The following is a 262,464-nucleotide window of genomic DNA, read 5'->3' on the forward strand; positions in this document are numbered from 1 at the left end:
GCTTCCTTATTATTAGCAAGGTGCTGTTTGTCTTCGGTCTGTGCTTCCCAGCCCTTGGTAGAGCAGCTCAGAAGGAGCCTTGATGTTGTTGCACATGGTACGTGTAGAGGCACACTGCACCCCTGGATTCCAAGCATCCTATGCCTCACACTCCAGAACTACACCATGTCCACTATGAGCACAGCGTTGTGCACATGCAGAGAAGGGAGAGGATTTGCACCTTAATGCTGCAGAGGAAAGGTGATTAGGAGTATTTAGTTTCGGTTTATGTCAAAAGCTTTATATGCATAGTCTACTGCAGTGGAAAACTAATATTGCCCCGACCTATTCAGTTTCACTTTGCAACTGAACAGAGTGCTTCTTAGGACAGAACATTTGCTGCTGGCAAGATGAATGCCTCCCTAGACAAACTCTTTCCAGCAAGCAACTGATTGGAAAGTGTGGTGAAAACACTTATGGGCGGCAGATGGCCGCACACAAACTCTTTGTGGGAAACACTGGCATGCAGGGGGAGGTGTTCACTGTCTAGCTGTTTCATTTTTTTGGTATTAGAATTTACATATCTTCTGCACTCCAGCTTGAAACTTACTAGCTGTGGATCTGAAATAATAGTGCAGGCTTTGCAATACAGTTCATGTATATTTTAAACCCGGATTGAATCATAGAGGTATAGTGAGTTCTTGTATTATGTTGACGTGGTCTAGAAAGCAAAGAAGAGGGTATCATTTCAAACCTATTGCCTTTGCAGTCTTTTTTTCACAGGAACACAATGAAATGGGCACTTTTAAAAATGTGCAAGGGTGACTAAATAAGCTCATTAGAAACACGAAATTTTGTTTAATTCGGTTTTCAGAAACATCTTTGCTTTTTTTCCCTGTGCCAGAAAAAAAATACAGCATCCAAAATGATAGCAACTTACAGAACAGGCAAAATCACAGCTTCTACACTGGGTAGTGTAGAATGCAGAGAAACCCAGAAATCACTGAAGTAGGCATACTGTTCTTCCACTCTACCTATCTGCTCAGAACAAAACGGACCATAGAGAGGAATCCATACTCATGACCCAAAGCAAAACTGCTAAATCCAATTTTAAGGGAGCACGTTTAACAATACTTCTTTAAAATAATCTTACAAGATAATGTGATACAGTACTGAGCCTTCCATTAATGGGTTAATGATTAAATCCTATATAGGTTCCTAACGACCAAAAGCTGCTAACATTGAACACGTTTGATGCTGCATGTGAAATGTATATCTGGTTTTCATCCAGTTCTTGATGGGCAGATTTATACACCACACAAATTGTATCTTTTAGGGCGGTCATTGGAATAGTCATCCATTAAAAGAGTCTCTCCTGGTCAGGACCCAGGCATGTGTTGTATTGTGAATGAAGTTTGCATTGCTAGTGCCCATATCATACCTGCTCTCTGGATAGATGGCTCAGATACTGCTCACTGAGGCAGGCTCCCAAAGCAGAAACATATGGGCACCCTACACGTGGTCCTTAAGGGATGTGAGAACCTCTGTTGAAATATAGTTGGGCCAACTTCAATGGACAGCTACACTGACGCGATTAAGGGAGCTGAATGTTCAGTTTTTCAATAAATTTAGAGTAGATACACATCCAGGTGCCTGTCATTTCCTCTCCAGGGATTTTTTGTTAGTTCTTAGAATCGCTTTGGACCATGAAAATCTTAACTATGAAAAGATCTTCAAGAAAGAGAAATATATATTGAGACATGTCAATTGTTTTATCAGAATATATTTGTATAGCCTTCTTCATACTGCCAGAATATACAGTTTGATACATACTCCAGCCACTTTGAAACTGGTTCAGGGTGATTGTTGCCAACAAGCACAGTAAGCTGGTAACTTATCTAGCATAGAAAGGTTTAAGAATATGAAGATTTAGTATCCCAAAGAGATGTAAATTTTTAAGTGTCAATTTTGTTCATGCTTGAAGTGAAAAAGATCAGAGTCCTGTACAGCTGAAACAGAATTTTATTACTTTGATTTTATTTGATCTTCAGCATTGCAAACATCTTTTAACTAAAATAAATACCCCATAGACCAGTGTTTCTGAAAGTGTACTGCGGCATAGGCCAGGCCACCGCTTCCGCGGCTCCCCTTGGCTGCAAAGAACGAAACGGAGCCAAAGGGAGCCGCGAGGTTCTGTGGCCAGGGCACCAGTACATAAACAAACCAGGGCAGCCAATTAAAGCATTTCTGAAAGTGTTTCCACGGTACAGTTTCAGAAACACCGCCATAGTCTAGCTTAATATTATCCCACTCAGGCTTTATTCTACCTCAAAAATGACATTTAAATTGGTCCTGGCTAGTAATCTTTCTTTCCTGTATTATTTTATTTCAAAGCATACTGTCTCATTTATAAATTAATTGCACTACAACACCAATGATTAGATTAAATATTGTTATGGGAGAAGTATAATTAATTCAAGAAACTAGAATGAAATTCAAGTGTAAAGGTGCTTTTCAAAGGTTACTGCTCTTGAAACATGACTAATAAAAAAGCAAGCTTATCTATATAGTAAGAAATCACTGAAACGCTATCAGCACTGGCCAAGGTTCTTTCAAGACAAGTCTGTAGTGGGACTAGAAATGCAACACAGGTAGAGAAGGTTAGGAGCAAACATGTCAAGAGTAATAACAACATGGTATATTTAGCTTAGGAAGGATGAAAAAGGGTACCTTTGCATGCCTTAGTTCTTAGGTGACTTTATGTGTACTTCACCCGTATGTTAGTTTTTGTGGACCAGAACCTTCCTGACCCATGCCTAAAAGACAAGAAGAATGGAGAAACTACTCCCTCTCCATTACTGTGGAATTGGCAAATGTTTCCTCAAGGGGACGGGAAGGAAACAAAAGCATGGCATTTTACCCAGATATGCACTAACAGAGCTTGCTGGCCATATAGTGGTATTAGCTGCATCCCACAAAAGAAAAGAGTAGTGGGAGCATTTGGCCTCCTCCTGTAGCAGAAAATCTCCCATTACTATCCGTTAGGATACATCTACACAGCGGTGTTATTTTGGAATAACTGACGTTATTCTGTAATAACACAGTGCATGTTTATACTACAAGTCTTTATATCAAAATAATGTCGAGCTGGAAGACTTCTCACTCAGACTCATAGTAACCCTCATTTCACGAGGAGTAAGGGAAGTCAAAGGAAGAGTGTTCTTCCTTCAACTTCCTGCTGTGTAGACAGCACCAAAAGCCGAATTAAGTTATTTCAACTTTAGCTACACAATTGACATAGCTGAACTCAACTTTAGCTGTGTAGAATACCCTTAGTGAGTGTAGCTCCATGCTAGGGGATATGCCTTCCTGCCACCATCTGGCCCTGTTTGGCTCTGTTCTCTACCACCACGTACGTCATACATCAAATGACTTATAGGTAAGAAAAAACATTTTTGAACACAGCTGATACTAAGGCTTCACTCAAGTATTAATCTGTTATTAACTGTTGTTAGTTTCAGATTCACAAAATTAGTTGTATGATCTCTCCCCAGTAATAAAATGCACTTGCATTGTTGTGGATTCTTTGTATGAACTAAAGGAAGAATAAACTCTTTGCCACTGAACTCACCAATTTGTGCAAATGGAAGTCAGCTGTGGGGAAAAAAAAATTACCTGCTTTAAGTTGTTTCACTCTAAGACCAAGTTTTTTGGAATATATCTTGGATTTAGAATGCGGATGGTCTGTATATCAAAATAGCTATTTTGAAATAAGCGTTATTCCTCGTGGAAAACAGGAGTTATTATTTCGAAGTAACCAGCCCTTACTTTGAAAAAAAAATGGGCTTGGTCGTGTGGGCACGCCGCTTGTTATTTCAAAATAAGGGGAGTTATTTTGAAATAACTCTCTAGTGTAGACCAGGACTGAGGCCTTCAACCAAATAAATGCCTCATTTACTGTTGCTGCCAGTAGTAAACCTTCATTCTTCTTTTACACCAAGTAAGCCTATTGTGGCCTCACTTGTGGCCTATTGTGTTTGTCAGTATCAAGTCTCTCTGAACCAGCGTTAAAAATGTTTTAATTTCTACAGTGCAAGGGACAAAAAATTTTCAGCGTTGTTACAAAAGTTGTGGACTCTCAGCATGATGTATATGCTTAAAATACCTTTGTCCTCATCTGCTCTCGCAGTAAAACTTTGTAAAACTCTAGTTCTGGGTAACCACTTGCTAACAACCATGGGAGTAATAGGTGAGCTACCCTGGTGTAGAAAGATGTCAGAAGATAGAGGCTCACTAGATTGAAATGATGTAAACGTGATGTGTGCAATTTGTCGCATGCTTGTTGGAAAGAAACAGATCAGAGTCCTGTACAGATGAAGCACATAATTTGTAATGAATCACACTTCAATTTTATTTTATCTGTGTCATTGTCAACATATCCTTAACCACAAATGTATTACTACAGTTATAGATGCACCTAAGTGATCTTTTTGTTCATGCATGTAGAAGTACAGTAGACAGTGCATGGAAATCCTTTGTATATTCCAAGAGATTTACAGTTCTTCACAAATCGTCTTCTCTAGCGCTGGGAAATCATGTACAGTCAGGCATTCTATAACATGCATTCTATAATATTACAATGGTACAGCTCAACTGCATTTAAAAAAAACCAAGTGACTGCTTGTGGTCAGCCAAGTAGTTTTTAGGAGAAATACAATCAATGGTCATGTTGTGTATTCAAAATGCATAATAAGAAAATATTGAAGGTAAAGAAATATTCTCTCAGGCTTTCAATCGAACACATGTACCTGCACACATTTGGAAATGAAATTTGAATAAGTTTAAAAGCCACAAAACAAAGAGACAATCTTGCATTCCTTATTTGGGACTATATCCTGACCTATGGGAAGTATTTCTAAATTCCATTGCTTTTACCTAGTGTAGACAGGTTCTCAGCACCTCTGGATTAGATTTTAATCCTTAATGAGGTACAACTCCTAGTGAAGTTCAAAGTAGTTTTGTCTGAATAAGGGATGCAGAATTTGGCCTTAGGCAAATAGTATTAACATTCCATAACATTCAAAAGCTTAGACTAGAAATTAAATTCATAGGACAACAAAAAATCTCAAGGCAGTTGAACACTTTTTAACACACTTTCTCAGCCTTAAACAATAGTGGCTGTTGCGTCCATGGCCATCAGGAAACACAGCTGTGCTTCTTTCTGTTACAATTAATTACTTCCGCTGTATATAAAATTGAAAGTATTGGGTACTCTGGTGCGGAAAAAGGATATCCTGATACACTGCTCCTGTTTCCTTACTAAAGGCTTTTACTGAACTTTTCACCATTAATTCATTTACAGTGAATTATCCCTATGATGAGAAAAGAAAGGCCAAAAAGAATAGCTATCGTCTCAAAAAGCTATTTTCTTTTGCTTTTTTAATTTCTTGTATTTGTTCTATTTGATTTGTCCATAGCCTCAGGTGCTCACTTTTAAGTTCCTTGAACTTACCATAGTTCATAGTGTAAAACTGGCCTAAGAGGCAGTGTTTCTTTGGAACACTGGCACTCATTTGTCATAATATGAACCTCACTGTGTATACTCTTTGCCCCTTTATGTGTTGCATCATTAGACAACAGTATTGTCTAATGAAAATAAACTGATTTTATTAATCTAAGAGATACTATATCTGTTTAAATTCCAAAATCAGGAATAGTGTTATTTTTCTGCCCTTATACTGAGCAGTAGTCATCAGAGTAGCTGAATGGAGCTTAATTGTCTGTTTTAACTAGCCAAGACTTTTGGTTCGGAGTTTTGTGCATCTCTTGAAAGAGCTAATAGTATCAAATTTAAAGGGTAGGAACCTTAATTTGTAGTTTTGCAATAGGTACCTCTGATGGTATTAGTGTTTGCAAGCAAAACCTGAACTCAGGTGCTGGCAGATAAATGAGGGAACTTTTAAAATATTTGGTTTTAGTGCTATATCTTACATATTTTTGTTAGTCTCTAAGCCCTGGCCTACTCTAGGGAGTTATTTCAAAATAACTCCCCTTATTTTGAAATTACAGGCGGCGCATCCACACTATCAAGCCTGTTATTTTGAAATAAGGGTCTGGTTATTTTGAAATAATAGCGCCTGCTTTACACATGGAATAATGCTTATTTTGAAATAGTTACTTCAAAATAAGTTATTTCAAAATAATTTCCTAGTGTAGACATGCCTTAGGGTACCACAGGGCTTCTCGTTTTTTAAAGTTACAGATTAACACATCTCCCCCTGAGACTTTTTACCCTGTCAGTTAGGACAAAACTATTTTTTCTAGTCTGTGAATTGTTTCACAGAGCCAATATTTTAAAAGTATACCTTTTGCTTCTACAATTATGTTGCAGCCACAAATGTAGATAAGATCAGTTTATCATAAACCACAAATCTCTATCTACCTGAATATTCATAAAAACGGGGTGGGGGGGGTATTAAAGTTTTATATGCTCAAGGTTTGCACATGTAATTCTGAGTGCAAAAATGCATGCTCAAATTTTGCACATAAGGAACCCATGGCTTAGTTCTGAATATTTCTCCAGTAATACACATACTTTACAAGTATATGTACATGCACACTTACATTAGAGAATATCCTTTAAGATTTCATTAAATTAATCTTCATCATAAATACTATTATTTTCCAATTAACATGTTCAGACAATAATATTGTTGAAATCCACCAAATAACCTTTTCCCCTTTATATACCCACTCTTTTCTGAACTGTAATTTTTTCAACTGTCTTGGCAGGAACAGATATTGTAATTTGTGTGTTTTCCTCAGTCTTGAATATCCAGCATAAGCTCTTTAATACACAGCAACAACCAAAAACTTTCAAAAAGACAGTCAATTGCATGGACTTCTTATAACAGCCATTTTATTCCACATACCTTCTTCTATGAACCATCCCTCCTGTCTACCTCTAACTTCTTTAAAAAAATCCGTTTAGCTACACTAATTTAATTGCTTGTTTTTCAGTGGCTTCCATAAAAGCATGGCACTTAGAAAATATGGAATCTTTTTTTCATTTACTTTTTCATTAATCGAAAATTTGCATTTTGAAGGTGAGTGAACTTTAAGTACCTATATACTCAATCATAAGCCCTTTCATCCGTAAGCCAACCTCCCAAGTTAAAAAAAATGTAAAAAATCACAATGACCAGTTCATAAGCCGACTCTGTATCAGCAGTTTGCAAATATCTCATCTCAGCTTGTCTGCGTAAACCACTGGAATGTTGGGATGTTTTGATTACCTGAGGTGTCTGCAGGCACATAGCCTCTCAGCTCCAATAGCCTGTTGTTCACTGTTCCCAGACAATGCGACCTACGGAAGGTAGTGCAGACCAAGGGACATGCTAGCTGCTACTTCCTGCCACTCCCATTGATTCGGATCAGTGAACAGAAACCACTGAAAGCTAAGGGCAGGGCTGGGGAACGTTTTTTTGGGTCGGGGGCTACAGACCCACAGAAAAAAATCAGTTGTGGACCACACACAAGTGAGTAGCAAAAAAACCCCCAAACTCTTATTGACTGACTGAGAAGCAGTCACTTCCCTACATTCCTCTCGCACACTAGAGCCTAGGGGCCCAGCCTACTAGATTTTGTGTGCTCCAGCCCCACGGTAGGGCAGCGGGAAGCTGGAGCACCAAAGCAGGCTTCCCAATGCGGGGAGAGGGCACTGATCCTCAGGGCCCGGATCCAGACAATTTGATGGCTGCGTTCAGCCCCTGGGCCTGAGGTTCCTCACCCCTGGCTAAGGGCTCTGCTCCTGAAGGCACTCCAGGTACTTAAAATGTCCCAGCAATTTAGGCTTATGATGGAGTTAGTTAAACTAGAAAATGCTTTTCTTGGTGGGGGAAAATAAGGTAGAATTATTTACTATTTCAGGTAGAATTTATTTATTTAATTTCAAATTAATAATTATTCTTTATTCTGCAAATGAATCAACCTCTTCCTGAAAGTTAAAATCCATGGAAATTTGGAAGAATCTTTTCTCTTATGAAGGCATTTTTTATTTCTAGTTGTCATTACAACCTAAAGTCTGTGGGCCAATCTGAAAGTTATTATTTGGGCAAAATTACTTTAGAGAAGTTTTGTCAGAGGAAGGACTGAGAGCCAGATTCTTTCCTCTGCAACACAGCATAGAGGAAAGCAACATGTGCAAGAGAAGACCCCAAAAGGGCATAGGGGTATAGAGTCTTTCCTACATGCTTCCCTGGTCCCACACACCATGGAGGTACCACCAGTTCAGAGCCTCCAGGGCCATGTGGTTCATATAATGCACAGTTGGGGAGCAGTCAATCTTTATGGTGTGCTTTCCTTGGGTTCAGACAAATGCCAGTTAGGCAACACATCAGGAAACCCCATCAGAGGAAAGTTGTGAAGTATGGACTGACAACAGAGCTCCGGCCTTACTATAGCACTATAAACAGAATACCATCTTGTGCAGGTGTCCTTCCAGCTCGTTGGACCTTTTACGGAATTGAACCCATTCTGGAGAAGGATGAGGAATTCCTCTGTCAACAAAATAGCCAGAAGGTTTTAAGGATTGAACTCTATTTGTGATATTTATTACTACAAAAAGTTGGGGGAAATGTTAGAATTCTTCACAATTTAGTCTGTAATGCAACTAGTTTGACAGTTTATCTAGTGTCTTCTTCAGTCCTTCCTCAGAGAAGTGAGGACATCACCTTTATAGACATTTAATTAAAGACATGCTTTATAGGTTTAAAGCAGGGGATTTCTTCTCTAATCTCAATCTTAGCCAGAGCTCTCTAATCTGGCCAGGATGACAAAGCATTTCATTGTGTATACAAGGGTGGCTGAGAGCACTTTTTTACAGCTCCTTTTTGTTCCTTAGACTCTGGTTGAGTTAAAGATTTGTGATTTACAAAGACAACTCACCAGCCTTGAAACAATAGACCATCTTAGAACAGACATGGCACAATTTCTCTTCCATTCAGAACCTCTTAATGCAAAGGGTAAACGGTCAAGACAGAAATAATTAGACAGCGATTAAGATATTAAGGTAAATTGTTTAACTTCTGCTCATTCTTACTGACTCATTTTCCCAATAACTTTTAATCTCTGTTTAACTAGCTATAATTTTTCCACATATACACTGTAAACAGATATAGCAGTAAAATAAAATGAAAGTGTATGGAGATTCACTTCCAGGCATGCAAGTGCCATTTAAAGTGGTCTGTCCCTTTACTGTTTAATATATGTGTTTTAATGATTACCTAGAACTATGTCTTTTTAAAACTGAATTTTTAGGGAAATGTCTAATAATGTTCAAAAAGCCTTATTTTAATAAGCCACAATATTACCTAAAGATTTATTTCTTATTTGCCAGACTCTTATGGCAGCAGGGTTAAATCAGATGGGTTAGCTCATTTTTGAATATTCTTAAAAACATTTTTGTTAGAAAAGAAAAAGAATAAAAACCTGACCAGTTGGGGCTAAACTTTGCTCTCAATTACACCAGTATAAATCAAATCAGACCTTTGTAACTAAAGACAACATTTGCCTCTTGCATGTCAGGCTATTTTAAGTAATAACTGTTGATACAATAAGGCCTGTAAGGCTACATCTACACTGCACGATTATTTTGGAATAAGCTATTCCAGAAGAAATACTTCAAAATAGCTTATTTTAAAATAGCATGTCTTTACTCCAGGGGAGTCTGTAAATTAGTTTGAGGCAGGCTCCCCTAATGTGGACGTGCTACTTCGATTTACAGCTCCAGGAGGCACGGGGGAGTAATTACTTTGAATGGCCTGTGGGAGGAGCTATTTCGAAATAGCAGCAGTGAAGCATCCACTCTACTGCTATTCCAAAAAAGCCATTTCGGAAGCCGTGTTATTCCTCATGGAATGAGGTTTATTAATGCCGAAATAAGCCGCCCATTATTTCCAAATTATTTTGAAATAATGGGCTAGCTGTGTAGATGCTCGCATGCTATTTCGGAATAACGGATGTTATTCCAAAATAATGCTGCTGTGTAGATGTACCCTAAATGTACGAGTCTTGCCCAGTTACAGCTTCTAGGAACTACATATTTTCAAAGTACAGTTTACTTAACCACATGTTCAGTGTTGCTATACAGCAAAGGAAGCCAGAACCATTGCATTTAATTTTAATTTAAAGACCTGATCTAGAGAATATACATTTGCTTATGTCTCCTAACTAGCATTTCTTGGCTGAAAGCAGTCAACTGCTGAAAAACCACATTAATAAATATATCCAAAACATAAATCTCTAAATGTATTTGCACATCTCTTTTATCGCTAGTATATTGGCACAGATAACCCATGCAAGATATGTTCACTCTCACCTCAAAAACCACACTACAATCTGTTTCTGAACTAACTACTAGACTTCAAAACCCCCTAAAACCTAGGGCACTTATGGTGCAAAGTCAACATTTTAGTACATTACAAAGGCCAGGCTGCTAACATGATCACTGCAGGCATTAAATCACTCAATTGCAAATGTAACCATCTATAAATACTAAACGAATTAATGTCTACCACCAGGAGACAAGTATTGCAAATAAACATTACGCTGCCCAGCAATAGACACTAATACGTGTGTTTAGTGCTGTAAACATTCACATTATTAAATATAAAAAGACATAACATTAAATAAAAACATTTCACTTATGTTACTGACCACTGAAGGACCAAACTTAAATTTTTTTTCTTATTTTGGTTGAATTTTTTTGTGATCTTATGAAGAAAAAACTAACAATTTGTTAAGCTGAAAGAAATTTTCAATAGCTAGTTACAGTGAAAGTTCTTTTGAAGTGTTTTATTTTCTGTGCTGCAATTAAACAGAAAAGGGGAAAAATCATTAAATGTCTTAAGCTTATTTATGGAACTTTCAGTTGCATAGAGATTGAAGACTGTTTTTAATTAAATGGAAGATAGGATTTGCAAAAGAACCTTTTATTAAAAACCCTTATTCTTGTATAGTTTCATCATTTGGCTATTCAGAGGTACAGTGTTTTTCTCTTCTAGGCAAAATTGCACATATGAATTAGAATGAAAAGTTTACCTTAGGAAATCTTTTGACTTAACCCAGGTAATTGTTACAAGACATAAACAATAATACACATCATTCTACCTGAAAATTACCTTTTGTGCAGAATAACAGCAGCACTGTATAATGTAAGGGTCCTAATCTAAGTTATGCAAGTGTATCTTATTTGTCCTACGAGCACGTTCTACATTGCAGAACCATTAAGGTGATTCATAGCATTTTACCCATAAGAGATTCAAAATAGTACACTAGCATGCACCAGCTTCTGGTTAGGGGTTGTGCAAAAATAGCATGTAAATATAGATTTCAAGTGTGGGTAATGTATTGTATACGTCTTAGGCTGGTATCTACCTAAAATTTAAGTTGACCTCACTATATCACTCAGGGCTGTGAAAAATCTTACACCCTCTGTGATATTAGGTCAAGGTTCTTCCATTGATCTAGCTACCACCTCTCAAGGATGGATTTACTACAGCAATGGAAATCCTTTCATTACTGAAGTGTCTATATTACAGCAGTACAACAGTGTAGGTGCAGCTGTGCTGTTGTAGCATCTACATAAACCCCTCCTAGTAGGTAACAAACAAAAGCCACCAGAAAGAGCTGCTGCAATGTTCTCTATCCATGGTGTACCATATATCCAGATACTGATTCTATCAATAAATAATGAAGAGTGATAAACACTATTACTTGTTGAGTGGCACTAGAGTCTTGAAAGGTCTTGACATTTTTGAAAAGCAATGCCGGTGGATAGAAGAACACTGCATCACTGTCCAGAGAACAGAAATCATATGGAAAACGAGTGTTTCCTTGCAATGATTGTAACTTATCCTGCAATGAATGCAAGGAGCCAGATCCTTCACTGGAATAGTCAGTGGTGTTATGCTCATTTCCACTAACTGAAAACTTGGTTAATAAGTGGAAAAAGACATACCTACTATAGAAAAAATACTTGCAACCTAATATGCTAGCAAAACTGTTTACGAATAATTCATCTATACACAAATCTGATTCTTGTGACAACACTAAGATCTGTGAAAACAAGATTCTCTATAGCATAAATATAGGTCACACAACTCAGATCTGCTGAGCACAATTTTAACATAAGCACTACTTTTTCAGAATATATGAGTGCAGTTAGCAAAGACAATATGAAACTTGAGTGTTAAAAACAAAAAGCCTTTTTATTTTGATCCTCCTACCACCTATCAGATATTTTCTTAATTATTTAATCTAAGAAAATACGGCATGTTTCCTAAAATGGCCGTAGAATTTTATGAGCGAAAAAACCCAGCCACTAAATGATCCACTTTTATATTTAGACTGTGTAAAAATCCAAGATACACTGGGATGTAGGTAGGATCAAAATAGGGCCCCATACTACGTAGCTGGAGCCTGAGAAATATTGAGTTAACATTGTCAGTACTGTATGCTGTCAGTCATCATAAAATCATAATGCTCACTCAAAATAAATAGCTGAAAACTTGAAGAGTGATGGAACTTTCTGTCCTTAAGTATTATTATTTTTCGCTGCTAAGTAGCAATAAACTACTGTCTCACATACAAAATTTTAAAATACAAAGCTATCACCAATGCCATAAATAATTGCTGCTTTTCACAACAATATATGCACTCTTATAAATACTTTCAAGAACATGTCAGATGATTTTAAATGGTTAGAACAGGTGATATATTAACCCGGTCTTATGTGTACGAGCTTATGTATCTTCTTACTGCAGCAACCACAACCACAGTTGGGATGTATTTCATTTAAAGAAGATAATCACAATAATAAGAGCATGTGATTGGAATTTGGTGCTGCTCTATGAAGTGTTTTATTAGTCTTCACTTACATTCATATAAGTAAAGATGCCCCTTTCCCAAGATTTGCAATTGAGTGGAGAACACTCCCAGGCTATTTTCCACTCATACCCTTCCTAGCTGTGTTACATGGAGGCTGGGGCTGCAGTACTAAACAAGTGGTAACTAGATGTTTTCCCTTCGAAGGCAAATGGAAAGATGAATCTGCTTTGACAAGAAACATAACATGGTCTCTCATTCCATGTAAGAGCAAATTAGAGTAAGTCCGTTTTCCTTTTCCACTCTGATTGCAAAATGAAATAATGCATGTGCACTGACTGAAGATTTACATGAAAACTTTCTGTCTCAGTCCTGGTTGGAGAGTTTGAGTCACACATTGCCTCCTCAGCATTGTAGTTCTATTTGGATTCAAGACAAACATACATATTGTTTGGGAAAACATATGGCAGCAGTTCTCAGCCAGGGGTGTGAGGCCCTCGGGGAGGGGGAGGGGGGAATGAGCAGGTTTCAGAAGGTCCACCAAGCAGGGCCCAGGGCAGAAAGCCAAAGCCTCACTGCCCCAAGTCCCACCACTCAGGGCTGATGCTGAAGCCTGTGCAGCTTAGATTCGTGGGGCTCCTTATGAAACGGGACCCCAAGCAAATGCCCAGCTTGCTACCCCTAATGCCAGCTTTGACTTTCATATGCAGAAAAACAGTTCTCGTACACGTGAACTGTGGCATTTTTGTAGCATGTTGGGCAGGTGGGAGACTCAGAAAGAAAAAGGTAGCGAACCCTTGGCTTATAGGAAGTGCAAAAGTCAAGAAATTGGTGCTTTGAGGCAGCACAATGACATACATAATAGAATCACATTTCCTTTTTAGTGAAGAAATCCTAACCCACTAATCTTAATTTCAAAATTATTAGCTATGAGTCTATAAATTATTTTACAATTAATATTTTGGCACTTAATATTTTCTTGTAACAAATACCAAGAATGAGTCTTCAATTGCTTTTAAATATTAGTGTATGCTCTCAGCTCTAAGATTGATCTGAGTATTCTGATTACTTATTTTTTGCAAAAAACATTTAAAAAATTTATTTTAATCTCTTTAATTTTCGTTCTAACTTTTGCAGTAATATTGACTCAGTAATATTTGATTAATTTGCTGTTGAGTTTTCATTCAACTTTCTGTATGAACCATGCAAAAGTATGTTCTGGAAATATCCAAGTGATTAAAATGATACTTAAGAAGTGTTCAATAGCTTCCCCCACTGAGACATGTTAGCTAGCAAGTGCCACTGGCTTCCAGATTTTCTTTTACACATTGATGGCATGAGCATGTTTCTTGCACAGTGGCTTATCCTTCTTGGAGTAAAATGGCTGACCTTCTAAATTCACGTGGCACACCTAAAAGAAAAGAGTAAACACAATCAAGGCTGGCCCACAACATTTTGGCACCTGAGGTGGGGAGCTCAAATGATGCCTCCATTCCTCCTCACTTGGGCCAAAACTTTGAAAGGTTTCAATTCTCTGGGTCCTAGTGGAGCCCCCCCACAGTCTGGCACCTGAGGTGGCCGCCTCATTTTGCCTCATGGTAAGGCCAGCCCTGAACACAATCAGGAATCACAAAGAGACATGTAGCTTTTACTAATCACTTGATTACTCCTTTGTCTTTAAGGACTAGATTCTGATATGCTGACTCACAGTGAGTAGCACTATACACTCCATGAAACTCTGATAGATTTCACTAGGACCACTTCAGGAGTTAGATAGTAATCACTGAACGATGGTATCAGAATCTAGTCGTAAGAATGAGTTGTGAGTAGGTGATCTCACTGACTTCTCACCTTTGACCCTATGTATACTCTGAAACAATAAGACCACAGAGCGCTAACTGCAGCAATATGCTACTGAGATGGACAGAAAGCAATGCACATTAATGTTTGGGATGAGCATGTTAGAAATGCAGGGATAGAAAAACCCATGGTAGGATAGGTCTACACGTCAGAGGTCTTTTTGAAAAAACGGACTTTTAAAAAAAAAGTCACTTATGTTCACACTGCAATCGCGTTCTTTTTTAAAAAAGTTGAAAGAACAGAGAGGGTTTTCTGACATTGGTAAACCTCTTTCTATGAGGGGGAAGCCTTTTTCTGAAAGAGCTCTTTTGGAAAAAGGTCTGTGTGGACGGGAAAGAGGGAGTTCTTTCAAAAGAGAGGAAAAAGCACAGGTGCTCTGGTAGCCACTCCGTCCATAGTAATCACAGCTTAACTGCAAGATAGCATTCATTCAGTGTGGACGCTATCTTTCGAAAAAGCAGATCACTTTTTCAATGCGCTTTGGCAGTGTGGACGCTCTCTTTCGGAATAAGTTTTTTTGGAAGATCTCTTCCGGAAAAGCTTCTTCCGAAAGAAGCCTGCAGTCTAGACACAGCCTCAGTCTGCTTAGCTATAGATTCCAGTAACACGATCAGGATAAACTGGTGTGGGACAGTTGTGAAAATTACATTAATAGAACAAAGAATCACCTCCTCAAACACTTTAGGTCCTGCCAACTAAAATGAATGAGTGAGAAATTACTTAAAAGTGCAAATGCACCAGAACTGGAGATATTCAGAGAAGGCATCTTTTATAAGTGATTAAATACGTTTTTATGACAAAACTGATGTTGAACCAAGAGAAAATGATGATTGTATTGTGCAAGCATCAGTTTGTCCACTAATCCAAATGCATGTATCAACTTCAGACATTCCCAGTTTCAGAAAAGGAGTGTATTATATAATTGAAGAAAATATCTCATGGAGAAATCAGCAGCCATTAAGTTAATTTAACATTCAACACAAATAATCAATTCTACACTTCCTAAAGTTCATTAGAGGCATCTAGCCCCAAAGGAATCAGTGAATAACTGGAGGATGTCACTATGAAAGCTTATACCACAATATAATTGTCAGTTTTTAAGGTGCCACCAGACTCCTTGTTGTTTTTGCTGAAACAGCCTAACAGTTTATAATTTGTAGCAGATGAGAGACTTGGAAAATTGCTAATAGGGGGTGTGGGTAACTGGATGAGTACAAATGGGACAATCATGGCAGGTGATAAGCAGGGGCATCATTTAAGATGGGGAGTGGTGCCCAACTTGTGCATGCTATGAGAGGGGATGAGAATGAAAGTATGGGGAGGACTGAGAACAGAGGCTTCAACAGTATTATTGAGCGTGCTCAGTAAAAGCCAAGCATCAAGTGGGGGGACCAACCCCATGTGCCCCCCCTCCCCACACTTCATCTCTATTCCAGAGCTACTAAGGCATTGGAAAACTGTACTCTTTTGGCAGACAACTTAGCAGTTAGCTGACAGAGCACTGTATCTAATTCCTATATAAAAAGGAAGAAAATTAATTAAATATTAGACCCACTCAACTCTAACGCTAACATATTCTGACATCTTGTGGCAAGTCACTTAAGGGACACTGGTTAGCCTTAAAATTTGAATGTATATTCTTAGTTTGTTACTAACTCTGGAGAGAAAGTCCAGTTAAGACTGTTGGGCGCTATCTCAGCTCTGGAAGGGGAGTGGGCTCTAGTGGGTTACAGCAGGGGGAAGATTCATTTCAGCTCTATACAAGAACATCAGAATGGCCAGATTGAGTCAGACCAAAGGTCCTTCTAGCCCAGTATCCAGTCTGCTAACAATGGCCAATGCCAGGAGCTTCAGCAGGAATAAACAGAAGAGGCAATCATCCTGATCCATCCCGTCTCCTATTCCCAGTTTATGGCAAATAGAAGCTAGGGACACCATCCCTGCCCAATCTGGCTAGTAGCCACCGATGGACTTATCCTTGAATTTATTTTGTTCTTACTGGAACCTGGTTATAGTTTGGGCCTTTCCACCATCTCCTGGCAGAGAGTTGCACAGGTTGACTGTGAAGAAATAATTTGTTTTTAAATTTATACATTTAATTTAATTCTTGTGTTATGTCAGTGAAGGAATAAATAGCATTTCATTATTCTATTTTTCCACATCGTTCATGATTTTCTAGACATCTAACATATCCCCTCCACCCTTTAGTCATTTCTTTTCCAAGCTGAAAAGTCTCAGTCTTGTTAATTTCTCCCTCTATGGAAGCTGTTCCTTACTACTAATAATTTCTGTTTCCCCTTCTGTACCTTTTCCAAATCCAATATATCTTTTTTAGTTGTGGTGACCAGATCTGCACACAGTATGTGGGCATACAGTGACTTTATATAGAGGCAATATGGCATTTGGGCTTATTATCTATTCCTTTCCTAATGATTCCCAGTATTCTGTTAGCTTTTTAGTTTTTAGACTGCCACTGCACATTGAACAGATGTTTTCAGGGAACTAGCCACAAGGATTCCAAGATCTCTTTCTTGAGTGGGAATAGGTATTTTGTATCTAGAGTTAGGATTACATTTTTCCATGTGATTACTTTGCACTTATCAACACTGAATTCCATATGCTTTCGTGTGGCCTGATCACCCGGTTTTGTGAGACCCCCTTTGCAACTCTTTGCAGTCAGCTTTGGATTAGTCCCTGTTTACCTCTTTTTCAAGAACATTTATAAGTTTAAACGTCTCAGAGGGGTTAGTCTGTAACTTTAAAAAAACAATGAGTAGTCCTGTAGCACCTTAGGGTATGTCAACACAATGGGACAAGGTTGAATTAAGATACACAACTTCAACTACGTTAATTGCATAGATGAAGTCAAAGTACCTTAACTTGACTTTTAGCACTGTCCACACTGCAAGAAGTTGAAGGGGGAATACTCTCCCTTCGAATTCCCTTACTCCTCGTGGAAGCAGGACCACCATCATTGACCACAGTGCCCCTCTCTGTTTGAATTAGGTGTCTTAACTAGACTGGTTAATTTGAAGCCTGGAAGATCGACAGTGGCAGCATCGATCTTCTCTGTAGTCTAGACATTCCCTTAGAAACTAATAAAACTTTAACAGTGGTGGTCCAAATGGAAATCCAAGTAGCACAACACTCATTCCTACTCTCTCCCCCTATATTTTAAGTGGAGTACCTGGCAATGGTTTCATGTTGATCTAACAAACCTTCAGTTACTTGAATGACCAGTCTTTTGTTGTTTTTAATCACCGTACCTCCCTCTTTTTATAACAAACTCCCTGCCCCAAAGACAAAGCTGCAAGCAGCTCAAACTCTGTGGCATTTAAGACCTGCATCTGGAGTCAGGGCATGGGCTTTAAGCAGACCTCAATTATGAAATCCAGGGGTTCCAACTTGGGGGTGGGCTACTGCCCCCCTTGTCCTCCATAAATGGCACCCTTAGTGATAAGTGATTACTATTATATAGATTTTTACTTGTGTGCGCGCGTGCATATTACCTATACACATGCACAAAAGCAGACTGAATGATGACTAACATCTGTATTAATTACTATTCACTTTTCTGAATTGACTCCTTTCTGTATAAAAATACAAATTGCACAACTGTATAAATATTTGTTCCCCGAGAATACAGTATATTTCACACCATTCAATTTATTGATAACATCATTGCTAGAGATCTATTTTAAATTCTGATTTATGAGCAAATGTAGTTAAGAATAATACCAATCTGCTCAAAAAGCATGAATTTTATCTTAGTGTTTCTTACCATTATCAACCTAAATCAAATTTAGCTATTCTGGTGAAAACTGAGGGAAAAAAAAGAAAACAACCCACACGTGCAATTAAAACCAATCAACTACTGACCACCATCTTACTAAACTGAATTCCCTCAGTGTGATATCATAAATTCTAATAAGATTCTAGAATAATAATATAGGTTTGAATGCAGATACTTACAGCACAAATAAAGCAGGTGTCATGCCAAGTGTGTCCAAGGGCTTCAATGAATTTATCTCCTGCTTCAACAGGAAAATCACAGCCATGGCATTTTGTGCTGAACAAAGCGATGTAATCTAAAAATCGATCAATCAATCAAACAAACAAATAGAATGAACTCTGAACACAAGCATATTACACCAAGAAGAAACAGAGAATGTGCCTAGCAATGATTCTTGGGATTATTTTTACTTCGAATTCTGTTCTACACGCCACTCAAATTCTCCAAGGATGAAATTTTTACCAGTTTTCCCTTCTTCCTTTCTTTTTTAAATGCAAAAAAAATCATAGCAAAACCCCCCTTTAATTGCAGTCTTATGGCTGTGAATATAAACACACAAGTCAGAAAATGCAAAGTTATGTTCCCCTCAGAACTCAGACATTAGCCATAGACTAAATGATTATAAACACACACACACACAATAGAGAAGTCATAACCACAAAATAAATGCATAAAGCATATTATATAAGGGCTGGGTGATGACATGATGAATATTGTGAAGCACCACTTAAATTTTCCTGACTGCTGTGTAGTTATGCTCTCAGGTTAATATTGGAATACTACAATTTTAAACTAAATAGAAAATATTATAACTCTGTATCAAAGGGTTAAAATGTCCTAACTTTGAATATTGACTTCAATCTGGAACTGCTGTATCTCAAAAAAAATACAGCAGAAATAGAAAAGGTGCAAGGAAGTAAAACAATCATTCAGGTTATTGGAGTGTAGTGGAAAGTGCCCATTTCTAAGAGAGTACGTGTTAAGATCCACCATCTAATACATTTTAGATGGATCCCTCCTTAAATCCAGAACCTACAAGGTAGTATTTGACTTATAATGTTTCCATTTGTCACTAACATAGAAAGATAAGGCCAGGAATGCAGGAAGAGAGATAGGGCATGTGAAAGGAAGGATCATTGCACAATGTAGTCTAGGCCTTGATCCTGCCTGATAGCTCATTCACCTGGCTAGCTCCTTTTATTTATCCATATGCCCCCCTGTAACACAGTAAGAGTGAAGAAACAGCTGTGCTTGGAAGCTGATTGCTAGGGATGTAAGTGACTAGTCAACTATCCAATATGCAAAAGCTTATTGGATAGTTGACTAGTTTCTTGACTAGTTGCAGGAGCTGGTGGGAGCTGGCTTAAAAGCTGGTTCCCCCTCAGCACCATCTCCATGGAGGGCAAAGGGTAAGGACAATAGTGGGGACCAGGCGCGAGCTGGGAATCAGCTGTCCTGGCTTGCGTAGGATCCCCCACACTGTGCTTCAGCCTGTTAAATGTATTAAGAGCCTGCCAGTTCTTAATAATTTAAAAGGCAGAGCCACAGCAGGGTTACTCCCAGGGCCAGGAGCTAACCCTACAGTGGCTCCCCCATTTATCAACTAATCGACTAGTCGATGGAAAATCCATCAACTAGTTGATTAAACTAAATTTAACATTCCTACTGATTACCAGTTCCAGAATGGAGGCAGTACCAACAGCCAGAGGATAGAAAAGTTTCCCTTGGTGCTTGTTTATCCAAGGAGAGCTTTCCCTTGACTTCTATTGGCCAGCAGAGTATCGCCAGGCTTGGGGGCACAGAATTCCCTTGAGATTGCACCCAAGTCATGACCCAAGGGAACTGAGGAAGAAGCAATTCATGCAGCAGCCGTCCTGGAGCGGTACTATGGAGCTCCGAGTGGAAGTCCCTTCCAAATCTTGGAACATGTTGCTGCTGAGTGAGGGGGAGCCATGTGGAGTTGAAATAAAAAACACCCTAATGTTAAAAAATAAGAGACAATAATGGCTAAGGAAGAGACGATCATGACTAAGGGGGAAAAGAGACTGAAGTGTGCTGTGAGAGAAGGACACACACTTCTGCCAGCCCACCACAACTTGCACGTTCCTGGAGCATCGGGCACTCTGGCACTTCTGGGAGAGTAAGTCATCTCCTGCCAGTGTGGTGCGGGTAAGTACAGGCATGGCCTCCGTGGATGCTGTGGAGCTCACTCACTCACAAGGGGAAAAATGGGGGCGGGAGGGGAGACGGAGGCAGAGATGCGCAGCACTTATAATTCAAAGTGGTTCCAGCCCCGGCACTGGTCACCAATTCCCCATTCAGCAGACTCCCAGGACTGGCCACATTATCAGCTGTTCACTGGGCACCTAGGGCTGGTCCTGGGTCAGCAAGTGCCTGGGAGGAGGCACATGGGGAAGGAGGATTGGAGAGGAGGGAGTGGTGGGGAGGAAGGGGGCAGGGACAGAGTGGGTGCAGGAAGAGGGGGAGCCTCAGGGAAAGAGGCCAAGGAGGAATGGAGCCTCAGGGTTAGAGCATGCACCAGGAAAATCAAAAGTCAGCACCTATGTGTGCCACAAAGGAGGCACCATTTTGAGAAGCACCCCCCCGCTTGAGCGCACATGAGGACACACTGACTGAAGTGGAGTGGTGCACTGTCCAGCACAGTGCACTTCATCTCACAGTGAGTAAAACTGTGTGCAATTTTGTCTCAGTGCCAGAGGCGGAACCAACACTAAAAAGAAGGACTGTCCAGTTTGTAACCCAACAAACAGCCTGTCTAATCAGAAAGAGGCAGGGGAGGCTGTGGGAAATACAGACTAGGAAACACTTGTGCAGCTTGATGTCAGAAACAAGATACTGATTTACTGCTCTATTGTGCGTTATACCTTTCTCACAGTAGGGCTCTCCATCCTCCATGTGGAAGAGGCTATTCCCAAACGGCTTCCTACAGGCAGCGCAGACAAAGCAAGTTGTATGCCAAGTCTGTCTTAACGCATGCATCACTTCCTGAAAAACAAAAACAGCAAAACACATATACACTAAACCCACTGTCAAGAAAACAAATACAACACTGGGATACCCTGGGCTTCTTGTTTTAAAATCAGCCAATTTTGTCCACATTATAACTGAGACCAAGGGATTTTTAAAATGAGGAAATACAAACCTGAGTAGCAATATTTACTCTGATGGGAATGCCCTGCCTCCTCTCAGAGCACTGCAAACCTCCTAACATGATTTATTGTCAAAACAAAGCCACCGAACAGCTAACAAAACCCAGCTCTGTTCAGCTAGTTGACTGCATCAACACAACCCATGGCTCTCTCCTCACTGGGAGACTCTGCACCAAAGAAAGTTATAATCTCTCTCTCACCTCTCCATTTCTATTTTGTATATGTGCACAAGTGGGGCACTTGACAGAGAAACAGGGGATTTAGCTTTATTATCTTCAGTGGCGCTACACTGATTTACACCAGCTGAGGATCTGGCCAAAAATAGTTACCCAACAGACTGTGTGATCTGTGACGTATTTAATGCTGTTATTCTCAACCACGGGGATATGTACCACTGGTGGTACACGGAGATCTTCTAGTTTTACAACAGGTTACATAAAAAGCACTGACAGTCAGTACAAGCTAAAATTTAATACGTACACTGACTTGTTTATACTGTTCTATATATTATATACTGAAATGTAAGCACAATATTTATATTTCAATTGATTTATTTCATAATTATATGGTAAAAATGAGGAAGTCAGCAATTTTTCAGTACCACCATGCTGTGCCACGTTTGTATTTTTATGTCTGATTTTGTAAGCAAGTAGTTTTAAAGTGAGGTGAAATTAGGGGGTAGAAAGACTCCTTAAAGGGGAACACAGTCTGGAAAGGGTGAGAGCCACTGATTTCATGTATCTTATTTTCTGTTTTGTGGGGCATGCTTTTAAGTAGGTTTTTTATGGTTTCCTCATTTTTTAATCTCTACTGTGTGAGGCAGAAGGGAATGAAAATAGTTGTCAGCATTTCAGTCCATTGCTCCAACTTGCTACTCAGACCCATATAAATGTGATTCACCATTCATCACATTACAGAATCACAAGTGAGATTTATTAACTTCTGTTACTATTTGCAAAATAATTATATCTAACAAAGAGGCGTGGATCCATTATGAACCTCTAAGTGCTAAACAGTAAAAGACAGATTGAGAAATCTCACAAATGTAAACAGATGCAGCTGGCAGATTCGCTATGTTATTGATAGAAATCCACAGAGACTCTAAGAGTACGTTTAGACTACACCTCTCTGTTGACAGAAAGATGTAGATTAGGCACGTCGAAATTGCTAATGAAGAGGGGATTTAAATATCCCACGCTTAATTAGCATAAACATGGCCGCCCCTTTTTTTTTAAACAGAGCTTTTTTGGAAAAAAAGCAGCAGTCTAGATGCAGATCTTTTGAAAAATAAACCCTTTTTCAAAAGAAACTGTATTTCTCAAAAAATGAGGTTTACAGGATCTTTCAAAAAAGGGTTTATTTTTCGAAAGATCCGTGTCTAGACTGCTGCTTTTTTTCGAAAAAGCTCCTTTTTGGAAAAATGCGGTGGCCATGTTTATGCTAATGAAGCACGGGATATTTAACTCCCCCCTTCATTAGCAATTTCTACGTGCCTAATTTACATCTCTCTGTCGACAGAAAGGTGTAGTCTAGACACAGCGTAAGTTAAGTATTTCAGTGGCTTTGCTGTTTTAACACTGCCCCTAATGCTCCAGTATGTAGGGCTTCACTGGAACAGGACTTCATCTTACCTGTCTGATGATGTACTTCCTAGCAGGGAGCAAAGTACTGACTTCCCCAATACAGACCGATGTCAGCAGTGGAGGCAGAGTAGTGAAAACGAAGAGTATATTCTTCATTGGCAGATATGGAAGAATTGTGATGGATACTTGGTCACATAGAATCATAGAACACTAGAACTGGAAGGGACCTCGAGAGATCAACGAGTCCAGTCCCGTGTCCTCACGGCAGGACCAAGCACTATCTAGACCATCCCCAACAAGTGTCTGTCTAACCTGCTCTTAAAACATCTTTGGCATCTCTGTATGTCTCATTTTCCTTCTCATTTGTGTATACAAATCCATTGATAAGATTATCTTCATCTGCTGCTGCTCCAACCACCCAATCAGCTTGTAAAGGAATTTATAAAGTTTCAGTTATTACAGTATCTAAGCATGAAACTTAATGGCTGCGTCTAGACTGGCAAGTTTTTCCGCAAAAGGAAGTGCTTTTGCATATAAACTTGCCAGCTGTCTACACTGGTCGCTTGATTTTGCGCAAAAGCACTGACGTTCTACTGTCCGAAATCAGTGCTTCTTGAGCAAATGCTTTGATGTTCCCGTTCGGGCAAAAGCCCTTTTCCGGAAATGTTTTTGCGCAAGAGGGCCAGTGTAAACAGCTAAAAACTGTTTTGCGCAGAAAAGCCCCGATGGCGAAAATGGCGATCAGGGTTTTCTTGCGCAAAACCGCGTCTAAATTGGCACGGATGCTTTACCGCAAAAAGTGCTTTTGCGGAAAAGCGTCCGTGCCAATCTAGATGCTCTTTTCCGCAAATGCTTTTAATGGAAAAACTTTTCCGTTAAAAGCATTTGTGGAAAATCATGCCAGTCTAGACGTAGCCAGTAGGTGTGTAGAAACAAGCAAAATCCTGCTCTACTGCTCTTAAAAATCTAATTATCGTGATTTCTCTAGAGCAGTCTTGCCCTTCATGCATGAATAGCTGAATGGGCCCGATCAAAGTCCAGACTTTGTAGACTGAGACCTGTATGAAGCACGACTGCATAGCATCACCTCACGTTTTGCCTAACTTTAGCAAGAGGTGCCCAAGGCAATACATTTTCATTTTCAGAGGTCACTAAAGCAAGAGTAGGAAGAAGTGAAAAATAAACTCAATGACGTTTTAAAAGAGTTATTCATATTACAAACTTCCTCTATAGACTGGTAAGTGCAGTACGGTCATGTCCAAACCTCCAGCCAGTATAGTACTTTCCTATAATCAAAAGTATTGAATTTCTAATTTCAATGGAGTGAGGACTTAGCTGTGAGGCTCTGTGGTTCTTCTGACTTACCCCCATGATCTTGGTCTGGCATCTGGCACAAGTTGGTGCAAAGAACTGCTCGTAGCAGCGCTCACAGTACACACTGTTTTGCTCTTCCACAAAGCACACGTCTGCTAAAGAGGTCTTGCAGTAAGCACAGTTGAACTCCTCTGGATGCCAGGAACGACCCATGGCTACCAGGAAAGGCCCCCTGTGAAACATCATTATGATATTAATATTGCAGAAGCATCCAATGGCACTGATTGGGGGCCCAGGGTGCTAAGCACAGAATGAACACCTAACAAATATTCCAGAGGAACAATAGTAAGGAAGAGATTTTTAAAATAAGACCCTACAACCTGCTGACAACCAGTCTCCTTTCAAGGTTTTTCAAAGGAAAATTTCAGGAATTAGTTCTAATCACTTTTGATGGTTTAACATATTAACTGAATTTTCAGAACCGTTGTTGAAGTCCTGCCATGGCTTCCAAACCGCCACAACTGTAAATGGTGTCTGGGAGAACTCTCATGTTGCTGCTACTTCCTATCAGCAGCTGTAAACCGCTTGTGTAAATTCGGGCACTGAAAACGCTTTCTTTGAAACCCCTGACAAATCACCAAAAGTTCAGAAATGTTAAATATAAATCAAGGCAACCAAATGGAAGGCTTTCCTCATTCTAATGCAGGGTGGGCAAGCAGTGGCTATTGGCTGGATCTGGCCTGATAGGCACCCAGATCTGACCCAGGGCCGCCTTGGCAGCACCCTTACTACAGAGCAGCTGCAACCATTTTAAACAGCAGGCTGCTAATTGCTTTGCAGTCTGGGCAGGGAGGGGAAAGCTTCATGCGCTGTCCCCACCCCAAGCAAAATCCCTCAGCTTCCATTGGCCAGTTTCCAGCCAACAGGAGCTGACAAATTTTGCTGAAGGCAGGGGCAGCAAATGACACCTCCTCTTGCCCTCCCTTCCTCTCTCCCTGTGCTGGGGCAGAGCCACATGGAGCAGCCACACAGCACGCAGGCAGGGAGTTTGTCTCAGGTTCCTGCAGAGCTGCTTGCTGGGAGCCACCAAGGTAAGTGCCTCCAAGCCAGATCCTGCCTCTGGCACCCCACCCCTTCTTTCTCCCCAACTGCCTGGCTCAGGCCATGATTCAAACCCTCTGTACCCCCTCTCCCTACCTCCTCCAGGTTACAACTCCCTCTCAGACCCTGCACTCCTTCCTACATCCCTCCCCCTAGGCCAGAGTCCTTTCCTGTACACATACCCCTCCCTGGCCCTGCACCCCTCTCCTGCACCCATAACCCCTCCTGGACCCTGGACCCTATGCTCCAGATCATAATCCCCTCCTTCACCCAAACTCCCTCTCAGACCCCACATTCCCCCCTGTACCCTAGTTCTCTATCCCAAGCTCCCTTTACCCTACCCGCTGTCCTAGACCCTGCGCCCCCTCCACAGAATTGCAGCCCTTGACCACTTACCAAAATCTTGGCATGGCCCCCTCATTAAAAATTATTGCCCACCCCTGTTCTAATGAGTATGATACAGAGTAGAGAACTACCACCTGAAAACATAAAAAGCAGGGGACTTTCCAAAGTTGCTGAAAAGTGTAATACACATATACTTTGCAATAGCTTTGAAAGTCTCATGTTTTCTTGCATATTTGAATTACATCCTTACATTGTATCACATTATCAAAATGGCAATTCTGTTTTCATGTGGCTGCAGTATAAAGAATAAGTATGTTAGGGTATGTCTACACTACCCCGCTAGTTCGAACTAGCGGGGGTAATGTAGTCATCCGCACTTGCAAATGAAGCCCGGGATTTGAATTTCCCAGGCTTCATTTGCATGAAGCCGGCCGGCGCCATTTTTAAATGCCAGCTAGTTTGGACTCCGTGCCGCGCGGCTACACGTGGCTCGGACTAGCTAGTTCGGATTAGAAGCCTAATAGTGATTTACTATTAATTCATTAGATGTAGTGATTGTAATTAGAATACTGTGTGTGTTACTGGAGTATTCCTGTGTGGGAAGAAAGGAGAGTGATAATCAGTAGCCTCACACCACTGAACCAATTCCTTTTCAGTGGATGAAACTGTCATTAAAAAACATGGATTACTTGAAATCAGGGTATGTCTACACTACCCCGCTAGTTCGAACTAGCGGGGTAATGTATGCATACCGCACTTGCTAATGAAGCCCGGGATTTGAATTTCCCGGGCTTCATTAGCATAAGCGGGGAGCCGCCATTTTTAAATCCCCGCTGCTTCGAACCCCGTGTAGCGCGGCTACACGGGGCTCGAACTAGGTAGTTCGGACTAGGGTCCTATTCCGAACTACCGGTACTCCTCGTGAAACGAGGTGTACCGGTAGTTCGGAATAGGCACCCTAGTCCGAACTACCTAGTTCGAGCCCCGTGTAGCCGCGCTACACGGGGTTCGAAGCAGCGGGGATTTAAAAATGGCGGCTCCCCGCTTATGCTAATGAAGCCCGGGAAATTCAAATCCCGGGCTTCATTAGCAAGTGCGGTATGCATACATTACCCCGCTAGTTCGAACTAGCGGGGTAGTGTAGACATACCCTCAGGGAGCAATCGTCATGCCAACAATGAGCACCAGTCCAACAGAATGCCTTGGGAAAGAAGAAAAGCATGCAGCGAATCACTGGTAACCTAGCACGTGCATTATCTTTCTCCAGATACAAAAGCAGCAATTACATTTGTCTCCAAACTGATATCTCATTTCCTCAATCCAATATAGTTTTACAGAGTGTCCTTCCAGTTTTATTTCCTGAGATACCTCAGGGAGCAGAAATTTGTAAGAAAAAGGCAGTACTTGTAGTGGAAAAGGTGCCTCAAACAATGACCTTGTATAACTTTGTAGTGATAAAAAGTGAACCACACAGTAGCAAAGATGAGCTCTGGAAATGTTAAATGAATCAAGCAGACAACAGACATCCCCTCTGGGTTATTTAACTGTCTCTCATGTTCTGAGATTGTATAACAAAAATGCAATAATCAGCTGGTCTGTGATACTTTCTCTTCTGCCCTCATCCCTCTCCTCAGAGTTCCATGACCTTACCTAATTATGCTGTTACAGTGTCCACAGAGAGGAGTTCGGTTGCTGGCTGGGAAACGCTCAGCCCTTTGAATTGTTCCCCGGGCTACAGTAGGAGCCTGGGAAGAAGCTGGTATTGAAGGAGAGGAGTAAGTGGAAGTTGAGGCAGGAGATGGTGCTGGTGCACCCCGCGGCAGGCTATGTTTGGTAACGGAGGTGGTGGTTTTTCCAGGTGCAAATTTCTGGGAAAAGGAGTCATCTGTTACCCAGGGAGGACGGCATGAAGGATCAGCATGACCTGATGTATAAGAATGTGCTGGTGCTGGTGCTGCTGTAACATCCAAAAGAAAATCAAAGAACGCTTGAAGGTCTTTTTGTTTTAGAGTGCAAACAACAACAATTTAGCAAAATGTACTCCATACCATAAACAAACAGAAGACTTGGATAACAAATGGTTGTGTGTTCCATTAGCACAGATCAGAGTGGATTGAGACACAGGCTAGCACCAAAATCCTGGACTTGTATCCAAATAAATCATAGAAACGATAATCTACTGGTTTTCCCTGCCTTTATTGTGCTCACTTATAAGGACATTGTTAATTTTTACTGCAAATGGTTGTGATCACTGCTTTCTGTCCTCTAGTAAATCAGAATACAGTGGCAAGCTAGAGTCACAGGGCCAAATCAAACCAGAACTCCCCATGATTTTAATAGATTCTGCTTAAGTATTGGTGTCATGAACTTGCCTAAGATGTGGATTTTTCCACAGACACCTACTCTTGTCTATCATTTGTATAAGTTTTACACCTTCGTTAATGAAGACATTAGTCTCACCTGTGGAACACAGAAACTAAAAGAGAATAATAAAAATAATGCTGGGAGAACAAATACAGATTGTTTAATTTATAAAAAGAGAAGCCAAATGCAGGTTAAGATGAACAAGTGGAACTTTATTAAACCTTGTGTGCTGCTTTGTCCATGTGGCTTAGTTGCTACTAGCCTAACTCCAACTGATCTCTGTTCACTTAGGGTTTATCTACACAGCACCCTAAACTTGAAATAAGATATTCAAATCTGCACATCTTATTTTGATTGATTGTGTTTTGAAATTGTATTTTTTCTACATAGCGCCAAATTTCAAAAAAACGTGCTACAGGCAGTCCCCGGGTTACGTACAAGATAGGGACTGTAGGTTTGTTCTTAAGTTGAATCTGTATGTAAGTCGGAACTGGCGTCCAGATTCAGCTGCTGCTGAAACTGACCGCCAGTTCTGACTTACATACAGATTCAACTTAAGAACCCCAAGCTTCCCCAAGTCAGCTGCTGCTGAAACTGATCAGTGGCTGATTCCAGGAAGCCTGGGGCAGAGCAACTTTGCCTCGGGCTTCCTGTAGTCAGCGCTGGTCAGTTTCAGCAGCGGCTGACTTGGGGACGCCTGGGGCAGAGCAGCTTGGGTGCTGCTGGGTTGCTCCAGTAGCACCGCTCCTCAGCGCTACTGGACCAACCCAGCAGCACCCCAGCTGCTCTGCCCCAGGCGTCCTGATTCAGCCACTGCTGAAACTGACCAGCAGCGGCTGAATCAGGACCTGGGGCAGAGCAGCTGGGGTGCTGCCGGGTTGGTCCAGTAGTGCCCAGAGCGGCGCTGCAGGACCAATCGGCAGCGCCCCAGCTGCTCTGCCCCAGGGTCCAAAACAAAAGCCTGGTCTGCTGGGGGGGGGGCACACTAGCTGCGCCCCCCCACCCCAGCAGACCAGGGACACGGGGAGCAGAGCCGCAGTGGCAGCGGGGTGCCGCGCCTCTGAGGCTTTGCTCTGGCAAAGTCTCAGAGGCACGGGACCCCGCCGCGGCTGTGGCTTCAGTCCCGGTGCCTGTGGACGGTGCCTGTGGACGGTCCCCAGCAGACCACAGGCACCGGGACTGAAGCCGCAGCAGCGGCGGGTTCCCGTGCTTCTGAGGCTTTGCTCTGGCAAAGCCTCAGAAGCGCGGGAACCCGCCCGGTGCCCCTGGTCTGCTGGAGACGGTCTCCAGCAGACCAGGGGCACCGGAGCAGCTTATGAACGGGGCTCTCTCACCCCGGAGCTCGCAGGTAGCAATCCGCCACCTCGACCTCCGGGGTGAGAAAGCCCCGTTCGTAAGTGCGGATCCGACATAAGTCGGATCCGCGTAATTCGGGGACTGCCTGTATTTCGAAACATCCCTTGACCCTTATGGAATGAGGGTTACAGGGATGCTGGAATAGTGCACCCGTTATTTTGAAAAATATTTCAAAATAATGGGAGCATTTAAAAGAAATAGCCCCGCTGTCTAGACATACCCTTAGTGTTAACTTTAGTAACAGCCCCTCCCGGGAACACAGGCACTCTGGCTCCATTCCCATTGATCATGATACTCCGATATCACAGCCAGCAAGGGAAAATCAACAGCAACAAAAGGAATAATATTTCTGTGATCAAGGTTCTAGACCAAAACTCAGGATCTCAGTTCAGACCTCAGTTCAGTTCTTGATTCTGCTATGGACTTCCTGTGTGACCTTGTTTCAGGCCTGGTCTGTAAAATGGGGGAAATACTTCCTTTCTCCCATCTGTTGTTTTATCTATGTAGAATCTAGTAAGCTCTTCAAGCTATCGACTGACTGTTACTCTCTGTTTGTACAGTGTATAGCACAGTGGGGCACTTATCTTGGGCTGAGTCCTTAATACAAATAATCATCAGAATCTATCATCTGTACTCACTGGAAAGCCTTCCGCCAGCATCTTGTTCTCTTTTTAAAACTACATGCTGAAGGCTCCAAAATCTGGGTATGACTGAAAATTTCATGAAAATCCTTGACTTGTATCCAAATAAATCATAGAAACTATAATTTACTGGTTTTCCCAGCATTTACTACCTTCATTTACAAGGACATTGCAGTGTTAGTTTTTATTGAAAATGGTTGTGATCACTGCCCTCTGCTACATTTCCCAATCACAGTGTAGAAGGTCAAATATATTCATTACTTGGGAAAGGAAAAAAGGAAGCAAGAATGTATTGGTGTATTCTAGAAGGCTACGTCTAGACTGGCCCCTAATTCCGGAAGAGGCATGCAAAGCAGGTAAGTCAGAATAGGGAAATCCGCGGGGGATTTAAATATCCCCCGCGGGATTTAAATAAACATGTCCGCCGCTTTTTCTCCGGCCTGGGGAAAAGCCGGAAAAAAGCATCTAGACTGGCGCGATCCTCCGGAATAAAGCCCTTCTCCGGAGGATCTCTTATTCCTACTTCCAAGTAGGAATAAGAGAGCCTCCAGAAAAGGGCTTTATTCCGGAGGATCGCACCAGTCTAGACGCTTTTTTCCGGCTTTTCCCCAGGCCGGAAAAAAAGCGGCGGACATGTTTATTTAAATCCCCTGCGGATTTCCCTATTCCAAAGTTCTAAATTAGCATGCCTCTTCCGGAGAAGGGGCCAGTGTAGACGTAGCCGAACAGCCTGAAAGGGAAATGACCCAAGAGAATAGAAAAACAAGGATAGCCAGTGCACACCTCCAGAGCTTTAAATACTCTTTCTTTTCAAGACTTTAAAAAATAATATTGAAGTGGATAAAATTAGTAAAAATTTTAATTCGTCAATTATTAATTTATACATTGATACCTTTATCCAAATAGTCCTATTTGGGGCTGAACATTCTTATGCTTATGTAACTGCTATCAGGCAGATTTGAACCTGGGATCTCTAGAACTTAGTCTAGGAGCTTCTACCCTTTGAGCTAAAAACCAGTTGGCTCTCAGACCATCCTATAAAGGTCTCATGTTCTTACCTGTTGCTGTGGTCTAGGTGCCACTGCATGGGACAGTGAACCACACTAGGGCTATGTCTACACTGCAGAGGTTTTGCGCGAAAACAGCTGTTTTTGCAAAAAAACGTGTGGAGCATTCACACTACAAGCACATTTCTGTGCAAGAAAAAGTACAGTAGATCATCAGAAGACAGGGCTTTTTGCACTAGAGTTATTCCTCTTTCTATGAGGAATAAGCCTTTTTGCACAAGAGCTCTTGCGCAAAAAGGCATGTGTGGACGGACAACAGGGGTTTCTTGCGCAAGAAACCCCTATCGGAAAAAGCACAGGTGCTCTGATGGTCAGAGTTTTCTTGGGCAAGAGCGTCCATGACAGTGTGGACACTCTCTTGCGCAAAAGCACATGGCAATGTGGATGCGCTCTTGCACAAGAACTTTTTGCAGAAGATCACTTCCGCAAAAAGTTCTTGCGCAAGAAACCTGCAATGTAGATGTAGCCTAAGTGTGTGAGTTATGCTTAATGTCTGTCCAAAGGTGAATTTTTCTTTTGGGTTGATATGAGCAAATTTCCTCATCAGTTTGAGATCAGCAACTGTGAAACAGATCGCTTCCTGTTTTTTAAGAATTGTAAACACAATATTTGACTGTTGTAGAAAAAAATGGATGAAGTCTGAAACACAAGATAGGATCCTCTTGGAGCAATAGTGCCTTTGCTTGCTTTTATTTTTTTTAAAGAAGCTATGTCCAAACTGCAGAGTTTTTGCACAAAAACTTGTGGAGTATTCACACTAGAAGCACATTCTTGTGCAAGAAGTACAGTTAACTGTAAGAACAAAGGGCTTTTTGCATAAGAGTTATTCCTCTTTCTATGAAGAATAAGCCTTTTTGTGCAAGAGCTCTTGCGCAAGAAGGCAGTGTAGACGGGCAACAGGGGTTTCTTGCGCAAGAAACCCCTATGGCTAAAATGGTCATCAGAGCTTTCTTGCACAAGAGAGTGTCCGTAGCAATATGCAAAAGCACACCTCTTGTGCAAAAGCACATACCAGTATGTATGCCCTCTTGAGCAAGAACTTTCTGTGCAAGAACTCTTGCACAAAGAATTCTTGCGCAAGAAGCCTGTAGTGTAGACGTATCTAAGGTGTTGCCTTACGATAGTTGTTACTGTATGATCATGTTCAGGTAAAAAAGTCTACAGGTGCATACAGAGGGTCTGTTTCCTCCTCTGAATTAAGCAAGTAAAAAGTTCACATTGATGTTAAAGGGACCAGGATTTGTCCCTGAAAAGGGAGACATAGTATGCATCTGTGAATTAGTCAGGTACAAAATTTCCAAAAATGTTTTGTTGATTTAAAATACCCATAACTTTAAACAACAACAGCAACAATTTCCTATTAATACTGCCTGTTTTTTAGATATTATTAAAAACTTCAGTATAAAGGAAAATTAGTAGTTATGTTCACATACATTTGGCTAGGATCATCTTACTCACATGACTTAAATTACGGGTACATTGATAGCAAGTTTGTGTAGGTCAAACTGATTGCAGTTTTTAAAAAATACCATGCCAGAAAGTAGAAAATACTAATGAAAGTGTGTGTGAATTTTGGGAGTTACAGATTAAATTGACAAATGCTTTTGGCATTATACATGAATCTTAAAAAAATAAAAACACTCAAGAACTCTGACCCGATGAGTCTCACCTCTTTTTTTATTCCTTTTACAGATTAACCACTACACAGATTTATACCACTTTTGCTACAACAAATAGCAGAGGAATATGTAGATCAGATGTCAACAAAGTTCCATTAATTTTGCAGATACAGAAGTCATTTTCACAACAACAAAATGCTAAATGAAGAAAATACAACAGAACACTCCAGCTCTGTCAGCCACGAGTATTGCCTGTTTCCAGAACTGCCTGGCTCACCACCTGGCCTCAGCACAGTATCTTGATGAGCTAAGAGGTTACTCACCTGTGCAGTAACTGACATTCTTCAAGATGAGTGTTCCTGTGAGTGCTCCACTCAGATCAAGGGGTGACACAATGCTTTTCATCTGAGATTCTCAGTAGTACCTCATCTCTCCCGGACTGTGCGCACTCTCTGCCTGCCCTACGAACTGCCAGTGGATAAATAGCATGCACGTGGTTTGCGGTCCTCAGTTCCTTCTTTACAATGGACCTATGTCTGATCCAAACTAAAGCTGAGGAAGGCGGTTAGTGGAGCACCCACAGGGACACTCATCTCAAAGAACATCAGTTACTATACAGTAACTTCCTCTTTTCTTTCGAGAGAAGTCCCTGTGGATGCTCCACTCAGCTGACTATAAGCAGTGTTCCTTAGGACAGTAGGGGCTTCGGATCAGGTCAGAAGGTTGCAGACAAAACAGCTCTGCCCAGTCTTTTGTCAGTTGCAGTATCCTGTAGAAGGGTGGAGTGTTGTGTGAATGCACAGGTGTGTACAGTGGGCTATCCATCTAGAAAGGCTCCGCTTACAGATGAAGTTTCCCTGGGATAATGGAGCAGTGGAGACAAAGAGCTTTGGAGTTCTTCGGAATGGTTTAGTTCTGTTTAGATAGAACAAGAGAGCCCTGCTCTGGTGTATGGCGGCAGACTCGAAATCACTGACATGTGGTTTCGGGACTAACATTGGTTAGTGAATGGGTTCATATAGATGGAAGGAGGAATGTACTTTAGGTAGAAATGTAGGGTGTTTGCGAAGCATGACTTTATCTCAGAATAAGGTGGAACATGGGGAGCTCCAAGTTCTTCCACCCTTGTGGTGGAAGTGATTGTGACTAAAAAGGCTGTTTTCATGAAGAGGTATAAGAGAGAGCATATGTCCAAAGGCTCAAAGGGTTTGTGCATTAGTGCATAAAGGACAAGATGTAGGTCCCAGGGATGCACTGGTGAACTGATATCAGGGTATAGGGTTTGGATGTCATTCACAAATCTTTTGGTGATTGGCTGTGAAAACACTGTGGCATTATCCACCTTATGGTGGAATGTGGGGATGGCAGCGAGATGCACCTAGATGAAGTTGTTGGAGAGTCCTTGGATTTAAGTTCCAGTAAATAATCAGGGATTGAATGAAGAGGAGCAGAGGTTGGGGAGGTATGTTTTTGTGTGGACCAAGTTGCATACCTCTCCCATTCTTACAGGTAAGTAGTGTGTGTGGGTAGAGTTCTGCTGTGTAGGAGAACTGTGTGTACTGCTTCTGAGCTCTTCATGAGAGAACTATTGAGTAGCCAGGCTTTGAGGTGGAGACAGTCTAAGTTGGGGTGAAGAATCTGGTTGTTGCACTGAGATAGGAGATTGGGCTGGAATGGGAGAGGGATGGGGGGATTGGTCAATATTCCCATCAGGAAGGAATACCGGCATTGCCTGGGCCACACTAGGGCTTTTAAGAGGACTTGAGAGTTGTCTTTTCTGATCTTCTGAATTACCTTGTTTAGTATGAGTGTGGGTGGGAGGATGTAAAGAAGCATGTCGGTCCACAGGAGCAAAAAGGCATCTCCCTGGAGTGGGATCCCAGGCCTGCTCTGGAACAGAACTCTGGACATTTTTTATTCTGGGCTGTTGCAAATATGTTGAGTTGGGGAAATCCCCAGCGTTGGAAGATGATGTGTAGAATGGTATTGTCCAACTCCCACTCGTGTTGTATGGGGAAGCAACGATTGAGTTTGTCCATAGTGATGTTTTGGGTGCTAGGTAGGTAAGTGGCGGATACGGTGATATTGTGTTTCAGGCACCAATTCCAGAGTTGGATGGCCTCCGTGCACAGGTTGTGGGAACAAGTTCCACCCTGTCTGTTCACGTAGAATATGTATGCTATGTTGTCTGTCATGATCCTTATATTACAGCCTCTGATGACAGGGAGGAAATGTCGGCAGGCATAGCGTACAGCTCTGAGCTCGAGCAGGTTAATGTGTAGGATGGCTTCTGAAGTGGACAACAGTCCCTGCATTGGGTTTGTTCTATTAGTGCTCCATATCTTGTAGGGATGCGTCCATTGTGATGATGATTTTTGGAAGGTCTTGTGATTTTTGGAACCTCTTTGCACATGTATAGTGGGAAAGTCCACCGTGGTAGTGAGCCCTTGACTGTATAGGGCATTGTGAGGGATTTGATGAGTTTTCGCCATTTTGATTGGTATACCAAAGCTAGCCAGCTTTCAAGGCATCTCATGTGCAGGCAGGCATTGGGGATGACAAAGGTGGAAGCTGACATGTACCAATAGCCAGAGAAAGTTGAAAGCCATGACCTTCAGGCTGATGCAAATGGTGTGTATGAGATTTCAGATTGCTCTGACTTTCCTGTGGCAGTGAGTCTCGACTTCTGATGGAGCTGAGAAAGGTGCCTACGAAATGGATTTGTTGGGTAGATGATAATGTTGACTTATCTCTATTTGTAGGCCTACGTTTTTAGAGACCAAAGGGAAGAACAGTGTATTGATAATGGTCGTTCTCAAGTGTAAATCTGAGGAAGTACCCGTGTGCCAGGTGGATAGTAACATGAAAATATGCACCTTGGAGGTCAAGAGCTGAAAACCAATTTCCCTGCACCTTTGCTAGGATTGTGGAGAGAGTGACCATCCTGAATTTTTGTTTTTGTACATGTTTGTTCAGACCTCAGAGGTCTAGAATGGGTCACAATCCCCAATTTTCCTTTTCCATCAAGAAGTAATGGGAATAAAACCTCTTGCCCGTGCAGAGAAGGTACTGGTTTTATGGCTCCGAAGTGAGTAAGGCATTGTGACTCTGAATGGACTAATAGCACATGAGAGGGATCCCTGAAAAAGGATGGGAAGGGGAGTGGATAGTGGAGTGGGGAAGTGAATGGGATGGTATACCCTGATCAAATGATCTCCAGGACCCAACGGTCCAAAGTAATAGCTTCCCAGTTATGGAGGAATGGTTATAAACACAAGGTGAAGGAAGGATTGTTCACTGCGAGCACTGGGGAGGGTAGATTGTTTTCAGTGCTCTTCATAGAATCATAGAACCATAGAGCTGGAAGAGACCTCACGAGGTTATCAAGTCCAGCCCCCTGCCCAAGGTAGGACCAATCCCAACTAAATCAACCCAGCCAGGGCTTTGTCAAGCCAAGACCTAAAAACCTCTAGGGATGGAGATTCCATCACCTCCCTAGGTAATCCATTCCAGTGCTTCATCACCCTCCTAGTGAAATAGTTTTTCCGAAAATCCAACCTAGACTTCCCGCACTGTAACTTGAGACCATTGCTCCTCATTCTGCCATCCGTCACTACTGTGAACAGCCTTTCTCCAGCCTCTTTGGAACCTCCCTTCAGGAAGCTGAAGGCTGCTATCAAATCTCCCCTCACTGTTCTCTTCTGCAGACTAAACAAACCCAAATCCCTCAGTCTCTCCTCAGAGGTCATGTGCTCCAGCCCCCTAATCATTTTGGATGTCCTTCGCTGGACCCTCTCCAATGCATCCACATCCTTTCTATAATGGGGGGCCCAGAACTGGACACAATACTCCAGATGTGGCATCTCCAGAGCCAAATAAAGGGGGATAATCACTCCTCTAGATCTGCTGGCAATGCTCCTCCTAATGCAACCTAATATGCCATTAGCCTTGTTGGCTACAAGGGCACACTGTTGACTTATATCCAGCTTCTCATCCACTATAATCCCCAGTTCCTTTCTTGCTTTTTGGAAGCCGCTGCTTGGGTCACCACAGAAGGTGGAGTTGAGTTGTATTTGGGCTCTGTTGGTAGTGAGTATCATGTTGTTGGCATTATGCTTGCAGTGAATAGTGGGAGTATCACTGTCATTGGTATGGCTGATACCTATGGATACGTCTAAACTACATGGCTCCGTCGACGGAGCCATGTAGATTTGTTGTTTTGGCAAAGGCAAATGAAGCCACGATTTAAATGATCGCGGCTTCATTTACATTTACATGGCTGCCGTGCTGAGCCGACAAACAGCTGATCAGCTGTTTGTCCGCTCAGCACGCTAGTCTGGACGCTCCCCTGCCGACAACAAAGCCCTTTGTCTGCAGCCCCAGTAAACCTCATCCCACGAGGAATAACGGGGCTGCCGACAAAGGGCTTTGATGTCGGCAGGGGAGCATCCAGATTAGCGTGCTGAGCGGACAAACAGCTGATCAGCTGTTTGTCGGCTCAGCGCGGCAGCCATATAAATGTAAATGAAGCCGCGATCATTTAAATCGTGGCTTCATTTGCCTTTGCCTATGTGTCTAATCTACATGCCTCTGACAACAGAGGCATGTAGTCTAGACACAGCCTATATTTGCTGTAGCTGCTTGCATACCCAAGGAGATCAGGGTTGGTCAAGAGTCTTTCATGGTATGGAAGACCTAATTGGTGTTGGCTGTAAAGAGTTTGTGACCATCAAATGGAGGATCTTCTATTGTAGTCTGGATTTCTCTTGAAAAGGAGGAAGAGGAGAGCCAGGATATACAATGCATGATGACCACTGTGTGGTGTAGACCTGGCAGCTGTGTCTGCGACATCCAGTGTGGCTTGGAGTGCTGTGTGGGATATTAGTTTTCCTTCAGAGATCAGTGCCTGAAATAGTTATTTCTTATCTGGAGGCACGTCATCAATAAAAGTTTGTATTTTGCATAGTTTCTCTGGCTGCATTTTGCTGATAGTGCTGTGTAACTGGTGACCCTGAATTGCAAGATGGAGGAGTATAATACGTTAGGCCCAAATGCCTCCATCCTTTCATTATCTCTGGTCGTTATGAATTGTTGTTGCTTGTTCTTCTGATTAGCTGCTTCCACTAATAGTGAGTTAGGAACAGAGAGTGTAAAGTGGAATTCAGTGTCCTTAGAGGAGACAAAGTATTTCCGGTCCATCTGCCTGCTAGTGGGTATGATGGAGCAGGACGGCTGCATTAATAGAGTGCTATTTTAGAGGTGGTAATGGCTTGCAATAGGTCCATGAGCTCTTATTGGCTATTGAAGGTTTTCTCCAAAGTAATATTGAGATCATCTGCCACTCTCTTAAAGAGGTCCTGGAAGTGGGGAGTTCCTCTGTAGATGTGGATGTGATGGGCAATTATTGTCCTCTATTGTCCTGTATGTCCGGTTTAGGTTCAGTATTAAAGTCCACCTCCACTTGAGTGGTTGGTGAACTTGCCTCCATGGAGCAGGACAGTTAGTATGTCCGCTTTACAAAGGGCCACCACGTAAAACTGGGAGAGCCTAGCATATTGAAATGACCAAGGTTTTGTTGTTGCTGTTGTTTTGTAAACAGGAGGAAGACAAATACTAAGTAACTATGTATAAACTAAGAAACTCTGTTGCTGAGATGGGCAGTGCAACTGCTGTATCTGTCTCTGGCCAGGGATGGCACAGAAGCAATTGGGGTATGTCTACACTACAGCGCTAATTCGAACTAACGCGTCTAGAACTAAAAGCTAGTTCGAATTAGCGTTTTGCTAATTCGAACTAGCATGGCCACATTAAGTGAACCCTGAACAGAGCTTAAGGATCATAGAATCATAGAATCATAGAATAATAGGACTGGAAGGGACCTCAAGAGGTCATCGAGTCCAGCCCCCCGCCCTCAAGGCAGGACCACGCTCCGTCTACACAATCCCTGACAGATGTCTATCTAACCTGTTCTTAAATATCTCCAGAGAGGGAGATTCCACCACCTCCCTTGGCAATTTATTCCAATATTTGACCACCCTGACAGTTAGGAGTTTTTTCCTAATGTCCAATCTAAACCTCCCCTGCTGCACTTTAAGCCCATTACTCCTTGTCCTGTCCTCAGAAACCAAGAGGAACAAATTTTCTCCTTCCTCCTTGTGACACCCTTTTAGATATTTGAAAACTGCTATCATGTCCCCCCTTAATCTTCTTTTTTCCAAACTAAAGAAGGGCAGGGCATCAGAGGAGGACTTAGAGCGTGGAGCTGCTGTCTCAGGCTAGCCGAGGGCTGTGCTTAAAGGGACCCGACCCCCACCCCGGACAGACAGTTCTCAGGGGTGCCCCGCTTGAAAACCAGTCCTGGCTTGGAGTGCCCGGAGTGCCCACACTGGGCACATCACAGCACTCGGCCATCAGCCCGGCTGCACTTGCCGCAGGCTGCCATCTGGGGAGAGGGGGCAATTGGGGGGCTGCAGGAGAGCTTCCACCCCCAGAAGCCCGCAGAGCCAGCCCAGTCCTCCCCATCGGGGGCTTGTGCCCCATTCCTCCCTCACCTCCTTCCACTTACCCTTCCCTAGCCCCTTTTCTTGATGTACAAAATAAAGGACAATTGTGTTCAAAAATGGAATCTGACTTTATTGAACAAAACTGGGGGAGACTGGGAAAAGGAGGTGGGAGAGGGGAAGAGAGAGGCTGGGAGAGGGGAGGGCAACTAAAATGATCAGGGGTTGGGAACAGGTCCCATATGAAGAGAGGCTAAAGAGACTGGGACTTCTCAGCTTAGAAAAGAGGAGACGGAGGGGGGGACAGGATAGAGGTCTCTAAAAGCAGGAGTTGGGTGGAGAGGGTGCATACAGAAAAGTTCTTCATTAGTTCCCATAAAGAAGGACTAGAGGACACCAAAGGAAAGGAATGGGTAGCAGGCTTCAAACTAGTAACAGAAAGTTGTTCTTCACAAAGCAAAGAGTCAACCTGTGGAACTCCTTGCTGCAGGAGGCTGTGAAGGCTACAACTAGAACAGAGTTTAAAGGGAAGTGAGATCAAGTCATGGAGGTTGGGTCCATGGAGTGGTATTAGCCAGGGGGTAGGAGTGGTGTCCCTGCCCAAAGTTTGTGGAAGGCTGGAGAGGGATGGCACGAGACAAATGGCTTGGTCACTGTCTCCGGTCCATCCCCTCCAGGGTTCCTAGGGTTGGCCGCTGTCGGCAGACAGGCTACTGGGCTAGATGGACCTTTGGTCTGACCCAGGACGGCCATTGTAAGCTCAGGGCTCAGGGTCGGGGGTCTCAGTGAACCCCCTTGATTTTCATGCACACCTGGTCCTGGGTGGCCAGGCTGGCAGCTCTCCTGCCCAAGCCGGCCACTTTCCTGTGCCTAGTGCGGAGATCGTGGACAAGGTCCACGATGTCCACACTAGCCCAGGCGGGTGCCCGCCTCTTGCGGTCCAGGGCAAGCTCCCAGGAGCCGCCAGCCTGGTCCCGGGAAGAGGGGGAGGGCTGGGGGGCATTGGGTGGCTGGCTCGATCCGTGTCAGGTGCAGGGTCTGCTGGCTGGGTGCTGGCAGGCTTGCACCTGGCACGGGCACCGTAGCCAGCCCGTGCCCCTTTAAGGGGTCCGGGGCCGGGAGGGGGCATAGAGTTTCCCTGGTGTTGGCCAGAGTGGCCACCAGGGAAACCTGGGAAGCCTTAGCCTCCCACTAGTTCGAATTAAGGGTCTACACAGCCCTTAATTCGAACTAGCTAGTTCGAACTAGGCTTAATCCTCGTAAAATGAGGTTCACCTAGTTCGAACTAAGCGCTCCGCTAGTTCGAATTAAATTCGAACTAGCGGAGCGCTAGTGTAGCGCCTATGAAAGTTAGTTCGAACTAACGTCCGTTAGTTCGAACTAACTTTGTAGTGTAGACATACCCTTGGAGATCTTGGACTGTGTGCATGCTATTGATACACTGGCAGTTCATGAGGCACGTAGAACCATATGCATGGTCTGGGAGTGGAGGGGTACTGCTGAGAAAATCCCTTATCAAAGGTGCTAAAACATACCTGGACCTGAGTGGAGCACCCCCAGAGACATCTCTCAAAGGAGAGAGAAGAAAAGCTGAACAGCAAAGGAGTTTGTGGGGTCCACAGCCATCCTTAGAGGAGAGTGAACAGTCATTGGGGAACATACAGCATTTTTGGTTTGGAGGATGCAGGAGGAAGTCAACTTGAGGAATAGAGAAAACAAACAGCTCTATGTGCTCCGTACTCATGGTCCCATGCCCTGCTAGTAATGACCTCTACTGCAAGAGGACATGCTTCAAGACCAACAATCCCAGTATGACAAACTTCCTGCCAATACTTGTCCCTGAAGCTAATTCTCAGGAGCCCTTCTCTTCCTGGAGCTTTCACTGCTGATAAACCTCTTCTATTTCCCCCAACAAGGAAGCATCATTTCTCAGAGAGGGCATGTCCTGTGAGGATGTGAAGTGCTCCTCTTGATCCCCCTGTCGCAGTTAAATACATTGACAGACCAGAGACGGTAGGGGATGAAGTACAGACAGAATGAAAGAAAGACAGCAAATGAGGCTCTGGCAATGGGCAAGGAGACAAAGGGCTGCACTAAAATGCCAGAACTTGCCAGAGCCCTCTCTGTGGCGATGCTTCCAACAATTACTGGCACCATTTTTGTTGGTAAGTTCCCCACTGAAGGTACAATGAAGGTACAATGACTTCAGTATTTTAGCCTACAGAGCTCAGTGCCAGAGTCAGACAGACATGCCATATCGACTTCGTTTTTCATGAAAAGTGTTATAACACAAACTGTCCCTTACTTCTTTGGATAGATACTAGATTTTTCTTTTGTTTCAACAAAATCTTGATATTTCCAAAGAACCGTTCTCTGGGCAAATTCTCCGTCTTTCAACAAGGAAACCCTGCAGCTCTAGTACAGTGCAGAGTGTACCTATAAGAGCAGCAGCTGCGGGGAGCACTTTGTCTGAAAGGGAAAGTATTTCACCTCCCTAGTCATGCTGCATTCTGGCTCCTATTTTACATCCCCTACTATGAAAAGCTTTGGAACGTTTCTAGATTTCTGAAATGCCCCCTCCTCTGACTTGTTTCTGGTTCTTCCTCATGTCAACTCATTCTTCTAATGAATTATTTAGATCTGATCGACTGGCAGCAATTAACTCCCCTATTCTTCATTGGCAGACCAGTTGTGAGCATTGCAGGACATCTCCCAATTCTTTACTGAGCCACAAGGCAGCTATATTTCTTCACTGAAACTCAGCTGGTTTTGGAGAATGTCACAATTGTGCAGGGTGTTGATGCTATGTTCAGAGACACAGACTTGGATGCTTCAATAGCCTCTGTAGTGGGAGTAAAATAGTCATCAACAATGACCCTTTTCCCCTACAAAAATAAAAGACCTTAAACAAACTAGACTCCTTCCATTCTTGCTTTTTTTATTGGCAATATCAGTGCAAGTAGTTTTCTTTAACAATACCAGATCCATGTTTTCCCTCTTCTCTTACATTATTAACTCTCTGGTAATTTAAGGCCTAACACTCCCCGGTAAATTAAGTTACAGCCTGAGATTGATCATGGGCTACATTGATCCTTGAAACAGCAGACTAATAAAATATTGTATTGAACAGGCAACTTGAATACGAATTGGCATTTCATAACTATTGCATGCTTGTTTTTGCAATCTGAATATTTTCTAATTTTTTTCCATGCAATTTAAAAAAAGGAAACTTAAAAACGCAGAAGTTCCACAATGTGCAGATACACTGACTGTCATGTGTTTAATCAACAGGACCAGGACCATAGGAGAGAAAGCTGCTCTTCGAGCTAACAGAATGACTGACAGCTGTAGTAAGCTGTCATCCTGTCAGAGGGCCAGCCTCTGCAGTGCGAAGAGGAAAATATTTTACAAGTAGATTGCACAGCTATTTACTGACTGCAAAGGGGCTCTGCCACTCAGGAATCTATTCCTGGATTCTATGATGGGTTCTGAGGAGACTCTCACCATAAAATTCGTTCTTCCTGTCTACATTCCAAAAGTCTTAGCCCTTCTTCTCTTGGCTCCTGCAGCCTATCCTTGACCTAGTTCTAGTATTTCCAGCCCCTGCATCCACACTCAGCTCCTTGACCCAGTTACACGCTACCTTCTGCCCCCAAGTCCCAAGTCAGCCTCCCATCCTCAGGGCCTTGTCTCAGCTCTCTTCACTTACAGCTGTAACTATGGAATTAGTATGTTTAAATGGAGTCAGGTGCTGTGCTAGTAAGGACTAGGCGGATTTCCCATGAGTGATGGTTTGTGTGTGTTTGTTTTAAATAAGACTGGCTAAAGGTTTTCTAGAAGAGCAGAAATGCCTGGAAGGGTGACAAGAGTCCTAACCTCTCACTCTGGCAGGGCCAAGGTTTCTGTAGATGTGGCATGCTCTGCTTTTGAAGAGAAACAAAAAAATAACCAATCAGCAATAACTCCAAAGTAAGCTCTGTTCCTCAGGAAGATAATGGTTGTGATGACATAGCATGGAGCATTGAGAGTGTATTAAAATATAAGTCTATACCAATAATTAGCTCTTATAGAATGCTTTCATCAGCTGACCTCAAAAAGAGCTTTACAAAGGAGATCAGGCTACAACCATTTTACAGATGGGGAAGCTGAGGCACAGAGCAGTGAAACAACTCATGCAAGGTCACGCAGAATGCAAGTTCAGAGTAGGGAATGGAACAGAGGCCTGCTGAGTCGCACTCCAGTGCTCTATACCAGGGGTTCCCAAACTTTTTGACACGGGGACCAGTAAATCCATTCATGAACTTTTGGAGGACCAGTAATGTTCATTTGCATATTTGCATATTCATTAATCAAATGATGAATATTCAAATAAGTTGTTTCTGGTCCTCCCAAAACCCCCAGTGCCAGCTTTAGCAAAGCTTTTGATATGGTCGCCCACAATATTCTTGCCAGCAAGTTAAGGAATATGGATTGGATAAATGGACTAAAGACAGACAGAAAACTGCTTAGACCAGGGTTTCCCAAACTTTTTACTTTAGTTGGAACCCTTTTTTTTCCAATACTGCTTTTTGCAGCCCAAAAATATAAACACATAAAAAACAAACTGAGAAAATACCAGACATATAACATGTCTGGTATTTTCTCAGTAGGTAAGTTGTATTATTACTAGATGTATCAGTTTGTAGTTTCGAACTGCCTGGCTGGTAAATGTGCTCAGGCTGCATGAGTGTGTCTACCAGCCAGCCAGTTCGCAGCTACTCAAGGGGGAGTGTGTGTGGGGCAACAATAGAATCCCCAGGCTGGACTAACTCATGCGGGGGGGGGGAGGGGGGAACAGGGGCAGCATCCCAAGATCTATATATGGCCAGGTCAGTCCCACTCCCTGCAGGCCGATTCATTCCTCCCTCCTGCTCCCCCCGCTGTGCCACTGGTCAGCCCCACTTCCCTCAACCCCTCCCGGGCAGCCAGGTCCACTTCTCCTCCCAATCTCCCTTGGCCAGCCCCACTGCCTGCATCCAGCCCTCCTTCCAGAGGCCGCTTCTTCTCCCCGCCCCCATCTTCCCCGGCCAGCTCCCTGCCCCCAACCTCGCACCTCCCGGCAGCCCTGCTTCCACCGGCCTCCCAGTCTCCCCAGCCTGCCCTGATTCCCCCATCCAGTGCTGCTTCTGGTGGCCAGCTCTCCCCTCCTCCTCACCCCAGAATCCCCTGGCACCTGCACCTTCCCTTAGCCCTGCACTCTCCTGGTGCCTCCCCCTTCCCTTACTGCCCCTCCCCCTTTGTCCTCTTTCCCTGATACCCACCCTGTCTGCACTCTCTGCCGCATCCCCTCCTGCCCCTCTGTGCCCTCACACATGACTTGCTCCATCCCCACCTCTCTCATGCCCACCCCTTCTTTCAAGCCTTCTCCCAGCATCTTCCCCTCCAGCCCCCAATGCCCTTCCCCTCTCCTCTCCTCTCCCAGCATCACCCTGTCCCCCCTCCCACTGACACCTCCACTCCTGCCCTTTCGCTCATTGTCTGCACTTGGCCCCCTGACATTTGTCTCTCCCTCCTGCACCCTGTCCCTTGGTGCCTTCCCCGCCCAAGCCCCTTCTCCTTCCACTCCTCCCCCTCCGCGCAAGCCCACCGCTGCCGCCTCCTCCTCCTCGCCTCCGCCCAAGCCCGTTCCCTACCTTCTGCCTTCCACATTTCATGGCCAGAAGCCGCCAGAGCCAGCGTGGCCCTGCCACGTGCCTCCAAAGACTTTTAAAATCTCGGGCCATGACGTCACGTCAAGCCTGGGCGTGCTCCCCGCCCACGTGCAACGCCGCACATGGGCAGCAGCAGGCGGTGAGGAGGAGCCGCGCACGGCGGGGACGCTCTGGGGGTGGGGTGGGAGGACACGTGGGAGGGCCCGCGCCAGGCAGAACCGGGGGAGAGACCCAGCTGGCACTTCCGGGTTCAGGGGCGCGGGGCCCGAATTGGCCTGAGGCCGGCCCTGCCGGCAGTCACCAGCCATGCTGAGGCCCGGTATTTTTTTCCCACGGCCCGGTACCGGGCCGCGGCCCATAGTTTGGGAAATGCTGCTTTATACTCTAGGCCACACTGTTTATAATATGATATGGTGGGGGCTCAAGGCACTGAGAGGAATGCAGAGCACCCTACACAGTGCAGAGTAGGGGGAACTGTACCCTAATTGAGGCAGAAAAAAGTTTGGACTATAACACAGGTCTCTATAGAAAATAAAGTTTTGAGAGGATTAAGTGCTGCTCAGCACTCCTCCCTCTGCCCACTGCCTCCCATGTGTATGACAAGTATATTTCTAATACTCAGTGATTATTGAGAATTACAGGTGCTTGACCTGTGTGTACACCATTCTACTGAGACCACGCTAACAGTATCTGTTTCTCTTATAACTGAGTTCAAAAAGGATTCTAAGAGATCACCTCTAAAATGTTCTCCTCAGACATTTCATAATCATGCATCCCACCTTAGCTTTAGGCTTCTTTATTTCATCTTGGAATTGTATCCAGCATTTCAAGATCTCAGAATAATGAGTTTATATTCAGTCTCTTTAAGCCCTGAAACTGTTGCTAATTACTACTATGGTATTAAGACAGTAAAAATTAGACGGCAATATCTAATTGATGAGTTCAAAAGGCTCTGAGCTATGGGTGCCGCCCTGCGTGGATACAAAATTTTGTATCTGCATATGCATCTGTAGCCATGTATGTCCACGTCCACATCCAAAGATGCAGATACCCGTGGATGTAAAGTAGATTTCCACAAAATTGCACGGTTCGAGATATAAAATTTGTATCCACATCTGTATCTGCAAAAATGAGCTGTGGATATCCCTTTCTACCTCTAGGGATATGGATACCCATGGATATAATGTAGATATCTGCAGATTTGCAGGCTTCTACCTATGGGGTTCTGTAATTAAATATAGTGATATCTAGCTCACTCAGTTTTATGGATTAATTTTTTCCCTACAAGTCAATTTTCATGTAAAGCATGACAGAACAATTTATGGCTCAGATGACCTGATATCATCTCAAGTTTTGCAAATATTCAGACAGCACACTCCAATACTTCAGTACATTTTTTTCAGTCAGCTTTATCTCAACAGCACATGCATGTAACTGTGACATAACTGACTGTAGGTCTTATTTTAGAAGCCATTAAAAATACCCGTTAGAGTGGTCTAGCTTGGTGGTGAGCATAATGTTTCCCTTTTTACCCTCTAGGATCTGGGTTCAGCTCTCATCAGGGTCACTTATTTAAAATGAATTGGAAAAGGGAAGGGTATTTCACTCTGGATTTTCTATTCCATCCACTTGCCATTAAAAATAAAGCAACAAACGGAATCATGTCACAATCACTGAAATACATTGGTTGGAGAACTAGTGCAAAATGATTCATGAGCAGTGTCCCCTGTAAGGGAGGCCACCCAGCAGAGATTCAAATGCCACCCAGCTGACTGACAGAATAACCCACAACCTTCCACAGCCAGCAGCATGTGTTCTGCTGATGGTTCACATTTGCCTCGATGCACGTAGCAAACTTTATTCTGCACATAGATGGAAAAAATTAGAGGGAACATTGGTCATGAGTGTCCACACCCTGTTTTGAGTTCTTGCCAGATAACTATAACTTTTCAGTCATTCATCATTTCATCTTAAGGTCAAGGATTCAGTACAAAAATATTTCCCTACATATAAAGAAGTTGGGATTAACTTTTTGACTGTTTTGACTTTTATCAGAGTGTCAACCCTATTTGCTATGAATGATTTCACCAGCTTTAGGATTCCAACTATTCTCATCAGGAAGGAATAGGATACTGATCTTATACATGGTTTCAAACATCTTCCTGGCTCATCTGGAATGTTGCTCACCTAGAATGTTACTTTGTAGTTTTACAAATTCATTTTTGCTTTTTATTTATTTTACTAGCCTTCAGATTTCCAACTCTTGATGCCATTAAAAGAAGTATTAGATGGCACACTCTGTGAATTTTACATTTTGTATGTTCAAACAGACTGACCAATTAAACCATATCACGTTAAAAAAAGCAACTCAATCATTCAACTTGTAAACATCTCGCACCTCTCCACTGCACAAAAGAAAGGATATGCTTTGCTATTGTCTTTGATGTATGGAATCCCACCATATTTCACTAGGAAGGTGGTGAAGCACTGGAATGGGTTCTCTTGGGAGGTGGTGGAATCTCCATCCCTAGAGGTTATTCAGTCCCAGCTTGACAAAGCCCTGGCTGGGATGATTTAGTTGGGGTTGGTCCTGCTTTGGGCAGGGGGTTGGACTCAATGACTCCTGAGGTCTCTTCCAACACTAGTCTTCTATGATTCCATGAACTAGGGAAACTACCCATACGACCATTATCGGGAGAAGTTGAGTCCTTGCCTCTACAGGATTTAGCCTATTCTCATCTTCTGATTCACCTTCCAGGTCCCAGTTAGGCCCAACAAACAATTTTCTAAGAAAAAAGACTAGATTCCAAAATAGTAGAGCACAGCGTCTCTTATTAGGGTCAGATACTTTTACTCCCTTTCCATTGGTTTGTGCACTATGCATTTGTTCTGCGCACTCTGAATTTAGAACACCACTAACAAATGCAGTTACCACTGTGAGGGGGTTTTGGTGTTTTTTGTAGTTTTCTGGTAGAAAACACAATTCATTATTAGTAGTAACCATTGTCCGAGGTACTGTGCAAACATTTGATGAAAGAGAGAGCCTGCTCCAATGAACTTGCTTGACACAATCCTCACATTACACAGAGGGCCAAATTAACTCGTCTAGGGACTGGGGCTAGTAGATTTTGTGATGCCCCACTAGGCTCAGGGGTGGGAACAAAATGAAGGGCTCAGTGTAGGGGAGGGTGCTGCTTGGCAGTGGGTCTGGGCAGGGCAGGAGCAGGCTGGGGGTGAGGATATAGTGTCAGGGAGGGAGAGAGGGTGGAAGAGTGGGCTCAGGTGGGCTGGCAGCATCTGAGGAGGAGGAAGGGTGGAGGAGTGGGCTGGAGGTGTGTAAACTGGGTGGGAAGTGGAGTGCAGGAGAGGGAAGGGGATTGAGGCACTACCTGGCACAGCCCCTACTTGGCAGGGGAAAGAGGGTGAAACAGGGGCTCTGTGCTACCCTGCACTTGCAGGCACTGTCCCTGACACTCCCAGCAAGGGAGAGCGGTGTGGGTAAAGCCTGCAAGCAAGCACAGGGACAAAGAACTTCCTTGAGCTCACGGTGACACAGCTCCAGTGGGGAAAGGGGGGTTCAAGAGGAATAGCAGTGCACAGAACCACCCTCCCCTGACCAGACAGAGCCTGACAGGAATACAGCACGCAGCAGCTTTAGTGGCTGCATCCCCAGGGCCCCTGAACCCGAAGCCTTGGGCGACAGCCCCTAATGCTCTTTTCATAATCCAGCCCTGCTCACACACAGCAAATTACCGTTCCTGCCCTGAACGTTTACAACCTCAGTCCTGCACGCACACGTGAATGACTTTACACATGTGAAAGTAATCCCATGTGATCACAGGAGCTAAAAGGAAAGATCTCCTTTACCTTTTACTGCTCTCAATTACCTCACTGGTTTGTAGAATAAAAGATTGGCCTAGAGATGCTCTTTACAGGCATGCACTGATCTACTCTTGAAAATTAAAGATGAAAGGGAAAGAATTAGGCATTTCCTGCCACCTAGTGGCTTTTATAGAGAACCACAAAGCTCACTTGTCAAAAGGGGTTCTAGCTGGAGAGATTTGTTACTTACCTTTGTAACTAGGTCCCAAGAGGGCAAAGGCTGTTGCATCTGAGGGTAGAGCTGGTTCAGTCACTTAATAGATGTCGGCCAAGACCCCAGATGGAAGGTAGAGATAGCTTAATAGAGGAGATGGCCAAAACCTGCTGCTTTCAGTAAAGGAGGCAGTCTAGGAGCAGCGGGACCGAGGCTGTTGCAGGGGGACATATCCTAGTGAGGCACCCCAGGGAGAACCTGTAGTATTTAGCTAGCTGTGTCGCTCTGGTGGAAGACTTATGACTACCCGTTAGAACCTCCCTGCCTGAGTCCATACTCTGGAGCTAGAGGCAGTTCAGCCCAGTGGCATAGCCTGCCGAACTCCTGGGTCAGCAGGTCTGGAGCCAGGGGAAGTGTTATTTGGCCTGGTCCCACCCTGAATATAGTGAACCAATGTTGCCTCACCATGCCAGCATGATCAAGATGACTGCTGCTTTGTCCTGTTGAATTCTGAGGAGGACCCTGGGAATTAGTGGCACCAGGGGAATGCGTAGAGCAACTGCTCTGTTCACATCAGGCGAAAAGCATCTGAGAGTGAGCCCCTGCCATACTCCTGGAAGGAGCAGAATTGTTTGCACTTCCGGTTTAGACAGGTCATAAACAGGTCCACCTTGGGACGACCCCATTCACAGAAGATGGAGAGAGTGACATCTGCTCGAAGAGACCACTCGTGGGACTGAAAGGGCTGGCTGAGGTGATCCACAAGGTCATTCTGCTCCCCAGTAGGTATGAGGCCAGCAGGTGGATATCATGGGAGGTGCAGAGGTCCCACAGGGCAATGGCCTCCTAACCCCAGGGGAGAAGAACGAGTGCCACCCTGTCCTGTGGTATGAAACATTGCCATGGTAACTGACCATCCTCACCAGCACATGCCTGCCCTTCAACTACAGCGGGAGCATGTGGCAAGTCAGCTGAACCTCCCTGAGTTCTCACACGGGGATACAACCCATCTCCAGAGCGGACCTTAAGCCTTGCATGCCCACATTGCTCAGGTTCACACCTTCCTTGCGTCTGAGGCATCCATCACCAGTGTGACCTCTGGCTGCAGACCCGTGAATGGGCCCCCCCACATACTATCTGGGGTTATGAATCAGATATTAAAAAACCCACAATTTGCGTTTTACTCTTTTTTCCACTAACAGCTAATGAAAATTCTGAAGGTTGGCTCTGAATTCCTCCTGCCTTCAGGGGGACCCTCTGCTTCTATAGTACCCAGGGAATAATATACATAGACAAGATGAAGATTTGAAATGGGTGCATAAAAAGTGGCAGACACACACACAGGCCCGAATTTCAAAGTTCACATTTTAAGTCTGCAGTTGGGGCAATGCTGCACAAACACAGTTAGTTGCAGAACTGCAACATAAGTATGCAGTGCCAATAGAAAATAAAGGCATCCCTCTGCCCATTTGTACACCTAATTTAGGGCCCACCCACACCAGCAATGGCTTCTGAAACTCATTTACATTAATGGGAGTCCTGGGTCCTCAGGGTTCATAGGATTAGGTCCCAGCCTCTCATCAGATTTCTCAGAGATGTTTTTAGGTTTCTTCTCGGTCCTCTCATCCCTATTATGGGAATAGATTCACTCATTCTTTAAGCAAGCGATGGGGGATCTTTTTCTTATTTGAGGAGACAACAGTAACTCTCACTGGCTTCAACAGAAGTTATTCCTATCCTATGGTGAGCGAATATGGACTGACATATGTAATAAAGAACAAAATTAGTAGAAGTTTAAAGCTTTATTGTTAATGATATTGAGACCAAAGATGAAATAGTTTCTCAAATAGTCTAAAATATGTCGGGTATTAGCTGGGTTATATTGTTTCTATACCTCCCCAGGAGAGCCTTTTGCCCCTCTTCCCTCTTAATTGAAGACACCTTCTCTTCTCTCTCAGAACATTAGAATGGATGAGGACACTGGAGGACTCTTGGGATTTATAGGCATATTAGGCAGACTTTTCTTTTTTTTCTTATTTCTGGAAGATGTAAATCTTCCTTGAAGTTCACTTGACAAAAGGACAATAAGTGTGTTAACTGAAATAAGCATGTATTACCGGGATGGATATCAGTAGGATTTTATTGGTAATTATGTTTATATAGTGTTGAATTTGTTCAATTGGGGCTAAACATATTTAGTTATGGTTGGTTTTGGAGTTTTGTGGTTAATTTGTTCTACTTGTAATGCATGAATATTAAACAATTAATATTAAACAATATTAGAATGAAATTTGTAGGGAATGGGGAGGAAATAATTGCAAACAAAAATGCTTTGCAATAAACATAATTCTTTACACATGGAACGAAGTGTGAGAAACTCAATTTATAGTCTTATCAATTTTGCAACTATATTCTCACCATTAATCAGAGTGTCATAGATTAAGACATCTCTCCTTTGTTTCACTTACATATTTAAGTCTACAGGGGGCCTAGCATATTAAACCCTATTATCAATGTTCAAGTGCACTTTAGTTCCCTTAAGTTCCTTATTAGGTGCACAGCTTGCATGATACTGGGAAATTTAGGTCACTGTTTCTTGTTAGCCTTGTCCCTCCTCCTTTCTCCTTCCCTAAGGCCCTTTTCTTTGACAATCCCTTATAAGCAGAATGGAAACCCAACATAATACAGAAATCACAATGTTAGAGTGGGTTTGAAATCAGGCAGAACAAATTCACTACTTCTAATATGACCAACAAAATATGGTCCTTTGTGTGCAAACAGGCCTTGCATTTTCTGCATAAAAAGCTACCGGTACTGGATATTGGTATGGACCCTTTCACCTCTTTGAGATCACCTTACCTGGCTGGTAGACGGAGGGCCTTATGCTAGCAGTAGTGACAACTCTTGGTTTTGGAGCAGGAACTGGACTTTCACTGTAGCCTGCGGAAGGAGCAGTACCTTGGGGGACTGGTGTTGATGTGTAGGACTGGCCCGTACCTCTAAAAAAAAGCACAGCTGTGAGCTACTTTACAGACACCAAGAGCAGCAAATTAAGAAATCAAGAGATTAGTCAGCTTCCATACCACTCCAAGGGATGCTTCCTTAAAGCCACAGAAAGAAGAATGTGAGATTCTTTAGCCTTTGCAGTTACTATGATGAAGACTGCAGTGCAGCTCCTATCACTAGCATTATCATAACTGCTTTAAAAACAAATGTAATGAGGAAAAAAGAGCCTGCTGTCAGTGTATCTTTAGCATTGGCACTTATATGGAATCAGTCCCTTTGGTTGGGAGAACTAACCAAACAGGAATCCTAATCAATCTCTAGTTTTGAGTGTGACCAACTGGAGGAAAATTGTATGTAGCTAGGATTGATTGTTTCAGGGATCTAAAAATGAGATTCATGGTCCATTTGCCTAGTGCCTACAAAGAAGATTATCCTCGTCTCATTGAAATAAGTGGGTATTTTGCTATTGATTTAAATCAGAGCAGAATTAGAAATAAAATTTAGGGATTGACATGAATTATAAGAACTGGTTACCCACCTTTTTTAAGTGGGACCAAGCACTTGCCCTTTACAAGGCAGAGAGAAAAATAGATCTAATTTCTGAAACAAGTCCTTTTCCAGGTGTAGGTTGAAGATAATAATCTATTCATTTATTTTTCTAATTTTCAAATTTGGAGGGTCCCAAAAGCCTCTGATTTGCAATTATGTATTCTCTCTCTTATGCTCCTGGATTGAGAAACTCTTTGAAGAATTCCAAACAGCAGCATTGAAGGACTGTAATGAAGAAAAATCATGCCCACGGGGTTTATCTCAGCTCATAAGTGGTTTCCATCACCTACAGGGTTTATAGTTTGGTTTAATGGCCCTTAGCACCTCCATAACAATTGTTGCAGCACCCCACGTTTGTTACAGTTCAGGTGATGAGCTTCAGGTTGATTATAGTAAACAGCAGAATTATTTGCAGCTTAGATTTATGGGGTCTTCACACTGGCAAACTTTTTACTTTAATTTAGAAGAGCTGAGTGCAATTTGCAAAATCCTACCATTACACTGGGATAAGAGATAAATTTTTATTAGGACAGCCCATGGAATAAATGGGATTAAGGTTCCCAGGCATATGCTTACTCCATCTTCTTGATCATGCTGTTTTTAAGAAACATTAAATGTCAGACGACCTCAAAAATAGATACATTTCACTGAAGAACATTTTTCATGGCATATGTTTTGCCTTATTCTACTTATTCTGTAAAACCAGATTGTCAAAAGAGTGGCTGCAGCTATGTAGGTGCCCAAATTCAGATACTTTCATATAACACCTTATTTGTGTGCATTAGGGATGTAAAAATGTGTTTAAAAATATAACTGTCTAACAACTAAAACTCCTAGAGGTTACAAGGATACATGCTGTGGGCTCTCCAGTATAAAGTTTATTTAAACTTTATAATGCAGAGCCCACAGCAAGCCTTCCCGGGAGCAGGGCTGGCAGTCACTCCTAGTGAGGCTTTGCTATGAGCTCTACAGCCAGTTTCCCAGGAACCAGTCGGTTGCATGGGGTGAAAGGACAGGGAAGGGCCAGCTGGGCCCGCCACTAAGGGTGAGACTTCTGGGTTAACCAACTGGTTCATCTTTTACATCCCTAGTGTACACACACAACCTCTACATGGGAACACTAAAATCTGGCACTTACATGTGGATTAGTGTATGTGCATTTAAGGTATGTCTAGATTGAATCCCTCTGTCTGCAAAGGGATGCAGATTAGGCAGGTCGACATTGCAAATGAGGCAGGGATTTAAATATCTCGTGCCTAATTTGCAGAAAAATGGCCGCCGCGGTTTGCCGACTCAGCACGTTGTCCGCAAAAAGCGGCTGTCTAGAGGGGGATCTGTTGAAAAAGAAAGCCTTTTTCAACCGATCCCTTATGCCTCCTGGCCTTAGATGATAATTTTTATACATTATCTGAAGATCTTTCATTGGTCTAAGGCATTATTCTAAGGCACATTATTCAAAGTGAAAACAGTTACATAAGAAACCAGTGCAATATACTTAGTTTTAAAGAATCTGATCAACACGGCTGCGTCTAGGCTGGCAAGTTTTTCCGCAAAAGCAGCTGCTTTTGCGGAAAAACTTGCCAGCTGTCTACACTGGCCACTTTGAATTTGCGCAAGAACACTGACGATCTAATGTATGATTGTCAGTGTTCTTCCGCAAATACAATGACTCTCCCGTTCGGGAAAAAGCCCTCTTGCGCAAAAGCATTTGCGCAAGAGGGCCAGTGTAGACAACTGAGAACCGTTTTGCGCAAAAAAGCCCCGATGGCGAAAATGGCGATCGGGGCTTTCTTGCACAAAACCGCGTCTAAAAGCATTTGCGGAAAATCGTGCCAGTCTAGACATAGCCCACTTGTTGATAAATGAAAAGTAATGCACATTGGAATAAATAATCCCAACTATACATGCCAAACGATGGGGACTAATTTAGCTACAACTACTCAAGAGAGAGATCTTGGAATCATGATGGATAGTTCTCTGAAAACATCCACTGAATGTGCAGCAGCAGTCAAAAAAGAAAACAGAATATTAGTAATAATTAAAAATGGGATAAAGTGAATAAAGCAGAGAATATCTTATTGCCTCTATATAAATCCATGGTACATCCACATCTTGAATACTGCACATGGATGTGGTTGCCTCTCTCAAAAAAGATATATTGGCATTGAAAAAGGTTCAGAAAAGGGCAACAAAAATTATGAGGGGTTTGGAACGGGTCCCGTATAAAGAGAGATTAAAAAGACTGGGACTCTTCAGCTTGGAAAAGAGTTGACTATGGGGGGATATGATAGAGATTATAAAATTATGACTGTTGTAGAGAAAATGAATAAGGAAAAGTTATTTACTTGTTCCCATAACATAAGAACTAGGGGTCACCAAGTGAAATTAATAGGTAGCAGGTTTAAAACAAACAAAAAGGAAGTTTTTCTTCATACAGTGGTATCACTCCCTCTGGGGCATCTGGCATTGGCCACTTTTGGAAGACAGGACACTGGGCTAGACGGACCTTTTGTCTGATACAGTTTGGCTGTTCTTATATTCTAACACTTGCTGTGTAGGGTAGGAGATTATATAAATTACATATATTATAAAATATAACTGAAATTCTAGTGTACCTGCCACTGCTAAGTATGTTCTAGTCTCAATCATCTGGGTTCATTGGTAAAGACTCCTTTTTTAGGGCTCTATATTTGCATAATACATTAGGAAATCTGAATCGGGTTACTCATGTTTGGACCATCATACAGAAAAATGACTGCTTGTTTGTTACTCATGTATTTCTCGATGTATATAGGGTTTTAAAACATTGCCCTATATCCTTATGTAGGAAGCTGCTATCTGCTAGAAAGAAAATCAATTGGAGTAAATAAAAAAAATGTCTAAAACACCAAGAGCACCACTGAATTCAGTAACCAAGTGTGGAACTGTTTACAAAGATAACCAAAGTGAGAATGCAGATCAGTTTTAGTGATGGAGACTAAAAGACTCCTGTAAAACAGAAATAAAGCACAGAGATACATCATTATAAGTGTTTTAGTGAAGCCAAATCAGCTTTGGGAAGCTCTACCAACTGTAATTTTTGCTGCAGAAATAAAGAGTGGTTAAGTAAGTGACCAAAGATATTCTGATGATTGACAATGGTTTAATGGTAAAGTAAAATGATAAAATGTCTGAAACGCACCGAAAATGCCCGATTTTAGATTAATGGATTTGTAACAGACACGTGAGAGACATTGAATTAAATAAAATGTTTGAAAACAGGAAAAGAAGTAACATTTTAATTACATCACTTTTAGGTTAATAGTTCACTACGAGTTTACTAGTAGCATTAAAGTGGCGCATTAGGTACTATTAATGTGTAGTAGCTGCAAAAGACAATATTTTATACCTCTTTTTTGACTGGTAGCTGATGGAGGTGGAAGAATGCCGGTTGAAGCTAAAATAAGACAAAAGTTTGTGTTTTTATGCAAAAGCAAAAATGTCATTTGAAATTGAGAACCAAATACATCAAATAATTAGGACATCTTATCCTACAATGAGATTCCAAAGGAAGTACACACTATATTCAATAAGCAGTAAGTTGAGGCATACTGAAGTACATGACATGCACTACTTTTCATCTGGTTACAAAAACAATGTTTAACTGTTATTGAGTCAAAACCTGCTCAGGGTAGAAATCACATTACAGCCTTACTAAGCTGAGGACAATTTGATCCTTGTGTAGAATGTCCCATAAATCACTAGCTCACACATTGCTACTAATTGTTTAATTGTGGGATTTTAGTTCTGCAATTAAAGAAACAGTTTGCTTTGACATTCACTAAATACTAATACAAAGAAAAAAGGTACATTTGTTTTGTTTCACTGTCCACATATCTGGATACTTCAAAGTAAATTGCACAAAATCTTAGTAAAGCAAACCATGAATTGAAACTTCACTTAACTCAGGACCTCAAATCCATGTCTCCATCGTAGTCCCTGGTGAGGCAAACAACTGCTCCATAATAAAGGCAAGTGGAGATGTAAATGAAACCACAGCATCAAGCAACTACCTCAAACTTTTCACTGGTTATTTTCAACCCTAATAGGTATGTGCTAAGCAGAATTGTTAGGTAGGCAGAAGGCATTTTTCTGTTGGTTGAACTGGGATCAGCCCAAAGAGATAACACTTAAATCTATGTAAGATTTGATTTTGTGAACGGATGGATTTGAATGGCAACTTACTTGTCCATCTGATTCATGTCAAAACTTAGCTATAAACTGTAATACTAGTGAAATCCTGAACTGGTTTTAATCAGTAGACATTCTGGACTTATTTTCAGGGGGGCACTCTATATCTCTAAAATACTACTGAACTATGCTTTAAGTTGGTGGTTGGCTACCTGTGGCTCCATCTGTGGACTGCGGTCTCTCTAGCTATCCATTACCCCCATGTGCCTCTGGTGCCCTGGGGCATCAAAGCCCTGCACTTCTAAGCCCTCCCCCTCCCCCCCAATACTTTCAAAACGTGCAAATGGCCTGATATGTGCTCCACCCCTGCTCCTCCCCTGCCCTGCCAGAGCTGGAATGCCAGGAACAGCTGATTCACAGCTGTTCAAGCTCTGGAAAGGAGGAGGCTGGGGAGGGGGGGGGGGGGGGGGGGGGGGGGAGAGGAGGGGATTTTTCAGAATACTACACATGGATGTAGCTTCAAAACTCCCTACTACTCCTGGAATTAAATCAATGCTCACGATTTGGAGAAAAATGAAGCCCTAACTCTCCACAAGAGTAATCTGGAAAAGGAAAAATGCACTGACAGTTTTGCTATATACTGTGTTGATTCCTTAACCTGGAATGATTTCTAGAGAGCCTGAGTTATGTACAATAAACGTAAAAATTAACTCAAAGGAGCATTTGTTTGAGCCAATGTCCAGTTTCCACTCCAATTACTTTTGCTGGGGACTTACAATGAGCTATTGCTTCTAAGCTACTAGCTGTAAGCAGCTTCTGTGCATCTATTATTCCATACAGTTGCTTTTCTAATCAGTTTCTGCTTTCTTTGCCTTATTATGAGAAGCTGAATGGACTTGCACATTTAGTAGTCTCTACATTTATCCATGTCCAAGTGATTTTACATCCACAACTCCCACTGGAGCTAAGGGGAATTCAACATGCAAATCCCTTTAGCAACCATGTTAAAAGAGACCCTTATAGTAACAATCTGGAAGGTTTGGTATGCAGATTGACAAAATTTTGATGTAAATTCCCTGGCTCGTAAGTGCAAGCATCAGGACTTACATTTGTTTACATTTTTTTATCTGATCTATAGATAAGTTCTATAGATAGAGAGAAATACTTCCCATGAGTTTACATGTCAGGTAGGACCATGTTCTCGAAAGAAATAGCTTTTGAATACCAATCATCATGCACAACTATGTGAAGTTTTACTTCTTTTTCCTTGAGCAAGTAAGAGATCTTCTTTGGCAATACATTTTATTATCAATCTCAATAATCCCAGATCCCACTCTCAGATAAATACATTCTAGATAAAATCAGATACATTTGAGTGGGAGACAACTGTTCAATAGCACAAGACAGCCCCAGCTCCATTCACAAGTGTAATAAAGCACAGAGTTGGATGCAAATGCAGTAAAAGAATTCTGTTCAGCACTCACCCTTTGAACATAAGGCCTCTTTAAGATGACTCTTTAAAATTAATCCATGCCCCACTAACTTTACACAGTAAAACGAAAATGTATGTACAGCATTAACACATCAATCAGCTCTTTATTTCTCCACATGATCCTTGAGCTCTTACAGCTCTGGCTGCTTTTATTTGTTTATTTGCAAAGGCCTTGGTTGCATATTTGACCTAGAACATTACTCTGGTTCCAGAAGTTAATGGGGCAAATCAGAACTCAGTTGTAGTATCCAGTGAGATGCATTTAACATAAGAACATAAGAATGGCCACACTGGGTCAGACGAAAGGTCCACCTAGCCCAGTGTCCTGTCTGCTGACAATGGCCAATGCCAGATGCCTCAGAGGGAATGAACAGAACAGGGAATCAACAAGAGATCCGTCCCCTGTCACCCATTTCCAGACTCTGACAAACAGAGGCTAGGGACATCATTCCTACCCATCCTGGCTAATTGCCATTGATAGACCCAGCCTCCAGGAATTATCTTTGGTGTATTTCCACCAAAGTCAGTGGAATTATACCAAGAATGAAATTGCTCTAATATGTTTTAGCTTTCTGAATATGGGAGTTAAGAATCAGATGGAGTGCTCAGAGCACATATTTACATTTCCATCTCATAGCTCTTTCAATTCTGCATCATTGCTAAAGCACTGACAAAATATTGAAAGATGTGACATATGCTTGTGTGGTCACTGACATTTTCTATAATGTTCTCCAGCTTTTTATAGATAGAAAGTCCCCAGATTTAGCCTTCAAACCTGTATACTCTTTTCACTACAAACAATGGCCACAAGTGATGTTTGTCTGATTTATGCTAAGATAAAGCACATTGGAAAATTATTATCTTCACTGCGTTACTGACTGACTCAGTCTCTGATCACCATCAAATTGTGCTCAAATAACTTTACTATCCATTCCCTTCTCTACTCTTAATCTTGGTAAATGTAAATGTTCCATAAAAACTAGGGCAGGCTGGCAGAAAGTATCATGGTAGTATTCTTTGTTTCTAGTGATAACTACTTCTAACCTTTCTATGATCTGTCATTAGTTAATAATTGTTGAATGTACAAGAAAAGTAGGTCTGATGAACATTTAAAAAAGGATAAACTTAAAAAACAACAAATGGTCTTGTAGCACTTTATAGACTGACAAAACATGTAGATGGTATCATGAGCTTTTGTGGGCACAACCCACTTCTTCAGATTACTGGAGTTTTGAGTTTAGGATGTGCAGATCCAAAATAAATAGGGGAGAAGGGAGAATGAAAAAAAAGAAGGGGGTGGGAAACAAGAAGCAGAGGATATGAAAATATCAAAGGGAAAAACTACGGTAGTCTGCACATCCTAAATTCAAAACTCCATTCATCTGAAGAAGTGGATGATACCATCTACACGTTTCATTAGTCTATAAAGTGCTACCACACCATTTGTTATTTTTAAGTCTATCCTGTTCAGACTAACTCAGCTACCCCCTGAAGCATTTAAAAATGGGTCAGTTGATCACAATATGATCCACATTTTTTACCAAGAAAAACACAGTTTGGGCTTGCTACCTCACTTAGGGTATGTCTACACTACCCTCCTAGTTCGAACTAGGAGGGTAACGTAGGCATACCGCACTTGCAAATGAAGCTCGGGATTTGAATTTCCCAGGCTTCATTTGCATAAGCGGGGAGCCGCCATTTTTAAAACCCCGCTGGTTCGAACCCCGTGCAGCGCGGCTACACGGGGCACGAACTAGGTAGTTCGAACTAGGAAGCCTAGTTCGAACTACCTAGTTCGTGCCCCGTGTAGCCGCGCTGCACGGGGTTCGAACCAGCGGGGTTTTAAAAATGGCGGCTCCCCGCTTATGCAAATGAAGCCTGGGAAATTCAAATACCGGGCTTCATTTGCAAGTGCGGTATGCCTACATTACCCTCCTAGTTTGAACTAGGAGGGTAGTGTAGACATACCCTTAATTAGATACAAGCATAAGAACATCCATACTGTGTCAGGCCAAAAGTCCATGTACCGCAGTACTTTGTCTTCCCACAGTGGCCAATGCCAGGTGTCCCAGAGGGAATGAGCAGAAGATATAATCATCAAGTGATCCATCCCATGTTGCCCATTCCCTGCTTCTATCAAACAGAGGCAAGGGACACCATTCTTGTCCATCCTAGCTAATAGCCATTGATGTACCTATCTATCCTCCAAGAATTTATTTAGCTCATTTTTTAACCTTATTAAAATCCTGGCCTTCACAACATCCTCTGGCAAGGAGTTCCACAGGTTGAAGTGCTGTGTGAAGAAGTACTTCCTTTTGTTTGTTTTAAACCTGCTACCTGTTAATTTCATTTTGTTCTTGTGTTATGGGAACAAGTAAATAACTTTTCCTTATTTACTTCCTCCACACCAGTCAAGATTTTATAGACCTCTATCATATCCCCCCTTAGTTGACTATTTTCCAAGCTGAAGAGCCCCGGTATTATTAATCTCTCCTCATACGGCAACCGTTCAATATGCTTAATACTTTTTATTGCCTTTTTCTGAATTTTTTCCAGTGCTAAGATATCTTTTTTAAGATGGGGCGACCACATCGGCATACAGTAGTCAAGACGTGGGCAGACCATGGATTTATACAGAGGCAATAAGATATTCTCTGTCTTATTCTCTACCCTTTTTAAATGATTCCCAACTTTCTGTTTGCTTTTCTTGACTGCTTCCGCTGCACATTGAGGGCACATTTACACAGCAGGGCTAAAGCCAAAATAAGTTACACAACCTGAGCTATGTCAATTGTGTAGCTTAAGTCAAAATAGCTTATTTCAGTTTTTGGCGCTATCTATGCAGCAAGAAATCTGAGGAAGAACACTTTTCTTCAGACTTCTCTTACACCTCATAAAACGAGGGTTACAGGAGTAGGAGTAAGAAGTCCTCCAGCTTGACAGTATTTTGACATGATGTCAAAATAACTGCTTAAAGTGTAGATGTGGATGATGTTATTTTGTAATAATGTTATAAGGTAAAACTGCTGTGTAGACGTATGCTGAGTGATATCATCAGTCCAAAACGAATCTAAGATCTCTCTCTTCAGTGATAACAGCTAATTTAGTCCCCATCATTTTGTATGCCTAACTGGGATTATATTCTCAAGAAGCATTACTTTGCATTTATGAACATAAAACTTCATCTGCTATTTTGTTGCACAGTCACCTTGTTTTGTGAGATTCTTTCAAAGGTCTTAACAGTGTGCTCTGGATTTAACTATCTTGAGTAGTTTCATATCATCTGCAAATTTTGCCACTTCACTGTTTACCCCTTTCTCCAGATCATTTATGAATATGTTGAATAGGACTGATCCCACTACGGACCCTTTTGGGAAACCACTAATTACCGCGCTCAAATCTGAAAACTGACCATTTATTCCTACCCTTTGCTTCCTATCTCTTAACTAGTTATCAATCCATGAGAGGACCTTCCCTTTTATATACCACACACCACATAAATGAACTTGAATATTACATACAACTAACTGTCTAAGGTTTGAGAACATTTCCAGTCAAATATTTTAAACTTAATGCTGGAAAGATAAAGGTTTTCTTTTAGCTTGGTTTTAATTCAGACAAGATCAAAACAAACAGGCAGTAAATTTTACACTTAAATGTTTTCTCCCAAGCCAATTTTTTAAGAACTTAAGAACCTCAAACTGAAGCAAACAATGAAGAGTGAAAAAGTCTGACTAAAAAGAAAAAGGAGAGATGTTTGCAAATATACCTAGACTGAGCAGAGACAGCAGACTAAAAAGTGAAAGATGCTAGTGATATGTTCCTGTACCCAGGGAAAGGGCTAGGCTGTGACAGAGAGCTGGGGCCTGCAAGCACACTGCAGAGGACACAGTAAAAGCAGTACAAAACAATTTTACAAGGAGAACTATGCGACATCTCAGAATAGAGCCTTGTATGAGTTCAGGTATAAGACGACCATTCTATAGTTAGCAGCAACACATGTATTTTCTGTGAAATACATCTGGAGACTTACAGTATAGCACAACCAAGCACATTTCTTACAGAACAGAAGAAAAAACACACAAACTATAGAAAAAATATATGAACAGAACTCTGACTAGATAAGAAAGCTGGTAGTTCAAATATCTTTTGTGAACTGCATACATCTTTACCCTGAAAGAACCAAGATATTTGCATCAGAAGTGAAGACAAAAATTTCACTATTCGGCTACTACCAGGGTAAAGAGCACAAGGGTTTTAGGAACATTTTTGTCATCAATGCCAAAAGGTTATTTATATTTTTACCTATAAGGAGTAGGGACTTACTTTTTCAAGAATGTATTATATTCTCAATTTTCTTCATGTAGTAGTGCAAGTAAAGATATACTGAGAGTTAAAATTCTTTAAACAATTATTGCATGTGAAATGCTTCTTAAGCAAGGATGCTATCAAAATAATTATGAAAATGTGGTGTAGTACTTTGCTTGGTCTCTCTTTTCTGGCTGAATGTCTGGCTCTATGGCATCAGAACACAAATACAGAGTAAAAATAGGATTTAAAAAGAAATTTGTGATATTAGCTGCTAAAATCAGGCTTTAGAACAGAAAGAACATTTCCTACCAAATTATGTAATTTTATAGTACTGTAGGTCACATTTTGCACCTCCATTATGTGCAAGTAGTTCATATGATTGAAGGTGAGACTTTTTGTTCTTGGACACTTAAAGTGGACTAAAGTGTATTTCAGATCTTTTAGGAGAAAAACTGTCTGAGAAAAAAGATGTGACTCGAATTCATTCTTGTTCCTTTGACAATGATTATGTAAATGGCAACATCATAAACTTCACCCATTTTCCTCACAGTCTAAGGAGTCTATTCACACTAGATATTAATGTTTAATTCTCAGTAATTTACAACAATTGAGTGCTCAATGAAGTAAGAATAGAATCTGAATGACTATCTTTGTTCCTTTTAAAATCCAATATTAATTATATAGTTAAATCTTTTTAGAAAAAGCACAGTTAAGTAGAAATTAATCACCTTAGCACCTTTATAAAAAGTCAACTACCAAATGAATGGATCTGCTGACATCCTGCACGTGGTACATCCGACATCACATAATTCAGAGGTCTGACATGCTGTAGTAAATAAAAAGATCCTACTATACACTGTGGTATCACTCAATAGGGTTAAAATGCGTTTTGCATTTTCCTCTTTGACCTTCTAAGAGGAGGTGTCACTTTAAGGTATATTAAAAACCATATAGATCTTTCTACTAGCTCGCTTAAATTTATTAACCTGTTTATTTCTTGACAATTTGTGCTCTGCTGTCATGTAATCCGAAGAATTTTCACTTTCCATTTTAATTATTATGCAACTTTGGTACCCTTCTCACGATAGGGGACAAAACAGTTAATATCCGATTTTCTTTTTTTGAAAATGTAAATTATGTTCCTCAAAAGAACATTTGATTAATTCTGTTCTAAGAGCTGAGTTTGAATATTATAATTTCTTGCAAATAAAAATTCAACACTCCAACAAGAAATTCAGCTTCAGAATACATAAAACAAGGTGACATATTTTCTCAATATACTGCATACTTTGTTCATGTTAGGGTTGAGAATTCTCCCAAGCAGATGACATTTGTGGAAATGGCATCCTGTCTGTCTGGTCTCAGAGAGTTGGCAACCCTAGATAAAGTTCTGCTCTGTCCCTCCCTATATGTATACTTATACACACACCAACACACACACACACTTCTAAACACCAAACAGGGAGACGTGCAAAAAGACAATGCAAAAAAGCATTACCTTTGGAAAGAGGAAGAAAAGGAATCTTGTACTACTGAGATGGGAGTGGCTGATGATGCTGTCATCTGATTGCATGTGTTTTGAGCAGCGGCAGCAGGCTGATTGCTTGAAGCAGCTGGCACAGCAGAGGCAGAGCTGGTGGACACTGGCGCATGCTCGACAGGGGTACTAATTAGAGTTAAATTAAATAAAACAAGAAGCATCTTAAAAGGTGTACTTTTACTTAATAGAGGCACAAAATCCACTGTGTTTGGGCCCAAAAGTTCCAAACAGTGGCAAGGTGTATTACTGGAGGAAAAAAGTGTACCTGTGCAAGGTAAAAAGCATGCTTGTTAAGCTTTTTCTGTAGCTGAGTTATGACTAAAAAGGCATTCAATGCTCAGTTCAGTAATGTTCTCATTTGGGTAAAATTCCTCCCATCAAACATAAGATCTTATTGCACAGTCTTGCTCCCCCTGAGGTTAATGGCAAAAAGCTCCCAGCACATGAGAATTAGATAGTTGTGTAGTGAACTGCAAGAACCGTCTGTGCTAGGGCATATTTCATTCATTTATGCATCATGTTAACTTCCAAGTCAGGGTTTAGATTAAGTGGAAAATTAAAAAAACAGACCGATGAAAGGGTACCAGTTATACAATATTGTTAGAGGGCTGAATAAACAGTGAAACAACAGCTGTTATGAACCACACAGCGTGTGCCATGTTTATCTTCCTCCCAAAAGATAGAAGTGATTTTGTCTGTACAAGTGCAAGCTGCTCTCCATATTGGAAGAGAAGGTTTAAAGGACTAGAGACTCAAATATCTACCCTGCGTTTCATCAGAGAAGATGAAGACTTGCTGTATAGAAGGCAGCATCTGATGCTGGTTCTTCAGCTTGCTGTGCCTGCAGATAGGGCAGTACAGAATGGGGAAGGAAATTGGCAGCATGTGACCTCCAGGAGAAGACAGACAACTCAGGTATCCCCAATCCCGATACAAATAACCAACCTCTTTCAGGCTCTTTGCACAGGTACTATGGTGGAGAATGTTTTGGCAGAGACCTCTGAGGGAAGGGATTGGAAGGAGACCCCATTGACCAGAAGGTATGGGATACACAGTTCCAGGGATGGGGGTTCCACCACCTCCACTCCAAGAGAGAAGACAGGTGGTGGTGGTTGGGAACTCCCTCTTAAGAGGGACATAGTCATCCATCTGCTGTCCAGACTGAGAATCGCAAGAAGTGTGCTGCTTACCTGGAGCTAGAATTCAGAATGAGACCAAGTGTCTTCCAAGACTGATCAAGCCTTAGGACCGCTATGCCTTCCTACTTTTCCATGTAGGAACTAAGGATACAGCCAAGAATGACCTTGAGCAAGCCACTGCAGATTATGTAGCGCTGGGAAGAAGGATCAAGGAATTTGAGGTGCAAGTTGTGTTCTCATCCATCTCCTTCATCAGGGGTGGTTAACCTAAGCCCTGAGGTGAGTGGGACATTGGGAAGAAGCAAAAGGAAGAACAGACAACCCGTTTCATACTGAGAAGATAGAGCAATCAGCTAGTTATCTAAGGTGTCTGTATATGAATGCAAGAAACCTGGGAAACAAGCAGGAAGAATTAGAAGTCCTGGCACAGCCAAAGAACTATGATTTGATTGGAATAACGGAGACTTGGTGGGCTGACTCACATAATTGGAGCAGTATCATGGAAGGGAATACACTGATCAGGAAGAACAGGCAGGGGAGAAATGGAGGAGGAGTTGCGCTGTATGTAAAAGAGCAGTATGACAGCTCAGAGCTCCAGTATATAGAGGGAGAAAAGAAGTGGGCTGTGCCCACAAAAGCTCATGATACCATCTACGTGTTTTGTTAGTCTATAAAGTGCTACCAGACCGTTTGTTGAGAATCTTTGGCTTAAGCTTAGAGGCAGGAGCAACAGGGGTGATGTTGTGGTTAGTGTCTGCTATAGACCGCCAGATCAGGTGGATAAGGTAGACGAGTCTTTCTTCAGACAACTAAGAGAGGCTTCTAGATCACAGGCCCTGGTTCTCATGGGGGACTTTAATCACCATGACATCTGCTGGGAGACCAATACAGCAGTACACAGACAATCCAGGAAGATTTTGGAGAATGTTGGGAATAACTTTCTGGTACAAATGCTGAAGGAACCAACCAGGGGCATGTGCAGTTTGACCTGCTGTTCACAAACAGTGAGGGGGGAAGTAGATGTGGGTAGCAACCTGGGCAGAAGTGATCATGAGACGGTAGATTTCTAGATCCTGATCAAAGGAAGAAAGGAGAGTAGCAAAATATATATCCTGGACTTGAGAAAATCAGACTGTGACTCCTTCAGAGAACAGATGGACAGGATTCTCTGGGATGCTAACATGTGGGGAAAAGGAGTCCAGGAGAACTAGTAGTATTCAAAAGAAGCCTTATTGAAGGGACAGGAACAAACCATCCTGATGCGTAGTAAGAAAAGCAAATATGGTAGGCAATCAGCTTGGCTTACCAGTGAAATCCTTGGAGAGCTTAAACACAAAAGGGAAGCTTACAAAAAGTGAAAACTTGGACAGATAACTAGGGATGAGTATAAATATATTGCTCGAGAATGTAGGGGAGTAATCAGGGAGGCTAAAGCACAATTGGAATTGCAGCTAGCAAGAGATATGAAGGGTAACAAGAAAGGTTTCTGCAGGCATGTTAGCAATTAGAGGGTGAACAGGGAAGGTGTGGGGCCCTTACTTGATGAGGGAGGTAACCTAATGACAGATGATTTGGGAAAAGCTGAAGTACTCGATGTTTTTTTGCCTGTCTTCACAGACAAGGTCAGCTCCCAGACAAATGCACTAGGTAATGCAGCATAGGAAGGAGGTGGGCAGCCTTTGGTGGAGAAAGAACAGGTCAAGAACTATTTAGAAAAATTAGACATACACAGATCCACAGGGCTGGATCTAATGCTTCCGAGGGTGCTGAGTGAGTTGGCCGATGTGATTGCAGAGCCATTGGCCATTTTCACTGAAAACTCGTGGCAATCGGGCAAAGTCCCAGATGATTAGAAAAAGGCAAATGTGCCCATCTTTAAAAAAAGGGAAGGATAATCCAGGGACCTATAGACTAGTCAGCCTCACCTTATTACCTGGAAAAATCATGGAGGAGATCCCCAAGGAATACATTTTGAACCAGTTGGAAGAGAGGAAAGTGACTAGGAATAGTCAACATGGATTCACCAAGGGCAAGTCATGCCTCACCAACCTGATTAACTTCTATGATGAAGTGACTAGCTCTGTGGACATGGGGAAGGTGGTGGATATGATATATCTTGACTTTAGCAAAGCTTTTGATACGGTCTCCCACAATATTCTTGTCAAGAAGTTAAGGAAGTATGGATTGGATAATGGACTGTTAGGTGGACAGAAAGCTGGCTAGATTGTCAGGCTCAATGGGTAGTGATCAAGGGCTCACTGTCTGGTTCGTGGTCAGTTTTAAGTGGAGTGCCCCAAGGATTGGCACTGGGGATGGTTTTGTTCAACATCTTGATTAATGACCTGGATGAGGGGATGGATTGTACCCTCAGCGAGTTCACAGATGACACTAAGCTAGGGGGAGAGGTAAATACTTTGGAGGGAAGGGATAGGATCCAGAGTGACCTAGACAAACTGGAGGATTGGGCCAAAAGAAATCTGATAAGGTTCAACAAGGATAAGTGCAGAGTCCTGCACATGGGATGGAAGAATCCCAAGCATTGTTACAGGCTGGGGACCGACTGGCTAAACAACAGTTCTGCAGAAAAAGACTTGGGCATTACAGTGGATGAGAAGCTGGATATGAGTCAGCAGTGTGCCCTTGTAACCACGGAGGCTAATGGCATATTAGGGTGCATTAGGAGGAGCATTTTCAGTAGATCTAGAGCAGTGATTATTTCCCTTTATTTGGCACTGGTGAGGCCACATCTGGAGTGTTGCATCCAATTCTGGAGCCCCCATTACAGAAAGGATGTGGATGGATTGGAGAAAGTCCAATGGAGGGCAATGAAAATGATTAGGGGGTTGTAGCACATGACTTATGAGGAGAGGCTGAGGGTATGTCTACACTTGCAGCCTAATTCGAAATAGGACTGCAAATGTAGGCATTCGAAATTGCAAATCAAGCCCGGGATTTAAATATCCTGGGCTTGATTTGCATCCTCCCGGCCGGGTGCCGTTTTTGAAATTGACAAGCCTGGAATAACTGCCTGCGTCTACATGCGGCAGTGAAACGGGCATTCGAAATAAAGCCCTATTCCGAAATACCTGTTAAATCTCATTGCAGGAGGAATAACGGGTATTTCGAAATAGGGCTTTATTTCAAATGCCCGTTTCACTGCCGCGTGTAGACGTGGGCAGTTATTCTGAGCTTGTCAATTTCAAAAATGGCACCCGGCCAGGAAGATGCAAATCAAGCGCAGGATATTTAAATCGAATGCCTACATTTGCAGTCTTATTTCGAATTAGGCTGCAAGTATAGACATACCCTGAGGGATTTGGCCTTATTTAGCCTACAGAAGAGATTAGTGAGGGAGGATTTTATAGGAGCCTTCAACTACCTGAAGGGAGGGTTCCAAACAGGATGGATAGTGGGTGTTCTCAGTGGTGACAGATGGCAGAACAAGGAGCAATGGTCTAAAGTAGCAGTGTGTGCGTAGGGGAGAAGGGTCGGAGGATCTAAGCAGGGCCGGATTAAGACCTTTAGAGGCTCTATGCACTGAAAAGATTATGGTGCCCCCCCATATGTAATTCAAAATAAAAACAATACTATACCGTAAAATCTCAGTTTTTTGGTGTCCCTGCTTTGCTGGTGCCCTAAGCACGTACTTAGTCTGCCTATTGGGTAATCCAGCCCTGGATCTAAATTGGATATTAGAAAAAACTATTTTCCTAGGAGGGTGGTGAAGCACTGGAATGGGTTACCTAGGGAGGGGGTGGAATCTCCATCCCTAGAAGTTTTTAAGTTCTGGCTTCATAAAGTCCTGATTGGGATGATTTAGTTGGGGTTGGTCCTGGTTTGGGCAGGGGATTGGACTCAATGATCTCCTGAGGTCTCTTCTAACTCTATGATTCTATGAATGCTACTAATAAACCTCAGGGGATAGGCATGTTAGTCCGTAATTTTAAAAACAATAAGTAGTCCTGAGGCACCTTAAAAGAGACTAACCAAAATATACAGAATCATGAACTTTCGTGGGCAAAACCCACTTCATCAGATGAATTGGAGCGGAAATAACAGACACAAAAAAATATGTATAACAGCAGAAGATGTATTTGTCAATTGTAGGACCCATGTTAATGAGGCTAATTAAGTGGGCTGTATGTGTCCCATATATAGCTTTTGATGTGGAAATGCAGATGTTGAAAGCAAGAGAAATTGGCTTTGGAATGTGCCAAACAGTTAATGTCTTTGTTCAAGCCCAGGGAAACACGTCAAATCTGCTGATGATTCCAGTTCTGCAGGATGTCTCTGTAATTGGTTAGTTAAATTCCTTTGTAGAACAGCTCCTTTTAAATCCATGACTGAGTGACCAGGCAGGTTAAGTGAGGAAGTGTTATCCTATTTTACAGATGTAAAACTGAAGCATAGTGTAGATTAACTAAGTTGCACAAAAGTAGAATGGGCAGTTTGTGACTCATCCAGGAATTGAACCTGCCTCACCTGAGTGCCAGGCCATTCCAGCACAAACAGCACATGCTATGTTCAGAAGAAACTCTCCGAATTCCAGGACCTGCACTAACATATCTTAATGATACTGACGTAAACAACACAATAGTGAATTTCCTAGCCAGCTGACAAAAAATGAAATAAACACACCCCAATCATTTGGAACTATCACATTTGAAGAATAAACAAAATAAAAAAAGAAAGAAATGGCAAAAGGAAACAAATTTATATTTACAAAAGCAACCATCCACCTCTTTCTCTTTATATATTGTGTTTACCATTAACTATAGAAGAAATAAACTAGTGAAACTATCCACCACATCTACAATTTGGGTTTTTCAGAAATTTTCCAACCTTCATACACATGTGCAAAACTCAAATCTAATGTCAGCATGCTGTGGATTCATTTGCCTCAGACACTATTCCAATACATTCTGCATTCAATTTAAAGCATATACTGCTGTAGCTGTACAATTCCCTGGCTTCACGGCTGTGAGTGCATTACCACATTTACACACACGCTATATCTAACCATCTCTGCAAGCAGTGTGGTTGCTGCATGTCCTCTTTTTGGACTGGATCTCACATCAAAGTGCAGACACTTAAAATTTTACTTTTATGTCTTAGGCTTAGCACATTTTCATGAACAGAAATCATGCTTCAAACAAAATGGGATTTACTGTGTTTTTTTCTTAAGAGGAAACACAAATCAGCAAAACAGAAAGGCATGGGTGAAATCCTGTTCCCACTAAAGTCGATGGGAATTTGCAACAGGATTCAATGGGATCAGAGTTTCACTCCATGAATATAAGTCAGGGTTATTCAGTTTTTGTGGTGGAACTTTTAAATGTGAGCTGAAGCATAGTCCCAATAATTAATCAAACAAAAGAACACAAAGAGCTTGTGTAGACATTCCTGTGTGGGGACAGGTTTGATGTAGATGGGCATTTTATATAGCAGATATAACAAAACAGTACAGAAGCACATTAGAATACATTATAAAGACGTTTACAAAGCCATATTACATGGTTTTAAAGTTTCTTTACTTAGGTACTTATAATCAAAGTCACAGAGGTCTAAATCCCTCTCCTGCAACTTCAGATCACTAGGATCTATATTAATGATTCTAGAAAATAAGAAAATAGTTACACAAATCACATGTAAATAATTAAGACAGCAACGTGATTTTGCTACCTTTAACTTCTGCACTTTGGACCTAATATTCTACTTACTTTTACCATTAATATACAGAGTAACTTCACAGTCTTTATTGGAATCATGCCAGATTTACAACAGTGTAATGACAGCAGAAACTGGTTGTTCCCTGTTTTATGAACGCTTGCAGTTTTGTTGAAATCAGTTTTTGTATTAACTCCTATAGAAGCATAGCCTGGAAATATTGTCTCTGCTAAAGGCAATGGATGGTATGCCATTGACTTAATCAGAGCCAGGATTACACCTAATGGCTGTGTCTACACTGCACCCATTTTCCGGAAAAGGGATGCAGATTAGACCAGTCGCAATTGCAAATCCGCGGGGGATTTAAGTATCCCCCGCGGCATTTGCATTTACATGGCTGCCGCTTTTTTCCAGCTTGGGGATAAGCCGGAGAAAAGCGCCAGTCTAGACGTGATTCTCCGGAAAATAAACCCTTTTCCGGAGGATCTTTTATTCTTGAAAGTAGGAATAAAAGATCCTCCGGAAAAGGGTTTATTTTCCGGAGAATCACGTCTAGACTGGCGCTTTTCTCCGGCTTATCCCCAAGCCGGAAAAAAGCGGCAGCCATGTAAATGCAAATGCCGCGGGGGATATTTAAATCCCCCGCGGATTTGCAATTGCGATGTGTCTCATTAGCATCCCTTTTCCGGAAAGGGATGCCAATGTAAACACAGCCTTTGTGTCTGCTGGAGGAACATCCCATACATATGAAAGAGCAAGCTGTAAAAATGTGTGGTGATTTAGCAAATCTCTCCTTTTTGGGAGTAGAACAATGCTCCTTAGCATTTATACAATGAACAGTGAAAGCTCTTTATAAACATTAACTCTTGGAACTTTTTAGAAATGAGAAAACAAATCCAAAGGGAATTCTGCCCTCTGTTTACATCTGTTCAGTTGGTTGTACATGTTAACAGGGGGCAGAATTCAGAGTAACCAAAGACCACAATGAGAATCAGTGACAGAGACAGGAGGTCTCCATATTGGAAGAGAGATTCCTAATAGTTCCTCAGATATCCACTGATTGACTATGGATGAAGTCCCAGTTTACAAAATGAAAGCTACCATATATCAAAGCATGAATAATAATTGTATGATTAAGTACTGTACAGTGATTTACTCTTCTTTCCCTGCTGGTTCTTTGCCAGTTCACGTTTAACAACCCACCCCATTCCAACAGTATTTATAGTATTTTATATTTTAAGGGGATAATCAAAGGAAATATACATTTTTAAACAGCTCTTTAATCAACTATACAATGAAATGTTCAGCACACTAAAGTTATGTGGATGAATACACACACACACACATATATTCTGTTACCATTTTGATGGTCACTCATGAGAAGGAACACAGTTAAGCAGAGGTTAAGCAGATTATAACATCATTAAAATACATACACACAAACACTTACAAATAAATACCAATTACACTCCTATACCTGAAAAGAGTCCTAGCCCTATAGGGCTACGTCTACACTCCACAGTTTTTTTGGAATAAGCGATTCCAGAATAGTTATTCCAAAATAGCTTATTTCGAAATAGCACGTCTACACTGCAGGGAAGCCTCAAAATTAGCCTGAGGCAGGCTTCCCTAATGTAGACGTGCTATCTCGATTTAGAGCTGCAGGAAGAATAACTTAGAATGGCCCTGGTGAGAGGTTATTTAGAAATAGCGGCAGTGGAGCCTCTACACACGCCTTATTTAGAAATAGCTATTTTGAAATAGGCATTATTCTTCGTAGAATGAGGTTTACAGAAGTCAGAATAATCCATTTGTTATTTCAAAATTATATAAAAAATAACGGAATGGCCGTGTAGATGCTCGCATAGTTTTTTGGGAATAACAGCCGTAATTCCAAAATAACTTTGCTATGTAGACACATCCTGAGATTCCAGGTCTAAGCATCTTGCACTACACGTTGAAACTCTCTTAAGCAGGACTCTCTGGTCTGGCAGCCTCCCTGGTCCACCAGAGAGCCCTGGTGGAGGGCTGGTGGCTGGGAGCCCTGCAGCGGGGCTAGAGCCCAATAGTAGCAAGGCTGCCACCTGGTGGTGACACTGCAGAGGGTGGAGCCTAGCAGCAAAACTGCCTGGCAAAACTGGGAGGCAATGCGGCTGCTCCACGGGGCTGGGGGCCTGACCACAGGGCTGCCTGGCGGCAGGGCCAGGACCTCAGGAGTAGGGCTGTTGCCTGGCAGCCCAGCAAAGAGCGTGGCAGCCCCACTAATGCTTACAGAGCTGCCTGGTGAGGCTGGGAAGCAGTGGGGCTACTGACCATGTCTGAAACCCAAGCAGGGCAGTCACCCAGCAGTGTAGCTGGACCCCAGCAGGGAGGCTTCCCCATGAGGCTGGGAGTCCAGCCATGGGGCTGTGAGTGCCAGCAGCAGGGCCACCACAATGGGGCTATGAGCCCTGAGTGTGGAGGGGACAGTGGCAAGGGGAAACCTGCTGGGAGGCTGGCAGCAAGGCCGTGGATTGTGTGTGGGGGGGGGGATGGGAGATGGGTGTTTACTGGTGATGTGGGAGGGCCTAGAAATGACCTTCCTTGGTTCAGCAAAAACCCTCATCTGGGATGGATCAGATCCTGAGGGAACCAGACCAAGGAGGTCCAACCTGTAGTAACTAAAGAACAGATTATTAAAGCACGAATTAGTGTCTTTTAAGCAGTGCCCAAAGTTGTTTTTGTTTCAGGTGTTCCAGACAAATCTCTGGTAGGATGAAGGTTTGAAATTGTCGGGAAGAGAAATCAAAATGAGAAGTCAAAGAAATAATCTCTTCTATTGAAGCATATGATGGAAGAGATGGAGACTGCATTGATAGCAGAACACAGCATAGATGTGTTTTGGACTCACATTTGTAGAAAGAAGAGCTCTGCTCAAATGCCACCTGTGTATTCATTCACAAGAATGGGTGGCTGGATCTCTGGAGATGGTTGGTTCCTATGTAGCTATGACCTGCCTAGTAGTAGAGCAAGCTATTTAGAAAGTCACAGCTGAAAGCATGTGAACTAAAAGTTGGTGAAATTTACAGTAGTTAGATATTTGCCTTTTAGGGACTTTTCATATGAAAGAGTTAGAGAATGTTATTACAAAACCATACCAAAGCCACAAGCCAGGTCAGTTATGGAGTTACATGTTGCAGTGTACCTTTGATTACTGGATGAAGTAAGAGGGGCTTTCTGGCCAGTCCTGATGTAACTGGCTTCCCTTTGACTTGCATCCGTTCCATACCTCACGGAACCCTTGGAGGCCACTGGCTTAGCTTTGTCAATGTTGGCATCCATGGTGCGGGACTTAGAAGGATGCCAAACACTTGAGGTCACACACTGTGCCATATGATGAGAACCTGTAGGACTGGGTAACAAAGATTAGAAGGGTGTATGTGCATGAGTTATATTTTTAACCAAATTAACAGTTGCTTAAATGAATATTAGGTCTTTAAGTGGGAAGAGCTCCAGGCAAAAAAGTAGCTAGTGTCTTTAGGTGAGAAGTGTTTTAGTTATTGCACTTAGTTTTCTGAGCTCCTTATGCTTACCATGAAATCTAGCAAACAGGATATCATGTCAGAACACTCATGTCTACCCCTCTGATGTAGGACTTAATATTTCATAGAATTGGGAAAGGACTTCAGGAAAAAAAGAGTGAGAAACTGCTGAACCTCAGTGTTAAAAAAAAAAGCCAGGTTAGCTCTTGGTTTGATGAAAAAAAGATTTCAGTCTGAAAACTGAAGCCTATTTTGAAAGAGATTTACATCAGCAAATCTCCACTGTTCTTCTATTTTATTCCATGAGTCCCTTTTGATACCAGTGCAGAATCATATGTGAAATCATACAGTCTTCAATGCTGTATTAAAGACTGGCCAGGAGTCATTCTGAGAACCAGGACAGAGATCTCTACTGGTTCATTACAGTCTTCTTTATCCTTCAGCAAAAACTGGAGACCACATTATTGACATCATAGTATCAAAATTAGACACCTAGCAGAAATGAAACACTGGAAACAATGGAGGCAAAGACATGTTACAGCACAACCAACCACCAGTGATTCAGTGGATAGAGCCAGCTAGTATCTGAATTGTTCAAAGTAGTCCAGTAAAGAGATCTGTAGTTAAGTTTCAATGAAACAAACGTGTAGTCTTGTGGTGGTCAGTCCTATATAAGCAATAGTGTTAAATACTACCCTTAATTTCCTGATTTTGTTATTTAATGATGATGTGGTTGTTAATTACTTCATATAGCAACTCTCTGCCTCGCTGCTCCATCTTACTTAGTATGACCCAATAAGCCATTGGATTTTTTCCTTACTTTTGGGAATACATGACTGGTCATGATGACAATCCTTGCACTTACTCTGATTTTAATTCTCTGTGATAGCTGTTCTAATATGAATTTTTAAAAAGCATATGTAAATCCTTGTTGCATGTGGAGTAATCAAGATATCGGAGGAAGGCACTGCTTAAATCCTTATTTCTTGGCATAAACTATTAGGAAGAGTTGCTATGCTCTGATAAACAATGGCAATGCTTCATCTTAGAAGCAGCTGCATTTCAGTGGTTAGTGCTGAAATTATATTATCATCATACATGTATATAATATAGATATACACATGGATAGATTATACATTTTGTACGTGCACTGGGATCGTTTGGGAAGAAAAGCACTATAGAAATGCAAGAATTACCATGCATAGGAAGGATTATTATTTTTTAATCCATGATCAATACAACTCAAGAATTAGATTCAGAATTGTTTGTAATATGCTAAGCAGTTCCATTAATTTAGATTTAAAAAAACTATAGACCACCTTGCACCATAACACTGAAATCTGATTAAAAATTGAAATGGTTCTTGAACTTCTGGATTGCTCACCACTGCTCAACCTCTGTTCAAGCTACAATATAGAACTCCAAAAACATTGCCCGAATACTGTTTATTTTTCCGTTTTCTAGAATTAAAGGTAAGGTGTCATATTTTGCATAATTCCAGTACATTCTGTTACTTGGCCAGCAATCTTTCAAAAATCCCAAATAAAATGAACATCTCTAACAAATAATCTAATCTGAAACACAGATTTAATCATCTGTTCTAATCTAATATGATTCCTCTGTTCAATGAGTGCATCTTACATATGTTTAGGTAAAAGTCTGAGAGAAAGAGAATACATAGCAAACATTACCTGTGTTCAGCTGCTGCAGCAACATTTTCCTTGCCACTGTGAAAGGAGGGGATATAATGTGAATAAAGCAAGTGCAAAGAACCAGTGGGGGGGAGAAGGAAGAATAGCAGCAAAAGAAAGCAGGGTGACAACAGATGTTTGGTTATTAAAAGGATTCTGGAGTTATGTTCCAGATGTTTATGAGTTATGACTATTCTAATTATGAGAAATAGCCTAGAATTATTTTTTCCTTTTTAAGAATTAAACTGGAACCCAGATGTGTGATTGTTTTACAAGGTTTCTCTTTGTTAATTGTAGGCAACTCCATTTAATTGTTGAAGTGAAATGGAGGCTCAGCAACAGTCCAAATCAATCACTCTATATGTGTACAGTACACCATTTCACATATAGCTTGGTTTTCAACAGTAGCCCTGTCGAAAAATTAGCCCCTTAGCATGCCAGCAGAACATACTTGTGTGCCATTTCCAGTTTGTGAAGATCTGCTAATCTGTTAGGCCACATCATTTTCCTACTTTGTTTATGGTATTTAAAAACAGTTTCACTGAGTATTTCTGTATGTTCTGTTTATTACCATTGATTATATACTGTTTGTTTCTAATCTGGATACATGTTATTTAATAATACAAGGCTAATTAAGAAGCCATTTGTTTACAAATGCAATTGGTAGGAAGATAAAGTAAAATGCCTCTTATGACCACAGCTCTGTGTCTGTAAAATGACAGAAATCCCTAATAGCAGTTGCTGAATTTTCATTTTCTAAGGGAGAAATGTGATAGTGAAGGAAGTTTCCCCTCTAGGGCTGTGTCCAGACTCAGGGGTTTTTTCGAAAAAAGTAGCCTTTTTTCGAAAAAACTTCACCTGCGTCTAGACTGCAGCCGCGTTCTTTCGAAATTAAATCGAAAGAGCGCGGCTTTTCTTTCGACGGCGGTAAACCTCATTTCACGAGGAAGAACGCCTTTTTTCGAAAGTGCTCTTTCGATAAAAGGCGTTCTTGAATGCCAACAGGGCTTTTTAGAAAGAGAGCATCCAGACTCACTCGCTGCTTTCTTTCGAAAAAGCAACTTGCTTTTTCGAAAGTACTGCTCTAGACATAGCCTCTGAGTTAGCGTGTGCTGGTTGTTGGTGGTTCTTTTTGTTTTGCTAAAGGGAAGGTGGGGAGTACTATAGGGACAGAAGAGCCATTTCCTTCACTCCATAAGGTAGGCTAATATTTGTCAGTGCAATATATATATGTTATATATAAATATACTGAGCTAGATTAGATCTTTAGCAGGTGTAACTAAGTGGAGATCAACTGAAGTCATATGAATTACTCTAATCCAGCTGTGAAGCTGTCTCAATTTTATTTGTGTTTTCTCTCCTTTTCTTCTCACAATGTTTCCTAAGTGAAAGTCAACCACAAAAATTAATGAGTCCAAAGAAAAAACTTTCAAACCCACCACCTAAGAAATGTTGTCATAGTACTCAGAATGGAAGATACTGGCTTAAAACTGAATCCCCAATAAGTGGGAAGCTGGATCAGTTCACCTCTCTAGAGAGATGACAAACTAAAAACTAGCTCTGTAGATGACCAAATTGTAAATTTGTTGGAACATAAACTATCAAGTAGCTAGGCAGAAAAAAAGGGAGAGGGATATGTTAGAGTTTATAGTCTGTGAAAAGAAACAAAGAGATAAATAACATACCAAGATCCCAAGTCATGCAAGAATATTAAAACAAACTCCCAGCCTGAAAAATCTGGAGCATGTTTTATTTTCAGTATAGCAAAATAGGTTATGGAAAAAAAAGGTCCAGACCAAAAGACAAGCAATTGGCATAAAGCTTCTAGAAGCATTAGGCCACTGCAATTATGGTTAATCTCCTTCACCCTCTCCAGCTACAATGGGTGTGGTTGAAATCCTGGCTGAATTGAAGCTAATGGCAAAACTCCCAATGACTTCACTGGGGACAGCATTTGAACGTGACTCTTTCACTGATGTTGCAAGTGTATGGCACAGTTTAATGATGGTGGCATGGGAGTTCTAATGGTTAAAGGAGACGGAGGTGTGGAACAATCCCACAGAACAAAGCAGAGGAAAAGTAACTGATTCAGAGCAGAGAAAAAATGGAAATGACAAACTCAAAAACACACAAACACATTTTCATCAGGGATTATTCGCCTCTCTATAGTGAAAACAACTTCTGTAACTGAATTGGAGGAACTGGAATTTGGATTTGGACATTAGTTCTGGCAGAGGGTTTTGAAGACCAAACAGACCAAACCCTAGCCTTTTCCACTATGGGCTATTGAATTTAATTTCCTTTATAAAACCACTGTACTTATTGTATTTAACGGGTCAAATTCATCCCTTGTACAAGCTCAGTGAAGTCAGTGAAGTTTGTATTGTAATTCACAGGCTGATCACATAAATATGATGATAGGAGTAGAGAGTAGTTTTGGGATATCAGGAAGATTGAAACCTGGGCTTTCTTCAACCCCTGGGCTACGTCTACACTGGCCCCTCTTCCGGAAGGGGCATGTAAATTTCACCAGTCGTCGTAGGGAAATCCGCGGGGGATTTAAATATCCCCCGCGGCATTTAAATAAAAATGTCCGCCGCTTTTTTCCGGCTTTTAAAAAAGCCGGAAAAGAGCGTCTAGACTGGCCCCGATACTCCGGAAAAAGTGCCCTTTTCCGGAGGCTCTTATTCTTACTTCGAAGTAAGAATAAGAGCCTCCGGAAAAGGGCACTTTTTCCGGAGGATCGGGGCCAGTCTAGACGCTCTTTTCCGGCTTTTTTAAAAGCCGGAAAAAAGCGGCGGACATTTTTATTTAAATGCCGCGGGGGATATTTAAATCCCCCGCGGATTTCCCTACAACGACTGGTGAAATTTACATGCCCCTTCCGGAAGAGGGGCCAGTGTAGACGTAGCCCTGTTGTCCTGCTGAACAAGTGAACCAACTTTAGATATTACGGCCTTGTATAATGTCCTCTCTACCAAAATGTGGAACTCACACAGATTTCAGTAGCAGCTGTATTTGTGCCTCACAGAACACATATTTGTCATTCTACTGTTAGTTCTGGCTACACAGTAAGGGTTCATCTACACAGCACGCTTATTTCAAAATAAGCTATTTTGGATTTTTTTTTCAGAAATAGCTTTTTTCGAAATAGCACATCTACACTACAGGGAAGCCTCAAAATTAGTCTGAGGCAGGCTTCCCTAACGTGGACATGCTACCTCGATTTAGAGTCCCCGGAAGGCATTGGGGAGTAATTACTTTGAATGGCTGAGGGTGGAGCTATTTCAAAATAGCAGCAGTAGAGCATCCACACTACTGATATTCCAAAACAGCTATTTTGGAATAGGCATTATTCCTTGTGGAATGAGGTTTACAGATTTCAAAATAAGCTGTCTGATATTTCAAAATTACTTCAAAGTAACGAAATTGCTGTGTAGATGCTCTCATTGTTGTTTCAAAATAACTGTGCTGTGTAGATATATCCTAACTGTAGTGTATACAGGCAGTCCCCGACTTACAAACGGGTTACGTTCTGAACACCTGGTCATAACTCGATTTGGTCGTAAGTCGGAAATACCCTTAAAAGTGCTGCCTACACTGTTCGAAAAACTTGACGTACATGGTTCTCAATTCAACATACATGGTTCTCAACTCGAAAATATTATAATGGGGTTAATGGCAGGTTGGTCAGAAGTACGGGTGGTCGTAAGTCAGTGTGTTCGTAAGTCGGAGAGTGGCTGTAGTTGAAATGAGGATATGTTTGATAATACAGTGTATGAAATGATCATGAAGACAGACTGAGTGACCTGAATTAAAACTTTTAAAATCCACCCACTGAACTATCAAGCTTACACATTTTAATAAATTAGGTAACAAATGTAATACAGATTTGCTAAACACATTTACAAAACTCACCTGTTAGTTTCTGTTGAATGCTGAAAGGCTCTGAACTTGAGTGCTTTCATAAAAAATTTAGAAAATTTGAACAACATACAGTACATTTTAGTGTTGTGTTTTTTACTTAGAAACCAAATGTAAAAGATTATTAAACCAGCACTCAAGAACTCAGAGCTATACATTTTGCACTCTCTCCTAAAAAGGGATTCCTAAACCTTCTCCAGAATTAACTAAAATTCTGTTCCTTGCTGTTCCTCTGAAATCATGCAGATACAGATATGATAGGTTAGAAATAAACTTGAGAATAAAGAAAAAATATGGGTCAGAGCTACTCTGCAGTGCTCATTCCTGCTTTATAATCTTTTTTTTTCTGGGCTCAGTTCTCTAGATCAGAACCCACCTGTGATGCTGTGTTAGAGGGGTCCTCTAATTCTGACTTCCTGAAGTTTGAACTGTATGAGGAGGCTTGGTCCACACTAGCAACTTTATGTTGGTATAACTACATCCCTCAGGGATCTAGCAAATTCAAACCCCTTAGCATAGACCACTTACGTCATTCTATGTGTGATCCCTTCCCCCTGGCCTGTGTCCAGCCTGGAGCCACTGCACTCTTCCTGACTCATTAGTTACTTGCACAGGGTTGGGAGGGGAGGCTCTGTCCTTCTCCCACTTGGCTCTAGCATATCTGGCTGCTCTCTGGCAACTGAGCCCAAGCGGGGAGTGGGACAGAACTGCTGTAGCTGGCCAGTTCAGGTCACTAATCTGTGCAGCACAGCAGCTGCCTGAGAAAGAGCTTGGCTGGGGAGATGGCAGCAGCGATGGGCTGTCCCCTACTCAGGCCCAGCTGCTGGGGACAAGGGCTGAGCGAGTTGTAAACACGCCATGGGGAGCGGGTGCTCTGACTTGTTCAGCTTTTGTCTCTGGCAGCCAGGCTCGGGCAGGAGTTGGCCCCCTGCCACCTGGGCTCTCAAGTAGCTGCCATGCTGCACAGAGCAGCAACCCAGAGAAGTGGCTGGTCCCTCCCCTTCCATTCCTTGCCAGGCCCAGATACTAGGGCTGGGGGCCAAGGAGAGGCTGGCACAGAAGGAGAAGGCCAGAGCCTTCTTAGGAAATCTGGGAGGCACTTGACCCCCAGTCTCCCTCTATATCATCTGTTCCCCTGAGTGTCGCAGACATACCGAGTTAATGCCTGGTGGTGACAGCACTATCACTGTGTCTAGACTACATCCCTCTGTTGACAGAAGGATGTAGTCTAGACACAGCGTGAGTTGGGCACGGGAGGGCGGAGAAGGTCCTACCTACTGCCTCTCAGAGAAGGTGATTACCTGCATTGACAGGTGAAGCCCTCCCATTGACATGGGTAACATCTTCAATGAAGTGCTATGACAGTACCTTGTAAGTGTAAGCAGCCTTGTAAGTGTAGACAAGCCCTTGCCTTTCACGTGTTTCAGTGGGAGTAAGGGTATGTCTCCACTACCACCCTAGTTCGAACTAGGGTGGTAATGTAGGCAACCGGAGTTGCAAATGAAGCCCGGGATTTGAATTTCCCGGGCTTCATTTGCATAAAGCTGGGCGCCGCCATTTTTAAATGTCCGCTAGAGCGGACTCCGTGCCACACGGCTACATGCAGCACGGACTAGGTAGTTCGGACTAGGCTTCCTAGGCTTTCACCAGCCAACCTCGTTTCACAAGGAGTAACAGTAGTTCAGACTAGGAAGCGCACTAGCGGACATTTAAAAATGGCGGCGCCCGGCTTTATGCAAATGAAGCCCGGGAAATTCAAATCCCGGGCTTCATTTGCAACTCTGGTTGCCTACATTACCACCCTAGTTCGAACTAGGGTGGTAGTGGAGACATACCCTAAGAGTGATCTTATTACAGATTTTTAAAAAGATTCAGTGAGAAGGTCTTTTAAAAACAACTTTCAACTTTCCTTTGGAGTGACAATCGGAACTCTGTGAGACTCTAGTGAATTAGGATTTTTTTTTAAAAAAGTCTATGATTTGTAATAATCTAAACGAGTATAAGCAACTTGAGTAAAGACAATTCTTTTTAAAAACATTATGTTATATCTGATAATGTTCCTTTAAATATCTCAGCATCATTTAATTCAATATGGCATGTGATTCAGTAGATATTTCTTCATACTCAGACATTTTAAATTCAGCAGAAGGACTTTCCCTCTCATTGTCATAGGCTTAGAGATTGGGCACCTTATACATAGTAAAGGCTTGATTAAGCAAGGTGGTGAAGGCTTCTTAGGAGACATGCTTTCCCTCTGTATGTACTTTTATGATACAGTCACTGTATAGCTGAGTGCTACATAAACATTACTGACTTTATCCTCACAGCATTCCTGTGCAGCAGGGAGGTATTACTGCTGTATAAGAGAGGAATAATTGAAGTGGAAAGAGATTAAGGACCCAATTTTCAGAAATGCTGAGTACCTGTATCTCCCATAGACTCCAAATGAAGGCTTCTTAGCATCTCTGAAAATTAGGTCCCAAATAATTTGCTTGTGGTCACACAGAAAGTCTGGCAAGGCCAGGAACCGAATCAAGCTGTTCTGAATCCCACTCTAGTATCTAAAATATGCCCCTCCCATCTTTGAAGTTGATAGCGATTCAGGATATTCAACAGTACTTGTGTGACTGGACCCTAAACAAAAAGTATGTGAAAGGGGAAAGAGAGGGCTATTGCTAGCCCTTTATGAGCAACCTCCCAGAGCACAGATTGAGATGCATGAAGATAGAACTGAAAAGTACGCTTCATGAATTACCACCTTCTATATTTCTAGCAATTAAATGTTCTATATTCCCATTGATACATGGGGTATTTACAGACGTTACATACATAAATCTCATGTCAATATATGGAAAAACAGAATATGCTAGATGTTTGCTTAAAATTTGCTCTTTAATAAATGTCCTATGTTTTTTCATTTATAAACTATTTATCCTTTACTGTTTTCTTATTTTATCATAAATATATTTGTCTGAAAGTTAGATTTCCTTGTCAGAAGTAACAATACAAGGAGAATTGCCTGTAAATGTTTAATGGAAGTTAGGAACCACTTTCCCTATGGACAAGTTATTTCATCATTGCCTACCACAAGGTTTCTTACATCTTCCTCTAAAATATCTATTATTGGGCATGGAAAGGGACAGGATAATGGACTAGATTGGACCTATGTTCTGATGTACTGTGGTTGATCCTACATCATAGTGTGGATTGTTCCATGACACCATGAGCACAAAACTGCAAAGAAGTGAGAATGTTTATCCCTTGTATTATTATAATAGTAAATATTCATTAACTTGATGACAAAGATAGCAAAAACATGAAGGAAAAATTGTTAACAGGAGAGGACAAAAGGCTGAAAGTGACATGATTAATATGCTGATTTAGTTTATGACTTTAGTGATCATGAAAGCGGGCAGGGGAGGGAGGAAAGCCAGTGTCTCTCTCTCAGCCACTACAGTTAAGGAAGTGGAGTAACTCACTCTAAGACTGATTGAAGTTTGTCCTGCCAGTAAGTCTGCTTGCAAGTCTACCGTAGGGAAATATTGCTCTCCTAGAAGGCATCCTGGTTAGCGCAGCGAGCCAACACAGAAGAGGAAAAGGTTACTATACATTAGGTGAAGAATATAGCAATCAGTTCTGTATTTGCTCAATAGTCAGTATTGAAATAAATAAAAGCAACTACCTGTCATGTGTTTTTATGATAGAAATGTAGCTGTGTTAGTCTGGGGTAGCTTAAGCAAAATGCAGGACAATGTAGCACTTTAAAGACTAACAAGATGGTTTATTAGATGATGAGCTTTCGTGGGCCAGACCCACTTCCTCAGATCAAATAGTGGAAGAAAATAGTCACAACCTTATATACCAAAGGATAAATTCATTTTTTTTAATTGTATCCTTTGGTATATATGGTTGTGACTATTTTCTTCCACTATTTGATCTGAGGAAGTGGGTCTGGCCCACGAAAGCTCATCATCTAATAAACCATCTTGTTAGTCTTTAAAGTGCTACATTGTCCTGCATTTTGCATGTGTTTTTATGGCATTCATAAATAATGCTGTAGTGTTAGGACACAGCCATGTAACAGGTCTAGAATTATTGCAAGAGATGCAATGGCATTATAAATCATTCCTTTCCAAGATGTATATATTCATATTCTACATGTAAGCATATGTATCCTACCTTACTTTTGAAAGCATCTTCTCAAGTTTATTTAGTAAGCAGTTATGCTTGCAAAATTATGAGTAAGAGGAGAAGTTTGAAATATGTCTAGAATGCATTTCAGAGAAGCCAAGACATTCACTTCAGATAGCTCTCCTCTTTATCCACCCATCTTTTATAGAAGTAGTATTTGGTCCCAATCTGCTTGAGTGGCTACTTCCAGCCTGGATGAGCCACAGAGATCTGCTACCATGGATCCAATTGCAGGATCAGGGCCTTAATTTTACATCTGAGACAGTTGCAGCTACACAAAAGCCTAAATTCAAATCTGGAGACTACTTAATTGAAAGTAATTCCCCACTCACTACTATGACTTCATTGACTCCTGATTTACACCAGTGTAAGAAGGAAAAAAATCATTTCCAGTAAGTATTAGTGATTGATGATAATTCTTTAGAACTGTTTAAAAAAGGGCATGAATAATGTACATTATATCCTCTCTGCTACTAAGTTTAATGCTTTGCCTGAAATCATCTTCAGTTCCCCCATTTACTAAGATAACAACAGAATGGTATGTATTAGAACAGAGGTTTTCAAATTCTTTCATAACACAGATCACATTTAATACAGAGATTGTCCTGTGAACTCTCTTACTTTTCCTCCCGTCCATTTGTGATGGCATGATATTCCTGTAATAACTACAGCAATTACTTACATGGAAAATATTTAGTACATTTTTAGCTGTCTTTAATGCAATTTACCAGCTGGGAGTAATGAAGAGGAGTCAGTACCACATGATCAGCCAGCTCTCCATGCACTACTAGCCAATACTCCATGGACCACAGAGCACAGTTTGAAAACTTCTGGATTAGACATGCCTGGTGGAACACTTATATGCAAGAACTAATTCTTTCTTACCATACAGAGGGTAACACAAGCATACAGAAAATCAACAGAAAAATGCAGAATTGCAACAGTGAGATCTTAGTTAGCTACCAACATCAATGGAAGGATACACTCTTGCTTCCATATATAAAAAGCTTACTCTTGAGATGCAAATGAAAATGAAACTAAACTACAGCCCATGCAAGAAGGGTCAGTGGTAAACAGGAGACTGCAGATGAAAAAGACAGGAGAACACAGTCCACAGATGGTAATGGTGGACCTAGAGCTGTGACAAGATTTCCTTTTCTCCCCCCTCATCCGCTATTTATTTATAAACTGGACCTTTAATAACTCCATTCATCTGAAGAAGTGGGTTGTGCCCATGAAAGCTCATGATCCCATCTACATATTTAGTTAGTCTCTAAGAGTATGTCTACGCTACAGCATTATTTTGAAATAGTTAATTTGAAATAAGTTATTTTGAAATAACGCATCTACACACAAAATGCATTTTGAAATAGCATTTTGCTATTTCGAAATAGCGCATCCACACTGAGTGGATGCTGAATCGCATTTAAGGCTGGCCGGAACCAGGTCTGGCAGGGCATCAGGTCAGGAGTTACTTTGTGTGTCTGCTGCCTGAGGCTATCCTGCGGAGATCATGGACGCCTGTGCTTAAAGGGCCACCCCCAGACAGCCAGTTCTCAGGTTTCCCTGCTTGCTAGCCTACCTCGGTGAGGGACAGCAAAGCATTTTGTCACTCAGGACACCACAACACTCTGCAACATGGAGCCAGAGCTGCTCCTGGGCACTCTGGTGCTTCTTGTGGACGCGTTGCTGTGATCCTGGCTGCACTTTCTGCAGGCTGCCTTCCGGGAGGTCCATCAGGGGGCTGTCTGTATCTAGGAGGCCCTGCGGGAGAGCTTCCACCCTGAGGAGCACTAAGAGCCTCTCTGGTCTACCCTAGTGGGGGCTTGTACCTCATTCCTCACTCACGTCCTTCCACTTACCCCTCCCATGTCAAATAAAATACATGTATTTTCATGAACACAAACTGTCTTTATTTAACAAAACTGGGGGGGGGGGGTGTAATAAAATTCTGGTGAGTCTGGGGAAAGGAGGTGGGAGAGGGGAGAAGAGAGGGTGGGAGAGGGGAGGGGGAAATCTGGGAGGAGGGAGCTGGAAGGGGGAAGCAAGGGGAAGAAGGGAGAGGGGAAGTTCAGGGCTCAGGGATGGGGGCCTCACCAGACCAACTTGATTGTCATGCAAACCTGCTCCTGGGTTTTCATGTGGCCTTTGGTGGCCAGGCTGGCAGCTATCCTGCCATAGATGGCTGCATTCCTTCGTCTAGTGCGGAGATCATGGATGCTGGGGGCATCCCCCCCCAAACCTGAATAAGGTCCATGATCTCCACCCTGGACCAGGAAGGCGCCCACCTTCTCTGGGCCCTGGCAGGCTCCTGGGGAGCGGTGGAAGGCTGGCTGCCAGTGGCTTGCTGGCTCATGTTTTGGGGCCACTGGGTCAGGGTCAGTGACTGCTGACTCTGGGCTGGCAGGCTTGGAGCTGGCACAGACACTGTGGCCAGAGTCAACCCCTTTAAGGGCTCTGGGGAGGGGAGAGGGAAAGGAGTGTTCTTGGTTGAGGCCAGAGTGGTCTCTAGGACACCCTGGCAAGACTGGAGGCCCCCTATTTCAAAATCAGTGTCTTCACAGCACTTATTTAGAAATAGCTATTTTGAATTTGGCGTTATTCCTTGTGGAATGAGATTTACCAAATTCGAAATAAGCACTCCACTATTTCGAATTAATTTCAAAATAGCAGTTTGGCTGTGTAGACGCTAGGAAAGTTATTTCGAAATAACGGTTGCTATTTTGAAATAACTTTGATGTGTAGACATACCCTAAGGTTCTGCAAGACTATTCATTGGTTTTTAAGGTTATTTCAGTAAGGTTAGTCACTGAAATTCTTGTGTGTGTCAGAGGATGAGAGAGAAGTGGCAGGAAATAAAGCTGATGAAGTTCTTATTATTTCCAGATTCTACTTAGGTAGTATGTATAATGGAATTAGCTTCATAGCTGGCTTTGTTTTTGTAAGACCCTCCGTGAAATAAGGTATGGGTCCACTGAAAGATTTCAGTAGTCTACAAAACATCTTTACAGATGAGAAGGTCTGGCAATTGGGCAGGGTACTAACAACAGGAGATTTTGGCAAATGTGATCAAGGTGCTTAACTTGATTTGGGTGTGACAGAAGGCTCTTACCAAAATAAACAGGCCATAGTTTTTCACAACTGGAGTGGGATATGGGTATATTTATTTTTAAGTGTAGGGCTGGAGATAGAACATTGTGCCTGACCATTAAGGGTGCCATATAGTCAATATACTCATTGAGTTAGTACTAGTTGTTAACACACCACATTTTAGCTTGTCATGTTTAGAAGCAAAACTGTGTTGGAGACATCCAGGTAGTTCCAGACACTGACTAGTCACAGTCAATGAAACTTGCAGAAGAAACTATATCAAAGAAGTTACAAAATCAAATAAATCTCTTGCGGGAACCCACGTGTGAGTATGCCATGTCTCATGTCTGCTGTCTTTGAAGGAAGAATTCAAACACAGTTGTAATACAGAAGTATTTGAATTTCCAGCAGTGCTAAAGTGGCTCTTACATACCCATCTCTCCAACTGAACAAATACACTTCCACCTTGTCTCTCACACAATGTCTGAGAAATCACATTTTAAGGAAAAATACCTCTTCATTGATTTTCTATATAGCAAAAGCTTAAAACTCTACCCACACAGGCAGGGTGCGAGAAGGGGCAAGTAAAGAAAGTAGCCCAAGAGCATCTCTCTTGCCATCCATGCATGCAGGAAGCATGACTGGTCAGGCTCTTAAGCCTGGTTTCTCACAAACACACACTTGTCACGCATTAGCATGCGCTGCATGCAGTCAGTATTCCTGCTGCAAGTCTAGTCACTGGAAGAGAGTAAGAAGAGAGAAAGCATTTGAGTAGAGGGCAAGGAAAGGGTATTTATGACACTGGTTAGTTAGGATCAAACGGGCTTAGACCACAGCAGAAAATGAGCATTTCCCTGTGTCATAACCAGACAAACAGATTTACCTGGAAGGCCTTTTGGTTTTGATTTCCTAGTGGCACCTCCTTGGTTGTATCTTCATTAAATGTTTATAAATATTGTGCTTTTGGGGGCAAGACTGCTGGGATGGTATTATTGCCCATGTGCTATATTTTATTCTTATTTGAGTTGGATTCTCTTTACTAAACACCCTTTGGAGCTTGCCTGCTGCACGGTCACCAATATTACTGCACTGAGGAAAACAATCTTATTTGAAAATAAACTCTATGGACAGATAGCTGCTAACCAGAATGTCACTCCCAACAGTTAGACCATCTCACAGAGCCCTGAAAAATGAACTCTAATGTTATATGGTTCCATGGTCTCTCGCCTTAACTCAGCCTGGCTCTCTTAGGACAAAACAAAAGACTATTGAATATGGTATTGTGGTTAAGGAAGATCAGAGACAGCTCTGGCAAAGCACTAGCAAGGTACTATGAACTAAAAAAATCTGTGTAAGTTAATGATAGAGCCCATCCAGGCTATAGCTGGCCTTAATCACAAGCAAAGGCTTCATGATGCCCCCCCACAAATCTACATCTGTTCTCTGCCCATTACTTTCTCTAGCAGTGGGACTGAATATGAAGGCAACTCCTGCTTAACTTCTCCACTTCACAGCAGAAACCTAACTCCCAATTGCAAGGAAAAAAGCAGAATATCTGATACTAACATACTACTGCTTTAGCTTGACTTTTCTGGCTTTTGCTGGTTTGACAAACAATCTAAACATTAATTGAAGTGCAGATTTTTTGTTTCCTTTTAAAATGAATTTGTAAATGAAAAAATACAGTTTCCTTAATATGCCCCATCATTTGGGTTTGTTAAACAGAACTGAAGAAAACATTAGAATATGTGCTATATGAAACAATTTTGCATTAGTAATAGAAGATGGATTATCTTCAGTAACAGGTCTTTATCATCTCTGATTTCAAGAATTTCATTTCAACCTTTGAAGCATTATATTTTTCTACAAAATTTTACATGAGCACTGTACAAACAATGAAAGAACTAAATGCTGGTAAATTTAGAGATTATTTAGTTTATGTTTTCTGCATATTTTCCAGAGAAAAGGATGACAACTATTTCTAGTGCCCCTCCCCTGACTCATTAGCTGGTTGCACGTGTTGCCTCCTCTGAATCTGGCTCTGAAAGTAAGCAGTTCTTCATTAAAGACTAGTTCCCTCTTTAAGTTACTTTTGTGGTATAGTATATGTCTCTTTACTCTGATTATTCAAAAACCTACAGAGACTGAGAATTATGATTAGCTAGAAAGCACTTAAATTCTGGGTATTATTCCTGTCATCATTAGTGGCACCCACAAGTACTAAAAACCCTCCAGTATATTGCAGCATTTTGATGGTAAGAGCGTACAATTTCTATTAAAATTAAAACTCAGGTATTTATTCAAAAGTGATTTACTTGAGTCTTAAATTAGATGCAAAAGATTTTAGCCTAGAAATATTTATAATTTAAAAATGAATACACTAAATTATATACTGATGTTTTAAACTCCATATAAATCTTAAACAGACCTTCACTTAGTTGAACCAGATTCTGCTCTCAATAGCACACTGGGAAAATTCAGAATAACTGTGTTAACTTAGTGGATTTACTCTGGATTTACGCCAGTGTGAATCAGATAAGAATGTAGACATTGGCATGCCCATAAATTAAGATTATTAATTAATATTTATAATACGTCTGAGTTTGTAATTTTATGGCAATTATTTAAAAAAGGATTATGGCAATTTAAAAAGCAGCTACTTCCCACACTCTCTAAACACTCTTCCAAAGGAATTTCAATACAGCTAGATTTTTTAATCACTAATCCATGTTGTGGAAGCCCATGTAAAGCTCTCCAAGTTAGGAAACATTACATAAGTTTCTACGGCAAAGATAACAGGTGGAAATTTTAAGTGAATGAAGCCCTGTTATGAACAATAGGATATTACAGTTAGAGGGCTGGGAACTAGCAAAAAGTACAAGAAGAATTTTAATGTAACTCACTGATTTAGGGTTTGATCCAAAACTACAGCTGCTGGCTAAAAGGCTTGCTCCAAAGCTCACAGATGTCAATGGACAAACTCCAATAGACTTTAGATAACACTCCAATAGAGATAACCTTTTGTTCAAGTGATATAGAGACCTGTGCTTTAGTGATGATGGTCCTTACTTCAGTCCCTGTTGATGATTCATGGTATGAATTGTTACATTAACACCAGGTGTCTCCATAAACTTTAATTTAGACTACTTTCTTTGTATATGACTATAAGAACAATGGGAGCTCTCTTGATATCCTATTAGGAGAAAAAAGACAGTTACCTTTTTTGTAAGTGGGCGTTCGAGATGTGTTGCTCATGTCCCTTCCACATTAGGTATGCATGCTTACCATGTGCACTGGGTTGGAAGTTTTGCCCCAGTAACATTTGTAGGGGAGTGGCTCTGGTGACCCCTGGAGTGGCGCCACCATGGTGTGGTATAAGGGGCACTGTGCCCCCTCCCCCACACCTTCAGTTCCTTCTTATCAGAAACTCTGACAGCAGGGAAGGAGGTCATGGAATGGACATGAGCTGCACATGTCAAAAAATAACAGTTTCAAAAAACCTCTTTCTTCTTCTTCAAGTGATTGCTCATGTCCATTCCACATCAGGTGACCCCAAGCAGTACTCATGAAGGAGGGTAGGAGTTCATGTTCTCATAGATTGCAGTACAGCCCTGTTGAACCCAGTGTCATCTTTAGCCTGCTGTGTGAGGATGCAGAGAGCCATGAACATGTGGACTGAGGACCACGTGGCAGCTCTACAGACCTACATACACTAGGAAGGGTGCTGACAACACCTGGGCTCTGGCCTGCATGATCTATGGTGGGGTCATAGCAGGTCCTGATACATCCAGTTGGCAGCTGCTGAGAGGACACAGGCATACCCATCATTCTGTCAGCTGTAGCAATGAAAAGCGAATATGACTTGCAGGATGGTGTAGCGCATTCCAGGTAAAAGACCAAAGTCCTCCTAACATCCAAGCCATGCAGCCACTTCTCTTCCTCCATCTTGTGTGGCTTGGGACAGAACACAAGTAATACTATGATGAGGTTCATGTGGAAGGAGGATACCACTTCTTCAGTAGGAAGACTAGGTGGGGCCATACATGGATCTTGTCCTTGAAGAAAACAGCACATTGGGATTCTGAAGCTGAAGCTTAGATTTCAGAAACCCATCTCGCTGATGTCATGGTGACCAGAAATGCCATCTTCCAGGACAAATGGGAAAAAGAACAGGCTCCAAGCACCTCGAATGGAGGCCCTGTGAGTTAAGAGAGGACTAAGATCCCACTGAGGGACAGGGGCTCGCACCTGCAGATAGAGACGTTCAAGACTCCACAGGAACCATACTGTCACGACATGCTGAAACACTGTCTGACTGTTCCATGGAAAGCTGAAATGGCCCCAAGATGCACTTTAGTGTAAAGAGTCAGGCCGTGGCATCAGAGTTGTAGCAGGCAGTCGAAAACCAGTTACACTGGATTGTGCTCCAGAGATATACCCTGCTCCACAGAGCAGTGGGGGAACCTCATTCACTTAGCTAGGTGGATCAGCCTCGTAGAAATTTTCCCACTATCTAGCAAGACCTCCCTGGACCTCCTCCAAACAGGCAGATTCAGCCTTACTCAGCCATGGAGTATTCACACCACATGGTGCAGGGAGGGTACGATGGGATGAAGGAGCCAACCCTGGTTCTATGGCAACAGGTCTGGACCAATGGGTAGGAGCCAGGGGGGTAAATCGCCAGGTCCCATAACATCCCAAACCAGAGCTGGCAAGGCCAGGGCAGGGCAATCAGGATAAGCTGGGTCTTGTCCCATTTGATCTGAACAAGGACCCTGCTGATGAGAGGGACTGGTAGAAACACATATTTGAAGGTCTTTTGACCACAACAGGAGGAAGGAATCTGAGGGTCGACGGAGCCATGTAGTCTAGACATACCCTGAGAGGGAGGCCCTGCTGAGGCCCCAGTGGGACCAGAAATGGTGGCATTTCCTGTTCTGCTTGGTGGCAAAGAAATCTATTTGGGGAGTCCCCTGCCTTTGGAAGATAATGGAGGCCATTTCCTGGTGGAGGGACCACTCATGGTCAGAAATCCCTCCTGACCTCATCCGCTAAGGTATTATTGATCCCTGGAAGGTGAGCTGCCTCCAGGTGGATGTCGTGGCTGAAGCAGAAATCCCAAAGGAGGAGCATCTCCTGACACAGTATGGTGGAGCATGCTCCCTCTTGTACATTTTATATAAAATATTGAAGCCATGTTGTTCATGAGGACTCCATTTTGCTCACACATGAGGTAGGAAAACCCTGCTGGCCAGATGCACCTCTTTGAGCTCCTTGATATTTATGTGCAGTCTTGCTTCCTCCAGAGTCCATAACCCCTGAGTCCAGAGATTTGAGTGGAATGACTTGTGGGCTGGAAACATATAGCCATAGGGTTTTTAAGATAGTGTGAGAGTTCTTAAGCCCTTCCCCAGCTTAGCTCTGAGACACAAGCTTGAGGGAGGGGATGGAGGTAGTGAATGAGTTCCCCTCCAGGGCATTCTCTGGCACTCTCCACCACTGCAAGGTGGTAAGTATCTGAGAAGAGATTGTGACCCCTGGTCCAGGTGGTCCCTGGATTGGGACTATGCTGACACCAGTCACTGCTGGGCTATGTCTACACTCGTGGCTTCTTGCGCAAGTAATATGAAAATGAGGCTAAGCGTGGAATATCGCCAAGCCTCATTTGCATACCTAACGAGCCACCATTTTTTTCAGAAGAGGCTCTTGCGCAAGAAGGAGCATCTACACTGCCCCTTCTTGTGCAAGAAAAACCCTCTTGCGCAACACCGTTACACCTATTACTTTTCAGGAAGAACAGTGTTGCGTAAGAGGGGTTTTCTTGCACAAGAAGGGGCAGTGTAGACGCTCCTTCTTGCGCAAGAGCCTCTTCTGAAAAAAATGGTGGCTCATTAGGTATGCAAATGAGGCTTGGCGATAGTCCACGCTTAGCCTCATTTGCATATTACTTGCGCAAGAAGCCCCGAGTGTAGACGTAGCCCTGGAGTGGCCACATACAGAGCTGGGTGTGGTGGAAGACATTATGTGCACACTACCATGCACCCAAAGAAGTGAATGCAAATCCTGGCCATAGTCAGAGGGATACACAGACACCTCTTGTATGAGGCTCACCAGGGCTTGGAATCCATCTAGAGGCACAAACATCTTGGCATGGGTCAATTCGAGTATCACCCCAATGAACTCTATCTTTTGAACTGGTACTAACGCTAATTTTTTGTTGTTTTCCAGGACACCCAGCAATTGGCACATGCCTAGACGAAGCATCAGATCACACCAGACCTGAGTCCTGGATCTGCCTTCAACCAGCCAGTTGTCAAGATTAGGGTAGAGTTGGACAACCCAGTGCCTGAGATAGGCTGCTACAATTGCCATACATTTGGTGAACATCCTAGGGACTAGAGCCAACCTGTTAGGGAGGACTAGAAACTGGTAGTGAAATGAAGGAGTCTCCTGTAACCTGGGAAGATCACTACAAAGAACTAGGTGTCCTCCAGGTTGAGGGCAACAGATCAGTCTCCTGAATCCAGAGAGGGGATGATGGAGGCAAGAGAGACCATACGGAACTTGAGCTTCTGCATATACTTGTTGAAGTCTCTCAAGTCTAGAATATACTGTGGACCTCCCTTGGCCTTTAGGGCTAGAACCTGTTCCAGAACTCAGTCGGAACTTCGTCCACTGTGCCCATCAGCAACAGCTCCTGAACCTCCTGTATGAGAAGAATCTTGTGAGAAGGGTCCCTGAAGAGGGACAATATAGTGGGGCCGCATGCATAGCCTGGATGGGGGCAGGGGCGGAGGTTGAAAGGAATCAGAAAATATAACCACTGGAAACAAATAGCCAGGGCCTAGCATTCCAATGTTATGGTGGTCTAAACTAGGAGGAAGTGGGAAAGGCAGCTGTCAAATGGAGATGGGAAGGGGGGCAAGATCTGTAAGTAAGTCTGGTATGTCTCTTTGGGCGCTTCTTCAATAGGACTTTTTGGCCTCTTGCTTGGGGTAGGTTGTGCTCAACTGAGTCAAGGGTGTAAACTGGCTTGAGCACGGTTTGTAGCTTCTGCTCTTCTTAGCTGGGAACTCCTGGCACTGTTGACTCCCTGAGCTTCCAGAGGGTTGGGAGCAGAACTGCTTGTGGGCCAGGCCTGGAACATATAGGCCTAGGATCTTTAACGTAGCGCTAGAGTCCCTAAACTGGTGTAATTCCATGTCTGCCTGCTTCGCAAACAGGGTACACCCATCAAATTGGAGATCCTGCCGTGACTCTTCAGCCTCCACAGACCTTCTGGAGAGGAGAAGCCAGGATACTCTATGCCATCCTGAGCACCACAGTGTCCGTTGGGTATACCTGTAGAGCCATCCTGACTGCCTTCACCTATTCTTCAAGAATCTAAAAGGGTGTTATAGGGAGAAAGGAGAAAAATTGTTTTCCTTGGCCTCTGATGATCGGACAAGGAGCAATGGGCTTAAATTACAGCAAGGGATGTTTAGGTTGGACATTAGGAAAAATTTCCTGTCAGGCTGGTTAAACAGTGGAATAAATTGCCTAGGGAGGTTGTAGAATCTCTATCACTGACGATATTTAAGAGCAGGTTGGATAAACATCTATGAGGGATCATCTAGACAGTGCTTGGTCCTGCCATCTTGTTGCCCTTGCCTCTCCTTGTGGTTTACAGCTGGGTGAGAATAGAGGTATTTGTGCTCATGACTCATTTGTGCCCCTTTCCTGGCCCAAAGCCTTTTCTCTCAGCCCTCTTGGAAATAGAGGTTGGGAAGGAGGGAGTCTGCCACAGAACACTGATAATCTTTAAGACCCCTTCTTGCAGCAGGGTAACTTGTCCCAGGGCCAAGGTGCTGAGCACACCAAAGAGGGGGTGTCTGCTGGTTCCTCCACCTATAGCCCTATGCTTCGAGGCTACCTGCCTCAGGATCTCCTGGTGCGCCTGAGCATCATCTTGTGGCACTGTGAGAAAGGAATGTGTGATGGCCTCATCTGGTGAAGATGAAGAGGAGACCAGTGCCGAGGTCATTCCCTGACCCTGCATTACCTCTAAGAGGTGCGTTGGGGCTTTTGAGTATGGGGAGTTTCTTCTCCAGCTGCTTGCATTGGCCTAGCGGATTGAGATGCCAAGGGTCCCTAGCGGGTTGAGATGCCCACGAGACAGACTTGGGAATCTGGAGTTGCTGTATAAATTCCCAAGGGTTCCATAGAAACCATGGCACCACCCACTGTCCTTGTAGCCATTCTGGCATTTGCAGTACCGAGGACTGGAGCAGCATCAAAAGGGTCTGCGTTTGTCTCGGTGGCCGGGACCTTTGCTCCATGCCAGCTTCCAAAGGAGGAGACACTGGCCGGCGATCAGGGTTCACAACTGCCTCTCCCTTGGGGCTGCCAGTTTCTCTCTGACTATGAAGAAGCTCTCTCACAGGAAGCTGACGTCGGTTCAGGAAAGCAGGATCTGCACCAGCCACTCAGCGATCTAGCTTCCTGTCATTTCTTTGGTGCTGGGATCTGGTACAGGACCAAGAGCTGGAGTGAAACCAGCAGTCTGATGAGTGTTGAGATGCAAGGAATGTCGAGACTGGGACTGATGAGACAATGACCGTTGCTCCCAGGGAGCAGTCCTGGGAACAGTGCAGAGGCCTCTGTGACACTGACCTCTCTTGATGGTTCCCATGCCGGGAGGAGCATATTTCAGCAGGTCTGCCTCACCTCACCAGCAAGCACTGTTCTGAATCTTGCCTTCATCCCCCATCAGGAGACTGAAAGGGAATCTGCGATGCCTGTCTCCCAGGCTCAGAGACGTGGCAGTGTCATGTGGGGGAGTGCTGGTGTGCCAGCCTCCTCGGGAATGGGCAATGCCGCAGGGGAGATGCCTTGAAGAGGCCCAACGTGGGGTTCCTTCAGACGGTGACATTGGTGCCACTGGCATGGGCTTGGCTTCTGGAGACTTCTGGTGCTTATAGGTTCCAGAGACCATCATCATTGCCCAGAGCTGACGCTACAGGCTGGGCTGAGCTGGGGCCACTCTACTTAAGGAGAAGTTTGACTTCCTGGTGTAGGCAATTAGCTGCTTACCACAGATCTAGGCTCCTCCCCCTGTTTCTCCTTGGCCTTTTGGAGCAGAGGCTGGATCTTGGTTGAAGCCATTGCCTTCTGCACCAGGTTTGGGAAGGGCGAGTGGTGCCAACTGGAAAAGGGCACCAAGGGGACATTTCTCACGGGATTCATGAGGCCCAAGGTCGAGGTTAGTGCCTGGTCCCCTACTAGCGACAGAGCCAGTTCCATTAGGAGTGCCTACAAGCGAATGTCACTTTCCTTCTTAATATGGAACCTGAACAATCTGCAAATTCAGCACTTAGCACTAATGTGCCCTTTTCTGAGACACAGTAGAGAACTCTTACAGGGGTTGCTCACAGACATAGGGCACCTACACAAAACACAATGTTTAAAGCATGGGGATCAAGGCATGCCGCGTCCCTAGGCAAACATCCCAGCTGGGACAGCAAACTCTAAGATAACTTAACAACTAAAAAACCAACCTATCTAAGAAGCTGCTAAGTAGAGGAGATCTAGTTATGACGAGTGGAAGCCAGCAGATCCGATGCATCATCAATGGTGGTAAGAGGAAACTGAGGAAATGAGGAACTGGAAGCAAGAAGGAACTGAGGGGAACAGTTCTGGTGACCTCTGGGGTGGTGCTGTTATGGCACGCAACACCCTTTATACCCCGCACTTTTGCAGCACCACTCCAGAGCTCGTCAGAGCCAATCCCCTCCTGATGTTAGGGGAAAAATTGCCAACAGTGGTGCGTGTGGTGAGCATGCACACCTAAAGAGCAATGGACATGAGCAATCACTCAAAGAATTAGGATATTTTACGGACCCATTAGACCTGCCTTGTTTCAGAGGATATATTTTGAAATAAAATTATCGTTGCAAAGTTTGCAAGATACTCACCGAAACGAAGCTACCTCATTCTAACTCCCTGCAGTGGGCCAAGTGTCAACCCAGGAGGTATATACTCAGTCAATATTAGTAATATGCCATAGAATACAGACTTCTAATGGTATGTGAGCAATTATAACTCCCCCTCCAAAATCCAAAAAAATCATGGGTTTTTTGTTTTGTTTCTTGGAATATATTTGTTCAGTTCTATTCTTGTCCTTTTTATAAGCTACATCAAACCTAATCTGGATTATTTTGGGATCTGTACAAATTATCTTTAATTGGGTAAAGCTTATTGACAGTGTTCTCTGTAGTGGAAAGAAAACGTCCTCTCCTTCTGAGAGACTTCCAAGGTTTACTTTGTTTTCCAGAGTAAAGTACTTATGTAAAACAGGCACATCGTTATTTTCATTTTTAAAATCCTTTTATTTCAGATACGGCATGCTGCTATATACAGAAAAAAGTGAGGAATCAAAGCAAGAGCAATACAGAATGAGCAGCACTTTGCCTGAAACTTACAACATGCTTTTAAAAACTCACTACATGAATTTTCATATATTCTTTTTACTTCTAAAAATCATCTCTAAACAAAATGTCACCTCAGCCTCTTTTCTTCATAGTCTCAAAGCTGCTATATTCCACTTCTATCCTTGTGAAATTCTGATTTCAAAGGAAAAACTATAAGCAATGTTGCCAGCAGTTATTCTTAATAATATAGCATAGCCAAGAAAAATAAACATATTGTATCTGGAGTCTTATCTGAAACTACTGAAAGAAATTGAAAGGACTATGTATTTAGAACCTTTCTGCTAGGCTCAGTAAGTTTTTCTTTCCAACTTTTAACTCCAATTTAATTTTCTTACAGCAGTACTCCTCTCTGGAAAAGTATATCTTCCCCCAAGAAAAGCTGACAATCATATGTCTTGTTTCTCTTTGTATTTAAATAAAGTACAATGGCTATAACTTTCACCCATCAATACTTTAAGGTTATATTTTTATCAGAAGGCAGAAAAAAATTCACTTTACACTGAAAATCATTTGTAGGCCTTTTTTTTCTTTTCTTTTGTGATAGTGGAGAAATATCAGGCTAGCAACAGAAAACAAAGGCAGACACAAAAAAACCCACTATCTTATGCCTTTACTGTATATATATATGATAGCCCTAAGTGCTAACTTAGTGAGGCAGTTAATTCTTTAGTGTAATTTTATATCTTGCACATTCATTTGTTACATGTGAGTTTTTAACTTTTAACATTAAGGATTTGCGCCGATAGGCCGTGATGCCAGTTGCGCAATTTGGCAAAGCGTGGGCTGTTACGTTCCGTTTCAAACCTTTCCCTGTGGCATGGAGAAAGAGAGAGAAAGAAAGAGAGAGAGAGAGAGAAAGGAGGAAGAAAGACAGGGGTTAGGGAATGTGGCCACCACTCCCTTGCTTTATAACTAGGGCAATGGCAATTTATTTGGATTTATGTTACTTCTCAAAATAAAGCCAACTGAGGCTGGGTGATCCTTTCCATATACATTTTAGAAAGCTTTTCAGATTTGTATTTTTGAGGTATAATGTAACACAAATTTGTATTTCTTGGTTTTGGTTTAGTTTGACAGGGCTGCTTTTGCTAGAAATTCTCCACAATTCTGCTGTTTTCCTTCCAGCAGACACTCAGCTTTTTTTCCAGCTGAGCCAGAAGTGAAAGTCAACATTGTACAAGACAAAATTAATGCAAACATTTCTAACCCTGTAATATCTAGTCAGCCTAGATCTTATGAGAATAAGGACCATTAGTTGCAAATTTTCCTCATAGCTTTTCTACTTTTGTTAGAGATTAGGCAATGAGAACCAGAAATTCCGCATTTGAATTAAAAACAGAACAAGACAGAAGCACAATCCTATGTGGTACTGATCACATCCATCTCCCATCAACTTCACTAGGAGAAGAGCACACTCAGCATCTCTCAAGATTGGACCTTTTCTGGATATTTTCCTCTGGTTTAGGCCCTAGGTTTTCTAAGTTAAATAAATAAAGGGGTTTGGGTGTGTGTAGAAACAGAAGAGAACTTCACAAAGCTTAATCAAAATTAAAATGTTCACATGATTTGTGTATGTCTTTGTTTCAAAGCAGACAAGTTCATTTCTCCTACGTGGCTGATATCCATACACAAATCCATTGTATTCATGCAGGAGAGCCAGAGAGGGAAACTTACCAGAGAAACAGAAAATAAACAGACCAGGCTAGTTTTACTCTCCAAGCTTTACAAAGCACAAACAAAAAACAGAGTAAATGGTGACAAGTACTTCCATTTTTTAAATCCTTCCATTTCTAACAGCATAAGATGATACAATTAACACATCTAAGGTACTCTCTTGATGTATGATTTCTCAAATGCCACTCTACTCATAAAAAATAAAATTAGTTAGAATTCCCCTAGTATTGATACTGCAACTTTGAGAGGTATATTTTCAAAGCAATGCATAGGGTAGTAGCTGTGCAGCTTCAACTGGATTTAATAGAAATCAGGATGTTGAAGAAAGCCCTCAAGGTTTTGAAGATATATCCCTCCATCTCCATGTATGGAAGGGTATTAATTCCAGAGATGTCTGTTTTACTGGCAATAGACAAATGACTTATCAAATTTTCAACAAAACAGTTACAACAATCCCAATGCAAAGGATAGATTTCAGAACAAACAGTAGCCTTAAATCCAGAGTACCTCAAAGTGCCTTTCACCCACTGTCACAAGTGCCTGTGGGCTTGCCAGAAAAGGTTGAACAAAAGAGGCATAAAACACACTAATTAATATGAACTGAAACAGGCATTTTGCCATCTGAATATTCCTGCATGTTATAGGCTCTGTTCAAAGAACATGACAATAGGCACCAAGTCTAGGGATGAATACTTGGCATTAAAAAGAGTTCCCCCAAATAGGAAAGTTACTTGTGGTTTCCTTCTTTGAAAATGTCAAACAGAAAAGTTGACGCACAGCTGCCTCTAAGGCTATGTCTAGACTGCAGGCTTCTTTTGGAAGAACTTCTTCTGAAAGAGTGTCCACACTTGAAAAGCACATCGAAAAAGCGATCTGCTTTTTCGAAAGATAGCATCCACACTGAATGGAAGCAATCTCACATTTCAGCTGTGATTACAATGGACAGAGTGGCCATCAGGGCACCTGTGCTTTTTCCGTTTTCCTCTTCTTTTGAAAGAACTCCCTCTTCCCCGTCCACACACGCCTTTTTCCGAAAGAGCTCTTGCGGAAAAAGGCTTCTTCATCACAGAATGAGGATTACCAATGTTGTAAAAACCCCTCTGTTCTTTCAATTTTCTTTCAGAAGAATGCGATTGCAGTGTGGACGTAATTGAAGTTTTTTCAGAAAAACAGCCATTTTTCCCAAAAAAACCCTCTGTAGAGTAAACATATCCTGAGTCTGATTCATTGTTATTATCATTGTGCCCACTGAACACAACTGAAACCCAGAAAAGAGAGGAAAAGCACAAGAGAGAAGAAAGCACTCTTGGCAGGCATGACTCTGGATTAAAATTCTCTATTACATGAGAATTCTGACAGTTTAACTTGTGTGTACATGAAACTTGTCCATCAAGGATGGCATCTGACAGTCTGATATAGACCTCAAACCAATGGATCACTAAAGAACTGCAAGCACTCCTGCAGGATTTATTCCTCCAAGGGATCTCCTTACCTTTGGCTGTCCCAGAAACCCCAATGAAAGGGTGGCAATGTACAATTCTGCAGGCTCTGTCTAAAATAATATATACTCCTCGGAGACTTGTGGTAGAGCTTAGCATAATACACACACCTATTCCTTCAGACCTTTTGTAACTAGGACCCTGTGGATGGGTTTCTGCTGTCTTGGACAACGGGGCACAAGAAGAGGGGAGCATGCTGTGGATATGTTACACTCTCCTTCCATGCCTTTCAGAACTAGATCTATAGGCACAGGTTGTTCTCTGCATGTGAAAGTAAAGAGAGACATGAGGGAGAATAGGAAGAATGTTACAGTCCAAGTTACATTCCCTTCGGCACTGCTTATAAAAAAAAATGCAGAAGAGCACCTTTAAAAGTCCTTGTTCTTCAGTGACTCCTGGTCAGTGTCATTAACATTTCCTTATTAAAAATAATAATGCAAAATGATACATTAGAAGTGCACAACACTGACAACATAAAATATACAAAAAAATAGCATCATGTACTTTAAATTACATCAAATAATAATGTGCAATTTACAGTACAGATACTTGTATGGTATTAATCAATTATTCCTTTAAAAATCTATCCCTTTCCAAGTGTTATTTTCAAACACTTAGGCCTTTCTAAATGTATTTTCTGTTTATGGACTACCTCTAAAGCTCATGAAGGGCTAAATTCTGCCCCCAAATGCATGAGTGGGAGCCGATCTCTAGCATCAGTTCTAGTGAAGGTCCTTCCTATGGATAGTGTCTGTGTGGATACTGCAGAATTTGCTTTAGGTTCCTCTGAAGTTAACAGGACTTCGGAACACACTTGTTGAATAAATGATATCAGCCTGTAATGAACGATGACATCAATAGGAATTGTCTTTGCACATTTGAGGACAGAATTTAGTGCAATAGTAGCACAAACGTTAGCTGATGTGGTGGTGTCTAGCTATGCAACTTCCATGAACTGTAGTGGAACCTGGATGGGAAAGACATCCAATAGATACTTACATCCTTGGATTTGTATTTTCATATTGTGAGTAGAAAGATGTGTGTTTTGCTCATAGAATATAGTACTGGAAGGGAGCTTAAAAGGTCATTGAGCCCAGTTCCCTGAACTCATGGCAGGACCAAGCACCAACTCTAGACCATCCATGCCAGTTGTCTACCCTGCTCTTAAAAATCTCTAATGATGGAGATTCCACAGACAATCTCCCTCTGCATTTATTCCAGAGATTAACCACCCTGACAGGAATTTTTTCCTAATGTCCAACCTCAACATCCCTTGCTACAATTTAATCATCAACTCCTCTTTGTAACCCTATATTAGCTGCAGAATAATCAGAAGTCCAAAATCTTGCATAGCAGATACTTTGTAATAACACAATTTAAACAGTGAGTGGGCAGAATATCAGACCAATCACAAACCAAGAAAGTTGTTTACAATATTTTTGGCAAGCTAGGGATGTGAAATAAATCAGGCGAGGACCCCGATGCTCTATTTTAATCACAAATTGCTGAACTAGATGCAGAAATCTTTGGGTAAATCTACAGCATGTGTTATGCAGATGTCAGAATAGATTATCATAAATGTTCATAATAGTCTTACAATTTATGAGCCTAGGAATGTGTAAAATCCGTATTGGCAGAACATTTGAAAATGGGTATGTATTTTTCCCCAGTAGCAAAAGCAGTCCTGTATTTTCATATGTGCATTATCTAAGAAAAGAATAATGTTTTCTGTTTCACACAAAATCTATTCAGATTATGATTATTCCACGTATATAACTGGAAACAGCGATTTTACATATGTCAGCTGAATCAAGAGCCAATCACTGGATCATCCAAATAAATTGCTCATTAAATTTCAACACTACCATAACATCATATAGTTTTATCCAGTTACAGAACTGAATGCAGTCACATAGTGCTTGATCCTATGAGCCAAGCACAAACTGCACTCCCACTGAAGTCAATGGGAATTCCATGTGCAAAGAGCTTGCAGGATTGAGAACTCATTCCAGGATTTTGTACTGTTATTACACCTAATGGTATGTCACATTGTTACCCTTTCAATCCAGTAGTTCTTGCAGATTTCTAAACCAAAAACACTTTCATTTTCGTGATTGTTGAGTACGTGTGTTAGAAAAGTTAAGAAAAAAAATCTGGGTTTGTATTTTCATTTTAATGCCATTTTAGAGCATTAGGTATTGGTTATCAGTAAGGAGAGGCCATAATGCTTGCTGCTAGTTGCCTACCTTGATTTCCTCAGGGCTTCTTCATCTGGGTCTTGCACTGCAGAAGAGAAAATGATTGAGGTTACCAGGAAAGCGTAAAGGACAATACAATCTAAGGAGAGAAGCATGGCAGCTTTTCACCATGAGGTCACACAGAGATACAGAGTGAGTAGGAGCAACTCTAGCTTCAATGGAATTTCTAGGGTTAGAGCAGTGGTTCCCAACCTGTGGTCCATAGACCCCTGCTGGTCAACAGTGGTACTGCAGGGGTCTGTGGAAAGTTTAAAAATAAAGATCTAGCCCACCTTACCTTTCTTTTTCTTTTCTCCCCCAGGAAGGGAGTGCATGAAATTTTAATAGATTGAAAAGGGGTTGCATGCTCGAAAAGATTGGGAACCAGTGGGTTAGAGAGTGGGGCAGTGGTGAGAGTGTGAAGCTGGTGATAATGTGTGAAGTTTGTGCCTAATGGTCAGAAAAAAAATCCATGGGCAGTAAACACAGAACCTCTATCTCCTGTGTCATTTGTGGACTTGGATCAGGGTCTAGTGTCTTGCTCGCATGGCTGTTAGTTAGAAAATCACAAGGACATTGCAAATAAGGTTCCATTTTCTGCTTCCAGAATGCCCATTACATAAAAGTATATTGCAGCAGAAGTTAAGATGATCACTGCATTTCAAAGGAATTAGCAGTTTTGTAACCATAACGTCCTTCCCCGAGAAGTGAGAATGCCTGCTTAATTACACTAATTACATTGGATTGCTGGAGGAAAAACTACATGAGCCCAAGATACTCTAGGACTGCGGTATCCAACGTGCTAACCACTAGCCACATGTGGCTATTTGGCCAGTTGAATGTGGCTAATTCAGTATAGCAGTAGCCACTATAATGGTTACTGCTATAGAACTGGTTGGACACGACTACTGTAGGACCTTTTTTAGTTAATGATTATTATTAGCACTCACCACACATGGTATTCATAAGAGACTGATCAAAGATTTCCTTTATAGAAAACAATGAAGTAGTTAGCTTTTAGGTTTACTAATTCCCCCTTGAACTGGATTTAGAGCTCTGTGAGTTTAGCCCACTTTTTTAAGGCTTACTGTCCAATCTAGCTCATCTCATCTGACAAAGTGGGTTTTACCAATGAAAGCTCATGATACTTTATATATTTTTGTTATTCTCTCAGGTGCCACAGGACTACTCATTTTTGAAGGGAGTGAGTCATCTTTGAGACTCAACAGTTATTGTATAAAAGAGTAAAGACAAAATAAAATTAATCTAAAAACAAATTTGGGGTTTCACTGCTTGACTTACTGTACTCTGTTCCCGTCATCTGGGCGAGGATGCGGAAAGACTTGGACTGGAGATTGGCAGAACGACGAGTCCAGTCATCAATCTCATCCTCAGACTTGTTCTGAGTTTTAAGCACTGCTTGATACACTGGAGAGGCACTGTCTATGTGAGGATCTTTAACAGGAAGGCTACTGCAATGCAGAAAAGGGTGCATTATAAAAGAGCACATGCTGACTTTGCTTCCCTACCCCACCTCATATGGCAGTCTCTCTTCCAAAACAATCAACAAAAACTAAAACCATTGTTTTGGAAAAAATCATTTTCTTAAGATATAAACAAATTATAGTAAATCAAAACCATATGAATCAAGAACATTTCAGCTCACTCTGTCTTTACCATTACATATTCTTCATGCTAGAGCAGCCCCATCCATCAGATGAATTGGAGCAGCCACCGCAGGTCCCGTGCTTTTGGGGACCCCGCAGTGGTTGCCCCAGTTGTCCTATGGACAGTACAGACACAGAGGATTAAGGGGTCCTGGTACAGAGGGGGCAGTGATCCTTCCCGTACCACCACATGAACGGTGAGCACCGGAGCAGATGAGCAGCCGGCTCTGCTTCACGGCACTGCTTTCTGCTAATCTGTTGCACTTGGCTTCTCAGTGGTGACAGGAAATAGAGTGTCCTGCCCCAGGGTGCTTTGCTTTCCTCTGCCACAGGGAAGCAAATTACATCAGGCTGGGAGGGCAGTGGCAGGGTAGAGCAAGCTGCTCCAGCTCCCACTGCTCGTGTGGTGAGTGGTGTGTGCGGGTGGGAAAAGGTCTGTCCATGGCCCCAAGGCCAACACAGCCACACGATTATGGCAGTAATATATCAATATAGAGCAATAAAAGATGGCCAGCAAGTCAAGATTACTGAACTAGTTAAGTATTCTTACTCCTTTAATTTTGCATAGTGTGTGCCCAATGGTGTGGAGATAGATAACTGACCCTAGAGTATATTATTGCAGTTGTGGGAATGGACCATTTTAAAGGTTACACTGAAAAGAAGAAAACATATTCAATTTTAAAAAGTAAATTTATTATAGTTTTTTATTCTTTTCAGAGGTAGGCTGGTACCAAAACTCTTCAGACCATTAGAAAATCTGGATTCAAACTCGTGGCTCAGGCACTTCTCTAGTTATTTCATATTTCAGAGCTTCATTATTAAACTATATCAAGTGTTTTATGATCCTTTTGATGACCTTGCACAGATGGTATAGGGAGAACCATTTAGCTGTGCAAACTACCAGTGTTTATGAGATGCCCTATAACACCAATTGAGTAGATATGGTCATTTGCTAGTTTTTTTCCCCTTAAAAACTACTTTGGCATATTGTGTAGTTAAATTAAATATTAATAGAGCTGCAGATCATTGGCTCCAGAACTCTTCTATGTACAAGATTATTTTTGAAGAGAATGATGTGTTGAAACTACATTGTAACTTTATGATCTGTGCCGTAAAGTGCTTTGAAAGTGGCACGCTTGACATCATGAACATTGAGGAAAAAGCTATTTTAAAAATTAAGGGCCATATTGTCCAGAGAGCTCCCTGCTATAAAGATCAGGGAATCAGAGCAGCATCCTGCTTTAAGGCCCAGGTAGTTGCTCAGACTTCCTGCTTGGTAAGATGCAATTCTCTAGAGTAAAAATGGAGATATAGTTTGACAAGGAGAGGAGTCAGGGAAAAGCTAAAATAACCAATATGACGCTGTGCAGCCAATATATAATTTGCCAGAGGAAAAAGTGTTGCCACTTATTGATGCTCTGAGCAGCAGCGGTTTACTATTGTCAGACGTTCTCCTTCAGCATAGCATAGTATAAGCCATATCAATGGATTTGCATCTGCAAATGACATGGGGAGGTGTGCGTTTCATGTCAGAATACAAGGAACTTAGAAACACTGTGAGTGTTTAAATATTCTATGGATCCCTATTCCATACAGCAGTGAGTCTAAAAAGCACTAGCATATGTATCATCTCTAAATGGGGTATTTGCATCTGTTCCTTCCTCCCCTGAGCATATGCTGCCTTCTGACTTTCCTGAGGCTCTGACAGGATGTTAGAAAGCATCACACGAAGTGTACATTTCCTATTCTTTTGCACTTGCACAAAAGGGGAACATTCTTTAATACTATGGACTAATTTTTCACTGTTGGACCATAAATTAGATTAAACCCATAAAACGGGCTTCTGCCAGAGACCCATGGTGAGATGGAACATATGCCCTTTTGGAAGAGTACAGAAACAGAATGAAGCTGCATTCTCACTTTCTGTATCTGCCTTTTGTCTTTCTCTAGTACCCCTCATAGTGGTATCTAAGTCCTGACAGGTGTGGGAACACGGGGGCACTTGCAAAGGTAGCACTGATTCTGAGCTTCTCTCGGTAGTCTACACCAGCAGAATTTCTTTATGGTCCCAGCTGTAAACTAAAGCTGCCTCCTTCCCTCACCCCAACCCCTGGAGACCCTGAGGGAAGATAGGGGAGGGACAGCATCAAGCTCCCTTAACTGACTCTTACATAGAGAATGAAGGGAAGTATAAGTCACACCTTCCACTGAGGCACTAGTGAATCAAGTTTTCTATCAGAAACAGCCTAATGAAAAAATGTTGTAATGTGAATAGAAAAGAAAGAAATGAAGCCTACATTAGGGTCATGCAATTCCCACATCTCACTCCTCAAACTACTCTCCATGAGAAGCATAAAAAAATAACAACTAACATTTTCTCCATCATAGCAAATGATTTAGTAAAGGTTTTCAGTTAGGTAGTAAAATGTTCATGTTTCCAACTACACTTTATGGCTGTGTCTAGACTGGCCAGTTTTTCCGGAAAATCAGCCTCTTTTCCGGAAAAACTTGCCAGCTGTCTACTTTGGCCGCTTGAATTTCCGCAAAAGCACTGACTTCCTACTGTAAGAAATCAGTGCTTTTTTGCGGAAATACTATGCTGCTCCCATTTGGGCAAAAGTCCCTTTAGAGCAAAACTTTTGCACAAAAGGGCCAGTGTAGACAGCTGAGATTTGTTTTGCGCAAAAAAGCCCCGATCGCGAAAATGGCGATCGGGGCTTTTTTGCACAAAAGCGCAACTAGATTGGCCACAGACGCTTTTCCACAAAAAGTGCTTTTGCGGAAAAGCGTCCGTGCCAATCTAGATGCTCTTTTCCACAAATGCTTTTAACGGAAAACTTTTCCGTTAAAAGCATTTCCGGAAAATCATGCCCGTCTAGATGTAGCCCATATGTTCATTTTGTTATTGAATAGGCAGCATCTTTTCCTTTTTCACTATGGCTGCCTGTTATTGGCTAACAGTTGATTAACTTTATATCCCCAGACTTAAATTTGGATTCTCCTGGAGCTTAAACACTGCTGTGTTTAATGGCAAATTTTACAACTGCAGACTGATGGATACCAGATAATGAACCAACTGGATGGATGGTACTGCTGACTTCAACCATCAAGCTATGTGTTACTGTGGTAGCATTAGCATTTGAGTCATGGACAGAGAGCCAGGTTCATTTTGCTAAATCCTCTACTTACACTGCTTTATTCTAGTATTATGATGGATTTACAAAAAAAATTGATTAAAACTGTAAAAATAGAAATGCCCAATAGCTCAGTTGTGTCTGTGCAGCTGTAGATTGGGCAGATATTTCAGAATGGCAATAAGTATCAAGGTATTAATATCTTTATCGCAGATAATAAAGACAGGAAATGGATTCTGGTGAATTAACCTTTCTTCACTGAATTAACCTCACTCAAAATCAAACTAGGTTATCTGGTTGAGCATAACATATTGGAACATTTCCATTTATGACTTGAATGCAACAAGCCTTTATCTTTCTTTGAATCACAATTATATCACAAACAAGTACAGCGATATAGGAGGCAGTAGGAATGGCAGTGCATAATCGAGAGCAACGCTGGCTATTAATGGGCCTTTCCAAAAACTTAGATGAGGTATCTGACTCTTCTAGAAAAATCTTTTGTTTAATTTCCATTATCAAGGTATCAGTCACTACTAGGCTCTTTATTCCTTTTTAAAGTTTATTGCCCTACAGTGTTTTTGTGCACACAAAACAATTTGCTCAAGTTGTTTAGGGCACCTTTGTTCACATTGTTAGGTGTGTCATGCATTCACAGCAGAATGAATTTGCACCAAAATAAGATCTATAGATAATCAAACCTCTCTCAATAAGGAGTACAGTGTCTGTGACTTTCTATTCTGTATATATTCTGGCTCAATAAATAGACCAGATACTTAAGTCTTAACTTAATTTTAACTCAGTTCTTACTTGGGTAACAGAAGGCTGAGTTAAAAAAGTAAGTGCTTCAGGATTTGGCTCAATGTAAAAATACAGTTAATTTCCATGAAGGCAGGTATTCAATCCATGTAAGTACTGAATGGATGGCATCTTAACTCCAATTAGTAACAAAAGCAATTACAGAAATTATCAAAGACTTCAGGAATTGTAAAGTAGCCATCCATGTTTGTTCTTTAGTAGAGAATGTTATTGGTGCTTACTTCAGTTTACACACTTTAAGGGTTAATTTCAGCTGCTGGTCTTAGTTGGGGACAACCTTGCTGAAGTCATTAACATTACATCTACCTGCATTTGGAATGAATTTGGTCAAAAATACTTACTGCAAAAGAGGTTTGGCTGAAATGTATAGCACCTAAATGTGCCGGGTAAGCCTGGCTGGACTTTTCTAATGGTATGTCTACACTGCAGTTAAAAAACACACAGCTGGCTTAAAAAGTACCTAGCTTATGTTAACATAGGACTGAAAGAGCCCTAGTGCAGCGTCCAGATTAGCTTTTAACTTTACATCACAGAGGAGGATTACTTCATGGGCATATATCTGAAGAGTAACAGTGAACTAAAACTGCCTGATATACAGAAATAAATGTCAGTAATTAAAATCCTTTAAAATGTAACATATAAAATGAAAAAATGAGAACAAAGCTTTTGCTGATATGTCCATTGATTTCTCTGATGATATGTCTTATGTAAAACAGAAAGGCTGACTCTTGTCTTTTATGTAGCTATGTTTATTTCCTTTTGTTTCTTTTCCAGTTAAACAGGTGTATCTACTTTTATTCTAGTGGTCATCATTTGGGCCTTCATCATTATGCAGACTACCCATTGCAGAATTCTCTAACATTAAAAAGTAAGTACATACTTTCCCCCTCTTACTAGAAAACATACTGAATCCCATCTCAATTTGAAATCAATGCAATTCTTTCACCTCATCTGGGATTTTCTGGAAGGGGCAGTCTCTGCTTTCTCAGAAGCATCTGGGACTAGCCTCATATAGGAGAGGCATGTTAAATCCAATAAGGCAAATTCTTTGTTTTGAACTTCATTTGACAGATCTCAAATGAAACTTTATAACCATGAGATCATCTAAATAGAAGTTTTAATGTTTTATTATTTGTATTGTATGTCTTTGTATATATAGTAACATGCCTCTAGAACCCAGCTGTTTGAAAGAAGTGAACTTTTTAAAAGAACACACACATACACTGCACTTCATTGCATTTGGATACTTGGAAATATGGATCTACTTACGCCAGTGGAGATTCACTGAGAGTCATATGGTCAAAACCCATCAAAAGGCATTGTGTAGGATCCATCATTAAGGAGAATTGGGATGTGCACAACAGAGTTATGTTAATATCAGAAATTAATGAAGAAAAGGATAGGATAAAGAGAAAAGAAAAGAAATGGTCAATAAAAGAGCAAAAGGAGATAAATAAAATGTTAGCACTTTGAATACGCTCACTAGTTATCACCTCAGTACAGACTATGTTAAAGGTATAGCACACATTTCTCCCTCCGATATCCATGAAAAGATGGGAAGTTTTCTATTCCAGACAGACAGATGTCTAAGTAGAGAAACATGGGGCCATGTGCATCATAGATCTAACTCCAATAAAAGCAGTGGAGTTACACCATAGATAATATTTCAGCAAATCCACAAGGAAATCAAATAATCCATCAACCAATCCATAATCCCAATCCTGCAAACTCTGGGTATTCTACACAGCAAAGTTATTTCAGGATACCAGAAATGTTCCAAAATAGCTACCCCACGACTTTTGAACATGTCAGCTATGTAAAAATATAGCTGATGCATTACTTTGCCATCCCTGTAAACCTCATTCTACAAGGAATAAGGGATGGCTCAAAATAGTGCTTTATTTTGGAATTTGGTGCTGGGTAGACAGTGCCAAATGACAAAATAAGCTATTTTGAAATAGACTCAAAGTAAGCTATGCAATTTGCATAGAGCAAATTGCGTATCTTATTTCAAGTTTCAGATGCTGTGTAGACGCACCCTATGTGGGCAGGCAGGTAGGTACCTATACAAATATACACTGAGTTCAATGCAAAACCACACTGGCATAATATTTAGGCCCTTAATTTGTTCTGGTTTGCACCGTGCATCCTCTCTCTTTAAAATCCATATTAGCAGTTGTCACAAAAGTCCTGCAGTATTTGGGGAGGGGGAAAATCAGGCCTTGGTTTGCCTCCCACTTAACCTGGCTTGAACACTGATTTAAATCCATCAGCAACAGTGAGGTTACTCTTCATTTACTCCAGCGTGATAGAGAAGTGAAAAGGTTACAGATGAAAAGATGCTCATTAAGGCTATGTCTACACCACCACCAAGTTTATTGTAAAATAAGTTATTTAGAAATAATAACTCCCGAAATAACTATTTTGAAATAACGCATCCACACTACAAATGCCCATCGAAAAAGTGAAGATCTAAATTGAAATAGTGCATCCACATTCAGTGGAGCTTGAATCGCATTTAAGCCCCTCTCCCCCCCCGGAAGCACACTGGGGAAGGCATCCGGACAGCAGTCACTTTCTGGAGCTGCTTCTTGAGGCTATCTGAGGCTTGTGCTTAAAGGGGTTCCCTTCTACGGCCATGTGTCAGTCTCTTCTCCACTGCCTACCTCCTTGAGGGACAGAAAACACCATGCTGGATGCTCTGGTTACCCTTGTGGATGCCACAGCACTTCCTCCATGGAGCCGGTCTTGCTGGAAAGCACTATGCAGACTGCAGGAGTATGATGACCAGCCTGGAATGAAGGAGCTCCTTACTCCAGCCTGGGTGTTCCTCATATACCACATTTCATCCCACGCTCCCCTGCACACTGTGCAATGCTTCTCCTGGTGTCGGGGGACCAGTACTGACTGGTGGGATGACCAGCAATGGCTCCAAAACTTCCGCATGTAGAAGGACATCTTCCTTGTTCTCTGTGAGTGGCTGACCACTGCTCTGCAGCAACGGGACACTTGGATGAGACCCGTTATTCCCCTCCAGAAGCATGTTGTCATTGCAGTTTGGAAGCTTGCCATGCTGGACAACTACCGCTCTGTGGGAAACCAGCTCGGCGTGGGAAGATTGACTGTTGGTGCCCTGGTGATGCAGGTTTGACTCTGCTGCTATTGTGAACTACTAAAATGGGGTTCCCTAGGGAAAGAGGGTCGTGGAATCTCCCTCCCTGGAAGTTTTTTAGTCCCGCCTTTGCAAAGCCCTGCTGGGGATGGGGTAGTTGGGATTGTTCCTGGTGTGGGAAGGGGCTTGGGGAACTCCCAAGGGCTCTGGCAACCCTGTGATTCTATCATTCTACAGGTGGTTGAAGGCCAATCAATGCCATCCTGCTGTGTAGGGTTGTCACCCTGGGCGATGTGGGTCTCATCGTTGCTGGCTTTGCTGCCATGGGCTTCCCCAACAGTGCCATTGATGGCACCCACATTCCCATCTGGGCCCCCAACCACTGTGCCTCTGATTACATCAATATGAAGGGGTACTGTTCAATGGTGCTACAGGCCCTCATGGACCACCGGGACTGGTTCACCAACATTAACACTGGGTGGTTGGGGAAGGTGCACAACACCCACATCTTTGGGAACTCCAGCCTGTTCCAGAAGATGCACGCTGGTACATTTTTCCCTAACCGCACCATCAGGGTCGTGGATGTCAACATGCCTGTCTGCATTGTGAGCGAACAGACGACCCTTTCCTCCCAGCTTACACAGAACACCTGGACTCCATGAAGGTACAGTTTAACGCCAGGCCCAGCAGGTGTCGCATCATGGTGGAGGGCACCGTTAGCCTCTTCAAGGAGAGGTTCCAGTCTCTTCTCACCTGCCTGGACCTCAGCAACTGGAACATCTCCTAGGAGGTGATGGCCTGCTGTGTCCTGCACAACCTCTGTGAGAACAAGGGGGAGACGTTCCTGCCAGGGTGGAGGGCAGGCTGAGCAGCTTGCAAGGGCTTTTGAGCAGCCCCACACTGCTGCCATCCAGCAAGTCCATAAGGGGGAGAGTTTCAGACAAGGCCAGCTGTGACATTCTCCCCTGGGCCTCCGCATAAGGGGCTGCTGCATTGCCCCTGTGTGCCTTTCCTCCCCCAACCCTCCCTTCCCACCTTACTCTCTCCCCCGCAGACAAAATAAAAAAGACTTTGTTTGACACAATAAACTCTGTTATATTTATTTGGGGAATATACAACTGGGGAGGGACTGGTAAAAGAACCTGGAAGAGGAGAGGAGAAGGGAGAAAGGGGAGGAGAGGGCTCAGGGATGGGGCTCGGATTGGTGTCTGCCTTGGATGTGTTGGGATACCTCAACTGCCCGAGAGGTCCCACTGTCTTGTATGTGTAGCTCTCAGTGGCACCAGGGGAGGGCTAGGAGGAGAAGCCAATTGAGGGAGAGCAGGGGCCGGTATACATCATTGGTGTACACTGCACATATCACCTCATGCTGCTGGGACAGCTGCTTCCACATGGTGCGGGAAAGCTCCTGGTTAGCTTGGCACTCCTGGTGGTCCTCCTTGAAGTTCCTTTTCAAGGAACAGAGGCTCTTGAGGTGTTCCCTTGCCTGGTTGGCCTGGGTTTACCTCCACCTGCAACTCTTGCAGGGTCATGCTGATGGTGCTGGAGGAGATGAATGCGCCCCACGCTTGCAGCTGGTCCACCTGTGAAGACACGTGAGAAGGGCAGATATTCCAGGAGACAATGTGCATGAAGCTGAGCCCTAATTTCTGAGCCAACACCAAAGGTCATGGTTCAGGTGATGGCGATGTGTTTAGAGTAAGGCCATCTGTTACCTAGACAGCAGGCACTTTCCAGCAGGGGCATGGATGTCCAAGGAGAGCCTTGCTACCTCATGTCCCAGGGACTAGCCGGCATGGGAAGGTGCCGGCCAGGCTAGAAGTGTGGGGGAAAGGGGGAGGCGTGGCTCAGCTTCACTCTGCATCCTGCATACACCGGGTCCAGCACTGGTGGTGTCCTTCAGAAAGAGAACTTCTATCCCTGCCTGCTGGAGGGGGGAAGGTACTGGGGGAGTTGTGTGTGAGCAGCAGAGGCTATTTTCTGGACAGAGTGCTACTGGGGTCTCCTCCTCTTCTTCTCCCCAGCAGGATCCCCTGCAGGAGATCGGTGTTCTCCAACTCACTGCACTTGACTGGGAGCAGATGCTACCCCGAGAGTGTGGGCATGAACCTGTGCCACGTGCGGCACTGCTATTCATTTCTATGACCCCATCCTCCTTAGTGGTGGCTTGTCAAGAGAAGGTGTCCCACCATGGAATCTGGAGTAAGACAGGCCTGTCAAGGAACCTTGTGAGATGGAACGACCGGTTACTGTGTGGCAGCCTCATGCAGCTGTGTGCTCTGGATTGGTGTTCCATGTTCAGGCTGTTGTGTGATCCCCAAGCCAAGAAAATTGAGTGAGGATTGCGCAGCCCCTTACAGCCTGCCACCTGCCCGTGTGTACATAGGGAAAGTAACAAAACTCACCTGATGTGCCTTCTCCAGCCTCATCTAAGCCTTGGGAGACATTCTGGGAGTGGGCACCGGCTCCAGGGTGATGACCACCTTCTGGATGGTGGGCACAGTGTCCAGGCTGGTCTGCTCCTCCTCTTTGTCCTGGTCCACAGCCCACGCCCTCCTGGTCAGAGTCCACAATGTGTGTGTGTGGGGGGGGGGGGGGGGGAGAGGGACGACCCCTCCCCCCAAGGATGCCATCCAGCTGCAGGTCTGAGGTGTCATTCCAGATTGGGAATTTTGTTCCCTGGCCTCAGTGTAGGCCAGGCTGGTGGCCATCCAGCCATAGATGTCGGCATCCCTGTACCTGGTGTGGAGATCCTGGAAATTCAACTCCTCACCCCAGACCTCTATGAGATCCAGAATCTCTACCCCAATCCATGCTGGGGCCCTCTTCTGCGCTTGGCCAGGCATGCTTGCAGCTTTAGGTTGCTAGGTGGGAGCATTGGGGGCTGCCATGGCAGCAGGGAAGGCTGTGCAGGGTCCTGCTGTGTGGCACTAGGTGAGCAGGGGCTGTTCAGTGCCACAGGACCTTTCTCTTCTGCCTGTAGCTTTGAAGCCTGCAGGGGGAGGGAAACTACAGAGTTTTGAAGGGTGTGAACAGAATGGCCACCAGGGCAGTGGTGAGAAGCTCTGGAGTCCGATTATTTTGAAATAAGCACAACTGAGCATCCACAGTCACCCTATTTCAAAATAACAATTTTGAAATAGGTGTTATTCCTTGTGAAGTGAGGGTTTATTATTTTGAAATAATAAGCCCAATATTTCAAAATAATTTCAAAATAACATGCTTGCTGTGTGGATGCTCACCTTGTTATTTTGAAATAATGTGAGTTTTTCAAAATAACTCCATAGTGTAGACATGCCCTCAGGGATTATAAGTATGCCATTTAAAAGGCATATATTTCCTCCAGTACGGCAGCATGTTTCTTTTGAGGCTCTTGCATAAATATTTGCCTAGATAAATCTGAAAATGCATATTGGGAAATGCAATACAAGTTCTTAAGGAAAGTCATTACAGAATATATTAGGCTGGATCTTTCTGTTCTTGCTGAGGCGAGACTTAAAACTGCCTGAATGAGACTGCAGGATCAGGCTGATAGAGAATAAGCTTTCGGAATTTTTTTCACAATATCACGATGTATTACATATCCATTATATTAAAGACCATAAGCCTATTGCCTGTCTACTGATAATTTGCAAACATTTCCTAAACCAGAAAATGTTGTTATATTACATTTTCCTTAAAAATAGCAAAAGAAATTCATTACAAAAATTCTAGTTCCATCTAGAATTAAAACTTCTTACAGGACAGAACTAAGAAATTAGTTTCCCTTAATTTATTTTGAGTTCAGTCTGAAATAAGAACAATTTTAAGGAAAATAATTGCATTTTCCTCTTATAATAATTTAGAATTCCGAGATTCATAGAAACACAAATTAGAAGCAAGCAGAATTATTAAATGCAATTGACAGTGCTAAGGACTCTGAAATAGCACCAAGGGTCTTTAACAACATCATATTTAATCTAGTTGTATAACATTTTTTATAAAATACATGCATTTTAGGTCCTTACTGGATTACATTTTTAGAGAGGCTATTTATATATTTCCTTTACTGGTTATAAAACATCATCATAACCCTTCGCAGTGCTGAAAAAGAGTTATTCCGTGCAGCACTGTAAAAGTGAAAAGTGTACATTTGGATCAACAGAGTATCTTGACTGTCTTCCCCACAACAAAAGTAAGGAGTCATATTCAACTCACTAGTTTCAATCAGTAGCGAGGAGAAATCATTAGTTTTTGGTGATGCATACAGTATTGCAGAAACATAAGTTGAGCTTAAATATCTCTTCAACAGTGAAATATTCAAGCTCCTTTTTATCCTAAATTAGAGGTTTCAATTAGGCCGCATTTGTGTTAAATATAAATTCCCAAGATGGGTAACATAACATAGGGCTTCATTCTGAAAAAGAAATCAAACAATAACCCCTAATAAATGTGAAACCTTACATTCTTTTTACACTAATGACAAATGCTCCTCCATTTTCCATGCCTGCTATGCTATGTAATCAATGCAGTCATTAGACTGAAGGTATGGTTGTTATAATAGGCATCATTAAGATAATAGTTATCCATATTTCCAGCTCCGTGCACCTATTATCCAAGTGAAACATACAAAATTGCTTTCTCTTAGCATTCTGATAGCAATATTCTACTTGAGTAATATCAGTTCTTATGCTTTAGCAGCAATTTGTTTTTTGAGCTTGATAATAGATAATAAAAAAATTAAACAAAACCTAGGATCTGCTGTCAGTTACACCCATTGTAAAACCAGGAGAATTTTACTGCCTTCAGTGGAATTACTTAGAATTTACACCCAAATAGCTGAGATCACTATTCAAACAATAGATACTACCTTAACAACTAGCACATCGACTTAGAAGAAAGACACTGTTGCTGATTTAATTACTAATAATTTTTTACTCTCCATTTTTGTAACATCTTAACAGTTTAAAACATTCTCTCTATATATGTTGTTTGTATATCTGCCAGCCTCTAAATGCTGAAAAGTCAAGTTTATTTAGTTCTCATTCCATGTGTAGAACCCACAATCAGTGGGAAATGAATGGATATGCTAAGGGCAAAATATGTCCCTAGCGTTTTCTAACAATTTTTCTATTGGCCAAATATTCTCTTATCAAGGGCAACCATGGAACATACTGAGAACTGTCAAAACAACTTTCCTTTTTTGCTTCAAGTACCATATATATAAAATGGCCTGATTCCAACCCGATTACTAATGCTGAACAGTGCCTTAGTTTGGAAGTTGTCCCATTTACTTCAAAAGTCCTACTTTTGGAGTAAAGATCCTATGGAGTGTGACTAACAGTGGCAGAATCTGGCCTTAAGTGAAAAGCTCTCCAAATAATGAGGGCATTTAGAAACAGCTAGCTAGCAGGATTTGGTTTTTTTTCCATACCTCAGAATGCCTTCTGCTACCAATTTAAAATCATTTAGTTTTACAAACAAAAACCATGTACATGATACGTCTTCTAGTCATTAGAGTTCCCAAATCTAGGAAGAAGCACTAAAAAAAGATTTTTTTCCATTTCTAAATACCCTTACTTTTATCTTATAACCTTTAAAAGAAATACTGATCTGTATTTTTCAGAGCAGTGCATAAAGATACGTCCTCCTATCCCCCCCTCCATATCCAAACAAACCAACTAGGAAAAAAAAGGACAAGAGGAAGGATTCACATGTCATGCAGAGAGATGCCGTTTTACACAAGAAGAAACCTTACCCAGCAAGTTCACCACCTTGGGCCTGCGCCTGCCCTGCAATGGCATCCATGATAGCATCCTGGGAGTACATGCTGATTGGGGTGTTATACTGGGCGTGAATTATAGTGGCCTTGCCACCTGGGCCTTTCACCTCAATGGGTTTGTGGGTAGACAGGGCAGAGTCCTTCAGGACATTGGGGTTGAAGCGTTCCACATATTCCGTGCTGGGGTTATGTGAGAGCGAAGTTTGGAGAAGGGTCAAGGAAAGAAGGAAAAGAAAATAAGAAGAAACAAGTGATAATTAAAAAAAGAAAAAAGCAGCAGTAGCAGAATTTTGCATGTGCTTAAGACATCCCACCACAAAAGTATCTGTTCGGATTACTGGACAGAAAGAATACACAGCATAATGGATAACATTAACAAGAAGTGTGGTCATGGGTAGACTATAAAAATCGAGTTTTTGTGTTGGATTGTAGTTTTGTAAAGAGGACCCAAGTTGACACAGCTACCTGTCACAAAATAAAAACACCCAAAGAGCTCTCCATATATTACTTCATTATTTTTAGAAAGCTCTAAGGTACTAAAAAGTTTAATGAGTTGAAATAAATGTCTGCTTCTCTCCTATGCAAAGTTACATCTTATTCTACATGGATAATTCATCATGGTGATATTTAGCACTCATGCTTTTCATCTTCACAATCCTTCACAGGTATTAATAAATTTAATTCTTTCAGCACTTCTGTGAGGAAATGTGAAGGGTTCAAAAATATTTAATCACTCCAGATAAATATATTTCAGTGTCAGTCCTATGTCTACATCAGAGTCCACACAACAATTTCACTCTCTGTCCTGGGACAGTTGCCTATTGTGACCTCCATGCCAGTAAGGATTTTTGTACAGGGAAAATGAAGTACGGGCATTTAAGTGGCACACCCAGAATCATGGAGAGAATCAGTGTCAAAGACAGGATTTCAATGCCAGGGTTCTTCGCTACCAATTCTAAGCTTAGATCATTAGGTCATAGAAGGGAAGGTTACTCACCTGTGCAGTAACTAGAGTTCTTCAAGATGGTTGTCCCCATGGGTGCTCCATCTTTAGGTTCACCAGTGCTGCTGTGCCTCTGATCAGAGATTTGTGATAGGAGTGCCCGTGGTTGGCTGCACGCACGGGGTGTTGGCATGAGAGATCTGAAGTGGCTAGTACACTAGCACTAGGGGAGGAAGGGTGGGTGGTGGAGCACCTACTGGGACAACCATCTTGAAAAACTCCAGTAACTGCACAGGTGAATAACCTTCCCTTCTTCCTCGAGAAGTTTCCCTTTAGGTGCTCCACCTTAGGCGATTACGACGCAGTAGTCGTGTTAGGAGGTGGAAGCTTCGGAGGGTGTGACTGTGAGTATTGATCAGCCAAATTTTGTTTCCGAATCTGCAGATGTCTGGATGGCATAATGCCCAGGTGGTGGCCTTGCAGATGTATTTTGTTGGAACACCTTGTAGGAACAGTTGTAGCTGACATGGCTCTTGTGGAGTGAGCTCTTACTTTGGACCGGAGCTCCTTTTGCACTAATGTATATGCTAAGTATATGCATCTAGATACCCATTTAGATAGTCTGTTTTGATATGAGTAACCCCTGTGACCTCTCTGAACATGAGACCAAGCGTCATGGAGTCTTGTAGAATGCTTGTGTGTGCTGTAAGTAGAAAGCAAGTGCCCTGCGGACATCCAAGGTATGGAGCACCACCTCCTTGTGGTCCTTATGCAGTTTCGGGCAGAAGACAGGTAGGTATATCGGGAGGAATTTGGGATGTGTTCTTAAGACTACTTTGTCTTTATGGAATATTGTGACTGGGGGATCCAACATGAGGGCTCCCAGCTTCCCCTATTCATCTTGCGAAGGTAATTTCAATGAGGAAGGCAACTATCATCGACAAAGGTAATAAGGAGCATGTGGCTAGCAGTTCGAATGGCTTGCCCATGAGTGTTTTTACCGCAAGATTTAGATCCCATGCTTGTGTTGGAGCTTTAAGTTGTGGAAACATATTTTGTAGACCTCGTAGGAATCTTTTGACAGCTGGATGAGTAAAGACCGAGTGTGTTTGAAGTGGAGGATGGAGGGCAGAGTCAGAGGTGAGATGTACTCTTACAGATCTCAGGGAGAGGCCTGCGTTGTGTAGGTCTAGTAGATACTGTAGTATCTGTGATATTTGCGTGGAGGCTGGCTCATAGTTGTGGGTTGAGCACCAGGATATGAAACGCTTCTATTTCTGTGTGTATGTTTTTCTCGTCGTAGATCTCCCTACCTTCAGGGAGTCCCTTATGCTACCTTCCTAACACAGGATCCAGGTCCATCCCTGGGGAAACTGGCGTTGGCCACGCAACTTCTGCTTGAGAGGGTGGAGAGGTAGGCAGGACTCGAACTCACTACTCACCACTAGGAATTTGTGAGGATGAGCTGCACGGGTTCCAGGAGGGTCTTCTCCATGGTGTTCAGCCAGATAACATCCATACTTGGTGTGTCGGGATGGTGTACCTGACTGTTGCATTGTGAGAGCAGAACTCGGACTAGTAGGAAGCAATGTGGCAGTCGAATGTTCATCTGCAAGAGGTATGGATACCACATTTGTCTGGGCCAGTTGGGGGCTATGAGGATTACTCTGGCCCTGTCCTGTTGATCTTGAGGATTACCTGTTGTATTAGTGGAAATGGGGGGAAAGCGTAGTACAGAGGTGCCTTCCACTGTATGCTGAAGGCATCCCCTAGGGAGTAAGGCTTATGCCCACTCTGGAGCAATAGGGTGAGCAATGGGCATTGCTGCATGCACGAATAAATCCACTGTTAGGAACCCCAACTTCCTGAAGAGGAAAGTCAACATTGATGGGTTTATTTCCTATTCGTGTTTTTGTGGGAATAGTCTGCTTACGTTGCCTGCTAGTATACTGTCCTTGCTTGGGAGGTAAGTTGCAACCAGGAGTATCTTCTGGAGGATGCACCATTCCCATAAGTGGACCACCTCTTTGCAGAGTTGATATGACCTGGCCCCTTCCTGCTGGTTGATATAATACATTGTAGTGACATTGTTCATAAGAATTTAACCTGTTTTGTTCTGGATCAGGTGGAGAAAGGGTGTACATGCATTTTGTACTGCCCTGAGTTCAAGTAGGTTAATGTGTTGCCTGGTGTCCATTGAGCCTGTGGCACTCGATGGTCCAGGTATGCACCTCAGCCCAGTTGTGAAGCATCTGTAGTAATCGTTACTGATGGTGGGTGTGACAGGGCACCTGCCCTGCACTGGTCCTTTAAGACCATGACTCAGTCCCTGAGCCAGGGATGGGAACAGAGAGGCCAGCTGAAGCTGTTAGGCTAGTGAGAGCCCAGCTGTCAGCTATACAGAGAAGCCCAGGTGGCTGTTAGGCTAGTGAGAGCCCAGCTGTCAGCTATACAGAGAAGCCCGGGTGGCTTAGAGAGCCCAGCTGAAGCCGTTAGGGCGAGTGAGAGCCCAGCTGACAACTATAAATAGAGAAGCACAGTTTGCTTAGGGGGGGAGTTGGTGGAGGGCTGACTGAGGAGAAAGCAGGAGCTCCTAGGAGGGAGACAAGCTGGGGATAGCCAGCAAGGGCTGGGAAAGGGCCCGCCAAGACTCCTCCTGGCTAGGGGCTGGAGACAAAACCCTGGTTTGGAGGCGGTTCATGATGCCGACTGGGTAAGCAGGGCAGTTGAGACAACCCCGTTGCCAATGATGAGCAACCCATACGGACTGTAACTTGCCCTGAGAGGGGCTAGATGAGGACAGTCAGGGGGCACTGAGGCATGGTGGGGGCTTGCACCCTGACAGATGGTGGAGAACGTGGGTACTGTAATCCCACCCTGAGGTGAAAAGGGGCTATTGTGAGCAAATGGTGGCGGGTAGGCCACAGGACTAGAACAGGGGAGTCGGGGGAAAAAAAAAAGAATAAGTATTGGAGGGCCTGGGAGGCCCTACAGGCTCGGCTGTGGGAAAAGAGGAGCCGGCCACTACAAAGGGGTGACCCTGGACTCCATAGGAAACCAGGCTCCAAGAGTTGGGGGCAAGGGCCAAGCCTGAAAACTTGTTTTGCCTGTGGGCACAGGGGACACCTGAGGAGGGAGTGCCCCTACGGAGTGGGAGCCAGGAGGCCCCACCCAGCTAATAGGGACAAAGGGAGAGCAGCCCCTGTGAAGGCAACAGGTGAGGCATGGACATGTTGGGCCTGTGGGGAGCCCGGCCACCTACGGAGGGTGTGCCCTAGGAGGATCCGGGGAGCCCCGGCTAGCACGGGGGGAAGGAGGAGGCGACAAAGCGCCAGGAGGAAGACTCAGGACCACCGGCCCCGGATGGGAAGGGAAACCAGAGGGCGGACAGAAGGTGGTTTGGACCCGGGCGAAACCAATGAGCAAGGGAGCTCAGACCGGAGTCCCTCCCTGAGGTATTATGGGCCGGAACAAGTAGGACGCCGGCTAGCGGGCAACATCCATACAGAGGGTGCATATGGCCAGGTGATGGCTGCTGACCTACGGGCGAGACCGCAGGATAGGACAAAGATTTCCCTGCAGGTAAGGCTAGAGGGAAAGCCAGTGACCGCCCTGGTGGATTCTGGGTGCAGCCAGACAATGGTACGAACAGAGCTGGTCCCAAAGTGGGAGGCGGCCGGGGGAACCATCTCGATGCAATGCATACATGGAGATGTCAGAGCCTACCCCACTGGGTGGGTTCGTCTGTCAGATGGGGTAGACGTTAGCCCCAAAATTAGTATACCCAGTACTACTGGGCCGGGACTGGCCAGGTTTCAGACGCATCCTGCGGAACTGGGATGAGCAGGGGCAACCGCCACCAGCAGGGATGGAGAACTTGAAAAGGGAAACATCCCGAGGCCCAGAAGAGGAGCCCGACCCTGAGAAAACCCTCGCTTCGGAGGAAGTAGGAGGGGATGAGGACTTCCCAAGAGACCAACGAGGAGACCACGCCTTAACCCATGCCTGGGAACAGGTGGCAGGAGAGACTGGGGACCCCAATGTGGGAGCAGCGGCTCGACCAACCCCGCGATTCAAGGTAAGAGCCGACCGATTATATCGGATCGCCCGGTCGGCCGATGGGCAGACGGAGGTTAGCCAGTTGTTGGTCCCCGCAAGGTACCGGAGGCAGGTATTAGACCTTGCACATGCTAATCCCTGGGCAGGACATTTGGGGTGGGAGAAGACCCTACAATGCATAACGCAAAGATTCTTTTGGCCAAGGATTTATAAGGAGGTCAGAGACTTCTGTGAGTCCTGCCCTGAGTGCCAGAGGACGGGTCAGGGAGGGGTTCCAAAAGCCCCCTTAGTTCCTCTCCCCGTGGTAGAAGTGCAATTCGACCGGGTGGCTTTAGATCGAGTGGGACCACTGGAGAGGTCCCGAAGAGGACACCAGTATATACTGGTCGTAACTGACTATGCCACCCGATAACCCGAGGCCATCCCACTTAAGAATACCACGGCGTCAACGCTGGCACAGGAGTTGGTGCAAGTATTCTCCCGGGTGGGAATCCCGAGGGAGATACTAACTGACCAAGGGACCAATGTGACTTCCAAACTGATGGCAGAACTTTGTCGCCTCTTAAACATTAAGACATTGCGTACCTCAGTTTACCACACGCAAACAGATGGACTTGTTGAACGCTTCAATAAGACATTAAAAGGCATGTTGCGACTGTTTTTTGAGCTAGACCCAAACGACTGGGACCGATTACTACCGGCACTGTTATTCGCAGTGCGGGAGGTGCCCCATTTGAATTACTTTATGGCCAACAACCCCGGGGGATATTGGACTTATTGCGGGAGACATGGGAGGAACAGGAATCAAGGGTGAAGGGTACGGTACCATATATTTTAGACCTACAACAGCGACTCCGGACAGTAGGGGAGCTGGCTAAAGAGAACCTCCTCCAGGCCCAAAGTAAGCAGGCCCAATATTACAATCAAGGGGCCAAATCCAGAACGTTTCAGCCGGGTGACAGGGTACTCCTGCTGTTGCCAGCACCAGACTCGAAATTACTGGCCAAATGGCAAGGGCCCTTTGAGGTCATACGGCAGGTAGGACCAGTTGATTATGAAATCAAACTGTCAGGAAAACGAAAAGACAAGCAGATCTATCATGTCAATTTACTAAAGAAGCGGAACGCCCAAGAGGGTATGCTTATCACCTTGCAGCCACCAGAACCGGAGCTGAGACCCTGGGGAGGTGACTTGAAGGCCGAAGGGGCAACGCATATCGGGGCAGAGTTGACGGAGGAACAACGAAGAGAGATGAGCGCCCTCCTTCGGGATTTCAAACAGGTCCTAACTACACAACCGGGTAAGACCTTTCTTATGAGTCACCATATAGCGACAACCCCAGGTAAAAGGATCTGGGACCACATACGACCCCTCCCATGGAAAATGTGGGGACCAGTTCAAGAAGAGCTACAATGGATGTTGCAAATGGGGGTGATCAGGGAATCAAGAAGCGAATGGCGCAGTCCCATCGTTTTGATGCCTAAGCCCGACGGCACAATACGGTTTTGCATAGACTTCCGGAAAGTCAACGCAATTTTGCGATTTGATGCGTATCCTATGCCCAGAGTAAATGAACTGCTGGAACGGTTGGGTAAAGCCCACTACATCTCTACGCTCGACCTCACTAAAGGGTATTGGCAGATTCCCCTGACGCCAGCCTCTGAGGACAAGACCGCATTCGCCACACCATTTGGCCTGTTCTAGTTCATCACAATGCCTTTTGGATTGAACGGGGCGGCAGCGACGTTCCAGAGGCTGATGGACAAGGTATTACACAAACATCGTGAGTATACTGCTGCATATATTGATGACATTGTCATTTATAGTGAAACCTGGCCGGAACATCTGCAACATCTGAAGGTGGTCCTCAGAGCCCTGACCGATGCCAAGCTCATGGCTAACCCCAGTAAGTGCCACTTTGGACAAAGGGAAGTGTCCTATTTAGGTTATGTGGTGGGATGGGGAAGGATAAAACCTCAGGTAGACAAGGTAGAAGCCCTGAGAAAGTATAAGGCTCCCACCACAAAAAGGGAAGTCCGCCAGTTTCTGGGCCTAGCCGGTTACTATCGGTGATTCATACCCGATTTTGCCACGATTGCGGCACCCTTGACGGACTTGACCCAAAATACGCAACCCCAAAAGGTCCACTGGAACGCACAGTGCGAGGAAACGTTCCAAGCGCTAAAGCACCGATTTACGCAGACACCGGTTCTTCATCAACCTGACTTTACAAATCATTTATAGTGCAGACGGATGCATCAGACAGAGGTCTAGGAGCCATCCTCTTGCAGGAGCAGGAAGGGGAGGAACACCCTATCCTGTATTTAAGCAGGAAATTACTACCGTGGGAACAACAGTATGCCACAATTGAGAAAGAGGCCCTGGCAGTTAAGTGGGCAATAGAGGCGCTACGCTATTACCTGCTAGGGGGAGCCTTCACGTTGATAACCGACCATGCGCCATTACGATGGATTCAGACAATGAAGGAGACCAATCCTCTGATCATGAGGTGATATTTGGCCTTATAGCCTTATAAATTTGAGGTCTGTCACAGGCCGGGGAGAGCCCATAACGCAGATATTTTTTCTAGGTCCATAGTTACTAATGAGATGGCGGAAGAGGATGGAATCCTGGAAAGGGGGGTGAGTGATGGGGCATTGTCGCCCCACACTAACATCGGTGGGGTGACCCTCTGGGGAGCACGCCTGCCAACCCGCCGACGTTGCGGCACATGCTCAGAGGCAGCCAGGGCAAACCTGGTGGTAACTAAGGCCGTGAGGGGAAACCAGATCCCGAGGAAAGGCATAGAGGCCCAGCTGGGGGCCGGCCGAAGAGGGGAAGCTCGATCAAAAGGGTAAGGTGTGTGACAGGGCACCTGCCCTGCACTGGCCCTTTAAGACCATGACTTAGTCCCTGAGCCAGGGATGGGAACAGAGAGCCCAGCTGAAGCCGTTAGGGCGAGTGAGAGCCCAGCTGACAACTATAAATAGAGAAGCACAGTTTGCTTGGGGGGGGGGGGAGTCAGTGGAGGGCTGACTGCGGAGAAAGCAGGAGCTCCAAGCTGGGGATAGCCAGCAAGGGCTGGGAAAGGGCCCGCCAAGACTCCTCCTGGCTAGGGGCTGGAGACAAAACCCTGGTTTGGAGGTGGTTCATGATGCCGACTAGGTAAGCAGGGCAGTTGAGACAACCCCGTTGCCAATGATGAGCAACCCATACGGACTGTAACTTGTCCTGAGAGGGGCTAGATGAGGACAGTCAGGGGGCACTGAGGCACGGTGGGGGCTTGCACCCTGACAGTGGGGTTCTTTGGAAAGGGACCCCTGCACATACATTGTCATGCAGAGTCCACCATGTGAGTGAGGTCTTTATCTTGGTCAGCGTGGTAAGTTGCTTGTATATATGATGGGTACATGGCTGGTACACAGTGTATAGCCATGCCTGGACTGGCCTCATGTGTGGGCAGGTGTGTGGTACCATGAACTTGGCTGCCGCCACGTGCCCTAATATTTGTAGGCAGTGTCGGGCTGTTACGATCGGACTGGACTGCGCCATTAATATGAGGTCCTTGATTGCTGTAAATCTGTGCTCTGGTAAAGAGGCTTTGGCTGTTGTGCAATCTAAATGCACCCCTATAAATTCTAATGTCTGAGTTGGGGTCAGTGTGCACTTTGGTATGTTTATCTGGAGTCCAAGGTGGTCAAATAGGTGTCTTGTTCTATGGTGCCTGTTACTGGACAATCATCTAGGTAAGGGAATATAGTGATGCCCATTTTGCATAAGTGTGTGGTTACTACTGCCAGAACCTTTGAGAACACTCGTGGAGCTGTTGAGTCCAAATGGTAGCACTCTGTAGAGGAAGTGTCCGTCCTTTATTTTGAAACGAAGACGGGCCAGATAGAATGCAGCTAGTCTGCTGCCAAATGTTGTGGAGCGTTTGAATTGCTGCTGTGGAAATGTTGGGGTCATTGGACCCTTGAACAGGACTTCAAAATGCTTGATGAGATGTTGATGGCTGTTGAGATGTTGACTGTTCAGAGGCCTGCCTGTGCCTATTTTGGCACAGTCTCTGTCTATTGTTGTTGTTGGTTAAAGGATGTGGATCTGTACCTCTGTGCGAATGACCTGCAGTGTTATCTCTTTGTGATAGGTACGTGGATGCCAAGAGTCTTTAATGTGGCCCGTGAATCCTTTAAGGTGTGTAAGGAAGTGTTTGTGGATTCAGAGAAGAGCTGGGTAATTTTGAATGACAAGTCTTTAGCTCTTGCTTGGACTTCTCTCAGGAATCCTGAGAGCTGAAGCCATGATGCTTGCCTCATCACCCACTGTGGAGGCTAAGGATCTGGATGCAGTGTCTGCAGAATCCAGTGTGTCCTGAAAGGCTGTCCTGGAAATTAGTGTCCCTTCATTTAGATTTGACTTGAATTAATCCCTTTTGTTATCTGGGAGGGATTCAAGAAAAGTAGCTGATAGATCAAAAATGTGATGTGTGTATTTTGCTAATAATGCCAAATAATTGGCTATTCTGGGCTGGAGACTTGCAGATGAGTATGCTTTTCTCCCCATCGTGTCCAGCCTTTTCCAGTCCCTGTCATAGGGGATGGTTCGGGTAGCCTGTCGTTTCCCCCTTTGATTTACCACTTCTACCACTAGGGAATTTGTGGCTAGGTGGGAGAACAGGAAGTTTGCTCCTTTAGGGTTAACATAGTATTTTCGATCTGATCTCTTGCAGGTTGGCGATATTGTGGCAGGTGTCTGCCAGATATTTTTGGCCAGCTCTATGAGAGCCTCGTTCATTGGGATCACAAATTTCATATGTGGAGATGCACATAGTATGTTTGTCAGTTTGTGTTGCATCTCTGCCTTAGCAGTCAGGGAAATCTCCAATGTGTCCAACTGGCTTAAAAAGTTGTTGGACTGATCTAAAATCATCCCCAGAGGTCAGTGGTGGGGGCATGATTGTATCGTCAGGGGACTCTGATGATATGCGCATAGGTGGAGGCAAATGAGGTGTGTGATCTTCATACGTATCATAGAATCACAGAGCTGGAAGATACCTCAGAAAGTCATCAAGTCCAGCCCCCTGGTCAAGGCAGGACCAATCCCAACTAAGTCAACCCAGGCAGGGCTTTGTCAAGCCGAGACTTAAACACCTGTTGGGATGGAGATTCCACCACCTCCCTAGGTAACCCATTCCAGTGCTTCACCACCCTCCTAGTGAAATGGTTTTTCATAATATCCAACCTAGACCTCTCCCACTGTAACTTGAGACCATTGTTCCTTGTTCTGCCATCCATCAGTACTGTGAAAAGCCTTTCTCCATCCTCTTTGGAACCTCCCTTCAAGAAGTTGAAGGCTGCTATCAAATCCCCCCTCACTCTTCTCTTCTGCAGACTAAACAAACCCAAATCCCTCATAGGTCATGCGCTCCAGCCCCCTAATCATTTTGGTCTCCTTCTGCTGGACCCTCTCCAATGCATCCACATCCTTTCTATAGTGGGGGGCCCAGAACTGGAAGCAATACTCCATATGTGGCCTCATCAGACCCGAATAAAGGGGAATAATCACTTCTCTGGATCTGCTGGCAATGCTCCTCCTAATGCAACCTAATATGCCCTTAGCTTTCTTGGCTACAAGGGCACACCGTTGACTCATATCTAGCTTCTCATCCACTGTAATCCCCAGGTCCTTTTCTGCAGAACTGCTACTCAGCCAGTCGGTCCCCAGCCTGTAACAATGCTTGGGATTCTTCCTTCCCAAGTGCAAGACTCTGCACTTGTCCTTGTTGAATCTCATCAGATTTCTTTTGGCCAAATCCTCTAATTTGTTCAGGTCACTCTGGACCCTATCCCTGCCCTCCAGCAAATCTACCTCTCCCCCTAGCGTAGTGTCATCTGCAAACTTGACACGTAATGTCTACCTCCTCTTCTTCGACATCTGAACTGTATCTATCTGCAGATTGAATTATTGGAGCCTGAAGTTTTGGCTCTGGAGAGCGCTGCTGTGGTTGCTGGATCTGCTGTGTTCTGTATGCTGCCCATGGGTCTCAGTATGGCCAACTGGGTGGAATAGGTGATGGGAGCCATTGAAGTGGTTGCCATTGCTGGTTAGGCTTGGGCAAGGAGTGCCTTAGTAAACGAATGTGGGTGGGCACATTCAAATCCTCATCACTAAATACTGATGCGGCCAGGCTGGATGAGAAGCTATGCCTTGATGTATTCGGGGTGCCGCCAGTGCCAAATAATGGTGTTCCTGGTACCGAAGTAACTGAGCTCCCCAGCGGTTGTAAATTGCTGCACCGGCAGAGGAGGGGGCAGTATAGGAACCAGCCAGGCTTGCTGTGTTTACAGCGGCATTAGATTTGGTGTCTACTGCTTTTTGTGCTTTGTTGGCGCTGAGTGTTTTGTTGGTGCCGATGCTGCTCAGTGCCACTTCTGGATGTAGCTTTGTATGTGCCACGGTTGGTGCTGGAGGCTTTTTGCCCGATGCCGGCATCAAGGGTTTGTGTTTTGCCTCTGCTGGTGCCTTTGAGGCAGAAGCCTTCTGCTTGGGGTTGCGGCTTTTATCGCTGCTGGCCCCGGTGCCAGGTTGCTTGTCCGAACCTTTTTGTATTGAGAGTACAGAGGCAGTACTGTTGTGGAGAAGACACTTACTCAAGGGAGAATCTGTCCCTGAGGAGGTTCTTTTTGGGCTCTTGGGCCTTATTGCAGTCCTTTGGGCTCAACCTAGTGGGAGCTCCTCTCTCTGATGCCACCCCAGCAGATGGTTGCCTGGGCGGGGTCTGAAGCTGGCTGAGTCTTTTTCTCCATATGAATCATTGTAACTCTCTGGCTTTTTTCGTTTGGGATTTAAGATTTTTGTGGTGAGTGCACTGTTCCGTGGGGTTCTCCTCCCCCAAACAACAGACATGCTGTTCGTGCCCATCAGAAATATAAATGGACAGCCTGCACCTTTTAAAACCGGGAAAGCCGGGCATGTCCCAGGAAGGCAAGGTTTCAGTATTAGTATTGCCGAGGATTTAGTTCTCCAATTACTTCTATTCTAAGTTAAGAGAAAACAACAAAAGCATTTTAACTATGGCTATGGAGGTAAGCAGAACTAATGACTATTAACTAATGAAACAAACTTTGTGGTAACAGTTGTCCAACTATCTACAATACATAAATTCTCAGTGAGGTAAAAAGGGCTGCTGCTGAGCTGTAACTGAAGCTGGTGGTGGTTGAGAATGAACAGAGGACTCATGTGGACTAGCCGCTTCAGATCTCCTGTGAGGGCACCCCGCACACACAGCTGACCATGGGCATTGCTATCACAAATCTCTGATCAGAGGCGCAGCAGCGCTGATGCACCTAAAGGGGGAGCACCCACAGGAACACTCCTTGAAGAAGAATCATAGAACACTAGAACTGGAAGGAAACTTGAATGATCATCAAGTCCAGTCCCCTGCCCTCCTAGAAGGACCAAGCACCTTCTAGACCATCCCTGAGAAGTGTCTGTCCAACCTGCTCTTAAATATCTCCAGTGATGGCGATTCCACAACCTACTTAGGCAACTTATTCCAGTGATTAACCATTTTGAAAGGTAGGAAGTTTTTCCTAGTGTCCAACCTAAATTCAAGCCCATTGGTTCTTGTCCTATCATCAGTGATCAAAGAGAACAATTTTTCTCCCTCCTCTTTTAACACTCTTTTAGATACTTGAAAACTGCTATCATGTCATGCCTCTCAGCAAGCTGGTAGTTTCCATCCTAGAGTTTAGCTTAAGTTTTTTCCAAGTAACATTTAAACCAGATCTTCAGTCATTTAATTAACTGCTCTTGACTACCAGTTGGGGGACCTGGGTTAAATTCTATCTAGCCACTCCCCCCCCCCACCAAAAAAAATATTCTGGGTGCTTTAGACACTATTTGCTTATTCCTGAATGGAAGGGATTGCTTAATGGCACTCTGCAATAGTTCTTCAGTTTTCTGTACCACAATGAAGAAAACAAATCTGCAACAGCCATGGAAGGTCGGAAGGATGGGATTACAGTATGGGGCCTTTTAAAGAGTTTGTTAATGGAAGCTGCCGCCTCAATAATTAAAGGAGAGAGAAGAAAATCAAGATGTGGGGTGAAAACTCTTCCCACAAGTTAGAGACTGCCAGGCGACAACTGATTTGAGACTTGCCCTGATTATCACAGGTGATCTGCTCTCGGACAATGGATTCCACCTCTGTAACAGCCTTTTGTTTGGTGAGATGCCTTTACTGAGAGGTACAAAAGTTGAGAAACAATAGTGCACTTTTGAAGGAATATTTGAGAAGCGCACTGACAGTAGCATGCAGCTGGGATGGGTGCAGATAGATGCACACATACTTTATTGAAAACACAGCCCACATATATACACATGCATAGACAGTTTGAAGGAATTAAGAAGCTTCATTATACATGCAGTACAAATGAAAAACATGCATTTACTTGAACATTTTCACCACTTTAAACGTCTCCTAATAAATACATGTAATAACCATGATAACATTATTCTATTGATGTATGGTAGAGTGATTCACAATCAAAGAAAAGCTGAACTTTATGCCTACTATTGGCTTCTCATATCCTCACAATGTACCACACTATTGGAGAGCAGTTTGGAATTCACAGACTCTCCAGTCCCGTGCGCTGCCTCTTTTCTATTAATAGAACTATCAAGGAGCTTCCGTATCTCAGAGTCAGTGGGGTCTCAGTTTAAATAAATTGAAGCATCTCTCTTTATGAAAACATCTGAAAATGTAGCCCAAGACAACTGGCTTCAACAAATCAATCCAAAAATGGGATAGAGGGCACAGGGGTGCTTAGAGTCCCATTACAATGGGTAATTTTGGTGTTGGAATGTGGAACTGAAGCAATTTCACTGCTCTCTTAACATGCTGGGGTCAAACCTGTAGTCTTTAGCAAGGCAATACTTCAAATGAAATCAATAGGCATTTCCATGAAAAAGTCACTTTCAATTGCAGAGTTTCCACTGCCGTGTATTGCTGCGAGGGGAGGAAGTGTGAATGTCAGTATGGGATGTTCGCTGCAGGACACTTTGACAAAGGTGAGGAAAGGGTGGTCCTTAGGGTTATGGGGCCATATAGAGTATTATTAAACTGGTGCCCTATACCCAATGGCAGCCAGGGAACATGATGATTTTTTTTAGAGATGTGATTTTAGAATCTTTAGTAACACTCTAATGAAATATTTTTAAAACAAATTTTAAACTAAGGTCCTGTCGACTAACACAGTAAAGTCAGAAATGGACAGAATATACCTGGGGTTGGCAAATGCTTGTTAAATGGTTTCATTACCACTCGAATGGCTCTTTCACAGGTTCAATGTTCTGTTAATAAGTCTGTCAGGCTTCTTCACTTCAGTTAATTAGATTCTTTCCAGAGGAAGGACAGCCACAAAACAGGAACAGGATAGGTGAGTGGACATTTAAGACCCAGTGGAGCCCCACATTTTTGGGTGCCCTATGTAGCTGTGTATTCTGTGTATGAGTAAGACAATAAGAACCGCCAGACTAGGTCAGACCAGAGGTCCATTCAGCCCAGTATCCTGTCTGCCGAAAGTGGCCAATGCTGGCAGAACTCTGGGTGTAACCACGAAATGTAACCAACACCTCCAGGGATAATTCAGTTCTAATGTAAGTGGGCAAAGGCTCCTCTAACTTGAATGGGAGTTGTACCCACTTGCTCATTACACACTGCCAAATAGTGTCAATTACACTTATGGTGCTCACTCTCTAAATGCCAATTCAAGCTGAACTATTCTGTCTCTTCCAGTCTTCAAACCATCCTCTTGCCAGATAAATGCTTCATCATTTACTTCACAGCTGAATTTAATCCAACCTTGAGAGCTCATCAGGTTTTGGACATCCAGAATGTGTCACGGGCGAAAGCAACTTCCAGTCTAGAGAGGTCAAGTAGGAATTCAGAAGGGCTTTCTCTGCTCTTTCCTCGGAATTAAAGGTCCAAGTTGAAGGGGAGGTGGGGGAATTCCCCTGGCTAAAAGGCCTCAAGTCCATACTAATTGCTTATTCAGGCAGAAATCTGGCTGAAGAAAAGTGCTTTTTAGATATTTAAAACCCAAGAGCTAAATGTTGAAGGTAATGGGAATTTGGCTTGAATTGGACTTCAAGATTTGGATCTCTCTCCTGAAGATAAAAATACATTGGTAATTATATAATAAAAAACCTATACCCACAGCCCACAAAATCTGATGGTGCATTAATACTATTTGAAATGTTAAGAAGAAATGTATGTGTAACTTCCTTGGATGGAAAAGACCTGAAAAAAACTCTAAGGGTATATCTACACTAGCCCCCTAGTTCGAACTAGGGTGGCTAATGTAGGCATTAGAACTTGCAAATGAAGCCCAGAATTTAAATATCCCGGGCTTTATTTGCATGTTCCCAGGTAGGCGCCATTTTTAAATCCCCTTAATTCGAACTGACTGCCCGCAGCTACTCACGGCAGTAGGAAAATTAATCCAAACCAAGTCCTTAGTTCGGATTAACTGTTACACCTCATTGCAGGAGGAGTAACAGTTAATCCAAACTAAGGACTTAGTTCGGATTAACTTCTGACTGCCGCGTGTAGCTGCGGGCAATCAGTTCGAACTAAGGGGATTTAAAAATGGTGCCCACCTGGGAACATGCAAATGAAGCCCGGGCTATTTAAATCCCGGGCTTCGTTTGCAAATTCGCCACCCTAGTTTGAACGAGGGGGCTAGTGTAGACATACCCTAAGAGATGAGCAAATTCCAATCCAAGTTACACTTGCCAGTATTAGGAGATTAATGTGAAATTCTGAACGAGCAGTTTCAGAGATACTGTTAGACTAGAACCACCTCTGGACATAGTGGCCATGTATGATGACTGTCACACCAGTCCACAGCCTTTTTTAATGCTTTCATCTTGCAAACAGACACAGCAAGAATGTATGGGCTCATGCTACCCCAGAAAATAAATTCCCAAACAAACAGCATAACACATATACACTATTTGATACTAACTTGGCGGCAGTGTTGGCTATGACCTAAGGAAGAGAGAAAGAACAACAAAAGAACAATAGTTTTAGAGTGTCGAGGCAATATATGTTAACAAGGCATTATAAAGCTTTATGAAACCATCTACAGATAGGAGCAGAAAGCAACTGTATGCCTGTAAACCACAATGTAATTAAGAGAGAGAAAAACATAGGGATTATAATTATCTGCAGAGACTTAATAGGATATCAAGGCATTTTGGCCTATCCTTGACAACAAGTTTGTATTACCGTGTGTCACTAGAAGTTTTGTTACTGAGGAATGCAGAAGCAAGGAAAGAGAACTATTTACAGGCTGACATGTCCCTTGGCTCCTGGGCAGACGGTCCAACAGCTCTGTATGCTGCCTCTGCCCACAGGTGCCACCCCCACAGCTGCAGTTTCTGGCAAATGGGAGCTGTTGGAATTGCCGTTTGGGGCATGGACAGCACAAGGAGCCTCCAGTTTCTAGCTCAGGGCTGGGACCACAGATTTTGATTTTGGCTTCCAATCCACTTGTCATCAGGGTCATCCTTGCAGAAGCCTTTTTTATTTCCTGAGCGTCCACCTTCACTGCAGCTATCTACTGCCCTAGATGGGCAATCATGTTTGTGACCACGGAAAAGTGGACAAGATTCCATGCAGAGATAATCAGAAGCACCATAGGACATCCCCAGCTTACGAACAGGTTGTTTTTTTGTAAGCATGGGCAGTGGGTATGCTAGGCGGGGGAAGGCATTGCCTTCCCAAACCACCAGCTTGGCCCTACTCATACTCTGCCCCCAGAACACCTACTGTAGGCCTACTGGGGACAGTGTGTTGCTGCCCTCGAGCACCTGCCCTCCCTGTGTGCCAGGACCGGGGAGGCTGGGGCTGTGGGCCGCCTATGATGGGAGGTGTGGCTGGAAAAAGAGGCAAGGTTGGGGGTGTGCCTCCCCCAGTCAGACCTTCACCCACAACTCATCAGTTGTTTGGAACCTGGAACACATTTTCCCATAGAAACAATGTTGGAGTGGTGTTTAGGTTCCCAGGCTAGCCCACAAAAGCCTATTTAACCCATAATGTAGCAAAAATACTCTATATTTCAATGAAAAATAGTAGAAATAGTTTTCATGTAAGCTTGCATAACGGTGCTGGAGGAAAGCAGGTTTCATTAGGGGAGCATGAGGAGGTAGGTGGAGGTTCTGAAAGGAACTTCTGGACATCCCCTGGCTCCCTCCCGCAGGCTCTGTGCCAGATCCTGTGGCCAGCCCCATCTCCTGAACCTTCCCTCCCAAGCCCCATGGGCTCAACACCAGTTCTGGAAGCCTCCTCAACCCCATTCCACAGCCACCCCTCCACAGGCTCAATGACTTTTCCGGCAGCCCCCGTCCCCACCCCGGCCATTCCTCCCTGCCTCTGCCCCCATCCCCCACAGGCTGCTCACCTGGAGGCAGTAAACGGTACGAGGATGGCCTGCATGACTGGAGGAGCAGGGGGCAGTTATGCAGTGCTTTCCCCTTTGAAATGCTCCTTCTCTCTAGCTTCTGCTTTGAGGCCACTCCTGCCCCTCCTGAGTCCTTTGACCAGCACTCGGGCCACTTGCCCACCTTCAACACTTGCCTGATTCCCTGAGGTTGCAGGGGAGCTTTCATTTGTGTGCGTGAGTGCTTGCAAGCCTGATGCTTGTTCCTCGGACATTGTCTGTATTTCTTAGATGGACGCATAAGACACTTTTGATATATTTGGGCATCACCATCTTTCCAGTTACTTTTGCAACATTATGAGTGGATTTGAATTACCACTCAGTTGACCCACAAGTGTGCTCCCTCTGCTGTCATGGCAGTAACTCTTTGGAGGGGCTTCTTCACATAAGGCTTTTCTACAGCTGTGTCAACCAAATTTATTTTTAATTAACAAACACCAATGCAGCAATCCAAAGCTGTGCACATAGGGCTATATGCCGTTGCCTTTACCTCGATATAAAGCCACAAAATGCCTTTTCCACCCCCCCATTTCTGCCCCTCAGATTCTCAGGTTCGAGAATATTCTGCCAGCTCTGTAAACTCTGCAGTGAGCCAAATATATCTGTCTTTTACGGGAATCAGTAGAGATATATTAGGAACAAGTTGTAACCTGTAAGCAGATCACTGATTCTACATCCATTTTAGGTATGTGCAAGACAGCTGAGCAGCCACTTACAGTGAAACATGGTGTAATAGTATCATTTTCTGAAGTGAACTCTTGCAGCTATTCTAACCCTCTCCACCATGCCCATGCATAAAAAACCAGTATTTTAAAGGTAGAAATGGAGTTTGTAAAATACCCCTTAAAAGAGAGAACAACCAATTCTTTGATGTTAGAATATGAAGAACATGCACATGTAAACTATACATTTCATAGACAGAAAAATACTTCACATGCAGCATCGGTCTTCTAAAAAGCGATCAACAGCCTCAAATTGCAGCAAAGATTTTTCAGAGCTAAACAGATTATCACAGATCCCTATAGCTACAGCAAAGCTTAGCTTCTCTTCACATGCTGGATTGAGATAACATTTTCTCCAGCTCAGATCCACAATCATTTTAGTTTATTTCTAAATATGGGTAGGTACTGAAATACACAACCCACTCACTCAAAGATGCCATAGAGTAACAAGCCAGTAATACTACCCTCCTGACACACAAAAACATGTGGGGCAGGTATTTACTACCCTAGCCAAAGACGTGCAGAATAACACAGGCTGGAATAAAAAATAACCATATCTGAGACTTGTTCTCAATCTGTGTCAATGTTTCCTTTTGTAGAATCTTTACCCATTAAGATCTGCTGCTGATATTGTAATAGGCACACCTGCAAAAAATTTCACTCTTGCCCTGTGATAAGCCCTTAATTCCAGAAATGCATAAAATGAGTAAGGGACTGCGGACTCAGTAAGGGTATGTCTACACTACCCTCCTAGTTCGAACTAGGAGGGTAATGTAGGCATACCGCACTTGCAAATGAAGCCCGGGATTTGAATTTCCCGGGCTTCATTTGCATAAACTGGGCGCCACCATTTTTAAATCCCTGCTCGTTCGAACCCCGTGCCGCGCGGCTACACGCGGCATGAACTAGGTAGTTCGGACTAGGCTTCCTAGTCCGAACTACCGTTACTCCTCGTGGAGTAAAGCATTCAACCTTCCTTTGGGCTGAGAGAATTTCACAAGGTATGATTATGTGAGAAAGAAAAAAGCTGCTTGAGAACATATTAATGTTGGATTTAAGAATACTTCCTTTACATATATGATATTGATCATTTACATTTTAATGGTTATGCTTTAATTTTTTGAAATTCAGTGCCTACTGTCATTAAATAATTATCTGACAACCCCCCATAATTTTGCACCACAGTGAAAAAAATGCTTAAAATAAATGTCAATATTACTCACACAAATTAGAAAAAAAATAAAAATTGAATTTCTCCAAGCCTGCTTACGCTATGTCTAACAGGCTACAGATGGGCACAAAAAAGGAGCTTAAATTATTTTGTGTGTGCACTTGTGCATGTACATGGGAGGAAGTTGGACAGATAGAAAAGACTGCTATGAGGTAGAGGGATTACTGTGGAGCAGTTTCAGTGGCCATAATTTGTTTGCTTCCTCAAGGATTCTATTATGTGGCCTGATACAACACCTATTAAAATCACTGACATCACTGAATGGCAGATGCAGCCCTAATAGTATATATTTTTTGTAACTGTACATACTAGGAATACTCGGGCAGTTCAATTGTTCAAATTTACCTGAAGTAAAATATAAGGAGAAAGGTTAACAAGGGACAAGAGGAGGCCAAGACAAGGGAGGTAAGATGTGCTAGCAAGGAGCTTTCAGAACTAAAGCAGGAAAATACATGATATTTTTGCAGATGAAAAATGTAAATTAAAACAAAAGCTTTTTTGAGTCTGTTTTTGTTGACATTTTCTTTAAATGCAACCACTTATAACCAAATTTCAAGGGAATTTTTGAGTTTACAGCATTAAGGCCTGATTCCTCACTGTCTTGGGGTATGTCTACACTGCCACCCTAGTTCGAACTAGGGTGGCTAATGTAGGCATTCGAAGTTGCAAATGAAACCCGGGATTTAAATATCCCGGGCTTCATTTGCATCTTGCCAGGCGCCGCCATTTTTAAATCCCCATTAGTGCGGACTCCGTGCCCACGTGGCAGCCGCAGGCACGGAGTAGGTAGTTTGAATTAGGCTCTCTAATTCGAACTACCATTGCTCCTCGTGGAACACGGAGTCCGCACTAACGGGGATTTAAAAATGGCGGCACCCGGCAAGATGCAAATGAAGCCTGGGATATTTAAATCCCGGGCTTCATTTGCAACTTCAAATGCCTACATTAGCCACCCTAGTTCGAACTACAGTGGCAGTGTAGACATACTCTTGCATCTTGTGTAGTCAATACTAACTGCATGCATACTAGGTATAAAACACTATCAACTCATAATAGCATTTTACATTCACTTTTCTCTCATGTAAGTGAGAATCAGACTCCTGATGTATTTTTCTCCTCTTGCTCCCAACCTGTATGTTATATTGAGCCAAATGAAACTTGGTGACTAAAATTGTGTCTCTCTTTGTCTGTCTGTACTACACTTCTGCATTGTTATTTGAAATATTCTCTTCCTTAATCAGACCTTAAGTATTGAAACAGAAAGACATGGGATTTATTAAGATAAATAGCTAAGATAAGTGATCTCTTTGAAAATTCCTTCTTTTTCCTAAAATATTGGGAAACAACTTCATTTCAGATAAAGACAGCTTCAGGGTAACTGACTTGCAGAATTTGTTTCTAAATTAATAAATCATAAATAAAAGTAGAAAGATTAGAAAGCAACTACTGATTTCCCATGGCCATCATTCAACATTTCAGTAATGTAGTCCAAGCTACATGCATCACCCACTTGCAGCAAAAATACCTGCTCTACAAATTAACCTTCATAGTTTCAAGTAAAAAACAATAGGATTATCTCTGTATTCTACCAGGTGGATAATAACTATTGTGTCTGGAAAGAAATAAGTGGATAATAAAGTTTACAGAATTTAGATTTGAGCTGGATGGCATTCAAGGCAAAGGACTGAACTAATCACAAGTCAATCTCAACTTGCACTGAAAAGTTACTACATTAACCTTCCTGGATATTCAGTAACAGAATTAAAATAACCATCCATCTACAACTGAGCTTCAAAACCTGATTACAAAGAGACAGCTGAATTGCATTTCATTTGCAAATTCAATACAATCAATTTAGGGTTGAATAAGGATCTAAAGTTGTTAAAGGCAATTTCCCATCTTTTGATATTCACCTCTTCCCATCAACTGCTGTGAATGAGCCACATCCGTCCTCATTAACACTGGGCCTACATTTGACAAGTAGTTTTCTTTCTTTTTGTTGTTCATATTTTTATATTATATTATATATAAATAAAGGGGGGGGGTGTATACATACACTTCCCTTATATACATAATCACTTGCCTCTGTAATTTTTACCCCAATTCATCTGATGAAATGGGTTTTACCTTATGCCCTAATAAATGTTAGGGTACGTCTACACTGCATGGCTACTCTGTGCCTACACAAGCCACCCGTTATTTCAAAATATTTTTCGAAATAATGGGTGTGCTATTTCACCATCCCAATAAACCTCGTTGCACGAGGGATAAGGGATTGCTCGAAATAAGTGACTTATTTTGAAATTTGGCACTGTGTAGACATGACAAATTTAAATTTCAAAATAGATTCAAAATAAGATATTCAATTTGCATAGCGCAAATTGCGTATCTTATTTCAAGTTTAGGGTGCTGTGTAAATGCACCCTTAGTGTCTTAGGTGCCACAGGACGCCTCATTGTTTTTATATTAAGGAAGGAGTTATAGAAGTTCAATGAAGAATATTAAGACTGCTATCATAGTGGTTACATGCAATTTCTCTTCAGGAAAATGTAGTTTCAGATTCCCTTTACAGTAACTTCCATACAGGCCTTTGGCTGATATTCAGGTCAATCAGATGAAATATAGTGAATTCAACTGGAGAATACTAACATGTTACTAGAGTCAGATACCTTAGCCACTGTGTTCCTCCTCATGCCAGGGTACCCAGTATCCAATATGTAATACAATTCAGGACACCAAAGACCAAGAGTTATTATGAAATAGTATCATGTGTCCTTTTTGAGGTGGGAAAAGGTTTAATGACTATTTTTCCGGACATCATTAATGATAATTATAAGACAAATTCACAGTACAGTAACTTGTATTTTACTTCATTCTTCAGCTAATTACTTACTTACTGAAACATTGAATACAGTACCGCATTACCTACCCTCTAGGAAGTCCACCTTCTGAAGCCCTTCGCTTGAGACTTAATTTATGCATCTCAGCCATTTCCTTTAGAGTCTCTGCTGAGTAAAGACCAATGGGGTTGTTATATTGCCTTGCAGGGCTCAGCTGATGTTTAGGACTAATGGCATCAGTGAACACAGGGCTTAGTTTTGAACCTAGGTTACTCTTTGCAGGTGAAATGTCAGGTGTCACAGACAGGGAGGCCATGGAAGTACTAACTGCAGTTGTCTTTAAGAAGGAAGAGCTATTTGAACAGCTGATCTCTTGCTTGCTGAGGAAGCCTGAAAACGTTCCATTGGTGGTTAAAATACTACCCACATGGCCAGTCGCTGTGCTAGTTAGAGGACTGATGGTGGTTCTGTTGCCATTGATTTCCAAAGCAGGGTCCTGTAGTAGCAAACATGCAGGCCAAGAAAAGAAAAAAAGAGCAATCATAGAACACATGCAAAAAGAACAGATCTATAGCTATAGCTTCCTGCATATATCCATACACTTGAGACAAAGAGATTAGTGGCTGAGGTAACCAACTTTTCAATAAAGCAGAATATTCAGTTAATCTTCTCTCAATAAGGCATTTTTTTAGCTGAAACATACACATTAAAATGTACTGTCAAAAGAACTTCTGTTATTAGCTGAAGATATAGATATTATTTGATAGACTATATCTTCCATTCATTCCTGTAATAATTAACTAAATCTGAGTGCTTTGAGGTTGGTTCCATTGGAGGTAATAATATACAAGTACAAAAATCTAGGTTATTAGCTAGAAATGTAAGACCTAATATTTCTGAAATCACATTATTCAATTTCTCACGAACAGTCCCAAAATTAATGAAGCCCAAACACTGCATTGTTCTCATAAGTTCCAGGGCATGCTAACAAGGCCGTGCAATATGGTTAGCAAGTAGGCTGAAAGAACTCAAAATGGTATATTAACCAACAGGTATAGTTTCTCTTTTATTCATGTGCATCATTTCCATTTGAATGAATGGGAGTTAAACAGGTATAGAGCATGAAATTGCACCCTAGATGCATAATCCTACATCTGTGATTTGGATATTTTTTCTAGCTAAGACACTATGAAATAGTGTCTTTGTGAGAGACTCACAATTTCAAACACATGTAAGACCTCCTGCTGGGGCCTCACATTAGAAGTACATCTTAACTCTCAAAAACCCCTCTTGGAAAATAGGAAATTATGTTTTTTGTTAAATATTTCAATAAATGGTTTCCTACTAATGCTGCAAAATGCAGATGAAATAAGGTTAATACCGAAATAGAAAATAATGACTTTTCAGTAACATGTTCCATAAAAAGAAACAGCAGATCATAAGAAAATTAGTACATAAAATAGGAAAAAGACAACAACTTACAGCCTCTACCTGCTTCCTTATACTCAAAAGAGTTTAGCTGGTGCTTGCTGTGATCTAGATCATTACCGTGTGGCCCTTCAGCACAAATTGACCCCTGGTGTAACTCCATGTAAGTCAATGGGAATTGAATGCAACCAGCATTTCCTAGAGTACCTGGCAGAAATGCACCTTTAGATCCAACTATATTTCCATCTTCGACTCACTGTAGTATATAGTAACTAGGATACTGTGGGGTTTAAAAAGTTTTCTTTATGAATATTTTCTGGCTGCTAGAGGGAAGGGATGCAAGAAGATAAAAGACAAACAATATTATAAAGAAATATGCTCTGTTGTCACTCTCATAGGCATTTTAAATTTTTCGCAGTCTCTTTGTTTTCCTTTAATTTGAAATACAAGACTATGTATTTCTTGAGTACACAGCTTTCCAATTTGTGTTTGGAAAACGTAAGTCATCAATCCACATCAGTGTTCAGCATGTCTTAATCTTCATAATGCACAACTCTTTGTGCCCCCATTTTGCTACTAAATCAAAGCTAGTGCCAATACAGCCATTCGCTTTAATCTTTTAGCCTGGTCTATACTTCAGCTTAATAGTTCAAGCCTCTCATGGAAGGTCTTTTCTGTCTCATGCTTTGGCAACTCACTTCATAATGGAGTATTAAGGAGCAATCACAATAATTATTATACATATAATCATAATACTTAGGAGCTGTAGGCATGGACCTGAACCCAACTGTGCTAGGTGCACAGAAGAAAAAGATGGTCCTTGTCCCCAAAGAGTTTTCAATCTTCAAGTGATTAATCTCTTGTAAAATCCTTTTACTATATTTCACAATTATTTATATGATTTGGAGGAAACAGGACAGCAGCAGATACTTTCAGGCATTGTACCTGTTGCAGAGCATAATGAGGTACTAGATTAATGTATTTGAATAAAAGGGGAATTTGTGGATTTATTAATGTGTATGTGATACTAACTTGCAATTTATCCCGGATTTCTAGAGTCTTGAATTACAGGTAATTTACACTGCCCCTGATTCAGTGCTGTAGAGGGGGCAATTTTCCCATACTCCTGTGCATGTGGGGTACATAGCAGCCACAGTTAATAACCACACATGCTTGGAAGAACAAGATTGGAATACCAATGAGTGCTGTGCCAGGACTCACATCCCAGGGGAGTGTATCTAAAAAGGGATATAGCCCCTGCAGCAGCAAAGGCCAAGAATGCCCCTTGACTGGAGTTGAAGGCTAAACCTTTCAAAGGTCTTGAAGAAGCTGCAACTCAACCTTAGTCTCTCAGTGACCGTTGGGGGCATGATGCCCATACAGGACTACAATGGCTTGCAGGGTCATATATGGGCATAGCAAATGTGCAACCCCACTGACTCCTATAGAGTTGCAGAGGATGCAAACCTGAGCAGAATTTGGCTTTCAGACTGCAATTTATAGAGTGGGGAACAGTATCATTGTCACTGGATATTAGTTACTCGCACTCAGTCTAATTATCCACTGGTATGTTGGCAATTTGGTGTGATGCCATTGAGGCTGTGGAAACTAATGATCTTAACAGTGTATTTCCAAATATTTTTGTTCATTTTTTCTGAATGTATTTGTAATTAATTACAGTCTTCAGTCATCATATTCTGACGTCAAAAGAGTCTGCAAATAACCACAGGCCAATTACCAATTACAGGTTTCCATGTAGCATTAAACAAATAAAAATAGGATTTCCATCTACATGTAAGTCTTAAAGAGGAGGAAATGCATAATTTTCTCTCAGATAAGAATCACCTTCAGAAAGCATTGCATCCTAGCATGCAGGAAAAATCAAGGCAAAACATTTACAACAACAACAACAGGTGGAGGAGGAACAGGCAGCATCAGATGGAGCTAGACCTGCAGAAAAACAGACTTCTTCCCCTCACCTCCAGCACAGGGAAGGGTACTATGGGAGAAATTATTAGCTGGCATTAGTGTGAGCTCTAGAAGAGAGAAACATTTTTAATCAATAAAGAGCAACCAAATAGCATTTGGCAGTATTGTATTTTACATAAATGGAAGTTTATAAGAAAAGAAATATTGTGGCTAAGTGGACTGAAAATGAAGGCTGATGGGGTTGCCATTCTTTAGTCTTTGAAGGAATTTTAGTTCCACTCCTCAAAATAGATTCTAGCTAGTTAACTGCATATTGATATTGATTTATTATAATAGATGAGTATTGGCATAGGAAAACAGAACTATGCCTTAAGTTAACACTAGAAACCGGGGGCCATGTTAGCACTTAAAGTTAAGATTATGGGAAGTTTTGGTAATTAGGTCAGTTTGTGGGGTAAAGGAGGAAGAGGGATATGGAATTTTAACATCATTATAATTTACTAACAGAACCATTTCCCACTGATAAGTTTATTTGTCTTTTTCCTCATATGATTGATAAAGTTTCTGTGACTTGGTTCATTCATGAGAGCATATTTTTAGATTAAATTATTGTTCTATTCATTTCAATCTAGTGGGAAGAAGAGACCAAAGGAGAAAAAATTTACTGCACTTCTGAAATCTGAATGTCAGGCTTCTAAAAATGAACATCTCTTGGCATTATATCTAATTAAATTAAAAGTAGTCGTCAACTGTGACTTCCCCCCATTTCACTCCATCAAATTATCTCTGTGGCTGGGAAAAATGAGCTAACATTTTCATTTGTAAAAGTCTGATGCTCCCTCCCAACTGACCAGAAGAGGAGGCTCTAACACTGGGCATTGGCTCCTTTCCTGGAGAAAGAAACTGTCATCTTGCTGAGATCCCTTGAACACGGAGAAGTCAAACAGCTCTATTCTAATTTCCCAATGTAATAGTGAGTGGAAGAGCTTAAAAATGATTCTGTAGAGAAGAACACAGAACAGTTGGGGATGGAAGGAGTTTATTATGAAGCATTATGAGCTTGTGAACAGGAGCTGTTAATAGGGAGTTTGAAGAGGGAGTTCTCCAGATAAAGGAGGAAGCTAATACAGGACCCTTGAGGGAAGTGGCTGTCTGTAGTGTGTGTGTGTTTGTGTTTGGGGTTTTCTTGCTGTGTGCTGAGCTTGTGTATGGCTGTTTGGTTTTTTTCCCCTCCTTTCCCTTCCCCCTTCTTCCCCCCCTCACAGAGTGTGTGCTGTGGCTGGCAGGTGGAAGCTGTGAGCTTCTAATCAGGGTTTGAAATCTAGAAGCCTCTTCTCATTGGTTGAACCTTAATCGGGGGAGGGGCTATCAGGCAGTCTAGGGCTTTATAAAGGAGTGAGTCAGCGACCAGGGAGCTTGTGAACAGGGGCTAACAGGGAGTTTGGAGAGGGAGTTTGGGAAGGGGGTGAGATACACTCGCCATTCCTTAACATCTTCTCACTACACTCCTTCCCTTCAAGGAGGCATTTAATAACAACTGAGAAATCTCTCAGAAGGAAGACAGGCATGGATGGTGATAGCTTTGCTGTTGTTACCTGCACACCATGTGCCATGTTTGTATTCCTCCCAGAAGAAAGAAGGGATTTAAACTGCACTAAGTGCAAGCTGGTCACCATTTTGGAAGAAAAAATTAGAGGACTAGAGGCCCAAGTATCAACCCTACATTCTATCAGAGAGGATGAAGACTTCCTCGATAGAAGGCAGTGTTTAATCCTGCAGGCACGGCAGGCTGAAGAGCCAGTGAGGGCAGTACAGGACAAGGAAGAAAACTGGCAACATGTAACCTCTAGAACGAGAAGACGACCAACTCAGGTATCCCCCATTCCTGTAGAGGTAAGTAACCGCTTTTAGGCTCTCTCCACAGGTACTGCAGTGGAGAATGCTTTGGCAGTGACCTCTCAGGGAAGAAATCAGAAGGGAACACCATCTACCAGAAGGCATGGGACGCGTAGTCCTAGGGATAGGAGTTCTACAACCACCACTCCCAAAAGAAGATGGGTGGTGGTGATTAGGGACACCCTCCTCAGAGGGACTGAGTCATCCATCTGCCATCCAGACCTGCAATCTCAAGAAGTGTGCTGCTTACTGGGAGATCACATTCAGGATGTGACCGAGAGTCTTCCGAAAGTGATTAAATCTTCAGATCACGACCCCTTCTTGCTTCTCCATGTAGGAATTAACGATATGGCCAAGAATGACCTTGAGCAGGTCACAGCAGATTATGTAGCGCTGGGAAAAAGGATCAAGGAATTTGAAGCACAAGTGGTGTTCTTGTCCACTCTTCCGGTTGAAGGAAAAGGTCTGGGTAGGGATCATCAAATTGAGGAAGTGAATGTGTGGTTGCTCAGGTGGTGTCGGAAAGAGGGCTTTGGTTTCTTCAACCATGAGACTCTGTTCTGGGCACAAGGACTGTTGGAAAGAGATGGGATCCACCTAACCAAGAGAGGAAAGAGCATCTTTGTAGGCAGGCTTGCAAACCTAGTGAGGAGGGCTTTAAATTAGGTTCGTTGGGGGACAGTGACCAAAGCCCTGAGGTAAGTGAGGAAGTCGGACAGCGGGAAGAATCACAAGGAGGAACAAGCAACAAAGGAGGACCCCTGATTCAGATGGAGAAGGCAGGGCAATCAACTGGTTATTTAAGGTGTTTGTACACAAATGCGAGAAGCCTGGGAAACAAACAGGAAGAATTAGAAGCCCTGGCCCAGTCGAAGAACTGGAATAACCGAGACTTGGTGGGATGACTCACATGACTCGAGCACTGTCATGGAAGGGTATAAACTGTTCAGGAAGAATAGGCAGGGGAGAAAAGGAGGAGGAGTTGTACTTTATGTAAGAGAGCAGTATGATTGCTCGCAGCTCCAGTACTTAGAGGAAAAAAAGACTGTTGAGAGTCTATGGGTTAAATTTAGAGGTAGAAGCAACAGGAGTGATGTTGTGGTTGGTGTCTGCAATAGACCACTGGATCAGGTGGATGAGGTAGATGAGGCTTTCATTGGTCAACTGAGAGAATCTTCCAGATCGCAGGCCCTGGTTCTCATGAGCGACTTTAATCACCCTGACATCTGTTGGGAGACCAATGCCGCAGTACATGGACAATCCAAGAAGTTTTTGGAGAAGGTTGGGGATAATTTCTTGGTACACGTGCTGAAGGAACTGATCAGGGGCCATGTGCAGCTTGACCTGCTGCTCACACACAGGGAGAAACTAGTACGGGAAGTAGAGGTGGGTGATGACCTCGGAAGCAGTGATCATGAGATGGTAGATTTTAGGATCCTGATCAAAGGAAGAAAGAAGAGGAGCAAAATACACATCCTGGACTTCAGAAAAGCAGACTTTGACTCCCTCAGAGAACTGATGGGCAGGATTCCCTGGGATGCTTACATGAAGGGGAAAGGAGTCCAGGAGAGCTGGCAGTATTTTAAAGAAACCTAATTAAAGGCACAGGAAGAAACCATCCCCATGCGCAGCAAGAAAAGCAAATATGGTAGGCGACCAAATTGGCTTACCAGGGACATCCTTGGTGAGCTTAAACACAAAAAGGAAGCTTACAAGAAGTGGAAACTTGGACAGATGACCAGGGAGGAGTATAAATATATTGCTTGAGAATGCAGGGGAATTATCAGGAAGGCGAAAGTGCATTTGGAGTTGCAGATGGCAAGGGATGTGAAGGGCAACAAGAAAGGTTTCTACAGGCATGTTAGCAATAAGAGGGTGATCAGGGAGGGTGTGGGACCCTTCCTCGATGAGGCGGGTAACCTACCGACAGATGATGTGGGAAAAGCTGAAGTACTCAATGCTTTCTTTGCCTCTGTCTTCACAGACAAGGTCAGCTCCCAGACAAATGCACTAGGCAACGCAGTATAGGAAGGAGGTGAACAGCCCTTGGTGGGGAAAGAACAAGTTAGGAACTATTGAGAAAAGCTAAACATACATAAATCCATTGGCCTGGATTTAATGCATCTGAGGGAGTTGGCAAATGTCATTGTGAAGTCTTTGGCCATTATCTTTGAAAACTCGTGGAGATCGGGAGAGAACCTGGATGACTGGAAAAAGGCAAATGCAGTGCCCATCTTTAAAAAGGGGAAGAAGGACTATCCAGGGAGCTACAGTCCAGTCAGCCTTACCTCAGTCCCCGGAAATATCATGGAGGGGAGCCTCAAGGAATCCATTTTGAAGCACTTAGAAAAGGGGAAGGTGATCAGGAATAGTCAACATGGATTCACGAAGGGCAAGTTGTGCCAGACCAATCTGATTATCTTCTATGATGAGGGAATGGGACAGGGGAAATTCAGTGGATGTGACTTTAGCAAAGCTTTTGATACAGTCTCCCACAATATTCTTGCCAGCAATTTAAGGGAGTATGGATTGGATAAATGGACTGTAAGATGGATAGAAAGCTGGTTAGAATGTCTGACCCAACAGGTAGTGATCAATGACTCAGTGTCAGGTTGGCAGTTGGTTTCTAGCAGAGTACCCCAAGGATCTGTTCTTGGACTGGTTTTGTTCAATATCTTTATTAATGACCTGGATGAGGGGATGGATTGCACCCTCAGCAAGTTTGCAGATGACACTAAACTGGGAGGAGGAGATGTAGATACGCTGGAGGGCAGGGATAGGGTCCAGAGTGACCTGGACAGATTAGAGAATTGGGCCAAAAGAAATCTGATGAGGTTCAACAAGGACAAATGTAGAGTCCTGCACTTGGGACGGAAGAATCCCAAGCATTGTTACAGGCTGGGGACCAACTGGCTAAGCAGCAGTTCTGCAGAAAAGGACCTGGAGATTACAGTGGATGAGATGCTGGATGAGATGCTGGATATGAGTCAACAGTGTGCCGTTGTAGCCAAGAAGGGTAATGGCATATTAAATTGCATTAGGAGAAGCATTACCAGCAGATCTAGAGAAGTGATTATTCCCCTTTATTCGGCTCTGGTGAGGCCACATCTGGTGAGGCCAGATTCTAACTGGGACTCAGAGCTACCACGATACACATTAATTAATAATTTTACGGTGTCTCTAATACCTCTATGCAAGGGACAGAGTTAATGCTGTGCGTTGGGCCTTAAATTTAATACCTCCTCATTTGTAGATGCTTAACTTTGAACCCCAACGATGTTTCCTATTCTCTTTCCTCCATCTTGAATGACTTCTAATCACAAATGCTCTCAGTCTTGGATATATCATTCTACTCTTTTAAATATCTCATGCCTTGAGTAGTTTGGTAAGCAAAAAGTGAAAATGGTGACCAGATCAAGCATTTGTTTCCACCAGCAGCCCCATAGCCCAGTGGATCCCACGCATCACAGACCATCACACAAACGTGGCTCAAAACACAGATTAGATGAAGAAAATGAAGAAATGGGCTCCACGAGGGGTGTGGGAACATTACTTCCAATCTGAAAAACCTGTCAAGTGTGTCTTTCAATAGTTTGAGGTTGCACCTAACATGAGTTCTTATACTAAAATATAATCAGCTGCTGACAGAAGCTGAAAACAAAACATGCTTGCAAATTAGCAGACATTATAATCGGATCAGCAGAAATAATACACAATGCAATAGTTTAGATTAGCGACTGAATTTATATGCATATACAAGAGTTCTTAGCGGCATACAACATCCCTGACCTGAAAAACTTCCCCTACCAATGAGAGGAGAGCACGGCAATGATGGTTTTGTAATATAGCCATTTGCTCTCTGGAAGCACTAACCACCGCTACTAGTGCCCAAGAGGTGAAAGGCTCTGACTGTGTCCCGTTGACAATCCCCTCACCCAGCCAGTCACCAAGGCTGTGTCTAGACTGGCCAGTTTTTCCGGAAAATCAGCCGCTTTTCCGGAAAAACTTACCAGCTGTCTACACTAGCCACTTGAATTTCCGCAAAAGCATTGACTTCCTACTGTAAGAAATCAGTGCTTTTTGCAGAAATACTATGCTGCTCCTGTTCGGGCAAAAATCCCTTTTGCGCAAAAAGGGCCAGTGTAGACAGCTGAGATTTGTTTTCCACAAAAAAGCCCCGATCGTGAAAATGGCAATCGGGGCTTTTTTGCGGAAAAGCGCGTCTAGATTGGCCACAGACGCTTTTCCGCGAAAAGTGCTTTTGCGGAAAAGCGTCCATGCCAATCTAGACGCTCTTTTCCGAAAACTTTTCCGTTAAAAGCATTTCCGGAAAATCATGCCAATCTAGAAGTAGCCCAAGTGTTAAGGCTATTCTCAGATTATTTTGAAAAAGTAACAAGCTTTATTTTAACCAACCCAACTTTATTTTAACAATACATTTACTGTAACATACTTTACTTCAATATACATGAAAAATCCTAGTTTACATTAGTAAGGTCTTTTTTTATATCACATTTAAGATCTCTGCTTTAGTGATTCAAAGCACTCATGCTCCTACCATAATTCTCTCTCTAAACACATTTAAAGATGACTTATTTCAACTACTGACTCATTGACAACTTCCCTCTCCATGCCACACCTGACCTGGCATTTATCTACTGCAGTTCTCCCAGGACAGAGACTGAACTCCCTCTCAATCCCTGTATATACACTGGAACTGTAATCCCCCTTGCTTCAAAACATGCATCATCATTCTCATCCCAACTACCCAAGTCTCCCCACTCCCTGGACAAGCATCCTGAGCTAACCTCCAACTGCAATTTTCTTTCCAGTATCACCTTGGATGAATGCCATGACCCAACTCTTCAGTCCTGCTAGAAATGCTCAATCAACACTATTTCCACTTCTAGCTGCCACTAACCATCCCAGACAAGGGATCCAGACAATCTGACTCACAGCTGTGAGAAATCTCTCACCACACTTGCAAACAGAATAGGAGCCACATTCCAGCTCTTAGAAAAACCACTAGGACATATCTACATGAGGAAATTATTTTGAAATAATATGGAATAGTGTGTCCACACTACGGGGAAGCCTCAAAATTAGTACAAGGCAAACTCTATTAATGTGGACATGCTAGCTTGACAGAGTCCCAGGAAGCAGCAGGGAGTAATTACTTTGAATGATTCTGGGGAGTAATTATTTCAAAATAGCAGCAGTGGATCATCCACACGACTGCTATTTTGAAATAACTCCTGCTTTCCACAAAGAATTATGCTTATTTCAAAATAGTTATTATTTTGAAATAACCAGCCCCTTATTTCGAAGTAATGAGTTTGGCAGTGTGGACATTCCACTTATTATTTTGAAATGACTCCCTAGTGCAGACCAGGGCCTAGAGAACACGAGAAATAATTCTATATTCAATCTAACCCCTCACTTACAGATTGCTCAGTTTGAAGGTGACATGCACCTAGAAACTAAATAGCTTTTGTGACAAACCCAGAGCAGCCATCTGCCGCTCACTGGTCTTATTGGATTCCAGGAGGTGGGTGGGATTAAACCCACCACATCTAAAAGACCTCCCCCCTGCCTATGTGGAGGCTCCACAGAGCCCAGAATGCCAAGTGATTACGAAAGACAAATAAAGAGAAAACAGGGACAGGTGTGGAGGTCAAAGGGCTAAAATGAGGGAGCTGGAAGGGGACACCGAGCAGAGATCCCCGGACAGAGTCCACTGCCCCTCGAAGGTCTCAAGAGAGCCAGCAGATGCCACCCAGCGGAGCTCTGCCCAGATGCGTGAATGCATACACGAGTGGAAATAGACCCCACAGTTGCAGGCACCTCCCTCAGCCAACCTCTGCTCCCTGGCCTTGTACACTGTCATCTTAGCTATAGCAAGGAGGACATGGACGAGAAGGTCCCACAACATTGTGGGGCCACGGATGGGGTGTGCATAAATTAATAGGTGAGGGGAGAAGTGCAGCCAGAACCTCAACAAGATGTTCTGAAGAAGCCAAAAGAGGGGCTGTAACCTGGCACACTCAAGACAGATGTGCACAGAAGGGGTAAGTGTTGTGAACAGGGGTGAATCGCACCATGTACACACCCATGCTCATGGTGCCATGGAGGATTCTCCAGCTGATGTCCCCAGCAGGCTACAGAACCAAGGTGGAGTAAGGGCTGGTCCACCAGGGTTCCCCACCCTTTACTGCTGGTAAGAGATCCCACAATTTGTTATCTAGGTGGGATCCAAGGGTGGGGAAGTTAAGAGTGTGATGCACGAGTGTGTACAGATGACTTTTTGATGTGGTTCAAAAGGAGACTGGCTGCAATACCTGCAGCCAGCTCGGCTGATGAGGGGGAGGCGATTGGGAAGGCATGAAGGACCAAGGACCAATGGAAAGATCTGGAGGGCCAGGGGTGAGGGGTGGGTGGGGTGCACCCTCTTGCAGGACCTGGTTGAGGTAAACCGAGAAGCAGGTGGCAAAGCATCCCTCACCTCCTGAAGTAAGCACCAGGGAGTACGAAGGGTAGAGAGCCCCATGCACTGGGCAAGCACTGGAGGATCCACACAATCTCCCTGATCATAGTCAAGGAGGTCTCTGATCCTGGTGACTTCTGCCAGGAGCAACCTCTGGTGCACTGAGGGGGACTCTGCCACCTGCACACGAAGAGGGGGATTGTGTAGCAGGGGCTCCATGAGGAGGTCTGCCCCCATGGTGGGTCCCAAGGACCTGGTCACTGAAAGCAGCTTCCAAATCTAGAGGAGGTCCTGGTAGAAGGCCGGCAGCTCGGTGAGGTCTTGCAGAAGACCTCTCAAATAAAGAAGCTGCCAGTCATATTGGAGCACTTGGAAGCGGTGAAGGAGCCTCTGCAAGGCCAGGAGACAGAGGACATGAATCCACATGCACAAACATATCAGGCCCTGTCCTGGCCAGGACTGCATTGGTCCTGGAGGAGGGAGAACCTCAACATCAGCTGCTGGATGTGGGCCAGGAAACCCAGTATTGGGACTAGGGTGTTGAGACGGTGCCAGAGCATGGACAAGACCAATTGGTTCAGCATCAGCACCCTCCCATGCAGGGAGAGACACTGGAGCAGTCCTGTCCATCTCTACAACCACTCAGCCAGCCAGCCTGAACTCTAAATCTTGCCAGTTCTCCGGTGGGGGAGGGATGCATGGCAAAAAGGAAAAATGCCAAGACAGAGCAGCGGAACCCAATGGCGTGAAGCACAGGTGGGAGGGAGTTCACCTATCACCCAGCCCCAACCACCAGGCGAGATCTCTTGACCCAGCTGACCCAGGCAGAGGAGGCTGCTGAACAAATGGTCACCCGGGCCTTGGTCACCTGGGTCCTGGACCACGAGGAGCACATCATCGGCATACACTGACAGGACCAGCCACATGGCCCATGGAGCACCAACCCCATCAACCTCTTATGAAGGAGACAGAGGAAGGGCTCAATGGACAGAGTATACAGCTGACCTGACAGCAGACAGCCTTGATGCACTCCCTGCCCAAAGCTGACGGGTGCCATCGGGGTTTAGTTGAGCTTGACCAAGTACTCCATGGAAGCATACAGCACCTGGAGAAACCCCACAAAGTGAGGCCCAAAGCCGAAGGCCTGCAGAATGCCCAGGAGGTACCCATGGTCCATCCGGTCAAACGCCTTCTCCTGATCCAAGGACAGGAGGAAGAATGATAGACCATCTCAAGACTCAAGTTCTATGAGATCCCAGACCAAATAAAGATTATTGAAGATGATATAGCCCTGGACGATGTAGGTCTGGTCTGGATGGACTGTGTCTGCCGGCATGGACCACAGCCTCACTGAGATGGCTTTGGCAATGATTTTATAGTCCATGCTGAGGACACCAATTTCTCAGATCGCAAAGGTTCCACTTCTTAGACAGCAAGACCTAAAGGAAAGACCCCACTCTCCAAGGACTCAGCCCAGATGCTGGCAAGGTCTGGGCCAAGGATGTCCCAGAACACATGGTAGAACTCTACGGTGAGTCTATCCATGCCCGGGGACTTATTGGTGCACATGAGACAGAGGACTTCCCAGAATTCGGCTGCAGAAAGTGGCAGCTCCAGGCAGTTCTAGTCGCCCATGCTGACCGTTGGGAGTTCATCCCAGAGAACTCTGCAGATGTTGGCATTGGTAGGATCCGGGGAGAAAAGAAAGGAAGATATGCTTTTTAGTTCCCCTCTTTCTCTAGGGCAAAGAAGAAGGAGGAGCTGCAATCCATCTCCTAGAGGAGATGGATGCAAGAACAAATAAAAGCACCCTGGGCCTGAAGGTCATAGAGTACCCAGAGCTCCTCCCGCTTCTTCCGGGTACATTTCACAAAGGGATGGATTTCTAGGACTGGTGGCCAGAAGCCTCTCCAGCTCTAAAACCTCCCATTCCAACTGCTCTATCACCACATCCTGCTGCCAGCTAGTCCCCCAGGTATAGTCACGACAGAAGAGCTGCATGCACACCTTCCCCACATCCCACCACCACTGTGCCGAGGGAAAGGCACACCGCTGCCCATGCCAGGCCAGCCAGAACTCTCGGAAGAACGTTACAAAACCCATGTCCTCCAGCAAACTATTGTTGAAATGCCAGTAGGCCGGCTCCAGCCTCTCTGAACAAAGAGAGGTTATCATGGCCATCAAGTGATGGACGGGGCCAGCTGAATGATAAGAAAGATAAATGTAGTCCAACCAGGAATGAAATAACTGTTGACCTCCACCTGGACAGAGGTGAATGCTGTGTCCTCATTCAGGTGGTGGTCGTGCCAGACGTCCATCAGGGAGTGCTGACATATTTCCCTGAGGACATCTGCAGTGGCCTGATACTGCTCAGTCCCCATGCAGTCCCATTCCTAGAGGGTGCAGTTGAAATCCCCACCCAGGACTGGGCACTCATGAGGATCCAGGAAGCAGAGGAAGGCAGACACCTGCTGGAAGAAGCGGAACCTCTCTGGGCCAGACATCGGAGCATAGATGTCAGTCCCTCCACCCGAACCTGGAAGTACAGCTGTTGACCTGCACAACTTCGGCAGTCCCCAGCACTTGGGCTGTAAGTTTGGGGAGCACAAGGTCTCCAGCCTGGCTTGATGAGCTGACAGGTGGCTGAAATAAACCCTGTCCCCCAACTCCAGCTGCTAGCTAGTCTCGGTGGCCAGAGCGGTGTTGGTCTCCTGCAGGAACATGACGGAGTACCTACCCTTCCAAAGGAAGGAGAGCACCCCACACTTGCAGAGACCAAACCTACAGTCCTGGGTGTTTAGAGTGGCAAAGATGGGTGGCGGCATTGGGAGGGCTGGGGAAGATCCTTGTTGGCATGAGCACTGGCAGCCCTCACCAGACCCCACAGTAAACCGTGACCATGACTAGATCCAAATGTGAGCAGGGTGTTCCTTTGCCCTCCCCCAAAATGGTATGGTCCAGAGGATGGGATGGAAGTCTCCCCAGCACTGAAGGGTGAGAACCACTTTGTTCTTGGAGCCATGAATATCCTCCAAGAAACTGCGCATCTTGTCCTTCAGCATGTCAGGGCCTCGAGCCCTTGAACATCTTAGGGCAAGACCCCCCTACGGTCCCTACAGCCAACAGACATGGACCCTGAAGTCTTTGTTGTAATGGTGATAGGGACAGTGGTGGAGGGAGAACAGCCTCAGATGTGCTGGGAGCATGAGAAATGAAAACCACCTCCCAGGGGCCAACATCTGAGGTAAATGTAGCAACCCCCGGGGTGGCAGCAATAGGGCAAGGGAAAGGAAAGAGGTCAAGGAGAGAATCAGGAGAGGAGGGAGAGGAGAAAATGGGTAAAGGAGGAAGAAGAGATCGAAGGGAAGGAGGGGGATTAGGGCGAGGAGTGGAACATGCGGTTGGGAGAGGGTTGACGTGGGAATAGGGATAGGACAGGGGTTGGGAGCAGGAACAGGGTCAGCAGCCTCAGCAGAAAAGGATATGGTACCTCCTCACAGGTCAGGGGACCAGTAATGGTGGTAGGGGAAGATAGTGTCTCCCCAGCACCAGGCATCAGTGCCATGGGCAGTGCAGTACCAAAGGCCTCAGCGCCAGGGTGATGGGAAACAATGGGAACTCCTGCCCACTAGAAGCACCCAGGAGCTCAGTGGCCACAGCCAAAGTGCTGCTAATAGCTGGGCAGATAGTCACACCCTGGGGCAACTCGGAGGCACGGAGAAGGGAGGATGGTGGTTCACAGGGAAAGAGAGATGGCAGCAGTTGTCCTTCCAGAACAAGATGATCCCTCTCTGAGGCAGTCGAGGCTAAGCCTTGCCTCAACCTCCTGTGAGAGAAAGGTGAGTCCGCAACCATGTGGTAGTCCTTGTTGGGGACAGGGTCAGTGGTCTCCTTCACACAGGCAGAGGACACAGAAGAAGAGGGGGCAGAGGGAACATCCTCCTTGGCTTCCCACTGTAGGGACTCCGGGAGGGAGACATTTACCTGATCCGCAACTGCCATGGTCATCTCAGCCACTCCACTGCGCTGTGAAGCGTCTGAGGGCTCAGAGAGAGGGCTGGCTCTGACGTCTACCCCAAAAGGAATGAGGAAAGTATCTTCCCCTTCAGCAGGTGTGGTGGAGTGCCGGGCCTGGTTGTGCCGCCTCCCCATGGTGAGCTCCCAGCCCTCTGATGAAGAGGACTGGACTTTAGAGGAGGAAGGGCCAGGGGACAAGGGTAGTGGTAGGAGGGCGAGGGAGGACAGGGTCTGGGAAGTAGGGGAAAGGAAAACCTCCCCCCTGGGGTAAGCTGTGTCCAAGTCCCCCCACCTTCCTCTCCTCTGTGGGCCCAGCCTTGCTGCTTATCGAGGCAGCAGCATCACCAACACACTCATCTGGGTCCTGCGAAGCCTGGGCCACCAACAATGGTACGCTGGTCCCTCCCACGTATTGGAGGTCCCGAGTGCCTCTCCAAACCAGGCCAGCGGAACAGTCCCTGAAGACATGCCCCGTCACCCAGTAGATCAAGCACCAGGCTTCCCCCACAGCATAGTGTACCTGGAACTGGGCCCCTTGATGGGGCACCTGAAATGACCCTTCTAGGGCTTCTCTGTTATGTCCCACCGGCAGCAGTTGGATTTAGACCTGTTGGCAGAAGGAGAGGACGTGCTGGAGAGCAGAATCATTACAGCCCAGAGGAAGGGTGCTCAGGACTGACAAGGACCTGCCCCAGGGTGGAGAGGAACGGCAGTAGGGTGGCATTGGGGAGGAATGGAGGAAAACACCACCCATATGCCCATGTCTTCCAGAGGCTAGAACGGAACATGGACTCTTCTCACCACCAATCCTCTCTTCACAGTCTCCTGGGCAGTGGCCTCAGATGCCACCTTCCCAAACAGCTTAGAGGCTGCCACCATGACCACAGACCCCACCACATGTGCCAACACCCTCCTGTAGGTCTGTATGTGGGATGAGGCCAACACCAGGAGGCAACAGACCCTGTGCTTCCTGGTCAGGGTGGAAAAGGGGCCACAGCCATTGGGGATGGAATTCTGGGAGGTGGTCTGAGTGGATTGGGAGGTGGCAGGTGAGAGGGAGGGGGAGGGTGGCTACCTGGGCATATGCCCTGGGGACTTGGACACCGTTACCCCCAGAGCTGGGAGAAGTAACAGGGAGGCAGGAAAGAGGGGAAGCCGTGGCTGACACCAGAACCACAGCAGGGGGATGAGCCACCACGGTGGGAGGTTTTGCCTTTCAGGTGGGGGTCTTGCCCTTCTTGGTCCCCTGGCCCTTCCTCCCCTTCATGGGTGACACTGGCAGAAGGTGCTGTGGCAGGAGCGGTGAGGATCCTGGAATCTCCATCCATGCCCACCACCACCCATATCAATTGGTAGCCTGGCAGCCTCAGAGGGGACAGCATTTGCAGAGGTAGCTGAGAAGATGGGTGAGGAAGGGGAGGCAGGAGCTGCACACAACAGCCCCTCCATTATTGTCCTAGATGAGGAGGGAAGGACAGGAACAGCAGTTGGGAGAAGGAAAAAAAGTCCCATGGGAGGGAAGGAAGGTTCACCACTCTGTCCTCCTCCCCCCGTTAGGGTGGAAACAGGGTGAGAGGGTAGTAATAAAGAAAGGAGGAAGGGGGACATAGGAACAGAGGTACAACTCCCAGCACAGGCTGGAAAGACCGGCTCCTCTGGCTACACTGGGGAGATGAGGGGGTAAGTTATATTAACACGGGGGAAGTGAAACTGTGTGTATGGGCGGTAACTAAGAAAAGAAGGAGAGGCTCAGGTGCAAAACAAGAAAAGGGGAGGGGCATGGACACAGAAAAGGGGGAGGCAGAGGAGAGGGAGGGCAGGGAGCTAGAAATGGTTTGCTGCTAGAAGGGTGGGGGGTGGGCAGCCAGACACTGATGGGGGAGGGAGGAGGGCAGGTATGCCCAGGGCAACTGAGTAGCAGGCCCACAGTAGCTGCTGCAGGACCCAGAAGAACAAAGGTAGGGGGGAAAGTAGTGGGGCCAAGAATGGAAAAAGGCCCCTGCAGTAACTGAGGCTGGGGAAGGAGCAGCAGTAGTGGTGGCAGCAACAGAAGGAACCACCCCCTCATCCCCAATTTCCCACAAGAAGTACACCAACTACTCTAGGGGTCCAGATAGAAAGAGGCTCCCTTACAACCTCCTCACACCGGACCACAGAGCAAGCTGTGGGGAGAAAGGGCCCCAGGAGCTGCCCAAAAGCAGCCCCCTTACCTCCTCTGCCTCAGAGGAGGTAGCACCAGGAATGGTGGAATCCAGGCCTGCAGCAGTGAAGAAAGGGGCCAGGTAGTCCCCAAAGAAGATGGAAAAAAGGAGTCCTCCTCCCCCTCCCCCACTCAAGGGCAGGGCAGCAGAAGCCCACTACCCACTGACACATGTTAAAATGCAATTATCTGGCTAATCGTATAGTCGATACAATTAGTCGATAAGTGCCTCTACAGAGCTGCAGCGGGGGTAGCTCCAGGAGTCGACTCGAGCTGGGACTGAGCAGTTCTGGCTCATGCCAGCTCTGGAGCCACCCGCGCTGCTGCTCTGCATTTTAAATGTAGTCAGAGCTGCTCAACTCTTTCTACTTTTAAAATGCAGCGGCGCAGTCATCAGTGTGAATCTCAGCTCAGTCTCAGCTCGTGCTGAGTCCAACCGCCCCTGTTCATAGCAGACAGCCCTGGAGTCTCTGTTCATGGCAGCCTGGGCTGGCCATGGGTAGGGGCTGCTCAGGCACCAGCCTGTGTTCATGGCCAGCCCAGGCCGCTGCAAACAGAGACTTCTCCGGCACCAGCCCCTGTTGATGGCAGCCAGGGCAGCCACTGCCACCGAAAAGGGGCTACTTGGTGGCAACAGTCCCTGTCTGCAGGGGGCCCAGCTCCCCATGGGGACCCCTGCGGACAGGCCTGCTTTGGAGCAGCATCCTAGCCCTCCCGCTGCCTTTGATAGAGGCAGTGGGGGAAAGGGGACAAGCAGCTGGGGGGAACTGGCTTTTCAGTCGGCTTCCCACAGCACCAGCTCCTGTCTCCTGCTTGCTGCAAGGGCGGGGGGTGGGGGAGGGGGAGGAAGGAGGGTGCTGCAGAGACCAGGGGATGAGCGGGGACTACTTGAATCCTTGCTCGCCTTGTGCTCCCTGCAGCACTTCTGCTTTGGAAATGTACAAGAGCCCCACAGGGCTGTGCCTCTGCCTCCCCTGCCCCCCACAGAGATGGTGCAGGGGGGGGGAATTGACTTTACCGGTGCCCTCCAGCACCATCTCCTGCTCCTTCTCCTTTGCTGCCTCTCTCTGATAGAGGCAGTAAGGGGGTAGAAAGCAATTAGTTGAGTTGACTAGTCGCTTACATCCCTCCCCCACACACCCCTTCCAAAAAGGAAGAGAAGAGAGATGCAGGGAGAAGGATGTGTGACAGACCCAGCCCAGCCGTGTGCCATTCACTGGTGGACGGAAGACATGGTAAACAGCTTGGTAAACAGCTTTCTCTTCACTGTGTAAAAAAATAAGGCCAAGCCTAAGTCCAGCATAATCAGGCAGACACTAGGTTCAACTGGAACTTGCTAGAAGCTACGGACTGATTAGTCACCTGAAGCCAATTATTAAGGCCTATGGTGCTGCTTTAAAAGGACTTTCCCCAGGCAAGGAAGGGGAAGGAAAAGAGCAAAGGACAGGAAGGAGGAAGCATTGTGTGCAGGGCGTGGTGTGGCTGTGGGTGTGGGTGGGACTGTCAAGCAGGTACCAAAGGAAAGGTGCTGGGAGGGACTGTTTGAGGGAAGAGGCCCAGGCATTTAAGCTTCTTTTCCCTCTTTACATACTTACCAGATAGGCACAACTTTAGTAAGATAAGTGATCACTTAGGAGGTTTTTAAATTGACATTTGCCAGACATGAAGTACAGCTAATTAAGGTGTTATCAATGTGATCTCTTGAAACTACTGTTTGCCCTTGAATGAGCAAGGTCTGGAGCTAGCCAGGTCTGTTACATCCATGCAAATGCTCTTGGGAGTCAGTAGGTCACTAGAAACCTTGGAGAAGTTCCAGAACATGAAGAAACAAACAGTTTACCAAGTCACTCTGGCTGCTTTGGAGGCTAACAATTCTGACACTCTCCTTTCAGGGAAATACAGAACAAAACACCCTCTCCTGAGCTGGTCTGTGGGTAGTTCTAAACAAACGAAGGAAACTTTCTTCTCTTCCATGAAAATTCATAATGATATTCTCTATTTCCTCAAATAACCTTCTATCCCACAAAATACAAATCTCTAGTATGAGAAAAGCAGACATTTCCATCATCTCTCTGAATGAAGCAAGTGGACATATATTTCAGCTATGTCTAGACTGCAGAGCTTTTCCGGGATACCTGAAAAAGCTCTGATGCATCCAAGGAAAGTGTCCACTTTTCTAAAAAAATGTCAGAAAAGCAGATGTGTTTTGTCAGCATCCCTGTAAAATGAGGTTTTCATTTTATAAGGAAGAAGGGCTGTTCCGAAAGAAGCTTTTTTCCAAAATTTGGCCCCGTGTAGACAGGCCTAATTTTGGAAAAGCCTTTCAGAAGTAAATCGGAAAAAGAAATGCAATTTGTGTATGGCAAATAGTGTTTCTTTTTCTCATTATCTTTGTAGTCTAGACATAGCCTTTGACTCCTCTTTCTTTCCCCACAGTACTCTTTGTACTCTTCAGAAATAATTATATAAAGGGGAACAGCTCCATGGAAGGTAAATTTGAATATTTCTTCTTTCTAGGGCCAAATATACATTTGAGTTAAATAATACTGTTCCCAGCATTATTTAACTCAAATGTATATTAACTCAAAAATGACCAGTCAGGTTCTGTTCAAATCTCAATAAAAATAATAAATAAATAAAAGCCAAATATTTTCTCCACAAGCTGATACCTTACATGTCAGTTTCAACATGTCAGCAGCTGCTACAGGGAAACTAAAATCTCCTGAGCTCAGAATCTGGAATGTACAGTATTTATAAGAAAGACTTGAAGCTGACCTGTACATTGTTACTTGGGCTCTGAAATGGTTTGTCTTGTTTCTCATTTTATGCCATTGGGGCTATGTGTGTGAAATTAGCCTTCAAAGAATGGGGAGGACTGACAGAAGGGACTGCACTTCTGTTTATCCAATCAAGAGGAACACAGCCTGGGCACTGATAGTCCAAATTTCCTTCACATTGTGGTGCCAATGCACTACACAGAATCACAGAAGTGTAGGAGCTCATAGGTCATCTACTCCAGTGCCCTGCACTCAAGGAAGAACTCAATATAACTAACTCATTCCTGACAAGTGTTTGTCTAACCTATTCTTAAAAACTGCCAATGATGGAGATTCCACAACTTTGCTAGGCAATTTATTCCAGTGTTTAACTACACTGAAGGTGAGGAAGTTTTTCCTAATGTCCAACCTAAACCTCCCTTGCTGCAATTTAAGACCATTACTTCTTCTCCTATATTGAGAGATTAACCAGAACAATTGTTTACTCTCCTTGTAACAAACTCTTATGTACTTGAAAACTGTTAGCATGCTATTATAACAATGATCAGGGCTCACCGAACCGCAGTGAGCCCCGCTCGCCAGCCGCGCTGTCCGGCGATCTGCGCATGCGCAGATTGCCCGAACCTGTCTCTTCCGGGTTGCAATCTACTTGCCATGGGCGAGTAGACTGCATTATTTGTTGAGCCCTGACAATGATAATGATAAAAGAGGTAAAAAAGCAAGTGGGATCTACTCCATCACATGTAACCAGGAAAAAGAGGTTGGTAAGGCTCTTTAAAAAACCTGACAAAATCAACCAAAGCCCAGGACTTGGTGCTGTTGAGGGATTTCAGCTACTCAGACATCTGTTAGGAAAGTAACACAGCAGGGCACAGATTATCCAACAATTTCTTGAATTGTATTAAAGATTTTTTTTATTTTAGAAGGTGCAGAAAGCTACTAGGGGAGAGGTTATTCTAGATTTGATTTTGACAAATAGGGAGGAACTGGCTGAGAATTTGAAAGTGGAAGGCTGTTTGGGTTAGAGTGATGAAATGGTAGCGTTCATGATTTTAAGGAATGGTAGGAGAACAGCAAAAAGACAATGGATTTCAAGGTAGCATAGGAAGCAAGTCCAACAGGACAACCAAGTGAAGGCAGTTGACAGTTTTTTCGAAGCGACATTATTAAGGGCACAAGAGCAGATTATCCCACTGTGTAGGAAAAATAGGAACTCTAGAAAGAGACCATTCTGGCTTACCCAGAAGATCTAAAATAATCTAAAAATAAAACCAGAGTTCTATGAAAGTGGAAACTAGGTCAGATTATGATGGATGTATATAAACAAATAACACCAGTATATATGAACAAAATTAGAGAAGCTATGGCACAAAATGAGAGAAACTAGGTAGCGTAAAAAAAGGTAACAAGCAGACATTCTACAAATAAATTAGAAGCAAAATGAAATCCAAGGACAGCGTAGGCCCATTACTCAATGAGGGCAGAAAAACAGTAACAGAAAATGTGGAAAATATAGAGCTGCTTACTTCTTGGTTTCACCAAGAAGGTTGGTGGCGACTGGATGTGTAACATAAAGAATGCCAGTGAAAGTGAGGCAGGATCAGAGGCTAAAAGAGGGGAAAAAATCAGTTAAACATTACTTAGATAAGTTATATGACTTCAAGTCAACAGGACCTGATGAAATGCATCCTAGAATAATCAAGCATCTGACTCAGGAATTGACTCAGCAATTATCTTTGAAAAGTCATGGAAGATGGGAAAGATTCTAGTAGACTGGAAATGGGTAAATATAGTGTTAATCTATAAAAAGGAAAATAAGGTCAACCAGGGAATTACAAATCTGTCATCTTCACTTCTGTACCTGAAGAGGTAATGGAGCAAATAATTAAGCAATTTGCAAACATCTGGAGGATAATAAGGTGGTAAGTAAGAGTACGCATGGGTTTGTCGAGCACGAATGTCAAACCAACCTGACAGCTTTCTTTCACAGGGTAACAAACCTTGTGGATGGGGGCAGGGGAATGGTAAATGTGGTATATCTTCACTTATAAACTAGAGAAATGCAGGGGGGAAGGAGCCAAGCTGGGCACAGGACCACTGGAGGGCAGAGCTGGGCTAGGGGGTGGGCAGAGGAAGAAGGAGCTGGGCTAAGCACAGAGGGCAGAGCTGTGCAGGGTGTGATTGGAGGACAGAGCAGGAAAGGAGGGTGGAAGGAGCATCTCTGGGCAGGTGTGGGTTGGAGCTGCATCTGACCAGGGGTCCTCTGAGGGGTGGTGCTCAGGATTTCTCCAAGTGTGGCTCCATCCAAGGGTGGGGACAGGGGAGCCCATTTCTTGTGCTGTCCTCGGGGCTGGATTTCTGTTGGTGGGCCTGAGTACTGTATCTAGTTCTGGGTGCCACATTTCAGTTAAGAGATGGAAAAATTGGAGAAGGGCCAGAGCAGCAAAATAAAAATGATTAACAGTCTAGGAAACATGACCTATGAGGGAAGACTGAAAAAAATGGCATTGTTTAGCTTAGAAAAGACAAAGGATTAAGATGGACACAACAGTTCAAGTTCAATAAAAGGTTCAATAAAAGGTTATTACAAGGAAGAGAAAGAAAACTGTTCTTCTTAACCTCTGATGATAGGCCAAGAAGTAAAGGGCTTAAGTTGCAGCAAGGGAGGTTTAGGTTGGACATTAGGAAAAACTTCCTGTCAGAGTGGTTAAGCACTGGAATAAATTGCCTAGGGAGAGTGTGGGATCTCCAACATTGAAGATTTTTAGGAGCAGATTAGATAAACTCCTGTCAGGGATGGTATAGATAATGCTGAGTCCTTCCACGACTACAGGAGACTGGACTAGATGACCTTTTGAGTTCCCTTTGTCCTATGATTTTAAGTCCCTTCTCCCCATCTCAGATCTGGAGGGATAATCTCTCCTATCTAGGTATAGGAAGATACATGCTTGCAACTGTTCATAGTCTCTGGCTACCTAACAGAGTTGCTAACTAGTCAGTGAATGTAAGTGTCCAAAGGCTTTTAAAGATGATGGAATTAGTCCATGGAACACGAGCCATATACTTTGCCCATCATTCACTGTTCTTCTTTACATTATTATCCTCTAGTTTTTGATGTGACATTTATTAACTAACCTGACAAGAAGGCACATCTACCAATACAACGCCTAAAATGCCCTAATGTTATCTAGTCTAGCCAAGTCAACACATTCTAAGTTAAATTTCAGCTGAGGTTAACCATGCATAAGGTACCAGTTAAGTTTCAGCTGAGCAAAGCCATGTGATAATAGGATTTTTCCTCAAGTGCTTTGGGAAGTGACTATATATTTTGGGAAGCTTTGCTAGAATTAGCTACCTGCAGCCTAGAAGAGAACAGACTCAAAGTCATAAATGCTTCAGGTGCATGGAGAAAATTATACTAGATACTGAGCACAGAAGACTGTTCCTCATTGTGCCAATTAGCTGTTAGTAAAAGTACAGACTATCGTTGCATTTTAGCTGTATAAGGGTGTGTCTAGACTACAGGGTTTTTTCGAAAAAAGTGGCCTTTTTTCGAAAAAAATTTCCCCTGTGTCTAGATTGCTGCAGCGTTCTTTCAAAAGTAAATCAAATGAATGCGGCAGTTTTTTCGACCGTGGAAAACCTCGTTTTATTAGGAATTATGCCTTTTTTCGAAAGTGCTCTTTCGAAAACAGGCTCTATGTAATGCAAACTGTTTTTTCAGAAGAGAGCATTCAGACTGCCTGGGTGCTCTCTTTCGAAAAAGTGGCTTGCTTTTTCGAAAGAACTAGTTGTAATCTCTTTTTCGAAAGAGTCTTTTTTAATAGTATTTTTCGAAAAAGCCTTTTTCAAAAGAAGCTTGCAATCTAGACATAGCGTAACAGATTTGATGTCTATGAATTCAATTAATCTTTGCTGTTTGGCGGGGGGAGGGGAAACTATTTTCTGTGTTCAGTCATTAGATTGTTTATAAAAGTGTGCTAGTGATTCATGTTAGTCAGATAACAATAAGCACTAAAGAATCAATGTTACATACCTTCTGATGGGGAATCACAGGCCTGGGAGAGTCAACTTTAGGTATGGCTGTTGGAACTGGAACTGGGCGTTTAGATCTGGGGATCAAAACATTCAAAAAAGATTAATAATTAGAACAACCGCATGTCCAATTTTTTAAATCTTTTCCAAACACCTCTGTTGTAGTGCACTGAAAATGTATCCTTCATCCAGAGTAAAAGCCATATGTAGAATCCAGTCTAGCTTCTTGTCAACAACCAATGTGCTGTCTTCATCAATAGCCAAGAGCGTCCCTTCTGTTTTTAGACTAGGGTTGCCTATTTTGATTGGACATTTTCCTGGATATATTCTTTCATTAAAGATTAATTTTTTATTTCTGGAAACTTCAGGAAAGATCTTGGAAATTTGAATTAAACTTTTCATTTTTAGCAGTGCTGATAGGCCAAATTATTCAAAAGTGTCATAAGAAAGAATTTTGGGAAGCTTCAGTTTTTGGGTGCCTAAATCTAGATGCACAGAGCCTGACTTTCTAGGTGCCATGCACCCACAATCCTAGCTGAAATCAGCACTTCTGAAAATAAGGTCCACTGAGTCTTAAGCTGAACCTCAAATTCAGAGGACATTTCTGTAAATTGACCTTTCGCATAGAAAAGGGCAACTAAAATGATTAGGGGTTTGTAACAGGTCCCATATGAAGAGAGGCTAAAGCGACTGGGACTTTTCAAAAGAGGAGACTGAGGGGGGATATGATAGAGGTATATAAAATCAGGAGTGGAGTGGAGAGGGTGAATAAAGAAAAGTTATTCATTAGTACCCATAACAGAAGGACTAGAGGACACCAAATGAAATTAACGGGTAGCAGGTTTAAAACTAATAAGTGAAAGTTCTTCTTCACACAGCGCATAGTCAATCTGTGGAACTCCTTCCCAGTAGAGGCTGTGAAGGCTAGAACTATAACAGAGTTTAAAGAGAAGCTAGATAAATTCATGGAGGTTAGGTCCATAAAAGGCTATTAGCCAGGAGGTAGGAATGGTGTCCCTGGCCTCTGTTTTTCAGAGGCTGGAGTTGGATGGCACAGGACAAATCGCTTGATCATTGTCTTTGGTCCACCCCCTCCTGGGCACTTGGCACTGGCCACTGTCGGCAGACAGGCTAATGGGCTAGATGGACCTTGGGTCTGACCCAGTACAGCCATTCTTATGTACTTATGTACCTGGACAGATTTTTGTTTCTGACAGCTTAAAGTAATGTTGCACTTCTTCATACAATGCACAGTTAACCCATGGAATGCTTTGATTCAAGATACTATGAAGGCCAAGACTATAAATAGTTCAAAAAAAGAACAAGTTAAGTTCCTGGAGGATGTGGCCATCAATGACTGTTAGCCAAAATGAACAGGAATTGTGTCCTTAGCCCGGGGTGAGCAATAATTTTTGATGGGGGGCACTTCAAGAAGTGTTCAAGGGCTGTACTCTTCCATGATATTAATGGAGGCGGTGCGGGATATGAGATTTAGATTGGGTGTAAAAGGGAGCTCAGGGTAGGTGACTGGAGTGCAGGAGGAGGTGGGGGAGTGGGATTTGGGAGTGAGTTTGGGTGAAGAAGGATGTTATGACCTGGGGCAGGAGATTAGGATGTAGGATCTGGGAAGGGGTAGGAGTGCAGAGAGAGTAGATGGTTGGGGGAAGGCAGGGCTGGGGTGCCAGAGGAAGGTTTTGGCCAGGAGGCGCTTACTTAGGCATCTCCATCAGGTCGCACAGGCAGGTTCCTGCCTTCCACATCCCAACACACCACTCAGAGTGGCTGGCTGTGGGGCCATGCACTCTGAGCGCCACACCCTCCCAGAAGCTTACTTCACACTCTGCTGGTCCTGCAAACAGGCAGCTCCCATTGACTGGTTTCTGGCCAATGAGAGCTGAGAGATTGTGCTGGGGGAAGGGCAGCATGCAAAAACCTCCCCTCCCCCTCATGGCAGCACTCAGAGAGGCAAGTGGCTCCTACAGCCAGCCACTCTGAGTTGTATTTTGCCCGACCGTGCCCTAGCCTCTGTCTGCCAGAAGCTGGGAATGGGTGACAGGAGAGGAATCATTTGATTACCTATTCTGTTCATTCCTTCCAAAGCACTTGGCAATGGCCATTGTCAGGGTACTGAAGTAGATGGACCCTTGGCTTGACCCAGAATGGCTGTTATGCCATATTACAAATCCTCCCCTCCTCCCCAGAAAGAGACCGTGGGCTTCATTTTCCCAGAAGAACAAAGGACCATCAAACCCCCACCACCTTCTTCTTCATATGCAATACATATGTCTTTGACCTGCCTTCTCTAACAGACACATAACATCAGGTACATTTAAAGAACAAAACCCTACCATTATATAGATCAGAACCCTTTGGTTTGAACTAACGCGTCCCAGCATGCACTTGCACTTTTGAAACAGCTGTTGATCAGAGTTACGCGCCAGTGAGATCATGCGAATGAAGCGCGGGATATTTAAATCCCCACTTCATTGGCTATTTTGAATGCCTATATTTGCATCCCTAGTTTGAAGTAGGGTACAAGTGTAGACATACCCTTTGAGCTGCTACACAGCAGGACTAAACTTGAAATAAGCTATGCAACTTGAGCTATAATAATTGTGTAGCAACTAACAACTAACAGAAAAGCACAGATACTGTTGGAAAAACAAATGCAATAAGAAATATTCTGTGGAAGAACAAACCTATTCCCATGTCTGCTCTCAGATGACTCCCCCTTTGTTTTAGGTAAGTTTGGAGTCTGTTTCAGCTAGTATAAGGTGAACATCTTGCACTTAAGGCTTAGCTGGAAAGTGAGAGGGGACTGAACAGAGTATTTAAAACAATTTCTGTATGTCTTATGACTCACATGGGACACCAGGAGTCACCCCTACGTATTATGCTTTGTTTGCACTTTTCCACCTTTTCCTTCCTGCAGGCGCTGCATTGCAGAAAAAATTATTTCTTCATGAAAGGAAGCAAATGGGAATTACCCATATAACTCATTAGTGCCATTCTTACACTAGACAAATAATTGATTAGTTACATGAGGTGTTCTTCATTGACCATAAGTGTACAATGAATTTAGTCCTTGCTGGCTCATAGAATGAAATGTTGACCTCAGTAATCAAACAGTCTCTCATGCAATGGTACAAAACAATAACCACAGTGCCACAAGATGCTTTCAACAGTAAATGGATTTGTAATTGTAAAGTCTAATGCTTGTATTCCACTAAATATTTGGGATTCTGGAGGTATTTTCTTCATTACAGCTGTGCTGGTGACTGAAGTCCAGATTTGCAAATAGCACATTCGGGGCTTTGTGCCAATATTAAGAGTGAAACCCCCCAAAACTGTTTCAAGTCAACTGGTCACTTCATGTTGACAAAAATCATTTGATTTTAAAACTTTAGTTTGTTTTATATTGTAATTAAAGCTGACTGACTAAGTTATTTTTCAATTAGCCAGCAGCTCTGTGTGTGGCGGGTGGTAACACTGGTCCAGGCTGAACTGAATCTGATTTTTTTTTAATTTTTCAGTGAATTGAAAAAGTCAACAAAAATGTCAATGGTATTTGAGCGGTTGCTGAGGGCCTGCCTCCACCCCTCCCCAGGGAAAAGGCAAGACTCAGAACGACAGGCACCTTCTCCCACTGTAAATATAACCCAAATAAAGGTGGGAGCTTTTTGGCTTAACCTACTCTGCAAATGTGTCAAATTCACAAATAATTTTTAATTGACTAAAACTGCCTTTTTGACAAATTAACGTTTTATTCAATATTTTCCCATCTGTAATTATAATACAAATAAAAATATTTTAGAAAAAATATTTTGAAATGAAAAATCAAAACATGATATTGCTAGAATCCCTCTCTCTACCAAATTCAAGCAAAATCAACTCAGTTTCACAAAACATTTTGAATGGAATTGCATATTCCAGAATATGCTTCAACCAAAGTTTCTCTCACCAGCTCTACTGCTTATATGTTGCAAAGATAAGACTGGAATTTGAAAATATTTGCAGTTTTTTGTTCATCTTCTGACTAAAATCAATGTAAAGTCACACTCTTTTACCTGAGAACCACCAACAGCATTGGGGTAGTTTAGTGCACCAGATGTCAGCTACTGCTGCTCTGCTACTAAACAGTATTAAATATTCATCTTCTCCAACATAGTGCTGAAATATTTACCTATATAAATACAGGACTCCATGGGAACCAAATGTATTAGAAGAAACTACCCACATAAGCACGGGCTTCAAGACAGTGCAATAATATAACATCCTTTTAATGAGTGTTCTTTATAACAGGAGGCAGAGTGATGAATTACTCTAAGTCCAAGTAGCACTTTTCCATTACTATGTGTCATGATTGTTGCTGACCTTTAAAGGTAATGGTCACTACATATATTATAATTTTGACAATCAATGTCTGTGTTGCCTTTGCTTTGCTAACCTTTTGGAAGGCTAAAATTGAAACCATGTTTTTGACAGAAGGTTTTTTCCTTCCTGTATGTGAGCACTAGTTTATAAAGCATTGGGAAATATTTCAGCATAAGCAGGAGATATTTATTATAACTCACATTTCCTCAGTTGCTTGAGATATTAAAAGGATGAGCACTATAGAAATACTTTAGCTTAAAAAGCACTTTACAAATCATTCATACATCATCACTGAAATGCAACCATTGGCAGGTTGCAAAAAGTAGAGGGAGCAGAATTGAATTTCTGACATTCTTTGCTTTAAAACAAACCTGTCTAACTTTATTTGCAAAAAGCTAAAAGAGAGGGACAGACCAGCTTTTAGACCTCTTTATCTCAACTGTCCCTCTTATAAATGTTAACCAATAAAGTGTCAGAAGCCTTAAAGCTAACTAAGAGCCATAATAGCCAAATAGAACTATATATAAACAGTTTTTTCCAGTTACAGGATAACTCGGCTCTCCCGCTGAAGCTTTTTTATATAAATATATTCTCTTTGGAGGGTCTTCTTCCTGCCTTGAACATCCAGCATGATGGGGGGAGATGTGATGGGAATGAAGGTAGAGAGCTTGGGAAAGCCTGAGGAAAGGCACTGCTTGGCTAATCTTGAGACATCTGAGTGAGGCTATAGATTGGGAAATACTGAGGCAGCCTCCCTTTCACTCTGCTCTCGCTTCTATTAGCCTTTCTATTTCTTTTCCTCACCAGCCTCTCGACTTGTGTCCCTCTGTTGCAGGGTGATGCACTCATCCCCTCCCCCAGTGGGGTGTCGAGGCCCTGGGGCTCTTGAAATCCTGCCCCAATCCAACGCATATAGTAAGTCAGCTGCTGTCCTGTACACATGACCCTCTTGCTAGGGCCATACAGCCTAGGATCAATAGCAAAGGCCGCAATTGATAGGGTAGTGTGGCCCAAGTCAACAGCAACTATAACACCCCTCTCACTGGGGCAGCACAGCCAGTGTGGGGCTGGTACACCCCATCACAGTACCTCTTTATCTGTTCTCCTCTCTTTGGTTATTTTCCTCTCTTTGCATCCCCCACTTTCTCTTCTTTTCTGTCTAAAGGGCCCCTTCTTTTTTGTCCCCATCTTCTATTCCTCATTTTTCTTGGCAGCAAGGTCCTGCTGCAACAAACTGTAGCTGCTTCCTCTTCCTAGCTGCTGTGTACTGGCTTGGATCAGTCGGGAGGGCAGCAGCAGGAGCAGAGGATGAGAGACAGATGAGCTACCTGACATCCCTCTGCCACAGCAACACCTGGGCTATGTCTACACTCGCGGCTTCTTGCAGGAGTAATATGCAAATGAGGCTAAGCGTGGAATATCACCCAGCCTCATTTGCATGCTTAATGAGCCACCATTTTTTTCAGAAGAGGCTCTTGCGCAAGAAGGAGTGTCTACACTGCCCCTTCTTGCGCAAGAAAAACCCTCTTGCGCAACGCCGTTACACCTATTACTTTTCAGGAAGAACAGCATTGCACAAGAGGGTTTTTCTGGCCAGACCTCACTCCCAGGCTGAGGGCCTGAGACAAGGCCTGAGAATACCAGGGCTGTAGTTAGAGCAGGACTGGGGAAAGGCAGCAGTAGGGGAAGATCTGGTTGGGCAAGAAGCAAGGTCTGAGAGTACTAAGGCTGCAGAGAAGCAGCAAGGGGGTAGGCAAAGGCAGCAGGTCCACACCCCCTTGCCAATGATAAGTGGCCATTTCAGACTGCAGGTTGCCCCTGAGGTGAGGCGCTAGATGAAGTCTGTCAGTGGGTCACTGAGGGTATGGCTAGACTGGGGGGGAGGGGTTGGGATACCTCTGGTATCCCAAAAAAACTTTGCCATGTCCAGGGAACGCATTTGCTCTTCTGCTTTTTTTTGCGGAAAAGCAAACACGCTCTTTTGGAAGCCCCTGTATTCCTCGTTCCACGAGGAAGGAGGGGGCTTTCAAAATAGTTTTTTTTCCCCAAAAATCTGGCGCAGTCTAGATGGACCAAATTTTGGAAAAGCCTCTTCCGACAAAAGCGCATTTTGTGTATCTTTTTCCGATAGATATCGCAGTCTACACGTACCCAGAGGGAGAGGACCTCAGAGTGCAGAGACACCAGCCAGAAGGGGATGTCCAGCACCAAGAAGCTAATTTCCAGAGTGACCAGCAGGAGGCGCGCCAGTGGTGAATCACATGATATTACAGTCCCCAAGAGGCTACTTGCCAGCCAGGAATTTCTTTCCCCTGTACAGGGACTTTCAGGGGAAACTGTAAGATCTAGTAGAATTAATATTATGGTTACACAGCTTCAATGAAATAAATTAACATGATTACAATTAACACCAGTGGAGGATCTGTCCCTAAAGGTTACATTATGAAGAAAATGAATGTGGTTCTTCAATGGTTGGAGGTGTCACTGGGATTATGCTGTTTTTTTAGGGGTTACTACTTTCATTTATAATAGAGATTGTAGAGGAATTGTTTTTGGGGGAAAGCAATGGTTAGAGTGCTCCAAGCATTGTGACAACAAATGATGTCCTTCAAGTTCCTGTGGCTTGTAACACAGAATATTTATTTTGTCCAATTTATATGTGGAATGTGGACATTTCAGTGTAATCTCTGGAGGCCGTTAGACCATTTATCTGCAAGGTAAAAAGAGTTCGCTAATGTGAATCGTTATGTTATAGTTGCATTTCAGTTAATCCTGGCTCTCTGAAGCCTTCTCTGCTTCCAGAATTGAAAACATGTCTGAGATTTTCATTCATTTCTTTTTTCATCAGTTCTTCTATGTTACAACAAGGTAAGTATTGTGTATTCCTCTGACAGCCAAATGCAGACTGTTAGTATTCTACTGAAGAATTATTAACTATTTTCATGGTGATTTTTTAGTACTCATGAAACAGAGAAATGTTGGCAGCAGCTGCTAGAGGTAATCATCATGATTGCAGGTATTGTGCAAGTTAACAATGCACCTTCATCTTACTTTGCAACACCCTCTGCTGTTCCAAACCTCAGCTGCTTTGTCAAAACTGAACTAGCTTGAAACCAGTAGCCCACTTTTCACTTAGACTCTATTTTAACTCCTCTCCCCACAGGTGCAATACTAGTAATTTTCTGTCTTGATTCTTCCAAACACTCAGCTGTCATGGATTTCAATATGGGTGCAGAGTAATTCACAATGGGTATGTCTACACTACCCCGCTAGTTCGAACTAGCGGGGTAATGTATGCATACCGAACGTGCAAATGAAGCCCGGGATTTGAATTTCCCGGGCTTTATTTGCATAAGCCGGCCGGCGCCATTTTTAAATGCCGGCTTGTTCGAACCCCGTGCCGCGCGGCTATACGCGGCACGGGCTAGATAGTTCGAACTAGCAAGCCATTCCGAACTATCTGTACACCTCGTTCCATAGACATACCCAATAGACATACCCAATGAGATTTGGCTCATTGGTTTGGCAGAATACAGTAAGGTTGCGCTTACACGGCGCAGCTTAACTCAAAATAAGCTATACAATTTGAGGTATGTCAATTAAGTAGCTTATTTCAAAATTGGGAGTGTCTACATAGCTCTTATTTTGAAATAGAGCACTCTTCCTCTGACTTCCTTACTTCTTGTACAAAGAGGGTTACAGGAGTTGGAGTAAGAAGTCCTCCAGCTTGACGGTATTTCGACATTATTTCAAAATAACTGCCTGCTGTGTAGATGCGGACTAAGTTATTTTGAAGCAAAGCTAGTTAGTTCGAAATGGTGCTGTGTAGATGTACCCAAAGTGTTATAGACAACCTGCTCTTGAGCTATAATACCATAGATATCAGAAGCCTATATTTTTTAATCTTATTCAGCTAGCTGGCAGGAAGACTCTTACAGAATTTTACTGGCATAACAGTTAAAATATGTCAAGGACTTGGGTCAATATTCTGTTCTTCCTTTTTAAATCAGTAGTTAACTCAATCTGCTCTGGCTGACAATGCTGTCAAATACCTAGGCTCCTATTCGTCTAAATAATGCACAATTTTGTCCCTAACATTTATCCTGTTCCTTATTACTGGGTCAGAAGTCAAATGCATAATTCTGTAATTACTTGACATCATTCTGGAACTGTAAGACAAACCTCATCCAATTCAAATGGCAAGACACAGGTTTTGCTGAATAATTAGAAGAAAACAGTATTTTTCACCATTAGTAAATATCTACTCCTTTTGTGTATTATTAGAGTAGATTTCAGTAGAATCCTCAGGTATGTTAGCACCAAATGTGTAATTTGCACTTGACAGTCACCTTGGTAATCTAATGAGCATCAATTAATGAGAAAAGGCATTATCTTTAGAATACTGTGGCCATCCCTACAATAGCACTTTGGGTAACTGCCTCAGAGGGGTAGCTGTGTTAGTCTTTACCTGAAAAACCTTAAATAATGGATGGTCCTGCAGCACCTTAGAGACTAACAAAAAATGTAGACAGTATCATGAGCTTTCATGGACACAACCCACTTCTTCAGATGACTAGAGCACAGGGTCCAGAGGTATAAATAAATAGCAGAAAAACAGGAGAGATGGATCCAGGGAGCATTCTTCACAATTTAATTTACTTCAAAGATGACATTTAGAAAAAAAAAACAATCAAAAAGTGATGTGCACTCTGAGAGCTGTTCTAATGCCTGAGTGGGATCCTCCATGTTGTGAAGATTTCATTGCCCTTTAAAGCAATGGCAGTTATCCAGTTTCCTGACTCATCTCTGAAACCAATAAGAACTTGCTCAATGTAGTATGTGCAAATAGCAGCCCACTCATATAGTAATTGAATTAAATTATGCACCTCAGGAAAATATTCACAGCAATGAATAATGTTGATACTGTATTTCTCTTCACATGGAACAATGGCCATTAATTTTAATATTAATGAATGTTGCTGTCCCAGGATGACTGTACATAACACTGCCTCAGCTGTAGTCTGCCATCTAACAATGCAATATGTTCTCTCTTCAGAAGCACTTGGACGTTTACTTAAACTGAACACGGGGGAGGAGAAATCCAAGTGAGCAAAGGGTGTCTTTTCTGCCTGTGAGAAACGAGCAAGATACAGGAAAAACTGAAATCCATCAATAGAGTTGGGGGGCCAGGTGTACTCTTTGTGCTTTCAGAACAGTGCGACAGCAAACAAAGTAGGTGGTGTCATAGACAAACAGCTCTCCAAGGCTCTAGAATCAATTGTCAGTCTATTCTCTGACTGAGCTGAATTCAGTATACAGGGTTTACTGACAAAGTAATTTAAATAAAATGTAATCATTTAAATTGATTTTAATTTGCATTTGGACTTGTTGTTTTTCTTAAAGAAAAGTTGGTATCTATTTAAACATGTTGACTTCAACTTGTTGGGGTTCCCCTAAGCCCAGTGTGCACCTGTGTGGGTGCACACCAAGAATTTGCCTCTCACCCACCTCCTCAGCAGAACCATGTAGTGACTGCTCAGCTGATCTGGAGTGGGGCCATGTGGCTGGCAGCTGCCCAGCCTCAGGAGCAGCAAGGCAGCCACAGCCCTGGCCCTGGCCCTGGCCCTGGCCCTGGCCCTAGCTTAGTGTTTCCCCAGGGCTGGAGCTGCAGGCCATGTGGCGGGTGGCTGCTTCTCTGGCACCCTGGCTGTGGCCAGAGCCACACTGCAGGGAGCAGGCGGCTGCTTCTCCCCCAGCTATGGCCAGAGCTGGAGCCGCATCATGGGCAGCAGGCGGCTGCTTCTCCGGTGGCCGCTTAGGTAGCCGGGGCTAGCTGAGGCCATGTGGTGGTGGATCCTCGCAGAGTGCTATACAGATGAAATGTAGCTACCTTGAAGGCATCTCTAAAACAGGAATTGGGGCCCCAGTGCCAGCTACGGCAGCATGCCATGTGGCCTATCTGAGAGCTGGGTGTGCAAACAGGTGACTGACTTTTTTTCCAAAACATTTGTGTGCTTGGGGAAATGGGAGTGGTAATAGCATGTGCCACTGGCCAAGTCACACATGCAAGTATGAATGCTTATTCTTAATGCTAGTTGAACAGGCAGGAGTGCAGCAATGTTAAGCATACTCATGAATGGGGGGCGGTGCAAGAGAATAAGGCAGGGACTGGCGTGGGAAGCATAGAATGAATTGATATAGTGGAGGGTTGGGAGGAGCACAGGATTAACTAATTGGCATCTGTGTTTTCTGAAACCACCCACCGAGAAAAAGCAGCTGGAAACCCTAGTGAAAGCATATAACACTTTATGCACATTTAAAATCAGTCCGTTCTTTTGTCACGCGGATTTGGCATGTCAGACAGGGAATGTGAGACACAGAGAAATACAGGAACTGGAATCTGGGAGATGCAGCTTCTGAACATCTGTTTATGGGATACAGTTTTTCAGGTGACTGAAAAAATTATCTTAATCTCTCCATGTATAACATTGTGGCTCAATGGCTAGTATATAGGATTGTGGCTTCCTGGATGTGTCACTGACCTTAGATGAGTCACCAGTTTATACCAGTTTCCCCATCTATAAAATAGTGATGACTGTGCTCTCCTTTGTAAAGTATTGTGTGATTGACTGAGGAAAAGCACAGAATGAGAGCTAGGCATTGCTATACTTACTTCTGGATGCAGTAAAAATAATTAAAAATATATAATATTTTAACAACTGATGGGTATCACGGTGGCACGCATCCAAACAAGCGCACATGACCTCTATATTGGTGCACAAGACAAAACTCACTTCACTCACAGATGGAAAATCTTAGCACGTGGCTTCCAAGCATTCAGTCTACTTCTAGTGTTGTAATTCAAGTTTCTTCATCTGACTGGCATACCAAAAAATGCTGAATTGATCAGACCCAAGCCTAATGGAGTGGCATACCACACATCCGAAGTTACACAGCAAAACGTTCTTGGTATACAGTTCTCTAGATATTGCATCATCCATTTTGCTCTGGCCATGCACAGTCCATGTATAGGTTGGACTCCTCCTCTGACCCTGACTGGTCCCAAACCAGGGAGTTCAGTGCTGGCCCTTCTGATGCCACGCTCCAGATTCCACCCTGGACTCCAAGCTCTGCCCCCAGCTGCCGGTCCTTGATCCTGGCTGCTAGTCCCTGGGCTCCACTACAAGGCCCTAGGCTCCACTTCTGACCACCAGCCACTGGATTCTACTTCAGGCCCCTGGCCTGGGCTTCTCTACTGACCACCTGCTCCCAGGCACTGGACCCCTGCTCCTGGCCACTGGGCTCAAGCCTACCTAGTTCCCTACCCTGGCCATTGCTGTTAAGCTTCAAGACCAGCTCAAAGCCCAGAGTCCACTTCTAGCCCCTGGGACAGCTCTCTGGTCTGCCAAGATCCATGGTCCTGTTGTGCTGGTCTTTCCTTGTAAGTGCTCTAACCCTGAGCCCTCCCGGAATCCCCAACTATGCCAGACCACAGCTGTTGCCAGCCCAGAGTCGCAGACTAGAAAGGTTCAATCTGTATAACTTAATATTTACCGCATCTTGACATTTGTTACTTGTTCATTGTCAATAGTTCTCCATGAGTTCCCCCTTATCTTAGCTAGTACAGAATTCTGTTTCTAGCCTACTGATAAATTACATAAGAATGGCCATACTCGGTCAGACCACAGGTCCATCTAGCCCAGGATCCTATCTTCCGACAGTGACTGATGCCAGAGAGGGAATGAACAGAACAGCCATCCCCTGTCACCCACTCCCAGTATCTGACAGACAGAGGCTAAGGACACCGTTCCTACCCATCGTGGTTAATAGCCATTGATGGACCTAACCTGCATGAATTTATCTAGTTCCTTTTTGAACCCTGTTAAAGTCCTACTCTTTACAACATCCTCTGGCAAGGAGTTCCACAGGTCGACTGTGCACTGCATGAAGAAATACTTCCTTTTGTTTTTAAACCTGCTACCTATTATTTTCATTTGGTGACCCCTACTTCTTATGTTGTGGAAACAAGTAAATAAAACTTTTCCTTATTCACTTTTTCCATACCTGTCATGATTTTATAGAGCTCTATCATATCCCTCCTTAGTCTCCTCTTTTCTAAGCTGAAAAGTCCAGTCTTTTTAATCTCTCCTCATATGGCAGTCATTCCAAACCGCTAATCATCATTGTTTCTCAAAAAATGAGGCCCCAGCCATGTCCAATTTCTCATGTAATAGAATCATAGGGTTGAAAGAGACCTCAGAAGATCATAGTCCAAACCCCTGCTAAAAGCAGGACCAGTCCCAACTAAATCATCCCAGCCCTGGCTTTGTCAAGCCAGGACTTAAAAACCTCTAGGTATGGAGATTCCAGCATCTCCCTAGGTAACCCATTCCAGTGCTTCACCAACCTCCTAGGGAAATAATTTTTCCTAATATCCAACCTAGACCTCCCCCACTGAAACTTGAGACCATTGCTCCTTGTTCTGTCATCTGCCACCACTGAGAAGATAATTTCTTCATCTGCTTTGGAACACCCTCCTCCCATCTGGTTGAAGGTTGCTATCAAATTCTTCCTCACACTTCTGCAGATGAAATAAACCAAATCCTTCAGCCTCTGCTCATAAGTCATGTGCTCCAACCCCCTAAGTCATTGCGTCCTCTCTAGTGCATCCACATCCTTTCTGTAATGTAATACTCCAGCTGTGGCCTCAGCAGTGCTGAATAAAGGGGAATAATCACTTCCCTAGGTCTGCTGGCAATGCTTCTCCTAATGCACCCAATATGTTGTTAGCCTTCTTGGCTATAAGGGCACACTGATTCATATCCAGCTTCTCATCCACTGTCACCCCCAGGTCTTTTTCTGTTGAACTGCTGCTTAGCTATCAGTCCCCCACCAGTAGCAGTGCTTGGGATTCTTCCATCCAAAGTACAGGACTGAAGAGGGTTGGCAAATCCCTGTGCCAAGAGCGTACCACTCCAGAGGACTCCCCAGTGGAAGCAATAGGTACCGCCGGGGGGGGGGGGGGGGAAGCACACCCATTGGAATGCACATGAGCAATCTCTTGAAATAGCAATGCTAGCAATTTAGTGAAAAAAATCATTCAGAACAAGAGCATCTGTAAAAGGTCAAATTTTGTGACTAGAAGATGCTACAATTTTGTGGTTAATACTCACTGCAACTTTAGCTCTTTCCTGTTCAAACTGATCTTGATTAACATGAATATATTCATCTATGCAAAACACATTCCAATCTATATAGTACTGATACAGTTTGCTTTGACTAGTCAATGAGCTACCCATCATCTGAGACACGTGATTCTTCTTTTTAGCTGTGAATGGATGAGTCTATTTTATTTAAATCATGAAGAGCAATACAATAAAAGTGGTTTGAGAACATCATAGTAAACTATGTGAGGCTTTCAGGATTTAAAAAATATTTTAACAAATGCTGGCAGTTACTTGATCTGTCAAATGAGGAACTAGATGGCCACATGAAAAACAGCAGAGCAAACTTGCATGTATCGGGCCTGTATATGCAGGAATTTCTCGGGTGTGTGCTTTTTTTGTAAATGTGGACCTCAATTTTTTTAAATATAAAGGAGTTCAAAATCATGCAATAAATGTGAGTGGAAGCAGTGGTTGGTAAAATGATTGTTATACTACTACACATTTATACAGTAAAAGGTTTTATAGAAATTACCGTACTTTTTGGAATCATGGTGGGCATCATGGCTGCCATGGCCCCCCTGCTCCTTCAGCTGCCTCTGCCTGCTGCTGCTCTAACTGCTTGGCAAGGCCAGCACCAGGTAAGTGCGGGCGGGGCTTCCAGCCAGCAGGGCCAGGCCTGAGCTGCTTCTTGCGGGTGGGGGGGCACCGTTCCCCCGGCCTTGCCGTGCTGCCACCAGTCCCTCCCACCTCTCCCGTGCCCCCCAACACAGCACTCTCCCATCCCCCTAACATAGTGATTCTCCAACTTTTTGGCCTGCGGCCCACCTGGCTCAATGCAAACCATAGACCACCAGTCGCCAATAGAAACTCACCGTTAATTACATAATTATGCCCAAGCCATTTTGCTCGTGCTGCAGCTAGAGAGAATGGTTTTATTTAATCAGAAAGGAAACATTAATTTAAATTATTAAACAAATTAAGCGCTTTAACTTTCTCATGTTCATTTATCAAACTTCATTTAAAATAAAATATTAATTTATATACAATACAAAAGATTCCCATATTTTCTTTATGGCAGGGGTGGGGAATCTCTTTTGGGTCAGGGGCCACTGACCTACAGAAAAATCAATTGGGGACCACACAAGTGAAGCAAAAAAAACAAACAAAAAACCAACCCTCCAGAAACCTCCAACCCTCACTGATATGGCCCCCAACTGAGACACCTCACTCCTCTGGTGCTTCAGTCCTATGGAGGGAGGGAGGGACAGGGAGGAATGAGGTTCAGGGCTTCCCATAGGCCCGATTTACTCTTCTGGGATTCCAGGGTTAGTGGATTTTGTGGACCCCCTCCCTCCCCCCCCCCCCCCCCCCCGGCTCTGCTGCGGATGAAATAAAATTAGTCTTTACAATTTACTGGCTTGGGGCCTGACCCCAACCTCACTGACATCAATGGGAGTCCATTAATTTCAGTGGGCTTGGGGTCAGGCCTTTGGTCTGGACATTTATTAATTTTGGCTGAGTCCCCTTCCTGGGGACCTTAGAGACATACACCCTTTACACGGAGTGATGAAAATCACTCAATGTGCCACTCTACCTGATGAATTTACATTTGGGGTGAAAAGAAATTAAAACAGGTGAATTATTTCAGACTTCCTTCGGCCTTTTTCATTATTTAACTCTTTTGCAGTCCAGTTGCTCTTTAAAAAGGCAGTGTAATTTTTAAAGAGCAGCTGCCATCACATGAAAATCTAAGACGTGCTATACTGTAGCAGCTCTCTCTTGGTGCATAAAATAAATAAAAAGACACTAATAGGAACAGCTGCTTAAAAAATGAGATTTGCAGGGAATTTAGCTACACATAATTCCATGTACTGCTTTGAAAACCTCATCCCAGGATCTGTATCCCTTAATAGTCTGCTCCTGGTGCTAACTGGCTCAGCTACACAATGGCACAACAGAGCCTTTGTTGTGTCCTCAGCGACGTGTTTACACATTGTGACCTGCCCAAGGACTGCTTCCTATCCTTTGTATGAAGAATTCTCACCAAGATATGATATCAAGTAAGTAACAGTTATTTTGTGGCTTTCTACATAACTGTATTAACACAGGTGTTAAGCAAGTTTTCTGACTAAAACTAATCATTATCAAAGAAGGTTACTGCATTTTAGAACAAAGCTCTCAAATGAAATCTCCTTTATGCAGTGCAAGGAAGTAATACCAGCCAGAAGGAATCAGGAGATATATCATGCAGAGTGATTCTCAGTTTGTCAGGGGAAGGCAGCTTCTTCCCCAACTCTATGAGGGAGGGTCTCCTCCCCACAATTGTATTAGCTCCCAGTTCTGTGCTCAGACTACATCTTTCGTAGGTCCTCACCCACAACCCTGCTGCTATGAGCAGAAAGAAAGATCGGGGCACTAGTAGCCATCACTGAAAGGATCTGATGCAAATGTCAGGAGGGATTTTTCAGTGTTATTCATCTCAAGTCAGAACCCTCTATTCAAAGAGATCATTTGCACAACAGATATTCATGATATCAACAAACAAAATAGTATGACATCAGCCAGGGAATAAAAACAAAATCACTAATCACAATTGCTTTGGAGTAGGATACTCTTAAAAGCTCTCCAGCATTTTGAGGAAGCATTAGCACACCTTTATATTCAATTAGATAAATTCCACCCAGATTACTGTGTAACTCCACTGATTTCAGTAAGGTTGCACATGGTGTAAATTGGAGCAGAATTTGAAACTTTATCTCAGCCTTATTTCCAAATCTTCACAGGTTCTAAAGAAAACCTTACAGGCCAAACTCTGGTGTTTAGCACTCCCTCATGGCCACTTTCCCAGAATAGCTCTGAGGTTCATGCAGATATTGACTTATCTCAACATACTTTTGAAGGGTGAGGCTCAGGTTGTAGCTGGCTGATTTGATCTTGTTCTGAGCCTCTAAGTGGGTCATCCCATCTGTGTTGACTCCATCAATGGCAATCACAAGGTCCCCCTGGTTCATGTGTGACTGGGCTGCTTTGCTGCCAGGTGTAATCTGTTATGGAGAAAAGAAAAACAGACTTTATTATTTGTGTGAAACGATTTTAGAGAACAAGTCCAGTCCAGAGTTATTATGGGAGTTGATTATTCCTCACCTTCCTTGAGCCCTACAAATAATGACATTAATGGAAACTATACACACAGATAGAAATTCACCCTTCTTCTAAGGTCCAGTGCAAGGTCTTTATGTCACTTAATCCCTATTATGGGTTTAAGTGGGTTATATACCTTATGCTGGCCCCTCTAAACAAGGATCTCTCAACTTCACCCTCAATTACAGGAAAGTAAATCCCCCTACATTTTCTGTATATATATAAAAAAATTGCCATTTAACCAAAGATGGATATTATTGAACAGGTTCACGTAGCTGTTAGATTATTTATAAAAAGTTGTTTAAAGCAATTAAAATATTTTAACATCCACCTGGATTTTGGCCAAGCAATCTTAATGGAACTACTCAGGTTTACCGCAGCTGAAGATTTCGTCCGTTGTAAATATTCCTCTGAAAGGCATGTTCCATCATCTCCCTCGCATGGAGAGCATGCAGGAAGTTCACCTATTGTGTAATAACCATCAGAATTGAATTTTTTTCTACATGTTGCTTGAAAGTGCATTTATTTTCAAATCCAAAGTCACACAACAGTTTATGAAAACTTCAAAAACAATGAGTTGTCCTGTAGCACCTTAGGGTACATCTAAACTACGTCCCTTTTTCAATAAAGGGATGTAAATTAGATGTATCGAAATTGTAAATGAAGCCGGAATTTTAAGTTCCGTTGCTTCATTTACATAATGGTGGCCATATCTTTTTTTCAAAAAGCTGCTTTTTGGAAAAAAACCAGGGTCAAGATGGGGATCATTCGACAGAAATACCCCATTTCAAAAGATCCTGAAAACCTCATTTTTTGAGGGTTACAGAATCTTTTGAAATGGGGCATTTCTGTAGAACGATTCCCATCTTGACCATAGGTTTTTTCTGAAAAGTGGCTTTCAGAGGAAAAAAAACTGCGGCCACCATTATGTTAATGAAGCGTGGGAAATTCAAATCCCGGATTCATTTACAATTTCGATACATCTAATTTACATCCTTTTATCGAAAAAGGGACATAGTTTAGATGTACCCACAGAGACTAACAAAAAATAATACACGGTATCATTGAGCTTCCATGGGCACAAACCACTTCTTCAGATGCGTTGAGCAAGATGCATGCATCTGAAGAAGTGGGTTGTGCCCACAAAATCTCAGTGATACTGTGGGTTTTGCCCACCAAAGCTCATGATATCATCTACATGTTTTGTTAGTCTTTAAGGTGCTACTAGACTATTCATTGTTTTTTAAGTATATTTTTTTTCTTAGCCTCAAAGGTGCTACAGGACCACTTGTATTTTAAATTGTTTTAAGTTACAGACTAACATGGCTACCCCTCTTAGACTTACATTTTATGATTATTTATTATTATTTGTATTGTAGTTAGGAGTGCCTAATCAAGATCAAATCCCACTACAGCCAGAACAGAACATTTTAACAAATTTGTTTTCACTGTTTGTTGTCACTATACCTTTGATTGAAGGTATACACCACAACTGGTCAATTCCATCTATAGTTTAGGAATGCTCTTGGATTCCTCACAGACACTTGGTTCTCCCATTGGAGCATCCACACAAAGATTTCTACCATTTTCATTTGATTAGGAGATAACTTTTCTTTTTCAGTTACACACCTTTGTACCTTCCATCTGGACTACATCAATGGAATATCAGTAGGCATCAGCCCATAGGAAACTCCCACTACTACAGAATGCTGCAGCACAATTCCTCAGCAACACAGGTTACCAACTTTACATCAACCCTATCCTCCACTTTCTATGCTGACTTCCCATATACTACTGAATCAAATTCAAAGTCTTAGAGCCAGATGTTTATAGATAAGTAAATGCCTAAAGATGCAGACATGCACCCAGCTGGATTTTTTTCAAAAGCACTTAGGTAGCTGTCTCCCATTGATTTCAATGTTAGGTCACCGGGCATTTTTAAAAATCCCAATAGGCACCTTTTTTCATTTTTAGGAACCTAAATACCTTTACGAATCTGCCCTTTATTCCCTGTGTTCCAGGCAATGATCTGGGCACAGCGTATCTTCAAAAAATAAATCACCTAAAATTCCAGGATGAAGACTGTTACTGACAGCCTTACCAACACAGGGAACATTTTTTAGCTCATTATCAGAGACAGACTTGAGTGGCCTTACAAGAATAGCAGTACATACTCAGAATGAAAAAATAATAGTCAAAGATGTATTAAAGCCCTCCACATGTGATTTAAAGGTTTTATTAATAGTACAACTCCATTCTGTTTTGTACTTCTCTGTTTTCATGGAATAAGGAATAATTACAAAGTAAATCTCTAAAAGGGGAAAAAAAAGTTTTATTTTGCACTTTTCATGCACTATTCACTCCCTCTTAAGGTTGATGCATATAAGAAACACAGGGTCAGGTGGAATTCATATTACAATTTCTAATTCAGTGACAGTACCAGAGAATTGTTCTCATTCTCAACTTTCCAATGCACACCACGGCCTAAGTGATCCCATTAATGCCTTTCTTCACTGAAAGGAAAAAACTTTCCAATCAGTCGGACACCAAGATATGGCCCTGACTGATACAGGCTATTTAAAAGAAAACTCTATCCATCTTTAAGACACCACTCTTCCTTACCATAGAAAACCGGTATGCCTATGTCATAAAATATGTTAAGTATGCAGTGTTGCTGAGACCTCTGCATTCCAGATTGTGGACTCCTACTGATCTGTACACCCGCTTGTGCTTATCAAGAACAAAAAAGCATTGCTGATCATTACGTCTCTTAGGGCACATCTACACAGCAGGACAAAAGTCAAATTAAGCTACGTAACTTCATCTATTACATCAGTTGTTTAGCTGAAGTTGAAATAGTGCCAAAAGCCAAATGAAGTAGTCTACACAGCAGGAAGTCAAATGGAGAACACTCTTACTTTGATTACCCTTACACCTTATGAAATGAGGGTTATAGGAGTCAGAATAAGAAGTCCTCCAGCTTGACATTATTTCAAAATAATGGCTTGCTATGTAGTTGAGCTCTTTGTTATTTGGAATAATGTCAGTTATTTTGGGTACGTCTAGACTGGCGGGTTTTTCTCGGATACCTGAGGTATCCCAGAAAAACTTTGCTGCCTCCAATGTGTTTGCTCTTCTGCCTTTTTTGCGGAAGAGCAAATGCGCTCTTTTGGAGAGTCCTGTGTACCTCGTTTGTAGAAATACTACAAAATTAGGATCGCTGCAAAGGTCTTGGAAATATGAGGTACGTAATCTGATGTCAAAGACCATAATGGATGCAGTCATAAGAAAACAAATGGAAAGACAGAGGAAAGCTGGAAAATAAAAGTAAATCTGCTCTATGAAGGACTGAGCATTTAAATGTTTCTTGATTTAATTTTTGCAAGCCAGAAGGAAACTGTGCAACTATGCCTTTATAAAGTGGCTTTCTTCCCAGACACTAAGCATCACACCTTGCTGAGGTAGATAAACATTGTCCCCATTTCATAGGTGGGCAATTGAACTGCTGAAAGTGTAAATGACACATCAAGGTCACAAAGTGGGTCAATGCAAGAACCAGGAATAGAAGCGGATCCATGTCACTCCATGTTTTCTGCTCTAGACTGCAGACATCACTTCCTCCTTCTACAGCTTAGGCAAGGGTCCACAGATGAAGGAGAGGAAGCAGCCTTATTTTCCAAACAAATTGAATTTCCCTGCTCTTATAACCCTCGAAACCCCATGAATCTGGTAGATTTAACAGAGTTAGGGCATGTGTACACTAGGAAATTATTTCAGAATTGTTATTTTGTCAGTTATTATTCAGAAATAAGTTATTTCGAAATAGCATGTCCACACTACAGGGAAACCTGGAAGTTAGCCCGAGGCAGGCTCCTTTAATGTGGACGTGCTACCTCGACTTACTCCCCACTGTTTCCTGGGGGCTCTAATTACTTTGAATGACTCTGGGAAGTAGTTATTTCAAAATAGTAGCAGTGGAGCATCCACGGTACTGCTATTTTGAAGTAACTATTCTGAAATAAGTGTTATTCCTCATGGAAAGCAGGAGCTATTATTTCGAACTAACCAGCCCTTTATTTTAAAATAATGGGCTTGGTAGTGTGGATGCTCCACTTGTTATTTCAAAATTGACCAGGGCTTATAGGGCCAAAAGTGGCAATGCATAGTTTAAAAAGAGAGAGAGACTGGATCAGCAGGGGTCAATCAAGGAGAAAAGGAGGAAAACCTCTGGAATAAACAGGCTGAAATTCACCACTTTCCCTCATGCACCAACAACAAATCTCAAAGAATTTCCTTTATGCAATCACTGCTTTTGCTTTGCTGAATAAACGGTCTTGTCATTTTCAATGTATTGCCAGTTTTATTTTAAAAAAGTAACAAAAGCAGAAGTACAGCAAGGGATCAGATAAATACCATATACAGCTCACACAGGTGGTTTCTATAATAAAAGTCTAAATAGAGCAGAGCTAGAAAGACTCAAATACTTTGTAGTGATCTCTTAGAGGTGGTCTTCTGGGCAGTTGTCGCTGTATGACAACCAAGCACAAATTCTTCTCTCCAGCAAGCTCTATGGATCTCTCTTCTGCACATTATGCACCCAGAACTCTTGTTAATCAGCGTGGAGTATATAATTGATAGCCATAGCATGGTTGAGAGAGACACGTGGGGCCCGGTGGACAGAGGCTTCTTTCTGGCAGCTTCCCCTGCTCCCTCCACTCCACTGCTGCCTCTACTACAGAGGACAAGATTAACTGATAATCCTACACATTGGCTTCTCTACTAGCTACTGGTAACCTCTTCTCCTAACCACTCCCGAAGAATAAACAATGTGATCTCTTCTGGTATAAAATAGGTTAACTGTTTTCTTTACAGCTATGTTCTATGCAGTTTCTTTCAGAGATGAAGTCCTGTTTAAGTTAAAGTGGAGAACTGAGTAATGCACCTTTCTTCATCTTCTGTGTTATGATGATGCATTTTTAAAGAAAAAAGTAATATATAGGTTCTTGATGCGATCACAGATTTTAATAATTTTAAGGCAAGTAAAATTTGATATCTTAACTAAGGCAATGGTTTGGCAAGTGATGAATAGTTCTACTGAATTCAATGCATAAAGTTAGGCATGTTTATACATATTTGCAGATTTAAGACTGTCAAAGATGTTGCTGTGTGTTTCACAGGACAAATATAGTACTCGTTCATAAATTTTGAGGACATCCCTACAGATTATTACATCTTTTTGTAGTTTTGAATTCTGTTTTGTTCAGCTTTTTGCTGTGTCCCACTTACTAATTCAGGAAAAAAAAAATCTTACTTCCACTACAAGCACATCCAATAAATTGAGGAGTGTATGGGTTTTACTATTGGTTGCTGTGCTAGAACAATTTTAATTACTCTTTCTTTTTACATCACCTTTTCCTAAGTATTTCACTGGCAACAACTAAGACCTCAAGATTTTAATTTAATTTCACAGAGTATTGATCCATTCAGCAAAAATGGGGCGTAAGCTTATGGCACTCCAGATAATAGAGCTTTAATTGGGTACTCACTGACTCAGTGGCCTGAAGCACTCTTGGGAGTTGGCACCTCAAAATAGTGTTGACTCTGAAAAGGTCCTGAAGTTCTAGGCATGAATTTTGCTCCCTTGTAAAGGATTGGTCTTGTCCTAATATTCAGCTATCTAGAATGTTTGTTATATGATGCATGGCTGAAAATAGTCGTTGTTTTTAAGCTCATTTTTATCTCAAGCTATTCCATATATTTCTTTCCATTCTGCAGGCTATTTTCACTATCACCTATCAATGGCGGAACGCTCTGCAATAACCAGTAGAATGCTGGGGGTCAGTCTAATGCAGCAGGCTGCAGACTCATTTCTGAATCAGAAGGGGGTGGTTTTCACTTCTACACCTGACATGGTAGCGTACCATAGGAAGGTGAGAGGTATATGGCAGGAGCTGCACTTTCACAGCAACTGTCTTGCAGATGGAAACATTAAATCAGTAATTCTCAGGAGGGCTGGCAACACACTTTGCCAGGCTCTAGACAATGAGAGGGGAAGGAGGGGCTCAGCTCTGGGCTTTGGGCAGAAGGGGTGGGGTTAGGCCAGCCAGTCTTCAGTGCCACCTGGTCAGCACTCTGCAGGCCACTGATGGTAATTTAAAAGGCCTGGGGCACCAGCTTCAGCTGCAGTAGCGGTGGCCCGGAGCCCCAGGCCAACTGCTCCTTTGCCTCCTGCAGTCATAGACCCTGATTCTTAGGCCTCAGCATTAGAGCCACAGAGGTATGAATTCACTGTTTCATTTACTACATACTATTCATATTTAAATAGTGTGATGGAGAAATATTTAGTTTTGAGTTTTAGTTGAGTGTAAATATTCCCAATATCCCTGAGGACAGTGCAAAGCATTTCCCCAGGCTAGCTCCTCCCTGACCTCTTGGGCTATGTCTAGACTGCAGGCTTCTTTCGAAAGAGGCTCTTTCGAAAGCATCTTTCGAAAGAGCCTCTTTCAAAAGATCGCGTCTAGACTGCAGGCGGATCTTTCAAAAGAGAAATCCGCTTTTTCGAAAGAGAGCACCCAGCGAGTCTGGATGCTCTCTTTCGAAGACGGCCTCTTTACATTGAAGAACGCCTTCTTTCGAAAGAGGAACTTTCGAAAGAAGGCGTTCTTCCTCGTAAATTGAGGTTTACCGCCATCGAAAGAAAAGCCGCGTTCTTTCGAAATAATTTCGAAAGAACGCGGCTTGAGTCTGGACGCAGGGGAAGTTTTTTCGGGAAAAGGCTACTTTTCCCGAAAATCCCCTGAGTCTGGACACGGCCTTGGAGAAAAAAAGAAACAGATCCCGCTGTCACCCAGCTAGTTTCCCATATTCAGAGACTGCATGATTCATTTTGTAAATAATAGAAACAAAAAACCAAAAATGAAGTCCCCATGAAAAAAATACAGAGTGTCATCATCTCTGTAATACGCTATGTGATCTCTGCATCACAAAATGGCAGATAACCCTGCCTGTAGAGTTCTTAGAAATGTAAAGATGCATCAAACAAACACTTGTAACCCCCTTTTTCCTCCCCGGGTTACTGGGGAGCAGGTCACACTTGACAGGTGTGCCTGGGTGCCTGGTGTTTTAACCCAAAAGAGATCCTGAGCACCCCAGTGGTGATGGGGTTTAGTTGGGGAAAAGCCCTATCCACCCCCTAGCTGCAGTCCCTTGCTGTCAATAAATGTAAAATGGGGGGGTGCCTCCACCTGGCTGGCCTTGTACACACACTGGTGTGACTTGAGAGCCTCCAGGAACATACTCATTCCAACATAAATCTGGATCTAATTCCAGAACAACTACAAATCATAGACATCTAATGGAACACTTTAAAATAAACAATCTTTATTTAACTTAAATAAACAGGGATGAACAGATTAGCATTAACAAAACACATAACCATAATTGAAACTTATATAGCTAGACAACAGTGACCCCACCCCAGAGTATGCACACTCCTAGACTCAGTCCCAGACACTTGCTTGCGTTGGTGCGCTGTTGTTGCGGCTGTAGTGAAGATTTGGTCCAGGCTAAACAGCAGCTCTGTCCCAGGCAGCACTCTTCCAGCAAGGCCCAAAACTTACTGCCTCATGCTGTGCCTATCGGAAGCAGCCTGCTAACTCCCAGTTCCAACAGGCATCTAGTAGCTGCATCCAATAGCCCCTGCACTGGGTCAATGTCCTTGGCAACAGCCTGGCTCCCCTTCGGTTCCAAACTCCAAGGCAGAGTCCCAGACTGCTAGGCCTCTTTCTTCAAGCACATGGAAAGAGCAGTCCTCTCTCCCCCCAGAGTCCTCCCTTCCTGTTTTTTTCCAAGGGCTCATGGGAATTGTAGTCTGGATTGTAGCACACAGGGTCTTTCCAGAATAAAACAGAGGCCCCTTTAGTAAGGGGACTACACACCAGTGTCACAACAGGTACATATACCGCCAGATGGTTCAAGTAGACAGGTTAGTGGTAAATAAAATGTGTCTCTATCATCTAAAATCAAAATCTTGCAGTTTAAAACTTTAGTTTTAATTCTAATCTCAAGTGTGTAGGTGCCCCTCTCATTGTAACGGTGATGTAGTGGGAAGCCACTGAGAAGTATATCTTAGAACTTAGGACCAGATTCAGATATTCCAGAATATAACAAGAGAAGCTGTTCTGGTGGCATTCCATCCCAAACAGAGGCAAGATATTCATCCTAGCTCAGTACCAAGAGGCTCAAGCAGGCCCAGTAATCTCTGGATAAACAGCCTTTTTTTCCCCTCCTGAGGGACAGAATACTTATTCAAATGCCAAACCTTTGGAGATTCATAAACTACATGGAGATTCATAAACCTTTGGAGATTCACTAGAACTATAAAGCATGTGCAGATAACTAGCTTGCTCAGTTAGCTGCATATTTCTGTAGCTCTTTGTGGGAAAGAAATATTGCTGTGTGCAACAACTAATACAGGAGAGTTGTGCTGATGCTGTTGGTTGAAGAGCTTGGTTATTTTTGTCTTGCTGCTCAAATTTAAAGCCACTGTACTGCTGCTACTCAGACATCGTTTGTCCTCTGCTTGTCTAAGGATTCAAGTCACAGTTCTCTGCCTGCTATGCTAAACAGTCATCTCTATCAATAAGAGAAATTATTCAAAATCTAGGTGGCAAAGGCTCTGCACAACTATTAGATCAGAAGAGATTCTGGAAAGCAGAGAAATCTGCCCCATGTTCATTGAACTGTCACATTCAGAGCTTCCTAGGTAATTTATAATTTTAATATACTAGGAAACTGTAGAACGAGTGAAGCAGAAAATACAGTGGAAGCTTCCAACATAACCTTGCTGTCCTTTTACAATGTAATTTATCTGTATGTTTTTCCACTGTATCTCCCAACCACTTACCATTTACTTTACAGTAAAGAACAACTTTATTAACTACAGTTTTCCAAGGGGGAATGTTATGTCACGCAATACATATTTAGGATTGCACTGGGGGCACAGTCTTTGTTCATTTCTCCATACACCTTGGATTCAGAATGTTAATCAAGTTTATTATAATTCAGCACAATAGCAGCCCATGGCCCACCAGGGTTCCATCTGCAGCCATGCAGCCCCCTTGTCTGTTCCACCTTGCTGTAGGGCACCGGAGCCCCACACTTACCTATACCTCCATCTCCCTCCTAGTGCTTATGGAATGCATGACTCATCTGATTTGCACACTGTCATGTTCCAGCTCTGGGAGGGGAAGAGGAGTATGAATCAGGCAATTCACATGCTTCAAAAGTGCTGGGAGGGACAAGGGGATGTGTAAGAAGTGTAGGGCACCAGTGCTCCAGTACGTGAGAGGTGAGTGGGGGAGGGAAGCAGTCGGGGCGGGGCAGGGGTAGGGGAGAGGTCCACAGGCTGAAAGTTGCCCACCACAGCTGTAGACCATGATTATATGAAATTCACCCACTATGTAGTACTGCCAGTTTCTCTACTTCTCAAACACAAACTCCACAACAAGAGCTCCCTCATGATTCCAGGTAGACTCAACACAACTAATCAAATCCCACCCCACATACCTTCCACAGAAATCCCTGCTGCCCCACACAAATATATGATCTCATCTCTGTGTACCACAAAGCAGCAAGTCAGATTTCATATCAATGCTGTTCCTTTAAATTAAAACTAGAAAGAGACTTTCAATGTACATTACAAATTAGCTAATAAAGGAAAAGAGAAGAAGGATATCCTAGTTGTTAGGGCATTTGTTAGGGACCTGAGAGGAGCCCCGGATTCATCTCCTTATGCTACCAGATTGCCTTCATGACCTGAGTCAGGTGACTTAATCTCTGTTTCATTTTATAATGTGTACAGTGAGAATAATTTTGTTGTCTTGAATACTGTAAATTCTTTGATGCAGGGATTGCCTATGTACATTACCTAGCCCACTGACAACCTGAACTCATGTGGGCCTCCAAGCTTTCCTGTAATGCAAAATAATTTCACTGCTTTCCAGAGTGAAATTCAGGATGGTGGCAATTACATCTAGATAACAATAGAAAACAGTGTTATCAAGAAGCCTCATGTATTGTAAGTTAAATGAATATAGTCCAACAACAAAAAGGAAAGAAGAAATTAAGAGACTTAAACAAAAGAGAATAAATGTTGTTTTAAAGACAAGATTTTAAGTATTGTAGAGATCAGTGGACAGTGTTGATCTCAAAGCCAATGGTCTCAAAGACCAAGTCATCAGTTTCAGTCCATACTATGATCCTGGCTCGTTTTATAGACCACAACTGGCTTATTTCCTCTCCTCATACTTGCCTCTTTGTAAAGACCTGTTGGTTTAGGTGAATTTGCAGTGAACAAACCAGAAAAAAAAAGTCAAAGCTTTGCAGACAATGAGATATCAGTCATGTCCCCAGGGAGGCTCCCTATCCTTTTTTTATCAGGCATGACCCTGTAAGAATGTGCAATGTGATAGTCCAGAGAGAGAAGGCTTTTCCTGGCTGCCATTCAGAAATGACAGAGAGCCATGCCTGTATTATGTAAAGGGCGATAAGAAGGTAATGTGCTGTTGTACTGTATCAGCATGTAATTAGCCCTTGTGCTTATACTAGGTACTCTGATAATCAGTCATCACAAAAGAACAAAATGGAGAGCTAAAAGTTAAATGTCAAAGGAAGACAAAACAGGGAAACTCTGAGCTATGGACTTAGGGCACATTGAAACAGCATGGTAGCAAATATATTATCAAGTATGTTTTCAGTTAAGGTGCCTGTGACGGGGCAGACGGCCCAGCCGTGCTACCCTGCACTATGGCAGACGCCGAGCGGGGGGCAGAGTGAACAGAGGGTGTGCTGGGCGGCAGCAGATTGGCGGCGGATAGCCCCGGGGCCGTGCCAACCGCATCCAGGACTGCAGCGACCGTGGACTGTCGGCCCGGGGAATCCCGGAAGGGTGGGGAAGTCACCGGGGAATCCCGGAAGGGTGGGGCGGCGTGCGCGGGGGCGGGGCCAGCCAGAAACACCAAGCCGCAGCCCTTTCAAAAGGGCCGGGAACAGGAGTGTACGGGGGGGAGCAGCGAGGAGCGAGAGCCTCCTTCCACCCCCCTGAGGAGGCGACCAGTGGTAAGCTCGTCCCCACATTGGGGAACATGACTCTGACTGGGAAGAAGTGGCCCAGGGCAGGGCCGTGGTCCCCGTGAGTGGAGGGTTTAGGGATTCCAGCCCCCTCCACTGGTTAGGGACAAGTGTCCCAGCCTTAGGGCCCTGGGCTGGGGCTCGGAGAGAGGGAGGGCCCGAGCCCCTTTCCCGGGCCATAGGAAGTAAGCGAGCCTGAACACAACAATATATATATATATATATTGTAAAGACCCTTTGGGGAGAATCGTAGACACGGGACGGCACCCGAGCCGAACTCGGGGTGGGTTTGGGTGAACGGGTAACAGTGTCCAAGAAGAGAAAGACTTGAGAAGGAAAAAAAATTCTCTCAGGGTATGTCTACACTGCAGCATTTTCCTGGAAAAACGGCTTTTTTTCCAGAAAAACTATACTTACATCCACACTGCTATTGCGTTCTTTTGACAAAGTCGAAACAACAGAGGGATTTTTCCAACAGCAGTAAAACTTTCTACTAGGAAGAAGCCTTTTTCTGAAAAAGCTTTTTTGTAAAAAGGTGTGTGTGGACACAGAAAAGGGAGTACTTTCAAACGAAGAGTTGCACACTGCACTACTAAGTCTGCATACAACATGACAGCCAAGTCTGTTTCCTAAAAGTCCAGTGAGGTTTGGGGCTGGAGACCACGGTCTTAACATTCTTGCAGCCAAAACTTGGCTGTCAGTGTCTGGAAAACATTGTTTCTTTGCCACTGTGAAACTACAGTGAATTGAGCATTTCCTAGGACTTGATGAGTAAGAGATGGGCCTCCTTCCTGGCCGCACATGAAAGCACATACAGTACCCGTAAACCAGCATGATCATTGGCCATCATGATCTTAACCTGCATAAACAAGGAGGAAGATTATTCCTGCCTGTAACAAACTCTGAAGAACCAATTAATCTTCCGATATCTTTGACCTTTATAGAATTTTGCCTCTTCAATGGTCTTTGTTGTTTCTCTCCAAATGTGTATATGATTCTAAATAATATTTTAATTTCCACAAGTTATTTGTGGCCTCTTGTAAGTCATTTGCCAGATCACTCCACTGCCACGAATGTGAATTAACATCATCAGTAATTAGTGGAAGTAAGGAGATAGATCTATCTAACCTACTTGATAGGCAATTTAAAGGCTTATTGTTTAATTTCAGCAAGGGAGAAATGAATGATTTGTGAAAGATAATTATGTTAACTCAGAACATTTTGGGGCAGGGGGAGGGGAAATCAGCCTAAAGATATATTCCCATATGTAATCCATAAGAGATACATAAAATAGAAAGTAGCTTGTTGATTATTCTAGCCCTATCCTTCCCATCTTTGGCTTAAAAAATATGATATTCAGATGGTTAATGTCAGCATAGTTCTATTGTGTTCAATGGTACAAACCTCTTCATTGGTGTTACAGTAGAAGGAACTAGCCCTCTAGTCCTGGGTAACGTAATGCTCCTCTCACAAAATGAATTTTAACTTTATACAAAAACCGATTTTCTTCTTTCCCTTTCTTTCCAAGTTACTGTGAACAGCAAAGCAGTCTCCCCATTCATGATGTTTCATAAATCAATTTTATTCTTTGGGTAACTACACAGAGCTAGTGGAATTATAGCAGGAAGGAATTTGGACCCATATCTTCAGCTGCTCTCTATTTGGGAAATGATTGCCTGACCTTGAGGGCAATGCTAAAAACAGATCTTGTCTGTCATGAAGACCCAGTGAGATGTTAAATAACACAGAAGTCACAGCTCCTGCAATGAAATTCCAGGAGTGCCCATCAAAGGCTTTCCAACAATAGCAGCAGCATCCAACTTACTGGAGTCCATATTGGTATACCTTGATAAAAGAAAAAGATGAGTACATCAAGTTCTGTGCAAAGGATGTGACATGTGTGACATGACATGTCAGGAAGATTTAAGGCCCAATACAAAACCCAATAAAGCTAATGGGAGTGTTCCATTTATATTGTGCTCTAAACATATATGACTTCAGTGGGATTTGGACAGTCCTAAGAGAACCATAAAAAGATTCAATTTCACAGAACCCAAATATTACGCAACCCGTTAAACGAGGGACTAATTTGGCCTCAGTCTTAAATAATATGTAGTTTACCTTACTAAAATGTGGAAGTGTTCCTTCCCTGTTACTCATAAAGTAACTATTTAAGTGAGATTTGTTTCAGGGCTTAAAAATCAACTCCCCTCTATGTCATTAGGCAGATGTTTACTGCTTACTGACGACAGGAAGAGAATGCTATTTTTCTTCACTTTTTCTCCTTTTTTATTTAAAATAAAATAGATGGTGAATTTACTGTTTAAGGGATGTTTACTAGTAGCTAAAACAAAACAGAATTTAAAACAGCCTCCATATGGTTCAATTATTGCCACATATTCCTATTTCAGACCTACGTTCCCACATATCTATCAATATATCTCTATGTCAACCTAAGCCTCCATAAAATATTCCAGTTCTGATAGAAAATGTATGCTTAGACTGTGCCACATGTTGATAGTTTTATGAACATTAGGATGTAGGGTAAGAATTATCAAGGTCACTTCCATTGACAATTTGGGCTAGGATCTGAAACCATGTCTCCACTCAGCAACAAACAACTGGCTTGCTAACACCATCCCCTCCTTGAATGTCCATTCTACTTCAGATACTAGTGTTTGTCCAGCCTTGATCATACTCCCTAAGGGTATGTCTACACTACCACCCTACTTCGAACTAGGGTGGTTAATGTAGGCAACCGGAGTTGCAAATGAAGCCCGGGATTTGAATTTCCCGGGCTTCATTTGCATATTGCCAGGCGCCGCCATTTTTAAATGTCCGCTAGTTCGGACTCCGTGCCTGGGGCTACACGTGGCACAAACTAGGTAGTTCGGATTAGGCTTCCTATTCCAAACTACCGGTACACCTCGTTCCTAGTTCGAACTAGGGTGGTAGTGTAGAATTACCCTAAGTGTATCAATACTTGACAGAATTCAAAAGTGTCAAGGTTTGTGAAAATGGAAGGAGGATGGCAGAATGTTATAGTGAAAGATTCAGTGTTATCTTAACTATGATGGATTCCTTTGATGAATTGGGCAAGATGTATGCTAGCCAAAGGGAAGAAGACTTCTTCTTGTAGAAAAGATTCAGTCTTGTGGCATCAAGAATTCACCTTGCCAAGATCAGTGTTTTCCTGTCTGGTGGTAGAGCACAGGAGTTAACCTGTCCCCCTCTGAAGACTGTTTATTCCTTACTCAGGTTCTCTTTTTCAGTATTATACGAGGAGGATCTAATGGTAGGCCCAAGGAATGCTCCTCAGCCAAACCAAAGAAACAAGTTCATAATACAAAAAGGGAAGACCTTTCCATGTCCCGTCTCTGGGATGTTGTTTGTTATGCTGGTTTCTGAGGGCCAGTCCTTGCCCAAACAGGCAGTTAGCTTGGTTGCTTCCACTACTGAGAGGAAAGCAGCCTTTCATTCGGAGAAGTCTTTTCTCCCAGATGCCACTAGACTTGCTGCAGCTTGTCTCCCTTCACTTCTCCTCTGGCTCACTGGAGAGAGAGCGGGGATGGTTAAATGTCAGGGGCAGCCCTTAAGTGGACTTAGGGGTCCCTAGTTGACCTGCATATGAAAAAAGTCCTTTACCATTGTAGGGCTTCCTTCTACTATTGCCTTACCGCTGTCTGCTTTGACTTAACCACAGTCTATAACTAAATTGGCCATAAAATGTGAAGATCGGGGTTTGTAGACCTGCAGGGAGGAATAAAGGGTAATTTTCAATAAGTCAGAGATTATAGAAAGCTAAATGTATGTTAAGACTCAAACAGGCAATACTAGGTGGAGTTAATATACAGCTCTCCATAAACAGTGGGGCACTGGCACATTTTTTCCCCATTTCATCCCATTAAATTGAGAAAAGTCATCATGTAAGCCATTTAGAATACAAAGTCCCACAAGCTACTGGAAGAATTCTCACAGAACAAGTGACATGATCAAGAAAGAATAAAAAAATAGTTATTTACATTATAATACTGTCTTAAAGTTCCTATTGTGCTAGGCATTGTATGCATGCAGCGAGAGACTACCCCTACCCTTAGGAACATGCCTTCTAAATGTACAAGAAAGAAACAGATGAAGAAAGGGATGCAGAGATGAACCAACTACTCAAAAAAATGACAGAATGGGTCAGTAGCAGAGCTGAAATCAGCACCCAGATCTCTAACTCCCAGCCATGCACCCTGTCCACTAGCCCACTGGCAAGAATAGATGAACTATCTAATTATAAATATCTCACTAGAGCAGGCCAAATATTTTACTTAGTCTTGTACTAAAGAAAAAGAGAGGACCAATAAAGAGTAATGTACAATTGCCAGAAAAATAAGAGAAGGATGTATATTTTAAATCAAAAGGGTCATATAGACAGACTCAAACAAAGCTTGAGATGTTTCTATGACACAAGATTACATGCAATTACAGTATACAATGCAATTGCAGTATTATTTACAATCCAATGGGGAGAGAGAAGGAAAATTTCTTGGGTGACAACCAAAAATGTAAAATAAAAACCCAAACAAAAATATATCAAAGACCCCATTACTCACTGCATCATCCATTTATTCTCTAAGGGTATGTCTACACTACAGTGTTATTTCGAAATAGCTTATTTTGAAATAACGCATCTACACACAAAATGCATTTCAAAATAGCATTTTGCTATTTCAAAATAGCATGTCCACACTGAGTGGATGCTGAATCACATTTAAGGCTGGCCGGAACCAGTTCCAGCAGGGCACTAGGTCAGGACTTACCCTCAGGCAGCAGCCCCACACAGTATCTGAGGTCTGTGCTTAAAGCCCCCCCACCCAGACAGACAGTTCTCAGGTTTCCCTGCTTGCTTGTCTACCTTGATGAGGGACAGCAAAGCATTTTGTCTCTGCGTGCTCTGGTTGCCCTCACTCAGGACACCACAGCACTCTGCAACATGGAGTCAGATCTGCCCCTGGGCACTCTGGTGCTTCTCTTGGACACGTTGCTGCAAGCCTGGCTGCACTTTCTGCAGGCTGCCATCCGGGAGGTCCATCGAGGGGCTGTCAGTATCCAGGAGGCCCTGCAGAAGAGCTTCCACCCTGAGGAGCACTAAGAGCCTCCCTGGTCTGCCCCACTGGGGGCTTGTACCTCATTCCTCCCTCATGTCCTTCCACTTACCCCTCCCTAGCCCCCTTCCCGATGTCAAATAAAATACACGTATTTTTATGAACACAAACTCTCTTTATTTAACAAAACTGGGGGGGGGGAATGAAACTCTGGTGAGACTGGGGAAAGGAGGTGAAAGAGGGAAAAAGAGAGGGTGGGAGAGGGGAGGGGGAATCCTGGGAGGAGGGAGCCGGAAGGGGGAAGCAAGGGAAAGGAAGGGAAGGGGAAGCTCAGGGTTGCGGGTCTCACCAGACCAACTTGATTTTCATGCAAACCTGCTCCTGGGTTCACATGTGGTCTTTGGTGGCCAGGCTGGCAGCTATCTTGCCATAGACAGCTGCGTTCCTCCATCTAGTGTGGAGATCATGGACATTGGGGGCATCCCCCCAAACCTGAACAAGGTCCATGATCTCCACCCTGGACCGGGAAGGCACCCACCTTCTCCAGGCCCTGGAAGGCTCCTGGGAGCTGGCAGACTGCTCCTGGGGAGCAGTGGAGGGCAGACTGCCAGTGGCTTGCTGGCTCATGTTTTGGGGCCACTGGGTTGGGGCAGTGACTGCTGGCTCTGGGCTGGCAGGCTTGGTGCTGGCACAGGCATAGTGGCCAGAGTCTATCCCTTTAAGGGCTCCAGGGAGCAGAGGAGGGAGAGGAGTGTTCTTGGTTGAGGCTGGAGTGACCACCAGGAGACACTGGAAAGGCTGGAGGCTCCCGATTTCGAAATAAGTGTCTACACAGCACTTATTTTGAAATAGCTATTTCGAATTTGGCGTTATTCCTCATAGAATGAGGTTTACCAAATTCAAAATAAGCTCTCCACTATTTCGAATTTATTTTGAAATAGTGGTTTGGCTGTGTAGACGGTAGGAAAGTTATTTCAAAATAAGGGTTGTTATTTTGAAATAACTTTGCTTTGTAGACATACCCAGGCTGTGTCTACATTGGCACCCCTTTCCGGAAAAGGGATGCTAATATAGACTTCGGAATAGCAAAATCCGTGGGGGATTTAAATATCCCCCGCGGCATTTGCATTTACATGGCTGCCGCTTTTTTCCGGCTTGGGGATAAGCCGGAGAAAAGCGCCAGCCTAGACGTGATTCTCTGGAAAATAAGCCCTTTTCCGGAGGATTTCTTATTCCCCCTTTCAAGTAGGAATAAGAGATCCTCCGGAAAAGGGCTTATTTTCCGGAGAATCACATCTAGACTGGCGCTTTTCTCCGGCTTATCCCCAAGCTGGAAAAAAGTGGCAGCCATGTAAATGCAAATGCCGTGGGGGATATTTAAATCCCCCGTGGATTTTGCTATTCCGAAGTCTACATTAGCATCCCTTTTCCGGAAAGGGGTGCCAATGTAGACACAGCCCCATAGTTTCCAATCTGTCTAAACAGATGAGCTTTTATCTGAGCTCTTATTTCCATACTTTCCTCCACAATAATAAACCTGGGGGTTGGAGGGCTTAATATTGTGGTTTACTAAATAAATACATCTCAACTTCCACATTTTCAAGGTGGCCACACTAAGGGTAAGTCTACACTAGCCCCCTAGTTCGAAGTAGGCAGGCTAATGAGGGCGACCGAAATTGCTAATGAAGCGTGGGATATTTAAATATCCCGCGCTTGATTAGCATATTCCCATTTGGAAACTGACTAGCCTGAACTAACTGCCAGCATCTACACACGGCAGAGAAGCAGGATTCTGAGATAAACCCCTTAGTTCGAATTAACTGTTACTCCTCGTGGAATGAGGTTTAACAGTTAATTCGAACTAAAGGGTTTATCTCGGAATCCCGCTTCTCTGCTGCGTGTAGACGTGGGCAGTTACTTCGGGCTAGTCAGTTTCCAAAATGGCAACTAGCTGGGAATATGCTAATCAAGCGCGGGATATTTAAATCCCACGCTTCATTAGCAATTTTGCTCGCCCTCATTAGCCTCCCTAGTTCAAACTAGGGAGCTAGTGTAGACGTACCCTAACTCTTTAAAGGCACAGGTAAATCAGACAGATACACACACATAGAATCATAGGACCATAGCCTGGAAGAGGCATCAGGAAGTCATCAAGTCTGGCCCCCAGCACAAAGAAGGGCCAACCCCAACTAAATCATCCCAGCCAGGACTTTGTCAAGTCGGGGCTTAAAACCCCCTAGGGACAGAGTGTTTCACCACTTCAATGCTTCACCAGCCTCCTAGTAAAATAGTTTTTCCTAATATCCAACTTAGACCTCCCCCACTGTAAATTGAGACCATTGTTTCTTGTTCTCCATCTGCCACCGAGAACAGCCTCTCTCCATCCTCCTTGGAACCCCCCTTAAGATAGTTAAAGGTTGCTATCAAATTTCCCCTCATTCTTCTCTTCTGCAGACTAAACAAGCCCAAATCCCTCAGCCTCTTCTCGTAAGTCATGTGCCCCAACCCCCTAATCATTTTGGTTGCCCTCTGCTGGACCCTCTCCAATGAGTCCACATCCTTTCTGTAATGGGAGTCCCAGAACTGGACACAATACTCCAGATGTGGCTCACCAGTGTCAAATAAAGGAGAATAATTACTTCTCTAGATCTGGGGAAAATGCTCTTCCTAATGCACCCCAATATGCCATTATTATTTTTTCTTTTTGGCTACAAGGGCACACTGTTGACTCATATCCAGCTTCTCATCCACTGTAATCCCCAGGTCCTTTTTTGCAGAACTGCTACTTAGCCAGTCAGTCCCCACCCTGTATCAGCACTTGAGATTCTTCCATCCCAAGTGCAGGACTCTGCACTTGTCCTTGTTGATCCTCATCAGATTTGTTTTGGCCCAATCCTCCAATTTTTCTAGGTGACTCTGGAACCTATCCCTACCCTCCAATGTGTCTACCTCTTCCTCCTAGCCTAGTGTCATCTGCAAACCTTTTGAGGATGTAATCTGTCCCCCTCATCCAGGTCATTAATAAAGATGCTGAACAATACGAGCCCTAGAACCGATCCTTGGGGAACTCTGCTGGAAACCAACTGTCAACCAGACCAAGTCCTTGATCATAACTCATTGAGCCCGACAATCTTGCCAGCTTTCTATCCAGCTTATAGTCCATTTATCGAATCCATACTTCCTTAACTTATTGGCAAGAATACTGTGGGAAAGTGTCTCAAAGATTTTGCTAAAATCAAGGTATATCATGCCCACTGACTTCCCCAGATCCACAGAGCCAGTTACCGCATCATGGAAGCTAATCAGTTTGGTCAGGCATGACTTCCCCTTGGTGAATCCATGTTGACTATTCCTGATCACTTTCCTTTCTTCCAAGTGCTTCAAAATGGATTCTTTGAGGATCCCCTCCATGACTTTTCTGGGGACTGAGGTGAGGCTGACTGGTCTGTAGTTCCCTGGATTCTCCTTCTTCCTTTTTTTTAAAGATGGGCATGACATTTGTCTTTTTCCAATCATTTGGGGCCTCTCCTATCGCATAAGTTTTCAAAGATAATGGCCAATGCTCTGCAATCACATCTACCAAGTCCCTCAGCACCCTCAGATGCATTAGATCTGGCCCCATGGATTTTTGTATGTTCAGCTTTTCTAAATAGTTCTTAACCTGTTCTTTCTCCACCGAGGGCTGGCCACCTCCTTCCCATACTGCGTTGCCTAGTGCAGCTGTCTGGGAGCTGACCTTGTCTGTGAAGACAGAGCCTTCATGTTAGCATCCCAGGGGATCCTGTCTATCAGTTCTTCAAGGGAGTCAAAGTCTGCTTTTCTCAAGTCCCCAGGGTCTATATTTTGCTCCTCTTCTTTCTTCAGGATCCTGAAATCTCATGTAACTTAAGCATGGGAAAATTAACTTCTATTGAATTTCATTTCAGTATGCAAGTGTGTTAAGATAAAGGTACAGTAACAATTTCACAAAAGAAGCATATTGTGCTTCTATCATTGTACCTTTTGTCTAAAAGTGTCCAGATGCTCCCCTACAAATTGCCTTTCTTTGTAATCCCTGATTTAAACAAACAAAATGAAAAAACCCCACAATATTATGTTAATGTGTGGTTTATAAGGAAAAATTATGTTGAAGAGTATGTGCCTTCTTGTCACATTTAAAGATAAAACAACATTGGTCAGCTTTGAGGTCCTTCTGCTCCAGTATCCTGTTTCTAATAACAGTAAGAACCAAATACTTTAGAGGAGGGTAAAAAACAAAGAACTAACCTTGCTTCTCACAGACTGAGCGGAGGATTTAGAATAGCCTGGTCATAAAGAAATTTTCTTCTTAGCCACTAATTTAGAAGCATGAAGGTTTATGATATAAACCTTATATTAGGCCCACTAATATAACATTCTCATGACAATCCTTAGACCTAAGACCAAAATCTCCATATTTGGGTGCCTAAACATGCATGTAGATGTTTAAATTTAAAAAAATGCCTATCTTGCGACACAAATCCAGCTTCCTATTGAGCACAATGGGAGCTGGATCAGGCCCTATTTTGGCAAAAGTAATTTGTTTCTTGAAATTCCTATTGCCTAAATTATTTATTTATTTTAAAATATTTTTACCTCATCTCTCTATTTAAAATATTCGAGGCGGCTTACAACATCCAAGACAATCTTGGCAAGCTTGAGCAGAACAACTGCTGTGCAGCTAGGTGGGCAGTACACCAGCAGAACACCCAACCTATTCTGGCCACCCAACACCAGGAACAACACCAGGTTGGACCCTGGCCAGTGAGATTGTATCCTGATAGACGATTGCCACCCCCTTCCTGACCGTCAAGCTGGACTGAGAACCCAGCCAACCACAACTGGTCAATGCCTCTCTCCACTCCCACCCAGGTCTCGGTGATACAAGCCAGGTTGGCTCCTTCATACAGGATTAAATCCTGGATGGTAGTTGTCCTCAGATTAAGACAACTAGACTCTCATAAGACACAAACACACAAAGGTGGTTTTTTTATTATTAAATGATTTTACAATGTGGGTTTCTCTGGCTCAGATTCCTTATATGCCCAAACATTTAAGGTTTTAATAAGCAGACAACTACAGAAAAGCTACTAAAAACTAAGATTAAATATTTGAACCAAAATTCTGGTCAGTGGACAGAGAAGATACCTACAAATCTCATAAAATAGCATGGAATTCTGATATGGCCTTGGTTTTCTCTCTCGCTCTCTCTCTCTCTCTCACACACACACATATACACTCTGTACAAGGGAGTGTCCTGTCCTTTTCCAGGGTAAGCCGTTAGGACATACTAACTCTAGGGAATTGTGGGTGGAGGGGATGAAAGCTCACATTGCAGTTGCCTGCATTGCATCTGTTCAGTGGATAAATAAAGCATCTCAGTTCTAGTTTTGGTTTCATTCACTGCCAACCCATTGGTATGCAGAGGGAAGATATCCTACCACCTCAGTCTGTCAGTCAAATTGGAAATATGTATCCAGTACTGTGGAACAATAATCACTTTTTGCTCTGCCCTATCAATACTCTCAAGCAGAAACAACGACTGCTTCCCCAAAACTTTTACAAATATTATAACAGACTAATAAATCCTAACATGATGCCCTTCCACACAATTTGATGAGTTCACAACAAAGTAGTACCAAGTACTGAAAAAGGAAGTGTACTACAGATTCCCAACTGATTCCCTTTCAGCTATGAAAAATGGGTAAGAACCAGATCAGAAAGAGTGAGAACAGAACCAAATTTTAAGTGCTCAAAAGCCTGTCTAACTTTTGCTTCCTTGTTATTTTTCATTTTACCATGATTCCCATAACATGGAACACTTCTTTGTGGAAGCTACGTAAAGGAAAATTGGAAACACTAGACTTATCCAGGCTCATCTAGGGCACAGTTCATTGTTCATTCAAGTCAGTGGGACTCTTCACTGTAGGTTGGACCAGGCCTGTATTGATTCACATGTGAATATAAAAATATATTTTTACTATATTATAAAAAACGATATATACACACACACATACATGCCCCCAACCACTTACCTAATGGTGTGTACTGCTCCTCCTCCTCCTTCCTGCTGTCCTCGCTCTCAAAACTTTTCACCTGATCTGAAATCAACTGTACTGCACAGCGCAAGGACAGCAACACGGCATAGCCCCCCCCCCCAGCTCTGCTCTGCCTGAGGAGCTGTGAAGGAGAGAAACCTGACCAAATCAACCAGATGATATCCCTGACCAGGGAGGATGAGCCAGGGTCCAGACCAACAACTGTCATGCCCAACCTGTCAGCCCAAAGCACCTGTCCTTGTTACCTGTCGCTTGTCCATGGAACTACCATGTGATGAACTCACCTGACTTGTCGCTCTATCCTGAGAACATTAATAAAAGCTATATTTCCTTCCTCTTTGCTATCCTCCGTCTTTTCTTCTTTCAGTGTCTGTCTGTTTTCTCTAAAGTAGGAAACATGACTATCATTCCCAGCATAGAACTGAACTATAGAACTAACCCATTTCTGAAAACATCCACTCAGTGTATAGCGGCAGTGAAAAAGGCAAATAGAATGTTAGGAGTTAGGAGTCATTGTTAGAATGTTAGGAGTCATTAAAAAGGGAGAGGGAATAAGACAGCAAATATCCTTTTGCCTCTATATAAAACCATGGTACACCCACATCTTGAGTACTGCATATAGATGTGTCCACCTCATCTCAAAAAAGATATATTGGCATTGGAAATGGTTAAGAAAAGGTCAACAAAAATGATTAGGAGTTTGGAACAGGTCCCATATAAAGAGAGATTAAAAAGACTGGGACTTCTTAGTTTAGAAAAGAGGCGACTAAGGGGGATATGATAGAGGTGTACACGTCCACAACACCGCATCTGATTCTCTAGAGGCGTCTTTATTGTGTATCCCCACTCTCACCCAAATTCCATTGAGTCACCACAGCATGTCCAGTCCCAAATTAGCTCCGATCTTCCTCGCACCGGCTAATAGTGCCTCAAGCACTAGAGGGCACGGGGTAGGGGGACTCGGGCTCGCCTACTCTCCCGAGTCCTGACCCAGGGCCCTAAGGCAGGGAGACTGCTCCCTGTCCAGCGGGTGGAGTACTAATCCCTAAACTCACTCACTCTCGGATTCCACGGCCCTGCCCTGGGCCACTTCCTACTCCGCCACCTTTGTCCCTCCCTCCCAACAATCCTGGAGTCCGAGTTACCTCACCCGGTGCCAAGCCTACTCTTCCTCGAGTCTCCATTTTGGCTCTGGTGAGGTCCTGCTCTCCAGCATCTCCGGGCCTCTCTTTCAATATCCTGCCGTCCTGACATGTGGCGTCATCGCCTGGCACTGCCAGGCTGTTGCGCCGGGCTCTGACATCAGTATCCGATGCCCCAAGTTCCAGTCACACATGGATGACATCATCTGCGCGTGCCACCCGTCCCTGGCGTTCTCAGCACTGGGATCTGGTCAGGTCTGGGTATCTCCGTCCTGTGGACCCTGCACGGCTGCTCCTGCAGCTTCCCAACCGGCATCCCTGCCCAAGAGTACCTTCTCCTGGGGCCCCCCTGGCCTCCCCTGAGTGCGGGGTTGTGGCACCCTGCCACAAGAGGTCTATAAAATCATGACAGGTATGAAAAAAGTGAATAAGGAAAAGGTATTTACTTATTCCCACAATATAAGAACTAGGGGTCACCAAGTGAAATTAATAGGCAGCAGCTTTAAAATAAATAAAAGGATTTTTTTTTCCACTCAGCACACAGTCAACCTGTAGAACTCCTTGCCAGAGAATGCAGTGAAGGCTAGAACTTTAACAGGGTTCAAAAAAGAGCTAGATTGATTCATGCAGGTTAGGTCCATCAATGGCTATTAGCCAGGATGGGTAGGAATGGTGTCCCTAGCCTCTGTTTCTCTGGAAGTGGGTGACAGGGGTAGGATCACATGAGGATTACCTGTTGTGATCCCTCCCTTTGGGGCATCTGGTATTGGCCACTGTTGGCAGACAGGTTACTGGGCTAGATGCACCTTTGGTCTGACCCAGTATGGCCATTCTTATGTTATGTTCTTAACCACCAAGAAAAACTGACTGATGAGGAACTTTAATCAATATTGATTGTCTCCAAAAAAAGGAACTTAGATAGGTTTTGATAAGTTTGTTTTGGATTGTAATTTCAACACAACTTTTTTTGTGTATGTCAATCAATTTTCTAACTTTTGGCTTGAATTTTATAGTGTGTTTTCCATGGTACTAAGTAATGTGAGACTTCTGCATACCAAATCCTGAACCTTGTTTAATACCTGACAGTGGCTGGGTTATAATAACACCTTCAACTCTTTGGATTCATATATTCCACCTAAATTAACAGTACAGAAATCATTGGGCTGTGCAATGAGTTGGGATGAGGTGATATAGGGAATGGAGTCCAACTTTGGGAGATGGAAGAGTTAGCAAGAGTGTGGGGAAAGGGGCAATGGGGGGGGAAGAGACTTTGCATCAGAGGCAGGAGGTGGTTATGGCACTGGATTCGACAGGAGGCCTGACTTAGAGGGAGTGCACTGCTTTTTGCTCAGGCATCAACACTTGGTCTCTCCTGGCACTGCTGCCTCAGCTGTCCAGTACAGAGGCAGTTGTATTGTAGGGAAACTTTTAGGCACTGATGCCTTGTCACAGATAGCCTGCTCCTCTAGCACAGCAAGCAGGACCTGCGCTAAGAAGCCCAGTGTCTCTCTGTGGAGGATTAAACATTGAAAAAGTTCTGCACAAAACAGCTACCACAGTGAGCTAGGGAACCGCAGGCAAAAGCCAGCTGAGGAACCTGGGATGGACCACTGCTTCAGGGTAGGTACACTGTGTACCCCACACAACTTCTGCCTTCTCTGACAGGTTCCGAGATCCAACCACAGCCTTCCCTCAATCTTCATCATCCAAGACCCCTGCTAACCTCTTCCTTCATCATACAGCTACAATCCAACTCTCCAGCACTTCCAAACCACCAGAGAACAGCACTGCCTGGAGAGGTAAGGGGGAACAGCTATGCAAAGGAGTAAGAGTTGGGGATTTGAATGGGTCTCATACTTGGCGAGGGCCTGGAGGATGCACAGAGAATAATCTCTCCAATCTACTTCTCCAATCTACTTCTCCAATCCCTAACCCTCTCTCAGCTTGAGCCTCACTTGTCTCCCCACACGGCCCTAATACTTCATGTGCCCCCATAGTGCTACCAATCCCTCCATGCTCCTCCTGTAGTCCCAAATCCATTAAAGGTATCGTATACCTCCCCAGACCTCTACTGAAAGCCACAGTCTTGCCACCCTGCCTCCATATCAATAAGAGTTGAACATTATAAGACTGTTGGGGAGCATTGTGGAGAATAGGAATGTGGGGGAGGGAAGGATGTGTGGATCAAGGCTAGGAGATGCAGGCAGAAAGGGCAGTATGGAAAAACAAGGTTCTGTTGGTAGAAGATTGAGGGGCAGGAGGAGGAAGCTAAGTGCCAGGCAGAGGAAGGAGGCTAATAGGAGACACCAGTGCTCTGCCAAAAAGGAGCACAAACACAGCCATACTCAGGCCCACCGATGGGGGAAGGGGCAACAGGAACAGCTGCCCCCAGGCCTCACAAGCTAAGAGGACCCAGGGCTCAAGCCAACACTGCTACTGCAGCAATGGCAGCAGCTGGAGCTCTGAACCCTTTAAATTTGTCAGAGTTCCAGGTAGTGCTGAAGGACCAGCTGGCGGAGGCTAGCTCCAGTCCCACCCCTTCCATCCAAGACTCTGCCTCTTCTGGGGGCCCAGAGCTGGCCCCTCCACCATGCCCAGTGCCTGAGGAAGTCTGCTGACCTCCCTGGCCAGACTGCTATCTATCCATATATCTGGCTGTCAATTGATACACACTTACTTTAAAAAAGAGAAGATCTCACCCAGAAAAAGAAGATACAAAACATACGTTGTTACTTTTAAGATAAGGGTGCTAAACTGTCTATTTTATCAGACACAAACTAAACATCAGGAAATAAACACCTGACCCATCTGAATGCCCTTCACTTCATTTATCATCTTCCTTTCTCTACTTCAACTGTTTGCTTCTCACCACTTGTTTATCTGTACTTTAACCCTGAGCTACAACACACAGGTTTAACTATAGCCATAGATACAATACACTGGCAAGGCATACACTTTAATATTATAAATGGTAAATAAAAATTACATGTTAACTTTGGAACAGTTAATGAAAACAAATCACCATTCACAATATTTCTTTAATGGTTAGACAAGCATATCTTCTTGATGCCACTATTTGCAGTTGGATATAAAGCCCCCATTTTATAAATCACACCGATACAAAAGATAAAAAAATACACACAGTCAAATATATGCAAGCTACACCAGAACACAAAAGATAAACATGATCAGATTCCCCCTCCATATCTCCTGTGAACAACATATTTAGATAGGTAAGAGACTTTGTCCCAAATAATTCTTTGCACTAGATGGGCATGGAAAAATACTAACAATACTTCCAGAGAGGACTACCACATTCAAAACAATCACCTCACAAAAAGGCTTTTATAACAAAGGCAACGGGACAACAGAACAGAAGAAAAGATATTGGTCTCTTGCAACTTCTAACAAAGGTGTAGCAAGAAGCACATTAAGTTTGTTTCTTAGTCCAACCAAGTTCATCCAGTACTGATTAAAAATTCTCCCTTGATTTTGCTGTCTTTTTTTTTAAGTCACCCCTTTCACTACCACCTGCTCTTCATCATTCTGGAACCAGCTGTGACTCGGCTAGAAGGAATGTTGACATTCTCAGAGGACTGACCCCCCAGCATGAAGGGAAGGCAGCCCAAATGCACCCTAATACCCAAGCATTCTGGATTTGGCACCATGTGCAAGAATCTGGGGTTACAAGATATATTTTGGGAGTTTTGGATGCCCTGTCCCAAGCAAGCATTCCAGAGGTGTGAAGTAAATGGAGCATTAGCTCCAGTTCAAAATAGCTTCCTATATTACAGGATGCTTTAAATATAGAATGTCAGTCCCCACAGAGGCTTTAAAGGGCTGTACTTGTAGCCTGAGCCAGGTACTAGTTATACAGTGCCTTGCAGTTATTATTTGTCTTCATGCTGCATAGTAAGTAATTCTGACTAATGCCGTCAGTATAACAATTAGCTATAGGTAGCTCATAATCAATTTACAGCCTTGAGCTGATGAGCATTTAAGAGAAATTGGTTTAGGTCAGTATTAACAGCAAGGATGGCCAACCAACAGCAGCAATGAGGGAGCCAAAATAACTCAGCAACTGGCATTTGGACTCAGGAAGACAGGCAGGATGACGCAGTTCTAGTATCATGAAAGGCAGAATTCTTCCTAATCCATCAGCTGCCATTGCTACAAATCAATGTGCTAGGAAAAATTCTGAACAAAGAACAAAACCTACTTATCCACAGTATTCAAGAACAGGCACCCTCTGTTACAGATGCCACCAACCCTGGCTATGTGTGTAGCCGGTACAGAAGGTAACACCAACTTTGCTGATGGATTTACTCAGTTATGACAGCAGCACATTTGGCCTGTCAGGTTTTCCTGAAGGGAGAGGAGCAAGATCTGTTTGCTGCCCTAGAAAAAATGACTGTCAACTACCCAATCAATGAAAAACAGAAATAATTTGATATTAAACAATTCAAGATGCTATTTGGAGCTATGGCTGCTGGGTACTTATTTCCATGAGAATTCTCAACCTCAGAGACAGGGATGGAGATTTTTTACACTTGCATGTATAGAAGGGAGGGGGGAGGGGTCAGACAGAAACTAATACAGATGACATGCCTAATATTTATGCTGCGGTAAAAGAGCCTCCCAATAGAACAAAGAAGTGCTCTTTCCTTTCTGCATAAGAATCAGAATGTATGATAAGGATAAGGTCTCTTCTAGGGCCTTAAAACAGGATAACTTCTGAATGCTGTTACCAAAGAATACTTGTCACTAGCAGCAGATTGAGTTTTGGGGCCATGCTTAGAGGATATATGACCTGACTACTACTGTTTTGCAGGATTTGATCTGGACCCTTACATTGTGACAGTAACAATGAACAGTACATCTTTTTTGTTTTATCTGCTAGCCAGGTTCTGACATATTTTGAAGAATATCACCATATTTGTGCTGACATGAGCTTTACATCATTCAAGGTATTAAAATATGTGAATGAATGGCATACCATGAAAAGTGTAGTACAGTATTACCATGTGTGTACCAGGATTGATTCACTTTCTTACTAAATGCCTTGGTAATCTTCAATGAAAGGCTTTCCACATTAAACTCTAATTGAAGAATTTAAAAGACTGTACATGATCTAATTCTTAATTCCTATGGTAACCTTTTTTATTATGCAGACTTTAATTATAACTCCGTGAAGAGAAATTGTCCTTTCACATGCTGTCCTTGCTTTATGTACAAACCACACATTTTTCAATTAACATTACTTCTTTAATTCATATAAAAGGTTGCAGCCCAAACATTTTGTCACAAATTAAGCTTTTCAATGCCTCAGGACATGCAAGGGTTTATTTTCAGCAAGTTAGGCAAGGTTTCCACACACAATTTCCTCATCATCTTTTAATGAGAGTCAAAGGGAGAAACTGAACACCAAGCTCTGGAGCAGGCATGGGCAATCATTTTTCAAGGGGAGGCCACTTCACAAATTTCTGAAGTGGCCCTGGGCCACCCCAGAAGGGGTGGGACCTCAGGTGGAAGGGGTGGGGCCAAGACATGTCCCATGCTCCCTTGTCCACAGTCCCTGACTGGCCTGGGGATGGGGAAGCATGTGAAGTCTTTGCCCCTGTAGACTGACCCTCTGATGATGGTGATCAATTATGTAAATGTGCTAATTACACAAATTTGTATGTCTATTTGATAATGTTGAATGGCATTTCTAGGCTCTTTGTGAAAAACAACATGGAGTCTGTATACCAGGTGACCTCAGGACAGGGAGGGGCTCTACACATCAGAGTGGTAAACAAGAACCGGCACAGACCGGAATTTCCCGCCTTTTCTTGGTTACCTCAGAACTGGTCCCCACTGAGAGATCTCGTGGTAAAAATCACCTCAGGGATTTCCCACCCTGAAGGTTTTATAAGTCCGGATGGAGCCCATGCGGGGGGGGGGGGGGGGGGGGGGGGGTGGTCCATCTGAGTGGCAGTGTTTGCACGGGTCGTCAGCTCTCTCTCCTGAGACCACCAAGGGATCTGACCCAGCTGCAAGCCAGTCAGAGGAATAGAAGAGGCACCCCATCCACAGTCTCCATCTACACAAGTGTCACCTCCCTGCCGTCCTCTTCAGGGTTCCTGTGCCACCAGCAAGGGACTCCCCAGTGTTCCTCCCCAAGTGCTCTCAATCAGCCCAAAGGTTGCAGGTCCTGGGCCACACACCTCTGGCTCAGCCACTCCAGTCCAGAGGAGGAAAGTAACCCTTTGTATTTGGGGTGGAACTTACCAATTATTTTCACGCAGTCCAGTTGGGACATTAAGGGTTTTACTGTTCACTTCCACGGTTTTGTTAAAAGTTATTAATTTGCATCAGGATTCTCCCGTTTTCCCTTTAATATTGTATAAAAACCCTAATACAGTTTCTTTTTGCTTTCACCTTTACTTGGAGTCTGTTTTCCTTTATCGGCCTAATTCACAGGTGATAGACCCTGAGGGAGGGGGTGGATCTGTTTTCTTTTGACTGGGGTTGCACTATCAGGCCATATTTGAGTGTTGTTGAGTATTATCCAGGCCCCAAGGGTAACACCCCCTTGCCCCCTGGCATCTAGAGTGAACCACCAGCTGTTTCAAACCCACACCCCTGGTGGTGGGAGGAGACTTTGTGCACTCCCCCCATCCCGAAGCCAATCAGGGCCTGGAATGGGGGAACATGTGAAGTCTTTGCCTCGTTGGCCCCACCCTGCAAGGGGTGCATAGCACCTAGCGTGAACCACCAGCTGTTTTAAACAGCTGGCAGTTCACTCTAGGCGCTGTGCATGGCTGGTGCGGGGAGGATACTTTGTGCACTGCCTCCACCTCGAAGTCTCTCGCCCCCTATCCCCACACTGCAAGAGGCACACAGTACCTCTGGTGCTGCATGCCCCTGGCATGGATAGGAGACCTCGCGTGGTCCCCTGTCCCCAGGTCTCAATTGGCCTGGGAGCAGGGGAGTGGCAGGGCAGCTCTGGTCCAGATCAACCTGCTTGGCAGGCCAGACCAGGCCCACAGAGAATCACTTGCCCACCCCCAGGGAGCATTACTAGACTGGCATAAGGAAATGCAGGAAAATAAATTTGTATTTCTGACGAGCAGTTGTAGGGCATCCATGTACAAAATTCCATTTGAGTATAAAGATTTAACCCAGCGTTTATTCCTTTCATCTGTTTACAGTCTCTTACACTGAAATCATAATTTTTCAGTGAACCATTTTGCTGCCACAAAATCTCTATCAAAAGCTGAAACTGAGAAATAGGATCAGTTTCAAATCTACACACCCTCAAAAATTGAACCAGAAATTTTCAGTATGAGTCAAAATGACTGTTGATTAGTTAATACATTTAGGCTATGTCTACACTGGCAGCTTCTTGTGCAAGAAAGGCCGTTCTTGCGCAAGTAAATTTACAGTATAGCATTGTAAAACAGGGCTTCTTCCGGAAGAGTTATTCCTCTCCCCATGAGGAATAAGCCCTCTTGCACAAGAGCTCTTCCAGAAGAGGACAGTGTAGATAGGCAACATGAATTTCTTGCGCCAGAAGCCCCTATGGTTAAAATGGCCATCAGAGCTTTCTTGCACAAGAGAGCGTTCATACTGCCATGGATGCTCTTGCGCAAAAGCACATCTCTTGTGCAAAAGCACATGCCAGTGTAGATGCACTCTTGTGGAAGACTTTTTGCGCAAGAACTCTTCCGCAAAACAGTTCTTGTGCAAGAAGCTACCAGTGTAGACGTAGCCTTAGACTGAAAAGTTTTTTTTTTTTTTTAAAAAGGCAAATTAAAATGAAATATTTTGAAACAAACAAAAATTCATTTTGGTTTAATCAAAATATTTTGTTTTGTTTTATTGGCTTGTGAGGGTCCATCCCCCCCCCAGCAAATTTTGACTTTTCAGCTGGTATAGAAATGCACATTTTTTTGAAAAATTCTCACTAGACAGGAAAGCCATTTCCTTCCTAGTAATAATCATAATGTTGAATCTGTGATTTCAATGTTTTTTCTTGTGGAATAAGATGATGTCATACTCAAACTGATGATCCAACATAATCGCAACATCAGTAGATAGCTAGATACAAGCTTCTCTGTGGTTTAGCACTAGCTATTATTTTTCCTGAGAAATAGGTTTAGGTATAGTAGAGGATTCCAAATTTGGGGAAGGAGTGAGGAATCTTTTAATGCTTTTAAAACTTGCATTTCTATACCAGCTGAAAAGTAGGGATATATTATCGACCACCTGACCAGGACAGTGATACTGACATTGAAAATGCTAAGGGAGATTAGAGAGGCTACCAAAATAAAAAACTTTATAATAATGGGGGATTTTAATTATCCCCATATTGACTGGGTACATGTCACCTCAGGAAGAGAAGCAGAGATAAAATTTCTCAATGGCTTAAATGACTGCTGCTTGGAGCAGGTGGTACAGAAACCCACAAGGGGAGAGGCAATTCTCAATTTAGTGCTGAGTTGAGCGCAGGATCAAGTCCAGGAGATAACCATTAAAAGACCACTTGGGAATAGTGACCATAATATAACAACATTTAACATTTCTGTGGTGGGAAGAACACCTCAGCAGTCCTTCACTCTGGCATTTAATTTCAAAAAGGGGAATTACACAAAAATGAGGAGGTTAGTTGAACAGAAATTAAAAGGCACAGTGACTAGGGCCAAATCCCTGCAAACTGCATGGAAACTTTTGAAAGACACCATAATAGAGGCCCAACTTAAATGTATATCCCAAATTAAAAAACATAGTAAGAGACCTAAAAAAGAGTCATCGTGGTTTAACCATCATGTAAAAGAAGCAGTGAGGGACAAAAGGCATCTTTCAAGAAGTGGAAGTCCAGTCCCAGTGAGATAAATAGAAAGGAACATAAACACTGTCAAAGCAAGTGTAAAAATGTAATAAGAAAAGTAAAAAAAGATTTTGAGGAACAGCTAGCCAAAAACTCAAAAAGAAATAGCAAAATGTTGTTTAAATACATTAGAAGCAGGAAGCCTGCTAAAAAACCAGTGGGTCCCCTAGACAATCAAGATATAAAAGGAGCAATCAAGGACGATAAAGCCATTGTGGAGAAACTAAATGATTTCTTTGCTTCAGTCTTCATGGCTGAGGATGTTAGAGAGATTCCCAAATCTGCACCGTCCTTTGTGGGTGATGAATCTGAGGAGCTGTACTGGATTGAAGTGTCATTAGAGGAGGTTTTGGTACAAATAGAAAAACTTAACGTTAACAAATCACCAGGACCGGATGGCATTCATCCAACGGTTCTAAAAGAACTCAAATGGGAAACTGCTGAACTATTATCTGTGGTTTGTAACCTAGCCTTTAAATCGGCTTCCGTATCTAATGACTGGAAGATAGCTAACGTGACACCAATATTTAAAAAGGGCTCTAGAGGCAATCCTGGAAATTACAGACCGGTAAGTCTAACTTCAGTACTGGGCAAATTAGTCAAAACAATAGTAAAGAATAAAATTGTCAGGCATGTAGAAGAACATAATTTGTTGGACAAAAGTCAACATGGTTTCCGTAAAGGGAAATCATGTCTTATTAATCTATTAGAGTTCTTTGAGGGGGTTAACAAACATGCAGACAAGGGGGATCCAGTAGATATAGTATACTTAGATTTTCAGAAAGCCTTTGACAAGGTCCCTCACCAAAGGCTCTTGTGTAAATTACATTGTCATGGGATAAGAGGGAAGGTCCTTTCGTGGACTGAGAACTGGTTAAAAGATAGGAAACAAAGGGTAGGAATAAATGGTAAATTTTGAGAATAGAGAGGGGTAACTAGTGGTGTCCCCCAAGGGTCAGTCCTGGGACCAATCCTGTTCAACTTATTCATAAATGATCTGGAGAAAGGGGTAAGCAGTGAGGTGGTAAAGTTTGTGGATGCTACTAAACTGTTTAAGATAGTCAAGACAGAAGCAGACTTTGAAGAACTTCAAAAAGATCTCACCAAACTGAGTGATTGGGCAACAAAATGGCAAATGAAATTTAATGTGGATAAGTATAAAGTAATGCACAGGGCTCGACAAATAATGCAATCTACCTCGCCCGTGGCGAGTAGATTACAACCTGGAAGAGCTGGTTTTGGGCAATCTGTGCAGCTGGCGAGCGGAGCTCGCCGTGGTTTGGCAAGCCCTGGTAATGCACATTGGAAATAATAACCCTAACTATATGTACAGTATGATGGGGGCTAATTTGGCTATGACAATCAAAAAAGAGATCTTGGAGTTATTGTGGATAGTTCTCTGAAAACTTCCACACAGTGTGCAGCGGCGGTCAAAAAGGCAAATAGGATGTTAGGAATTATTAAGAAAGGGATAGAAAATAAGACCCAGAATATCTTACTGCCCCTGTATAAAACTATGGTACGCCCACATCTTGAATACTGTGTACAGATGTGGTCTCCTCACCACAAAAAAGATATTTTGGCCTTGAAAAGGGTTCAGAAAAGGGCAACTAAAATGATTAGGGGTTTGAAACGGATCCCATATGAAGAGAGGCTAAAGCGATTGGGACTTTTCAGTTAGAAAAGAGGAGACCGAGGGGGGATATGATAGAGGTATATAAAATTATGAGTGGTGTGGAGAGGGCCGATAAAGAAAAGTTATTTATTAGTTCCCATAATAGAACTAGAGGACACCAAATGAAATTAATAGGTAGCAGGTTTAAAACTAATAAAATAAAGTTCTTCTTCACACAGCGCGTAGTCAACCTGTGGAACTCCTTGCCAGAGGAGGAAGTGAAGGCTAGGACTATAACAGAGTTTAAAGAGAAGATATATAATTTCATGGAGGTTAGCTCCGTAAAAGGCTTTTAGCCAGGGGATAGAAATGGTGTCCCTGGCCTCTGATTGTCAGAGGCTGGAGAAGGATGGCAGGAGACAAATCGCTTGATCATTGTCTTTGGTCCACCTTCTCTGGGGCATCTGGTGCTGGCCACTGTAGGCAGACAGGCTACTGGGCTAGATGGACCTTTGGTCTAACCCAGTATGGCCATTCTTATGTTCTTATGTTACGTTCTTAATTTAAAATCTGATTTTTAAATATACCAGCAGCTCAGAAGGTTTGAAATAATCACAGCAGAGACCTGGGGAGGTGGCCAGAGATGGTCAAAGGTGTATAATACTAATATCAGTGCCATATATCAGATGCCAAGACAGCACATTTGCTTATCATGTGCGGCTTCATATAGGATTATACAATTTAAATGAATTTGGTTATTAGTCAGTGTAAGCCATGGTTATGAAGTTCCATACCCAGCTACCACTCATGCATACTTCCGCAAACCTGCTTGCCGACTGCCCGTGTTAAATAAACAGGAAAATCTGGTAATTCTACCAGTAAAAAGTCATCCTGATATCTACCCAATCACTGGTAGTTAAAATGATCTGTGGGTAAAATAGGAAAAGTCTAATATACAAAATGTAATGTTCTTAAGCTGTGTAAATATTATTTATTACTATTGAAGCAAAATCTCTTGGGTCTAGCTAAAATAAGAGGAGGAGAAGAAGAAATTTTTGAGTGCTCCACCTTTGAAGAGGGAGAAAAGAACAGATTGATAGGCCTTGGTGTGTCATGGAAACAATACAGGAGTGGGATTAACATATTCCATACCAAAAAAGGCCATGGTACCCTCATCTTTTCAAAGGTTATCTCTCTGTACTAGGCGAGGCAGAGATAGATCATGAAGTCAATGTATTAAATAGAAAGTCAGATATCTGCTGTCTAAAAGGTGCTTTGTTTTTATGCTGATGCCCTATGGCAAATTAATCCTTTATGCTCTCATTTCCCCTTTAACGCCACCAGCAAGTGCTGAACTCCACTACAGAATGTCCATGTTATCAGTTTACTCAGGTACATTTTCCCATTTGGAAGGCAGTTCACATGCAGTAGCACTCAGCTGATGAAATGGCAAATGGGGGGGAGGGGAAGGCGAGAAGGGATGAAGCTTCAAAAGATGACTCAAGGCTTCACTGTCTTCAGTAGTGAAGAAAACTAAGGGGGGGGCTTCCCATCATTTACCATTAGCACACCATGCAAGGTGAGGAGTCTCCATGTACAGCAAGTGAAAAGTGCCAGGGGAATCCTCTTATAGATATATTTAGTCCCTCAAAAGGGCAATTCTGTCTCATTAGTCTCTCTCATGAAAGGTAGTGTATACCTTGGTATAGTTGGGGTGAAAGAGGCAGTAAGGAAGAAAGGATGCTGGTAAAAACAAGTCAGCCCAGCAAATATACTTTCCTGTTCTTCCAATGCCATATAAAATGGTTCTTTTAACCAGTTCCGGACTGTTTTATTTATTACAACCAAAATTAGATGATTGGTGAGGAAGTTTTGTTTCCTCAGTTTTTTCCCTCCAACTGTTCTCCCATAATGCTAACAATCCTGTTACTGTTGTCTTCATTTAAAAAAAAGCCAAAAACGACATATGTCTTTTGCCATTTCCCCCAGCGTTTTGGCTCCTTCAGTTGGTACTGAAGGAAATGCTAAAACAAACAATGGATTAGTTAGAAATATCACACTGTAGATTGATCCCTATGTAACAGCACTACGCGTACATTACCAGGGCCATCTCAGAGCATCCTTACACCTTCCCATTCAATTTTAATTTTCAGTATAAGTCAAATTACAAGCTTCTTGTTTCTCTCTGGACTGTTGCTGACATTCTACATTTCACTGGAGCATGAAGAAAATCTTAAATTTGTATATAGCATTCATCAACCATGGTATCTAAGCACTTAATGATGATAGTCTACTCTATTAGGTAATATGACTAACCAGCAGCAAAAGAATTAATTTACATAGCCCCACTTCTGACACAGGGCAAACTGTAGTTATCTTTAAGCTGCACAACTACCATTTGAGCCCCACACAGGAGCTATTAAGTCCTACAAAGGAGCCCAAGGCTGCAGTGGGGAGACAGAGCCCCAAGCTGTTGGGGCTGATAGAGAGGAGCAGGGAGCAGCCACGGCTGGCAGAGGGGAGCCCCTCCCATGCCAGCTCCAGCAGGGAGCTATCTAGGTAAACCCAAGCCCCAACCTCCTGCCCAACCTTAAGCCCACCCTGAGAACCCTCCTGCACCCCACAACCTTCATACCTGGCCCCACTACAAAGCCCATACCCCAGTCCAAAGCCTGTACCCCTTCCTGCATCCCAACCCTGTAACCCCCCAGGTCCCAAACTCTTCATGCTCAACCCCACCCTAAAGCCCACACCCCTAGCCCTTGCATTGTCTGTCCTAGCCTTGAGCCCCACAACCCCAGCCGCACATTAGAGCCCACACCTCCAGATGGAGCCCACACCTCCAGGTGGAGCCCTCACACCCCTGCATCCCAACCCTCTGCCCTAGGCCTGAGACTCCTCCCACACTCAGAATCGCTTGCCTCCACTCCAGCCACGTGAATTTTGTTAACAGATCACCTCTATATTGGTGCACCTAAGAAAACTCATTCTGCTCAGGGGGTGAAAAAAGTCAGAGGGAACACTGGTGTCAATGCAATTATTGTCTCAGAGCATCCTCCTCTTTCTCCCCACCCCAGCCAATGAAGAGCACATGCAGGCTTTAGAAGAAAACAGATTACATCCAGGGATTTCCTCAGACACCTCTGCCCAGATAAGGAGGGGGTATACTCCCCTCCTCCAGTTATCGGCTAGCTACATCTAGCAATCAGTTTTGGCTGGTTTTGGGTTACAAATCACTGGAAAGCCAAGGTAATGAAATGTTGTTATCCTTATTGTATGATTAAAACACAGCAGAACTGGGCGACTCCTTCAGTTGAAATGCACTGGAGAAGCAGAGGTTCTGATGCCAGATCCCAATGAAGAGAGAGGGAGTGGGGGACAGGTGTTTTGCTCAATGATCACAGGCACTATTTGACCTGCCCCTGCTGAGTAGGCCCCCATAGAGTCCTTTATTTTGTTATGTGACCCCTAATGCTGAACCACTGATAATCAGGTCTAAGGGTACGTCTAGACTATAGGCTTTTGTCTACAGAGGCTTTGCCAACAGATAGGGTACGTCTAAACTACATGGCTCCGTCGACAGAGCCATGTAGATTAGTTTACATGAAAAAGGGAAATGAAGCTGCAATTTAAATAATCGCCGCTTCATTTAAATCAAAACGGCCGCTGCGCTGTGCCAATCAGCTGATTGTCGGCACAGTGCGGAAGTCTAGACTGGGATCTGCCGACCCCAGAACCTGTCGTCGGCAGATACTATAAGCCTCGTTTCACAAGGCATAAAGGATCTGGGGTTCTGGGGTCGGCAGATCCCAGTCTAGACTTCCACGCTGTGCCGACAATCAGCTGATCGGCACAGCGCGGCAGCCATTTTGATTTAAATGAAGCAGCGATTATTTAAATCGCAGCTTCATTTCTCTTTGCTGTCCTCCTAATCTACATGGCTCTGTCGACGGAGCCATGTAGTCTAGACACACCCATACTGTTGACGTAGCTTCTGTCGACAAAGAGCATCTAGACTACAGCCAGTTCTGTCCACAAAGCAAGCTGCTTTTTTGACAGAGAGTCTAGATGCTCTCTTTTGAAAAAGCACAGTGTGGATGCAATAGCGCCTTTTGTCGACAGAACTCTGTCAACAAAAGGAGTTACTCCTCATAGAATGAGGTTTACCGCCATTGACAAAACTGCCGCGTTCTGTCGACTTACTGTCGACAGAGCTCAGAGGTAGCGTAGACGCAGGTATAGTTTTGTTGACATAAGGCTACTTTTGTCGACAAAACCCTGTAGTCTAGACACACCCTTAGTGTTTGACCTGCTGAGGGACAATGTTTCTATAGAAGAGACAGCCCCCTACTGAACTAGCAGTGACGTTCCCTCACTGAGAGCTAAGCTCACTAAGAGTGGGGACCTCAAAAGACTAACTTGCAGCCATCCCAATGGCAGGTGGCAGCAGAAGGTGACAAAGTGGTGGAGTGAGCAGTGGAACGATAAACAACATGGCCAAAGTGAGTGGTGAACAGCTGGAAGAGTGGGGACAGTGAATTCTGGAACTCATGTGAAAGCACCTCTGGATTCTAAGTCTCCACTGCCTGAGGACAACTGTGAACAGAGTGTGGTAGAGGGAAAAGTAAGAGGCACATTACAGGAACATTTATATGTTAGACTATGTTTTAGTGACTTCACTCTGGGATGACAGATTTCTAACTGGGAAATTTGTATAAAAGCATGTTTCCTAGTATGACAAGATTTTAAAAATGCATTATTTGGCATGGTCATTATCTCACATCACTGCTATCTTGGGGAGTTTCTTTACTAAACAATTACAATTATAATTTTTTACATAAGGACAGCCATGCTGGGTCAGACAAATGGTCCATCTAGCCCAGTATCCTGTCCTCCAATAGTGTCAATTCCAGGTGCTTCAGAGGGGACTGGACACTCAGAGCATGGTGTTACATCCCTGCCCATCCTGGCTAATAGCCACCGATGGACCTGTCCTGCAGGAACTTACCTACTTCTTTATTTAACCTTGCTATAGTTCTGGCCTTCACAGCATCCCTGGCCAGCAGTTCCACAGGTTGACTGTATGCTGTATGAACAACTACTTCCTTTTATTTGTTTTAAATCTGCTGTTTAATCATTTCACTTGGTGCCCCCTAGTCCTTGTGTTATGTGAAAGATTAAATAACATTCTTATTTGTTTTCTTCAAACCGTCAAGATGTTATAGATCTCTAGCATATCCCCTTTTAGTTGTCTCTTTTCCAAGTTGAAAAGTCCCAGTCATTTTAATATCTCTTCCTATTTCATGCCTCTGATCATTTTAGTAGCCCTTCTCTGTACTTTTTCAAATTCTAATATGTTTTGGGGGGAGGACGTGACCAGACTGCCCACAGAATTCAAGATACGAACATACCATGGATTTATTTGAGGCTTTATTATGTTTGTCTTATTTATCTCTTTCCTAATGGTTCTTAAAATCCCATTAGCATTTTTGACTGCTTCTGCACACATGGGGTACCTCTACACAGCAACATTATTTTGAAATAACTAGCGTTATTTCAAAATGACTTTAATCTGCATCTACACAGCAGGCAGTTATTTCGAAATAATGTCAAAATACTGTCAAGCTGGAGGACTTCTTACTCTGACTCCTTGTATGAGGAGTAAGGGAAATCGGAGGAAGAGTGCTCTATTTTGAATAAATGCTGTGTAGTTGCTCCCAGTTTTGAAATAAGCTACGCAAGTGATGTTGCTCAATTTGCGTAGCTTATTTCAAGTTAAGCCCTGCTATGTAGATGCTCCCAGAGTGGCTATTTTCAGAGAACCATTTGTAATGACTCCAACATCTTTTAGCAGGGGGTTGGACTCTATGATCTCTTGAGGTCTCTTCCACACCTGTGATTCTATGACATTTAAGTGTAACAACTAATTTAGACCCAAACATTTTATATGTGTAGTCGAGACAGTGTTTTCCAAGGAGCAGTACTTAGAATTTATCATAGTCCACCTTTATCCACTGTCTCACTGGCTCTGATACCCCTGCCCTAGTTTCAATTTTTGTGGTAAACACTGATTACATCAACACTAGGATTTTTCTTGCACTTATCAACTTAGAAAGCACCAGAGCCACTCACATAGTCTAGCCATTGGCAACAACTTTCAGTACTGCTGAGTATCTGTGACTCCCCTGCATTTTCACAGGAGTGACAAGTGAAATTTAGAATACAGCAAAATGCTTCTGGATTGGCAAATGTCTAGGGGTACATGTACACAGCAGCATTATCTCAGAATAACAGATTTTATTCCGAAATTATAGTGTGTGTCTACACTATAAGCCTTTATTTCAAATAATGTTGAGCTGGAGGACTTCTTACACCGACTCATAGTAACCCTCATTTCATGAGGAGTAAGGGAAGTTGAAGGAAGAGTGCTCTTCCTTCGACTTCCTGCTGTGTAGACCGTGCCAAAAGCCGAATTAAGCTATTTCGACTTCAGCTACGCAATTGACATAGCTGAAGTTGTGTATCTTCATTCAACTTTTGCCTGCTGTGTAGACATGCCCTAGGGTATTATGGTGAGGGTTAGCTCTCTAGGGCATGAGGAGCTGTGAGGTGGGGCTAAAAAAAGAATCTGAAACGGTAAAGGCATCTTTTTTATTTGCTAATGAATTCTCCATTCACAGATCAAATAGTATAAAGCTGCAGGGTGACCTTAAATCTTACATGCTTGCTTTCCCCCAACCCAATGCTGATACCAAACAAGCACTTATTTTTAGATGAAGAACAGGGCATTAGGTACAATGCTCCATTTCATGGGAACACAAAGATACGTCTTCACCTGTCATTCTGCTGATTGACTGGAACTCCTGTGTCTCAAGCTGTTGAAGACTTGGCAGGGAATTGATCACCTGGACTTCCTACTAGAGAATAAATGATAGTGCCCCAGAGGGGCACTAACCAGCATCTCACCATTTACTTTTGTCAAGGAGCCATTCTCCTTCATGCCACTGTTTAAAATGTAAAGGCTAGTCTGAGGAGGGAAGTCATAAGAGCTTTCATAGTTCTTTTCACCAGCAAGATCTCAGAGGGCTTTAACAAAGGTGGTATCATTACCCTCTTAGTAATGAAGGGAGGTCAAAGCACAAAGATGGGAAGTAACTTGCCCAAGGTCACCCAACAGCAGAGCTGGACACACAACTCGGGATTCCCGAGTCTCAATCCAGAGCTTTGCCTCCTTGCCTAAACTGCTTTCGGAACAGTTGGAGGTTCCAGTCCCTCACATGCTACTATGGGTCAAATTCTGTTCTGAGATAAGCATGTGTAATCTTCATTGACAGCACTTGGAAATTCATGCACTTCCCTGAGAACAGAACTTGTCTAATCATTTTAAAGCACAGTATTATTCCTGTGATAACATTGGTATGTGCTATATGAATGAGTTCTCAGCTTTTCTTGCTTATTTCTGAAAATTGATTGCAGAGAATGGGTGTGGGGCATCTTTATATAGAAAACAGGGTTTATTACCACCAAAAACTATGGGATACACAGTGTTCCAATGAACAAATAATGCAGCTTCCCAACATTCTTATTTCCACCCATCCCCAAGGGGAAGGGACTGTACATTTTCGTGTACAGAACTGGATCATGGTCTGGTGTTATTTTATATTAGATATAAAAAGGTCCAGAGTAATATTCCCAACTAAGAAGAATGTTTCTCTGGGCAAGATTTCAAGAAGACTCACATCATATTTGACTTCATCACTCAAGTGAAATTCAGCCTCATGAAGGGCTCAAAGCTATTGAGATCACTGAGGGCCCATCTATACAGCAGGGCTAAAGTCGAATTAAGCTACGCAACTTCAGCTACATTAATTGCACAGCTGAAGTCGAAATAGCTTAATTTGGCTTTTGGTGATGTCTACACAGCCGGAAGAACACTCTTCCTTTGACTTCCCTTACTCCTCGTGAAATGAAGGTTACCATGAGTCAGAGTAAGAAGTCCTCCTGCTCAACATTATTTCGAAATAAAGGCTTGTAGGGTAGTGTACACTGTATAATGGAAGTAAAATGGAGCCCTTGATTGGTGGCCTCTAGGCATTACAAATAATTAGGATCTTATAATAAAGGGCACTAAAATGTCATAAGTATGTCTATATAATATCTACTATGCAGTCTCTATCCTTACCTTGTACAGGAATAAGGGGAGACCAGCACCATCTATAACACTAAAAATAGCTTAAAACTAGGAAAGTAATTTATTTTTATGACAATATTTTTGTAATACTAACAACAGGGCAGTCTTCTTTAACAACAGAACAGAAAAATGATACCTCTTCAGAGAGTATAAAGGATTCCTATCAGTGTATGAGTATATAAATTTAGCAACCTGAAATTAACGCAGACTCAGCTTTGAGCAGACGTAACTATGCACACACACAAAGAAGAGTAAAAGAGAGCTTTATCCCCAGGGGTTTAGAGACTTCAAGTTTTTATCTTTGCACCAGTCACTCAGTTTTGTTTCTAAAAGTCAACACAATAAATTTTGTATTAAACGATTCAAAAGCTGGAGGAACAAATGGTGTGTTGATATAATATGACACCCAAACCAGTTATTTTATTAGCCATCTACCTGTTTCTCTGAGCAGATCATTTTGTTAAATAACTTCTCTTATCTCCACCCAAAAAAAGTGGAAATCCTGCTGCAGCTAATTTTTTGAAGGAGTTAGAATGCATCTGGAGTCTCTATTTCTGCTTTTATGTCTAAATAGTCTGAAACATACTTGAGACTGGCTTAAAAAAAAACAGATAGGGAGAAAAGTTTCCAGCTGCTGAATTGGAAATGTTCAGTAACTGCTTGGTATCTGATTAAAGAGAAAATCTTTACCATCTAAATTAAAAAGCATTCAGTGTTGAAAGGTTTTGTAACACCTCTCTCTCCTTTTAGGAAACTAGTACAATAGGTCAGGGAACAATTAGATCATGCCCCAGGATTGCCTTTAAAAATTACTCAGAGGAAATAAAAATGGGATAGTGCAACCAGTGGAGTGATTTATACTCAATAGCCACAATAAGTAATTACTGCATCACTCACTGCTTTTCATCAGCAAAAGGAAGGTCCCTATATAATTTAAGACATTTTCCACACAACAGAGCCTTCTGCTTCTCTGTGTCCTTGTAAGCCAATTACAAAAACTTCAGCAAGTTTTTTTAAAATCTAAGATTTAAAAAAAGCACTAAAACCCAAAAGCATATCACCATGTTCTTCTCAAAAAAAGAAGTTACTGAAATCTTTGACATTGGTCTTATTAGTCTGTGTCAAGTAAGAAAAAACTCACAGTCCTATGACTTAATTAATGGGCTACAGATGAGCAGCTTTTTTTTGCCGGGGGAGGGAAGGAGGGAGGGCAATGTCAAAAAAAAGTCTCACAGAACCCAACATATTTATAAGCAGCTACCGGCTCATTTTCTGGAAACTTCATTTGATTTATTAGGCTCATGTTTCTCCTCGATCCCAATTACCAAATCCCATCATAAACAAAGTAGATAAGGCCCCTTAGCCACAGCAAAGAAGCCACATTATGGGAAATAAAACTGCATGACAGAAACATTAATTTAAAAGGAGGTTTCTGCTCTTACTGAGTAAAGATACAGCTTCATCTTTCTTACACTGTCCAAAGATTTCACTTCTTGGCATCAGATATGCCAAATCATGCCTTGTATCAGCAAGTTTAAATGTGCTAAAAGAAAACGTTCTATTTTTTTTTAGTTCCTCAAAAGTGCTCTGTTTTTTTAGTCCCTTCTGCCTCTTGTATTTAAGCAAACTGACCAAGCTCTTAATATGGCGCAGGTCAGAGTGTACATTTAGTAACTCCTTTGCTGCTACTTTCCAACCTAAGAAAATGCAAGAACATTTTTTGTTCACTAGCACTTACTCTGGATATGGTCAAGGGCATGTTGAAATCCTTTCCCCCTTGCAGTCGGAAACCCCATGGTCCAGGTCCATTGAGAGTCACGTTGTAAGACATTTTGTAACTCTTACTCAGGTCACCAAAAAGGCTCTACAGAAAGGTGGGGGGGAATAAAAATATTTTTAAAAATAAAGGAAAAAAGACAACATTTACAAACACAATAATTGCTTCTTTTTTGCCTTGCCTGCTGAGTCCTGCTGAAGTACCACCTAAGAATAGACAGGAGCTATAATGCAGATACTGATATCCCAGTTGAGCTGGGACCCATAAAAGGCTTGTAACCAAACACTTACTATGCAAGGACTCCATGACTCAGAGATCTAATATAGCCCCCTGGGAGGTTAGCAGATCTTTCTAGGCTCCCAGAGTCCCTCTTCCCACTCAGAACTACTTTATTGGGGATATTATACAAAAATTAAATATAAACAAAATAGTACTACCAACAGAACCTCTCCCCACCATTTAGGTTTCACTACAAGTCCAAACATTACTACTCTGCCAACAACTGCAAGATTTTTGCTTTCCAAAGCTACTTGTAACTGTAGCTCCACAGAGCATAAATTCAGATTTACTTCATTTTGAAATTTCACGTTGTGCAAATAAAGTTCCTTTTATACTGACCCTTTCCTTGTATACCAAGTACAAGTAGTGGAAAGTGTTTGCTCCTCCCTCTGCACTGATCAGGTAAACTGGAAAATTTGCTGCATCACTGGAAAAATTTCATCCATATTTTCAAGAATTGGTCGGAGTATGTTTGTGCCTTATTTCTATAGCCTTTACTTCATCCAAGGGAATAATATAATTTGTTTTGCTACCATGCAACAGAAGTTTTAGTTGTTTTTCAGGAAGTGATCATCAATTTAGAAAAGACCTCTGCAGCTAAAGCATTTTGATCACGTTACCATCAGGTGACATAAAAGGATTATCAATTAAGATGGATACGGCACTGTTTTCGTTTATTTTTGGAAGGTTTGATCATTTGTCTCCATTTCTTTGTAAATTGAACATTTTAAAGAAATCATTTGCTCTTTGGCAAGTCAAAATATATGTAATTATGAAAATATCATTAAACTAAATCTCTCAACTATCATGTGATGTAGGTAATTCTTATCCTTATTTTTCAGTGAGGGACACTGACATAGAGAAGTGTGCAGTCCTGTGACACCTTTGAGTATGTCTACACTAAAGAGGAAGATCAAAGCTGTTAAGACAGCTAATTCAAAGTGAGAGGGGCACTGCAATCCATGCTAGTAACCCTGCTTACCCGAGGAGTAAGGGAAGTCAAAGAAAGAGTGTTCTCTCTTCAACTTCCTGCTGTGTAGACTGTGTCAAAAGCCAAGTTAAGCTACTTCAACTTCAGCTACGCAATTAACATAGCTGAAGTTGCGTATCTTAATTCAACTTTGTTCCTTAGTGTAGACATACCCTTACAGACCAACAAATATAAGGATCATGAGCTTTCATGGGTAAAGCACAATTCATCAGATGAGTTGGGAACGGAAATAACAGAATCCAAGAATAACCCAAGATAACAGAGTGAGTTATTGGCAGAGCTGGGAATAGAACACAGAATTTGAGTCCCAGGGCTAAGTTCTAACAACAAGAACATAGCTTTTCTCAAACTTGAGACAATCAAAGATTGAGCAGGAATCAGATAAAAGTGTTGATGGGAGGTCAGTCTGTAGATGGCACTATTGTGACAACATGAATCCTAAGTGCAGCACACATCTTACAAAGTGCAAACCACCACCACTGTCCTATATAGTGTTTCTTGGGTAAAGTTTTAAAGCCACAAGTAAATAAAGGAAAGTGTTCATGTTAAAGGCTTATTCTGGCAATCTGTCAGAAGAGCAATTTGTACAACTGGGATTAATTGCATTCTAGCAAGGAGCTGGCTTAAATCACACCTCTGTATTTCTTAACCAAAGGTCCAAATGCTGCTCTGAGTTTCCACTGTTAATAGATAATAGTCCAATAATAGAATTTACCCCAACCCAAATGCAAGGTAGTTACCTCAAAAACACGTTGCAAATGACCCAAAATATATAGCTGATGTTTTATGATTGAAAGGTGCATACTGGGTCAGCTCATGCTCCAGTATTACAGTGGTCTGCACCAGAGTTTCAGGGGAAGGGTGCAGAATTGGGCAATTTTGGAGTAATCCAACCCTGTTTTCCACTATGGGTATTTGCAAATATAATGTATACAAATTAACTGATTAGTTGACCAAATACTGTCAAAAATAGGCAAATAACTTTAAAGCACTGATTTATTAGAATAGTAACAAAAAGGTGACTTTATGCTTTCCTCCTCCCCCCTTTGCCCTAAATTTGTGATAGTTTCAGAGCTTCATAGTAGCAGAAGAGCTCCAAAGAATGATCAGATATTGTGTGTTGTATAACATGGAGAGGTCTGAAGCAAATAGTGTGCTAGGTTCCTTCCATCTGTGGCTGTTACCATTTTAGGAAGGCAGTTTACCTGTGGGAACAAGATCTAGGTAATGTCAATGTTGCACTAAGCCAGGTGCATAGTAACTAAGTGTCTCTTTACTATGGTTCAGTTTTAGTTTTAGCCTTGTGCCATGTATGTAGTGAGGTGCTATGGCATCCAGAGCTCTTCATGCTATTGTCATGCTCCCAGGTTTGCTGTGAAGTCCTACAGCAAAGAGGGTGCTTATTTCATGCATACTCATGCAACAGGTGGCATCTTGAGCAGGAGGGGGGAAGAGAGAGATGCAGGGGGCCTCAGCCCCAGCAGCAGCCACCCCACAGCCCAGTAGCTGGCAGCCTCACGGGAGGGCTGGTCCCCAGGAACTGGTTAAACATTACTTGGTAAGCACTACCTGTTAAGGGTGATACTTGCCAGTTGACCCATTGCCTGTTAACGCCCCTCATGGAGTAACAACCAGCTTTACAGAGTTGTGAACATCACTCTAAATAAGTTCCACCTCTCTCCGTATTGGTCAGATGGTGTCTGATTTTCAAAGGTTCAGTGACTACTGGAGTCAATGGGAAATGCAGATGCTTGATACATCTGGGGCGGGAAATCAAACTAATAAGACAATAGGGAGAACTTGGGACAAGGAGAGACAAATAGGCTGCTGCAGAGGAACGGAGCCCCACAGCAGGAGCCAGAGCCTGTGCCACCCAGGGAGCCAGCAGTTGGGCAATCAGCCCAGCCAGGTTGGAGTGGGGAGAGAGGAGACTTGTTCAATGATGCCAGACCAGAGAGGTCCAACCTGTAGCTAATACACTTCATTAAAGGTCCTTTTCTGTTACTTGGACACACACATTTTCCTGAAAAAACTATTTTTGATGAAAAAAAATAAAGATAAGGAATGTTAAAGGGTTCCTGATCCAGGAATTCTCAAAATTATCACAAGAACTTAAAGAATTACTGGGCTATTTTGTAACAATGTAGGGTTTAGACTCATTTGCAATCAATCACAGTGTATTCCACTATGATTTGGTGATATGAGTGAGGCCTGTATTTTAGATAACAATTTTATTTTGATGTCCAGATCCCCAAAAGAATCACTTTCAGATCAACATTCAAACAATTTGCCTACAAGCCTTTACGCTCTTGTGATGGAACTCCCCACCCATACTTTTGAAATGGACTTATGGACACAAATATGCATAATTCAAAGATGCTTGGGACTAAGGGCAACATTTCAGGAAGGTAGAGAGGGGGTGAGGAGAGCTCACCAGCCAGGTGTGAGAGGCATTCACAGAATGCAATCACTTTCCCCTCGCTTCTTTAGCATCTGAGGAACAGGATGATAAACTAGCCGCATCCTGGAGCGCACAGCTGCTGCACTCCCAAAATGGCACCCTTGCTTAGGACAAATTACCTCATGTAACCTATAAATCTTAATGTCATAAGCTGCTGTATTTGTATTTTGGTATATGTACCATTCTTGTGTGTAAAGTTAGATATATGAAGTATGGAATGGTTTATGGCTTTAACAGTTCAAAGGTAAGCCATCAAGGGTGTTTCCCTGTAGGTATGGTGATCTGTAAACAACCCATTTTGTCCTTTAAGTCTTAGCAGTGGTTGGTCCTAGAAGTCATGTGACAACTCCCCCCCACCAACTGGTAGGGTCTGATGAGCTGTGATTTTTCCATGTAAGAGTGGAATGTAGAAACAATTCCAGCCCAAAGATGGAATCTGTAAAACAATGGGAAGCTGGCAGTGTCTTAGACTTTGGCTGGCATGCCACACCCAAGAAAGTGAACCATAGACCCAAAGGAATGAAATTTCCCTGCTTTTGAAGGCTTAGCTGGAACAAGAACAGTTGAGGGTGAGTTTGTAATAAAATTGTACTGAAGTTTTAGTTTCCGATTTAGCTATGTGTTTTTTGTTATTTTAAGTTTGTAATCTATTTTGCTTTGCCTGTTCTCACAACTACTTAAGTCCTACTGCTTGTTCTTATTAAAATCACTTTTATTTTCTATCAAACCCAGTGTAACTAATTGTTACCTGGGGGAGCAATCAGTGTGTACATCCTTATTTCATTGTTACAGGGGCCTTACCTAAATAATCCATTTGGGGAGTAGTATCCCAAGAAGCTGGGCCCTAAACTGCATTTTCCTCACACCTGAAGAGTTTCAGTGTCTATACTGCTCTTTGAGGGGCGGGCAGCAGTGATCTCAGCTCTGTGCATTGGCTGGAAGCAGACCAGATGAACTGGCCCAACAGGACAGGGTGGTGAGAAGCCCCAGAGAGCAAGAAGGTGCATGTCAGTGGCTTTGTCAGGACTCTGAGAAGCACCCCAAAAGGGTCTTCTGTGATTGCACCCCATCACAACGCCACAAGGCTTCTTTTTTTAGGCATGCAGGGAGTACAATGTGTACAAATAAAGAAAAATGTTTATGTCTAAGGCTATTTTATATAAAAGTGCATAGTAACCCACTTGTACATACAGCAACCTCCTATGGCTAGGGTATTTGTAGATACATCATATTAATCTCTGTATTAATCATTTTCTCACTGAAGTTTTTAACTTCATATCGAGTCCTTTTAGCTTGTAATATGTCTTTAGCTTTGTAGTAAGTCCTTTTATATAGAAACGTTGTATATTTTCATATAGAACATAGACATTTTGTATTAAGTCTTTCTACATAGAAACTTTGTATCTTGTAGACTAGTTCTTTGTACCCCGCTTTTGCTGAATTGATTGCCCTGTTGAATGAATGAGGTGTGAATGGATAAGGTGTGAAAGGCAAGCATCTCCCAGCACCTGCAATGGTTGGAACACAGATGGAAGCCAGATCCGAGAAGAACTGAAGTGGGCTCATTGAAAGACATATGGATGACCTTGGAAGTGAACAGCGCGATCCTCTGGAATAAAGCCCTTTTCCGGAGGATCTCTTATTCCTACTTTCAAGTAGGAATAAGAGATCCTCCGGAAAAGGGCTTTATTCTGGAGGATCGTGCCAGTCTAGACGCTTTTTTTCTGGCTTTTCCCCAAACCGGAAAAAAAGCGGCAGACATGTTTATTTAAATCCGCGGGGGATATTTAAATCCCCCGCGGATTTCCCTATGCTGACTTACCTGATTTGAATCCCTTTTCCGGAATTTGTGGCCAGTCTAGACGTAGCCAGTGTGTTTGTGTGTGTGTACAAGTGCGATATATCATATGCATATGATAAGAATTTATTGATATATGTGTTACCAATAAGTTTGGCATTTTGCCTTTTCCTCCTAAAAAGATCTTCTGCTGTACTTTTAAGTACAACAGTATACCATGCCCAATCTCAGGGAAGAACTGGAATTTTCCTCTTATGTTTTTCTCTGCTTTTCCAACTATGGATGCCAATGTATAGTCTACTATACAATTAACTGATAAACCTAGACAAGATTAACAGATAAGCTGACTACACACATTCCCACCCCCTCCCCTTCCAGCCTCTTTATCAGAGAGTAGGAGCCAGTGATGGGGGGAGCCATCTTAAAAAGTTGGTTCCCCCCAGCACTGCCTCCATGGTGCTGCCTCCTCCCTTGCTGCACTGTTTCCTTTATCAGTGTTAGCAATAGAGGGAAGGAGAGAGGGGAGGCTATGGTGAAGCAGCCTGTGTCTGTGGCAGGCCTGAGCACCCCCTTTCACCGAGGTGTGGGGACCCAGGCCCTGCATCCCCATCTGCAGCCAGATCTGACTCTCAGCTAGCAGGTAGAATGGAAGGTTTATTGATTCACAGTGTAGCATAGTCTTGTTGTTAACACAGGAACAGGAGCAGACAGTACAATCTATGTTGGAGAGAAGGGGCCTTGTGCCCCCATCCAGCTCCAAGCTCCCCAAGAACCCCCACATTCCAAAACCTAACTCAGCCTGCAGGCAGCCCCACCTATCCCTTTGTTCAGCTTCCCGGGCCCAATGTGTCATCTGGCCACACACCCCCCCCCCAGGTTTGGACCCGACAAGGGGTCCGAGTTCCTCCAGACAGAGGTTGCTCCACAGCCTATGGGACAGAAGCTGCTCTGCATCCTGCCTGGGCCTGCCTTGGGCAGAGGCTGCTTCCCAGCAGCAGTCCCTCTCCACAGAGTGTCTGAATTCCCCTCGGACAAAGGCTGCTCTGCATCTCGCAGAGGCAGCAGTGTGGGGCAGTGAGCAACCAGTCTGTGCAGGCAGCAGGTTTTCAAACTGGCTCCCCTCATGGGTGACAGGGCACTCCCCAGGAGTGGGGCCAGGAGCGCACTGGCTGCTGGCCCAGGGACTATTAAATAGTCATGTAACTGCTAAGATTTCATGTGGTTACATGACAATTCAATTACCTGATAACTTTGTAGTTGGAACTAGAGATGTTAGCTATTTGAGAGGTTTTTTTTTCCAGAAGGAAAGCAGTTGGAAATTGTAAAGCTTTCCCCATGCTAAAGTCCAGCCACAGTTGTCAGCAGTTTGAGATTGTTAAATTCAGCCTTGTTAGTGTTATGACATTGTAATGCATTTCTACTCAATCCCAGTATAAATCCTTTATTAATTGGAACTACAAGCTTTGTTAGACCAAATGCCTCAAGCAAACATGAAAAGAGCAGATACTATCATGGAGAAACTATATATTTTCTTGCATCCTTTGCATTAGAAAAAAAGGTTTGAAATAGTACGATTAGTTTGGAGCATGGGTTATTTGTATGTACAGCCAGCTTTAATTGACATACCAATAGCTATATCACTTCCCTTATGAATATTGTGCAATCTAAAGCTTACCTGCACCATTTAGATGGTGCAGATCTTCACTGATGAATATACAGAAGTTATGCTGTTGTTGGAGATGCTTTGAAGCACATTCAACGAGAAATCCTGTGGCACCTTATAGACTAACAGATTTATTGGAGCATAAGCTTTTGTGGGCAAAGACCCACTTTGTCAGATACACATTGACTTTTAAACTAAGATTAACAACCCCAATAAAGGGGACAAAAAAACAACCTTGCCAATTTTTGTTAATTAAAAATAGTGTGTAATTCCTGAACAAAATCTGAAGATGGGTCATTAACAACTAGTAGATATATTTTGCCAGTTAGCTACAGAATATAGGCTTAATAATATACCAAGACTAGCTCAGAAGCTATTTGAAGATAGTTTGCTAAATACAAATGGATTATTCCAAGTGTGCCACAAACATCCCCGTTAGTATTCAACTAATTAGAAAAATAAAATGAAAATTAAGAGTAGCTTTTGATTTTTGGGGGGACAGAAAGAAAATAGGGATATGCTGGCTGCAAACAGCAGGTGCTGAGTCCTGGGTGACCTGTGTACTTTGGAAAAAAAAAAAACCAACAGCTGATCCTATGTGATTAGTGAACAAATGGTCTGAAGTAAATCCCAGCTAGCACATCAGATTGATTAATACAACAGGCACAAGCATGAAATGCAAACATTATGACGGTAACCTCAGTAAATAAATCAAGCGTGCTCCATTCTGAGAGGAAAAGGAAGAAAACTATCAGCAAGAGATAGAAGCAACATGCAATAAGTACAAAGTAGTAAGGGAAAAGAGTTAGTGTAACTAGGCAGTTGGCAATGCTTAGCTAGAGTCATGCTGATCACTTCTACCTGGGAGTAGCTTTGCAGATATCCTCTTGTACTCTTCTGGCTGTCCTGTTGCTCCAGCTGCATATTTATCTAATGCCTGCATCCCCAGTGACGTAGTCCACTCAGGCCAAAGAAGGGGGGGGGGAGTTGATTAAGGTGGATCTCTTAAAGCTACAGCACCTCAATTCTTTTAAAATGTTTTTAGAATTTATTTATTTTAAACTTGTTTTTAGCCACATACTGGCCAACATTCAAAATCTGTACTTTGGGGTGGGTGGAACAGGAACACATATTTTGACTCCATTTCATTGGGAGAGCTTTTCTGGGAACAAAACTAATATTTCACCAAAAATAAATTGGGTGACATGCATGGAATTGGGTAGTCAGCAGGATAGGAGTCAGCAGTGTGCCCTTGTAGACAAGAGGGCTAATGGCATATTAGGGTGCATTAGGAGGAGCATTGCCAGCAGATCTAGAGAAGTGATTATTCCCCTTTATTCAGCACTGGTGAGGCCACATCTGAAGTATTGTGTCCAACTGGGGGGCTGAGTGGGTGGTAAGGCTGCAGGGGTAGGCTGGGGTGGGAGTCTGGGCAGGGAGTAGGGTGCAGGAGCAGTCTGGGGGTCTTGGTGGGAGGGGAATGCAAAAGCAGACTGGGGGTTGGGGAGACTGGGAGGAAGGTAGGGTGCAGGAGCAGGCTAGGGTGGGCATGTACATAGCTCCATGTCCCCTGCCACTAGGGTTGCTAGGTGTCCAATTTTTGCCCAGACAGTCCATTATTTCTGGCCCCTGTCCAGTAAAAAAACCCAGAAAATACCGGTACCAGACACATAAAATGTCCGGTATTTTCTGTTTTTCTTCAGCAGAAGGCCAATGGGGACATTGTTCCCCTGCCACATCTGGCATGGGTGGGAGAAAGTGAGGGATTCTCTCGGGTTTTTGTTTTTTGCTCAACAACTTTGGTCTCTCTTTTTTTTTTCTCGACCAAGTTTTTTTCCTGCCGTGTTCGGGATTTTTGCTAAAAGCATCTGGCAAGCCTACCTGCCACTTCCGCACACTGCCCCCTGCTGCTCCTATTGGCCATGCTTATGGCAAATGGAATGGTGGGGAAAAACCTCCAGGCAGCCCTTTGATGCATTGCTATTTCCCCAGCTGGGGAAGGGAGAGGCAGCATGCAAAGCTACATCCTCCTCATGCCAGGCAGAACCCGTGAGTCAGATCCAGCCCCATCTTGCCTGACTCCAGCCTGCCAGGCTTGGGACCCCTACCATAAAGGGCCAACATCCCTTCTCTTCCAGATAGCTAGACAAATGAGTTTCCCTTTCTTCACTTTTACCCTCCACCAAAATCAGTAACTTAGTAAGATATAAAACCCTTTGTTATGCCTAAAATCTTTGGGAATATATTTTTAGTATAAACATGTCTATTATTATGGAGATCATACACAATAAATTAGTGCTCTCTTTTTCAAAAATGAATGAACTTCGTTATGAACACATTCAATGGCTCCGACTGACTGATTTAAAGTGTCTTTGTTTCAGTGTATTAAATGTGTAGTAAGGTAGAATGATTACTTTATGACGGCTTAAGAGTACTTTTGAAATATAAAATCAGCTTAGAAATACTGATTAAGAAAATGTAAAACAGAAAAGAGCTGCATCATAAATTCCATAATATTTAATGTTGTATTCAGCAGTATAGCTGACTTGCCCTTAATACAAAGACTTGGCAAATAAATCTGACAAACTCCAGAGTACATCAAAAAAAGGTAACTGAGCTTTTTTTTAATTCTGAAATTTAGAGCTTTTAATTAGGTGTCTTCTGCATGCTCACTCTTCACAATCTAGCATGCAGTAGAAAACATGCTCCATTTTGTTTAGAAAGAAATTGTATTTCTATTTATTGTCTTTTAAAAAATTTTGTAAGCTGCCTCAAGTATTTGAAATAGAGAGTACTGGGGTAAAAATATTTTATTTAAATATTTAATATTTTAAATAAATAAATACATTTTAGGAGAGTGTTCCATTTTCCTCCCCCCTCTTCCCCCCAATGTCATTGGTTACATTTGGGTTCTGGGATTTGGCTAGAAAGGGTGCAGGGAAGAAGAAAGAGAAAAGAGGAAGATAGTGGGGAGAGAGTGGAACATGTATAGAATGGGGACAGGGCCTTGGCAGAACAGGGATGGAATATGGGATTGACCACAGTCTGGCCTGCCTCCCTAAACCGAAGTTTCACGCACTGCCAATGTGCATAATACTTCCAAAACTGTTGGGCCGGTAGATGCAAAGTCTTTTAACAATTTATTCTTAGTTGATGTGCAATAATAGTTTTAAATTAATGAAATGAGGTTAACATTGAAGTGCAAAGGAGCAAATGTTTTGTAGAAAATCGATTTTCAGTTAGAAACAGACTGTTCATACCTTTCTTTCATTAATAGTTTGCCTTTAATATTTTGCTTTTATCTACCTTTGTGAGTTATGTCATGAATCCAAGCTTTCCCTTACAAAAGCCCCTCAGCATATTGCTAGGTTAAAGGTATATGACTTGCTATGGACAGAATGGATATTGAGATGATCATAAAAATAGCATTCAGATGTAGATGCTACATGTGTTCATCTTGCTTCATGCAGCCTATGAGTAGCAGATCCACCACCTTAGTTAAAAAGAACCTCACTCCTCCCCATCAGTGAGGAAAGCCCCAGACTCTTGAACAGATCCTTTGTGATAGAATGTTTGCCCCACACGGGATTAGAAGGGGTTAAATGGACAGGTAAGCCAATTAACTGCTCAGGTTGCATGAATAGCCAGGGAACAGTTGATTAAAGGAGACTCCGCTGGACAAGAACATTTGAGGCCTATAAAGCCCAATAGCTGAGAACAGACAAGGGGGATTGCTGGGAAAGGCTACATGAAAACAGCTAGCAAACACTCCTAGAGGAACTTGGAAGTGAAGAAAGCAATCCTGGGAATAAGCATTGAAAGCTGAGAATATAGAACCCAGAACTGCTGAGCGGAGGCTGCCTGGACTGGCACCCAGAGTAAAAGGTGGGCTTGGGTTCCCAACTGGCCTGCTGGGGTGGAGGGAGTGGCATCGTCAGGGCAGCACAGAAAAAGACTGCTTTGGAGTGTTTCCACAGAAGGACCCTGAAAGGGGGAAATACAGATCATGAGTGACCCAGCTGGAGGGCCAAATCACAAAGAGGATACTGCAGCTCTTGGAGTGAGGTGGGTCCTCAGGATGAGAGAATGATCAGAGAGGCACCACCTGAAGAGGGTGCTCCAACTGGTAGAGCTAACCCCAGGGGGCCAGCGGAGGGGGCCACTGTGGTGAGTGGACCCTGAGACTCCTTAGAACACATATACAATTCGACTGTGGCCTCTGTGACCCCTTCTAATCCTGTGTGGGGCAAACATTCTATCACAAAGAATCTGTTCAAGAGTCTGGAGCTTTCCTCACTGATGGGGAGGAGTGAGGGGTTGCAACTGCTTTGGAGGACAGGGTCATAATTCAAAACGATCTGGAAAATTGGAGAAATGGCCTGAGGTAAAGGGTCTGCCTGTACAGAGCTTCTCTTAGGACGGAAGCCTAAGACAGGAGAAATCATGCTTAACCTTGTTCAGCTAGAATTACTGTATGTTTAAATCATGTACATTAGCTGTAGAAAGGGATACTTATTTTTTACATGTGCTAGCATCTAATATGTAGGATGACACTTTGGGGATTGTTAAACGTATTTTAAAAAACGTAATTGTAATGCCTTTTGAATGTACTAAATCCTCAAGGTCCACCGATGATATTTTTGTCTCCTTCAGCACCCAGGGACAGGCACTGTGCTATAAGAAATCTTGATGCCTGTTTTGCTCAAAAGTAAAGGCAGCTTTCTTTGAGTTTAAAAGAACAATGTCATATATTTTTCAGAAATATTTTGGGAAATATTTTCATAATTACATCATGTATTCAAGGACTTTTAGCATCCTTTGTGATTTTCAGGCAAATGGGAACATGCAGCAATATGATATCATTTTTGGTCTTTACTTGCTGAACGTTCAGCCAGTGTTAGGAGAATGCAAAGGCATGAAGGAGCAGCTATAGACCTAGCAACCGTGATGCATGCTTTTGTTACCTCCAAACCGTAATCATTCTGAATAAGCTAAGGTTTGCACCCAATTCATTTGGTCTGATAAGGTGATAGGGAATAGACAGTATGGATTTGTAAAGAACAAATCATGTCAAACCAGTCTGAAAGCTTTATTTGATAGGATAACAAGTCTTATGGATAAGGGAAAAGTGGTGGACGTGGTATACCTAGAGTTTAGTAAGGCGTTTGATACGGTCTCATATGATATTCTTATCAATAAACTAGGCAAATACAACTTAGATGAGGCTACTATAAGGTGGGTGCCTAACTAGCTGGATAACCGTTCTCCGAGAGTATTTATCAATGGTTCACAATACTGCTGGAAAGGTATAACAAGTGGGGTTCCACAGGGTTCTGTTTTGGGACCAGTTCTGTTCAATATTTTCATCAATAATTTAAATATCGGCATAGAGAGTACGCTTCTTAAGTTTTCAGATGATACCAAGCTGGGAGGGGTTGCAACTGCTTTGGAGGACAGGGTCATAATTCAAAATGATCTGGAAAATTAGAGAAATGGCCTGAGGTAAACAAGTTTAATAAGGACAAATGCAAAGTGCTCCACTTAGGAAAGAAGAATCAGTTTCACACATACAGAATGGGAAGCGACTGTCTAGGAAGGAGTATGGCATAAAGAGATTTAGGGGTTATAGTGGCCCACAAGCTAAATATGAGTCAGCATTGTGATGCTGTTGCAAAAAAAGCAAACATGATTCTAGGATGCATTACCAGGTGTGTTGTGAGCAAGACATGAGAAGTCATTCTTCCGCTCTACTCTGCACTAATTAGGCCTCAGTGGGAGTATTGTGTCCAGTTCTGGGCACCTCATTTCAAGAAAGATGTGAAGAAATTTAAGAAGGTCCAGAGAAGAGCAACAAGAATGATAAAAGGTCTAGAGAACATGACCTATGAAGGAAAACTGAAAGAATTGGGCTTGTTTAGTTTGGAAAAGAGAAGATTGAGAGGGGATATGATAGCGGTTTTCAGGTATCAAAAAAGGGTATCACAAGGAGAAGGGAGAAAAATTGTTGTCCTTAGCCTCTATGGATAGGACAAGAAGCAATGGGCTTAAATTGCAGCAAGGGAGGTTTAGGTTGGACATTAGGAAAAACTTCCTAACTTTCAGGGTGGTTAAACACTGGAATAAATTGCCTAGGGAGGTTGTGGAATCTCCATCTCTAGAGATATTTAAGAGCTGGTTAGATAAATGTCTATGATAAATTCTATGATCGTGACAGCATGACGACTCACACCTAATCCTCTTGCTCAGCGGCAGCGGCATACTGGTGTCAACTGTTAAAGTCCTCAGTGGATGGAGCTCTCTTGCACTGTGTGATCCACTAAAACAGTTGTGATCACCAGGAATGTAGGACTGAAGCTGAGGATGAAACTGTCAGAGGGCAGGACTTCTCATTTGCAGACCCTTTGCTGTGGAATCACATGCTAGTAAAGACCAATGTGAGTATATGCGTCCCCATTCTTTCCCTATAATGTCATACAAGCCTTTTTCTCAAGCTGCAGAGTGACCACAAGTGGCTCCTAGAGATAACAAGACCTGTCCATGTAAAATAGCATAAATAGTAAGTGCTCTGGAAAACATGGTTGTATCAGATTGAATTTGTACTTTTTAATTATGAATACGCTATCTAGATCCCATAGTAACAAATGCATTAAATATTAGCTAAAGGATCCCAAATGTAAAATTGTACAACAGACTCATAGGAACATGCAGTTCTGAAGTGTGGTTGCAAATTTGTCCCAGAAGCCAGTCATGAGGTAGATGTTCTTGAGGAAGTGGTTGGACTGTCTTACTCATCGAAATGTTCTTTACACATCGCTCCTCTCTGGCACTATAAAAAATGCTCACAGGTATGGATCATGGGATTCATTTAAAGGCATAGAAGCCTTTTAGTTCTTGTTCATTGATTTGAGTAAAGACAAGTTGAAAAATATTAAGTATGTGAAATGCAAATGTGAAAGTAAGCCAGTGTGACATACTGATAAGACACTGGCTGGCTGGAAGCAAGGCCTTAAATCCTGCTAGGGCAATAACAAAAATGGTTTGTTGCTATACAGGCAGACCCCGAATTACATGGATCCGACTTACATCGGATCCCTACTTACAAACGGGGTGAGGCAACCCCACACTAGCTGCTTCCCCCCAGCAAACCAGGGAGACGCGGAGCGGCTTTTCTCAGCAGACACCTCAGCTTGAGAATAAAGGACTGAGAGAAGTGAGGTGTGGGAGAATAAAACTGAGCTCTGGAGAAATGTTTGGCTAGAGTTTCCCCTACAATATGTACCAGTTCCGACTTACATACAAATTCAACTTAAGAACAAACCTACAGTCCCTATCTTGTACGTAACCCGGGGACTGCCTGTACTCTGGGTGGCATGGGCACCACATACCTAAGCACCAGTCCCGAGGATCAGGCAGCCAGGCAGTGTGGTGGCCACACTCCCAGCTTCAATCTCCCCCCACATTTCCCTGTTCCACATAGCCTAACCCCTGGCCCTGAGCCCCCTGAACTCCATCCCACACTTACATTTTTTACAGGTACTGTTCTATCACAATGCCCTCTGCTCAGAGTGCGCCCAGAGGGAATAGCAATACAACATTACCTGTAAGAAATGCCTTTTGATGACAAAACAGAGTGTTTACACTACAGTGCAACTTTTGTTGGGAAAAACACCCAGTTTTGGTGACAAGAACCTCTGACCCCTGTGAGCGATTTTCCTTTCTCACTCCCTTTATTGTTGACAAAGAGCCAATGTGGACTCCCAGAGTTTGAAAGGGGAGGGCAGCATTGATCCCAAAACACTGAGCACTGCCATGAGGGCAGGCATTGTCGGATACTAACGGAAGCCAGTTCTCTCAACCAAACAAACAGCAGAGTGAGATGCTCTGTTTGGGGAACAAACAAAGAAGAATCATTGGAATGCTCCTGTTCTGCCCTGCTAGGAACACAGCAGTGCTGCTGCAGAGGGAGGGATGGAGCGACTGCTGTGCTGCTTTGACAGTCCTTAGCACAGGGAGCTCACCAAGCTAGGGAATCCCAAGAAGTGCAGGAATCAGCTCTGCCTCCCCACAACATTGCCCTGTGGGATGCTTACTTCCTATGCTCTGCGCTATCTGTCAACAGGGTGCTAGCAATTTCTCCATGAACTGTCAAGAATGGTAGGCTGAAAAATTGGTTTGACCAGTTTTCACCTTTTGTCCCCAAACCTTCTCAGTGTAGACATAGCCTTGCACTGCCATTTGCCCATATTAACCTGGTTTTAATTAACCTGATTTTAATAAATGAAGCAGTTAGGTTCCCAATGTTATCACTTGTTCATATTTCACAATAAGCATTACATTTGATTTTTAGAAAGGACAGAAAGGCTTGACTTTTTTATCATCTGATCATGTACAGTGCTTTTCACTTTAATAATAGCATTGATTCCCAGTATCTTCCACCCACAGCAAAGTTTAGAAGTATAAGGTTCAATAGTTTGCTCTACCTTTTGTGACTTATGAATAAATTGACTCATAAATCAACAGTCTTCACTTCCCTACTGATTACGAATTGAAAGAATTTCTTTAAAACCAGGATCACAGATGTATCAAGGACACAGGCTGATTCAAATAGGGATATGGCAATAACTACTGAAAAATGGCAAAAGGAATCTATTATTTAGTTTTATAAATGATTTTACTTTGCAAAACAAGGAAACATGAAATGTATGAGTCCAACTCAGAGGAAATCCATCTAATTTGTAGCAAATCAGAAGACCTGCAGCACATCTATCTTAATTATTTATACAATGGTAAAAGTGTATTGCATCAATTTTAGTAACAATCTTTGCTTACCATACTATTTCCTAAAAGATGTATTTGTAATATTATCTGTGACAATGCATCTGATATACAGACTTGAAGCAGAACATTATTATCTACTGAATTCTGTCCTAGAGTTTTATTCTCAAATGAAAAGAGGAAGAGGTAAAATACTGTAATCTCTATTGGAAATCTGCAACATTCACATGACATCCCAAGACTTGGCAGGGCATTAAGGGTGTGTCAACAATGGGGAGTTATTTTGAAATAACAAGCAGAGCATCCACACTACCAAGCCTATTATTTTGAAATAACGAGCTGGTTATTTTGAAATAATAACTCCAGCTTTCCATGAGGAATAACGCTCCTTTCGAAATACTGATTTCAGGAGTTATTATTTTGAAATAAGTTATTTCAAAATAATTTCCTAGTGTAGACATGCCTTAAATGTCAATGTGCTGTCTGCAAAATAAATTACAATCCTGATGGTCCCATTGCATATGTAAGCAGACAACAGTATTCATTGAAGTTTAAATCAGATAAACTTCCCCGGTATATAGAGGCAATAAATAATCAGTGGTATATGTCTGTATGCAGTAATGGGCATTGCTCATTCCTTCTATTTCATCTCTCTCTGGAGACCCTGACATTCTCACATCACAATTCATGTGACATAATCTGTGAATTTATCTTTATTAAGACAAAGACTATGTATCAAGATAGGGGAAGAGAGGTAATTTGCCCAACGTCATTGAGCGACTCGGTGTCAGAGCTGGGATTAGGCCTCAGGCATTTAGATAGACTCTATTATAGTATCCAAGAGCCTCATAATCTTTAAGGTATTCTCACATGTGGTAGGCAAATACTATTACTGTATTCCCATTTTATAGATAGGAAACTGAGGCACAAAGCATCTAAGTGACTTTTTCAGGGATAAAAAGGAAGACTGTGGTGGAGCAAGGTGCTTCTGGATCAGTACCCTACCCTGTGAATACTCTTTCCCTTTTAAATTATAGCTCTCTCTTAAATAAACTCCTGAAGACAAAGGAAAATTATCTGGTGTCCTGTTGTCTTACAAGTGCCATCTCAGTGCTGGAAAGCAACGAATCACATACAAGCACAAATGTCAATAGGCAGACACTGGCAGTTTTAATTTATAATTGGTATTTTGATAGTCTCTGTGCAATGACTTGGGCTCAGGCTGACTTCCTGTAGTCTGGCGCACTGATCACACGAAAACCACACCACAATTGGCTCTAATTGCCCCTCTCCCTCTAGTTGACAGAAGACAGGTGAATGACTGATCAGGCCTGAAGTGTAAACTATTCTCTTGTTACAAGAGGTCAAGCCTGAGTTGGAGGGACCAAGCACATCAGGGATATGTCTACACAGCAGGGCTTAACTCATAATAAGCTACTCAAACTGAGCTACATAATTGCTTATTTTGAAATTGAAATTGGGAGCATCTATACAACACTTATTTCAAAACAGAGCACTCTTCCTCTGATTTCCCTTACTCCTCGTACAATGAGGGTTACAGGAGGCGGAGTAAAAAGTCCTGCAGCTTGACAGTATTTCGACATCATTTCGAAATAACTGTCTACTGTGTAGATGCAGTAACACTATTTATTTTGAAATAATGTTTCTGTGGAGATGTACCCCAACAGAGTAATATTGATAATATTGTTTTGCTGCTGCTCGTACTGTATCTTTTCTTTGGAGAGAGGACATCAGACATGAGCACTTTTCATGAACATTAAAATCATGTGATCATTAAATATCATTCAAGGCCTCTTAAAACATGCTGTACAAACTAGACATGATCTTGATATAATACCTTATTGCATGATAGTGCTTAGCACATTGAGCGCTCATCATAGAGTGTGGCAAATTGTGTGTGAATTGAATATTAAATATAATGTATATCAAAGCGCACAACAGAATTTTACCTGTGTGACAGCAGGATCTATGAGACCACTTAGTGCACAGCGAGCTAGTGTGCTATAGATTTATACCCCTGGTTGCTGCACACTAATTCCCTGTGTAGACAAACCCTTGCTTTAAAAAACAGAGTTAAGAAATATTGTGCTCTTTCACCATTTCACTATGATAATCTGCAGCAAACATTTTCCAGGGATGGGAAGATGACCCAGAGTTTTCCAAGAATTTTGGATTTCTCTTGTTATAGATATGACACATGAACCATCCTAATCTGCCTTTCTCACAGTGCCTGCAAAGTAATACTTTTGATATGTGATAGGGATACGCCGACTATACGTTCTGATTTTTCCGGGACTGTCCCGAATTTAAATATTCTGTCCCGGTGCTCCATCAAGTAGTGAAATGCCCTGGAAAGCCAGCTGGACATTTCACTACTTGTTGGGGACACCAATGTAGTGGCAGGTGGCCTTCCCTCTCTCCTTTCCCTCCCTCTGCCCACGGGACTACCTATGCCGTGTGGGGTCCTGGTCCAGTGGCACGACCTCCTTCTCTTCTGGGCAGCCTTAGAGCCCCGGCAGGAGCCATGCAGAGCCTAGCTGGGGTGCTGTGGGGCAGGGCATGCTCAGGCTCTGAAGGTGTCAGGACTGGAGTGGGGGCTGCCTGTGGTCCTATTTTTAGTACCGCAGTCCAGGTTCTTGTGGGCGACCGCAGTTGGAATGAAGTGGCAGCCACGTGAGGCAGGTTCCAGTCAGGGCAGCCTTATCAGGATGGGCCCCGTGCAGCTGCAGCTTGACTCCAACAGGAGCTGGGCAGCCTGCAGGGATGGTAACATTGCAGAAAAAATAGCACCACGGGCAGCCTCCGCTCTGGTCCCCGCAAGTAGTCCCGCCCCAGACCACAGGCTCCAGCCCCGCAAACTAGAAGGCAGAATGTGAGGGAAGAGGCAAGGGGAGAACTAAGGGGAAGTGGGGTGAGGAGAGAAAGGAGCTTGTGCTGAGGGGAGGGGGGCAGGGCAAGGCACCAAAGGGCAGGGTAGAGGAGAGACAAATGCCAGGGAGCCAAGAGGAAAAGGGCAGGAGGGGGGAGGGCAGGAGAGGGGTCGGGGTGGGAGAAGGGAGGGACAATGGGGGTAAAGGGGAGGTAGAGGAGAGGAGTGGGTGCCAAGAGAAGAGGGGTTGAAAGGAGCGGTGGGCATGAGGAAGGCAGGGGATGGAGCAAGTCATGTGTGAGGATGCAGAGGGGCATGAGGAGAACTGGGGCAGAGGGTGGTGAGGGGTGGGCACCAGGGAGAAAGTGATAAAGTCAGGAGCCAGGACAGCAGAAGAGGGTGGGGGGGGGCAGCAGGCACCAGGGAGCAGATGCGGCAAGGGAAGGGGAGGAAACATGGCAGCACAGGTAAAAGGGAGAGGTTTATAAGCAGGGGTGGCCCATGAACCCAGGCGAGCTAGGCAGCTGCCTAGGGCGCCGCTGGCCGGGTGCCTGATGATGACATCACGGCCATTGATGGCCGTGCAGGCAGGGGCGCCGATTGCACCACCCCGCGTAGGGCACCAGCTGCTGCAGCTGGCCTCGGGCCGCACCTGTTTATAAGATATTTATTAATAATGTGATGGGGATCTGAGAGCCCAGACCACGTCTGCCATATGTGGTCCCAGGCACTGTGTGGGGATTCATCTTGCTCCCTGTCAAACACCATTGATTAGCCCAAAGCCTCACAGCCTCCACCGGCAGGGAGTTCCACAGGTGAACACAACACAAGCGCCCTCCCACCTTCCAAGGGGCCAGGACACAGACCAGTGGTTCCAATACATGGAGGAGGACACTACTCCAAGGGCGGTCCTGTATGCAAACATACAACACGGGAGGGAGGGGGGGAACCGAGTGGGCCCAAGCCACACTTCTGTGGGGTCACCTGGGCTCAGGAGTGGAGGGCATGGGGTGTGGGGACAGTGGCCTCGCTGCCTGACTGACGCATCCTTTCTTCTGTTCCCTGCAGCGGGGCCAAGCACAAGTCGGGGACCCTCTAACCCTGCAGCAGCAGCACCCCCAGCCGCCCAACCACCAAGGCAGCGGCTCCGCCACCAGGACCAGCTCCTTCAGTGCCACGTGCAGGCCATCAAGCGCATTGAGGGAGCCATCACTCGGCGTGTGGAGGTGGACCTGCAGTGGCGCCAGGAGTCCTGGGGCTCCTTCCAGGCCCAGTGTGTCCGCATGACAGATTAAAGAGCCACCCTCACTGCACACATTGGCCATGCCATCCACTATGGCATGGCCTTGTCCCATGCACCCGCCATCCCTCCCCTAGCACTGCCGCTGCCCCCTCCTGCAATGGCCCCTCCTGCTCCTGCCCCTGTCCCTCCTACCCACCTCCCCGTGCTGCCTGCCCTGACGCGGCCTGCCCCCCATGTGGATCAGTCGCAGGGGCCACCCCTCCCAGGAGTAGCTCCTCCCTCTCCCCATTGTAAATAAAAACTTACAAGTTTGTGTTAAAAAAAACCAAACCCTGTATTTGGTGTTTATTGGGAGGTAAAGGGAGGAGAGGGTGAAGGGGAGGGGATGGGAGGGAGTTGTAAAGGGAGACCGAGGCGACCCTACTATGGGGCCTGGGAGAACATGTCCGTCAGGGCCTCCCGGATGCGCACCCCATCCTGGTGCGCCTGGCGGATGGCAGCTGTGCGGGACTGTTTGTAGGCCTGGCCCTCGCCTGCCATCCATGCGCGGAGGAAGGCCTCCCCCCTCTGCTTCATAAGATTGTGGAGCACGCAGCACGCGGCCAGTACCTCTGGGACATTCCGCTCACCCATCTCGAGACGGGTGAGCAAACAACGGAAGCGGGTTTTCTAGTGGCAGAAGGCGCACTCTACTGGGTTGCGGGCCTGGTTGAGGTGGTCATTGAACCAGGCTCGGTTCTGGTCCGGCCGCCCCATGTAGGGCCGCATTAGCCAGGGCAGCAGGGGGTAGGCCGCGTCCCCCATGACACAGATGGACATAAGCACATCCCCGACAGTACACTCCCGCCAGGGGAAGTAAGTGCCTGCCTCCAGCCTGCGAAACAGGCCGGAGTTCTGTATGATGCGGGAGTCATGTGCCCTACCGGACCAGCCCGCATAAACGTCCAGGAAGTGGCCACGGTGGTTCATGAGGGCCTGGAGTACGACAGAAAAGTACCCCTTTCTGTTCATAAAATGGGCCGCTCGATGCTATGGGACACGGACGGGGATGTGGGTTGCATCCAGGGCTTCTCCGCAGTTGGGGGGAAGCCGGCCACCGTAGCGTCCACGTCTCGGGAGCAGGACGTCGTTGATGGCATGGACGACCTGCAGAAGGGTGCAGAGAAGCACAGGGGAACACATCACATAAGGCAGGGTGAGTGTGCGCTCTCTTGGGCCCTTCCCCTCCCCCATGATGCCCTCTGTGCTCACGCACACACACACACCAGGGCCCACTCGCCCCACATCCCACCCCCCACCAGTGGGCCTGTGCAAGGGAAGGACAGCCCAAACCCGTGGGTGACCCATCCTGGAGTCTTGGCTGCCTCTGGGCATGGAGTGCAGCACCTTCCCCCTACCCCACTCCCCCTGGGACTTACTTCCATCACAACGACATCAACGGTCGATCTGCCCACCCCAAACTGGTGTGCCACTGATCGGTAGCTGTCCAGGGTTGCCAGCTTCTAGACTATGATGGCGACCCTCTTGTTGATGGGGATGGGTGCCCACAACCGGGTGGTGGTTCTCTGGAATGTAGGGGCAAGCCAGGCACACAGCTCCAGGAACGTCCGCTTTCGCATGTGAAAGTTCCGGAGCCATTGCTGGTCGTCACATTGCCCCAGGTCCAGCCAGTCCCACAAGTCCATACTGGTGTCCAGTCTCCACAATAGCCTCTCCATGGTGGGGTGGGGATGCCACAGGGACACCATGGCCTCCCTGGTGAGGGAGTCCAGAGCGATCTGCGCCTCCAGGTCCTGGAAGAGGAGGGCACCAGCCTGGAACAGCAGCTGCAGGCACTGCAAAATGGCCAGAGGGGCCAGAGCAGGCACATGGCCACCTCTGGCTCCATGGAACAAAAAACAAGGCAGATGGAAAAAAAACAGGCAAAGTCACTAAAAGGCAAAAGGCTGTGGTGTCCAAAAAGGCAGAGGGCAACCACAAAAACTGCTACGGCTGTCAGTCCCTGCAAGAGGTCCTATAGCACGCAGCAGGAGAGAAACGGATGTCCAGGGAGATCCCTTTAAGCACGTGCCTCAAAGGAGCTCCAGCCCCCGCCCCTGGCAAGGGCTAGTGCCCTTTTGCACTCTTCAAAATGGTTCCGGGCTTTTGCTTTTGCGCAAAAGCGTCTCGCCAATGTAGACGTGCTTTTGCGCAAAAGTGCATTGTTGTAACTATAACTCCGGAACAAATCTAGACGCGCTTTTGCGCAAATACTTTTAACGGAAAAACTTTTCCGTTAAAAGTATTTCCGCAAAATCATGACAGTCTAGACACAGCCTTTGTGTCAATTCAAAAATGATATTTTTCAAAGTTTTTAATGGCAGTACAAAATAGTTACAGGGCAAACATTATATTTAAGTTCTGAGTTTTTCATGTCTTAAATTTTTAAATAAAAATCAAGGAAGTTTTGAAACAAAGTTATTTTAAATCATCTAGTTTTTAAAAAGTATCTAAACAAAACATTTTTTTTATTTTTTTGTGGGGGAGGGAGGGGGACCAAAGCAATTCAGTAGAAATTTACACAAATTCATTTTCAGTTATCTAATCTACATTTTTGTTGAAAACATGTCAATCTAAAAACTTCAGCCAGTCTAGACAAATGGTTAATCTCACTATTGCTACAGTGGAATCAGTGGAATTATACACCACAGATGAATCTGTAATCATTGTGAGCCAATCTTTTCTATTCCCTTTGTATTCTTTCATTATTTCCAGCTATAGATTTGTCATACAGTACTAGCAACAATTTTTAACTCCCATAGTTCAAAGTTGTCTAATTCATATATGCTCCTCGGTTCCAACTATGGGAAATTAAGCCTCAGAATGTGGCACTGAATTAAACCCTAGGGCAATCCAACAGTTTGGGAGGGCTGCCTGAACAATTTATAGATAGAGGAGATGTGTTCTAATAAATCCTTTTGGAACCGTTCCTGGATGTTTATGGCTTAAAAGGTCACAGTACAGACAGACAGTCACAGTCTAGTGTGAGGCCTAATGAACATGCAGCAAACTGAAATAATTTGGAGATTTGAAATAATGGTGACCTGACATTGATTTGGAAATGCGAGTTTATTATAAGACTTGCTGATTGTTCCCACTTTAGTTAATGTTGAAGAACAGTTTCCATTGTTAACCATTTTCATGGCTTCATAACTTTCTAAAACCTTTCTCTTTGGTATTGACATTTTCCTGCTGATGATTTCTATTATAATTTGGCCCAAATCTTCCATTTTTCATTCATTTAAAGGTGAGAAGGGGCCATTGTGATCAGCTAGTCTGACCTCCTGCATGATAGAAGTAATAGAATTTCTCTCAGGGTATGTCTAGGCTGCAAGGTTTTTCTGGGATACTGGAGGTATCCCGGAAAAGCTCTGCCACGTCCAAGGAATGCATCTGCTTTTCCAAAAAAAAAAAAATCGGAAAAGTGGACGTGTTTTTCTGCATCCCTGTAAACTTTGTTCTATGAGGAAGAAGGGATGTTCTGAAACAGGCTTTCCCCCCAACATTTGGCCCAGTGTAGATGTCGGAAAAGCCTCTTTCAAAAGAAAAGCGGAAATAGATACGCAAATTGCAGTTCGCATTTTGCGTAACTTTTTCCAACTTTTCTTTGTAGTCTAGACACAGCCTCAGTGATTCCTGCATTTAACTCAATAACTTGTCCATAAATTATTTTATAACCATTAGAAAAACATCCAATGCTGATTTAAAAACTTGAGTAATGTATAATCAGTCCTTTGAATTTCATGGTAAACTGCTTGAGCTAGAGTGTTCGGTTATGAGAGAGAACAAAATAATAAGGGAAATCCAAGCCATCAATATAAAAACTAAATTATTTATTCTTCCTCAAGTCAAAAGACAGTGAAATCTTCAAACTTAAAATGTCACAAATATGCTAACCGAAATTTGGGGAAAATTGTTTTGAAATATGAAATCTATGAACTTTGAAAACATGCCATGGCAACATGCAGTAAGAAACAGCATTTACTTCCAAGCAAAAGTGTGTACTGTGAAGCATGCATACGTGGTATTTAACTGCTTAGTAAAGTGCCTATTCAACTGAGCTGATCTAAACATAAAAGTATGTGGTAAAGAATGAGTGCAGGCCAGAAGCCTGTCAGTCCTAAAATCTGCTCTCACGTGTTTGATCAGTGGTTTCCAAACATTATCCAATTATGTCTCATAGATATGTCTATGTATCTACTGTTAGCCCTGTTTTACATATGGAGAGGCTGTGCTGGATAAAAAATGACTATTTAAAAAAAATTAAAATTAGATTTATTTAATAATTTTAAAACGTAAAGATATTTTTCTTCTTAAAAGCTAACAAAGACTTTATATATATATAAATCATGAGCATTTGTGGGCAAAACCCACTTCCTCAGATGAGCAGAGAGAACTAAGAATGTGACTATTTAAGCTATATAACTTCTTCCTAGTCAGCAAAAAGATGTTTCAACTATAAAGTAAAAATTATACTTAACTTGCAGATCAATATGTTTTAATAGTTACCAACTGACAGGAATAAGCTTTTCCTTAAGTAAATAACTAAAAAGTACAAGCGCAAAAAAAAAGTTTAAATCAATTATTTAAATCAATATTTCATGCTTGCAGCTTTAAATCAAGATTTAAATCAGTTATTTAAATTGCTTTTGATTTAAAATCAGTGAGCTCTGGGGGAAACTGAGGTTCAGAGGTTAAGTGACTTACCTGGGCACTTTGGCATAATGGATTATACATGGACTTTTGATTTAGCATATTAATCCTGGTAATTTTAGGCATATCACTTATCCTTTCTATGACCTCGAACAAAATAAAATCCCAGCTCAAAACCCAGTCTCAGTTTTTGTGTATTCAAAATCTGAGCAAAATTTTGTGAGTCTGCCCCATCACTATATAAAAGGGTAAGATATCCCGTAGATCAGATGAGACAAACCTAAGTGGCTAAAATCGCTGACTCAACAAATATAGGAGCCATACAATTTTCTCCAGCCCTTGAGGCCTAAGATACTGACAGCTTTAACACTTCAGTTAGCTTTGTTCTTCCAAATAGTAAACTTTTCCAATTCAAAAGGTGTGCAGAAAGATTGTCTCTCCTTCTGCACAGCAGAGTGGAAAGAAGATCAGCAATACCTTGATTCTCGGATGAGAAATGTACAAATCACATAATAGCAAACAGGAATTAGCAAATTGCCCATGTAATTTGCACTTCACAATGTTTTTGTGCAGTGGGCAGAAGGAAGGACCGAGTGAAAGGACCATGGTGTCAGGAAAAATCTCTTGACTGCCCCAGTTCTACCACAGTAGATAAAAGAAATATATATGAATTTGTTATGCAGTTTGGACCTCCCTAATCTAGGGAGTTTGACAGATCAGGGGAAGTCAAAGCTCCCCTCTCAGCTGGCAGCCCTGCTCCTGGGCTCCCCTCCTAGCTATCCGCCCTGCTTCTGGGTACGGCCACTGGAGTCTAAAGCTCCCAGCACTGTACCACGCTACACTCTCCACCACTGGCCCTGCTGCCACCAGCCCCAACTGCTGCCATCCTGGCCCAGGCTGTGCTCCCTGCCATGCCAGTCTCGCCCAGAGCTGCGCTCCTTGCTGAGCCAGCTCTTACTCCCAGCCATTGGCCCCATTGCAGCTGTCCCAGAAAGCACTCCTGCCCCTGGCTGGCCCCACTCCCAGCCTCTGGGGCTCTCTGGTTCAGTAATATCTGTGGTCCAGTCGCCAAACCAGAGAGTCCTGAATTTGAGAGGCTCAACCTGTACAAGTTGATTGGAAGCTTCAATAAGATGAGCTTTTGCAGGGCCAGCCAAAGTCCAAGACTTTGGACTCTTCATAACCATACAGAAAAGTGAGGCTCAAAATCCTGGGAAACAGCAGCTCAGAAAAGACTTAGTCCTTTCAAGTCAATGGAAGGCCTCCCACAGGTTTGGATGCCTCAGGATGAAGCCTCTAGAGACACAATCTTCCAATCTAAAGGCAGTTTTACCACTAGCGCTCGCACGTTTCCTCCATGACCACCTCTCCCTACTGCTGGCCTGCTACAGACACGGCTGACCTGTGTGGCAAGACTTTGGAGGAGACACATGCGGGGGAAGGCCTGGCTCCTCATTCAACTAAAGGTATGGGTGCCAAAAGGTAAAGGATGGGGGTCGCACCGCCTCAGCGCTCAGGGCATGCTCCCCCGCAGCTTGCTGCCAGCCTGTTTCATTCTTCCTTCTGTCCTCCTCACAGTCTTTGCTTCTAGCGCTCGAGGGTAGTCTCCACCCCCACACCAGACACCCTTAGCACCTCGAACAGGGATGCAACCCTCACTTGAGGTTTCCCAGCTTTGCCTCTGGGAGGCTCTGTTTCTATGACCACAACTAAGATGGCTACCACAGACCTCTGGCCCTCCCTGCAGCCTGTATCAAGCTTGGAGTCAGGAATGGAGCAGAAGGACCCGGACATGCCCACTGGGGCCAATGTGGGAGCTTCTTTGAAGGGTGAAGTGGACAGGCAATCAGCAGCACCAAACACAAGTCAGGGCAGTATAGCCCCAGCATGTTAACAGGAGAGGACAAGGCCTGAGAGAGGAGCCAGTTTACAGAGGAAAAAACACCTAGAGAGGCAAAGAGTAACTAAGGGAGTTCTTGCTGATGCCCCTACCCACCCACCTTCCCACCCCCAAGGGAGTTTTTGCACTGCTCTGTGACTTCAGCTGTATGGATTAGGCAGCTTCATGACTGCAGTGACCGGCATCCAGAGAAAAGAGCCTTTTATTGGAGTAGTAGTGTCATTGATTTTCTAGAATACAGGGTTTTGTCGACAAAACTATACCTGCATCTACACTACCGCTGAGTTCTGTCGACATAATGTCGACAGAACTTGGCAGTTTTGTCGACGGCAGTAAACCTCATTCTATGAGGAATAACGCCTTTTGTCGACAGAGTTCTGTCTCCAGAAGGCATTATTGCATCTACACTGTCCTTTTCATCTACACTCTCAAGTTGACAAAGCAGCTTGCTTTGTCGACATAACTGGACGTATTCTAGACGCTTTTTGTTGACAGAAGCTTTGTCAACAGTATCTGTTGACAAAGTGTCTGTCGACAGAAGCCTGTAGTCTAGATGTACCCTTTAACACAGTGAGGAATCGCTTTAGTGGAACCAGTTGCTAAGCTAGAACAGAGGATCACAGCCATGTGGGAAGGGGGGAAAGGTGCTCCAAATACTGGTGATACCAAGCTGTGGGAGAGAAAGGGGTGGAGGAGAGTTCAGCTGCAGCTAGGGGGTGAGAGCATAGGAGAAAACTTTCCAGCTGAGCACAGGTGACGCTTTGGCCTCCAAAGATGCAGGGATATTAATGGGTGTGTCACCTTTTTAAGAAGACTGTTACTGTTTTTCTTTAGAGGGAATGGCATTGAGGCAGCTCACAGCTCTCCCATGTGCAAGACCATAACTAATTGCCTTCTGTGCCATCACCAGCAGAAATAAAGCAGTTTCAGCTGTGGAGGGATGCTTTACCTCTCTGCAGTCGCCCTGTAAAGTGACAGGTGTAAACAAAAGTAGACTTGAAATGGGTTTAACTTATTCAACCCATTTTGTAATGTAAATGTAATGTAAATGCCTTCAATACAGTAGATTGCTTTTTCCATTTTTTTAAAAAAATTCTCCTATAGAAATGAATAGGCCCACACTGCTCTATGGAAAGATTTTTGTAATTAAAACTGCACAGAGCTTATTTCTTGTCAGACTGAACATAATAATCCAGGTCACCTTTTTAAAACAGGCAAAGCAAAGGCTGTGTTGTATCTGTAATATATACAAAATATAGGCCAATTCAATGGAAAATATTATCAAAAACAATTAGATGCAATCCTTGTGAAGGGCTGTCCTTTATGGAACATCCCCTATGTAAGCGATATGGTTTTCATACTAATATTTGGCACTTGCGTAGCCTGTTTCTAGGAAGTAGGCCTATACTGTGCAAGGCAAGTGTCTTTAGTACTATGCCCATTAATGGGAAACAGAAGCACACTGGTTAAAGGGCCTAGTTCAAATTCCCTTGCTTGCACAGGATGCTGAGTCCTAATTAACTTCCTCAAAGTCACACACTGGACAGATCCACTTATAAAATGAAGAACTCCTTAATAATCTGTGTCCTAATTACCAGAAAATACTGCCTCCTGTTTATGCTCAGCTGCGAACTAAGCAGCACTGCTACAATGACTCTGTTCTCACTGTTTTATCACAGTTTAACTACCTGTCATGTTTATGTTTCAGATGGTCTCATTCACAGGTATGTCAATCAGGCTTGAAACCTCCATTTTAAAAAAGTGAATGTGCTTCATTTCTACTGAGACGTGCCCGTGAAGGAGATGTGATGTTCCTAGTGCTACCAGCAGTAAAGCCAGCATTCTTGAGAGTGGATGGGAATGCCTATGGTACTAGCCATGGTGTTTGTTAACCAGCCAAAAGAGTCAAGTGACCCAAGCCTCTCCCTTTCTTTTTCTGCCCTCAAGGCCTGACACTTCCCAGCATACTCAACATCTATCAATGTAGAGATTAAATTCTGATTTCCATTATCCCTGTTGAAATCCACTGAATCCAGTGGAGTTGCAATTTATATACACATGGATGAGAATAGTATTTGGTCCTATGTGTGAGAACCCAAGCCTCAATAGGCTCCTAGCACATCACTGGATTCTCTTCCAAAACAGGGTCTACTTGAACTTGTCTTTCTTCTGAATCACTGGCTGGTAACCACTTTCTCATTAGGATTATTAGGTTTCCTACTATTCTTGACATTTGTGTTTGCAGTAGTGGCCAACCGTGTTCCCTGTAAGCTGTGCGCGTGCGTGGCCATGCAGGAGAGAGTCACCCAGAGGATGAGCAGAGCATGCACAGCCAGCAGCTTGTGTTCAGGTGCCCCACCCCACACCTTGCTCCATCCTGCAGCTGCTCCTGGGAAGGGCCCTCCTGCTAGCTGTGCAGAGTGGGGGACAACGAGGGAGCATTGATGTCAGGTGTCCCCCTGACCCTATAAATCCTCTCCCTGGAAAAGGCACACAGCCTGGCTTAGGGGAGAACTCCAAACTGCTACAGTCTAAAAGGTGACAGCCTGCCTGCTTTCTTAAAGAGGCAGTGTACTATTTCTGAGATTTCCCCAGCAACCAGCTGACAGAATTCTGACTCTCTAGGATGTGCTCTCTCTCTCTTTCCCTTTCCCTGTTCCTGCACCCCATCTTCTCAGAACAGAGGAGAGGGAACAGAGCCTGGCTCAGGAAGACTCTTGCTGATGTCTACTCTGCTGAGATTTCCTCAGCAGCCAGTTCACACAGTCTTTCTCACTCCCACAAACACACACTCTGTGTCACACACACAGACTCTCCCCCTACCTATGTACCCCATCTCTGCAAGGGAGGGGAGACAACAGGGCTTAGGAACAGAGCAGTACAGCAGTTTTTAATGTCTTAAAAACAGCCCATAGGTTTTTCTCTCTCTCTCCCTTTGACACTTTTCTCTCAACACATAAGAACATAAAAACTGCCATACTGGGTCAGACCAAAGGGTCACCTATCCCAGTATTCTGATGCCCCATAGGGAATGAACAGAATGGATAAGCATCAAGTGATCACTCCCCTGTCACCCATTCACAGCCTCTGACAAACAGAGGCCAGGGACACCATTGATGGATCTATCGTCCATGAATTTATCTAGTTCTTTTCTGAACTGTGTCAAAGTCTTGGTCTTCACAACATCCTCTGGAAAGAAGTTCCACAGGCTGACTGTGTATTGTGTGAAGAAATGCTTCCTTTTCTTTGTTTTACACCTGCTGCTTATTAATTTCATTTGGTGACCTCTAGTTCTGGTGTTATGGGAACAAGTAAATAACTTTTGCTCATTTACTTTCTCTACACTATCCATGATTTTATAAACCTCTATCATGTTCCCAACCTGGAGGACCAGGGAATCGCTTTTTGTCTGGTCTCTACCCGTCGACCTGTCCGGCTTGGGTGGCTCTACTAGGAGCAGTAAGCTCCTGCCAGCATAGCTCTGAAGGTCCCTGAGACTTGCAAGCCCCCACCACATCAAGGTAGTGATCCCATCAGGAGGGCGTAAACCACAAACTAAGAGAAGAACAGGCAGGTTTTAGGAGAGGACGATCTTGCATAGACCAGATAGTAACACTTCAGATCATCATAGAACAATGCATTGAATAGCAAGCATCACTCTATATCAACTTCATAGACTTTATGAAACCCTTCGATAGTGTGGACAGGCAGTCAACCTGGACCATCATGCAACATTATGGAGTTCCAGGCAAACTAATTACCATCATCAAGAAACTGTATGAAGAATACTCTTGCCAGGTCATCCATGATGGAAAATTGTCGGAAAAATTCCAGGTCACAACAGGTGTATGCCAAGGCTGCCTTTTTTCTCCATTACTCTTCCCTGATTGTCATAGACTGGGTCACAAAAACATCATATGCTGACTCAGGAAGGGAAATCCAATGGACTCAAACTAGAGCATATGCAAGAGAAGACAGATGCCCTAGAGGAAACAGCTGAGTGAGTGGGCCTCAAGATTAGTCAAGAGAAGACCAAGTTGATGCACATTAACAACAAACAGGAAGGTGAAATTACAATTGAAGGAAAAGCAGTGCAAGAAGTAGATCAGTTTGTGTACTTGGGGAGTGTTATCAGCAAGATTGGGGAAACTGAAGAGGACATCAGTGCAAGAATAAGAAAGGCTCAACAAGCTTTTGCCATACTATGACTTGTCTGGAGTACAAGAGCCATTTCAACAAGAACCAAACTAAGTATTTTCACTTCCATCGTAAAATCAGTGCTGCTGCATGGCTTGGAGGCGTGGCACGTTGTCCAGAGCAAAACTAAGAGAATCCAGACATTTGTCAATAAATGCCTTAGACGTATTCTCTAGCTAAAGTTGTACGATAGAGTGCCCAGCGAAACCTTGTGGACCAAAACAAATCAGAAACCAATGGAGGTCCAGATTAAGAAAAGAAAATGGTGATGGGCAGACCACATCCTGCATTAGGACTGTGAGGAATGTATCATGAGACAAGTGTTAGAATGGAATCCAAAGGGAAAGAGGAAAAGGGGACGTCCCAAACAAACATGGTGATGAAGCTGCCTGGATGAAGTAAAAGCAGCTGGCTTAACATGGGTTGAAATCAAGACTATTGCTAAGGATTGCAAGCAATGGAGAATGACTGTGGAGGCCCTATGCTCCATTAGGAGCCCAAAGGACTAATAGATAATAGATAGCTCATGTTCCCCTTTAGTCTCCTGTTTTTTAAGCTGAAAAGTCCCAGTTTTTTAAATCTCTGCTCATATGTCAGCCATTCCAAACCCCCAATAATTTTTGTTGCCCTTTTCTAAACTTTTTCCAATACCAAGATATCTTCTTTGAAATGAGATGACCATATCTGCATGCAAATTCAACATGTGGCCAGACCAAGAATTCATATAGAGGCAATAAGATATTCTTTGTATTATTCTCTAGCCCCTTTTTAATGATCCTAACATTCTGGTTACTTTTATGACTGCTGCTGCACATTGAGTGGATTTTTTTCAGAGAACTACCCACAATGACTTCAACGTCTCTCTTGAGTGGTAATAGCTAACCTAGTCCCCATCATTTTGTATGTATTATTGGCGTTATGTTTTCCAATATGCATTACTTTGCATTTATCAACATTAAAATTCATCTGCCATTTTGCTGCCCAGTCACCTAGTTTTGTGAGGTCCTTTTGGAGCTCTTCACAGTCTGCTTTGGACTTAATTACCTTCAGCTGTTTAGTATCTTCTGCAAATTTTACCATCTCACTGCTTACTCCTTTCTCAAGATCATTTAAGAATATGTTGAAAAGATTTGGTCCCAGTACAGATTCCTCTGGGGACACTGCCCATTTATTCCTATCCTTTTTTTCCTATCTTTTAACCAGTTATCAATCCACGAGAGGACTTTCTCTCCTATCCCATGACAGAGATTTTGGTGAGGAACCTTATCAAAGGCTTTCTGGAAATCTTAGTACACTATGTCCACTGGATCCCCCTTGTCCACATACTTGTTGACCTCCTCAAAGAATGGTGAGGCAGAATTTCCCTTTACAAAAACATGTAGGCTGCATCTAGACTGGCATGATTTTGCGGAAATACTTTTAACGGAAAAGTTTTTCAGTTAAAAATATTTCCGCAAAAGAGCGTCTAGATTGGCAAGGATGCTTTTGCATAAAAGCATCCGTGCCCAGTATAGACACGCTTTCGTGCAAGAAAGCTCCGATGGCCATTTTAGCCATCGGGCTTTCTTGTGCAAAAAATTAAAGTGCCTGTCTCCACTGGCCCTCTTGAACAAGTATTCTTGTGCAAGAGGGCTTATCCGTGAGCAGGAGCGTCAAAGTATTTGCGCAAGAAGCACTGAATTCTTACATTAGAACGTCAGTGCTCTTGTGCAAATTCAAGCGGCCAGTGTAGACAGCTGGCAAGTTTTTGCTCAAAAGTGGCCACTTTTGCACAAAATCTTGCCAGTCTAGATGCACCCATAGACTCTTCCTCAACACATTATGTTCATCTATTTGTCTTACAATTCTGTTTTTTACTATAGTTTTAACCAGTTTGCCCAGTATTTAAATTAGACTTACTGGTCTGTGATTGCCAGGATTACCTCTAGAGCCCTCACATTAGCTATTTTCCAGTCATGCAGTACAGAAGATGATTTAAAAGACAGGTTACAAACCACAGTTAGTAGTTCTTCAATTTCATATCTGAAGTTCCTTCAAAGCTCTTGTGTGAATGGCATCTGGGCCAGGTGACTTGTTACTGTTCAGTTTATCAATTTGTTCCAAATATCTCCTCTAATGACACCTTAGTCTGGAACAATTCGTCAGGTTTTTTACCCAAAAAGAATGGTTCAGGTCTGGAAATTTCTTAACATCTTCAGCCATGAAGACCAATACAAAGAATTCATTTAGTTTCTCCACAGTGACCTTATCACTCTTGAGTGCTACTTTAGCATCTCAGTTCCCACTGGTTGTTTGGCAGGCTTGTATTATTGTTGTTATTATTTGTGCATATGAGAAGCCACACTGACATCCATTGTTCTGATCACAGGTGTACTTAGTACTTCTTGCAATGCACATACATTCTCTGTAACTTTATTATTTCCAAGTGTATTATTTTAGTGTTTTGACTGGTTTGTGCATTTCATAATTTTAATTTCTCTTTCACTTATATTTAATTATTTGAGTAGTATGTTCTAAAATTCCTAACCTGTCCTGGCTTGAGTAATATGACAACTTTAAAAAAAAATTAAATCTATGGTTTTTTGTTTCTATTGTTGGTGCAGAATGCCACATGTGTCCGTGAATGTAACAATTTGTATTCCACATGTGGATGGTAACATTTAGAGGGCACAATGGTTGTCAGTGTAGCACTTTTCTCTCATGTCCTAGATACTGTCATCGTCCTTCAAAAGCTGTTGATTTCATGAGGGAATGATCTGAGTGTTTCCTTTTCCTTTTCTCTTTTACAGTCTTTGTATCAGTAGTCAGTGCTGGTGTTTGGGAGTGGCTTTGTCATCCCAAAAGCAGCAACTGTATTATCCCCTTCCATACGATTAAAAAATCAGCAGGTTGAGCATTCCATTCTCCTCCCCAGTTACTGTGATCACCTTCTTAAAAGCTGTTCCTTTATATTGCTGCTTTTGTCCTTTCTGATGTGTTACAGTCCTTGCTACACCATTCTCTTTCCCTCCCCCTTCCAACAGTCTTTTCTTTCAGTGTGCTTTTGACAAAAAACAAAAACAACCCCCATTTTTTGGCGGTTGAGTGTTAAAGAAATGAATACAGAAAGAACGTGGCCCACACATGTACCCACAGTTAAATTCACATTCAGTACAATGTAACATCACACCAAGGCATTCTTTAAATACATATAGGTCCTAGTCCTATGCAACCCTGGTATTTATCTAGGAGCTTCGCTATGTGAATGCCAATAATAGTTAAATGGGCTGTCAGGTAAACATTTTCCTGCCCTCTAACATGTGCCCCCAATTGTTTTAACCACTCTTTTCATGTTATTTTCTGCTCATCTTTGCTCTGGTTCCAGGCCCTTCCCCAGTCAACAGAACAGAACTTGTTCTGATATTTTTAATACATAGTTTGTCCAGTAAATACTTTATACACAAGTCACTTCAATCCATATACAGAATTATGAGACATAGTGTTAAATTACATTTTAGCATTGCAGTGTTTTCTAGTATACAAAACACATGCTATAATACAGTGCATCTTGAGCTGACAAGCTTTCACTGAAGTGAACTCCTTTGGAAGTATTTTCTTTTTACAGTTACAGGCAAGATTAGTTATGCTTTCAATATGAGCCTCTGCTCTGAAGAATTATAATTTATTAGGTAAATAACCAATGTTGCCATTTGTCATTAGAAATATTAGGCTAAGAATAAAATCTCACAAAATTAAAAAATTAAACCATACCACATTGCTGTTCTTTATCAAAAAGAACAGGAACCGTACCTAGACCAGTATAACCACTCCACCTAATTCTATTGTAGGCCCAAATTATGCAAATATTCATGCATGTAATTAGCTTTGTGCATATGAGAAGCCACATTGACATCCATTGTTCTGATCACAGGCGTAGAGTTATATGTCTCTGTACTCATTCACAGGCTTTACTTTGTTTCACAAGAATTGCTGCCACATTAGAGGCATGAGCAAATCATGTTTCACCTTCTAATGTATGATCTGAAGAAGTGGGCCTGCCCCATGAAAGCTCATCACCTAATAAACTATCTCGTTAGTCTTTCAAGTGCTACATGATTACTTTTTTTGTTTTACTAAGATCAGACTAACACAGCTACCTCTCTCTTACTTCTAAGACACTGTATGATTTGGATTGTCTGTTCTTCACTCAGAACGTTATAAAATGTACAGGGATTGGAACAAAAAGTTTGAAATGGCCACGACTAACCACTGCTATAATTAAATGTCTTTTATGAAACCTATGCATGATGAATTTTGTGTTTTATAGTGATGCAGCTTGTCACGAAACAAAAATTCATATTCTATACATCTTTTATATTCCATGTATTCTCTCCCTCAGCTTTCATTTTGCACACAGAGAGACCACAGCCAGAACTATATACTTATTGCATACAGTTTTTCAGCACAGGTTCCTAATGATTTAGGTGGTGCATTCTGCTACAAAGACCTTTTACATCTGCACTTGAAAGGGAATCCTCTGAACTGTCATTCATGTTAAAATTCGACACTTGCCAACAAGGACTTAACAAACATTTGAACTATCTCACCCATTACCAAGACAGTTTCCCCAATTATCACCTCTAATACCATTAACTCACAAACATCCCACTCTCCCTACCTCTATTATCATCAATTCACAGACACTTACCTTCCTTCCTTCCCCCCCCCCCCGCATCCCCCTCCTGTTCTGCAATGTGATTTGTCCTTTTCATATTTGTTCATTTTTTTTAATTGTATCCTTTGGTATATATGGTTGTGACTACTTTCTTCCACTATTTGATCTGAGGAAGTGGGTCTGGCCCACGAAAGCTCATCATCTAATAAACCATCTTGTTAGTCTTTAAAGTGCTACATTGTCCTGCATTTTGCTTCAACTACCCCAGACTAACATGGCTACATTTCTATCACTAGAACTGGAAGGGATCTCGAGAGATCATCACGTCCAGTCCCCTGCCCTCATGGCAGGACCAAGCACTGTCTAGAATCATCCCTGATAGCTGTCTATCCAAACTGCTCTTAAAAATCTCCAGTCTTCCCTTATAACTCGTATTTTCAAGGCCTTTAATAACGTTTTTGGTCTTCTCTGGACCTTCTCCAATTTTTCCACATCTTTCTTGAAACAGACACTTCAGCTAAGGCTTAATCAGTACAGAGTAGAGCAGAAGAATGATTTCTTGTGTCTTGGCTAACCACCAAAATAATAATATAATAATTTGTTAATTATAACAGCAGATGTAGCTCTTGCTACGGTAGTGGCTGCAAAATGGTTTGTATAATAATAACTAGTAATTTTTTTTAAAAGGAAAGAGAGTTTATAACCCTGAAAGGAATCAGGGCTACAACTACGAATCAGGGCTACAACTGCCTTCGGTGCTGGTTGTCTGCCTTGGGAAAGCATCTTCTGCAGATGTACAAATACACTGCAGTCCTCACCTGCAACAGCTTCCAGCTTTTCCAGTCATCAGCTTCTCCTTAATTGGAACTACCAATCACGATGAATTTTAACAGATGGCAGAGTGTTTTTGTTCTGTGCAAGAACAGAAGAGACCATCAAAACCATTTTCACTTGTGACCTAAGCCAGAATTTGAACTCAGTTCTTTGGAAGTGCAAAGCTCACGCAAGAATTAACTCTAACTCATAGCACAACTCACAGATTCCCTTGACTGGCCTTAGAATACCTGTTACAGCACAAAAGTTCAAAGGGAAGTGCCTCTGTTCTGTTTTACATCCCAATCTCTGAAAAACGCACACATGTGTAAAACAACAGGTCCACTTTCCAGTGCAGAACATACTAGGCAGTCAATATGCATTGAAACATAAATCATCACAGCCATAAATCCTGTTGGTTGTCCACTTTTTAAGGAAGTACAAAGAAACAGTAAAGAAAAAAGAATGGCTGCTAGGTCAGGAAAAAAAGGATACA

At 43.2% G+C, this 262,464-nt stretch overlaps 1 protein-coding gene across 2 annotated transcripts; it reads right to left on the reverse strand.

Annotated features, from left to right (window-relative positions):
• Positions 1–4,362: 4,362 nt before the first annotated feature.
• Positions 4,363–233,761, reverse strand: LDB3 (LIM domain binding 3). 2 transcript variants are annotated; one of them, XM_075934832.1, is made up of 19 exons: positions 233,666–233,761; positions 225,574–225,699; positions 181,467–181,618; positions 165,035–165,110; positions 133,999–134,021; positions 117,943–118,146; positions 110,363–110,377; positions 104,776–104,945; positions 103,483–103,519; positions 76,390–76,425; positions 74,362–74,568; positions 64,330–64,497; positions 56,247–56,294; positions 52,163–52,302; positions 27,681–27,984; positions 24,636–24,816; positions 21,403–21,523; positions 18,697–18,812; positions 4,363–14,275 (listed from the first exon to the last, which is right to left on the reverse strand). In XM_075934832.1, exons 1-19 carry the CDS (start codon positions 233,726–233,728, stop codon positions 14,186–14,188), a joined length of 2,277 nt encoding a protein of 758 aa, XP_075790947.1. In that variant the 5' UTR covers positions 233,729–233,761; the 3' UTR covers positions 4,363–14,185. The 2 variants fall into 2 exon arrangements, with proteins under 2 accessions (XP_075790947.1, XP_014434190.2); XM_014578704.3 differs by lacking the exons at positions 4,363–14,275; positions 18,697–18,812; positions 21,403–21,523; ... (5 more) ...; positions 74,362–74,568; positions 76,390–76,425 and adding an exon at positions 97,938–98,873.
• Between the last annotated feature and the right edge of the window lie 28,703 nt (positions 233,762–262,464).

This window comes from Pelodiscus sinensis, chromosome 8 (genome assembly GCF_049634645.1).
Source record: "Pelodiscus sinensis isolate JC-2024 chromosome 8, ASM4963464v1, whole genome shotgun sequence".
NCBI classification, from domain to species: Eukaryota; Metazoa; Chordata; order Testudines; family Trionychidae; genus Pelodiscus; species Pelodiscus sinensis.

Excerpts from the sequence above, each read along its gene's own strand:
- LDB3 (XM_075934832.1), bottom strand. The coding sequence starts at position 233,728 with ATGCAGCTGGAGCAACAGGACAGCCAGAAGAGTACAAGAGGATATCTG. Across the intron at positions 52,303-56,246 it reads AGCTACCAGTCAAAAAAGAG|AGGTACGGGCCAGTCCTACA; the intron begins GTATAAAATATT and ends GCTTTTTTTTAG. Across the intron at positions 14,276-18,696 it reads ACACCTGCTTTATTTGTGCT|GTGTGCCACGTGAATTTAGA; the intron begins GTAAGTATCTGC and ends CTTTTCTTTTAG.